At 49.3% G+C, this 285676-nt stretch overlaps 6 protein-coding genes across 6 annotated transcripts in view; 2 read left to right on the forward strand and 4 right to left on the reverse strand.

Moving 5' to 3' along the window:
* Positions 1–3168: 3168 nt before the first annotated feature.
* On the forward strand, positions 3169–13266 carry LOC142070052 (IgGFc-binding protein-like). Its single transcript, XM_075123024.1, has 4 exons — positions 3169–3360; positions 5292–5865; positions 7090–7688; positions 12637–13266. Exons 1-4 carry the CDS (start codon positions 3169–3171, stop codon positions 13264–13266), a joined length of 1995 nt encoding a protein of 664 aa, XP_074979125.1.
* A 1837-nt stretch (positions 13267–15103) lies between these two features.
* Positions 15104–28866, forward strand: LOC142070053 (IgGFc-binding protein-like). The gene is made up of 6 exons (XM_075123025.1): positions 15104–15712; positions 15869–16439; positions 16952–17151; positions 18073–18453; positions 19549–19835; positions 26698–28866. Exons 1-6 carry the CDS (start codon positions 15104–15106, stop codon positions 26753–26755), a joined length of 2106 nt encoding a protein of 701 aa, XP_074979126.1. The 3' UTR covers positions 26756–28866.
* A 21048-nt stretch (positions 28867–49914) lies between these two features.
* On the reverse strand, positions 49915–108085 carry LOC142070054 (IgGFc-binding protein-like). The gene is made up of 21 exons (XM_075123026.1): positions 107801–108085; positions 106376–106949; positions 100706–101283; positions 99647–100217; positions 98336–98934; positions 94008–94581; positions 93579–93772; positions 93003–93144; positions 90785–91113; positions 89472–90048; positions 71220–71548; positions 69380–70034; positions 67964–68292; positions 61662–62235; positions 59947–60545; positions 57271–57905; positions 55660–56209; positions 54930–55500; positions 54538–54737; positions 52414–52788; positions 49915–50187 (listed from the first exon to the last, which is right to left on the reverse strand). Exons 1-21 carry the CDS (start codon positions 108083–108085, stop codon positions 49915–49917), a joined length of 9513 nt encoding a protein of 3170 aa, XP_074979127.1.
* Positions 108086–121092: 13007 nt separating this feature from the next.
* On the reverse strand, positions 121093–130805 carry LOC142070055 (IgGFc-binding protein-like). Its single transcript, XM_075123027.1, has 8 exons — positions 130230–130805; positions 129171–129741; positions 127864–128459; positions 125411–125984; positions 124964–125157; positions 123580–123721; positions 122564–122904; positions 121093–121710 (listed from the first exon to the last, which is right to left on the reverse strand). Exons 1-8 carry the CDS (start codon positions 130803–130805, stop codon positions 121093–121095), a joined length of 3612 nt encoding a protein of 1203 aa, XP_074979128.1.
* A 5049-nt stretch (positions 130806–135854) lies between these two features.
* Positions 135855–189983, reverse strand: LOC125626113 (IgGFc-binding protein-like). Its single transcript, XM_075123028.1, has 27 exons — positions 188951–189983; positions 187154–187494; positions 182819–183392; positions 180986–181563; positions 179928–180495; positions 178650–179245; positions 172952–173525; positions 172201–172394; positions 170377–170518; positions 169333–169673; positions 167229–167802; positions 164285–164862; positions 163246–163816; positions 161987–162582; positions 159557–160130; positions 159110–159303; positions 158371–158512; positions 156721–157061; positions 151306–151879; positions 150256–150833; positions 144661–145231; positions 142206–142801; positions 139775–140348; positions 139328–139521; positions 138332–138473; positions 137317–137657; positions 135855–136472 (listed from the first exon to the last, which is right to left on the reverse strand). The coding sequence occupies exons 1-27, from the start codon at positions 189981–189983 to the stop codon at positions 135855–135857; spliced, it is 12699 nt and encodes a 4232-aa protein (XP_074979129.1).
* A 52189-nt stretch (positions 189984–242172) lies between these two features.
* LOC125626110 (uncharacterized) overlaps positions 242173–285676 on the reverse strand; it is a 143453-nt gene continuing 99949 nt past the window's right edge. Inside the window, exons 49-79 of the mRNA XM_075123029.1 lie at positions 284707–285280; positions 282732–283330; positions 280320–280881; positions 278736–279331; positions 277739–278312; positions 276618–276817; positions 276079–276220; positions 275179–275510; positions 273297–273870; positions 271326–271924; positions 268914–269475; positions 267330–267925; positions 266333–266906; positions 265212–265411; positions 264673–264814; positions 263773–264104; positions 261891–262464; positions 259916–260514; positions 257504–258065; positions 255920–256515; positions 254923–255496; positions 253802–254001; positions 253263–253404; positions 252361–252692; positions 250479–251052; positions 248507–249105; positions 246095–246656; positions 244714–245309; positions 244019–244589; positions 242228–242293; positions 242173–242177 (exon numbers count right to left, since the gene is read on the reverse strand). Of these exons, the coding sequence (XP_074979130.1) occupies positions 242173–242177; positions 242228–242293; positions 244019–244589; positions 244714–245309; positions 246095–246656; positions 248507–249105; positions 250479–251052; positions 252361–252692; positions 253263–253404; positions 253802–254001; positions 254923–255496; positions 255920–256515; positions 257504–258065; positions 259916–260514; positions 261891–262464; positions 263773–264104; positions 264673–264814; positions 265212–265411; positions 266333–266906; positions 267330–267925; positions 268914–269475; positions 271326–271924; positions 273297–273870; positions 275179–275510; positions 276079–276220; positions 276618–276817; positions 277739–278312; positions 278736–279331; positions 280320–280881; positions 282732–283330; positions 284707–285280 (13710 nt within the window). The remainder of the gene's footprint in view (positions 242178–242227; positions 242294–244018; positions 244590–244713; positions 245310–246094; positions 246657–248506; positions 249106–250478; positions 251053–252360; positions 252693–253262; positions 253405–253801; positions 254002–254922; positions 255497–255919; positions 256516–257503; positions 258066–259915; positions 260515–261890; positions 262465–263772; positions 264105–264672; positions 264815–265211; positions 265412–266332; positions 266907–267329; positions 267926–268913; positions 269476–271325; positions 271925–273296; positions 273871–275178; positions 275511–276078; positions 276221–276617; positions 276818–277738; positions 278313–278735; positions 279332–280319; positions 280882–282731; positions 283331–284706; positions 285281–285676) is intronic.

Consider the following 285676-nt stretch of genomic DNA (forward strand, 5'->3'; position numbering starts at 1 on the left):
ATCAGCAGGGGGCGCTGTGCTGTGGGGAGTGGGGCAGGGAATCAGCAGGGGGCTGCAGGGAGTGGGGCTGGGGAGGCTAAGCAGTGATTTCTGGGCTCCAGAGATTGCGAAGGGGGCATTGTGCTGCAGGGAGCAGGGTGGGGGGACTTATTTGGGGTTGCGCTTCCCTTGCAGTCAGTGCTGATCCAAGAAGAGCTGGGGACTAAACCCAGGTTGCTGAGCCCCGTTTAGGGCCTTGACCACATGACTCTTGTTCCTCATTTGCCCAGGTCTCCAAACACTCGGCAATAACAGACAGCACTAGCCAGCAGATCCTTGTGGATTTGTCTTAGTGCTTCAGTTCACGGCAACGGCCATGGGTCTCTTTATAAACCATTCAGCCTCCCCTGGCTCTAAGTGTAGGCTGAGTGGTAATGGAGCTGGCACCAAATGACAATAACTCCATTTATCAGAGCATGTGATGGGCTCCTGTACCAATTTCCAAACAAGCCCCTTTGTGCTTTCCCCGACGCTGCCCTGTATGGTTGGCAGGAGCGCCCTGCAAACCTTCACAAAGCCAGCACATTCTCCACCTTCAAGTCCTGCCATGAGGACTACAAAAATCTTGACAATGGTTACGCTGCTGGTCATCTGACAACCCGCCATGCTGAGTGGTGTTGTCTCATTGGCTGTTCCCTTGTTCTTCCGTGTCTGTCTGTATCCATCTGCTGTTGCTTGTCTTATGCTTAGTTCAAAAACTCATCCTCTTGTTCTGTGGGCCATGATCAGTAATGCAACTCCTAGAACAACAGCTGTCTTCTTCTTCCACTTGTCTCTCCAGGCATGCCTAACCTTCCTCTCAGTGTGGTATCTGGGGAAATTCTGGGGTCTTCCCCTCCAAGACTTCTTGGAAGAGAATTCATCACGGCCTTCATGCAGAATGGCTTACAACAAACACTCAACAGTGACTTCCGGCTACTCATCACAGGCTATGCCCCGGCCACATCGATCACCATCTCCATGAAGAAGCCAGCACTCAGGGTGTCTCTCCAGGTGAATGCTGGCCAGACTGCAACGGTGATAATCCCACCCAATGCTGAGATGGTAGGGGCCAAAGTCTTCGACAACACAGTCGTTGTCCGGGCTGACTATGATGTCTCCGTCCTCTCTCTCAACTCCAAACCCAACTCGGCCGACACCACCCCTGTCTACCCAGTGCAGAGTTTGGGAATGGAATATTATGTTGTCACGCCGACCATGAGAATGGATCGCTATGGAGAGGTTGCCATTGTGGCCTGGGAGGGCCCCACGACAGTTGATGTGCACCTGAAAGGGGCTGTCATTTTCCAAGGAAAGACGCACCTCGGAGGGAGCAGGCTTACCATCAAGCTGGAGGCAAACCAGGCTGTCCAGCTGCAGAGCCCAGTGGACATATCCGGCACAAAAATCATTTCCCAGAAGCCTGTGGCTGTCTACGTTGGACACACCTGTGTGACAAGATCCATCCAGTGTGACCACGTGTCTGAGCAGCTCCTGCCTGTCTCCAGCTGGGGGACCACCTTCATCGTGCCCCCGTTGTCCTTTGAGATGCAGTCTGATATCGTCTATGTCTCCACCTCCCAAGCAACTGAGGTGGAAGTTCAAGTTGGGATGAGCAAGAGCAGTAGGGAGCTGCTAGCTGCGAAGGCTGTGCAGTACAGAATCCCTAGCTCCAATGCCTTGTACTTCTCCGCTAGCGCTGGGATCCAAGTCATCTTCTTCTGCGATGGTGGGACCAAAGGAAACATCAGATACAACCCATTCTTCATGGCCATCCCAGCCGTCTCAAGCTACTGCCAGTCCTATCACATCTACGGACACAAAGAGTTTGAGAACTACGCACTGATCATCGCCAAGACATCGGAGTCCGCAGGGGTCACCGTCAATAAGAGACCACTGCGCAATGTCCTGTGGAGGCCAGTTGCAGGCACAGAATACTCTTGGGCTGAATACAGCCTCGGCAAAGGGTTCCAGGTCCATAACGTGGAGCACGCCAGCTCCCCCTTCGGCCTGCTGAGCGTTGGGATCGGAAACCAGAAGGCGTATGGCTCCCCAGCCATTTGTGCCAGTGGTGAGTACCGTGTCGTGGATTCTCTCCACCTCTCCTTAGCACCCTCCTTCTCTCCCCTTGATTCAACCTCAGGATTGTTCTCTATAAATAAGGCAAAGAGATAAACACCAGGGTGGGAGAGGAGTCATTTAAGGGTCAATGCTGACACAAGAACAAATGACCATAAACTGGCCATGAATAAGTTTAGGCTTGAAATTAAATGAAGGTTTCTAACCACCAGAGGAGTGAAGTTCTGGAACAGGCTCCCAAGGGGAGCAGTGGGGACAAAAAACCTAACTTGTTTTGAGACTAAGTTTATGGAGGGGATGGTATGATGAGACTGCCCACAATGGTGTGTGGTCCATCAGTGACTGCTGATAGCAAATGTCTCCAACTGCCGGTGATGGGACACTAGATGGGGAGAGCTCTGAGTTATGATAGAGAATTCTTTCCCAGGTGTCTGGCTGATGGGTCTTGCCCACACACACAAGGTCTAATTATCACCATATTTGGGGTTGGGAAGGAATTTTCCCCTAGGTCAGATTTGCAGAGAATCGCTGGGGGTGGGGGTAGGGGTTGCCTTTCCCGGCAGCATGGGGCACTGGTCACTTGCTGGTTTGAACTAGAGTAAATGGCAGATTCTCTGTCCCTTGAAGTCTTTAAATCATGATTTGAGGACGTCAGTAACTCAGACAGAGGTTAGGAGTTGGTTATACGAGTGGGCGGGTAAGGTTCTGTGGCCTGTGATGTGCAGGAGGTTGGACTAGATGATCATGATGGTCCCTTCTGGCCTTGAAGTCTGTGAGGTTAGTGGGAGCTGCAGTTGCTCAGCTTCATCTGGATCAGCCCCTGGGTTCTGTTGCCCATCCCACGCCTGGCACACCAGCTGGTTCTGTTGAGCACTGGGGCCATGTCAGGCCTCACTCCACAGCAAAATCCATTGGAGATTATGTTTTTTTTCAGATCCATGCAGAACGCTGAATTGCCGGGAGAAGGAAACATGCAGGATTAAGAACGGCCAGGCAATATGCTTCCATGACTACATGGGAACCTGCCAGGGGTCCCTGACCTCCCAGTACTTTACCTTTGATGGTTTGACCATGGACGTCCAAGACACCTGCACCTATACCATAGCCAAGTACTGTGGCCGTGACCCCACCCTGGAGCCCTTCACCATCAAGGAGAAGAACAGCAACATGGGGAAACAGGACAGTTCCAACCTTGGGTTGGCCACCATCCAAGTCTATGGCTACAACATATCCATCTACAAGGGAGAGGGTGGAGAAGTCAGAGTGAGTTGTCTGGCTCGGTTCACTTTTTCACTTCTAATTAGAACTGGGCACATTTTTTCAGATAAATACTTCATTAAACAAAAGAGGCAGTTTCGGTCAATCCAAACCTAGTCCTGAATTTGACACAGACGGTTTTAGCCAGTCACAAAATGGCTGAAGGAGTTGCTGCATGGCCCGTTTTTAGCCCATTCTTTAGGGTTCTCAGCCAGGAAACAAAAGATCCTTGTTCAAATCCTACCTCTAGAATAGGCCCCAAATGCGCTTTAGCAATTCCCCCAAAATTCATCCCATTCTACATATAATACAGTGTTTTTCTGTAAGTAGCCCTCCACCCACACTGTACGGGAGTGAAAAACTTCAGAAGTGGAGACAGCTGAGCGAAAATCAGCATTTCAGTCCCCTGAGGAAAGTCTGGATGTTTTAATGTTTGCTGCCATTACAAATCGAGATGAAATTGAAATATCAGAATTTTTCCTACAACGAAAGTTCCCAAACATTTTGATTTGGAAACGTCACATTTCTAGTGTTTCAAAGTGCTCTAGAATCCACATGCATGCTCAGATTGTCTTGAAAATTAGTAAAAAGAAAAGGAGTACTTGTGGCCCCTTAGAGACTAACCAATTTATTTGAGCATAAGCTTTTGTGAGCTACAGCTCACTTAGTATGCTTGTTCGAGGCTGGGGTAGAGACAGTGGTGTGAATTTGGAGTAGTTTGCCCATAAGAACAGCCATAGTGGGTCAGACTAATGGTCCACCTAGACTGGAATCCTGTCTCTGACAGTGACCAGTGCCAGATGCTTCTGAAAGTTTGAGGTTTAGGGACACTGGAGCATAGGGCTGCGTCCCTGACCCTCATGGCTAATAGCCATTGATGGCCTTATCCTTCATGAACTTAGCAGATTCTTTTCTGAACCCAGTTATACTTTTGGCCTTCACAACATCCCCTGGCAACAAGTTCCACACATTGTGTGTTGTGTGAAGAGGTACTTCCTCTTATTTGCATTAAACCTGCCGCCAATTAATTTCATCAGGTGACTCCCAGTTTTTGTGTTACGTGAAGGGGTAAATAACACTTTACTCACTTTCTCTGCACCAATCAGGATTTTATACACCTCTACCAGATCCCCCCTTAGTTGTCTCTTCTCCAAGCTGAACAGTCCCAGTCTTCTTAATCTCTCCTCCACTGGAAGCTGTTCCACAACCCTAATCATTTTTGTTTCCCTTCTCTGCACCTTTCCCAATTCCAAGATACCATTTTTGAGATGGGGCGACCAGATCTGTGCAGAGGGGTTCCAGAACCAAAGGGCCAATCGCTCCGGTTTGCCTGTTCTTGTGTTGTGTTTTTCTGCACACCCGCGGCTCAAACTATGGTACTGAATTACCCTAAATTGAGTTTACCTGGTTTAATCTGACCTCAGGTGGGGTCTAGCTCCCAGTTCCAGGCTGGGCAGAGCAGTGTGGCCTAGTGGCTAGAGCATTCAAAAGACTTGAGTGTTATTGCTGGCATTGCCTGCTGGCCTGCTGAATGATGGTGAGTGAGTCACATTTCTGCTATGTGATCCAGTTTTCCCTTCTGTAAAATGGGGATTATGATACAGACCCCCTTAGAAATGCACTTCAAGCTCTACTAATGAAAAAGCATAATGTAAGAACTAGTGGCCATTACTTTAACTTTTTATTTCCTGGTTTTCAGGCGTTTAAGTTTAGCCACAGTCTAGATTCCGGGAGGGCACAAGCCAGCGCTGGGTAATATTAACCCTGCATTCACAAAGTTTTTTGGCAGTGAATTTTTCCCTTGTCTTTTGCCTTGGTTGGTTTTTTGGATATTTGTGGCAGTGAATCGTTACCCAGAGAGCTCACAGTGGCAGTAAGAGCGAGTGTTATGGAAAGAGCAATAAAGCCTCCGTTTCTTCCCCCTTCTCTTTTGTTAGTTAAACGACAAGAGCGTCAGCCTGCCGGTCACCCTGGAAGCTGGGAAAATCAAGCTCTCCCAGAGTGAGAGACGTCCCACCCTGAAGACGGATTTCGGGCTCCAGGTGGGGTATGACAGCGACTGGGCTGTGATCGTGACTCTCGCCAGCAGCTATTTTGGGAGCACTTGCGGGCTGTGTGGGAATTTCAATGGTGACAGTGACGATGAAGAGACGCTCTCCAACGGCACCAAAGCCTCTTCCGTCCTGGCCTGGGTTGGTAGTTGGAGAGTGGAGGACTCAGACCCCGCCTGCAGGGATTCCTGCCAGGGGAAATGTCCAGTGTGTGAGGAGAGCAAGAGGCAGCTCTACGGGGGGGACAGTCACTGCGGGGGGATCAGCAAAGCGATAGGAGGGCCCTTCAGAGAGTGTCACCCCAGAGTGAATCCTGACGAGTTCTTCCACAGCTGCGTCTACAACGTGTGTCTGAATGAGGGCGACAAGAGCATCCTGTGCCAGGCACTGGAGGCCTACGCGGACGCCTGCCGGGAGCACGCGGTCACTGTCTATGACTGGAGGACGCCCTCCGGCTGTGGTGAGCACGGCAGCTTGTTTTCCTTATTGATACGGAGGGAATAGGGCTAGTCTGTTGTTTCCCTCCGTTGATGGGGCAGATGGGGAGGGATGTGAGTGTGGAGAGGGAACGTGCAGAATCCTTGGGCATTGGGGTCAGCACTGACACTGAGGGGAGAGCGCCCCCTACCGAACCACCTGCCCCGCCCCCTGCAGCACGGCGCCCCCTACTGAACCACCTGCCCCGCCCCCTGGAACACTGTGCCCCCTACTGAACCCCCCGCCCCGCCCCCTGCAGCACGGCGCCCCCTACTGAACCCCCTGCAGCACGGCGCCCCCTACTGAGCCCCCTGCCCTGCCCCCTGCAGCACGGCACCCCCTACTGGACCCCCTGCAGCACGGCGCCCCCTACTGAACTCCCTGCCCCGCACCCTGCAGCATGGCGCCCCCTACCGAACCACCTGCCCCGCCCCCTGCAGCACTGCGCCCCCTACCGAACCACCTGCACCGCCCCCTGCAGCACGGCGCCCCCTACTGAACCACCTGCCCCGCCCCCTGGAGCACTGTGCCCCCTACTGAACCCCCCGCCCCGCCCCCTGCAGCACGGCGCCCCCTACTGAACCCCCTGCAGCACAGCGCCCCCTACTGAATTCCTGCCCCGCCCCCTGGAGCACAGCGCCCCCTACTGAGCCCCCTGCCCCGCCCCCTGCAGCACGGCGCCCCCTACTGACCCCCCCGCCCCGCCCCCTGCAGCACGGCACCCCCTACTGGACCCCTTGCAGCACGGTGCCCCCTACTGAACTCCCTGTCCCGCCCCCTGCAGCATGGCACCCCCTACTGAACCCCCGCCCCGCCCACTGCAGCACGGCGCCCCCCAGTGAGCCCATCACCACTATTTCCTGTGGCACCATGTCCCTGTACTGAGCCCCCTGCCCTGCTTCCTACAGCACTAAGTTATTTTTACACCCAATCTCTGCTTCTCCTTGGCTGCTGAGATCTGCCTGGCTCCCAGTGCCAGGAGCTTTGGCTGCAGACATGCAGAGAACAGTGAACATTGTGCATGACCTTTCATTGTCTGCATATGGGAATTAATTCCCTGGCCCATCCCTGTTGGCTCATACAGCATCCTGCAAGGTGGATAATGCACTCGGTGCTGCTCACATGTACCAATCTGTCTGTAGCTCTCACTGTCTCTAGGCAGGTTATTTAGTTCACTGCAATCTCCCCCTCTCTGACCCCCTGACAGTCCTGCCCTGCCCTGAGAACAGCCACTATGAGGCCTGTGGGAACGCCTGCCCAGCCAGCTGCTCCAACCGAACTGTCCCCTCCTCCTGTCAGGAGCCCTGTGTGGAGACCTGCCAGTGTGACAACGGTTACGTCTTTAGTGCTGGCCAGTGCGTCCCTGTGGGGAGCTGCGGATGTGACTACAATGGCCGATACTACAAACCCAGCGAGGAGTTCTGGGCCGATGAGAACTGCCGCTCTCGGTGCAGATGTGACCCCAGCCTGGGCACGGTGGTTTGCCAGAAAACCAGCTGCAAGAGCAATGAGAGATGTGTCATTGTGAATGGTGCCCACCGATGTAAGGCAACTACCTACTCCACCTGCATAGGTACTGGAGACCCTCACTACACCACCTTTGATGGGAAGAAGTATGATTTCCAAGGCACCTGCATCTACCAGTTCGCAGCTCTCTGCTCCGAGGACCCCACACTCACCCCGTTCTACGTCAAAGTGGAGAATAACAACCGAGGCAGTAAGGCCGTGTCCTTCACCAAAACAGTGACCTTAGTGGTCTACAATGTGACCATCAGCATGAGCCAGGATCATCCACGCAAGATGCAGGTAGGGATGCAGAGGTATTATTGGGATCACTTCTGAAATTTTGCTGTCTAGTCTATATCCTGGAAACACAACCCGGGTGGTTTCCATCTTCCCATACCAGAGTTTGAACTAGTTGAATATTTTCACATACAAATATTTGGTTGAAAAAAGACCTTTATTCGGTGGGAAGAAATTCATGAAAATGATTACATTTGGGGTGGAATGATTTGGTTTTTGAAAAAATGTTTGACGGGCACTAGAAATGCAAACTGGATCCACTTTGTTTTTCATCTTCCTTTCTTTTTTATTGTCACGTTTGGTCCCTTTTCAGGTTGCTCAGCCCCACTGCCATTGTCTGCCAGTGTCATAGACTCATTGAAAGGGGGGCTGAGTGGGACCTCGAGAGGTCACAGAATCATAGAATATCAGGGTTGGAAGGGACCTCAGGAGGTCATCTAGTCCAACCCCCTGCTCAAAGCAGGACCAATCCCCAATTAAATCATCCCAGCCAGGGCTTTGTCAAGCCTGACCTTAAAAACTTCTAAGGAAGGAGATTCTACCACCTCCCTAGGTAACGCATTCCAGTGTTTCACCACCCTCCTAGTGAAAAAGTTTTTCCTAATATCCAACCTAAACCTCCCCCACGGCAACTTGAGACCATTACTCCTTGTCCTGTCCTCTTCTACCACTGAGAACAGTCTAGAACCATCCTCTCTGGAACCACCTCTCAGGTAGTTGAAAGCAGCTATCAAATCCCCCCTCATTCTTCTCTTCTGCAGACTAAACAATCCCAGTTCCCTCAGCCTCTCCTCATAATTCATGTGTTCCAGACCCCTAATCATTTTTGTTGCCCTTCGCTGGACTCTCTCCAATTTATCCACATCCTTCTTGTAGTGTGGGGCCCAAAACTGGACACAGATGAGGCCTCACCAATGTCGAATAGAGGGGAACGATCACGTCCCTCGATCTGCTCGCTATGCCCCTACTTATACATCCCAAAATGCCATTGGCCTTCTTGGCAACAAGGGCACACTGCTGACTCATATCCAGCTTCTCGTCCAATGTCACCCCTAGGTCCTTTTACACAGAACTGCTGCCTAGCCATTCGGTCCCTAGTCTGTAGCTGTGCATTGGGTTTTTCCGTCCTAAGTGCAGGACCCTGCACTTATCCTTATTGAACCTCATCAGATTTCTTTTGGCCCAATCCTCCAATTTGTCTGGGTCCCTCTGTATCCTATCCCTCCCCTCCAGCGTATCTACCACTCCTCCCAGTTTAGTATCATCCGCAAATTTGCTGAGAGTGCAATCCACACCATCCTCCAGATCATTTATGAAGATATTGAAGAAAACCGGCCCTAGGACCGACCCCTGGGGCACTCCACTTGACACCGGCTGCCAACTAGACATGGAGCCATTGATCACTACCCGTTGAGCCCGACAATCTAGCCAACTTTCTACCCACCTTATAGTGCATTCATCCAGCCCATACTTCTTTAACTTGCTGACAAGAATACTGTGGGAGACGGTGTCAAAAGCTTTGCTAAAGTCAAGAAACAATACATCCACTGCTTTCCCTTCATCCACAGAACCAGTAATCTCATCATAGAAGGCAATTAGATTAGTCAGGCATGACCTTCCCTTGGTGAATCCATGCTGACTGTTCCTGATCAGTTTCCTCTCCTGTAAGTGCTTCAGGATTGATTGTTTGAGGACCTGCTCCATGATTTTTCCAGGGACTGAGGTGAGGCTGACTGGCCTGTAGTTCCCAGGATCCTCCTTCTTCCCTTTTTTAAAGATTGGCACTACATTAGCCTTTTTCCAGTCATCCGGGACTTCCCCCATTCGCCACGAGTTTTCAAAGATAATGGCCAATGGCTCTGCAATCACAGCCGCCAATTCCTTTAGCACTCTCGGATGCAACTCGTCCGGTCCCATGGACTTGTGCACGTCCAGCTTTTCTAAATAGTCCCTAACCACCTCTTTCTCCACAGAGGGCTGGCCATCTATTCCCCATTTTGTGATGCCCAGTGCAGCAGTCTGGGAGCTGACCTTGTTCGTGAAGACAGAGGCAAAAAAAGCATTGAATACATTAGCTTTTTCCACATCCTCTGTCACTAGGTTGCCTCCCTCATTCATTAAGGGGCCCACACTTTCCTTGGCTTTCTTCTTGTTGCCAACATACCTGAAGAAACCCTTCTTGTTACTCTTGACATCTCTCGCTAGCTGCAGTTCCAGGTGCGATTTGGCCCTACTGATTTCATTCCTACATGCCCAAGCAATATTTTTCTACTCTTCCCTGGTCATATGTCCAACCTTCCACTTCTTGTAAGCTTCTTTTTTATGTTTAAGATCCGCTAGGATTTCACCGTTAAGCCAAGCTGGTCGCCTGCCATATTTACTATTCTTTCGACACATCGGGATGGTTTGTCCCTGTAACCTCAACAGGGATTCCTTGAAATACAACCAGCTCTCCTGGACTCCTTTCCCCTTCATGTTAGTCCCCCAGGGGATCGTACCCATCTGTTCCATGAGGGAGTCGAAGTCTGCTTTCCTGAAGTCCAGGGTCCGTATCCTGCTGCTTTCCTTTCTTCCCTGTGTCAGGATCCTGAACTCAACCAACTCATGGTCACTGCCTCCCAGATTCCCATCCACTTTTGCTTCCCCCACTAATTCTACCCGGTTTGTGAGCAGCAGGTCAAGAAAAGCTCCCCCCGTAGTTGGCTCCTCTAGCACTTGCACCAGGAAATTGTCCCCTACACTTTCCAAAAACTTCCTTGATTGTCTATGCACTGCTGTATTGCTCTCCCAGCAGATATCAGGAAAATTAAAGTCACCCATGAGAACCAGGGCGTGCGATCTAGTAGCTTCTGCGAGCTGCCGGAAGAAAGCCTCAACCACCTCATCCCCCTGGTCCGGTGGTCTATAGCAGACTCCCACCACTACATCACTCTTGTTGCTCACACTTCTAAACTTAATCCAGAGACACTCAGGTTTTTCTGCAGTTTCATACCGAAGCTCTGAGCAGTCATACTGCTCCCTTACATACAGTGCTACTCCCCCACCTTTTCTGCCCTGCCTGTCCTTCCTGAACAGTTTATAACCATCCATGACAGTACTCCAGTCATGTGAGTTATCCCACCAAGTCTCTGTTATTCCAATCACGTCATAATTCCTTGACATCACCAGGACCTCCAGTTCTCCCTGCTTGTTTTCATGGCTTTGTGCATTTGTATATAAGCACTTGAGGTCCATCTGAGTCAACCTTTTGTTTCAAAGTGTAATTTTGAATATTCCAAACGTTTTGTTCAACCTGATCAAAAGTGCCAAGGGGGTTCATTTTGGTGAGAAAACCTGGACAAATTCAATTGCGGTTTAAAACCAACTGAAGTTGTGGTGTATTTTTTCAGTTCAGCCTCTGAACGCTGCTGTTAACACTCAGAGGAGAACCTACCCGAGTGTTTGATCCAAATGTCCAAGCTCCTGAGTTCTGCAGCCCTTGTGGCATCAGCCAAATTCTTTGTCTTCACCCTGACACCCTGGAGTAGAGGAGAGGCCAGCCACGTAGTTTCAGCAAACTCTGAGCTCCCAAATGGTACCCTTGGGTGTTATACCCTATTTGAGGGTTCACGAGAGGAAGACAGCCCTATTATTTCTATTAGACTTCCCAAATGAGAGCCTAGGTTTCAGCTCTCTCAATTTCTCTGTTGTTTCTATCAATATTCAGAACCTGGTGCCAAGCTGTCCTGCAGTGGCTCAAGAACATGAGTATCAACCTCAGGCAGACTGCTAAAAACCAGGGCACAGACCACAAACTGGTTATGAGCATAGGTGCCAACTTTTCCCGGCACCGGTGGGTGCTCATCCCCCCCCTTGCCCCAGCCCCGCCCTGACTCCACCCCACCCCACCTCCTCCCGCCCCTGCCCTGTCCCCATTCCAACCCCTTCCCCAAAGTCCCCACCCCAACTCTGCCCCCTCCCTGCTCCTATTGGACTCCTTCCCCAAATTCCCGCCCTGGCCCCGCCTCTTCCCGGAGTGCGCTGCGTTTCTCCTCCTCCCCCTTCCCTCCCAGCGCTTGCTGCTGTGAAACAGCTGTTTTGCGGCATCAAGCACTGAGAGCTCGGGGGAGAAGCGGGGATACGGCATGCTCAGGGGAGGAGGTGGAGGCGGAGGTGAGATGGGGTGGGAGGGCGGGGCGGTGAGCTGCCGGTGGGTGCAGAGCACCCACCAATTGTTCCCCATGGGTGCTCCAGCCGTGGAGCACCCACGAAGTCGGTGCCTATGGTTGTGAGTTCTGTACTTAGATTTCACCCACCAAATATCAAGTGTAAACTCCTCACACACTACAACAGCCTAACCATGGAGTCACAGCCAGTCCCTGTGGGTAGTCCAGTCTGTCTGCTACCTTGTGATAGATGGTTCCTCACACCAAAATTCAAAACCACATTCAGGCTACAGCCACTCCCAAAGGACCTGTCACTTAGCCCAGGTAGCCAATCCTATAATAAACTATCTAAAGATTTATTAGGGGGGTGGAACACATGATTTATGAGGAGAGGCTGAGGGAACTGGGAAGTCTGCAGAAGAGAAGAATGAGGGGGGATTTGATAGCTGCTTTCAACTACCTGAAAGGGGGTTCCAAAGAGGATGGATCTAGACTGTTCTCAGTGGTAGCTGATGACAGAACAAAGAGTAATGGTCTCAAGTTGCAGTGGGGGAGGTTTAGGTTGGATGTCAGGAAAAACTTTTTCACTAGGAGGGTGGTGAAACACTGGAATGCATTACCTAGGGAGGTGGTGGAATCTCCTTCCTTAGAGGCTTGACAAAGCCCTGGCTGGGATGATTTAGTTGGGGATTGGTCCTGCTTTGAGCAGGGGGTTGGACTGGATGACCTCCTGAGGTCCCTTCCAACCCTGATATTCTGTGATTCTGTGAATAGACCATTGACTGTCCACGTCATGTCTTTTCCAGGTGGATGGTGTTTTTGTGGACCTGCCCTTCTCCCACCAGCACAAGTTCAAGGCCTACATCAGTGGTGTTCATGGTTTCATCAAGACCAACTTCGACCTGAGAGTGAGCTTCGACTGGTACAGCTATGCCCGGGTCATCATACCCAATACGTACGCCAACGCTGTCTGCGGCCTCTGTGGCAATGCCAATGAGGACCCAAGCGACGATCTGACCATGAAGGATGGAACTCAGACATCTGATGAGATTCAGTTCGCTGACAGCTGGAAGGTTGGTGATGTCCCAGGGTGCTCGTCTAGTTGCACTGGGGACTGCTCAGTCTGCAGTGAGGCTCAGAAACAAACCTACAAGGGACAACAGTACTGCGGGATCCTCACCCAACAGAACGGGCCATTCAGACAGTGCCACGGGGCCATCGACCCAGCTCCCTTCTTTGATGATTGTGTCTTTGACACCTGCCACTACAAGGGTCATCGTGACACTCTGTGCAGCGCAATCAGTGCCTATGTGACAGCCTGCCAGGCCAGGGGCATCCGGATAGGGCAGTGGAGATCGGCCTCATTCTGCAGTAAGTGTCACTTCGTGAACATGTTGCTATATATAAGTTCAATACAATCAAAAACTGGCCAGTGAGCACATGCACCAGCACCCTCTGCTGGGTGGAATCAGAACTGCTAACCCTTGTGTCATAGGCAGAGCCTTTCAAAAAACAGGGGAAGTGGGGACATTTAATAAAAAAAACCCTAAATATTCAAGTTTGTTTGCATTTTGCAGGGCTTATAATCTAACAATTTTCCATTTTTCCAATTTTATTTGTGATTTTTATTAGAATTTTGGACATTTCAAAATTTCTAATTTTAGACATTTGAAAATTTCATTTTTCCATGTGTCTTGATCTCCTTTTGGCATTTTAGTCACTGTGCAATAAAATGAATTATATCCAGGTTGTTTTTCTCCACTTTTCTTGTTTTCTTTTTTTCCCCTTTTATTACTCTGAAAATTTCAAAACTTCTCAAGAATCAAAGAGTTTAATTTTTTCTGTTTTTTCAAAGTGGAGGAAGTTTTGAAAAGTGAAATAAGGAAAAGTGAAAAAATGGGGGTGGGGGGAGGAAAGACGCCAAGTTAGACATTATTCCTTGTACTGCACTCACTGACAAAACAGGAAAATCAAAGATCTGACTGGTTGAATTGTCAACATTGTCAACATTTTCAATTCTAATGAAAAATTGGAGAATTTTAAAAAAGTGAAAGCTTTTTGTGAAAGCTTTTGGTTCTGTGAAAAACAACAACAACATTTTTTCATCCAAAACAAGTTTTGAATTAACAATGTTAACCTACTCTAAAAAAAGTCTCTTAATTCTCAGATGTGTCCAGTGCTTTGATCTCTCTTGCTAATATGGGCAGTTTGACCTTCTTGCTAAATCAAAACCTCCAGCTGTTTTGAGCTAACACAAGTCCAATACAAACAAAATCTCATGCCTGATAGTCCTTCACCCCACGACATGAAGAGAAGGGGTTAAAAACAGAACTAGTCAGGAATTTTCTCCCCAAAATATTTGTTTGTTGGAAAATGTCAGTTTGTCAAAACCAAAACTAATTGAGAAAAAGAAAAGAAGCAGAGTGTTGAAAGTGTCAGAACATCTTGTTTTAACATTTTTGAAATCAAAACTTTTATTTTCTTGAGTCAAAATGACTTTTTGTTCTGAAATCTTAGTTCAGTTATACAAAAAAATGTTTATTTTTTTAAAAAGGTCAAAATCTAAATAAAACGTTTTGAAATGGTTGAAGCAGAATCTTTTGAGTGATCGGATCAGAACTGGTTTCAGATTATTGCACTGTGAAAATGCTAAAAATTTCTGCTTTTTACACCATTTCAAAAAAGGCCAAAATTCAGAATCTCATACTCTTGCGGGAGGGATAAAATTGTTTTCTGCCCGGCATTAGAGAAAACATTGACTGCGTCTTCAAAAATCAGATAAATATAATAGAGAACCACAGCCACACGACAATAGCTTGCTAGTCATATGGTGATTTCATGGTGTCATGACAGACAGAGGAGAGTTAAAGCACTTTGGTTGTCCTAATTGTTCATTTCCATGCCTCCGCACCTTTGGGTTGCTTTTCAGTTTAACTTTAACTCTCAATTTCCTGGGTTTACAATGCCTGGTGGTAGGATAATTGCAACATCCCTGTAATGTATTTTACCTTAAATTACTGTTATAGATTCTCAGCCTTAGCGCCATTTAACAAGTTTTGGCTAGAAACTGATATTATTGTTGTTGTTGTTGACTGCACGCTGCTCTAACCATTAGACTCTGCTCCACTCCCAAAGCTGGGGATAGAACCCAGGCAGTGTGACTCCCAGCCCCCCTGCTCTAACCCACTAGACCCCACTTCCCTCCCAGAGCAGTAGTCACCACTTCTTTTCCAAGACTTCTCGGTATTAACAGAGATTTGCATGCTCAATCCAATGTTTCCTGCAGGCCTCACCTGTCCCCGGAACTCTCACTACGAGTTCTGTGGGAGCAGCTGTCCTGCCACCTGCCACAGTCCCTCGGCTCCGGACCGATGCGAAGAGCCCTGTGTGGAGGGGTGTTTCTGCGACGCCGGATTCATCTTCAGCGGAGACCGGTGCATCCCCATCACGCAATGCGGCTGTGTGCACCAGGGCAGGTACTACCAGAAGGGAGAGGAGTTCTACACCAGCGCCTCCTGCCAGGAACAGTGCCGGTGCCAAGACAACGGGGTCGTCGAGTGCCACGCAGCCTCCTGCAGAGCCAGTGAGGAGTGTAGGGTGGAGAATGGAGTCCTGGGCTGCCACCCCATGGAGTATGGAACCTGCGTAGTCTCCGGTGACCCTCACTACGTCTCTTTTGATGGACGGGCCTTTGACATCCAGGGCTCCTGCGCTTACACCTTAGCCAAGGTCTGCAGCAGTGACCCCCGGCTGGTGGAATTCTCCGTGGTGGTTGAGAACGAGAGTGCTGGCGGTGGCCGCGTGGCTCGGACGAGGGCGGTGGTGGTCTCCGTGCATGGTTACACCATCTCCCTGGAGAGGGGGAGGAAGTGGAAGGTGGCGGTAAGTACCTGCTTGAGATTAGTCTCAGTGAAGCCAAATGAGTGACTCACACCATTTGTGATCCTGATGTGTGTGTGTATGTGTGTGCGTGTGTAACCAGGAAACAGCTGCTGAGTCCCCACTACTGACGGGTGAATTTCCCTCTCGTTGGCACAGGTGGGCGGGGAGCTCTACACCCTCCCACTGACTACTGATGATGGGAAACTTCAGATCAACCAGGAAGGGAACAACCTCATTGTCCAGTCTGCCTCTGGCCTCCAAGTCTTTTATGACACTGCCTCCTACCTCCTAGTGTCCGTCCCCAGCACCTACAAGGGACACATGTGTGGTCTGGCTGGCAATTTCAATGGTGACAAAAACGATGACTTCCTGCTGCCCAATGGAAAGAGCACCCAAAGTTTGAGCGAGTTTGTAGCCTCCTGGAAGGTGCCTGTTGATGGTGCCATGTGCTCCAACGGCTGCGGTGAGAAATGCCCCATCTGTGATGGGGCCCAGACAGCACCGTACCAGTCTGAAAGCTCCTGTGGGCTAATCAGAGCTACCTCAGGCCCCTTCAGAGACTGTCACTCGCTGGTCACCCCGGCCAAATACTTCAACCACTGTCTCCACGACATGTGTGCTGCCAACGGGACGGGAGAGACCCTCTGCCAGAGCCTCCAGGCCTATGCAGCCGCGTGCCAGACAGCCGGGGCCAAGATCAGAGCCTGGAGAACAGCCTCCTTCTGCTGTGAGTTTATAGAGCAACCTACAGCCCTGGTCTTTCCTTTGGCTTCATTTCAAGCCCATTAGCCCCCAGAGGATTTTTTTTTTCCTGATGACAACTTAGAGCTCAGGTTTATTATATCTTGGAGTGTTTGTGGCCCCTCTGTAGCCATGTCATCTGCAGCATGCCTGATTGCAATTTATGCACCTTTATTTTTATTGGTTTTGTCCAGCCAGACCACCCTTGGGTCAAATCTCCATGGGTCTTTGGGTCAGGATTGGAGGAACATTGGTGACCCAATGCAGGACACACTGTCCTCTGGCTCTGACTCCAATGTCTGGTGCTCTGGGACACTGTACTGCAGTAAATGCTACAGTTAAGCCATATCTGAGGTGATCCCACCACTGAGTCAACCCACCACAGCACCCAGCTCTGAGCTAGGTGGCACTGTGCTAGACAGTGTAACTATGTCTTCAGTGGAAATTATTTTTAAACCTTCTCTCCATCTTCTTTCTCTCTTGCTTCTCTCTTTCCAGCCCTTGCCTGCCCGCTCAACAGCCACTATGAACTGTGCACCAAGTCCTGCGATTTCACCTGTGCTGGCTTGTCCGCCCCTGCTCAGTGCACCTGGAAATGCTTCGAAGGCTGCCAGTGCAACACTGGCTACATGTTCGATGGGGAGCGATGCGTGTCCATGGACAGGTGCGGCTGCATGCACAATGGACGCTACATCAAGGTGGGTCCTGGCTGTTCTGTGCAGTTGATGCCTTCAGAGTCTTAGAATAACAGGGCAGAATTGGTAAAAAGTATATGAGTTTTGTAAGAGTTTCTAGTTGACTCCACCAAGAGAGAACGGAGTCCATGAGTAGGACAGACCCAGGTTTCATTTTTCCATCTTCATTTCCTGGTCTTTGATTTTCATTTACGGTTCTCATTCTGTTCAGATGTCATTTCCGTGGCCCGTCATCATGATCTGTCATTGTTGCCCTCGTTCTTGACTGTGATTGGTCATCTCCTTCTTCTTTCTTTGGTAATCATGCTTATCCTTTATATGTTACCCTTTACTTTGCCTGCCTTGTTTATTTAAATGTTAAGCTCTTTGGGGTGTGGGGTCTCTCACTGTATGTTTGTACAGTGTCTGGCACAATGAGGCCTCATTCTTGACTGGCCCCTAGGCACTACCATAATAAATACAAAATAATTGTCCTTGTTTCTTGGGTCATGAACATTGTCTTTTGTCTTTGCCTTCTTTTTTGGGTCACCACCGACACCCTTTATCTTTTCCTTCTTTCTGTGGGAGTCACTATCATCCTTTAATTGCTTGTTTCTTTGATCTTCACAGTCATCCTTTCTCTTTTCCTTCTTTCTTTGATTGGTATCCTCTTTGGTTGACACCATCATCCTTTGAAGTTTCCGTGTTTCTTTGATCATCACCATTGTCCTTTATCTTCTCCTTGTTTCTTGGGTCATTGCCTTTGTCTTTTTGTTCTTTATTTGGTCATTATCATCATCCTTTGTCTTTCCCCATCTGGTCTTTAGTCTCCTCTTGGTGAGAGTTTCCCTAGGTATTCTGACACTATTGCTGTTGATCTTTGGAGGCTAATATCTGACTTAACAGAAAGTTTTAGAAAGTTGTTTATTTTGGAATTTCCCTCAGTCCAGGGAGAGTGTCATCTCCAGTGACTGCTCAGAGAAATGCACTTGCCACCCATCAGGTGGGCTCATCTGTGAGAAAAACAGCTGCCCCATTGGCGAGATCTGCGTGCTGAGGGATGGGATGCATGGATGCGTGAAGCAGGAAGGCCGGTGCATAGTCTCTCCGGGTGCTTACCTCACCACCTTTGATGGTGCCAAAGGGAAACTTCTCTACAGTGGGATGTACAAAGTGGCCTCACTCTGTGACGAGAGCTCCTCTGCGTGGTTCAAGGTGGTAATAGACATCAGCGAATGCACCAAAGACGGAATACCAGCTGGTGCGGCCATCTTTGTTTTTTTCCGAGACGCTCTTATCACTGTGAACAATAACATGGAGACCTGGGTAAGAGGGGGCCGGGTTGGAATATGCTGAGCCAAGGGGGCAAATCTTCCTACATCAGTTGGAGCACAAGTGAAAAATTCTTCTCTCTGATCTAGTGTCTCCAAGGCCTTGATAAATATTAGTGAATTAATCCCCATAACTCCTACCTGGGATTAAAGTAAGGGGCAGGAGGGGGAAAATACCAGAGCTTGTTGGGAATTTTCCAACAAAACCTTTTTTTCATCAGGAAATATCAATTTGTCAAAACCATATCTGTTTGGGAGGGTCAATTTCAATAAATCTCCCAGTCCAAAAAACTGTTGAAAAATTCATAAAGAAATTGTTGAAACGTCCCATTTTGACCTTTTCTAAATGACAAGTTTCAGTTCAAAACAACTAAAGCTCTCATTTAGAAAAGTTAGTTAATTTATAAAAACAAAAAAAGGAAAAAATTTAAAAAATCAAAATCAAATGAATCATTTCAAAATTATGGAAATGAAACATTTCAATTGATCTGATTCAAAACAATTTTCAGAATATCAGGGTTTTTTTCAACATTTTGACTTTTCTTCCCATTTCAGGATGGCAAAAATGTCAAAAATCTCAATTATTTTCATGGGATGGGAAAACTATTTCCCTCTCAGCTCTAGAAAATAGAGATCCCCTATGTCTGCTGAAAGAAAAGGACAGGGCCCTATATCTCTCGAGCTCTGGTAGAAAGTACCCTTCCCTACTGCTCTTAGTGAGTGCAAGGAGATCTCCCACTATGGTTTCAATCTGCTTTGACCATTGAATGGGACAGGCCTTAGTATCCCCAGAAACTCAGGCATAAACTGATCAAATGTCTTGCCTAAGGTCAAATAGGAGTCGGCTGAGCAGTTGGGAATAAAACCCAGGAGTCCTAACTAAAAGCTCTCCTTGCTCTAACCACCAGACCCCGCCTAGAACCCAGAATAGAGCCCAGGAGTCCCCCTGCAGCTGCATCCACTTGATCTTATTCTAGACCCCATTGACTTGTAACATGGTCCATGGACTCTAGCTCAGTCCCTGCTGCTCTATCTCACTCACCCCCACATTCCCCAGCTCTCCCGTGACCTCCCCATCTGTGCTTTCCAGGTGAATGGGCGCTCAGTGCAGCTCCCGGCAAAAGTCTCTGACGCTGCGTCTGTGATCAAGTCTCAGGACGGCGTGGCCGTGGTCCAGGCCTCAGGGATGCAAGTTCTGTTCAGCCCCAGTGGGGAGGTGATGCTGAGGGTGGGCGAGAGCCTGGCTAACAAGCTCTGCGCACCCTGTGGGAACTTCAATGGCGATGCCTCCGACGACCTGCGGCTGCCCAGCGGGCAAATCGTGGGGAACATCGCCGAGGTCATCGACGCCTGGAAGGCCAAGGACTTTTTAGGATGGTGAGTGGCTCTGCAGATGCGGCTTGTTCAGTCAGTGCCTAGCAATGACTGCTTGTAGTTGGGATACAGAGTTGGGCTGGTTGTATAAGCCCTGGGTACTAGCAGAGTGTAGGGACAATCCTGTCCTGGGACTAGCAGGTTGTAGTAGATGGGCATTCAATGGGGCTTCTCCGTCTTTTTTGATTCTGTCCACAGTGACTGACACACAAAGGCAAGATGCTTCTCTGGCTGGTAAGTGACCTGCTCTTTCTAATACATCACGGCATCAGCTCTGCATACATCTGATGGTTTAACTGGGCTGGTTTCATCAACTCTAATTGCTTTACAATAAAGTTTTCTGTGACTTAATTTCCTAGGTTTTTATTAATGGGTCAGAGGCTGGGCAAAAGGTTGGAACTGATCTATGAAGGGAGTAAAAGGGAGAATAGAGCCAACCTGTTTAATCATAAATGTCTTTCTGACCAAACTAAAAATTTCCATGGACAATTTTTGCCTTGGTCAAAATTGTTTGGGCAGTTTGGGAAAAATGTTTGAAACTAACCGAACTGAAAAATGTTTAAAAAGGTTATTTTGTTTGGAGGCAATTTTTTCCCATTTGGTTATTTCACCCCTTTCTGTTCCTTTTCTACTGGAAAAATGGAAAAAAGGGGGGAGTAAAAAAACAAAAAAGAAAAAAAATTGCTTTTGAGATGAAATAAATTTTTTTGAATTTTTTCTTTGAAAAAAAACTCCCAGACATTTTTTGAAACAAAATGTGTTTCTTTTGTGATTTTTCATTTAAATTAAAATTTAATTTTAGTAGGAGAGCCCCTGATGACAGATTCTTTTATTCATCAGGAATAGCACATCAACAAACCTCTTTCCCATTGTAGGATAAAATCAGATGGGATAGCATAGACCCTGACAGAGAAATCTTATATGTTCACATAGTCCCTCAAGCTTATTTGCACAGAGTCCGTCATGTCTAGGGGTGCAGGACTGGACAGGATCTCCTGGGTCATTGAGTCCAGTCCCTGCTATCACAGGCCACCATGTCCTATAATTCCGGTCATAAATGTATTAAGCTCCATCTAACACTAGTTAGGTTGTTTGCCCTCATTCCTTCCAAAACGTCACTCCCCTAGAAATCTTCAGCTAATTTCCAGCCTAAATTTGTTCATGTCCATTTTATTCCCATTTGTTCCGGTGCCAACATTGTCCTTTAGCTTCAATAGCTTCTCCCCCTCCCTGATGTTTAGTCCTTGATGCATCTACAGAGGGCAATCATATCCCCTCTCATCCTGTGTTTTAAGCTAAGGAAACCAAGCTCTTTCAGTCTCTGCTCATAAGGCTGCGTTCCCCTGATCATCCTCGCACCCATCTTCTGCACCTGTTCCAATTCGAACTGATCTTTCCTGAAAAGGGGTAACCAGAATTCATAGAATCATAGAATCATAGAATATCAGGGTTGGAAGGGACCTCAGGAGGTCATCTAGTCCAACCCCCTGCTCAAAACAGGACCAATCCCCAATTAAATCATCCCAGCCAGGGCTTTGTCAAGCCTGACCTTAAAAACTTCTAAGGAAGGAGATTCTACCACCTCCCTAGGTAACGCATTCCAGTGTTTCACCACCCTCCTAGTGAAAAAGTTTTTCCTAATATCCAACCTAAACCTCCCCCACTGCAACTTGAGACCATTACTCCTTGTCCTGTCCTCTTCTACCACTGAGAACAGTCTAGAACCATCCTCTCTGGAACCACCTCTCAGGTAGTTGAAAGCAGCTATCAAATCCCCCTCATTCTTCTCTTCTGCAGACTAAACAATCCCAGTTCCCTCAGCCTCTCCTCATAACTCATGTGTTTCAGACCCCTAATCATTTTTGTTGCCCTTTGCTGGACTCTCTCCAATTTATCCACATCCTTCTTGTAGTGTGGGGCCCAAAACTGGACACAGTACTCCAGATGAGGCCTCACCAATGTCGAATAGAGGGGAACGATCACGTCCCTCGATCTGCTCGCTATGCCCCTGCTTATACATCCCAAAATGCCATTGGCCTTCTTGGCAACAAGGGCACACAACTGGACACAGTATTCCAGATGAAGTCTTCCCAATGTCTTATATTGTATTGCATTCCCAATGCCATTGTATAAGGCCTAAGGACACCCTTCAGATAGTGCACACCTTCCAAATTCTGCCATCAGTGAGGCCAGGGGTGCTACAGACAACAGCCTCTGTCACTACACAACCCTGATTCATCCCTGAGCAGGTACAATCTGGTCACTGAATGAGACCGGGTATAAATTCTCTGTTATCATGGAATTAAAGATCCCAATGCATATACACAAGGGGACTGAATTAAGATTACACAGGCAACCTTAATACTGGCATTTCCTAACTTTTTGAGGGTTTGATTGTGGAAACATAAAGTTCTTTTAGTGTTATTTGAATTTTCTGTAACGTTTTTGTTTGATTTCTCTACGTACAGTGTATTTCTAATCAAAAGCCTTTGAAATTGTACTCTTCCTAAAAGCTGTCCTTGGGATCTTTCTTTGTTGACACATCTTTTAAACAAGTCATCTATCCATGCAAAATTTACTAGTGAGGTTTATCTTGAATAGATTTGGGGTAACAAATAAATTGGGGGGGATGGATTTCTGATCATTTTTACCCATTTTTCATCGTAATTGAACTTTTATGAACCAGTGGATAAACGTGAAGCGCTGCGCAGATAAATTATATGCTCATGTGCTAGATAGAAGTTATGTGCTGTACACATAAGCTTGATGGGCCATGTGTGCAAAAGCATAATGGGGGTGTGCTTGTAAAATAGATACACGCTGTGTGCATAAGCATGTGTACAAATAAGTAAGATTAATAGATTCTAGGGCCAGAAGGGACCATTATCTAGTCTGACCTGGCTAGAACTGGCCAGAGAATCTTACCCAGTCATTTTCCCATCAATCCCATAACTTCTTGTTAGAGCTATAGCATAACTTTTAAAAAGACTTCCAGTCGTGACCCAAAGACTGCAAGTAAAAAGGACAGTCTGTCCCATCCCCAGGTCAGCTACTGCAACAGTTAAAATGAGTGCCTTATTTCTAGCCTAAATTTGTCTTGCTTCAGGTTCCAACCCCTGGATCTCATTCTGCCTTTTTCTATTGGATCAAAGAGCCCTCTCTGGTCAGAAATCTCCTCCTTCTAGAGGAGGTCCTTACAAACCATGATTAAGTCACCTCTTTGCCTTTTTTAGACAAGCGAGATAGATACAGCTCCTTTAGTCTCTTGCGCTAGGGTGCGATTTTCTGACTGTGGATCATTCTGTGGATCATTGGGGGGAGGGATAGCTCAGTGGTTTGAGCATTGGCCTGCTAAACCCAGGGTTGTGAGTTCAATTCTTGAGGGGGCCATTTAGGGATCTGGGGCAAACATTGGGTACTGGTCCTGCTTTGAGCAGGGGGTTGGACTAGATGATCTCCTGAAGTCCCTTCCAACTCTGATATTCTATGATTCTTGTGCAGAAGTGGTCAGGAACTTTATGATAAAACAGGTTTTCTTCAGAAAATGCCGATAGGTCAAAACCAAAACTTCTCATGGGAACGAACAAGTAACAACACATTTTTCGTTGAGATAGTTTTCTCAGGTCCAGGATGGAATTTCTGGCCAAAACCATAAAAAGATCCACCCCAGAATAGCCAAGAGCCTGGTGGGGAGGGATGTTGGAGAATGACAGAGCAGAGACTGAACATAGGTCATCTATTTTTCAGGCAAGTGTCTTAACCCCCAGGCTACTGGGTATTCTAGGGAGGAGCTTTCTCTCGATGAAAAACTTTGAGAGGTCTTGTTTTTGTCTCCATGCGGAATGGGAAATTTTTTGAAATCTTGATAAGTTTTGCAGGGCAGTAAACATTTCCCACCCATCTCTTCTCTTGTAGCTCTTTTCTGAACCCTTTTCAAGTTGTCAGCATCTCTTTTTTAAGTGTGGACCTCTGAACTGGACCCAATACCAGGAATGAGCTCATAAATGCCATACATTGAGATAATACCATCTCCGACTTGACATTCCACTACTGATACTGATGTGTCATGCACATAAACCTGATGGACTGTGTGCACCTGGGAAGTATTAGCGCCATTGTATAAGGCCTTGGGCTGGAGCATGCTCATTCGCTCCATGGGGTTGGTGCATATGCAGTCTGGTCACATGTATTCTTGTCAGCAAGTTAAGGAATTATGGGCTGGATGAATGCACTACAAGGTGGGTAGAAAGCTGGCTAGATTGTCGGGCTCAACGGGTAGTGATCAATGGCTCCATATCTAGTTGGCAGCCGGTATCAAGTGGAGTACCCCAAGGGTCGGTCCTGGGGCCGGTTTTGTTCAATATCTTCATAAATGATCTGGAGGATGGTGTGGATTGCACTCTCAGCAAATTTGCGGATGATACTAAACTGGGAGGAGTGGTAGATACGCTGGAGGGGAGGGATAGGATACAGAAAGACCTAGACAAATTGGAGGATTGGGCCAAAAGAAATCTGATGAGGTTCAATAAGGATAAGTGCAGGGTCCTGCACTTAGGACGGAAGAACCCAATGCACAGCTACAGACTAGGGACCGAATGGCTAGGCAGCAGTTCTGCGGAAAAGGACCTAGGGGTGACAGTGGACGAGAAGCTGGATATGAGTCAGCAGTGTGCCCTTGTTGCCAAGAAGGCCAATGGCATTTTGGGATGTATAAGTAGGGGCATAGCGAGCAGATCGAGGGACGTGATCGCTCCCCTCTATTCGACATTGGTGAGGCCTCATCTGGAGTACTGTGTCCAGTTTTGTGCCCCACACTTCAAGAAGGATGTAGATAAATTGGAGAGAGTCCAGCGAAGGGCAACAAAAATGATTAGGGGACTGGAACACATGAGTTATGAGGAGAGGCTGAGGGAGCTGGGATTGTTTAGCCTGCAGAAGAGAAGAATGAGGGGGGATTTGATAGCTGCTTTCAACTACCTGAAAGGGGGTTCCAAAGAGGATGGCTCTAGACTGTTCTCAATGGTAGCAGATGACAGAACGAGGAGTAATGATCTCAAGTTGCAGTGGGGGAGGTTTAGATTGGATATTAGGAAAAACTTTTTCACTAAGAGGGTGGTGAAACACTGGAATGCGTTACCTAGGGAGGTGGTAGAATCTCCTTCCTTAGAGGTTTTTAAGGTCAGGCTTGACAAAACCCTGGCTGGGATGATTTAGTTGGTGCTGGTCTGTATCTTATCCCTACCCTCCAGCGTATCTATCTCTCCTCCTAGTTTAGTGTCATCTGCAAACTTGCTGAGGGTGCAGTCATAGATTCATAGATACTAAGGTCAGAAGGGACCATTATGATCATCTAGTATGACCTCCTGCACAAAGCAGGCCACAGAATTTCACCCACCCACTCCTGTGAAAAACCTCTCACCTATGTCTGAGCTATTGAAGTCCTCAAATCATGGTTTAAAGACTTCAAGTAGCAGAGAATCTTCCGGCAAGTGACCTGTGCCCCATGCTACAGAGGAAGGCGAAAAACCTCCAGGGCCTCTTCCAATCTGCCCTGGAGGAAAATTCCTTCCCGACCCCAAATATGGCAGTCAGCTAAACCCTGAGCATATGGGCAAGATTCACCAGCCAGATACTACAGAAAATTCTTTCCTGGGTAACTCAGATCCCACCCCATCTAACATCCCATCACAGGCCATTAGGCCTATTTACCATGAATATTTAATTACCAAAACCATGTTATCCCATCATACCATCTCTTCCATAAACTTATCGAGTTTAATCTTAAAGCCAGATAGATCTTTTGCCCCCACTGCTTCCCTTGGAAGGCTATTCCAAAATTTCACTCCTCTGATGGTTAGAAACCTTCAGCTAATTTCAAGTCTAAACTTCCGGGTGGCCAGTTTGTATCCATTTGTTCTTGTGTCTACATTGGTACTGAGCTTAAATAATTCCTCTCCCTCTCCAGTATTTATCCCTCTGATAAATTTATAGAGACCAATCATATCTCCCCTCAACCTTCTTTAGTTAGGCCATCCTCCAGATCATTAATGAAGATATGGAACAAGACCAGCCCCAGGACCGACCCTTGGGGCACTCCGCTTGATACCGGCTGCCAACTAGACATGGAGTCATTGATCACTACCCGTTGAGCCCGACGATCTAGCCAGCTTTTTATCCACCTTATAGTCCACCTTATAGTATAGGCTGCTGCCCCTTCAGCCCTATAGCCCCCCACCCACAACCTAGCAGGGCCTGGGCCTGTCCACAAACTAAGCCCCGCTCCCTTGTGGGTGGAGTTTCCCTTCCCATTCCCAGCCAGGCCCCTCCCACCAGGGGTGGAGCTACCCCGTCTATGCGTCAGTGGGGCTGGGCTCTGGGATTTGAGGGGTGCAGGAAGTGGCCGCTCTCAGCAGCTCCCCATACAAAACGGGAGACTTGGGGTGAGGGAGGAGGGGTGGCTGGGGAGCAAGATGGCACCAGTGCTAAGCGGGCAGCTGGCTACGGGGGTTGGGTGTGGGGTTGACCTGGGGCAGAAGAACATGGCACTTGGGAGTTCAGAAACAGGGGGAGAGGGCAGGGCCAGGTCAGCCAGCATCACCTATTCAGGGAACTGGGATCTTCTGCTTCCCAAACAGGCTCTAACTGGTGCAGAGTCTAACCAGGATCTAACTGGTGCAGATGGGTGGGGAAGCAGTGCCAGAATCTTTGCCTCCCCTTCCTGGGGCAAGCTGGGTAGGGTGTGGGGAGAAGCAGAGCGGTCTAGGTGGCCAAGAGAGTCCCTAGAGGACGTACAGAGGGACTCTGTTACAAGGAGGCAGCCAGGGCATCCATCCCAGCTCACGCCTGGACATGTTTTCTCTTCTAGCCACGCTTCTAACGTCGTGCGAGCTGACCTGGAAGCTCCATTGGTCCCTGCACATTAGACGGCGCCAGGGTGGGTTTGGCCCAGGAATTCCCAGTACACAGAGGGCTGGAGAAAGCTGGGACTCACCACGCCATGCGTGTGGCTGAAACCCTGGGCTGATGTGTACACAGCTGTGTGAGGGAATTGGGCGCACCACTTTCCCAGCTTTGGATATCTCAGCCTAGACACGCACACACGCACACACACACACATTGTATAGAGCTGTCTACCGTCAGGGTTGAATTATCAAAAGCATCCAAAGGAATTACGCACTAGAGCTGCTTGAAATTTTTTGGCCGAAACTGCAGAATTGGTGACACCAAAACATTCCACAAATTTGTGTAGATTTTTGCCAAATTGCTCATTAAGAAAAAATTCCAAGCAAAAAAACAAAGGGCTTTGTCTTGATGTTTTCAAAATAAAATGTTTCAATTTTAATTTCAAAATTTCCTTTTATTTTATTTTTTAAAGATCCCAAAACATTTTAAAGAGGTCCAAATTTAAATGAAATGGTTCATTTGAACCTCAAACAGTTTTTGTTCAACTTTTCAATGAGCCAAAAATGACAAAAAGTTGCCTTTTTGGTCCAATCCGGAACAGTTTCCCCCCCCTGACTTTTCAAAATTGTAAATGAACCAAAAAAATCAATTTTGCCCATCCCTATTAGGCTCACAGACTTTAAGGCCAAAAGGGACCATCATGATCATCTAGTCTGATCTGCACATTGCAAGCCACAGAATCTCATCCACCAACTCCTGCAGTAGACCCATAACCTGTGAGTTACTGATGTCCTCAAATCATGATTTAAAGACTTCAAGTTGCAGAGAACCTACCGTTTACTCTATTTAGTTCAAGCCAGCAAGTGACCCGTGCCGCATGCTGCAGAGGAAAGCAAAAAAACCCCAGGGTCTCTGCCAATCTGACATAGGGACAAATTCCTTCCCAATCCTAAATATGGTGATCAGTTAGACCAGGGCTGGGCAAACGACAGCACACAGGCCAGATCCGGCCCACCAGACGTTTTATATGGCCCCCGCTCCAGATCCTACATGTTGGCAGCAGCCTGGAGGCTCCACTCTGCACACTACCGCTGCCCCAAGTGCTGTGCCTGCATCTCCCATTGGCCAGGAACCACAGCCAATGGGAGCTGCAGAGGCGGTGCCTGCAGACGGGACAGTGTGCAGCGCAGCCTGGCTGCGCCTCCGTGTAGGAGCCAGAGAAGGGACATGCCACTGCTTCCGGGAGCTGCCTAAGATAAGTGCCGCCTGGAGCCTGCACCCCTGAGCCTCCCCCCACGCCCCTACCCCCTACCCCAGCCCTGATCCCCCTCCTGCCCTCCAAACCCCTCGGTTCCAGCCCAGAGCACCCTCCTATACCCCAAACTCCTCATTGCCAGCCCCACCCCAGAGCCCCCCCACCAATACCCCATCCTCCGCCCCAGGCCAGAGCCCCCTCCCACACCCTGAACTCCTCATTTCTGATCCCACCCTGGATCCCACACCCTCAACCAGAGCCCTCACCCCCTCCCACACCCCAACCCCAATTTTGTGAGTATTCATAGCCCGCCGTATAATTTCTATTCCCAGATGTGGCCCTCGGGCCAAAAAGTTTGCCCACCCCTGGGTTAGACCCTGAGCATGTTGGCAAGACCCACCAGCCAGACACCTGGGAAAGAATTCTCTGTAATAACTCAGAGCCCTCCCCATGCAGTGTCCCAACGTTGGCCATTGGGGATATTTGGTAATAGCAGTCAAGCATGGGCCATGTACATCACACCATCCTCTCCATAAACTTATCAAGCTCAGGCTTGAAACCAGTTCAGATTTTTGCCCCCACTGCTCCCCTTGGGCGGCTGTTCCAGAACTTCTCTCTTCTGATAGTTAGAAACCTTTGTCTAATTTTGAGCCTAAACTTGCTGATGGCCAGTTTATATCCCTTTGTTCTTGTGTCCACCTTTTCCCTTAACTGAAATACTATTAGGCACCCAGCACAACCAGGTGTGGGGACATGCTTCCTAGTGGCTCCTTTGCAAATTCTACCCTGCACAGTTGAAATGCTGCTTTCTCGTTGTCCATTTCCAGCCAGCCCTGCTGATTTGAGGATAAAGCAATAAACGTTTTTACAAACTTTTGCCACTGTTTGGTTGGTTTTTTCCACAGCTACGTAGCTCAGCCTGGCCCTCCTGCCCCATCCCTGCTGCTCTGGATGAGATCAATGGGCTCATCTACCCAATGTGCCCCTTACTGTGCCAGATCAGACCCGTGGGCCCATCTAGCTTGGTATCAGGCCTCTGACAGGGCCAGTGTGGAATGCTTCAGAGCAAGGGGTCAGCTGCCCATAATGTCCCAAGACAGAAATTCCTTCCTGTACCCGAAAGAGGGTCAACTTGTACCCCAGATCCAAAGGAAAATGTGATGGTGTTAGGGAAAAAGGGTTCCTTTCCCATCTAGGGTTAGGAGGGTAGCCTTCCCTGGACTTCTGTATTAGCCAAACAAAACACAGAGTCTTGGCTCTTTGATAAAGTGAGGCACTTTATTGCTAGCAAATACGACAGCTGAAGGGCTCACCAATTCCTTTTCAGAGGAAAATGGTGAAGCCCCGAACAAAGAACAGGGATGAGCTTTTATAGCTTGGTTCAACATACATTGTGATATCTCTTCCAGTTCGAACCGGTTAACCCAGTCTGTTTGAAGTTCTGGGGTAGGTACGAGCATGGAGGCTTATCTGTATAAGGAATTCTCTCCCCAAAAGCAGGGAGTGCAGGTTACACACAGTTCACATTCTTTCTATCCATAAACAAAGTAGAAAGGACAGATAAGCATAGAAAAAAGACAGCAGCGTAGCTTTACATGATTATAGGGTCGTTTTCTGGGTTTTTTCCCCTATCAATGGCATAATCCACATCGTTTTAACCTACCCTGCAAAGAGTTCTGCTCCCTCCAGGGCACTGGGACCCCATTGCCAATGCCCCTCAATCCTGGTGCGGAGCCCCCTGCTATCCCAGCCCTGAGCTAATCTCCCCACAATTTTGCCGGTGCCCCTCAATCCTGACCCACAGCCCCTGCTATCCCAGCACTAGGTTCCCTCCACCCACCCCACTCTGTAATTACTTAGTAGATTGCATCCTGGAATGGGCCACCAGATACCCCAAGAGAACCTGCTTCAATACAGAAATAAAACCCCCTCCCACCACACACCCCTAGTTGTCACCTACCACCCCACACTGGAACCCATAAGGGGTATCATCATCAAACGATTACAACCCACACTTGATGGGATCCCCCATCCTAAAAGAAATCTTTCCTGAACCCCTTCTTCTGACCTTCAAACAGCCCCCCAGCTTTGCCAAGCTCATCCTCATAAGAAAACTCCCCACTGAACAGGACACGCCAGCTCAAAGCAGCACCCGACCCCACCAAGACGAAGGATGTAAAACCTGCAGGTATATCCCCACTGGTACAATGATCAACACTCTCCACAACACACCTTTCTCCCACCCCTCCACATACGTTTCCTTATCACAACATGTGGGGTACCTCATCCAGGACACCAAATTCCCCAACAATAGCTGTGTGGGTGAAACCAGACCATCACTGCGCTCTCGAATGAACACACACAGAAAAATGATAAAAGACAAAAACACCCCAAGCACTCCACAAAGACATCACTCCACATCTGACCTCTCTGTCCCCATCCTCAAAGGAAACCTGCACAACACCTTAAGAAGACGAGCTTGGGAGTTTAAATTCATAACTCTGCTAGACACTAAAAAATCGTGGACTGAACAGAGACACTGGATTTATGGCTTAGTACAACAATCTGTAACTTGCTAACCCCCTTCCCTCCAGCTTCCCACTCCCCAGGACTGGGGGGTGTTAACAGGCCACTTAACCTTGAATGGTCCCTTGAAATAAGTTTCAGAGTAACAGCCATGTTAGTCTGTATTCGCAAAAAGAAAAGGAGTACTTGTGGCACCTTAGAGACTAACCAATTTATTTGAGCATAAGCTTTCTTGAGCTACAGCTCACTTCATCGGATGCAAATAAGTGTTAACTTAGGCTAAACAATCTGTTCTACCTTGTATTTAACTGTGACACTCAAAAGAGCTCTGTGTAAGCTTGAAAGCTGGTCTCGCTCACCAACAGAAGTATATAACCTCACCCACCTTGTCTCTCTTACATCCTGGACCACCAGTACATGGCTACAGCTCTGCACACAAATCAAGATCCATACAGGTTAATCTCCAGATGGCAAACTACTGCTTGTAGCCAGGGCCGGATTTCCAATTAGGCACAGTGGGCACTTGCCTAGGGGCGCTAGCGTTCGGGGTGCCTAAAAGTTAAAAACTTAATACATACATGGTTAAAGGTGGGTGGCGTAAGTTTCTTTTAAAAATTATAAACAACCCAACAATACAGCAGAACCTCAGAATTACGGACACCTCGGGAATGGAGATTGTCCATAACTCTGACATGTCCGTAACGCCGAGCAACACCGTACAGACTTCAGCCACTGTGTGTGTGTGTGTGTGTCCCTGTCCCTCGGGAGCTCCGGGGCTCAGGGCTTCAGCCCTATGTCTCCGTTCCTGGCTTCTGCCCAGAAGGTGGGGACGGGGGGGCACCAGGGCTTGGGGCTCCCCACAGCTCCTCTCCCAGTTTCAGTGTGGGAGGGGTGCGTCAGGGCTTGGGGCTTTCGCTATGTGGGAAGCACTGGGGCTGAAACTAGCACTCCCCTCGTAGCTAAAGCCCTGAGCCCCAAAGACCTACCTGAGAGGTGGTTCCAAAGAGGATGGCTCTAGACTGTTCTCAGTGGTAGCAGATGACAGAACGAGGAGTAATGGTCTCAAGTTGCAGTGGGGGAGGTTTAGGTTGGATATTAGGAAAAACTTTTTCACTAGGAGGGTGGTGAAACACTGGAATGCGTTACCTAGGGAGGTGGTGGAATCTCCTTCCTTAGAGGTTTTTAAGGTCAGGCTTGACAAAGCCCTGGCTGGGATGATTTAACTGGGAATTGGTCCTGCTTTGAGCAGGGGGTTGGACTAGATGACCCTCTGAGGTCCCTTCCAACCCTGATATTCTATGATTCTATGACCTCCTGAAGCCGGGAACGGAGCTGCGGGGCTGAAGCCCTGAGCCCTGGCACCCCCCATGGGGCTAAAAGTGGGAGCAGAGCTGAGAGGCTGAAGCCCTGAGCCCCAAACCGCGCCCCCTCCCTCCCCCCCCCCGGTTCTAGAGCCCTAAGTCCAGTGCTCCCAAAGGTCAGAAGCCTGGACACTTCTAACTACTGAAGGAGAACATGTAAAAGATATGGATTGCGAGGGTATCATCAGCGTGTTTGGGGAGCAGAAGTCAAGGGATAAACGTGTGCTGTAAAGTAGCACCTATCTGCTACCTATGTGATTGTTTTAATTACATGTATTTTTTGTTATTGCATTGAATAAATATTTAAATTTATTTAAATTTATTTTAGCTCTAGTGGTGATCCTGGCAATTTCAGACCGGTAAGTCTAACATCAGTACCTGGCAAATTAACTGAAACAATAGTAAAGAATAAAATGGTCAGACACATAGAAGAGCATAAATTGTTGAGCAAAAGTCAACATGATTTCTGTAAAGGGAAATCATGTCTTACTAATCTCTTAGAGTATTTTGAGGAGGTCAACAAACGTGGACAAGGGGGATCCAGTGGAGATAATGTACTTAGATTTCCAGAAAGCCTTTGACAAGGTGTGACGAAGTGGGACTGTTCTTAATGTTTCCTCTGAATAGTGTGGGGGTGCCTCAGTTTCCCCTAGGCAGTTCTTAAGTATCTAGGGGGTGGAGTAAGGGTGTATGATCATTGCAGAGCCCTAGAGGGCAGGTGTGTGAAGGGGTCTGGACACAGAGAATGGCCGACACCCTGTTTCCTGGCAACTGATGGCCTGGGCCCTTCCCCCCCTGCAAGGTGAGAGCTGAAGGGTTGGAGAACAAAGGAAAAAGGTGACCTCCTGGCCCGGGAAAGGAACAAAGCCCAGGGGAGGAGGGGCTGGAGGGGGTTTCAGTTGGGGGCTGACTGGGACATGGAGTGAAGTGCAGACGTGGTTGTCTGGCTCACTGCCCCCCAGAATGGACCCAGCTGAGGGGTCCCGTTCTCTGCACCTGCAAGCTCTGTTTTAGACCATGTTCCTGTCGTCTAATAAACCTTCTGTTTTACTGGCTGGCTGAGAGTCACGTCTGACTGCGAAGTTGGGGTGCAGGACCCTCTGGCTTCCCCAGGAGCCCCGCCTGAGCGGACTCGCTGGGGGGAAGCGCACGGAGGGGCAGAGGATGCTGAATGCTCCGAGGTCAGACCCAGGAAGGTGGAAGCTGGGTGAGCTGTGTGTCCTGCAGACAGGCTGCTCACAGAAAGGCGACTGCCCCAGAGTCCTGACTGGCTTCATGGGGAGCAGTTCCAGAGCATCGCCCGGGGACTCCGTGACACAAGGTTCCTCACCAAAGGTTCTTACGTAAATTAAGTTGTCATGGGATAAGAGGGAAGATCCTTTCATGGATTGAGAACTGGTTAAAAGACAGGGAATAAAGGGTAGGAATAAATGGTACATTTTCAGAATGGAGAGAGGTAACTAGAGGTAACTCAGGAGTCATCATGGACAGTTCTCTGAAGACGTCCACACAGTGTGCAGCAGCAGTCAAAAAAGGAAATGGGATGTTAGGAATAATTTAAAAAGGGATAGAGAATAAGACAGAGAATATCTTATTGCCCTTATTTAAATCCATGGTACGCCCACATCTCGAATACTGCATACAGATGTGGTCCCCTCATCTCAAAAAAGATATACTGGCATTAGAAAAGGTTCAGAAAAGAGCAACTAAAATGATTAGGGCTTTGGAACGGTTCCCCATATGAGGAGAGATTAAAGAGACTAGGACTTTTCAGCTTGGAAAAGAGGAGACTAAGGGGGAATATGATAGAGGTCTATAGAATCATGAGTGGTGTGGAGAAAGTGAATAAGGAAAAGTTATTTACTTGTTCCCATAATATAAGAACTAGGGGCCACCAAATGAAATTAATGGGTAGCAGGTTTCAAACAAATAAAAGGAAGTTCTTCTTCACACAGCGCACAGTCAACCTGTGGAACTCCTTGCCTAAGGAGGTTGTGAAGGCTAGGACTATAACAGGGTTTAAAAGAGAACTGGATAAAGTCATGGAGGTTAAGTCCATTAATGGCTATTAGTCAGGATGGGTAAGGAATGGTGTCCCAAGCCTCTGTTTGTCAGAGGGTGGAGATGGATGGCAGGAGAGAGATCACTTGATCATTACCTGTTAGGTTCATTCCCTCTGGGGCACTTTGCCATTGGCCACTGTCAGTAGACAGGATACTGGGCTGGATGGACCTTTGGTCTGACCCAGTATGGCCGTTCTTATGTTCTAAATTATTGTTTCTATTTCTTTTCATTTCATATTTTACGGAAAACACGAAGGTCAGCTGTAGGCGGGGGATGGGGGGTGCTGAAGACACTGTGCCTGGGGGTGCGTAAAGTGTAAATTCCGCCCTGCTTGTAGTGTGATCTATCTGTTGCTGACACCTCCCAGCTGTCAATGTCAATGTCGCACTGTTTCACGTCCTGCTTCCATGTGTCCTGGAAGCAAGTCTCCTGGCCTCCTCGTGTGCGGTTTGCCCTCTTTCAGGTCGCCATGCAGCAGCTGTTTTGGCATTCTGGTGGCGTCCACCCTCAACACACGTGCCCAGCCCAGGGTACTGCAATGCGCAGGCCAGATTAGCCACTAGGCTAAGGTGGCTATAGCCTTAGGCCCTCCTGTTTTTTAGGCCCTACTGGTCAGGCAGGGGGCGTGGCCGGGGCCAGGGGATGGTGGGGAGCGAGCTTGCTCACGCAGCCTTGCTGGAGCGCTCAGGCAAAGCAGCACCCTGTGGCTGGGAACGAGCTCAGCTGCTGCCAGCCAGCCAGCAGCCTGCTGCGTCTTCCCGCACTGCAGGAACACACTGCCAGGGATCCGGTTAGCCCTGCTGACTCGACACTAAAGATCCGGTTACCACGGGAACCCGTGCCAGCCGTGGGTGTCATCTGAGCAGGCATTGCCCCCCCCCCATTTCTCCAGAGCTCTGCTTAGCTGTCGGGGAGGGAAGAGGGTCCCTCTGCCCTTCTCCTCTACTGAGGCTGGCAGGCAGTTCCAGGACGCTGCCTCCTGGGTCCTAGTGCCCATCATCATCCTCTTCTATGTGTGCTGGGTCCCCTTTCTGGACAACTGGTGAGTGCCTTTGTGGTGTGGGGCAGGGGTGGTAGGGGGAAGGGGCAGTACCAGAGCAGGATGGGGGAAGCTTGCACAGAACCTGCACACACTCTATCCAGATCCAGCCAGAACGATTGCACCTCCCATGTATAAGGAACAAATTACCACACATTTGTAGGAAAAACAAAACAAAACATCCCATTCTGGATACCACTCCTTTAACTTTTACAGAACCTTCCATCGAGGGGCTTCAGAGTTATGATGCACTGCGTTCAATACTCCATTGAACTCTACTAAAAATCAAGGTAATCCAGTGTTTTTCTTTGATGTATTTTTCTGTACTGGGATGCACAGGCCACCAAGTTCTTTCCTTATGCTCAGCCTCGTTCCATGGGCCAACGCATCTTTGTACTTTTAAGGGGTTGCAAAAGCATTGGAGGAAACTCAACACACAATGCTCTAGGTTTCTCCCTCCCCTCTCCCGCAAGGATTTTAAATTCACTTCTTAGCGGTCTATGACAGAAAGACTGGCTGAATAGGCTAACGGCAGGTTCTGTCCATTTGCTGGTTCTCTATCCGTTCAATCCACCATAAAAGTACCTCACATTTGATTTCTTTTGAGTTTCATTCCAAAAACTTAAAGCTAAATAAATCTGAAGTTAGTCCTCATTTTTCTGCCCCAACTCAAACTAACTTCTTCCCCGAGTGGAAAACGCTGGATAAGCACGGATGTGATTCGTGAAGGGAATGAGAACTGAGGCCAAGTCCCGCTGACAGTCACACCTGTGTAGCCTTATTGACTTCAGGGAGAACAGATTTTTTCACAAGAATAGATTTTGGTCCCTTCTGCTTTTTCAGATCTGGTATAAGCAGAATCTCATTCACTTTCCTCCCCTAAACTTGGAGCACTTTGCGGGGGGGGGGGGGGGGGGGGCGGGAAAGCAAGGTCTGCTTGATTTACACATGCAAACGAAACAGGAACACCAGCCTTAAACAAACACCAGACCTGATGTAACAAGGGTGTCACTACAGCAGCCTTGGTTGGACTATTCTTTTGAAATATTCTTAAAGGTTCTTTTAAGATGCTGATTTTTAGTGAAGTCTTTTTGTTCAGGGGGGCAGAGAACACAACAGGGAATAGCTCTGTTTTGTCAGCTCCTAGTCATCCAAAAGCTGACCGTCTTTAGATTAAGTTTGTTTAATGTTTATACAGTGATTTTGAAGAGCTAATGTAGTACAGAAGTGCTAAATATTATGACTGGGCTGGGCAACCATCTAAAGATCTGTGCCACTTCTAGCTGTTACCTTTTTCTGACAGAAAGTTTAAAACAAACAAATGCAAACCATAGGGGGCTGGTGCACACAGAACTCATGCTTACAAAACCTCATGTCAGAGTTGCTGATCACACATTCTAGAATAGATAATACTTAGTCCAGCCATGAGTGCAGGGGACCGGACTAGCTAATCTCTTGCGGTCCCTTCCAGTCCTACGATTCTATTCTATGATTCTAATTGTGGCAGAGCTTGGTGACAGGATGGCCTGATGTGGTAAATCACTGGAGATTAACTACACAAACTGGATATCATCCCACAACTATATTTGGGTTCAATGTGAAAACAGTGATTCATTGACTGCAGCCAGTGCAACACTGGGAGGCAGCTTTCAGAGCAAGACAGCCTAAAATCCAATGCCACCCCATGTAATTTTCCCACTATTACTTCCTCTACTCCAGTGGGTTTTACACCTGAGTGGTTTCATTTTACATAATAAAAGCTGGCTGCCTCCCAGACTGCAGTCAGAGTGAGATAGGGTGTGTGGTGTAGAGGCCATAGCTTGGGGAAACACCCCCAGAGCTTGGCTTTGCACTGTGCCAGGGGCGAGCTGAGGGTAGAAGCACCAGGCTGAAAGAGGTGAGCAGGATGGGGGCTATTGCAGTGTTCACCCTCAGACAGACGAGCACTCCACTACCTCGGAGGAAGGAGGGCCAGGAGAAGGACAGCATCACATCCCTCCTGCTACCTCTTACTCAGAAGTATCTGAGAATTGAGAATTGGAGAATTGAGTGTTGTGAGAGTAGAATAAACCTGTTAATTTTACATAAATAAATAATATGTAAACACATATGTAGAGAAATGTTTGATGACTTCATAATTTTTTGCAATTTGTCATTCATACTTAGGCCCTTCCCTCCCGTTAGCCTTAGGCCCCTCATAACCATAATCCGGCCCTGGCGATGCAATAAACATGGTTTCAATCCCTGCGGAGTGACGACGTTCCAGGAGCTCGTTACTGGTAACTTTATCCGGCGGTGAGATGCAGTGCATGGCCCGCAGATGTTGTAAATGGAACTCATCTAGCAGTTTAACAGAGCAGGTCCAGGTCTCACCCCCAGCTCACAAGTCAGACTGCTTTATAGACTTTTAACTCTGTTTGAAGCTTCCAAAGGCTGCTCAGTGATGAACTGGCTTTGTTGCTATGACTCGTCAGCACCTTGTCTGTAATAGCAAGGTTACGACAATACATACACACTGAATTACCAAATTGAAATATAAAGCTGAAGAATTATTAAATAGTAAAATTAAGAGCTTTGTTAGTCATAGTTTAAAACTTTATAATTATGGCTACTGATATAATTTATAATTATGGATGTGGTAACACTTAGCCCAAGGCCTCTGCCTAAATTTTTCTCACATAAGTATTTTTATTTTTTTGCAAGTTTTTTCCCCTTACATAGATTTGCTAAAATAATGCTGCTGCAGACAGGACAAAGGTGCTGTTTTGTTCATGGAATGTGTTGCGCTGGAAGATTTTAGGTAACAGGAGAAGTTAATTAGTATGACAAACATGAAATTGTAAAAGTCCCTTTTACTGGGCAAAAGAAGGTCAGGATGACATGAAAACACAAATGACATGGAAATTGTATAAACAGCAAAACCTGTGTAAATTGATGCTTGCATATTCGTACTGTACTGGTTACATAGACATGCAGGTCCCCACATCTGTACCCTAGAGTTCAGAGTGGGGAAGAAACCTTGACACCATCAGGTGTGGAAAGGACAATGAAACCACAATGGTACCTGTTTGTGTGCCAATCTGTGAAGCAGCTGCAGAGATAAGTTAAACCTTCTGGGTGAGATCCTGGCCCTATTAAAGTCATTGTCATTGGTGTCAATGGAACCAGGACTTCAACCACAGAGTTCTTGGTTCTTTGGTTCCTAGAGAGGACCAGGGCATGCTCCATAGAGTTTAAGGTCAGGAGATTGTCTGATGTGACTTCCCGCATAACACAGAACAGAGATTTTGACCAAATTACCCCTTTGTTGCTCCCAGTCACTTGGATGGTACAGGGTCCATGCACTCTCTGCCTCTTGACTGAGTCTGCATGCTGCACACATTCAGAGGAGCTTGCCTCAAGCAGTGATACACTCTCTAAAGCCTTTTACTCCATAAACTTGGGCCCTTATTCCTTGAGCTACAGGAGAACTGCTGCAGAGAGAGTTAGCAGGGAACTAAGGTTCTCTGTAGTGTACTTCCTCTGGGGTGGGGGCGACATGGTTACACACCTTGAGCCAGTGCACTGACAGTGAGACACATGCTGAAGTTGTAAAAACACTCACAAAGACTTGGAAATGGAAGAGTTTATTGGGTCACAGATCTATTCTGAAGCGGGTCAACAATTTGGAATTTCCTTCCCATGGGGAATTCTGAGATTTTGAAATTTGGTTTCATCCCAACTGGAGACGAAAAGGCAGACTCTCGGAATTTTTTTGGAAACAAAATATATATTCTGAAAATATTCCAGTCTGACTTTATCAAAATGTTTTGTTTTGACTTTAGCACATCAGCTTATGTAAATATAACATAAACATCTGACTGAAACATTTTGATGAGTTCCTGTGAACATTTCAACTCAAGCAGTGCATTCCCGCAAAATGGTTTGATTAGTCGAATCAGCATTTTCCAATGGAAAACTGTGGCATTGGAAAATTTTTGACTAGCTCTCGCTGATTCAGATAATTTTTATTTCCTGCAGCCCAAGCCCAGTAGTTCATGTGTTCTAGATACGTTTCCATGCAGTGGGAGACAAGAGAACCTTGTTCCTTCTTCTTGAATACAGATGTCAGAGCTCAACATTCAGGCTCTGTAACCAGAGGATGGCCCCTGTATCTGGGGATGCTAGGCATTGTAAACTGCCCTCCAGATGTTTAGTTGGTCACTCTTCCATCACATGAGTTATTGTCTGTGATGCTGCCCCACAGCCAAGCTGGTGCATGGCTGCTGCAACTCTGGAATAGCTAGATGAGCCTGTTGAGTGTAGTCCAGGATCTACAATCAAGTGGATTAGGAGCCAGGTGCAGAAGTGGATCCCTGAATTTCCTTATTGGGTTACAGGGTAACAGCCGTGTTAGTCTGTATTTGCAAAAAGAAAAGGAGTACTTGTGGCACCTTAGAGACTAACCAATTTATTTGAGCATAAGCTTTCGTGAGCTACAGCTCACTTCATCGGATGCATACTGTGGAAACTGTAGAAGATCTTTTATACACACAAAGGATGAAAAAATATACCTCCCCCCACCCCACTCTAGACTCTCTTGCCCACCTCATTCCTGATACAGCTGGTAACACCCCAACATTCCAGGATTCTGATTAGGGTTAAGCTATGAATTGTCATGGCCTGTCTCCCAGCTGGGTCCAGCTCAGGATGGGGCAAAGGGATTCTGCACCAGCTCCGAAGACTTTTAAACCCACAAGAAGAGAAACAATTAATAAAACAGTTCGTCAGGCTCAGTGTATGTCCCTGCAGATAAGAATCCTTTGCAATTTCAGAGTGCCTATCTGCAAGCCACGGTTTAGTAGCAGGGAATGAGAGTGGGAACCGGAAGACCTGGGTTCTGCTGATGGTTCTTTACTGCGCTACCGTGTAACTTTGTTCTGTTTTCCCTTCCACTGTCATGTCGACTCACACTGTAAATTCTTCAGGGCAGGACCATCTCATATTCTGTGTGTTAACAGGTTTCAGCCTGATGGGCCCTGATCTCAGCTGAGGCCTCCAAGCACGAGCATGACAAATACAGAATAAAGTTAGATTAGATTCAGCCTGAGGGAAAATAAGGTGAGAGGCAGAAAATGGGGAAAAAATGCTAGAAGTGCAAAGTTTTCTTGGTAAAGGAGAGAACATGAATCATTTGGTGGAATCTGTTTCTGCAGCTCAAACCAACAAAGGCGGAGGTGAAGAAGTCACACTGATTGCCTTCTGGTCCTCATGGGGCCAGGGCAGGATTGTCCCCTACTGAGGGTTTATAAAATGAGCCCAGTGCAGGATCCCACCCATGGAGAGCCTTGGCTGTGCTCTGTCTGAACAAACAGCATCTGCAGAGCCACTCACCTACTGGAGAAGTCTCTGGATTTCCAGGAGTCAATGACCGCCGCAATGTTCCCCACACCCACCCGCTCAGCAGTTGCAGCTCATGAGAGATGTTGCTATTGAAGTTCCTGCAAGGTGCGCACAGCCTATTAGCCAGGATCTGATCACCTCCCCACTGGGGCCGAACAGAACCCGCAGCCATGAGGCCTGGTCCACAGCCATGCCACCCTGAGACTTGCTCACAGACACAGCATCAGAGACTTTAGCTGGGAGCTGCACTGGGCACCAGTTAACCCGGAACGCCCAGACAGGGTGGTCAGGGGAGAGCTGAGTAATGTGGGACTCAATGAGATGGAGCAGCAGGAGCTGGCGAGCGACTATCAACCATGTTACTTAGACAAGTTAGATGTCTTCAGATCACCAGGGTCTGATGAAATGTATCCTAGAATACTCAAGGAGCTGACTGAGGAGATATCTGAGCCATTAGCAATTATCTCTGAAAAGTCATGGAAGACAGGAGACATTCCAAAAGACTGGAAAAGGGTAAATATAGTGCCCATCTATAAAAAGGGAAATAAGGACAACCCGGGGAATTACAGACCAGTTAGCTTAACTTCTTGACCTGCTGCTCACAAACCAGGAAGAATTAGTAGGGGAAGCAAAAGTGGATGGGAACCTGGGAGGCAGTGACCATGAAATGGTCGAGTTCAGGATCCTAACACAAGGAAGGAAGGAGAGCAGCAGAATACAGACCCTGGACTTCAGAAAAGCAGACTTTGACTCCCTCAGGTAACTGATGGGCAAGATCCCCTGGGAGAATAACATTAGGGGGAAAGGAGTCAAGGAGAGCTGGCTGTATTTTAAAGAATCCTTATTGAGGTTACAGGGACAAACCATCCCGATGTGTAGAAAGAATAGTAAATATGGCAGTCGACCAGCTTGGCTTAACAGTGAAATCCTTGCTGCTCTTAAATACAAAAAAGAAGCTTACAAGAAGTGGAAGATTGGACAAATGACCAGGGATGAGTATAAAAATATTGCTCGGGCTTGCAGGAGTGAAATCAGGAAGGCCAAATCACACCTGGAGTTGCAGCTAGCAAGAGATGTTAAGAGTAACGTGTTGTTCCTTGACTTTAGCAAAGCTTTTGACACGGTCTCCCACAGTATTCTTGCCAGCAAGTTAAAGAAGTATGGGCTGGATGAATGGACTATAAGGTGGATAGAAAGCTGGCTAGATTGTCAGGCTCAACGGGTAGTGATCAATGGCTCCATGTCTAGTTGGCAGCCAGTATCAAGTGGAGTGCCCCAGGGGTCGGTCCTGGGGCCGGTTTTGTTCAATATCTTCATAAATGATCTGGAGGATGGTGTGGATTGCACCCTCAGCAAGTTCGCAGATGACACTAAACTTGGAGGAGTGGTAGATACGGTGGCGGGTAGGGATAGGATACAGAGGGACCTAGACAAATTGGAGGATTGGGCCAAAAGAAATCTGATGAGGTTCAACAAGGACAAGTACAGAGTCCTGCACTTAGGACGGAAGAATCCAATGCACCGCTACAGACTAGGGACCGAATGGCTCGGCAGCAGTTCTGCAGAAAAGGACCTAGGGGTGACAGTGGACGAGAAGTTGGATATGAGTCAACAGTGTGCCCTTGTTGCCAAGAAGGCCAATGGCATTTTGGGATGTATAAGTAGGGGCATTGCCAACAGATCGAGGGACGTGATCGTTCCCCTCTATTTGACATTGGTGAGGCCTCATCTGGAGGACTGTGTCCAGTTTTGGGCCCCACACTACAAGAAGGATGTGGAAAAATTGGAAAAAGTCCAGCGAAGGGCAACAAAAATGATTAGGGGACTGAAACACATGACTTATGAGCAGAGGCTGAGGGAACTGGGGATGTTTAGTCTTCAGAAGCAAAGAATGAGGAGGGATTTGATAGCTGCTTTGAACTACCTGAAAGGTGGTTCCAAAGAGGATGGCTCTAGACTGTTCTCAGTGGTAGCCGATGACAGAACAAGGAGTAATGGTCTCAAGTTGCAGTGGGGGAGATTTAGGTTGGATATTAGGAAAAACTTTTTCACTATGAGGGTGGTGAAACACTGGAATGCATTACCTAGGGAGGTGGTGGAATCTCCTTCCTTAGAAGTTTTTAAAGTCAGGCTTGACAAAGCCCTGGCTGGGATGATTTAGTCGGGGATCGGTCCTGCTTTGAACAGGGGGTTGGACTAGATGACCTCCTGAGGTCCCTTCCAACCCTGATATTCTATGATTCTATGATTCTGTACCCGGAAAGATAATGTAGCAAATAATTAAGAAATCAAGTTGCAAACACCTAGAAGATAATGCGGTGATAAGTAACAGTCAGCATGGATTTGTCAAGAACAAATTGTGTCAAACCAACCTGATAGCTTTCTTTGACAAGGTAACAAGCCTTGTGGATAGAGGGGAAGTGGTAGACATGGTATATCTTGATTTTAGTAAAGCTTTTGGTACTGTCTTGTATAACCTTCTCATAAACAAACTAGGGAAATGCAACCTAGATGGAGCGACAATAAGGTGGATGCATAATTGGAAAATTGTTCCCAGAGAGTAGTTATCAGTGGTTCACAGTCATGCTGGAAGGGCATCACGAGTGGGGTCCTGCAGGGATCGGTTCTGGGTCTGGTTCTGTTCAAAATCTTCATGAATGATTTAGATAATGGCATAGAGAGCATCCTCCAAAGTACTTTCAATCCCTCCCAGTATTTATAACCCTTGAGGATGAAACCAAGCTGGGAGGGGTTGAAAGTGCTTTGGAGGATAGGATTAAAATTCAAAATGATCTGGACAAACTGGAGAAATGGTCTGAAGTAAATAGGATGAAATTCAATAAGGACAAATGCCAAGTACTCCACTTAGGAAGGAACAATCAGTTGCACACATACAAAACGGAAAATGATTGCATAGGAAGGAGTACTGTGAAAAGAGATCTGGGGGGTCATAGTGGACCACAAGCTAAATATGTGTTAACAGTGTAACACTGTTGCAAAAAAAGTGAACATCATTCTGGTATGTATTAGCAGGAGTGTTGTAAGCAAGGCACGAGAAGTAATTCTTCCACTCTACTCCACGCTGATAAGGCCTCAGCTGAAGTATTGTGTGCCATTCTGGGTGCCACATTTCAGGAAAGATGTGGACAAATTGGAGAGAGTCCAGAGAAGAGCAACTAACATGATTAAAGGTCTAGAAAACATGACCTATGAGGGAAGATTGAAAAAATTGGGTTTGTTTAGTCTGGAAAAGAGAAGACTGAGTGGGGACGGGATAACAGTTGTTGTTGTTACAAGGAGGAGGAAGAAAAATTGTTCTTCTTAACCACTGAGGATAGGACAAGAAGCAATGGGCTTAAATTGAAGCAAAGGAGTTTAGGTTGGACATTAGGAAAAACTTCCTACATGTCAGGGTGGGTAAGCACTGGAATAAATTGCCTAGGGAGTTTGTGGAATCTCCATCATTGGAGAATTTTAAGAGCAAGTTAGACAGACACATGTCAGGGATGGTCTAGATAATACTTAGCTTTTCCATGAGTGCAGGGGACTGGACTACATGACCTCTTGAGGTTGCTTCCAGTCCTATGATTCTATGAGAAGCCTTGGGTAATTCAAATGGAGAACAGGAAAGTGCTCATTTATGCGCATTTGAAGGTAAGTGGTTATTATGTGGGATGATCAGAGATCAAAGACTCTAAGTGTTTTCCCCTCGCTCTGGCATCAAAGAAAGATCTCACTTGGATAGTGACACTGACAGCTTGTTTTCTGTGAGAAGCTCTAAGAATGGACACAAGGAAAAATTCTTCATCTCTGGACTGTTTGGATTCTAATAAGTGAATGAGAAGATGGAGATCCCCAGAGATTTTTCTGGGTAGCCCTGAGAGATTTGTGGGGAACTGGCAGATTACTACACATCTGCTACGATTTGGATTTATAGACTGTGACTCACCTGTGCATATATTTTATCTGCTTTAGTCTCTTAATAATTCTCATTTATTTTTCCTAATAAACCTTTATTTGGGTTACTATAGAATTGAGTACTGGCGTTGTCTTGAGTGTGAGATCTAGGATGCAACTCGACCTGGGGAAGTAACTGATCTCTTGGGACTGGGAGTAACATGGAATATTTGTGATTTTTGATGTAAGTGACCATTTTCCCCACAGTCTAGCTCATCTGGGTGGCAAGTTAGACTGGAATGTCTAAGGGGACTTTCTGTGACTCTGTTATAAGACTTCTGTAGTACTTCAGGACCTCACACTAGTTACTGGCTTGGTGAAATCTAATGATAGAACATACCACCAGTTTGGAGTGTCTGCCCTGCTTTTGACAGTCTGCCCTGAGGTCGTGAGCCACTCCAGACAGCGTGACACAGATTTCTGTTGTTTTTACCAAGGTTATAGCTCACTTGACATAGAAGGGATGAGAGATTAGAAGAGACTGGTGAAGGAGTTCATCATTGGAGAAGAGAACAGAGGAGACATCTGGGTTGGAGTCATTGGCAGATCCAAGGGATAAAACACAGGAAAATAGACAAGGTTGGACATACAGATCCAGCTACTCATCTAGTGTACATTGGCAGGGCCGCACTGAAGTCAATGGAGCTGTGTCGGTTCACACCAGCTGAGAATCTGGGCTGTGGGTTGTTGCTGCATAATACAAGGCCCTGAAAACAAGGACCAGAAACCAGCTTGCTAAAAAGTGCAGTAGGGAGCCCATGGAGAGATTTAAAGAAGGGACCAAGACATGAATTTGAAAGGACTGGAAAGCAGCACGACGATTCTCCAGAAGACAGGAGAAGGGGAGAGTGCAGCAGTCAAGGCAGGTGAAGACCAAGGCATGGACAAGCCATTCAGCTGTAGGAATGGAAAGAATGAGGAAGATGTGACAGTATAAGAGTTGTCCCCCCTATGCAATTGTTCCCTCATTATGCTTTCACCTTTCTCTGAAGCACCTGGTAAGAGCTGCTCGTTCAAAAATTTTCTGTCTACATTGGTTTTTGACTGAAAAACGGGTTTGCAACTAAATAAAATTTTTCATGGAAAGTGTCCACTTTCTGCAGAAAACTCTGACTTTCTGTGGAAAAAACATCAAAAACCAAAATGTTTTTCAGTGAGTTTTTCCAATTAGAAGTTGAAATTTTCCACAGATAACTGAAATGAAAGGTATTTTTCCCCTTCATTTTCATTACAATTGTCTGCAGGAAGGGGAAAAAAATTCCGATCAGTTCTAGATATAAGGTTAGATGGACCATTGATTGGATCCAGGGTGGCAGAGCCTGGGATATCAGACTAGATGGATCACTGATCAGATCCAGCGTGGCAATTCTTAGTGTGTAGCATGTGTTTGTGAGTAAGATCACATTCTTTAGCTCCTCCACATCCCCGGGTTTCTAGTATTTATCGCTAACATTCCTCAAATGCACTATACAGTTCATCCAATGGTGGAGCTCCACCCTGTCACACCTGCTCCCCTCCCTGGCCCAAGCACACAATGCCACCTCCTTGCCCAGCCCCACTTGCCCATATGTTGGGGATGGGGGTGGCTGGAGGAGGAAGTGATGTAGCTAGATATTAGCCCATGGATAGGTCGCTTGAATGGGGAGAGTTCTCCACTAGCTACCTCTGGCCAGCCACGTAGCACAAGGTGGACTTTCAGAGTGGAGAATGTACCACTGCATCTGTCATACATATAAAGGGAAGGGTAAACCCCTTTAAAATCCCTCCTGGCCAGAGGAAAAATCCTCTCACCTGTAAAGGGTTAAGAAGCTAAAGGTAACCTCGCTGGCACCTGACCAAAATGACCAATGAGGAGACAAGATACTTTCAAAAGCTGGGAGGAGGGAGAGAAACAAAGGGTCTAGGTCTGTCTGTATGCTGCTTTTGCCAGGGATAAAACAGGAATGGAGTTTTAGAACTTTTAGTAAGTAATCTAGCTAGGTATGTGTTAGATTATGATTTCTTTAAATGGCTGAGAAAGGAACTGTGCTTAATAGAATGACTATTCCTGTCTGTAAAAAGAAAAGGAGTACTTGTGGCACCTTAGAGACTAACCAATTTATTTGAGCATAAGCTTTTGTGAGCTACAGCTCACTTCATCGGATGCATACTGTGGAAAGTGTAGAAGATCTTTTATGCACACAAAGCATGAAAAAATACCTCCCCCCACTCCACTCTCCTGCTGGCAATAGCTTATCTAAAGTGATCACTCTCCTTACAATGTGTATGATAATCAAGTTGGGCCATTTCCAGCACAAATCTAGGTTTTCTCACCCCCCCCCCCAACACACACACAAACCCACTCTCCTGCTGGTAATAGCTTGTCTTTTTTGTAACTTAAGGTTTTGCGTATAGAGATTCTCTATGTTTTGAATCTAATTACCCTGTAAGGTATCTACCATCCTGATTTTACAGAGGGGATTTCTTTACTTCTATTAAAAGTCTTCTTGTAAGAAAACTGAATGCTTTTTCATTGTTCTCAGATCCAAGGGTTTGGGTCTGTGGTCACCTATGCAAATTGGTGAGGATTTTTATCTAACCTTTCCCAGGAAGTGGGGTGCAAGGGTTGGGAGGATTTTGGGGGGAAAGACGTGTCCAAACTACGTTTCCCAGTAAACCCAGTTAGAGTTTGGTGGTGGCAGTGGAGATCCAGGGACAAAGGATAAAATTAATTTGTACCTTGGGGAAGTTTTAACCTAAGCTGGTGAAAGTAAGCTAAGGAGGTTTTCATGCAGGTCCCCACATCTGTACCCTAGAGTTCAGAGTGGGGGAGGAACCTTGACAGCACCTTTGAAGGAGATGTAGCAGGAGATTAACCCTAAACATGAACAATAGCTCAACAAGCTGATACCACCTTAGACAAGAGATTGAGCTGAATTTGTGAACTGGCTACTTCTTTGCTGGGTAACAGCTAAGACTTCCTGGTATCTTCCTTCATGGGGAAAATTGGCCTGATTCTCCACTCCTCACCACTGTGTAAATCAGGAATGACCCTGGAATTATGCCAGTGTAAACGAGCACCCAGTTGGCCTCCCTATGAGCGATCAGAAGGTGCGAGATGACCTTTCTGTGACTGTGTTGTTAATTCTCTGGTGAGGAAACCCAGAGGTGATGGGGATGATTTGTGGGCATGACCCGCATGTGGATCTCGGGGGAAGAGCAGGTTAGGAAAGGCATCGCCTATCACACAGTGCTGACGTAGAGGGAGATTGTGGTTAGGCACTTTTGCCCATAGTCCCTGAAGTGTATCAGCACTAGGCCTAGGCCTGAATTCCCAATTACCCAGCCCTCTTTACACCACTCTAGTGCTGAGAAGAGAGACAAATAGCCTGAGTCGCATTATGCTGAGGCTCCTTTATTCCACTTTGGCAGCATAAAGAGGCCTTAAAGAGTGTTGTGAAGGGTCCTTAGCACAGTCAGATCCAAGTGGGATGCGAAAGCCATTTCCCGAGGCATGCCAGAGCCTGCTGCTTCAGATACTCCTTTGCAAACTTCTCTATTGACAAGTCCAGATGAGATTTTTCTGTCATGCACCAGGCGCCACTGAACTCATCCGTGCTGCAGGGAGCGCCCTACGTAAAGGAACACATGTTTGTGTGCTAAGCTATGACCTGTTACTGAGTAACCAGCCAGCCCAGTCCAACGCAGGGAAGGGAAAGGGGGCGGGGGTCCATTGCAGCTCAGGTGGCTTTTAAACATCGCTAGGAGATAAAGAGAAAGACAAAAATTAGTCCCTCCTGCTGGGTCACAGAGCAGATCGAGATTGACAGCACTTTTCATCCAACCACCTCAAAATATTTTATGAGGCTCCCTCCAGCAAACTGGAATGAAATCCAGTAAACTCCATGTGACACTGGGGTAATCGAGAACCCCAGAGTCCTTACAATGACTGAGAGTGTCTGCCCCAGCCCCGCACCTCGCTCTGGGGCCATAAAGGTGACACAAGAAGAATCACCCCAGGGAAGGAGCAGTTTAGGGCTGGCAGGGGCAGACCTGTGCTGTCCACCTCATAAGCCCCAGTGTATGGGTCATGCCAGGGATACGGTGAGAGGGGTAGTCTTCACAGTCTGCAGCCCTGCAGCAATACTGGGCAGATATAGGTTGTGAAGCAGCCTTGTTATAAACTAAAGCAGCCCATGGCTTCTCTAATATATGCCAGGGGCTGAAGCAGAAGCAGAGCAAAGGTGGCACAGAACAGAAGCAGAGCCATTGTCTTTACTCCAACAAAAGTGGTACTGCAGGTAGCCATGGCCAGTGGTTTCCGTATCACAGGTGCTGGGTGGGGGTGGGGGGTTCCTAGCTGCCAGCCCTGAAAGTTCCTTCTGGGATCCAAGGGTACATCTACACTGCAATCAGGAGAGGTGACTCCAGCATGGCTAGGGCTATCTGAACTAGCTTTGATCGGGGTGGTGGCACCGGCTAGCTGCCTGACCATTAGCCTGTCTCTGACCCTAGACAGGTGCTTGAGCAGGTAGTCCAGGCGACTTTTACAGTCACTGCTCTTTTTAGCGAGCTAGGTCGATCCAAGCCAGCTCAGGGACACGTAAACGAGCTGCAATCACGCCTGACTGCAGTGTAGACATACCCTGAGAGTCAAGCTGGGGTCTTTCCTTCTTGGGCACCAATGCCAGCGTAACACCGACAGACCCCTGTCATCAGTGGGCAGTATTGAACCTAGGATCTCTGGAGCTTGGTGCATGAGCTTCTACTGCATGAGCTAAAAGCCATATGGCCCTCAGCTAAGGCTGTAGAGCACACTCATTAATCTCTCCCTAAGTGGTCTCAGTGCCACTAGATGGAACAGAACACCACACCGAGGAAGTGTGTGGGTTACACCAGCAGTACAGGTTCATCAAGGCTGGCTTCATCTCGGAGAACCTGTTCAACCCTATTGGGTACAGGGGGGTTGCACAGGCATAAGTGGTTGGAACAAGAACAGGACCATCTCACTCTTCCACTGCCGCACTGGATCTACAGGGCCAACAGGAGGAACTGCAATTTTATAGAATCATAGAATCATAGAATATCAGGGTTGGAAGGGACCCCAGAAGGTCATCTAGTCCAACCCCCTGCTCAAAGCAGGACCAATTCCCAGTTAAATCATCCCAGCCAGGGCTTTGTCAAGCCTGACATTGTCAAGCCTGCCTTTTGTAGGGCTGGTTGAAATTTTGCCTTCAAAGCTGACATGCCAACAGACAACCAACCGGGTTTTCACTTTAAATGATCACTGTCAAGGAAAAGCATTAGCTTTCCTTGAACATTTTTGATTTTTTTCATCCAAAAACCAATGGTGGATCCTCCAGCACTGAACATTCTGTAATCAAGCCTGGATGCTTTTCTAAAAAATCTGCTTTAACAGGAATTCTTTTGAGGAAGGTCTCTGGCCTGTGCTACACACAGGGCAGGACTCGATGATCACAATGGCCCCTCTTGGCCTTGGAACTTATGGAATCTATGAACCAGGCCAACCAGAGGATCACACCTATGGAGAGTGAATGGCCATGCTGTCTTAGAAGGAGCAGCCCTTTGAAGAGCCCCTTACCTTCTTGAGAGGTTTCACGCCCTCCAAGCTTCAAACACGTCCGTGATGTTCCCCACGACCTGCCCGCTGGGCAGCCGCAGCTCATCGGAGATGTCACCGTTGAAGTTCCCGCAAGGTGCACACAGATTGTTAGCCAGGCTCTCGCTGACTGTCACTGTCACCTCCCCACTCAGGCTGAACAGAATCTTTATTCTAGAGCCCTGGACAATCATGATGGTGCCCTGAGACTCACTTACAGACAAGGTTTCGGATACCTTCACTGGGAGCTGCCTTTGTTGTCCTTTCACCTGGAAGGCACAGACAAGGAGGTCAGAGAAAAGCTGGGCAGCATGGGAGGGAGTGAGACAGAGCTAGTCTATGGACCCCAGTACAAGGCAATGGGGTCTGGAGACGCTAGGTCAGATCTTGCTCTCAAACAAGTGTAAAACCTGAGTAAATCCATTGCAGTCAGGGGAGTAACTCTGGACTGAGACTGACGTAACTGAGAGCAGGATCTGCCCCTCCACTCTGGGAGATGAGCCTATCACTTTCCAGTTCTTCTTCTCCTCATTGAATGGGGTGACTAAGGGAGTCAGTTCTCCTTTTTTTCTGACACTAACATGGTCTTCGTTAGCTCACATTTCCGTAATTAGTGGATTTATTTTGATTGCAACAGCACCCAGGAATCACCGGGGTGGTTCGGGACCTCTTTGTGCCAAGTGCTGTACAAACACAGACCAAAAGCACAGTCTTTGCCCCAACGAGCTTTCAGCCTAATGCTTCATTTTCAGCCAAAAGAAATGTGGGTCAGATCTAATCATATTGACTGTGAAGGGCAATAAATGGGGGTCACCAGTCAACTGAGGCAGGGAGATCCAGCCCAGAACAAGTATTCGACTGGTACTCAGGAAACCTGGGTTCTGTCCATGGCTCTGCTACTGACCTCCTGTGTGACATTGGTCCATGTATCTTCTATCTCCCTTTGTGTCTCTTTAGTTGTATGTTCTGTGTGATAGAAACCCTGATCTCAGGTGGGCAGGGACTGCCTCTCGCTGTGTGTCTGGGCAGTGCCCAGAACAATGGGGCCCTGATCTCAGGGGGGCAGGGACTGTTTCTCACTGTGCGTCTGTGCAAGGCCTGGCATAATGGGGCCCTGATCACAGTGGGGCCCATTGTGCTGCCACACTTGAGTGTCCTGAGTCCTAGTTTTCCACCCCCGTACTTTAATAGAAATAATAATAATAACTGGTACAGAGAATATAAAGCTCCCTTGGAACATATTTCTTCAGTCTTTAGAACCAAACTCAAACCACGTTTGTTTTAAGGTCTGTAAATACACAGATTAGAGCTGGACGGGGGTGGAATGGTTTTCCAGTATTGCCACAAGTTTTTGAGAGTTTGAAATTTTTTCTCATCCTGAATCAGTATGGAAAGTCTTCAATTTTCGCAAACCAAAAATCTGAATTTTTGTTTGTTTGTTTGTTTTGGGTCAACTGAAATGTTTGGTTTCAGTACAGTTGGGTCATTTCTATTTGACTTTTTTCCTTTTAACTTTATTTTTAGACTAATTCATTTAAAATTTGAAACACAAAGTTATTCTGAAATGGAAAACCAGAATTTTTCATTTTGAAAATATGGAAATGTTTAATTTTGAGCATTTTGGAACTCCTTTTTCAGAGTTTTTTTCCACTTGGGAGCTTCGTCAAACCCAAGCCTGTATCACAAAAAGTTTTGGGTTCAACGAACAGGCATTTTTTGTCCAAAAAACAATTTGTCAAAAATCCTGCCCATAGCACAGATATGCATTTTTCATCCTTGTTTCTGGCTGGGATCAGGACTAGATCTACTCAAATCACCATCGTCCTGATCCACAGATCTCACACATTTTACGAAGGTGAGTGGTCTCCTCTGTCAACATTCTTCCCAGTGGTCGCGTGGTTAAATACCCTGGTGAAGGTCTTTTGCTCACCACAGCTTCCTACAACTACTGCAGGTGAGACTGCTGGCATGTCAGAAACAGCCTTGTTATTGGTAGCAGCGTAGGCTCACCATTAGAGGAGGAGGTTAGGGACTCCCAGCTCCATGTGGTGCTTAATTCACTGGTTAGATGAGTGGGCTAAGATTCAGAACTCATGGGTTCTAGTCCCACCCCTGGGAGGGGAGTGGGGTCTAGTGGGATTAGAGCAGGAGTGAGATGGGAGTCAAGACTCCTGGGTTCTTGCTCATGGAAGAGAATAGGGTCTAGTGGGTTGGAGTGGGGGGCTGGGAGCCAGGACTCCTGGGTTCTATCTGTGGCTCTGAGAGAGAAGTAGGGTCTAATAGGGTGAGCTGGAAGCCAGGACTCCTGGGTTCTATCCCTGGATCTAGTGGTTAGAACAGGGTCCTAATAGGAGTCCTGCACTCTATTCCCAGCTCAGCCACTGACTCACCATATGACTTTGGGCAGATCACTTCCCTTCAATAAAGCAGGGATCTTAATAGTGACTCACCCCCTCCCCCTTGGTTTAGGGTGTGCTAACCCAGCCTGCTCTTACCCAAATCTCCTTTTTCTTATTGACATGGATAAGACCCTCGTCGAAGAAAACAGAGATGTCTTCAGGAACGGCCAAGCCACCTTCTCTGAACACACTGACCACCATCCGGAACAAGGAGAGGTTGACCCCTTCGCAGAGGGAAGTCACCTCATAGGCCCCATCAAGGAGGACTTCCCTCGTGACACCATCAAAGGACGTGAACCATATTCCTGGGGCCAGCGTGCACCGGCCCATCTGCTCCACACAGCTGCGCACCCCATTCCTGAGCATGCATTTCTCCTCTTCGGTACAGTTTGTTTCCTCACAGATGACCTCGCCTGAAGCGTGGCAGGTGCATTTCTCAGAGCAGTTGCTGGAGACAAAGCTCTCCCTGGCCTGCAGGGAAATACCCAGACAAACAACTTTGTTAAGTGAATGCAAAGGGACTCACCCCTCGGCAGGAGTGACTGGGAGCAGCAATATATAGAGCTATGGGAAAGCCCTGCCGTGAGAGGATCAATAGAGAGAAGGCGTCAAGGACCTTTCAGAAGCAATAGCTTAGCAAGGCTGATGACAGAGAGAAAGAGCAGGTGGATACAGCAGAGAGAAAGAAAGCAAGGTGCGGGATTGACCAGTCTCCACACTGAGGTCTAATAACATCAAGACCCAACACCTACCAACATCCCCTGCCTAAGGTCTGACAACAAGGGGGGTGGCTGCAGTGTTGATTTTCATGTGAAAGGCAGATTTGCCAACCAGAAATTAGGCCAAGTCCCACCAACACTCTTCTTTACACACAGTCAATGCTCTTGTTTCCCAGGAGCCAGACTGGAGGGGAAGAGCCTCATATTCCACTCGCTGCCCCCCTGAACTAAGGCTGGATCGGAGCTGATCCCCTGGAGGGGAAAGACCCCATCTCGCATTGCCCAGCCACCTAAGCCAACCAATCCCCCCACCCTGGGCTGGATCAGAGTCAGAGGCCCCAAGAGGAGAAAGGCCCTGTGTCCCATTTCCCCAACCCACTAAGCCAGGCAGTCCCTCTGACCTGGGGCTGGCTCAGAGCTGGCACCCCTAGAAGAGCGAGGCCCTGTGTCCCATCCCCTGTCCCCCTAAGCCAGCCAGTCCCCCTAGCCTGAGTCTGGATCAGAGTTAGATCCCCTGGAGGGGAAAGGCCCCATCTCGCATTCCCTAGACACTTCCCCACTTTACACTTGTTCAGACTCCAACCTGCTGAACAGTTTCATTCCCTCGTGGTATTTCCTTCCAGCTCTGTTTTACAATCTCCTGCAAAGAAGCTTCATCTCAATACTTGCCTATCTGGATACCTGTCTGATTTGAGCCCATGCTCAGAACCTCCTGGGAGTCATGTTAAATCCCAGGTTACTGGTAAATTCTTTATATCAAGCCACCGAGGCTGCTTAGTGAGGTCCATAAACTGTGAGCATAGTTGATCAAGTCTGCCCTGCATGGGCAATTACACAGAACCAATGAAACTCCCAAAGACCTGACACCCCCATGGGATGCTCTGAGCTCAGTGTAAAACTGGGAAAGGATCTTCTGGGAGCAGCCTTTGCTTTGGTTATTCCAAAGGCCTGTTCTGGAATATAGAAGACCATCCCTGTTTTCAGTGGTGGCAGATGACAGAATAAGGAGCAATGGTCTCAAATTGCAGTGGGGGAGGTTTAGGTTGGATATTAGGAAAAACTATTTCACTAGGAGGGTGGTGAAGCCCTGGAATGGGTTACCTAGGGAGGTGGTGGAATCTCCTTCCTTAGAGGTTGTAAAGGCCCTGCTTGACAAAGCCCTGACTGGGATGATTTAGTTGGGGATTGGTCCTGCTTTGAGTAGGGAGTTGGACTAGATGACCTCCTGAGGTCTCTTCCAAGCCTGATCTTCTATGATTCTATGATCCCTGAAATAGAAATGATGGACCCCACATTTTGTATGCACAGCTGCCATTGATTGCAGTGGAAGCCACATGAGTGACCCTGAGGGCAGGATTTGGCTCTAGGTTTTAGGTATATCCGCATAGTAGGATACAGGACATGCCACTCTACAGTCACTCTAACCCGCATTGGGAATCCCATTGCCAGAGGAGAATGGCAGAATCGGGGAGAACGGAGGGACCAATAACCCAGCACCCACCTTGATGTAGCGTCCGTTGTACACACACCCACACCTGTCCATGGAGACACATGCCTCCCCGTCAGACACGTATTCTGGATCACACCAGCAGCCTTCAAAGCACTTCCCGGTGCATTGGGCAGGGGCAAACAAGCTGGCACAGGTGAAATCGCAGGATCTGGTACACAGCTCATAGTGGCTGTTTGCCGGGCAGGCGAGGGCTGGAGGGACAGAAGAAAAATTAGGACCATCACAGACAGAAAGCCAAGATAAGCTGAAGTCTCCCACCTAAATAAACAGAGGCTCCTACTTAGCCTAGAAGTCTGAGGGGTATTGTGGAGGTTGAATAGCACAAAAACTACAGCAGCTATGGGTTAATGAAGTACAGATTGTAGATTGTCCTGTAGACTTACGGCAGAAGGAGGCCGTTCTCCAGGTCTCCATCTTGGCCCCAGCTGCTTGGCATGCAGCCACATAGGCCTGCAGGCTCTGGCAGAGGGTCTCTCCCCTTCCGTTGGTGGCACACAAGTCATAGAGACAGTGGCTGAAGTACTCAACAGGACTGATTATTGAGTGACAGTGTCTGAAGGGACCCGAGGTGGCTGTGATCAGCCCACAGGAGCTCTCAGTCTGGTACAGCGCTGTCTGGGCTGCATCACAGACGGGGCACTTCTCACCACAGCCATCGGAGCATGTGGCAGCATCAACAGGCACCTTCCAGGAGGCGACAAACTCATCCACATTCTGGGTACTCGTCCCACCGGGCAGCAGGAGATCGTCGTTCTTGTCATCGTTAAAGTTGCCACACAAGCCGCACACGTGTCCCTTGTAGGTGCTGGGGACGGACACTAGGAGATAGGAGGCAGTGTCGTAAAAGACTTGGAGGCCAGAGGCTGATTGGACAATGATGTTGTTCCCCTCTTGGTTGATCCAAAGCTTTCCATCGTCCTCAGCCAGTGGGAGGGTGAAGAGCTCACCACCCACCTGTGCCAATGAGAGAGAAATTCACCCGTCACTGATGGAGACTCAGCAGTGTCCTGGTGTGTTTTTTACACACACACACACACACACACACACACACACACACACACACACACACACACCATTAGTGCTGTGTAAGACTAATCGCAAACAGGGACTTACCGCAATCTTCCACTTCCTCCCCCTCTCCATGGCGATGGTGTAACCATGCAGCGACACCACCACTGTCCTCGTCACAGCCATGTGGCCACCACCAGGGCTCTCATTCTCCACCACCACAGAGAAGTTCCCCAGTCCAGAGTCTCTGCTGCAAACCTTGGCCAAGGTGTAAGTGCAGGAGCCCTGGAAGTCAAAGGCCCGTCCGTCAAAGGAGATGTAGTGAGGTCCACCAGATGCGACGCATGTTCCATATCCCGTGGCGTGGCAGCCCAGGACTCCGTTCTCCACCCGGCACTCCTCATTGGCTCCACAGGAGGCCTCCTGGCACTCAACGACCCCATTGTCTTTGCATAAGCAGTGCTCCTGGCAGGAGGCGCTGGGGTAGAACTCCTCTCCCTTCCTGTAATACACGGCCTTGTGCACACAGCCGCACTGTGCGACGGGGATGCACTTCTCACCACTCAGGGTGAATCCAGCGTCACAGAAACACCCTTCAGCACAAGGCTTCTCACACTGATCTAGAGCCCACAGGTCGTTGCAGTTGGAAGGGCAGCTGATTCCACAGAGTTCATAGTGAGAGTTAAGGGGGCAGGTGGGTCCTGAAGAAAAAAGATCAGAGAGAATTTGAATTTGTGTGTGAGGAGAAATGTGGTTGAACTAACAGATCATCTGGTCAATGTTCTTTTCACATCTGTTCGGATATGGTTAGAGCAGGGGACTGGGAATCAGGACTCCTGGTCCTGGCTTCATCTCTGGGAAAAGTATAGTCTAGCGATTAAATTAGGGGAGTGGCCATCAGGACTCTTGGGTTCTATTCCCATCTGTGGGATGAAGGGTCACCTCTTGACTAGAATAGCGGGAGTTGGCATTCCTGCTTTATGTTGCAAGCAGGGGGGCTCAGAACTCCTGGGTTCTTTTCCTAGCTCTGCTACTTATTTAAGGAGGACACCTTTGGCCAAATAATTTGACAGCTCTTTTCCTAATTTTCCCAACCAATCGAATAGGGATAAAAATACTTACCTACCTCGAAGTGATTACAAGACTTAATGAATGGTGTAAAATGTTTCTACTTCTCTAAATGCCAAAGTATTAATTCAATTTACTCTGGAAAGGCAAAGTGTACAGCTTGGTCTACACTACAGACTTATGTCAGTGTAAGTACATCGCTCAGGGTTGTGGAAAATCCACACCCACACAGTTATACTGATGGAACTCCTGGGTGTAGACAGTGCTATGGCGACAGGAGGGCTTCTCCCGTTGCCATAGCTACCATCTATTAAGGAGGTGGACGAACTACGCCAATGGGAGAAGCTCTCCTATCAGAATAGGTAGCGTCTTCACTAAGCGCTACAGCGGCACAGCTGCATCTGTGAAGCTGCAGCTCTGTAAGTCTAGACAAGCCATGGAAACACCAGGAACAGAAAAGATGAGCTCTGAGAGAAAGTTTACAGGACATCTAGACATTAAGTAACATGACACAGAATGAAAAAAATATTTCAGGGACTACAATTTTAATTGCATGGTGGAAATGTCTAGGTCTAGAATCTGTAGCAAAGATGTTGCACACTGTAAATTAAAACTCAGAACTGGGTGGGTGAACAATTCTGACCCCACCCTGCAGAGGGCGTTGGTGCACATGGGCAGTCGCCAGTCCCTAAAGCAGAGTCCCGCAGGCAACACTCACGGCAGAATGAGGCCGATCTCCACTGCCCTATCCGGATGCCCCTGGCCTGGCAGGATGTGACGTAGGCGCTGATGGCGCTGCACAGAGTGTCCTGGTGACCCTTGTACTGGCACGTGTCATAGAGACAATCATCGAAGAAGGGAGCTGGGTCGATGGCCCCGTGGCACTGCCTGAATGGCCCGTTCTGTCGGGTGAGGACCCCGCAGTACTGGTCTCCCTTGTAGGGTTGTTTCTGAGCCTCACTGCAGACTGAGCAGTCCCCGGTGCAGCTAGACGAGCACCCTGGGACCTCCCCCACCTTCCAGCTCTCTGCGAACTGAATCTCATCAGATGTCTGAGTTCCATCCTTCATGGTCAGATCATCGCTGGGGTCCTGATTGGCATTGCCACAGAGGCCGCAGATGGCGTTGGCGTACGTATTGGGTAGGATGACCCTGGCGTAGCTGTACCAGTCAAAGCTCACTCTCAGGTCGAAATCAGTCTGGATAAAGCCGTGGACTCCACTGATGTAGGCCTTGAACTTGTGCTGGTGGGAAAAGGGCAGGTCCACAAAGACACCATTGACCTGGAAAACATACAGTAGAGATTGTCAAGGATTTCACGCAGTGCACTCAACATGAAATAATTCCATTTCCAAGGAGCTGCCATGGATGGTCTGGCTCCAGAATTTCTATTTCTGAATTGGGTGGAGGGTAACCCAGTGCATTAATATGTCATCCCGTTGCCCCTTACTATTGCCCTTTCCTTTTCTAAAGCTCCTTCTATCCAAAGAGTGCGATGCAGTTGAAGCATTAAAGACTAGAGCTGGGTGAAAAATCTCACACAAATAATGTACTTGCTCATAAATGCAGCTTTCGTTGACCAGAAACTATTTCCATATTTGATAAAAATTGGAGGGATAGCTTTGTTGGAAAAACAATTTCAGGCTGGATGCACAAGGCACTGTATGTGCACAAGCAGTTTCCTTTATAACCGTTAGCCCAGTCTTTAGGGCACTCACCCAGGATGTGGTAGACCAGGGTTCAATTCCCCCACTGCCTGATACAGAGCAGGATTGAATTTTGGTCTCACATTTAGCACCTACTAGGCCACTCTAGGATAAAAGGTATTCTCAGTCTCTCCTGCTGAAGCTGTTCTACTTTGTATAACTAACTAGTCAATGGAGCAGGAATTTGAATGTGGGTCTCCCCCTGCCCCAGCTGAGTGCTTAACAGCCGGGAATAGAATCATTCTTATTCTTGCTCTCTGGGCCAGGGACTAGTCAAGTATTTCATACAAAGTGGAATAGCTTCAAGAGGAGAGACTGAGGGCATATCTACACTACGGATGCTATGTGCTGTTGTTGTGTCAAGGTCGAAACACGTCCTACGTTGATGGAAGGGGTTTTTCCATTGGAGGTAGGTAATCCACCTCCCTCGGCAGCGGTAGCTACATTGATGGAAGAATTCTTCTGTCAGCCTAGCTGTGTCTACACCAAGGGTTAGGTTGGCTTAACTACAGTGCTCGGGGGGGAGGGGGTGGATTTTTCACTCCCCTGAAAGATATAGTTTAGATTGATCAAAATTTTAAGCATAGCCCTGCCCCAGAATATCCTATAGTCCAGTAGCTAGGGGACTCTCCAGCAAATTCGAATTCCTTCTCCCCATCAGGCAGAAGGAGGAATGGAATCCAGGTCTTCCACATTCCAGGTGAGTGCTAAAGGGAGTCATTATCACCGCTGGCGACTGCATGAACCTAGCCCACCATTTCCTTGGCTTTTTGTTGCCCGGAAACAAAACAAAAAGTTTCATTTCAGGTTGAACAGAATTTTTGTCAATATTTACGGAACTTGAAGTGTGTCAAAGAACCAGTTATTTGCCTAGCTCTACTCACAACAGCCCTGTGAAGTGAAAAGGTCTTATTACCCCCTTTAGAGTTGGGGAAATAGGCCAGGTCTACCCTATAATCTTACATCGGTATAACTACGTCGCTCCGGTGTGTGAAAAATCCACCCCCTGAGCAACGCAGTTACACTGACCTAACCCCCGGTGTAGACATTGCTCTGGCAATGGGAGGACTTCTCCTGTCAACATAGCCACTGCCTCTTGCGGAGGTAGATTAACTACGCCGACAGGAGAAGCCCTCCCATCAACGTACTAGCGTCTTCACGAAGCGCTACAGCGGTGCAGCTGCATCGGTGCAGTGTTTTAAGTGCAGACCTGCTCACAGAGGTACAAAGATAGGAAGCGACTTGTCCTAGGTTATTAAGCCAGTCAGGGGCAGAGAGAGGAATAAAATCCTAACTGTCTGAATCCCAGCTCAAACCTCTTCCCCTACTTCCCAGGAGCAGAATGCTGGAGCTCTAGTTCTTAGCACCTTCTGCTCTAACCTTCTAGTCCCCACAGCTGTGATAGAACCTCGGAGTCCTGGCTCCCAACCCCCCGCACCAACCACTGGACCCCACTTCCCTCACAGAGCCAGGGATGAAATCCAGGAGTCCTGGTTCCCACCCCCTACTCCAACCACTAGACCCCAGCTCCCTCCCAGAGCTAAGAAGACAACAAAGAGCCCAGACAAGAGATCACTGAAATGACTTCCTGTGTTCCCCAGTGATCCTGTGTCCCTACCTGGATCTTGCGTGGATACTCCTGGCTCAGACTGATGGTCACGTTGTAGACCTCTAAGCTCACCCTTTTGGTGAAGGACACGGCCTTACTGCCTCGGTTGTTGTTCTCCACTTTGACATTGAACGGGGTGAGTGTGGGGTCCTCGGAGCAGAGAGCCGCAAACTGGTAGATGCAGGAGCCCATGAAATCATACTTTTTCCCATCAAAGGTGGTGTAGTGAGGGTCTCCAGTACCTATGCAGGTGGAGTAGCTGATCGTATGGCAGCCACGGACCCCATTGACCACGGAGCATCTTTCTTTGGCCTTGCAACTGGTCTTTCTGCAAACCACTGTGCCCAGGCTGGAGTCACAACTGCACCGAGAGCGGCAGTTCTCATCGTCCCAGAACTCCTCACTGGGTTTGTAGTAGTGGCCGTTGTAGTCACAGCCGCAGCTCCCCAGGGGGACGCACTTGTCAGCACTGAGGATGTAACCGTCATTACACTGGCAGGTCTCCACGCAGGGCTCCCGGCAGGAGGAGGGGGCAGTTCGGTCAGAGCAGCTGGCGGGGCAGGCGTTCCCACAGGCCTCATAGTGGCTGTTCTCAGGGCAGGGCAGGGCTGGGACAAGTTTGAAAAGGGGAGATTTAAAAATACAGGAAATGAATGAAACAACCTGCCTAAACGCAGTGAGAACTACAGAAAAATTCTTACACGCAGTGCATTGTCCACCCAGCATGAAACAGCCATAAGTGAGGTGGAATTAACTTCTGCATTCAGAAACCAAAAGGCCATATATGTCTGCAGCCAAATCTCACAAGCCATGAGTGAATCATCAGGGTCAGCTCTTGGGTATAAAGAACACTTAGGGTCTGCAGGGAGTGCTCAGTAAGAGTACTCTCCCTTGAGTTAGTGCTGACCTTAATGGCACAGTGTGGAGCGAGGGGGCACTGTTCTGCAAACAAAGGAGTTGGGTCTGATTAGGAGGTGCTCTCCACTTGAGTCCATGCTGACTCCAATGCTCCAGTGTTGCACTAGGGGGCACTGTGCTTCAGGGAGTGGGGTGGAAGGCTCAGTAGGGGATGCTCATCCTTGGAATCGGTGCTGACCCCAATTCCCAAGGGTGACACTAGGGGGTGTTGTACTGCAACGAGCAGAGTAGGGAGCTCAATAGATGGTGCTCAGAGTCAGTGTTGATCCCTATGCCAAGAAACCCAGTCATTCACAACTCTATGCTCAGGTCATTCACCATCCCCTCCACCGACAGAGTGAACAGATGGGCTACTGGAACTGAGCTGAAACCAGATTTACCATTTCATTGGAAATACCAAGATTTTGGATTTTCTTCTGTTCCAAAAGGGAACGGAAATGAAATTCCTGTCCCAGACATTGTTGGAGGTCAATCAACGTGTTTTATTTTGATAAAATCAAAACACTAATGTCTGATTTCAACCTTATAAAACTTAAAAAATGTTTTATATATCTAAAAATAATTAATTTTGTTGTCAAAAGTTGTTTCAAAATGAAAAATCAAAATGCTCCATCCTGAAATGTTGTTGACACGCTTTGTCTCACTTTTTGAAATTACATTTTTTCAAAATCTGAACTTTTTTCTAAACATTCGGAATGAGACAAGAATGGCATTTTTCCTCAAAACTCTGGTGGAATGAAAAACATCCAGGCTTCTCTACTGACTAGCCCGATTATGCCCGTGACAGTAAGGACTGTCAGACTCACCACAGCCAGATGGCATCCTCCAGTCATAGACGGTGACCCCGTGGTCTCTGCAGGTTGCTGCGTAGGCCTCCAGTGCCTGGCACAAGATTTTTGTAGCGCCCCTGTTCAGACACACGTCATAGATGCAGCTATCAAAGAACTCAGTGGAGTTCACTCTGGAGTGACACTCTCTGAAGGGCCCTCCCGGTGCTTTGCTGATCAACCCACAGTAACCGTCGCTCCCGTACAGCTCCCTTGTGCTCTCATCACATGTCAGGCAGTTCTCTTGGCAGGAATCCCAGCAAAAGGGATCCAGGTCTTGGACTTTCCAACTGGCAGCCCAGCCCATGATGGAGGAGACTCTGGTGCCGCTGGCTGATGTCATGTCATCTTCAGGGTTCTGGTTGAAGTTCCCACATAGGCCACACGTGGCCCCATAATAACTGCTGGGGAGGGTGATCACCAGATGCCAGTCCCAGTTGTATGCCACCCGGAGACCAAAGTCCGTCTGCAGGACGGCGCGGAAGCCGCTCTGGTACACTCTGATTTTACCATCTGACAGTGTCACTGGGAGATTGGTGATCACGCCGTTTAGCTAGAAACAAGGACAGGATGGGGTGTTATTGCTCTTTCATCCTAACTTGTTCTTATTGCATATGTCGCCTCACCACTCATTTTGACTGTACCTCATTGTCACTCTAACCAGTGGCTTGTACAATACGGGGGGCCACATCCTTCATCATAAGAACATAAGAATGGCCATACTGGGTCAGACCAAAGGTCCATCTAGCTCAGTATCCTGTCTTCCGACAGTGGCCAATGCCAGGTGCCCCAGCGGGAATGAACAGAACAGGGAATCATCAAGTCTGTTGCCCCTGTCGCCCATTCCCAGCTTCTGGCAAACAGAGGCTAGGGACACCATCCCTGTTCATCCTGACTGATAGCCATCACTTTTTACCCATTCCTTACTCAGAAAGAACCAGTGAAATCAATGCGAGTTGGCCTGAATATATTAAGAACAGGTTCGACAAACACTTGTCAAGGATGGTCTCGCTATACTTAATATTGCCTCAGCCCAGGGAGATGGACTTAGATGACCTCTGGAGGTGCCTTCTGGCCCTACATTTTTAGAATTCTGTATAGAGCACTTATCTATCTACAATATCTACCTACAGTATCTGTCTGTCTGCAGAATTCTCTATGTCTATCTACCCATCCACACTACCTAGCTATATGACTAGTCACCTAAAGAATCTAACCATCCATCCATCCATCAATCAGCCGACCCACCCACCGATCTCTCTGTCCACATTACCTAGCTCTATTATTTACCCACCCACAGGATCTACCTACAATATCTGATTATCTAGAGGTGTCTAATATGCAACCCATCTGATATATTTGTATGACACATTGGGAATCTCCAGAATCTAAGCTTTCAATTTAATTTAATTTTATTTATTTATTGAATTGTTTGTTTGTTTAAAATATTTTTTTGGCCGTTATGGCTGCAAGGAAAACCTTCCAAATGTGCCCCAAGTGTGACTAGTTCAGCAACATCTGCCTGAGTCTGCAGAGAGCCTGAAAAGATGACCCCCAATGGTGTAAACTACACTGCCCCTACTAAACGGATCAGAGCATCAACTGTCAAGTCCATGGATAACACTTGAGACAACACTAGCTATTTAAGCCCTGTGGGCAAAAGTGCTTCCCCCACATAGTATTATAGAATCATAGGACTAGAAGGGACCTCGAAGGTCATCTAATGTGATCCCCTGCATTCATGGGAGGACTAAGTATTATCTAGACCATCCCTGAGAGGTGTTTGTTTAACCTGCTCTTAAAAATCTCTATTGACGGAGATTTCACAACCTCCCTAGGCAATTTATTCCGGTATTTAACCACCCTGACAGTTAGGAAGTTTTTCCTAATGTCCAACCTAAACCACCCTTGTTTAAACCCATTGCTTCTTGTCCTGTCTTCAGATGTTGATGAGAACAATTTATCTCCCTCCTCCTTCTAACAACCTTTTATGTACTTGAAAACTGTTACCATGCTGCCCCGGCCACTGCCCCCAACTCTTCTCTTCTCCAGACTAAACAAATCCAATTTTTTTAATCTTCCCTCACAGGTCATGTTTTCTAGACCTTTAATCATGTTTGTTGCTCTTCTCTGGACTTTCTCCAATTTGTCCACATCTTTCCTGAAATGTGGTGCCCAGAACTGGACACAATACTCCAGTTGAGGCCTAATCAGTGTGGAGTAGAGTGTAAGGGAATGTCCACACTGGCACGTTTCTGCGCAACAAGTTATACCACTTTTATTAAAGTGCTGGAATTAAACCGCTGTTGCGTGTCCACACTGTGCTCTTTGTGACGTTGGAGTGCATCCACAGTAGCAGCTCTGTATCCCACTGTGCAACTGGCCGGAGGGTGCTTTGGGAAGGGTTTGCAATGCCTCATGCAGCTGGCACAGCGTCACATGATGCAGGTTTCCCAATCCCATTGTTCCATGGGCATCCTACTATCCTAGCGGCTTTTCAACTGAAGGGGGGCAGGGCAGAGTGTGTGACAGGGAGTGTGTGTGTGTGTGGAGGGGGGATAGTGTGTTTTGGGGGACAGAAAGTGTGTCAGCATGCTGTCTTGTAAGTTCAGACAGCAGCTGGAAACCACCGACATCAGCCCCCGCCTCCCTCCCCAGCTCTCTGCACAGCAATCTGTCTGTCTGTCTGTCTCTCTCTCTCACACACACACATACACACACACACACACACATACACCTCTGTCTTCAACAGCAGGAGCATTCCACAGTAATGGTTTGCTCAGCACAGCACGCAAGGGCTGTCAGAAATGGAGCTTTGTAAGGGGAGGGGTGCATGTCTCCAGGGCAGCCGAGTTCAAATCAATGAGGAGAGCGGCCCCTTGAGGGATTATGGGACACTTCCAGAGGCCAATCGATTGTTTTCTGCGCTGTAATGTGTTTACACTGCCAATACAGCGCTGGAGCTGCTGTGCTTTAAGGCTTACGACTCTCGTCGAGGCGGTTTTTTTGCAATGCTGCAGCTGAGGAGTTTCTGCGCACGAAGTGGCTTGGCAGTGTGTACAGCTTGGGAGTTACATCGCAGAAAGCTGCTTTACTGCGCAGTAACTTCCCTGTGTAGACAAGGCCAAATAATTACTTCTTGTGTCTTGCTTACAATGCTTCTGCTAATACATCCTAGAGTGTTTGCTTTTTTTGCAGCAGTGAATCGTGGCATGTACAAATGCAATTTTGGGTTGCAGTAACAGAGGCATAGCATGCAAGTCACGGGCGGGGATAGTATCGCTCCACTTGGCGCTGGTTAGGCCTCAGCTGGAGCACTGCATCCAATTTTGGTCACTCTGTATAGGAAGGATGTAGAGAAACTGGAAAGGATCCAGAGGCGAGCGACAAAGATAATCAAAGGGATGGAATGCAAGTCATATGAGTAAGGCTACGTTTTAGTCTCAGGCATTTTTAGTAAAAGTCATGGACAGGTCACGGGCAATAAACAAAAAGTCACGGCCTCCTGACCTGTCCATGACTTTTACTAAAAATACCTGTGACTAAATCTTACCTGCTGGGAGGGGGACGCTCCTGAAGACTGCTTTTGGCTGGGGTGGGGCAGCCCAGGCCCTGCTGCAGCTAGGGGCGGCCCAGGGCCCTCTGACGCTGGAGGGGACGGCAGCAGGGGGCCCTGGGAGCTGCCTCTCTGGGTGGAAGGTGTCCAAGGCTGCCGCCACCACTGGTCCAGGTGGGAGGCGGCCCATAGCCCCGCTGCCGCTCCAGGATGGGGGCAGCCCAGGGCCGCCCGGCCACCACCACTGGTCCAGGTGTGGGATGGCCCGTGGCCACACTGCTGCTGGTCCGGGCAGGGGCGGCCTGGGGACCAGCTGCCTGGGGCTGCCAGAGCAGCGCCCAGTGCAGCTGGTCCCAGGGCTTCCCCAGCGGCTGGGTGGTCCTGGGATCAGCTGCATTAGTGCTGCAAAATTCAGGGAGGTCATGGAAAGCCATGACTTCCATGACCTCCGTGAATGATTCGCAGCCTTACATATGAGCAAAGACTGAAGGAACTGGGTATGTTTAGTTTGCAAAAGAGGAGATAAGGGGGGATATCATAGCGGTCTTCAAATACTTGAAAAGCTGCCATAAAAAAGATGGAGAAAAGTTGTTCTTGCCATAGAGGGCAGGACAAGAGGCAATGGGTTCAAACTACAGCAGAGCAGATTTAATTTAAATCAGAAAGAACTCCCTAACCAAAAGAAGTGCAGGACAATGTAACAGACTATCTTGCAAAGGTTGTGGAAGCATCTTCATAGGAAGTTTTCCTCTGTCTTGGATGGTTTAGACACAACAAATCCTGCATCATGGCAGGGGGTTAGACTAGATGACCCTTGAGGTCCCTTCTAACTCTATGGTTCTATGATTCTATGTGTGGGATAAGCGTCCCATCACACCCTGGTCATTTTAAAGGCAGAGGACTGGGGCAGAAGCATCTTGGCAGAAGATGTTATTATTAAAGGCAGAAGGACTGGGCAAGGACTGGGGCCGAAGCATCTTGTGTAGAGAATTAGGGGTTGCTACAGGGAATGAGATACAAAGAAAAGGATGAAGGATATTCACACAGACAGGTCAGGAAAAGAGAATCAGAAAAAGGAAAATGCTGAAAATAGAGGAAAAAAGGGCAGAAATATATCTGAGCCTCAAATAGCGCAGACTTTCTCACTGTACAATGAACGGAACAAGAAGGAAATGAATAATAAATACATAAATAAAAATTTAGTTCCTTCTAGAGATGTGCAAATAATAGATTAGTAATTATAAAAAAATTGGGAAAAAATTGTTTCAGTGGAACTGAAAAAAAATCAATTTTTTTGGTGAAAAGTGGAAAGAAAATTGTTTCAGGTGAAACAGTTTCAGTCCAATTTCAAGCATTCTTTAAAACATTTGAAATTTGAAAAAAAAATAAAATTAAAGGAAGCTTTGAAACAAAACGTCATTTCAAATTAAAAAATTGAAACATTTTATTTCAAAATGTTGAAACAAAACCTTTCAGTTTTTTTAGATTTCTTTTTCTCAGCCAAAATAAGTCGTCGAAACAGATGCAAATTCATGAAAGGTTTCAGTGCACAGAATCTGCATTTTTCTCCAAACAAATGTTTTGGATGAAAAATTTTGTCCAGCTCTGGTTAAGAACAGACCAGACATACTCAGTCAGAGCAATGATCCATCTAGCCAGATATCCTGTCTTCCCACAGTGGCCAATGCCAGGTGCTTCAGAGTGAATGAAAAGAAAAGGGCAATCATTGAGCGATCCATCCCATTGTCCACTCCCAGTTTCTGGTAGTCAGAGGCTAGGGATACCCAGAGCATGGGGTTGCATTCCTGATCATCTTGGCTAATAGTCATTGATGGACCTATACTCCAGGAATTTTTCTATCTCTTTTTTGAACCCCATTATACTTTTGGCCATCACAACATCCTCTGGCAATTAGTTCTACAGGTTGACTGTGCGCTGTGTGAAGAAGTATTTCCTTTTGTTTGTTTTAAACCTGCTGCCTATTAATTTCATTGAGTGACCTCTGGTACTTGTGTTATGTGAAGGAATAAATAACATTTCCTTATTCACTTTCTCCCTACCAGTCATGATTTTATAGACCTTCATCATATCGCCCCTTAGTCGTCTCTTTTCCAAGATGAAAAGTCCCAGTCTTTTTAATCGCTCCTCATTTGGAAGCTGTTCCATACTTCTAATAATTTTTGTTGCCCTTCTCTGTACCTTTTCCAATTCTAATATAACTCTTTGAGATGGGGCATTCTGAACTGCACACAGTATTCCAGGTGTGGAGACTATATTCTCCCTTTGATCTCTGTGCAAACTTCTGACAGGCCATTCTGCTGTGCATATTGGGGAGCATATAGTCCTGAATTTACACTGTGACACATGCACCATAACTAAATGTAGAATTCAGTCCTCTACTGAGACGTGTGATCTATGCCACCTCCATTGATTTCAATGGAGTCATGATTTCACCTCCAGTATCTACCTATTGAACACTCCTTTCTTTCTCTGTCCCTTCTATAGGAGGGAGAGCCTTCTCCCATGCATCTTCTAACACCTGAAACAACAGCCCCAGCTTGTCAAGGTTAGAAACGTCACCTGAAAACACATTTCTTCCCATTTGCCTGTGTCCTTCTCTCTCACATCCCCTGATTCTAGGATACCATTTGTGCGGGATAGACACTATGCCAAATCACTGTGTGTTATAAGTCCAAAAGGTGCAGTCCTGAAATCGGAGACTTACCCGGACTTTGCCAACTTCCCTCTTGTAGATGGAGATGTTGTACCCATAGACATAGATGTTGGTCACACGTAGAAAGGAGATGGCCTGGCTCCCCCTGTTATCATTCTTCTCATCAATGGTAAAGGGCTCCAGGGAGGGGTCATGGCCACAGTACTTGGCAATGGTGTAGGTGCAGGTGCCCTGGAAGTCAAACTTCAGGCCATCAAAGGTGTGATAATGTGGGTCCCCCCAGCCCCAGCAAGTTCCCACGTAGTTGGGAACACATGTCGCGTGGCCATCCTCTGTCTTGCATAACTCCTTGGTCCGGCATTTCAGGGATTTGCAGGTTTCTGAAAGGAGAAAGCCCAGTCACATCAACAGAGTGGGGGACTCAAGTCAAACGTCTAGGCCGGGGAGCAAGATCTGCCATGAGCACAGCATTCATGCAGAACCAGCTGAACCACCCAAGGTGTGCTGAGGATACTTAACAGAACTTGGCTTGCTGCAAGCTCTGGTTCCAGTCCAGCTAAACATGCAACCATATGAGCAGTTCCATTGAAATCAATGAAGTTACTCACACATTTAAAGTTATGCATGTTCTTAAATGCCCCTGATTCTGATCCAGCACATCCTCAATAACCCATTGCTGTGGCACTGAAGTGATTGGCTAATTCCCACTGACTCCTTTGGGAGTGGCATTTCAGTCCATACATCAGTGAGCAGGCCCACTGACAGCATGGGGGGGAAGGGGATATTGCCTAGGGTCCAGGCAATTTAAAATCGCCCGGGAGCCACCGGCCATCATCACTGCCATGGTAGCAGCCAGGAGTCCCAGGTTCTTTTGAATCGTCCAGGTGGGCCGCAGGGCTCCTAGGCTCGAGAGGGGTGGTACCGGTGGCAGCAAAGGCAGCCAGGCGGGCATGTGGAAGTCTGGCTGTGCTGGAAGAATGTACCCAGCAGCGCAGCTGCCCTGGGTCCCAGAATTGCTGTCGGTGGGCCTGTCAGTGAGAGCCACACATGTTAGGGGCTAAATTCTGAGAGTTTTAATCACCTTTGACGCCCACGTATTTCAATGGGAGAAAAAGTTCATCTCCTGGATCTCCCTTCCTAACTCCTGGATTGCCCACTGCTTTGTTCTTATGCTGTTTCACTCTGAAGACAACTAGAAATGTTCCACAGACTCCTATGGCCCATAGACACTGAACGACACCATTGCCTGCTTGCTAGATACATTGCACTGATAGCCAAATTGCAGATAAGCTACCTGTGTCTGCCATTCTTTCAGGCTTGCGAGTTCTTCAAGGGGAGACTACTAGGGTACACCTAACCAAACACAGGAAATTCTTCAGAATAGGGGGAGCTCTACCCTAAGACTCAATGCACATCCCAATGCCCCAGGAACCTGGATATTCCCATCCCCATGCTCAGGTCACTCACCATCCCCTCCATCAACAGGGTAAACTGTCGAATTAGTCCCATTGCCACTTGTTTTGACAGAATTCCAATCTCCAAATTCATCACAGCTGGATGGAGTCCTCCAGTCATAGACAGTGACTCCATGGTCCCTGCAGGAGTCTGCGTAGCCCTCCAGCGCCTCACACAGAATGGTCTTGTTCCCCTCATTCAGACACACGTCATAAATACAGTTGTCAAATACGTCGTCGGGGCTCACCCTGGAGTGGCACTCTCTGAAGGGCCCTCCCGGTGCTTTACTGATCACCCCACAATGACTGTCATCCCCATACAGATCTCTCTTGTTCTCATCACACATTGGGCAAGTCTCTTGGCAATAATCCCAGCAAAAGGGGTCCCGGTCTTGGACTTTCCAACTGGCAGCCCAGCCCACGATGGAGGAGACTTTGATGCCATTGGAGGACATCATGTCATCTTCTGGGTTCTGGTTGAAGTTCCCACAAAGACCGCACATGGCACCATAATAGCTGCTGGGGAGGGTGATTTCCAGATGCCAGTTCTTGTTGTACCCCACCCGGAGACCAATGTCCGTCTGCATAACGGTGCTGAGGCCTTTCTGGTACAATCTGATTTTACCATCTTTCAGCATCACCGGGAGACTGGTGATCACACCATTTAGCTAGTGACAGACAGGAGAGGAGGAACACGATGGGCATTATTCTTCTTTCATCCTCACTTGCTCTTACTCCAAATGTAGCCTCACCATTCATTTTGGCTGTTATTCATTGTCACTCTAACCAGCAGCAAGTAAAATATTGGTCAAATCCTAAATCACTGTTTACCCATTCCTAACTCAAGAAGAACAACTGAAATCAATCCAAAGTCCCGGAATAAACACAGTATTTATCTAGCTTCACTATCTACCTAAGGTATCTGTTTCCAGAATTCCCTATATCTCTATATAGATTCTACCTATCTGAAATATCTATCCATCTATCCCTAGGGTGGTCAAACTTTTTGGCCCGAGGGCCACATCGGGGTGTGAAACTGTATGGAGGGCCGGGTAGGGAAGGCTGTGCCTCCCAAACAGCCTGGACCCTGCCCCCTATTTGCCCACTTCCTGCCCCTGACTGCCCCCCTCAGAACCCCTGACCCATCCAACCCCCCCGCTCCTTCTCCCCTGACAGCCCCCTCCCAGGACCTCTTGCCGCAAACCGCCCCCCCAGGATCCCATCCCCAATCCAACCCCCCCATCTCCCTGTCCCCTGACTGCCCCCCCGCCCCATCCACCCCCCCCCGACAGGCCCCCTGGGACTCCCACGCCCTATCCAACCCCCCCTGTTCCCCGACCCCTGACTGGCCCAGAACCTCCACTCCATCCAATTGCTCCCTGTCCCCTGACTGCCCCCCGGGACCTCCTACACAACCCCCCCACTGCTGCACAAGCACGTGCCACCACTGCCCCCTTACCATGCTGCTCAGGGAGGCAGAACCTCACAGCCCCGCTGCCTGCACGGCGGCATAACTGCAGGGGAGGGGGAACAGAGGTGGAGGGGCAGGGACTAGTCTCCCCAGCCGGGAGCTCAAGGGCCGGGCAGGACGGTCCCGTGGGCCAGATGTGGCCCACGGGCCATAGTTTGCCCACCTCAGATCTAGCCACAAAGTCTTGTTTTTGCTATCTATCTATCATAAGTTTTTCAAACATACAGATCATACAGATCAGACGTATTTATGTACTTGTATTGCCCACATGACATATTCAGCTGACGGCATCTGTCTGGGATTCTGTTTGTGTGAGACACTACACAAAAGTACTGTGCCTTGTAAGTCGAAAAGTGCCAGAGCCCTGAGCTGGGAGACTCACCTGGACTTTGCCAACTTCCCTCTTGTAGATGGAGATGTTGTACCCATAGATGTAGATGCTGGTCACCCGCAGAAAGGAGATGGCCTGGCTGCCCCTGTTGTCATTCTTCTCATCAATGGTGAAAGGCTCCAGGGTGGCGTCGCTCCCACAGTATTTGGCCAGGGTGTAGGTGCAGGTGCCCTGGAAGTCAAACTTCAGACCATCAAAAGTTTGGTAGTGCATGTCCCCTGAGCCCAAGCAGGTTCCCATGTAGTCAGGAATACATGCTGTGTGGCCATCCTCAGTCTGGCATGTCTCTTTGGTCCGGCATTTCAGAGCTTTGCAGGGATCTGAAAGAAAAACTCTTGGTCATATCAACATGGCAGGGAACTCAAGTCCAGTATCTAGGCTCCTAAGTGCTACAGTAGTATAAATAATAATACTAATCTATATATAATAAAGCAGTAAGGCATGTAGCTATGCCATGCCAAAAGTCCTAGCGCATTGTGATTTAGATGTATCTCAACCAACCACCACCCTTACGCTATCCCTAGTTTGTATTCAACAATTTCATTGGTTGTAATGAGTCAGCGATATAAGGGAGACTGCTCCACAGTTCTTTAAAGATTGATTCACCACTCATGCAACTTAACACAAACTTTCCAACGCAGTCCACATGCCCAAACAAATCAACACAAAGTCCCCAAGCTTGATCCCCCAGACATACACCCTCATTTATCACCCGCACAATTCAACACAAAATTCTTCAGCCCTGTCCCCCTGATACAAATTAACACAACCACCAACATGACAACACAGCCAATATATGATAACCCCAAACACACAGCTCCTCATCACAGCACACACTCCTCTTTCACCACCTTCCAAAATTTCTCAACACAACCGTGACACTCAGTATCTCGGGGGAACACTCTGCACCCCCCATGTTCATCCTTATAATATGATTGTGTGGTATCCAAGGCAAAGTTTGTCATGTTGGGTGTCTTCGGAAGGCTCATGATGCACTGAGTATTGTTAGGTTTCAGAGTAGCAGCCGTGTTAGACTGTATTCGCAAAAAGAAAAGGGGTACTTGTGGCACCTTAGAAACTAACAAATTTATTTGAGCATAAGCTTTCGTGAGCTACAGCTCACTTCATTGGATGCATTCAGTAGAAAATACAGTGGGGAGATTTATGTACATAGAGAACATGAAACAATGGGTGTTACCATACACACTGTAATGAGAGTGATCCCTTAACCCACCCAGCAATATTGTTAATCTATCCAACTATACTCTTACCCCAGCAGAAGAATCTGTTCTATCTCGGGGCCTCTCCTTCTGCCCCACAGTATGCCAACATTTTTATGGCTGACTTAGAACAATGCTTCCTCAGCTTTCGTCCCCTAATGCCCCTACTCCACTTGCGCTACACTGATCACATCTTCATCATCTGGACCCATGGAAAAGAAGCCCTTGAGGAATTTCACCATGATTTCAACAATTTCCATCCCACCATCAACCTCAGCCTGGACCAGTCCACACAAGAGATCCACTTCCTGGACACTACGGTGCTAATAAGCGATGGTCACATAAACACCACCCTATACCGGAAACCTACTGACCACTATTCCTACCTACATGCCTCCAGCTTTCATCCAGACCACACCACACGATCCATTGTCTACAGCCAAGCTCTACGATACAACCACATTTGCTCCAACCCCTCAGACAGAGACAAACACCTACAAGAGCTCTATCAAGTATTCTTACAACTACAATACCCACCTGCTGAAGTGAAGAAACAGATTGACAGAGCCAGAAGAGTACCCAGAAGTCACCTACTACAGGACAGGCCCAACAAAGAAAATAACAGAACGCCACTAGCCATCACCTTCAGCCCCCAACTAAAACCTCTCCAACGCATCATCGAGGAGCAACAACCTATCCTGATGGACGACCCATCACTCTCACAGATCTTGGGAGACAGGCCAGTCCTTGCTTACACACACCCCCCAACCTGAAGCAAATACTCACCAGCAACCACACACCACACAACAGAACCAGTAACCCAGGAACCTATCCTTGCAACAAAGCCCATTGCCAGCTGTGTCCACATATCTATTCAGGAGACACCATCACAGGGCCTAATCACATCATCTACACGATCAGAGGCTCGTTCACCTGCACATCTACCAATGTGATATATGCCATCATGTGCCAGCAATGCCCCTCTGCCATATACATTGGTCAAACTGGACAGTCTCTACGCAAAAGAATAAATGGACACAAATCAGATGTCAAGAATTATAACATTCAAAAACCAGTTGGAGAACACTTCAATCTCTTTGGTCACTTGATTACAGACCTAAAAGTTGCAATTCTTCAACAAAAAAACTTCAAAAACAGACTCCAATGAGAGACTGCTGAATTGGAATTAATTTGCAAACTGGATACAATTAACTTAGGCTTGAATAGAGACTGGGAGTGGATGGGTCATTACACAAAGTAAAACTATTTCCCCATGTTTATTCCACCCCCCACCGTTCCTCAGATGTTCTTGTCAACTGCTGGAAATGGCCCACCTTGATTATCACTACAAAAGTTTCCCCCCCACCCCGCTCGCCTGCTGGTAATAGCTCACCTTAAGTGATCACTCTGGTTACAGTGTGTATGGTAACACCCATTGTTTCATGTTCTCTATGTATATAAATCTCCCCACTGTATTTTCCACTGAATGCCTCCAATGAAGGGAGCTGTAGCTCACGAAAGCTTATGCTCAAATAAATTTGTTAGCCTCTAAGGTGCCACAAGTCCTCCTTTTCTTTTAGCATTGTTGTTATAGTAACGTTATAGGTTGTAATTTCATGTATATAGTTATGAGGCTGAAAATGTGTCCTCATGGCTTAAAACATGCCCAGGCAAAACTCTCCAGGAACAAAGGGGCAGTTCACACCTCATCAGAGCATGTATGGGACAAACCCAGCCCAGCCTCACAGGGACAAAGGACACTGGCCTAGGCAACAACAAAAGATCTGTTGGACTCTCGAGTAAGTCATCCCCCTTCCCTTGGTCAATCAGAGACTATGATGAGGTAATGCTCACCTGACCCTGAAGGGGGGCAGGGCAAAGCCAAGAGGGAAGAAAGAACATGATAAAAGGGAGAGATGTTTGCCATGCTCTTCCTTTCTCTTCCACCTCCATCTACAGGCATCACCACCAAACAACTGAAGTGCGGATCAAAGGGCAGAGCCAGGCTGAAGTGCAACTAAGCATCTAAGTTTGTAAGGGCACTGAAAAGTGTTAAGATCAGCTTAGAATGCATTTTGCTTTTATTTCATTTGATCAAATCTGACTGGTTATGCTTTGACTTATAATCACTTAAAATCTATCTTTTGTAGTTAATAAATTTGTTTGTTTATTCTACCTGAAGCAGTGCATTTGGTTTGAAGCATGTCAGAGAATCCCATTGGGATAACAAGCCTGGTACATATCAATTTCTTTGTTAAATTGATAAACTCATTTTAGCTTGCGGTGTCCGGTGGGCATAACTGGGCACTGCAAGACGGAGGTTCCTAGGGTTGTGTCTGGGACCGGAGATATTGGCTAGTGTCATTCGGTTGCACAATCCAAGGAGCAGCTTACATGCCAGCAGCTGTGCGTGAACAGCCCAGGAGTGGGGGTTCTCACAGCAGAGCAGGGTGAGGCTGGCTCCCAGAGTCCAAGATTGGAGTGATCTAGCAGATCACTGGTCCAGATAACACCAGGGGAACCTCACAGTGGCACAGCAGAGCAGGGTGTATGTGTGGTTTGTTACCCCAAGTGAAGTTCACACTTGAAGCACTGGTATTTGTGATTTTAAGTGAGTCTTAAGTGCAGTGGCTAAGAACACTCAGGAGGAGCTCACAGTTTCGTTATTTTCTGTTTGCTTATTTCAGGAAAGGGAAGTCGAAACCAAAAAGGAGGAAAATGAGTGAAAGCAGTGAAGCGATTGAGAAGTTGGATCTTTTTAGGCTGCAGGTTGCAGAAAAGGAGAGGGAGCACCAGAGATTATTGCAACTGAAACAACTGTAGATAAAAGAAAAAGAAAGAGAGAGAGAAGAAAAAAAGAGAGAGAGAGAAAACACCAGCTGGACTTGCTAGAGAAGCAGAACCAAAGCCCCCGACCCCAACGGCTCCCATCACTCCAAAAATCCACAAGTGGGAACACTTATGTCCTGCATACAGTGAGGACAATGATATTGCTGAATATCTGACTACCTTTGAAAGGTTGTGTGTAATACATGAAATCCCTGGTGATAAGAGAGTTCCTTCCCTGACTGCGAAATTAACTGGTAAAGCTCAAAATGTTTTCAATGGAATGCCTATTGAAAACGCTTTAGACTATTGTAAATTTAAAGATACTGTTTTGCGAAGTTTTCAGATTACCCCTGAAACATATAGAGTGAAATTTAGGAATCTTAAAAGGGATATTGGTATGAGTAATGGGGAGTATGTAAATAAAATGAAAGATTTTTTGTGAAAATGGGTGAGGGGTAAGGAGGTGGCAAGTTTTGAGGGAATGTTGGATCTTGTTGCTCAAGAGCATTTCCTAAGCATATGTCAGGCTGATGTGAAGCAGTGTCTGTGGGACAAAGATGTCAAGTCTGTGGATGAGATGGCTCTTTTAGCTGATGCCTTTGAGCAGACTCCGGCATCTATTGAGGGCAGGCCCCAGAAAGAGGGGTTTAAAGCTTGTGGGGAGGGAGGATCCCATTTTGCCTCTGTGAAGAGAGAAGGGGGCTGGGAGCCTAAACATTCTCTTACCCAAAACATCCCTCTACTGCTTACCCTCATCCCAAATCTCCTGTAAAAGCAGAAGAGCCCAAAAGGTGCTATCAGTGTAATTCCACTGATCACCTGAGGAATAAATGCCCTGTGCTATGAGGAAGCAGGCAACCAATAGCTCGTGTTCGTTCTGCTGTCCTCAGCACAGAAACCCCCAAGCAATGGAAACCTATTATGTTGGTTTTGTGAGATTAGCCTCTGCAGAATCAGATATGGAGCTTGTTAAGGCTGTCCAAACTGATGGCGGGGAATACTTGGGACAGAGGAATACAGGCGCCCAGATCTCTCTGGTTAAACAGAGTGTGGTCCCAAAGCCAGTATGTTGCCTGGCCAAATGGCAAAGATTGTGGGGGTGGGCAAAAGCAGATTTCTCGTACCACTAGCTAAAATCCATGTGATTTGGCGAGGTTAGGAAAGTGTTTTGACTGTGGGGGTAATAGAACACCTCCTAGTTGACCTGCTCCTTGGTAATGATTTTTTCCATGTAGCTCAGATTAAAGTACTTGCATGCAGCAGGAAGGAGTTTTATGCTGGGACCCCTGAGGGAAAGGGTAAGGTCTCAGGAACAGCTGAGAGAATGGGAGAGAGTCTCCTTGATTCTTCTGCAGCTGGGGGAAGCAGTGTGCTTCCAGGTGGGAGGGTGGTTGAGACCAACTCCTGCACTGCAGCTGGAGGCAACACCACATCAGGAAGGGATGGGGGTGTAATGACTGACAGGGAGAGAATTGTCCAGGTTGTTAGCTGCCAGCAGAACCAGAGATAAACCTGGCTCTAGGGAGCATAGAGAAATGTTTCCCAGAGGAGAGCCCAGAGAATCATAGAATCATAGACTATTAGGGTTGGAAGAGACCTCAGGAGGTCATCTAGTTCAATCCCCTGCTCAAAGCAGGACCAACACCATCTAAATCATCCCAGCCAGGGCTTTGTCAAGCCGGGCCTTAAAAACCTCTAAGAATGGAGATTACACCACCTCCTCAGAAACCACTGAGGTGGGTGAGGATTCCTGTGACTCTGTAACACAGGGAAGCAGTGTGCTTCCAAGTATGGGAGGGGCTGAGACTAGCTCCTTTCCAGCAGAAAGGCAACATGCCCTCAGGTGCAGGGCAGGAGAGGTGTTGTCAGTGATTAAGGAAACTGTCCCAGTTATTAGCTGGCAGAGTTTTGCAGATGAACAAGGGATAGAACCCTTCCGAGGGAGCACAGAGAAATGTGTCTTAGGCTGGGGCCCAGAGGAGGAAACTGGGGAAGGAATAGTGGGGGTACAGGAGTGTCTCCTCACTAGTCACTTGGGGCAGGATGCCTGGGACACTAGGAGGATGGCTGGGTCAGCATCTGTGCACCCAGACACTCAGCCTGTGACCCAGAGTTTGAGAAGGGACTGTGTAACTGACCTGGAGGGGAGCAGTCACACAGCTAACTTCTCAGAGACAGAGAAAGGGGTGGCAGAGGGTACCCCAATCCAGGTCCCAGTTTTTCAGGATGCTATTTCTGATACGTTTTTGGAAAGTAACTGTGTCTCTTTACATCAAGATGCAGCTCCAACGCCTGTGACAGCAGAATTGTTGAGACCAGGAAATTGCCAGGTGGCAGTTTGTGAGAACACAAATGACCCAACTGGCAGAGAGTGGCGTGTTTTCCCCCAGGCTGGTGAGACACAGAGAGCAGTTATGGGAAAGCTGCTGGGAAAAGGAAAATCTGATCGAAGGGTAAACACACCTAGCCCAGGGAGCACAGATCACAGACCTCTAGGGGGCAGGGAAGGACTCGGTGCTGGGAGGGGGAAACACAGGGTAACTCCAAAAGGGGAGCTGGATTTTCTGCATATGTACAGTCCTGGGGTTGGGAGACCGCTCCTCAAAGGGCCAGTCAATGTGCAGGATCCCCCTGGACACCTAATCTGCCAGACCCAGAGGCACTAAAATTCCAGAAACATGATTAAATTAAGAGCCCACACAGAGTGGAACACTGAAGGGAAAGAAAAGCCAGTTACTGATTATTTGGGAGAGAGTCAAACGACACCCGGGATAATGAACAAACTAACCTCAAACTAGAATATTTGAACAGAGGGCGTGGTATCATAAAGATACTTGTAATTGTACATCTGTGATAACAATTTTGGTATTAATGTTAAGTTTCCGGGATAAGAATTTTGACATGGATGTTAAACCTTATGATAATGCTACTTTTCAATTAATACCTGCAAACAGACTTAAAGCTTATCACAGCGGAGAAACCATAAAAACCTGGTTTGCTGGGTGATGGGAAAACTGAGGCACACTGCCTCATGGCCTTAATGGCTGGATGCCAAGGGAACTGTAACACAAACTGCCTTTGAGATAGCCAGTGACTAACCCTCTTGCAGTAAACTAAGGGGGCAGGTATGTATCTCGGGGAAACACCCCACACCCTCATGTTCATCCTTATAATATGACTGTGTGATATCCAATGCATAGTTTGTCATGTCGGGTCTCTTCGGAAGGCTCATGATGCACTGAAAATTGTTGTTATAGTAATGTTATAGGTTGTAATTTCATGTATATAGTTTTGAGGCTGAAAATGTGTCTCATGACTTAAAACAAACCCAGGTAAAACTCTTAGGAACAGAGGGGCAGTTCACACCTCATGAGGGCAGGTATGGGACATAGAATCATAGAATATGAGGGTTGGAAGGGACCTCAGGAGATCTCTAGTCCAACCCCTTCCTCAAAGCAGGACCAATCCCCAACTAAATCATCCCAGCCAGGGCTTTGTTAAGCCTGACCTTAAAAACTTCTAGAGAAGGAGATTCCACCACCTCCCTAGGTAACGCATTCCAGTGCTTCACCACCCTCCTAGTGAAAAAGTTTTTCCTAATAGCCAACCTAAACCTCCCCCAGTGCAACTTGAGACCATTACTCCTTGTTCTGTCATCTGCTACCACTGAGAACAGTCTAGAGCCATCCTCTTTGGAACCCCCTTTCAGGTAGCTGAAAGCAGCTATCAAATCCCCTCCTCATTCTTCTCTTCTGCAGACTAAATAATCCAAGTTTCCTCAGCCTCTCCGCATAAGTCATGTGCTCCAGTCCCCTAAACATTTTTGTTGCCCTCCGCTGGATTTTTTCCACATCCTTCTTGTAGTATGGGGCCCAAAACTGGATGCAGTACTCCAGATGAATCATAGAATATCAGGGTTGGAAGGGACCTCAGGAGGTCATCTAGTCCAACCCCCTGCTCAAAGCAGGACCAATCCCCAATTTTTGCCTCAGATCCCTAAATGGCCCCCTCAAGGATTGAACTCATAACCCTGGGTTTAGCAGGCCAGTGCTCAAATCACTGAGCTATCCCTCCCGCCGCACTGAGCTATCCCTCCCCAATGCTGAATAGAGGGGAATGATCACATCCCTCAATCTGCTGGCAATGCTCCTACTTATACAGCCCAAAATGCTGTTAGCCTTCTTGGCAACAAGGGTACACTGTTGACTCATATCCAGCTTCTCGTCCACTGTAACCCCTACGTCCTTTTCTGTAGAACTGCTGCCTAGCCATTCGGTCTCTAGTCTGTAGCGGTGCATGGGATTCTTCCGTCCTAAGCGCAGGACTCTGTACTGGTCCTTGTTGAACCTCCTCAGATTTCTTTTGGCCCAATCCTCTAATTTTTCTAAGTCCCTCTGAATCCTATCCCTACTCTACAGCATATCTACCACTCCTCCCAGTTGAGTGTCATCTGCAAACTTGCTGAGGGTGCAATCCATGCCATCTTCCAGATCATTAATGAAGATATGAACAAGACCGGCCCGAGGACCGACCCTTGGGGCACTCCACTTGATACCATCTGCCAACTAGACATGGAGCCATTGATCACTACCTGTTGAGCCCGATGATCTAGCCAGCTTTCTATCCACCTTATAGTCCATTCATCCAGTCCATACTTCTTTTTAACTTGCTGGCAAGAATACTGTGGGAGACCGTGTCAAAAGCTTTGCTAAAGTCAAGGAATAACATGTCCACTGCTTTCCCCTCATCCACAGAGCAAACCCAGCCCAATTAATAAAAATGATGATAGCATGGGAGAGCCAGACTGGTCATGAGCACAACCTTCACGCAGAACCAGCTTAGCCGCCCATTGCATGCTGAGCAGACGGCAAGTCCATGATAGTCAACAGAACTTGGCTTGCTGCAAATTATAATCCCAGTCCACCAAAGAACTTGGCCATGTGAGTAGTTCCATTGAAATCAATGAGGCTACTCAAATCTTAAAGTTATTCATATGCTTAAGTGCATATGTACCCTCTTTTTGGCACTGGTGATGCCACATCTCAAGTATTGCGTCCAGTTTTGGGCCCCTCACTACAGAAAGGATGTGGACAAATTGGAGAGAATCCAGTGGAAGGCAATGAAAATGATCAGGGGGTTGGGGCACATGACTTATGAGGAGAGGCTGAGGGAACTGGCGTAATTTAGCCTTGGTCTACACTAGGAGTTGAGGTCGAATTTAGCAGCATTAAATCGATTTAACCGGGCACCCTTCCACACGATGAAGCCCTTTTTTTCGACTTAAAGGGCTCTTAAAATCGATTTCCTTACTCCACCCCTGACAAGGGGATTAGTGCTGAAATCGGCCTTGCCGGGTCGAATTTGGGGTACTGTGGACACAATTAGACGGTATTGGCCTCTGGGAGCTATCCCAGAGTGCTCCATTGTGACATCTCTGGACAGCACTCTCAATTCAGATGCACTGGCCAGGTAGACAGGAAAAGGCCAGCGAACTTTTGGAATTTCAATTTCCTGTTTGGCCAGCGTGGCAAGCTGCAGGTGAGTGCAGAGCTCATCAGCAGAGGTGACCATGATGGAGTCCCAGAATCACAAAAGAGCTCCAGCATGGACCGAACAGGAGGTACGGGATCTGATCGCTGTATGGGGAGAGGAATCTGTGCTATCAGAACTCCGTTCCAGTTTTCGAAATGCCAAAACATTTGTCAAAATCTCCCAGGGCATGAAGGACAGAGGCCATAACAGGAACCCAAAGCAGTGCCGCGTGAAACTTAAGGAGCTGAGGCAAGTCTAGCAGAAAACCAGAGAGGCAAACGGCCGCTCCGGGTCAGAGCCCCAAACATGCCGCTTCTACGATGAGCTGCATGCCATTTTAGGGGGTTCAGCCATCACTACCCCAGCCGTGTTATTTCACTCCTTCAATGGAGATGGAGGCAACACGGAAGCAGGTTTTGGGGATGAGGAAGATGATGATGATGAAGTTGTAGATAGCTCACAGCAAGCAAGCGGAGAAACCGCTTTTCCCAAGAGCCAGGAACTGTTTCTCACCCTGGACCTGGAGCCAGTACCCCCCGAACCCACCCAAGGCTGCCTCCTGGACCCGCCAGGCAGAGAAGGGACCTCCGGTGAGTGTACCTTTTAAAATACTATACATGGTTTAAAAGCAAGCATGTTTAATGATTAATTTGCTCTGGCATTCGCAGCTCTCCTGGATGTACTCCCAAAGCCTTTGCAAAAGGTTTCTGAGTAGGGCAGCCTTATTCCGTCCACCATGGTAGAACACTTTACCACTCCAGGCCAGTAGCACGTACTCGGGAATCATTGTAGGACAAAGCATTGCAGTGTATGTTTGCTGGCATTCAAACATCATCCGTTCTTTATCTCTCTGTGTTATCCTCAGGAGAGTGATATCATACATGGTCACCTGGTTGAAATAGGGTGCTTTTCTTAAGGGGAGATTCAGAGGTGCCCGTTTCTGCTGGGCTGTTTGCCTGTAGCTGAACAGAAATGTTCCCTGCTGTTAGCCACGGGGAGGGGGGAGGGATGAGGGGATAGCCACGCGGTGGGGGGAGGCAAAATGCGACCTTGGAATGAAAGCACATGTGCTATGTACGTAATGTTAACAGCAATGTTTACCGTGAAAGAGTGTACCCATTGTTCTATAAAATGTGTCTTTTTAAATACCACTGTCCCTTTTTTTTTCTCCACCAGCTGCAAGTTTTTCAAGGATCACAGGATCTTGTCCTTCCCAGAGGCTAGCGAAGATTAGAAGGCGAAAAAAACGCACTCGTGATGAAATGTTCTCTGAGCTTATGCTGTCCTCCCACACTGACAGAGCACAGATGAATGCATGGAGGCAGACAATGTCAGAGTGCAGGAAAGCACAAAATGACTGGGAGGAGAGGTGGCGGGCTGAAGAGAGTAAGTGGCGGGCTGAAGAGAGGGCTGAAGCTGAAAGGTGGCGGCAGCGTGATGAGAGGAGGCAGGATTCAATGCTTGAGGCTCCTGGAGGATCAATCTAATATGCTCCAGCATATGGTTGAGCTGCAGGAAAGGCAACTGGAGCACAGACTGCCACTACAGCCCCTGTGTAACCAACCACCCTCCTTCCTAAGTTCCGTAGCCTCCTCACCCAGATGCCCAAGAATGCAGTGGGGGGGCCTCTGGCCACCCAGCCACTCCACCCCAGAGGCTTGCCCAAGCAACAGAAGGCTAGCATTCAATAAGTTTTAAAGTTTTAAACTTTTAAAGTGCTGTATGACCTTGTCCTTCCCTCCTCCACCACCCCTTCTGGTGCTTCTCTCCTCCACCACCCCTCCTGGGCTACCTTGGTAGCTAACCCCCTATCTGTGTGATGAATTAATAAAGAATGCATGAATGTGAAGCAACAATGACTTTATTGCTTCTGCAAGCAGTGATTGAAGGGAGGAGGGGAGGGTGGTTGGCTTACAGGGAAGTAGAGTGAACCAAGGGGCGGGGGATTTCATCAAGGAGAAACAAACAGAACTTTCACACCGTAGCCTGGACAGTCATGAAACTGGTTTTCAAAGCTTCTCTGATGCGCACCGTGCCCTCCTGTGGTCTTCTAATGCCCTGGTGTCTGGCTGTGTGTAACCAGCGGCCAGGCGATTTGCCTCAACCTCCCACCCTGCCATAAATGTCTCCCCCTTACTCTCACAGATATTGTGTAGTGCACAGCAAGCAGTAATAACAGTGGGAATATTGGTTTCGCTGAGGTCTAACCGAGTCAGTGAACTGCGCCAGCGACCCTTTAAACATCCAAATGCACATTCTATCACCATTCTGCACTTGCTCATCCTGTAGTTGAACAGCTCCTGACTACTGTCCAGGCTGCCTGTGTACGGCTTCATGAGCCATGGCATTAAGGGGTAGGCTGGGTCCCCAAGGATAACTATAGGCATTTCAACATCCCCAATGGTTATTTTCTGGTCTGGGAATAAAGTCCCTTCCTGCAGCTTTTGAAACAGACAAGAGTTCCTGAAGATGCAAGCGTCATGTACCTTTCCCAGCCATCCCACGTTGATGTTGGTGAAATGTCCCTTGTGATCCACCAGTGCTTGCAGCACTATTGAAAAGTATTCCTTGCGGTTTATGTACTCGACGGCTTGATGCTCTGGTGCCAAGATAGGGATATGGGTTCCGTCTATCGCCCCACCATAGTTAGGGAATCCCATTGCAGCAAAGCCATCCACTATGACCTGCACATTTCCTAGGGTCACTACCCTTGATATCAGCAGATCTTTGATTGCGTTGGCTACTTGCATCACAGCAGCCCCCACAGTAGATTTGCCCACTCCAAATTGATTCCCAGCTGACCGGTAGCTGTCTGGCATTGCAAGCTTCCACAGAGCTATTGCCACTCACTTCTCAACTGTGAGGGCTGCTCTCATCTTGGTATTCTTGTGCCTCAGGGCAGGAGAAAGCAAGTCACAAAGTTCCATGAAAGTGCCCTTACGCATGCAAAAGTTTCGCAACCACTGGGAATTGACCATTACTCCTTGTTCTGTCATCAGCTACCTATGCGGTCCCACCAGTCTGTGCTTGTTTCCCGAGCCCAGAATCAGCGTTCCACCGCATGAACCTGCCCATTAGCACCATGCTCAGGGTTTAGCTGATTGCCATATTTGGGGTCGGGAACGAATTTTCCTCCAGGGCAGATTGGAAGAGGTCCTAGAAGTTTTTCGCCTTAGAATCACAGAATCACAGAATCATAGAATATCAGAGTTAGAAGGGACCTCTGGAGGTCATCTAGTCCAACCCCCTGCTCAAAGCAGGACCAATCCCCAACTAAATCATCCCAGCCAGGGCTTTGTCAAGCCTGACCTTAAAAACTTCTAAGGAAGGAGATTCCACCACCTCTCTAGGTAATGCATTCCAGTGTTTCACCACCCTCCTAGTGAAAAAGTTTTTCCTAATAGCCAACCTATACCTCCCCCACTGCAACTTGAGACCATTACTCCTTGTTCTGTCATCAGCTACCAATGAGAACAGTCTAGTGCCATCCCCTTTGGAACCACCTTTCAGGTAGTTGAAAGCAGCTATCAAATCCCCCATCATTCTTCTCTTCTGCAGACTAAATAAACCCAGTTCCCTCAGCCTCTCCTCATAAGTCATGTGTTCCAGTCCCCTAATCATTTTTGTTGCCCTCTGCTGGACTCTTCCCAATTTTTCCACATCCTTCTTGTAGTGTGGGGCCCAAAACTGGACACAGTACTCCAGATGAGGCCTCACCAATGTCGAATAGAGGAGAACGATCACGTCCCTCGATCTGCTGGCAATGCCCCTACATATACATCCCAAAATGCCATTGGTCTTCTTGGCAACAAGGGCACACTGTTGACTCATATCCAGCTTCTCGTCCACTGTAACCCCTAGGACCTTTTCTGCAGAACTGCTGCCGAGCTATTCGGTCCCTAGTCTGTAGCAGTGCATGGGATTCTTCCGACCTAATATGCCTTCCTCTGTCACTTGCTGGAGGATTCTCTGCTCCTTGAAGTCTTTAAACCATGATTTGAGGAGTTCAATAGCTCAGACATAGATGAGAGGTTTCTCGCAGGAGTGGGTGGGTGAGATTCTGTGGCCTGCGTTGTGCAGGAGATTGGACTAGATGATCATAATGGTCCCTTCTGACCTTAGTATCTATGAATCTATGATGCCCACATTGCCAGGGCCCGTGCTTTGAGAGAAGTCTGTGTCCATGTCCTCATCACTCTCGTCACCGTGCTGACGTCGTCTACTCACCTGGTTTCGCTTTGGCAGGTTCTGGTGCTGCATATACTGCTGGATAATGCGCGTGGTGTTTAATGTGCTCCTAATTGCCAAAGTGATCTGAGCAGGTTCCATGGTTGCCATGGTATGGCATCTGCACAGAAAAAAAGCGCGGAACGATTGTCTGCCATTGCCCTGACGGAGGGAGGGGCGACTGACGACATGGCTTACAGGGTTGGCTTACAGGGAATTAAAATCAACAGAGAGGGTGGTTTTGCGAGAAACAGAATGGCTCCCTCAAGGATAGAACTCAAAACCTCAAGGATAGAATTCAAAACTGGGTTTAGCAGGCCGTTGATTTCACGGAAGGAGGGAGGAGAAAATGAATACAAAACAAATCTGGTCTATTTCTTGTTTTGATCCACTTCATCTATCTTTATACATCTTGCTGGCAGCAGACTGTGCAGTATGACCGCTAGGCATCATCATCTCCTGGGTGTTCAGCAGAAGACGGTGCAGTATGACTGCTGGACATCGTCTTCTGCTGGCTGCAGATTAAAAGACTGCCAGTAGGACTCAATCGCCATGAGATGAAACAAGGGAAATGACCTGGCTGAGTCACTCCCATGTTTGCCCAGGCGCCCCTGACTTCATCGAGGTCGGTTAAAAGAGCACCCTGGACTACGTCAATGACGGCTACCAGTCATACTGCACTGCCTGCTGCCAAAAGGCAATAAACTGTTGCTGTGTAGCAATGCAGTACCGCGTCTGCCAGCACCCAGGAGACATACTAGCTGAGCGGGCTCCATGCTTGCCGTGGTATGGTGTCTGCACAAGTAACTCAAGAAAAAAGGTGCAAAATTATTGTCTGCCCTTGCTTTCATGGATGGAGGGAGGGAAGGGGGGCCTGAAGATATGTACCCAGAACCACCTGCAACAATGTTTTAGCCCCATCAGGCACTGGGATTTCTACCCAGAATTCAAATGGGCGGCAGAGACTGTGGGAACTGTGAGATAGCCACCCACAGTGCAGCGCTCCGGAAGTCGATGGTTGCCTCAGTACTGTGGACACACTCCGCCGACTACATGCACTTAGAGCATTTGTGTGGGGACACACACAATCGACTGTACAAAAATGCTTTCTACAAAACTGACTTCTATAAATTCGACCTAATTTCATAGTGTAGACATACCCTCAGTCTGCAGAAGAGAAGAGTGAGAGGGGATTTGATAGCAGCCTTCAACTACATGAAGGGGGGTTCCAAATAGGATGGAGCTATGCTGTTCTCAGTGGTGGCAGATGACAGAACAAGGAGCAATGGTCTCAAGTTGCAGTGTGGGAGGTTTAGGTTGGATATTAGGAAAAACTTTTTCACTAGGAGGTGGGTGAAGCACTGGAATGTGTTACCTAGGGAGGCAGTGTAATCTCCATTCTTAGAGGTTTTTAAGGCCTGGATTGACAAAGCCTTGGCTGGGATGATTTAGTTGGTGTTGGTCCTGCTTTGAGCAGGGGATTGGACTAGATGACCTCCTGAGGTCTCTTCCAACCCTAATATTCTATTATTCTATTCTATGATTAAGTCTCTGATCCAGCAACATGCTGAGCACCCTCAATTAGCTGTTTCTGTGGCACTGAATTCATTGGCGAATCCCCATTGAGTCCAGTGGGAATAGGATTTCAGTCCATAAGTCAGCAAGGGCTGCAGGTGCTAAGAGTCAAATTCTGAGAGGCTTAAGCACCTTCAGATCCCATGCATTTCAATCGGAGAAGAACATCTCATGGAGCTGCCTCCCTTCTTAACTCCACAATTGTCTATATCTGCTTCACTCTGAAGACCACCAAAAAGGTTCCACAGCCCCCTATGCTCCATGGACACTGAGAAACACTGAACTCCACCATTGTCTATGTGACGTTACACTCCATATTATTTTATGAAAATATGCTAATGAATGTGAATATAATGTAACTGGAATATGCTTCATGCAAAAGGTCTCTTGTAAGGTATCATTACTAAGTTTATAATCTACTGAGTGTGGTCATCCTATTTGTATGAATATATCATTCTTGTATCTGAAACTAGGAATATAGAATATAACTCTGAGGTCCTATTGTAGTTATGTAAAGTGTACACAATTAATAGTGGTTTAGAATCTTGATGGCTCCCATCAACTAGGACAATTGACTGTAGATGGCTCTGTTTACTTGCGAGCCTTCCTGTGAGTCAGGCCGGGAAGAATGAAGGCTTGGGGGGGTCATAGAATCATAGAATCATAGAATATCAGGGTTGGAAGGGACCCCAGAAGGTCATCTAGTCCAACCCCCTGCTTGAAGCAGGACCAATTCCCAGTTAAATCATCCCAGCCAGGGCTTTGTCAAGCCTGACCTTAAAAACCTCTAAGGAAGGAGATTCTACCACCTCCCTAGGTAACGCATTCCAGTGTTTCACCACCCTCTTAGTGAAAAAGTTTTTCCTAATATCCAATCTAAACCTCCCCCACTGCAACTTGAGACCATTACTCCTCGTTCTGTCATCTGCTACCATTGAGAACAGTCTAGAGCCATCCTCTTTGGAACCCCCTTTCAGGTAGTTGAAAGCAGCTATCAAATCCTCCCTCATTCTTCTCTTCTGCAGGCTAAACAATCCCAGCTCCCTCAGCCTCGCCTCATAAGTCATGTGTTCTAGACCCCTAATCATTTTTGTTGCCCTTCGCTGGACTCTCTCCAATTTATCCACATCCTTCTTGTAGTGTGGGGCCCAAAACTGGACACAGTACTCCAGATGAGGCCTCACCAACGTTGAATAGAGGGGAACGATCACGTCCCTCGATCTGCTCGCTATGCCCCTACTTATACATCCCAAAATGCCATTGGCCTTCTTGGCAACAAGGGCACACTGCTGACTCATATCCAGCTTCTCGTCCACTGTCACCCCTAGGTCCTTTTCCGCAGAACTGCTGCCTAGCCATTTGGTCCCTAGTCTGTAGCGGTGCATTGGATTCTTCCATCCTAAGTGCAGGACCCTGCACTTATCCTTATTGAACCTCATCAGATTTCTTTTGGCCCAATCCTCCAATTTGTCTAGGTCCTTCTGTATCCTATCCCTCCCCTCCAGCGTATCTACCACTCCTCCCAGTTTAGTATCATCCGCAAATTTGCTGAGAGTGCAATCCACACCATCCTCCAGATCATTTATGAAGATATTGAACAAAACCGGCCCCAGGACCGACCCTCACAGGACATGTGACCATGTCACCTAGTACCGGAATCCATCTTAAACCTGGTGCTTTTCCATTTACAAGGTGGGGTGGGGACCCAAATAGACAAAAGATTTCCGCCTTGTGCCAAAGGTATATAAGGGGGTGGAATAGAACAAAGGAGGCTGCAGTCATGAGAAATCCCTTAGCTACCACCTGAACTGGAACAAGGACTGTACCAGGGGAAAGGATTGGGCCAAGTTTAGAAAGGAGTCTAGTCTGTGAAAGAAGCTTATTGAAACATCTCTGAGGGTGAGATTTACCTGCACTCAGTTTCTTACTGTATTCGGCTTAGATTTGCGTGTTTTTGTTTTATTTTGCTAGGTAATTTACTTTGTTCTGTCTGTTATTATTTGGAACCATTTAAATCCTACTTTTTGTGCTTAATAAAATCACTTCTGCTTATTCATTAACCCAGAGAAGTAATTAATTCCTGGGGAAGCAAACAGCTGTGCATCTCTCTCTATCAGTGTTATAGAGGGCGGACAATTTATGAGTTTACCCCGTTGCTGTGTAGCAATGCTTTATACAGAGTAAAACGGATTTATTTGGGGTTTGGATCCCACTGGGAACTGGATGTCTGGGTGCTAGAGACAGGAGCGTGTCTTAAGCTGTTTTCAGCTAAGCCTGCAGCTTTTGGGTGATGTGTTTGAGACCTGGGTCTGTGTTTGCAGCAGGCTAGCGTGTCTGGCTCAACAAGACAGGGTACTGAAGTCCCAAGCTGGCAGGAAAAATGGGCTCAGAGCTAGTCTCAGCACATCAGGTGGCAGCCCCAAGGGATCTCTGTGACCCAACCCGTCACAGTCGGCTTGCCAGATACATCACACTTATAGGGTACATATACATAGGAGACTTAGGCAGCTAGCCTACACTGTCACCTGTGACATTGCATCCACACTGATATTTTTAGATATCTATCTCAAGCTGAGTGAGTGCGTGAATGTCCACCTGGGCTGAGAATTATGCCTCCCAGCTGCTGTGTATATGTACACTAGCCATCTGAATCGGTGATTGTTTTAGATCTTATTAACTAACAGGGCCAGGCGGGTTAGCTCTTGGCCCAATGACTGCTAGAGGGAGCTCTACCCTAAGAGTCAGTGCTGACCCCAGTACCCCAGGGATCCTGGATATTTCCATCCCCGTGCTCATCAACAAGATAAACAGATTGACTACCGCTACCACGGTCAATAAGAAACCAAGCTTCCAGACTCACCACAACTGGTCGACGTCCTCCAGTCATCGACAGTGACCCCATGCTTCCTGCAGGCATTCGCGTAGGCCTCCAGCGCCTCACACAGAATGCTCTTGTCCCCCTCATTCAGACACATGTCATAGACACAGCTGTCAAAGAAGTCATCGGCGCTCACCCTGGAGTGACACTCTCTGAAGGGCCCTCCCGGTGCTTTACTGATCACCCCACAATGACTGTCATCCCCATACAGATCTCTCTTGTTCTCATCACATATTGGACAAGTGTTGTCTTGGCAATAATCCCAGCAAATGGGATCCCGGTCTTGGACTTTCCAACTGGCAGCCCAGCCTACGATGGAGGAGACTCTGGTGCCATTGGATGATGTCATGTCGTCTTCTGGATTCTGGTTGAAGTTTCCACATAGGCCGCACGTGGCCCCATAATAGCTGCTGGGGAGGGTGATCACTACATACCAATTTTTGTCATATGTGATCTGGAGGCCAAAATCCGTCTGCAGGACGGTGCTGAGGTCTTTCTGGTACAGTCTGATTTTACCGTCTTTCAGCGTCACTGGGAGACTGGTGATCACACTGTTCAGCTAGAGACAGAGAGGACAGGGGAGGTATGATAGGTATTATTGCTCTTTCATCCTCACTTGTTCTTATTGCAACTGTCACCTCGCCACTCTTTTCAGCTGTAAATCATTGTCACTTTAACCAGTGGCATGTAAAAGAATCACTGAAATCAATGTGATTTTCCCTGATTAAACACAGTATTTATCTAGCTATGCTATCTACCAGTTTCTATTTGTCTGCATAATTATCTATCTATCTAATCTATCTATCTATCTATCACAACCATGTTAAAACACAAGACAAGTTGCATTTATAGATTCATAGATATTTAGATCAGAAGGGACCATTATGATCATCTAGTCTGACCTCCTGCACAATGCAGGCCACAGAATTTCACCCACCATTCCTACCAAAAAAACCCTCACACCTATATCTGTGCTATTGAAGTCCTCAAATCATAGTTTAAAGACTTCAAGGAGCAGAGAATCCTCCAGCAAGTGATCCGTGCCCCATGCTACAGAGGAAGGCGAAAAACCTCAAGGGCCTCTTCCAATCTGCCCTGTAATTTATGTACTTATATTGCCCATATGATATTTTCAGCTTATGTCGCCTGTATCTAGGATTCCATTTGTGTGAGAGACACTACACTCCTAATTGCTTTTGTGGATACAGACTAACACAGCTACCCACTGATACATGACAAAAAAATCTGTTTGTTATAAGTAGAAAAGGCACAGAGCCCTGAGCTGGGAAACTCACCCGGACTTTGCCAACTTCCCTCTTATAGATGGAGATGTTGTACCCATAGACGTAGACATTGGTCACCTGCCAAAAGGATATATCCTGGTTCCCCCTATTGTTGTTCTTCTCATCAATGGTGAAGGGCTCCAGGGTAGGGTCGCTGCCACAGTACTTTGCGATGGTGTACTTGCAGGTGCCCTGCAAGTCAAACTTCAGGCCATCAAAAGTTTGGTACTGTGCATCCCCTGAGCCCAGGCAGATTCCAGCGTAGTCAGGAACACATGCCTCTTGGCCATCTTCAATTTTGCATGTCTCCTTGATCCGGCATTTCAAGGCTTTGCAGGGATCTGAAAGGAGAAAAGCCAGTCATATCAACAGGGTAGGGAACTCAAGTCCAGTGTCTAGGCTGGGAGATCCAGCCCCATCATGGGCACAGCATTCATGCAGAACCAGCTGAGCTAGTGTGACAGGGTTGGGCCAGATGGCTACAGGAGAGTAATAGAAGGCAGATATATTAGCCCCAGGTTAAGTAGGTCCCTTTTCCCTGGGTAAGGTAACAGGGAAGGTTCCAGAACAATCAGGAACCTTCTGGAGACAATTAAGACAGACAGGCTGATTAGAACACCTGCAGCCAATCAAGAAGCTGCTAGAATCAATTAAGGCAGGCTAATCAGGCCACCTGGGTTTAAACAGGAGCTCACTTCAGTTTGTGTAAGGAGCTGGGAGCAAGAGGAGCTAGGAGCTGAGAGTGAGAACGCATAGTGTTGGAGGTCTGAGGAGTACAAGCATTATCAGACACCTGAAGGAAGGTGAGGATAAAGAAGGTGTTGGGAGCAGGCCGTGGGGAAGTAGCCCAGGGAGTTGTAGCTATCACACAGCTGTTCCAGGAGGCACTCTGGACAGCTGCATTCCACAGGGCCCTGGGCTGGAACCCAGAGTAGAGGGTGGGCCTGGGTTCCCCCAAACCTCCCAGCTCCTGGTCAGACACAGGAAGAGTTGACCTGGACTGTGGGTTCACGAAAACGGCCAAACTAAGGACTGCCGTGAAGCTCCAAGGTGAGCAAATCCGCCAATAAGCACAAGACCCACCAAGGTAGAGGAGGAACCTTGTCACACTAGCCAGAGGACTTTGAGAAATTGGGAAACCCGGGATACTCAATGGCACTTGATTTGCTGGAAGCTCTGGTTCCACTCTATCGAAACACTTAATCAAGTTAGTTCAGTTGAAATCAATGAGGCTACACACATGCTTAAAGTTATGCATATGCACAAATGCCTATGGCTCTGATCCAGCAAAGTGCTGAACACCCTCAATAATGCATTGCTATGGCACGGAAGTCATTAGCCATAGGTGCTGGAACTAGGAGCGCTGGGGGTGCTGCTGCACCTCCTGGCTTGAAGTGGATTCCAGTGTATGTAACGTTTAGTTTGGTTCAATGGATCTCAGCATCTCCACTGTAAAAACTGTTCCAGCACCCCTGTCATTGGCTAACTCCCAGTGATTCCATTGGGAGAGGGAATTCAGTCCATAAATCAATGAGAGCTGCACGTGCTAATGGTCAAACGCTAAGAGGTGCTAAGCGCCTGTGACTCCCGTGGGAGGAAAAGTTCATCTCAGAGATATCCCTCCCCTCCTAATTCCCCACAATTCAGTTCTTATGCTGCTTCACTCTGAAGTCCACCAGCTCAGTTTATAAAGGCTAGTGTGTGTCCTCTCCACAGCGAAGGAGGGGCAGACAGGGTAATGAACTTACACTGGTCAGGCTTCTGACCAAGGCAAGATGGCACAGTTCTGGGGATCTGGGGGGAATAGGCTGGAGCCTCCCTATTGTTGGTTCATGAATGGCTAGGAGAAGCATTTATGTAACTCGGTTAGGTGTGCCCCGGCCTGTGGATGTCTGTGTAAGTGTAGACCCGCCAGAGGTTTGTAGCTTGCCAACAGCAACACAGTGAGAGGGATACCCCAGGTTGGACAGAGGGCTCAGCAGTCCCACAGTCCAGGTTGCACCCTGGGAACCTCTGTAACAATCATACTTCTTGCTGAATTGCAAACTGGCTATCTCTGTCTATGATTAGCTAAGCAGGATCAGGCTGGTTAGTTAGCAGAAGGGTATTTCTTGAGAAAAAATAAGCTTAATAAATAATCTGTGGTAAACTGGTTTCTCCCATCCCTACCTCAGTTATTCCACCCACAGTAACCCCTCGGGGCATATGTCAAAGAGTGACTCTCCTTCACCTTTGCTGATGCAGCCCATGATACCGGCTCTGATCTGGCAGGTTTCTTCTCTGGTGCAGTTGTGGGCTTTGCAGGTCACCCCTCGGGCAGGAACGCAGGTGCAGCTCTGCTGGCACTTGTTTGTCAGGATGATCTCTCTGGCCTGAGGGGATGTTTGGAAAAGGGGAAATAACACAATGTAATGGGGAAAATATTATTTATAATCATTTCTGTCAGTGCTTAGCCCAGAAATGTGGGGGGATGTGTGTGAAAACATCTGTTCTATTATTTGCTCTTAATGTTAAAGAGAAAGGCTGTCTTGTGGGCTCAGCACTGGGCCAAGGGCCAGAAATAGCATCTAGGTTTTAACCTCCCATCTTCTCCTGACTCACTATGGGTCCGTGAGCAAGTCACTGCCCCTCTCTGTGCCACAGTTTCCCTACAACGGACAAAGGGAATTAAATAATCTTGCCTTTCTTGGATCTTTGGGCATTGAGTACTAGCAGAGTGGGGATGCCAAGGCGGATGGGCCAAAGCTCTGATCCACTATAGCTAATCCTATTCCTGGCTCTTGTAGGGATTAAGATGTGGCGGTACCTTGTAGTATCTTCCACGCTCAAAGCACCCACAGGTCTCCAGAGTCACACAGCCCTGGCCGTCGAAGAGGAAGCCGTCGTCACACTGGCAGCCTTCAGCACAGGTCTCCGGGCAGTCCATGATGTCTCCAGAGCAGGTGGTGGTGCAGAGGTCGGCACAGACCTCGTAGTGGCTGTTGGTTGGGCAGGTCAGAGCTTAAATAGAGAGAGAATTAATTTAGGGCAGGAAAGATCTCACCCCATGAACCAGAGGTACAGAGACATGAAGGGGAGGAGAGCTGGGCTGGGAGGAGAGGACAAGGACACTTATTTAAGGTTGGTTTCCATCCAGAAGAATTTCTGAAGAAACCCAGAGGTTTGGAATGAGGTGCCTTGAAATTATGACTGTCCCCAGTGTGTCCCAGAGCTCCATCAGCATCACAGCACTTACGGCAGAAGGAGGCGCTCCTCCACGGCTGGATGATGACCTTGGCCTCTTGGCAGGCCGTCACGTAGCTGTGGATGCTCTGGCACAGGACCTGGGAGTCCCCGTTGCCCAGGCACACATCATACAGGCAGTTGCTGAAATACACGCTGGGGCTGACCGCGCCGTGGCAGGCGGTGAAGGGGCCGTCAGGGGCTGTGAGCAGCCCGCAGTTGTTGTGCTCTTTGAAGACATCTTTCCTCTCCTCCTCACAGACCGGACAGCTGTTCCCAGCACAGTTGTCTGTACAGGATGCCTCTGGGATCTGAACTTCCCAGGCAGACCCGAAGGATGCAGTGTCAGGGGCCACCCTGCCATCAGGGAACAGGAACTCATCATCATGCTGCCCTTTGTAGTTCCCGCACAGGCCGCACATCCGGCCATGGTAGCTCCCCGGGACTGTGACTCTGGCCTGGTAAACCAGGTCGTAGCTCACAGTGAGGCCAAAGTCAGTTTGCACCAGTACGTTCCCGCCGTGCTGATATGCCCGGAGCCGCCCATCGGCCACAATCACAGGCAGGTTGTGGGACACCCCGTCCACCTGGGAGAGACAGAGCATCTTGTGTGAGCTGTGGGGAGTGGATACTGTAAGGTTTGGGTTATGGGCAGTGAGTTTTGAGATTCTGTTCTCACTGACACTTGTAGCGTAAATCCAGTATGACTCCAGATCTCACTTTAGAATAACTCCAGATTTACGCCAGTGCCACTGAGATCAGAATCTGGTTCCAGGCCTGCAATAAATTAGGCAGTAAAAGCCCTGATCACTGTATCACATGATCACGCTGGCCCACATCTCTCTCTGCCCCTCACCTCATTCCTGATCCTTTCTCTTCCCCACTCCCTCCATTTCCTTACCCGGCTCTTCGTCTGCACCTGTTTGGGAGCTGACTTCACCGCATCTCAGTTGTTCCCCTTTTGCAAGTGTAATGTGATTTTTGTTAGGTCCTCAGAGATCATCAGCACCACTATTCCCACTCGAATCACTCCCCACCGATCTGTTCCCATCCTGCTGCGCTGATGAGACCCACAGAGTCAAGGGGAGAGGAGATGGAGGCCCGAGGAAGGGTTTCAGCACAGGCTGGGTACAAACAGTGGCAGAGAAGGATAATGATGCCATTGCCAACTGGCAGATTTGCAGCAAGAGGAGGTTTAGGAGGAGAAGGAGAGTTCAAGTTCAAAGTCAATACCCAGGTTAGAAAAAATGGAGACAAATCTTCAAGGGGAAACTTCTTGTCCATATGTTCCAAGCTCGTCACCCGGCCTACCTCTCTGCTCCCCTTTTGCTAACCACCCACCTCCTCCCTGATCCTCTCTCTTTACCATCCCCATCTCCTTCACCCACATTTGGCCTGCAGCTCTGCTTTATGCCCACACCTACACTCAGAACTATCTCCTACTTCTTGTCCAGGTCCTCCCTCCCCTAAAAACCCATGAGTTATGAACCAGGAATGGAAGCAGAGAAGATGGAGCTGAGCTGGAGGATGCTCCCTGTGCCCACAAGAAGCTCTCACATAGCAGCATCCATGAGTAATGCTCTCCACCATCTCCTGTCGGCTATGAGACTCAGTCCCATCTGCCTGGATGATGACTTGTCCTCAGTTACTCATGCTTTTGTCAACTCTTGACATGATTACAGCAGTGGGATATAACCAGACATGAAGCCCTTGGCACTTAGAAAACTTCTGCTGGTACACTCCTCTGCAACACATCTCCTCAGCAACACCAGCTGCTGTGAAGACATCAAACCTGTCCCTACGCTGGCTTTCCAGAGAGTGCTGAAGTTCTCTGTCCTTATCTTCAAGGTACTCAATGGCCTGAGCCCAGGGTATCTAAAAGATCAGCTACACTTCAGGGATGAAAACCATGTGTAAGCAGGGTCTGAATGAGCTTTGGGAAAGGACTCCAGGAACACATGGTATTTGCATAAACACACCTACTCCGTCTAGGTATTCAGTAGAGGGGGCTGCTTTGCCCAAGTGCTCAATTTTGGCTGGTGTTGGGTTACAAATCACTTGTACAGACACTCTTTTCTTAACCTGTGTATTATATAATTTTTTTAACATCTGCTTTAATAATATTTTTAAATTTGAGTGGAGGGGTAATGATTATCAGGTTATCCTGATTGTATGAGCAGAACGGTACTTACCCAGGCCTGACTGATTGAGGAGTTTCCCCTAAACTGAAGCTCATTTGCTAAGCAGGGTGTAGAGAGGCCAGATCCCAGTGAAAGAACGGTGAGAGTCCTAGACAGCATTTGACTCTCCGCTGTATTGTTCAATCATCGCTAGAGCTGAAATCACTGGTAACCAGACGCTGAGCCTTAGATCTGGTGTGGGACCATAGGTGCCGACTCCGTGGGTGCTCCGAGGCTGGAGTGCCCATGGGGAAAAAATGGTGGGTGCTTAGCACCCACTGGCAGCCAAATACCCTCCCTCTCCCACTGCCTCCCTTCCATTGGTAGGCCCCACAGATCAGTGCCTCCCCCTCTCTCCCCGCGCCACCCACCCGCCGCGAACAGCTGTTGTGTGTTCTGCAGGAGGCTGGGAGGGAGGAGCGAGGATGCAGAATGCTGGGGGGAGGGAGTGGAACTGGGTGGGAAGAGGTGGGGTGGGGGGGCCTTGGGGAACAGGTGGAGTGGGGGTGGAGCCTGGGGCACTTTGAAAATCTGGCGCCGGTGCGTCAGACAGGGGTGCAGTGTAAGAGGCTGTACATCCTGCCCGAGCAGTGAGGTTCCCTGGTACCCTCCGGAATCACTGAGAGCTGGCTCAAGCGGTGGGACCTCAGAATGTGCGACGGCAGCGGGGAGCAGGGTGCGGTGGCAGCGGGGTGGCAGAGTAACCAGCGGGGCAGCGGCCGATGGCATAGCAGCCAGTGGTGGCAGAGTGAATGGCAGCAACTGTGAGCCTCCGCGGCTGCAGCAGTAGAGGTATTGATGGACACTTCCCCCCTGGGGGTGGGAGGTGCACTCATGTGAACACACCTCTGAACTCTGGGTCTTCACTGACCAAGGACAGCAACTGTGAGTGAGACACAGTGGAGGACAGGGGCGTGATGTGTTAAAAAAGGAACGTTTGTTGTCTTACTTAAACACTAAAAGGTGAAAAAGGGAGGCAAAATGCACTGCCCAGTGTACTTTGGGTTGGGTGTTTGCTCATGGTCACATGCTTTCAAATCGTGCTTGTGTGTTTTCCAAATTCATGCTGGGTCCTTTTCCCTTTTTATTTGACAGAGGGGAAGTATTGCCTCTTAGAGGTACTCAGGGGTGGTGTTTAATTTTCCCTGGTTACTGGGCAGGGGCTCAAGCCGGTTCTGTTTTGTATTGTGAGGAGAAACCCCTAGATATTGAACCTGGCCCTTACTGCTGCCCACTCCACCTGGCAGAAGGGCTAAATATGGCTGATAACTTCTCCTAAGGGACAATGGAAATCTCTGCAATAAGGTTAAACTTTGTCTCTGCAAATGACAGAGCATTATTAGGCACTGGTCCAAGACTGGGGAATGAACTGCACCTGGAACTAAGAACCATTGTAAATCTCCCCACCTTCTGCTCCAAGTGCAAGTTGCATTTCTTTGTCCTCCCTTCTCCAACATGTATATATAGCAACATACGTGTATATTTAACATTTTTAAGAAAAATCCACAACAAAACACCCCACTGAACACAGAACTTCCTCTGGGGAGAGGAGGAGAGAACAAATAGGAGACAGAAGTGAGTCACATTGCTAAGTGTATGACTGGAAGAGGCTCAAATACTCCAGTGATGAGCATGGAATAAGAACCTTGTAACAGGGTGGCTTGCCCCTTAAGGGCTAGCGGCTTGAGGCCAGCCTACCCTTATTACTAAGTATGCACACCTGAGCACCAATCACATGATTCCCCTATAAGAGCAGATGGTGGAAGCCAGGCTGATGGTCCAGCACAAAGAGTTCTCAGGGAAAACAGAAGAGAGTGCAGAGGCTGCTACAGACCAGTACGCTCCAGCAGGCAAACCTGCAACTTGGGAAGTGAGAAGACAGGCAGGAAAAGCCTAGGAGTGACCACATAAAGAGGTAAATGGGTGGATGTGAAAACTTTATTCATAATGTGTGTTAATTTAACAAACCAGACCCCTAGGAGGGCTGCTATTATTAGAATTTGTAAGATACATTCAGAGGCCCAAGAGGGTAAATTGAGGCAGTTCACCTGTAGAGTGACCTCTGGCCATGAGGGGACAAACTAGTATAGAACAGAAGAGAATCTCTCCTGCTCAAAAGGAATATAAAATGATCTAAATGAGGATCTGGAGAAGGACTTACCATGATGAGCCCCTGTTTGCTTTGCAGCAGGGTGAGTGTGATCCCATACACCTGGATGGACACCAGCTTGGCCATGGACACATTCCTGGTGACCCAGTCTTCTTTCTCCACACTGATAGTGAATGGTGTAAGGTGACTAGCATCAGTGCAGGTCTTGGCCAGGATGTAGGTGCAGGTGCCTTGGAAGTCAAAGGGGACCCCGTCGAAAGAGAGGTAGTGGGGATGGCCAGAGGCAGAACAGGTCACAGATCCAAATGGGTGACATTTCTGAATGCCATCCACGACCCCGCATTCCTCACCAGAACCGCAGGAGAATGCCTTACACACAACCTCCCCACCAGCCAGACACACGCACTGCTCCTCGCATGAACCGCTCGGGTGGAAGGTCTCCCCGGCCTGGTAGTAAAGTCCCCTGTGGAGGCATCCGCACTGGGAAAAGGGGACGCAGAGGTCACCACTGAGAACAAAGCCCTCGTCACACACGCAGCCTTCCTTACACTGGGTCGTGCATTGCACCGGGGCATAGAGGTTGCTGCATGTCAGATCACAGCTGCTGCTGCTGCAGAATTCGTAGTGACTGTTCGGGGGACAGGACGGAGCTGTAATTAGAACAAAGAGTAAGGTCTCATCGTGCCTAAGCAATATGCGCAATGAACCATCACAGAACATGCAATTTCATTCAAGCGCGTAATTTTCTATTTCCTTAATTTGGTTAATCAATAAAAGGGCAACCTCTCTAATTCGGTCCCAGGTCTGGGGATTGGGTGCCCCAGAGACACCAGGTAATGGGATATAGACAATCTCTCTCCAAGGGTTAGGCTTCTAATCTGGTCCAAGATCAGGGTGTAGGGAGTGGAGGGCTCATGGGCCTGGAATTGTTCTGTAGAGCTTTTCACCACTAGCTTTTTGCTTTGAGTCCAGGGCACTAGTGCCTAAAACTCCTTCCCAGATGATGGCTTATGGGAGATGAGTTGGTGGCTTCCCACACCAGTTCCTAATGGACCGACATCTCAATTACGAAGACTCCACTGACTCCCAGCTCTGATTATTTCCAGTCTCAGCAGGGAAGCCAAGGACTGGATGGACTATTACATCCCCAAACCGTGCCTCTCTGGCCTGGGGTGCAGCACATTGATAGGGCATGGTGAGGGGGCAGCTCCTATGACTGCACCCATCGTTTGGAGAGAGGGTTTCTTTGTCACTTAAACATTCTGCAGAACAGGATAAGCTGAGCATTTAGATCAACAACTACCAGCCAACAAAAAATAACAAGCCCCATGGGGCAATCGGTAGTGGACAGAGGCAACTCACAGCAGAACTTTGTCGTCCTCCAGGGATGCACCATAGCTCCAGCTTCCTGACATGCCTCGGAATAGCCAGCAACTGCCTGGCAGACGTTATTCTCCCGACCACTGAGGACGCAATAGCCGTACACGCAGTCTACGAAGAATCCATGGGGGTCCACTTCGCTGTGACATCCTCTGAAGGGGCCATTCTTGTCTAGGATGATCCCACACTGTCCTCTGCTACCTTGTTGTTGTTTTTCAATAGCCTCTACACTTGCACATGGGGGTATCGTTACTGCAGAGCATCCTGGGAGGTCGCCCACCTTCCAACTCTGGCCAAAGCTGACTGGGCTTGGTGCCAGCGTGCCATCCCTCATGAGCAAGTCGTCCTCCCTGTCCCTGTTGAAGTTGCCACACAGACCACACACGGCTCCCGTGTAGGTGACTGGCAGAGTGACCGTGATGCGTCCTGACCACCCGGCATAGGTAACGGTGAGACCAAAGTCTGTCTGGATCACTGTGGCCCAGCCCTTTCTATACACAGTGATTTTCTTATCATTGAGGTTGAAGGGAAGGTTAATCAGGAAACCGTTCATCTGTAAGTGCAAATCATTCAGTATATGAAACATCGCTCGCTCATGGTGGAACCTCTCACTCCAGAACAGAGCTCCAGCCCATAACTATAATAAAAATCCACCTCTGTTTAACTCTTTGTCCAGTCTGCCTTGCTCCCTTCCCTACAACCTGCCTGAATCTCAGCTCTCCAGACTGGGCAGGATCCTCCAACCAGACTTTCATTACCTCTGACTTTGGCTATTGCAGTTCCCTCCTCTCTGTGCTACCTGAGCCCCAGCTCCCCAGGTTCCCACAAACACTGGATGCTACTGACACTTTCTGACCCATCTCAAGTGAAATGGCAGCACCCCGATCCTTAAATATCTCCATCGGCTCCCTGTTCGTAGAAGAATCCAGTTCCCATTCATTCTATATTTCACAGTCCTTCCATGCACTGTCTGTAACCTGTGTTGATGACACAGATGACTTTCTAGAAATGTTTTAGAGAGACTAGAGATAATTCACTCACCAGGACTTTCCCAGGGAATTGATTGCTGACCCTGAGGTTGGTCTGATAAACCTTGATCTGTAGAGGAGCGGTATTGTTCTCCTGGAAGTAGACTTCAAAGTCCACCAGTCCCTCCGCCTTCTTGCACAGGGCCGTGAGCTGGTAGCGGCAGGTGCCTTGGAAGTCGTATCTCTGTCCATCAAAGGTGGTGTAGTGCAGATTCCTTGTCACGGAGCAGGTGGCGTAGCTGGAGGGGTAACAGCCTCGTACGCCGTTCACTAGCCCGCACCTCTCTGAGTGTTTGCACGTACCGGCTGCACATTCGACTTGTCTAGTGGCTGCATTGCACATGCACCGTGTCCCACATGCCTCATCGACCCAGAAACTCACATTGGGGGCATAGGGACGCCCCTCAAACTGACACCCACAGCTGCTCTTGGGGATGCATTTGCCCTGGCTCAGCACAAAACCGTCCTTGCACTGGCAGCTTTCCACACAGGGGTCTTGGCAGCTGCTAGGGGCTGACTGGTCCACACACGTGGCTGGGCAGGCTGTTCCACAGAGCTGGTACTGGCTGTTCTCCAGGGGGCACGCCATGGCTGGGGAGTGAAGGACCCACAGATTTAGCAGCAAATTCTCTCCAAGCAAAAACAGTATTTAAAATAGACAGAGGGGGATGCATCTTGTGGGGCTACGAGAGCCCTTGAATTCTGGTGACCTCAACAGGAACAGAGGGTGCTCAGCACGTTGCAGGAGGTGCTCAGCACCTTGCAGGGTAAGGTCCATTTTTAAGAAGAGTGGATACTGGATAGATACCTCTTTGATGTGTTTAATTAAATAAACACTGTGATGTTGCACTCCATATGCTTTGTGGAAGTGTGCTTAAGAATATGACATATCTGGAATAGGCTGTATGCTAAATGCCCCTTGTATGGTGTCATTAGGTTGTAATGTAAGCTTGTAATCTACTAAGTGTGTTCATCCTAATTGTTTGCCTGTATTATTTCTAGATCTGGAGTTAGGAGAATAAAATATAAACTTGTATCACTGAGGTAAACATATTAAGTGGAGGCCATTAAGGGTGCTCCAGCAACAATCAGTTGTAAATGGATTTAGTTACTTGAAAGCCTTCTTGTGTACCTGTGAGCCAGCCCATGGGGAATGGGTACTAGGGGTCTTACAGTGACTTGCGACCATGTCACCTGATGATGAAATCCATCTTAAATCTGGTACTTTTCCATTTAGAAGGAGGGGTGGGGACCCAGAGAGACAAAAGATTCCCGCCTTGTGCCAAAGCTATAAACGGGGGTAGAGCAGGATAAAGGGGACCAGTCATGAGAAAACCCCTGCTTACCACCTGAGATGTCTGCTGGATCTAACAAAGACTGTACCAGTGGAAAGGTTTGGGCCTAGACTAGGAAGGAGTGTAGTCAGTGAAAGAAGCTTACTGGAACATCTTTGAGGGTGAGATATTACCGATAATCAGTTTCTTAATGTATTAGGCTTAGACTTGCGTTTTTTGTTTTATTTTGCTTTTTCACTTACTTTGTTCTGTCTATTACTTGAAACCACTTAAATCCTACTTTTTATTCCTAATAAAAATCATTTTTGTTTATTAATAAACCCAGAGTAAGTGATTAATACCTGGGGGAGCAAACAGCTGTGCATATCTCTCTATCAGTGATATAGAGGGTGAACAATTTACAAATTTAATCCGTATAAGCTGTATACAGAGTAAAACAGATTTATTTGGGGTTTGGATCCCATTGGGAGCTGGGTATTTGGCTGCTGGAGACAGGTAACCTGTTGAGCTGTTTTTAGTTAAAGTGTGCAGCTTTGGGGGCGTGGCCCAGACCCTGGGTCTGTGTTGCAGCAGGCTAGTGTGTCTGGCTCAACAAGGCAGGGTTATGGAGTCCCAAGCTGGTAGGGAAAATGGGCTCAGAAGTAATTTCAGCACATCAGGTGACAGTCCCAAGGTGATCTCTGTGACTAAACTTGTCACAAATACTATTGGGAATTGTGTGATTATAGGAGATTTTAACTTCCCAGATATAGATTGGAGGAAAAATGCTACCAAAAACAGTATGGCCCAGATTTTCCTGGATGGGATAGCTGACAGATTTCTTCACCAAATACTCACTGAACCAACAAGATGTGATGGCATTTTACATTTGGTGAGTAGTGAGGACCTTGTAGAAGAACTGGTGGTAGGGGACAACCTGGGTTCAAGTGATCATGAACTCATTCAGTTTAAACAAAATAGATCTGCAACTAGGATCCTTGATTTCAAAAGGGCAAACTTTAAAAAAAAAAATAATGGAATTAGTTAGGGTCCAGGAAGTAGACTGGACCGAAGAACTCAAGGATTGAATGTGGAGGAGGCTTGGAGTTTCAGAAACAATCTGAAGCCTGCATTCCAAGCAAGGGGGAAAAATCCATAGGGAAGGGTTGCAGACCAAGCTGGATGAGTAAACGTCTCAAACTGGTGGTTAAGAGAAAGCAGAAAGCCAACAAGGAATGGAAGAAGGGATGGATCAGGAAGGAAAGCTACCTCTTGAAGGTCAGAAGGTGTAGGGATAAAGTGAGAATTGCCAAAAGCCAAGCAAAGTTGGACCTTGTAAAGGAAATTATAACCAAGAGTAAAATTTTCTATAGCCATATAAATAAAAAGGAAAGAAGAATAATAGAATCATAGAAGATTAGCATTGAAAGAGACCTCAGGATATCATGGAGTCTAATCCCCTGCGCCACGCAGGACCAACACCAACTAAATCATCCCAGCCAGGGCCTTAAAAACCTCTAAGGATGGAGGTTCCACCACCTCCCTAGGAACCCATTCCAGTGCTTCACCACCCCCTAGTGAAATAGCGTTTCCTAATATCCAACCTAGACCTCCCGCACTGCAACTTGAGACCATTGCTCCCTGTTCTGTCATCTGCCACCACCGAGAACAGCCGAGCTCCGTCCTTTTTAGAACCCCCCTTCAGGTAGTTAAAGGCTGCTATCAAATCCCCCCGCACTGTTCTCTTCTGCAGACTAAACAAGCTCAGTTCCCTCAGCCTCTCCTCGTAAGTCATGTGCCCCAGCTCCCTGGTCATTTTCATTGCCCTCTGCTGGACTCTCTCCAATTTGTCCACATCCTGTCTGTACTGGGGGGCCCAAAGTTGGACACAAAAGTGGGACCACTAAGCACTGAGGATGGGGTGGAGATTAAAGATAATCCAGGTATGGCCCAACACCTAAAAGAATACTTTGCCTCAGTTTTTAGTAAGAGTAATGACGAGTTTAGGGGAAGTGGCAGCCTAGCTAATGTGAACAAGTATATGGAAATAGAAATTATGGTATCTGAGGTGGAAATCAAACTCAAAAAGCTTAATGGGACTAAATCGTGGGGCCTGGATAATCTCCATCCAAGAATATTAAGGCAACTGGCACATGAAATTGCAAGCCCAAGAGCAAGGATTTTTAATGAATCTGTAAACTTGGGGGAGAATTTCTAATATTGGTCCTATTTTTAAGAAAGGGAGAAAAGTGATCCAGGAAACTACAGGCCTGTTAGTTTGACCTCAGTTGTATGCAGGTCTTTGAAAGAGAAAGCAGTTAAGGAAACAGAGGTAAATGGTAATTGGGATAAATACATGGTTTTACAAAATGTAGATCATGCCCGACCAACCTGATCTCCTTCTTTGAGGAGATAACTGATTTTTTAGATAAAGGAAATGCAGTAGATCTTACGTACCTGAATTTCAGTAAGGCATTTGATACAGGTCCACATGGGAAATTATTACTTAAATTGGAGAAGATGGGGATTAATATGAGAATTCTAAGGTGGATAAGCAACTGGTTAAAGGAGAGACTACAACAGGCCATACTGAAAAGTGAATTGTCAGGCTGGAGGAAGGTTAATAGTGGAGTTCCTCAGGGATTGGTTTTGGGATCAATCTTATTTAACATTTTTATTAGTGACATTGGCACAAAAAGTAGGAGTGTGCTAACAAAATTTGCAGATGACACAGAGTTGGGAGGTATTACCAATACGGAGGAGGACCGGAATACCATACGAGAAGATCTGGATGACCTTGAAAACTGGAGTAATAGAAATGGGATGAAATTTAATAGTGCAAAGTGCACAGTCATGCATTTAGGAACTAACAACAAGAATTTTTCTTCTAAGCTGGGGATCTATCAGTTGGAAGTGACAGAAGAGGAGAAAGACCTAGGTGTATTGGTTGATCACAGGATGGCTAAGAGCCACCAATGTGATGCAGCTGTGGGGAAAAAAAGGCTAATGCAGTCCTAGGATGCATCAGGAGAGGTATTGTCAGTAGCGACAGGGAAGTGTTAGTACCATTATACAAGGCACCGGTGAGACCTCATCTGGAATACTGTGTGCCATTCTGGTCTCCCATGTTTAAGAAAAATTAATACAAACCAGAACACATGCAGAGAAGGGCGACTAGGATGATCCAAGGAATGGAAAACCTACCTTATGAGACAAGACTCAAAGAGCTTGGCTTGTTTAGCCTAACCAAAAGAAGGCTGAAGGGAGATATGATTGCTCTCTATAAATACATAAGAGGGATAAACACCAGAGAGGGAGAGGAGTTACTTAAATTAAGCACCAATGTTGACACAAAAAGAAATGGACATCAACTGGTCATCAACAAGTTTAGCCTTGAAATTAGATGATACCCATCACAGGAGTGAAGTTCTAGAACAGCATTCCAAGGGGAGCAATAAGGGCAAAACACCTTACTGGCTTCCAGACTGAGCTTGATAAGTTTATGGAGCGATGGTGTGATGAGACTGCCCACAATGGCATGTAGCTGATCTGTGAGTGGTAGCAGCAATGTCTCCAACAGCCAGTGATGGGACACTAGATGGGCAGGGTTCTGAGTTACAACAGACAATTCTTTCCCAGGTATCTCACCCACCATGATCAGGGTCCAGCTGATTGCCATATTTGAGGTCAGGAAGGAATTTCCACCCCCAGTCAGATTGCAGAGACCCTAGGGATTATTTGCCTTCTGCTGCATCTTGAGCCACAGGTCACTTGGTGATTTAAACCAGTGTAAATGGCAGATTCTGTAACTTGAAGTCTTTAAATCAAGATTTGAGGACATCCGTCACTCAGCCAGAGGTTAGGGGTCGGTTACAGGAGTGGGTGGGCGAGGTTCTGTGGGCTGCAACGTGCAAGAGGTCAGACTAGATTAACATGATGGCCCCTTCGGACCTTAGAGCAGTGGTTCTCAACTCAAGGTCCACAGGTCGCTGTGGCCCATGTGACATCCTCTAGGCCATACAGGTAGTATATATAGTGTGTGGATGCAGCACATATAACACCTAGAGAGCTGCATATGCGGCCCACAATGGGAAATAGGTTGAGAACCACTGCCTTAGAATCTATGATTTTATCAGTGACTTAAACTGTCACCATTTTACCACCGCTCCCATGTGTAATCAGTGGACGTTAGATACTCCAAGTGACAGGCACCTTAGCAATTCCAAGGACAAACAAGTACTGTGGGTACAACAGAACCCAGAGTCCTGATTTCCCAATCACTGCTCAATCCCAAACCACTCGATCACGCCCCCTCCCAACACCAGGGCTAGAACTCAAGAGTGATGAGAACCCAGGCTTCCCGGTCTAACCAGCAGACCATAGACCTTGGCATACAAATCTGTACTCACGGCATCTGGCCAACTGTCTCCATTCCCCAATCCTGATCCCCTCCAGCTGGCAGGCATCCGCGTAGGCCTTCAGGGCCTCACACAGGACCTTCCTGTAGCCGTCGCTGTGGCACAGATCGTACACGCAGTTGTCCAAGTAGACTGTAGGATCCACCTTGGAGTGGCACTGGCTGAAGGGCCCATCTGAGACCTTGGTTATCAGGCCACACGAGGCCTCTTCCTTGTACTTTCTGACTATGCTGGCGGCACAGGGCCTGCAACCTCCAATGCAATCGTGCCAGCAAAACTGATCCTCATCTTCCACTGCCCAGCTTTTCCCCAGGGCGGCGACACTGGGAGCCAGGTCCCCCTCTGGGGTCTCGAAGTCATCGGAGGGGTCCCCATTATAGTTGCCACACAGGCCGCACAGGCTGTCGGAGAAGTCATTAGGGACGGTGACCCTCACGTGGTTGTTCCAGTCATAGGACATGCTGAGGTTGAAGTCGGTGCGGAGGACGAGGGAGGTGCCGCTCTGATAGAGCCGAAGGGTCCCATTGTTCAGGGAGATGGGTAAGTGGGCCCTGGTGTTATTCACCTTTGCAGTGAGAAAGAAAGGGCAAAGGTCACAATCGAGTGCACAGGTCTGTCACTTATCTACGGAGCTCTACTCTGATATAGTTTTTCACTAGTATTTTCCAATTCATCAACATCAAAAGGGGTTTGAGAAGATTGTTCCTTTTCCAAGGAGTTCTGATGGAAACAAGGCCAATTTCAAAACCTGTCTCTTTTTCCTGTCACCAGCTCCTCGGCAGCCCGCCGGGCGGACTGACCTGGAGCTGGGGCTCCATTCGTCTTCATAGAAAATGTAGTAATTTATGAGTTTCGTTCCATATTGGAATTAAGCTAATTTTCAAAATATTGAAATCTTTCTGCCAGTGGAATTAGCTTTCTCAGGCCAGCTCTATCTAATGTGATGTTTTAATCCAAAATTGGATAAAGTTTGTGTCCAGATTCACTGGAAATTGTGATTTGGCCCTGTCAGGGTTCCCTTCCCTCTCTGAACTCTGGGATACAGATGTGGGGACCCGCATGAAAGACCCTCTAAGCTTATATGCTACCACCTTAGGTTAAAACTTCCCAAAGGCACAAATTCCTTTCCTGGTCCTTGGATGGTATTGCTGCCACCACCAAGTGATTTCCCCAAAAAGTCAGGAAAGGGTCACTTGGAATCCCTATCCCCCCAAAATATCCCCCCAAGCCCCTTCACCCGCTTTCCTGGGGAGGACTGAGAAATAAATACCAACCAGTTGCCTTAGTAATGTGAGCACAGACCCGATCCCTTGACTTCAGGACACTGAAATCAATCAGGTTCTTAGAAGAAGAATTTTATTTATATATATATATATATATATGTAAAAGAATCACACCTGCGCGCCCAGCACTTACCCACACAAAGCCGACTTCAGCCCTGGCTGCTGTGACAGTGACTCCATCCACCTGGACAGTCACCACCCCAACGTAGAAAACCTGTGTGTTCCCACTGTTCTCATTCTTGGCCATGACATGGAAGGAGGGCAGGCTGGAGGCATCCCTGCAGGTCTTGACCACCGTGTAGGTGCAGTTGCCATGGAAATCATACGCCCGGCCATCGAAGGTGCGGTAATGAAAGTATCCCCCGGCCCTGCACGTGCCCCGAGAGACTGGCACACACTTTGGCTGCTCATTTATCATCTTGCAAATAGTTCCTTCCCTACAGCGGACCACACTGCACGATGGCTTTGGAATATCTAGTGGGGAAAGACAATAGAAAGACAAACAGCAGACTAATCAGTAACATCTGTCTATCTCTCCCCCGACACGCATTGTTATATCAATCTATCACCATGCACTCCTCTGTCTCTCTTCCTCTATCCCCATACACACTTCCTTTGCATCATTCACAAACCTCCCACGAGTCCCATGCTGAGGAAATCTCTGCATGTGCGTGACAACAGCAAAACCAGATCCTGTGTCTCCTTCCCCACAATGCGCGGCAGAGGTGGTTCAACACCTTTGGGCATGATGCCGGCATCGATCAGGCAAAGGATTGTGGCTGGGATGTGATGGACACTGACAGTGCCCAGCTGACTGATGGCCCCCACAGCCAGTGGGCTCCAATTTAGAGCAGCTCCTAGGCTACAGCCAGGGAGAAGACCTACGAGTGTGATCAGCCCCCTGACAGCTGCCCACTTGGCTCTGCTGTGCACATCAGAAGATGGATGCAGCAGAGACGAGTGTTTCCAACAACTGTTTCCATCTTTCAAGTCAAAATTCTGTAATATTACGGGTCAGGGTTCCAGGCTAAATAAAAGGGGGAGAGAGAGAGTGAGTGAGAAGGGTGAGGAGACATAATTGAAATGACTTTACTCACCCCTTGTGCAATAACCCCTCGGGTCATGTTTCAATCAGTGACTCTCCTTTACCTTGGCTGATGCAGTCCATGACGCCGTCTCCGATCTTGCATTTTTCTCCACTGGTGCAGCTGTGAGCTTTGCAAGTCACCCCTCGGGCAGGAACGCAGGTGCAGTTTTGCTGGCACTCATTTCTCAGGACTGTCTCACTGGGCTGATGGGATGTTTGGGAAGGAGGAAATAACGCAATCATAGAATGATAGAACATCAGAGTTGGAAGGGACCTCAGGAGGTCATCTAGTCCAACCGCCTGCTCAAAGCAGGACCTAATCCCCAACTAAATCATCCCAGTCAGGGCTTTGTCAAGCCTGACCTTAAAAACCTCAAAGGAAGGAGATTCCACCACCTCCCTAGGGAACCCATTCCAGTACTTCACCACCCTCCTAGTGAAAAAGTTTTTCCTAATATCCAACCTAAACCTCCCCCACTGCAACTTAAGACCATTACTCCTCATTCTGTCATCTGCTACCACTGTGAACAGTCTAGATCCATCCTCTTTGGAACCCCCTAATTTGTCGAGGGCCCTCTGTATCCTATCCCTACCCTCCAGCATATCTACCTCTCCTTCCAGTTTTGTGTCATCTGCAAACTTTCTGAGGGTGCAATCCACACCATCCTTCAGATCATTCATGAAGATACTGAACAAAACCAGCCCCAGGACTAACCCTTGGGACACTCAGCTTTATTCCGGCTGCCAGCTAGATATGGAGCCATTGATCACTACCCACTGAGCCTGATGATCTAGCCAGCTTTCTATCCACCTCATTGTCCATTCATCCAGCCCATACTTCTTTAACTTGCTGGCAAGACTACTCTGGGAGATCGTATCAAAAGCTTGGCTAAAGTCAAGGAAGAACATGTTTTCCCCTTATCCACAGAGCCAGTTAGCTCATCATAGAAGGCAATTAGGTTAGCCAGGCATGACTTGCCCTTGGTGAATCCATGCTGACTGTTCCTGATCACTTTCCTCTCCTCTAAGTGCTTCAAAATTGAATCCTTGAGGACCTGCTCCATGATTTTTCCGGGGACTGAGGTGAGGCTGACTGGAAATATAACTGGAAATGGTTATTTATAATAATTTCTGGCAGTGCTAAACTCAGAGCTGTGTGGTAAGGTGTGTGAAAAACTATTGTTTCCTAATATTATTTCTCTTAACATTAAAAAGAGAGGCTGTCTAATGAGCAGCCCCTCTCTGTGCCTCAGTTTCCCCACAACAGACAAAGGGAATCAAATTTTCTTGCTTTTCTTGGTGCTTTGGGCATTAACAGAGCAGGGATGCCAGGCCGGATAGGCCAATACTCTGATCCACTATAGCAAACCCTATTCCTGTCTAGTGTAGAGATTAAGATATGTGAGAAAAAAATTTAGATCAGACCCAGACTGCTTGAGGTGGTACCTTGTAATATCTCCCATGCTCAAAGCACCCACAGCTCTCTGGAGTCACACAGCCCTGGCCGTCGAAGAGGAAGCCCTCGTCACACTGGCAGCCTTCAGCACAGGTCTCCGGGCAGTCCATGATGTCTCCAGAGCAGGTGGTGGTGCAGAGGTCGGCGCAGACCTCGTAGTGGCTGTTAACAGGGCAGCTCACAGCTTAAATAGAGAGAGAAATAAAGGATGGATGGAAAGATCTCACACCACAGCCTAGAGGGACTGACATGAAGGAGAGGACAGCAAGACAGGGAGGAGAGGAACAGGGCACCTTTCTAAGGGAACGTGAGATTGTTGGCTCCCACCCAGAAGACTTCCAGAAGAAGCCCAGAGGCCTGGAACAAGATTCTCAGTAACACTGACCGCCTCCATTCCCCAGTGCGTCCCAGAGCTCCTACACTGTGGGTGCATTTACCGCAGAAGGAGGCGCTCCTCCAGGGCTGGATTGTGACCTTCGCCTCTTGGCAGGCTGTCACGTAGCTGTGGATGCTCTGGCACAGGACCTGTGCATCCCCGTTTCCCAGGCACACATCGTACAGACAGTTGCTCTGATACACACTGGGGCTGACCGCGCCGTGGCAGGCCACGAAGGGGCCGTTGGGGTCTGTGAGCAGCTCACAGTAGTTGCGCCCTTTGAAGACGTCCTTCTTCTTCTCTTCGCAAACTGAACAGCTGTTTCCAGCACATCTGTCTGTACAGGATGCTCCTGGGATCTCGACTTCCCAAGCAGAGCCAAATGCTGCCACATCAGGGACTCTCCTGCCACTGGGGAGCAGGAACTCCTCGTCCTGCTGTCCATTGTAGTTCCCGCACAGGCCACACGTCTGGCCCTGGTAGGTCCCTGGGATGGTGACTCTGGCCTGGTAAACCAGGTCGTAGCTCACAGTGAGGCCAAAGTCAGTTTGCACCAGGACATTAGTGCCGTGTTGATATGCTCGGAGCTGCCCATTGACCATTATCACGGGGAGATTGTGGGATACCCCGTCCACCTGGAAAAGACAGCACATTCCCCTATGAGCAGGTAGGATGGACACTGCATCGTGCGTAGGGGCTATGGACAAGTTTTGAGATTCAGTTCTCACTGACGCCATGGGTTAAATCCAGAATGACTCATGACTCCCGATTTCACTTTGCAATGGTTTGTCCTCACCTTCCAAGCTCTTGACATTGTCACCCTGGCCTACATTTCTGATCTCATCTCCCAGGCACCTCCCTCCCTCCTGATCCTCTTCCTCTATCTTCCCCAACTCCTCAACCCATGTTTGGCCTGCTCCTTCTCATGCCAACTCCTGGACTCAGAACAGTCTCCTACTTCTTCTCCATCTCCCCCCCTCGGCCCCTAAAAACACACTTCCCTGGTGATGCCTCCTTCCTTCCCCTCCCTCTCCTATCTCAAACAATTTCCTATGCATTGTGTTCAATTTGCCCCAAATTAGACTGCAGGCTTCACAGGGCACTATGCCATGGGACAGATTCTTCAACACAGAGGCCAACGGAGATATAATGGGGAGGAATTTTACCCCATGTTTGCAAAATGTGAGGTATGTGGATGGGGTTCACCAAATAATTAATACTCATAAATAGGGGTATAACCAACAAGGGAGGCAAAGATGGAGCTGAGCTGGAGGATGCTCATCTCACCCAAGAGATACTTTGACATAGCAGCATCCCTGAGTAGCACTTTCTACCATTTCTAGCTGGGTAGGAGACTCCATCCCATTCTGACAGAAGATGACCTGGCTTCAACCATTCACGGCTTTGTCGCTTCCCTGCTGGACTATATTGCAAGCTGGTATACCCAGGCATGAAGCATTCAGCGCTTAGGAATATTCAAGTGCTACACAACTCTGCAGCATGCCTCCTCAGCAATACTGGCTGCTGTACACATTAAGCCTGTCTTCCACTCTCTCCCCTGGCTTCCCATAGAACAAGGAATCCAGTTCAAGTCCTCAGTCCTTATCCCAAGGCGCTCAATGGCCTGGGACCAGGCTATCTAAAAGATGAATTAAACCCCCAGGTTGAAGACTGTGGTTGACAACTTTCTTCCATTGGCACAATGGAAATCACATCAATAAGGATAACCTTTGTCTCTGCCAGAGATAAAGCTTTATTAGGAGTTTGGTCCAAGTCTGGGGAATGAACCATCTCAGGAAGTAAGGACCCTCACTAACCTGGCCACCCTCCTTTCCAAGTGCAAGGTACGTTCTTAGACCACCTTTCTCCAACATATATATATGGCAACATGCGTATACATTTATCATTATAAAAAAATCCACAACAAAACACCCCACTGCACACACATCTTTCCTGGGGAGAGGAGGAGAGAACAAACATGTGATAGATGTTAGTCACGTTGCTTAATGTGTTTCTGGGAGGGGCTTAAATACCATGTGGATGAGCCTGGTATATGAACCTTGTAGCAGGGTGTCCTGCCCCTCAGTGGGCCTGGGGCCAGCCAACCCTTATTACTAAGTAGGCACATCTGAGCAGGAATCATATACATCCCATTTAAGAGAAGCAGGAAGAAGCCAGGCTCCTGGTCCAGCAGAGAGAGTTGTCAGAGAGAAAGAGGGGAATAGAGAGGCTGCTGGCAGTGAGTAGGCTCCCACAAAGAAACCTGAAAGAAGGGGAGTGAGACGGCAGTCAGGCAATGCCTGGGAATGGCCAGATAAGGAAGTGAATGGCTGTATGTGAAAACTCCTATTTGAATGAGACCCTTGGGAGGGCTGTTGCTATTGGATTTGTAAAAGCCTTTTGTGAGTTGTTGAGGAGTCCAAGAGGGGAAGCGGAGGCAGGCCACATGCAGAAACCTCGGGCCACAAAGGGACACACAGAACAATCTAAATGAAGATCTGGAGAAGGACTTACCATGATGAGCCCCTGTTTCTTCTGCAGCAGGGTGAGTGTGATCCCATACACCTGGATGGATACCACCTTGGCCATGGAGACGTTCCCGCTGCCCCAGTCTTCTTTCTCTACACTGATAGAGAATGGTGTAAGGTGACTGGCATCGGTGCAGGTCTTGGCCAGGATGTAGGTGCAGGTGCCTTGAAAGTCAAAGGGGACCCCGTCGAAAGAGAGGTAGTGGGAATGGCCAGAGGCAGAACAGGTCGCAGATCCAAATGGGTGGCATTTCTGGATGCCGTCCACCACCCTGCATTCCTCACCAGTGCCGCAGGAAAATGCCTTACACACAACCTCCCCACCAGCCAGACACACGCACTGCTCCTCGCATGAACCGCTCGGGTGGAAGGTCTCCCCGGCCTGGTAGTAAAGTCCCCTGTGGAGGCATCCGCACTGGGAAAAGGGGACGCAGTGGTCACCACTGAGAACAAAGCCCTCGTCACACACGCAGCCTTCCTTACACTGGGTCGTGCATTGCACCGGGGCATAGAGGTTGCTGCATGTCAGATCGCAGCTGCTGCTGCAGAATTCATAGTGACTGTTCGGGGGACAGGACGGAGCTGTAATTAGAACAAAGAGTTAGGTCACATCGTGCCTAAGCAATATGCGCAATGAACCATCACAGAATATGCAATTTCATTCAAGCGCCTAATTTTCTATTTCCTTAGTTTGGTTAATTAATAAAAGGGCAACCTCCTAATTCGGTCCCAGGTCTGGGGATTGGGTGCCCCAGAGACACCAGGTAATGGGATATAGACAATCTCTCTCCAAGGGTTAGGCTTCTAATCTGGTCCAAGATCAGGGTGTAGGGAGTGGAGGGCTCATGGGCCTGGAATTGTTCTGTAGAGCTTTTCACCACTAGCTTTTTGCTTTGAGTCCAGGGCACTAGTGCCTAAAACTCCTTCCCAGATGATGGCTTATGGGAGATGAGTTGGTGGCTTCCCACACCAGTTCCTAATGGACCGACATCTCAATTACGAAGACTCCACTGACTCCCAGCTCTGATTATTTCCAGTCTCAGCAGGGAAGCCAAGGACTGGATGGACTATCACATCCCCAAACAGTGCCTCTCTGGCCTGGGGTGCAGCACATTGATAGGGCATAGTGAGGGGGCAGCTCCTATGACTGTACCCATCGTTTGGAGAGAGGGCTTCTTTGTCACTTAAACATTCTGCAGAACAGGATAAGCTGAGCATTTAGATCAACAATTACCAGCCAACAAAAACTAACAAGCCCCATGGGGCAATCAGTAGTGGACAGAGGCAACTCACAGCAGAACTCTGTCGTCCTCCAGGGATGCACCATAGCTCCAGCTTCCTGACATGCCTCGGAATAGCCAGCAACTGCCTGGCAGACGTTATTCTCCCGACCACTGAGGACGCAATAGCCGTACACGCAGTCTACGAAGAATCCATGGGGGTCCACTTCGCTGTGACATCCTCTGAAGGGGCCATTCTTGTCTAGGATGATCCCACACTGTCCTCTGCTACCTTGTTGTTGTTTTTCAATAGCCTCTACACTTGCACATGGGGGTATCGTTACTGCAGAGCATCCTGGGAGGTCGCCCACCTTCCAACTCTGGCCAAAGCTGACTGGGCTTGGTGCCAGCGTGCCATCCCTCATGAGCAAGTCGTCCTCCCTGTCCCTGTTGAAGTTGCCACACAGACCACACACGGCTCCCGTGTAGGTGACTGGCAGAGTGACCGTGATGCGTCCTGACCACCCGGCATAGGTAACGGTGAGACCAAAGTCTGTCTGGATCACTGTGGCCCAGCCCTTTCTATACACAGTGATTTTCTTATCATTGAGGTTGAAGGGAAGGTTAATCAGGAAACCGTTCATCTGTAAGTGCAAATCATTCAGTATATGAAACATCGCTCGCTCATGGTGGAACCTCTCACTCCAGAACAGAGCTCCAGCCCATAACTATAATAAAAATCCACCTCTGTTTAACTCTTTGTCCAGTCTGCCTTGCTCCCTTCCCTACAACCTGCCTGAATCTCAGCTCTCCAGACTGGGCAGGATCCTCCAACCAGACTTTCATTACCTCTGGCTTTGGCTATTGCAGTTCCCTCCTCTCTGTGCTACCTGAGCCCCAGCTCCCCAGGTTCCCACAAACACTGGATGCTACTGACACTTTCTGACCCATCTCAAGTGAAATGGCAGCACCCCGATCCTTAAATATCTCCATCGGCTCCCTGTTCGTAGAAGAATCCAGTTCCCATTCATTCTATATTTCACAGTCCTTCCATGCACTGTCTGTAACCTGTGTTGATGACACAGATGACTTTCTAGAAATGTTTTAGAGAGACTAGAGATAATTCACTCACCAGGACTTTCCCAGGGAATTGATTGCTGACCCTGAGGTTGGTCTGATAAACCTTGATCTGTAGAGGAGCGGTATTGTTCTCCTGGAAGTAGACTTCAAAGTCCACCAGTCCCTCCGCCTTCTTGCACAGGGCCGTGAGCTGGTAGCGGCAGGTGCCTTGGAAGTCGTATCTCTGTCCATCAAAGGTGGTGTAGTGCAGATTCCTTGTCACGGAGCAGGTGGCGTAGCTGGAGGGGTAACAGCCTCGTACGCCGTTCACTAGCCCGCACCTCTCTGAGTGTTTGCACGTACCGGCTGCACATTCGACTTGTCTAGTGGCTGCATTGCACATGCACCGTGTCCCACATGCCTCATCGACCCAGAAACTCACATTGGGGGCATAGGGACGCCCCTCAAACTGACACCCACAGCTGCTCTTGGGGATGCATTTGCCCTGGCTCAGCACAAAACCGTCCTTGCACTGGCAGCTTTCCACACAGGGGTCTTGGCAGCTGCTAGGGGCTGACTGGTCCACACACGTGGCTGGGCAGGCTGTTCCACAGAGCTGGTACTGGCTGTTCTCCAGGGGGCACGCCATGGCTGGGGAGTGAAGGACCCACAGATTTAGCAGCAAATTCTCTCCAAGCAAAAACAGTATTTAAAATAGACAGAGGGGGATGCATCTTGTGGGGCTACGAGAGCCCTTGAATTCTGGTGACCTCAACAGGAACAGAGGGTGCTCAGCACGTTGCAGGAGGTGCTCAGCACCTTGCAGGGTAAGGTCCATTTTTAAGAAGAGTGGATACTGGATAGATACCTCTTTGATGTGTTTAATTAAATAAACACTGTGATGTTGCACTCCATATGCTTTGTGGAAGTGTGCTTAAGAATATGACATATCTGGAATAGGCTGTATGCTAAATGCCCCTTGTATGGTGTCATTAGGTTGTAATGTAAGCTTGTAATCTACTAAGTGTGTTCATCCTAATTGTTTGCCTGTATTATTTCTAGATCTGGAGTTAGGAGAATAAAATATAAACTTGTATCACTGAGGTAAACATATTAAGTGGAGGCCATTAAGGGTGCTCCAGCAACAATCAGTTGTAAATGGATTTAGTTACTTGAAAGCCTTCTTGTGTACCTGTGAGCCAGCCCATGGGGAATGGGTACTAGGGGTCTTACAGTGACTTGCGACCATGTCACCTGATGATGAAATCCATCTTAAATCTGGTACTTTTCCATTTAGAAGGAGGGGTGGGGACCCAGAGAGACAAAAGATTCCCGCCTTGTGCCAAAGCTATAAACGGGGGTAGAGCAGGATAAAGGGGACCAGTCATGAGAAAACCCCTGCTTACCACCTGAGATGTCTGCTGGATCTAACAAAGACTGTACCAGTGGAAAGGTTTGGGCCTAGACTAGGAAGGAGTGTAGTCAGTGAAAGAAGCTTACTGGAACATCTTTGAGGGTGAGATATTACCGATAATCAGTTTCTTAATGTATTAGGCTTAGACTTGCGTTTTTTGTTTTATTTTGCTTTTTCACTTACTTTGTTCTGTCTATTACTTGAAACCACTTAAATCCTACTTTTTATTCCTAATAAAAATCATTTTTGTTTATTAATAAACCCAGAGTAAGTGATTAATACCTGGGGGAGCAAACAGCTGTGCATATCTCTCTATCAGTGATATAGAGGGTGAACAATTTACAAATTTACCCCGTATAAGCTGTATACAGAGTAAAACAGATTTATTTGGGGTTTGGATCCCATTGGGAGCTGGGTATTTGGCTGCTGGAGACAGGTAACCTGTTGAGCTGTTTTTAGTTAAAGTGTGCAGCTTTGGGGGCGTGGCCCAGACCCTGGGTCTGTGTTGCAGCAGGCTAGTGTGTCTGGCTCAACAAGGCAGGGTTATGGAGTCCCAAGCTGGTAGGGAAAATGGGCTCAGAAGTAATTTCAGCACATCAGGTGACAGTCCCAAGGTGATCTCTGTGACTAAACTTGTCACAAATACTATTGGGAATTGTGTGATTATAGGAGATTTTAACTTCCCAGATATAGATTGGAGGAAAAATGCTACCAAAAACAGTATGGCCCAGATTTTCCTGGATGGGATAGCTGACAGATTTCTTCACCAAATACTCACTGAACCAACAAGATGTGATGGCATTTTACATTTGGTGAGTAGTGAGGACCTTGTAGAAGAACTGGTGGTAGGGGACAACCTGGGTTCAAGTGATCATGAACTCATTCAGTTTAAACAAAATAGATCTGCAACTAGGATCCTTGATTTCAAAAGGGCAAACTTTAAAAAAAAAAATAATGGAATTAGTTAGGGTCCAGGAAGTAGACTGGACCGAAGAACTCAAGGATTGAATGTGGAGGAGGCTTGGAGTTTCAGAAACAATCTGAAGCCTGCATTCCAAGCAAGGGGGAAAAATCCATAGGGAAGGGTTGCAGACCAAGCTGGATGAGTAAACGTCTCAAACTGGTGGTTAAGAGAAAGCAGAAAGCCAACAAGGAATGGAAGAAGGGATGGATCAGGAAGGAAAGCTACCTCTTGAAGGTCAGAAGGTGTAGGGATAAAGTGAGAATTGCCAAAAGCCAAGCAAAGTTGGACCTTGTAAAGGAAATTATAACCAAGAGTAAAATTTCCTATAGCCATATAAATAAAAAGGAAAGAAGAATAATAGAATCATAGAAGATTAGCATTGAAAGAGACCTCAGGATATCATGGAGTCTAATCCCCTGCGCCACGCAGGACCAACACCAACTAAATCATCCCAGCCAGGGCCTTAAAAACCTCTAAGGATGGAGGTTCCACCACCTCCCTAGGAACCCATTCCAGTGCTTCACCACCCCCTAGTGAAATAGCGTTTCCTAATATCCAACCTAGACCTCCCGCACTGCAACTTGAGACCATTGCTCCCTGTTCTGTCATCTGCCACCACCGAGAACAGCCGAGCTCCGTCCTTTTTAGAACCCCCCTTCAGGTAGTTAAAGGCTGCTATCAAATCCCCCCGCACTGTTCTCTTCTGCAGACTAAACAAGCTCAGTTCCCTCAGCCTCTCCTCGTAAGTCATGTGCCCCAGCTCCCTGATCATTTTCATTGCCCTCTGCTGGACTCTCTCCAATTTGTCCACATCCTGTCTGTACTGGGGGGCCCAAAGTTGGACACAAAAGTGGGACCACTAAGCACTGAGGATGGGGTGGAGATTAAAGATAATCCAGGTATGGCCCAACACCTAAAAGAATACTTTGCCTCAGTTTTTAGTAAGAGTAATGACGAGTTTAGGGGAAGTGGCAGCCTAGCTAATGTGAACAAGTATATGGAAGTAGAAATTATGGTATCTGAGGTGGAAATCAAACTCAAAAAGCTTAATGGGACTAAATCATGGGGCCTGGATAATCTCCATCCAAGAATATTAAGGCAACTGGCACATGAAATTGCAAGCCCAAGAGCAAGGATTTTTAATGAATCTGTAAACTTGGGGGAGAATTTCTAATATTGGTCCTATTTTTAAGAAAGGGAGAAAAGTGATCCAGGAAACTACAGGCCTGTTAGTTTGACCTCAGTTGTATGCAGGTCTTTGAAAGAGAAAGCAGTTAAGGAAACAGAGGTAAATGGTAATTGGGATAAATACATGGTTTTACAAAATGTAGATCATGCCCGACCAACCTGATCTCCTTCTTTGAGGAGATAACTGATTTTTTAGATAAAGGAAATGCAGTAGATCTTACGTACCTGAATTTCAGTAAGGCATTTGATACAGGTCCACATGGGAAATTATTACTTAAATTGGAGAAAATGGGGATTAATATGAGAATTCTAAGGTGGATAAGCAACTGGTTAAAGGAGAGACTACAACAGGCCATACTGAAAAGTGAATTGTCAGGCTGGAGGAAGGTTAATAGTGGAGTTCCTCAGGGATTGGTTTTGGGATCAATCTTATTTAACATTTTTATTAGTGACATTGGCACAAAAAGTAGGAGTGTGCTAACAAAATTTGCAGATGACACAGAGTTGGGAGGTATTACCAATACGGAGGAGGAGCGGTATATCATACGAGAAGATCTGGATGACCTTGAAAACTGGAGTAATAGAAATGGGATGAAATTTAATAGTGCAAAGTGCACGGTCATGCATTTAGGAACTAACAACAAGAATTTTTCTTCTAAGCTGGGGATCTATCAGTTGGAAGTGACAGAAGAGGAGAAAGACCTGGGTGTATTGGTTGATCACAGGATGGCTAAGAGCCACCAATGTGATGCAGCTGTGGGGAAAAAAAGGCTAATGCAGTCCTAGGATGCATCAGGAGAGGTATTGTCAGTAGCGACAGGGAAGTGTTAGTACCATTATACAAGGCACCGGTGAGACCTCATCTGGAATACTGTGTGCCATTCTGGTCTCCCATGTTTAAGAAAAATTAATACAAACCAGAACACATGCAGAGAAGGGCGACTAGGATGATCCAAGGAATGGAAAACCTACCTTATGAGACAAGACTCAAAGAGCTTGGCTTGTTTAGCCTAACCAAAAGAAGGCTGAAGGGAGATATGATTGCTCTCTATAAATACATAAGAGGGATAAACACCAGAGAGGGAGAGGAGTTACTTAAATTAAGCACCAATGTTGACACAAAAAGAAATGGACATCAACTGGTCATCAACAAGTTTAGCCTTGAAATTAGATGATACCCATCACAGGAGTGAAGTTCTAGAACAGCATTCCAAGGGGAGCAATAAGGGCAAAACACCTTACTGGCTTCCAGACTGAGCTTGATAAGTTTATGGAGCGATGGTGTGATGAGACTGCCCACAATGGCATGTAGCTGATCTGTGAGTGGTAGCAGCAATGTCTCCAACAGCCAGTGATGGGACACTAGATGGGCAGGGTTCTGAGTTACAACAGACAATTCTTTCCCAGGTATCTCACCCACCATGATCAGGGTCCAGCTGATTGCCATATTTGAGGTCAGGAAGGAATTTCCACCCCCAGTCAGATTGCAGAGACCCTAGGGATTATTTGCCTTCTGCTGCATCTTGAGCCACAGGTCACTTGGTGATTTAAACCAGTGTAAATGGCAGATTCTGTAACTTGAAGTCTTTAAATCAAGATTTGAGGACATCCGTCACTCAGCCAGAGGTTAGGGGTCGGTTACAGGAGTGGGTGGGCGAGGTTCTGTGGGCTGCAACGTGCAAGAGGTCAGACTAGATTAACATGATGGCCCCTTCGGACCTTAGAGCAGTGGTTCTCAACTCAAGGTCCACAGGTCGCTGTGGCCCATGTGACATCCTCTAGGCCATACAGGTAGTATATATAGTGTGTGGATGCAGCACATATAACACCTAGAGAGCTGCATATGCGGCCCACAATGGGAAATAGGTTGAGAACCACTGCCTTAGAATCTATGATTTTATCAGTGACTTAAACTGTCACCATTTTACCACCGCTCCCATGTGTAATCAGTGGACGTTAGATACTCCAAGTGACAGGCACCTTAGCAATTCCAAGGACAAACAAGTACTGTGGGTACAACAGAACCCAGAGTCCTGATTTCCCAATCACTGCTCAATCCCAAACCACTCGATCACGCCCCCTCCCAACACCAGGGCTAGAACTCAAGAGTGATGAGAACCCAGGCTTCCCGGTCTAACCAGCAGACCATAGACCTTGGCATACAAATCTGTACTCACGGCATCTGGCCAACTGTCTCCATTCCCCAATCCTGATCCCCTCCAGCTGGCAGGCATCCGCGTAGGCCTTCAGGGCCTCACACAGGACCTTCCTGTAGCCGTCGCTGTGGCACAGATCGTACACGCAGTTGTCCAAGTAGACTGTAGGATCCACCTTGGAGTGGCACTGGCTGAAGGGCCCATCTGAGACCTTGGTTATCAGGCCACACGAGGCCTCTTCCTTGTACTTTCTGACTATGCTGGCGGCACAGGGCCTGCAACCTCCAATGCAATCGTGCCAGCAAAACTGATCCTCATCTTCCACTGCCCAGCTTTTCCCCAGGGCGGCGACACTGGGAGCCAGGTCCCCCTCTGGGGTCTCGAAGTCATCGGAGGGGTCCCCATTATAGTTGCCACACAGGCCGCACAGGCTGTCGGAGAAGTCATTAGGGACGGTGACCCTCACGTGGTTGTTCCAGTCATAGGACATGCTGAGGTTGAAGTCGGTGCGGAGGACGAGGGAGGTGCCACTCTGATAGAGCCGAAGGGTCCCATTGTTCAGGGAGATGGGTAAGTGGGCCCTGGTGTTATTCACCTTTGCAGTGAGAAAGAAAGGGCAAAGGTCACAATCGAGTGCACAGGTCTGTCACTTATCTACGGAGCTCTACTCTGATATAGTTTTTCACTAGTATTTTCCAATTCATCAACATCAAAAGGGGTTTGAGAAGATTGTTCCTTTTCCAAGGAGTTCTGATGGAAACAAGGCCAATTTCAAAACCTGTCTCTTTTTCCTGTCACCAGCTCCTCGGCAGCCCGCCGGGCGGACTGACCTGGAGCTGGGGCTCCATTCGTCTTCATAGAAAATGTAGTAATTTATGAGTTTCGTTCCATATTGGAATTAAGCTAATTTTCAAAATATTGAAATCTTTCTGCCAGTGGAATTAGCTTTCTCAGGCCAGCTCTATCTAATGTGATGTTTTAATCCAAAATTGGATAAAGTTTGTGTCCAGATTCACTGGAAATTGTGATTTGGCCCTGTCAGGGTTCCCTCCCCTCTCTGAACTCTGGGATACAGATGTGGGGACCCGCATGAAAGACCCTCTAAGCTTATATGCTACCACCTTAGGTTAAAACTTCCCAAAGGCACAAATTCCTTTCCTGGTCCTTGGATGGTACTGCTGCCACCACCAAGTGATTTCCCCAAAAAGTCAGGAAAGGGTCACTTGGAATCCCTATCCCCCCAAAATATCCCCCCAAGCCCCTTCACCCGCTTTCCTGGGGAGGACTGAGAAATAAATACCAACCAGTTGCCTTAGTAATGTGAGCACAGACCCGATCCCTTGACTTCAGGACACTGAAATCAATCAGGTTCTTAGAAGAAGAATTTTATTTATATATATATATATATATATATGTAAAAGAATCACACCTGCGCGCCCAGCACTTACCCACACAAAGCCGACTTCAGCCCTGGCTGCTGTGACAGTGACTCCATCCACCTGGACAGTCACCACCCCAACGTAGAAAACCTGTGTGTTCCCACTGTTCTCATTCTTGGCCATGACATGGAAGGAGGGCAGGCTGGAGGCATCCCTGCAGGTCTTGACCACCGTGTAGGTGCAGTTGCCATGGAAATCATACGCCCGGCCATCGAAGGTGCGGTAATGAAAGTATCCCCCGGCCCTGCACGTGCCCCGAGAGACTGGCACACACTTTGGCTGCTCATTTATCATCTTGCAAATAGTTCCTTCCCTACAGCGGACCACACTGCACGATGGCTTTGGAATATCTAGTGGGGAAAGACAATAGAAAGACAAACAGCAGACTAATCAGTAACATCTGTCTATCTCTCCCCCGACACGCATTGTTATATCAATCTATCACCATGCACTCCTCTGTCTCTCTTCCTCTATCCCCATACACACTTCCTTTGCATCATTCACAAACCTCCCACGAGTCCCATGCTGAGGAAATCTCTGCATGTGCGTGACAACAGCAAAACCAGATCCTGTGTCTCCTTCCCCACAATGCGCGGCAGAGGTGGTTCAACACCTTTGGGCATGATGCCGGCATCGATCAGGCAAAGGATTGTGGCTGGGATGTGATGGACACTGACAGTGCCCAGCTGACTGATGGCCCCCACAGCCAGTGGGCTCCAATTTAGAGCAGCTCCTAGGCTACAGCCAGGGAGAAGACCTACGAGTGTGATCAGCCCCCTGACAGCTGCCCACTTGGCTCTGCTGTGCACATCAGAAGATGGATGCAGCAGAGACGAGTGTTTCCAACAACTGTTTCCATCTTTCAAGTCAAAATTCTGTAATATTACGGGTCAGGGTTCCAGGCTAAATAAAAGGGGGAGAGAGAGAGTGAGTGAGAAGGGTGAGGAGACATAATTGAAATGACTTTACTCACCCCTTGTGCAATAACCCCTCGGGTCATGTTTCAATCAGTGACTCTCCTTTACCTTGGCTGATGCAGTCCATGACGCCGTCTCCGATCTTGCATTTTTCTCCACTGGTGCAGCTGTGAGCTTTGCAAGTCACCCCTCGGGCAGGAACACAGGTGCAGTTTTGCTGGCACTCATTTCTCAGGACTGTCTCACTGGGCTGATGGGATGTTTGGGAAGGAGGAAATAACGCAATCATAGAATGATAGAACATCAGAGTTGGAAGGGACCTCAGGAGGTCATCTAGTCCAACCGCCTGCTCAAAGCAGGACCTAATCCCCAACTAAATCATCCCAGTCAGGGCTTTGTCAAGCCTGACCTTAAAAACCTCAAAGGAAGGAGATTCCACCACCTCCCTAGGGAACCCATTCCAGTACTTCACCACCCTCCTAGTGAAAAAGTTTTTCCTAATATCCAACCTAAACCTCCCCCACTGCAACTTAAGACCATTACTCCTCATTCTGTCATCTGCTACCACTGTGAACAGTCTAGATCCATCCTCTTTGGAACCCCCTAATTTGTCGAGGGCCCTCTGTATCCTATCCCTACCCTCCAGCATATCTACCTCTCCTTCCAGTTTTGTGTCATCTGCAAACTTTCTGAGGGTGCAATCCACACCATCCTTCAGATCATTCATGAAGATACTGAACAAAACCAGCCCCAGGACTAACCCTTGGGACACTCAGCTTTATTCCGGCTGCCAGCTAGATATGGAGCCATTGATCACTACCCACTGAGCCTGATGATCTAGCCAGCTTTCTATCCACCTCATTGTCCATTCATCCAGCCCATACTTCTTTAACTTGCTGGCAAGACTACTCTGGGAGATCGTATCAAAAGCTTGGCTAAAGTCAAGGAAGAACATGTTTTCCCCTTATCCACAGAGCCAGTTAGCTCATCATAGAAGGCAATTAGGTTAGTCAGGCATGACTTGCCCTTGGTGAATCCATGCTGACTGTTCCTGATCACTTTCCTCTCCTCTAAGTGCTTCAAAATTGAATCCTTGAGGACCTGCTCCATGATTTTTCCGGGGACTGAGGTGAGGCTGACTGGAAATATAACTGGAAATGGTTATTTATAATAATTTCTGGCAGTGCTAAACTCAGAGCTGTGTGGTAAGGTGTGTGAAAAACTATTGTTTCCTAATATTATTTCTCTTAACATTAAAAAGAGAGGCTGTCTAATGAGCAGCCCCTCTCTGTGCCTCAGTTTCCCCACAACAGACAAAGGGAATCAAATTTTCTTGCTTTTCTTGGTGCTTTGGGCATTAACAGAGCAGGGATGCCAGGCCGGATAGGCCAATACTCTGATCCACTATAGCAAACCCTATTCCTGTCTAGTGTAGAGATTAAGATATGTGAGAAAAAAATTTAGATCAGACCCAGACTGCTTGAGGTGGTACCTTGTAATATCTCCCATGCTCAAAGCACCCACAGCTCTCTGGAGTCACACAGCCCTGGCCATCGAAGAGGAAGCCCTCGTCACACTGGCAGCCTTCAGCACAGGTCTCCGGGCAGTCCATGATGCCTCCAGAGCAGGTGGTGGTACAGAGGTCGGCGCAGACCTCGTAGTGGCTGTTAACCGGGCAGCTCACAGCTTAAATAGAGAGAGAAATAAAGGATGGATGGAAAGATCTCACACCACAGCCTAGAGGGACTGACATGAAGGAGAGGACAGCAAGACAGGGAGGAGAGAAACAGGGCACCTTTCTAAGGGAACGTGAGATTGTTGGCTCCCACCCAGAAGACTTCCAGAAGAAGCCCAGAGGCCTGGAACAAGATTCTCAGTAACACTGACCGCCTCCATTCCCCAGTGCGTCCCAGAGCTCCTACACTGTGGGTGCATTTACCGCAGAAGGAGGCTCTCCTCCAGGGCTGGATGGTGACCTTCGCCTCTTGGCAGGCTGTCACGTAGCTGTGGATGCTCTGGCACAGGACCTGTGCATCCCCGTTTCCCAGGCACACATCGTACAGACAGTTGCTCTGATACACACTGGGGCTGACCGCGCCGTGGCAGGCCACGAAGGGGCCGTTGGGGTCTGTGAGCAGCTCACAGTAGTTGCGCCCTTTGAAGACGTCCTTCTTCTTCTCTTCGCAAACTGAACAGCTGTTTCCAGCACATCTGTCTGTACAGGATGCTCCTGGGATCTCGACTTCCCAAGCAGAGCCAAATGCTGCCACATCAGGGACTCTCCTGCCACTGGGGAGCAGGAACTCCTCGTCCTGCTGTCCATTGTAGTTCCCGCACAGGCCACACGTCTGGCCCTGGTAGGTCCCTGGGATGGTGACTCTGGCCTGGTAAACCAGGTCGTAGCTCACAGTGAGGCCAAAGTCAGTTTGCACCAGGACATTAGTGCCGTGTTGATATGCTCGGAGCTGCCCATTGACCATTATCACGGGGAGATTGTGGGATACCCCGTCCACCTGGAAAAGACAGCACATTCCCCTATGAGCAGGTAGGATGGACACTGCATCGTGCGTAGGGGCTATGGACAAGTTTTGAGATTCAGTTCTCACTGACGCCATGGGTTAAATCCAGAATGACTCATGACTCCCGATTTCACTTTGCAATGGTTTGTCCTCACCTTCCAAGCTCTTGACATTGTCACCCTGGCCTACATTTCTGATCTCATCTCCCAGGCACCTCCCTCCCTCCTGATCCTCTTCCTCTATCTTCCCCAACTCATCAACCCATGTTTGGCCTGCTCCTTCTCATGCCAACTCCTGGACTCAGAACAGTCTCCTACTTCTTCTCCATCTCCCCCCCTCGGCCCCTAAAAACACACTTCCCTGGTGACGCCTCCTTCCTTCCCCTCCCTCTCCTATCTCAAACAATTTCCTATGCATTGTGTTCAATTTGCCCCAAATTAGACTGCAGGCTTCACAGGGCACTATGCCATGGGACAGATTCTTCAACACAGAGGCCAACGGAGATATAATGGGGAGGAATTTTACCCCATGTTTGCAAAATGTGAGGTATGTGGATGGGGTTCACCAAATAATTAATACTCATAAATAGGGGTATAACCAACAAGGGAGGCAAAGATGGAGCTGAGCTGGAGGATGCTCATCTCACCCAAGAGATACTTTGACATAGCAGCATCCCTGAGTAGCACTTTCTACCATTTCTAGCTGGGTAGGAGACTCCATCCCATTCTGACAGAAGATGACCTGGCTTCAACCATTCACGGCTTTGTCGCTTCCCTGCTGGACTATATTGCAAGCTGGTATACCCAGGCATGAAGCATTCAGCGCTTAGGAATATTCAAGTGCTACACAACTCTGCAGCATGCCTCCTCAGCAATACTGGCTGCTGTACACATTAAGCCTGTCTTCCACTCTCTCCCCTGGCTTCCCATAGAACAAGGAATCCAGTTCAAGTCCTCAGTCCTTATCCCAAGGCGCTCAATGGCCTGGGACCAGGCTATCTAAAAGATGAATTAAACCCCCAGGTTGAAGACTGTGGTTGACAACTTTCTTCCATTGGCACAATGGAAATCACATCAATAAGGATAACCTTTGTCTCTGCCAGAGATAAAGCTTTATTAGGAGTTTGGTCCAAGTCTGGGGAATGAACCATCTCAGGAAGTAAGGACCCTCACTAACCTGGCCACCCTCCTTTCCAAGTGCAAGGTACGTTCTTAGACCACCTTTCTCCAACATATATATATGGCAACATGCGTATACATTTATCATTATAAAAAAATCCACAACAAAACACCCCACTGCACACACATCTTTCCTGGGGAGAGGAGGAGAGAACAAACATGTGATAGATGTTAGTCACGTTGCTTAATGTGTTTCTGGGAGGGGCTTAAATACCATGTGGATGAGCCTGGTATATGAACCTTGTAGCAGGGTGTCCTGCCCCTCAGTGGGCCTGGGGCCAGCCAACCCTTATTACTAAGTAGGCACATCTGAGCAGGAATCATATACATCCCATTTAAGAGAAGCAGGAAGAAGCCAGGCTCCTGGTCCAGCAGAGAGAGTTGTCAGAGAGAAAGAGGGGAATAGAGAGGCTGCTGGCAGTGAGTAGGCTCCCACAAAGAAACCTGAAAGAAGGGGAGTGAGACGGCAGTCAGGCAATGCCTGGGAATGGCCAGATAAGGAAGTGAATGGCTGTATGTGAAAACTCCTATTTGAATGAGACCCTTGGGAGGGCTGTTGCTATTGGATTTGTAAAAGCCTTTTGTGAGTTGTTGAGGAGTCCAAGAGGGGAAGCGGAGGCAGGCCACATGCAGAAACCTCGGGCCACAAAGGGACACACAGAACAATCTAAATGAAGATCTGGAGAAGGACTTACCATGATGAGCCCCTGTTTCTTCTGCAGCAGGGTGAGTGTGATCCCATACACCTGGATGGATACCACCTTGGCCATGGAGACGTTCCCGCTGCCCCAGTCTTCTTTCTCTACACTGATAGAGAATGGTGTAAGGTGACTGGCATCGGTGCAGGTCTTGGCCAGGATGTAGGTGCAGGTGCCTTGAAAGTCAAAGGGGACCCCGTCGAAAGAGAGGTAGTGGGAATGGCCAGAGGCAGAACAGGTCGCAGATCCAAATGGGTGGCATTTCTGGATGCCGTCCACCACCCTGCATTCCTCACCAGTGCCGCAGGAAAATGCCTTACACACAACCTCCCCACCAGCCAGACACACGCACTGCTCCTCGCATGAACCGCTCGGGTGGAAGGTCTCCCCGGCCTGGTAGTAAAGTCCCCTGTGGAGGCATCCGCACTGGGAAAAGGGGACGCAGTGGTCACCACTGAGAACAAAGCCCTCGTCACACACGCAGCCTTCCTTACACTGGGTCGTGCATTGCACCGGGGCATAGAGGTTGCTGCATGTCAGATCGCAGCTGCTGCTGCAGAATTCATAGTGACTGTTCGGGGGACAGGACGGAGCTGTAATTAGAACAAAGAGTTAGGTCACATCGTGCCTAAGCAATATGCGCAATGAACCATCACAGAATATGCAATTTCATTCAAGCGCCTAATTTTCTATTTCCTTAGTTTGGTTAATTAATAAAAGGGCAACCTCCTAATTCGGTCCCAGGTCTGGGGACTGGGTGCCCCAGAGACACCAGGTAATGGGATATAGACAATCTCTCTCCAAGGGTTAGGCTTCTAATCTGGTCCAAGATCAGGGTGTAGGGAGTGGAGGGCTCATGGGCCTGGAATTGTTCTGTAGAGCTTTTCACCACTAGCTTTTTGCTTTGAGTCCAGGGCACTAGTGCCTAAAACTCCTTCCCAGATGATGGCTTATGGGAGATGAGTTGGTGGCTTCCCACACCAGTTCCTAATGGACCGACATCTCAATTACGAAGACTCCACTGACTCCCAGCTCTGATTATTTCCAGTCTCAGCAGGGAAGCCAAGGACTGGATGGACTATCACATCCCCAAACAGTGCCTCTCTGGCCTGGGGTGCAGCACATTGATAGGGCATAGTGAGGGGGCAGCTCCTATGACTGTACCCATCGTTTGGAGAGAGGGCTTCTTTGTCACTTAAACATTCTGCAGAACAGGATAAGCTGAGCATTTAGATCAACAATTACCAGCCAACAAAAACTAACAAGCCCCATGGGGCAATCAGTAGTGGACAGAGGCAACTCACAGCAGAACTCTGTCGTCCTCCAGGGATGCACCATAGCTCCAGCTTCCTGACATGCCTCGGAATAGCCAGCAACTGCCTGGCAGACGTTATTCTCCCGACCACTGAGGACGCAATAGCCGTACACGCAGTCTATGAAGTATCCATGGGGGTCCACTTCGCTGTGACATCCTCTGAAGGGGCCATTCTTGTCTAGGATGATCCCACACTGTCCTCTGCTACCTTGTTGTTGTTTTTCAATAGCCTCTACACTTGCACATGGGGGTATCATTACTGCAGAGCATCCTGGGAGGTCGCCCACCTTCCAACTCTGGCCAAAGCTGACTGGGCTTGGTGCCAGCGTGCCATCCCTCATGAGCAAGTCGTCCTCCCTGTCCCTGTTGAAGTTGCCACACAGACCACACACGGCTCCCGTGTAGGTGACTGGCAGAGTGACCGTGATGCGTCCTGACCACCCGGCATAGGTAACGGTGAGACCAAAGTCTGTCTGGATCACTGTGGCCCAGCCCTTTCTATACACAGTGATTTTCTTATCATTGAGGTTGAAGGGAAGGTTAATCAGGAAACCGTTCATCTGTAAGTGCAAATCATTCAGTATATGAAACATCGCTCGCTCATGGTGGAACCTCTCACTCCAGAACAGAGCTCCAGCCCATAACTATAATAAAAATCCACCTCTGTTTAACTCTTTGTCCAGTCTGCCTTGCTCCCTTCCCTACAACCTGCCTGAATCTCAGCTCTCCAGACTGGGCAGGATCCTCCAACCAGACTTTCATTACCTCTGGCTTTGGCTATTGCAGTTCCCTCCTCTCTGTGCTACCTGAGCCCCAGCTCCCCAGGTTCCCACAAACACTGGATGCTACTGACACTTTCTGACCCATCTCAAGTGAAATGGCAGCACCCCGATCCTTAAATATCTCCATCGGCTCCCTGTTCGTAGAAGAATCCAGTTCCCATTCATTCTATATTTCACAGTCCTTCCATGCACTGTCTGTAACCTGTGTTGATGACACAGATGACTTTCTAGAAATGTTTTAGAGAGACTAGAGATAATTCACTCACCAGGACTTTCCCAGGGAATTGATTGCTGACCCTGAGGTTGGTCTGATAAACCTTGATCTGTAGAGGAGCGGTATTGTTCTCCTGGAAGTAGACTTCAAAGTCCACCAGTCCCTCCGCCTTCTTGCACAGGGCCGTGAGCTGGTAGCGGCAGGTGCCTTGGAAGTCGTATCTCTGTCCATCAAAGGTGGTGTAGTGCAGATTCCTTGTCACGGAGCAGGTGGCGTAGCTGGAGGGGTAACAGCCCCGTACGCCGTTCACTAGCCCGCACCTCTCCGAGTGTTTGCACGTAGCAGCCGCGCATTCGACCTGTCTAGTGGCTGCATCGCACATGCACCGTGTCCCACATACCTCATCGACCCAGAAACTCACATTGGGGACATAGGGACGCCCCTCAAACTGACACCCACAGCTGCTCTTGGGGATGCATTTGCCCTGGCTCAGCACAAAACCGTCCTTGCACTGGCAGCTTTCCACACAGGGGTCTTGGCAGCTGCTGGGGGCTGACTGGTCCACACACGTGGCTGGGCAGGCTGTTCCACAGAGCTGGTACTGGCTGTTCTCCAGGGGGCACGCCATGGCTGGGGAGTGAAGGACCCACAGATTTAGCAGCAAATTCTCTCCAAGCAAAAACAGTATTTAAAATAGACAGAGGGGGATGCATCTTGTGGGGCTACGAGAGCCCTTGAATTCTGGTGACCTCAACAGGAACAGAGGGTGCTCAGCACGTTGCAGGAGGTGCTCAGCACCTTGCAGGGTAAGGTCCATTTTTAAGAAGAGTGGATACTGGATAGATACCTCTTTGATGTGTTTAATTAAATAAACACTGTGATGTTGCACTCCATATGCTTTGTGGAAGTGTGCTTAAGAATATGACATATCTGGAATAGGCTGTATGCTAAATGCCCCTTGTATGGTGTCATTAGGTTGTAATGTAAGCTTGTAATCTACTAAGTGTGTTCATCCTAATTGTTTGCCTGTATTATTTCTAGATCTGGAGTTAGGAGAATAAAATATAAACTTGTATCACTGAGGTAAACATATTAAGTGGAGGCCATTAAGGGTGCTCCAGCAACAATCAGTTGTAAATGGATTTAGTTACTTGAAAGCCTTCTTGTGTACCTGTGAGCCAGCCCATGGGGAATGGGTACTAGGGGTCTTACAGTGACTTGCGACCATGTCACCTGATGATGAAATCCATCTTAAATCTGGTACTTTTCCATTTAGAAGGAGGGGTGGGGACCCAGAGAGACAAAAGATTCCCGCCTTGTGCCAAAGCTATAAACGGGGGTAGAGCAGGATAAAGGGGACCAGTCATGAGAAAACCCCTGCTTACCACCTGAGATGTCTGCTGGATCTAACAAAGACTGTACCAGTGGAAAGGTTTGGGCCTAGACTAGGAAGGAGTGTAGTCAGTGAAAGAAGCTTACTGGAACATCTTTGAGGGTGAGATATTACCGATAATCAGTTTCTTAATGTATTAGGCTTAGACTTGCGTTTTTTGTTTTATTTTGCTTTTTCACTTACTTTGTTCTGTCTATTACTTGAAACCACTTAAATCCTACTTTTTATTCCTAATAAAAATCATTTTTGTTTATTAATAAACCCAGAGTAAGTGATTAATACCTGGGGGAGCAAACAGCTGTGCATATCTCTCTATCAGTGATATAGAGGGTGAACAATTTACAAATTTACCCCGTATAAGCTGTATACAGAGTAAAACAGATTTATTTGGGGTTTGGATCCCATTGGGAGCTGGGTATTTGGCTGCTGGAGACAGGTAACCTGTTGAGCTGTTTTTAGTTAAAGTGTGCAGCTTTGGGGGCGTGGCCCAGACCCTGGGTCTGTGTTGCAGCAGGCTAGTGTGTCTGGCTCAACAAGGCAGGGTTATGGAGTCCCAAGCTGGTAGGGAAAATGGGCTCAGAAGTAATTTCAGCACATCAGGTGACAGTCCCAAGGTGATCTCTGTGACTAAACTTGTCACAAATACTATTGGGAATTGTGTGATTATAGGAGATTTTAACTTCCCAGATATAGATTGGAGGAAAAATGCTACCAAAAACAGTATGGCCCAGATTTTCCTGGATGGGATAGCTGACAGATTTCTTCACCAAATACTCACTGAACCAACAAGATGTGATGGCATTTTACATTTGGTGAGTAGTGAGGACCTTGTAGAAGAACTGGTGGTAGGGGACAACCTGGGTTCAAGTGATCATGAACTCATTCAGTTTAAACAAAATAGATCTGCAACTAGGATCCTTGATTTCAAAAGGGCAAACTTTAAAAAAAAAATAATGGAATTAGTTAGGGTCCAGGAAGTAGACTGGACCGAAGAACTCAAGGATTGAATGTGGAGGAGGCTTGGAGTTTCAGAAACAATCTGAAGCCTGCATTCCAAGCAAGGGGGAAAAATCCATAGGGAAGGGTTGCAGACCAAGCTGGATGAGTAAACGTCTCAAACTGGTGGTTAAGAGAAAGCAGAAAGCCAACAAGGAATGGAAGAAGGGATGGATCAGGAAGGAAAGCTACCTCTTGAAGGTCAGAAGGTGTAGGGATAAAGTGAGAATTGCCAAAAGCCAAGCAAAGTTGGACCTTGTAAAGGAAATTATAACCAAGAGTAAAATTTTCTATAGCCATATAAATAAAAAGGAAAGAAGAATAATAGAATCATAGAAGATTAGCATTGAAAGAGACCTCAGGATATCATGGAGTCTAATCCCCTGCGCCACGCAGGACCAACACCAACTAAATCATCCCAGCCAGGGCCTTAAAAACCTCTAAGGATGGAGGTTCCACCACCTCCCTAGGAACCCATTCCAGTGCTTCACCACCCCCTAGTGAAATAGCGTTTCCTAATATCCAACCTAGACCTCCCGCACTGCAACTTGAGACCATTGCTCCCTGTTCTGTCATCTGCCACCACCGAGAACAGCCGAGCTCCGTCCTTTTTAGAACCCCCCTTCAGGTAGTTAAAGGCTGCTATCAAATCCCCCCTCACTGTTCTCTTCTGCAGACTAAACAAGCTCAGTTCCCTCAGCCTCTCCTCGTAAGTCATGTGCCCCAGCTCCCTGGTCATTTTCATTGCCCTCTGCTGGACTCTCTCCAATTTGTCCACATCCTGTCTGTACTGGGGGGCCCAAAGTTGGACACAAAAGTGGGACCACTAAGCACTGAGGATGGGGTGGAGATTAAAGATAATCCAGGTATGGCCCAACACCTAAAAGAATACTTTGCCTCAGTTTTTAGTAAGAGTAATGACGAGTTTAGGGGAAGTGGCAGCCTAGCTAATGTGAACAAGTATATGGAAGTAGAAATTATGGTATCTGAGGTGGAAATCAAACTCAAAAAGCTTAATGGGACTAAATCGTGGGGCCTGGATAATCTCCATCCAAGAATATTAAGGCAACTGGCACATGAAATTGCAAGCCCAAGAGCAAGGATTTTTAATGAATCTGTAAACTTGGGGGAGAATTTCTAATATTGGTCCTATTTTTAAGAAAGGGAGAAAAGTGATCCAGGAAACTACAGGCCTGTTAGTTTGACCTCAGTTGTATGCAGGTCTTTGAAAGAGAAAGCAGTTAAGGAAACAGAGGTAAATGGTAATTGGGATAAATACATGGTTTTACAAAATGTAGATCATGCCCGACCAACCTGATCTCCTTCTTTGAGGAGATAACTGATTTTTTAGATAAAGGAAATGCAGTAGATCTTACGTACCTGAATTTCAGTAAGGCATTTGATACAGGTCCACATGGGAAATTATTACTTAAATTGGAGAAGATGGGGATTAATATGAGAATTCTAAGGTGGATAAGCAACTGGTTAAAGGAGAGACTACAACAGGCCATACTGAAAAGTGAATTGTCAGGCTGGAGGAAGGTTAATAGTGGAGTTCCTCAGGGATTGGTTTTGGGATCAATCTTATTTAACATTTTTATTAGTGACATTGGCACAAAAAGTAGGAGTGTGCTAACAAAATTTGCAGATGACACAGAGTTGGGAGGTATTACCAATACGGAGGAGGAGCGGTATATCATACGAGAAGATCTGGATGACCTTGAAAACTGGAGTAATAGAAATGGGATGAAATTTAATAGTGCAAAGTGCACGGTCATGCATTTAGGAACTAACAACAAGAATTTTTCTTCTAAGCTGGGGATCTATCAGTTGGAAGTGACAGAAGAGGAGAAAGACCTGGGTGTATTGGTTGATCACAGGATGGCTAAGAGCCACCAATGTGATGCAGCTGTGGGGAAAAAAAGGCTAATGCAGTCCTAGGATGCATCAGGAGAGGTATTGTCAGTAGCGACAGGGAAGTGTTAGTACCATTATACAAGGCACCGGTGAGACCTCATCTGGAATACTGTGTGCCATTCTGGTCTCCCATGTTTAAGAAAAATTAATACAAACCAGAACACATGCAGAGAAGGGCGACTAGGATGATCCAAGGAATGGAAAACCTACCTTATGAGACAAGACTCAAAGAGCTTGGCTTGTTTAGCCTAACCAAAAGAAGGCTGAAGGGAGATATGATTGCTCTCTATAAATACATAAGAGGGATAAACACCAGAGAGGGAGAGGAGTTACTTAAATTAAGCACCAATGTTGACACAAAAAGAAATGGACATCAACTGGTCATCAACAAGTTTAGCCTTGAAATTAGATGATACCCATCACAGGAGTGAAGTTCTAGAACAGCATTCCAAGGGGAGCAATAAGGGCAAAACACCTTACTGGCTTCCAGACTGAGCTTGATAAGTTTATGGAGCGATGGTGTGATGAGACTGCCCACAATGGCATGTAGCTGATCTGTGAGTGGTAGCAGCAATGTCTCCAACAGCCAGTGATGGGACACTAGATGGGCAGGGTTCTGAGTTACAACAGACAATTCTTTCCCAGGTATCTCACCCACCATGATCAGGGTCCAGCTGATTGCCATATTTGAGGTCAGGAAGGAATTTCCACCCCCAGTCAGATTGCAGAGACCCTAGGGATTATTTGCCTTCTGCTGCATCTTGAGCCACAGGTCACTTGGTGATTTAAACCAGTGTAAATGGCAGATTCTGTAACTTGAAGTCTTTAAATCAAGATTTGAGGACATCCGTCACTCAGCCAGAGGTTAGGGGTCGGTTACAGGAGTGGGTGGGCGAGGTTCTGTGGGCTGCAACGTGCAAGAGGTCAGACTAGATTAACATGATGGCCCCTTCGGACCTTAGAGCAGTGGTTCTCAACTCAAGGTCCACAGGTCGCTGTGGCCCATGTGACATCCTCTAGGCCATACAGGTAGTATATATAGTGTGTGGATGCAGCACATATAACACCTAGAGAGCTGCATATGCGGCCCACAATGGGAAATAGGTTGAGAACCACTGCCTTAGAATCTATGATTTTATCAGTGACTTAAACTGTCACCATTTTACCACCGCTCCCATGTGTAATCAGTGGACGTTAGATACTCCAAGTGACAGGCACCTTAGCAATTCCAAGGACAAACAAGTACTGTGGGTACAACAGAACCCAGAGTCCTGATTTCCCAATCACTGCTCAATCCCAAACCACTCGATCACGCCCCCTCCCAACACCAGGGCTAGAACTCAAGAGTGATGAGAACCCAGGCTTCCCGGTCTAACCAGCAGACCATAGACCTTGGCATACAAATCTGTACTCACGGCATCTGGCCAACTGTCTCCATTCCCCAATCCTGATCCCCTCCAGCTGGCAGGCATCCGCGTAGGCCTTCAGGGCCTCACACAGGACCTTCCTGTAGCCGTCGCTGTGGCACAGATCGTACACGCAGTTGTCCAAGTAGACTGTAGGATCCACCTTGGAGTGGCACTGGCTGAAGGGCCCATCTGAGACCTTGGTTATCAGGCCACACGAGGCCTCTTCCTTGTACTTTCTGACTATGCTGGCGGCACAGGGCCTGCAACCTCCAATGCAATCGTGCCAGCAAAACTGATCCTCATCTTCCACTGCCCAGCTTTTCCCCAGGGCGGCGACACTGGGAGCCAGGTCCCCCTCTGGGGTCTCGAAGTCATCGGAGGGGTCCCCATTATAGTTGCCACACAGGCCGCACAGGCTGTCGGAGAAGTCATTAGGGACGGTGACCCTCACGTGGTTGTTCCAGTCATAGGACATGCTGAGGTTGAAGTCGGTGCGGAGGACGAGGGAGGTGCCGCTCTGATAGAGCCGAAGGGTCCCATTGTTCAGGGAGATGGGTAAGTGGGCCCTGGTGTTATTCACCTTTGCAGTGAGAAAGAAAGGGCAAAGGTCACAATCGAGTGCACAGGTCTGTCACTTATCTACGGAGCTCTACTCTGATATAGTTTTTCACTAGTATTTTCCAATTCATCAACATCAAAAGGGGTTTGAGAAGATTGTTCCTTTTCCAAGGAGTTCTGATGGAAACAAGGCCAATTTCAAAACCTGTCTCTTTTTCCTGTCACCAGCTCCTCGGCAGCCCGCCGGGCGGACTGACCTGGAGCTGGGGCTCCATTCGTCTTCATAGAAAATGTAGTAATTTATGAGTTTCGTTCCATATTGGAATTAAGCTAATTTTCAAAATATTGAAATCTTTCTGCCAGTGGAATTAGCTTTCTCAGGCCAGCTCTATCTAATGTGATGTTTTAATCCAAAATTGGATAAAGTTTGTGTCCAGATTCACTGGAAATTGTGATTTGGCCCTGTCAGGGTTCCCTCCCCTCTCTGAACTCTGGGATACAGATGTGGGGACCCGCATGAAAGACCCTCTAAGCTTATATGCTACCACCTTAGGTTAAAACTTCCCAAAGGCACAAATTCCTTTCCTGGTCCTTGGATGGTATTGCTGCCACCACCAAGTGATTTCCCCAAAAAGTCAGGAAAGGGTCACTTGGAATCCCTATCCCCCCAAAATATCCCCCCAAGCCCCTTCACCCGCTTTCCTGGGGAGGACTGAGAAATAAATACCAACCAGTTGCCTTAGTAATGTGAGCACAGACCCGATCCCTTGACTTCAGGACACTGAAATCAATCAGGTACTTAGAAGAAGAATTTTATTTATATATATATAAAGTAAAAGAATCACACCTGCGTGCCCAGCACTTACCCACACAAAGCCGACTTCAGCCCTGGCTGCTGTGACAGTGACTCCATCCACCTGGACAGTCACCAACCCAACGTAGAAAACCTGTGTGTTCCCACTGTTCTCATTCTTGGCCATGACATGGAAGGAGGGCAGGCCGGAGGCATCCCTGCAGGTCTTGACCACCGTGTAGGTGCAGTTGCCATGGAAATCATACGCCCGGCCATCGAAGGTGCGGTAATGAAAGTATCCCCCGGCCCTGCACGTGCCCCGAGAGACTGGCACACACTTTGGCTGCTCATTTATCATCTTGCAAATAGTTCCTTCCCTACAGCGGACCACACTGCACGATGGCTTTGGAATATCTAGTGGGGAAAGACAATAGAAAGACAAACAGCAGACTAATCAGTAACATCTGTCTATCTCTCCCCCGACACGCATTGTTATATCAATCTATCACCATGCACTCCTCTGTCTCTCTTCCTCTATCCCCATACACACTTCCTTTGCATCATTCACAAACCTCCCACGAGTCCCATGCTGAGGAAATCTCTGCATGTGTGTGACAACAGCAAAACCAGATCCTGTGTCTCCTTCCCCGCAATGCGCGGCAGAGGTGGTTCAACACCTTTGGGCATGATGCCGGCATCGATCAGGCAAAGGATTGTGGCTGGGATGTGATGGACACTGACAGTGCCCAGCTGACTGATGGCCCCCACAGCCAGTGGGCTCCAATTTAGAGCAGCTCCTAGGCTACAGCCAGGGAGAAGACCTACGAGTGTGATCAGCTCCCTGACAGCTGCCCACTTGGCTCTGCTGTGCACATCAGAAGATGGATGCAGCAGAGACGAGTGTTTCCAACAACTGTTTCCATCTTTCAAGTCAAAATTCTGTAATATTACGGGTCAGGGTTCCAGGCTAAATAAAAGGGGAGAGAGAGAGTGAGTGAGAAGGGTGAGGAGACATAATTGAAATGACTTTACTCACCCCTTGTGCAATAACCCCTCGGGTCATGTTTCAATCAGTGACTCTCCTTTACCTTGGCCGATGCAGTCCATGACGCCGTCTCTGATCTGGCATGTTTCTCCACTGGTGCAGCTGTGAGCTTTGCAAGTCACCCCTCGGGCAGGAACGCAGGTGCAGTTTTGCTGGCACTCATTTCTCAGGACTGTCTCACTGGGCTGACGGGATGTTTGGGAAGGAAGAAATAACGCAATCATAGAATGATAGAACATCAGAGTTGGAAGGGACCTCAGGAGGTCATCTAGTCCAACCCCCTGCTCAAAGCAGGACCTAATCCCCAACTAAATCATCCCAGTCAGGACTTTGTCAAGCCTGACCTTAAAAATCTCAAAGGTTTTGAGCCTGATGATCTAGCCAGCTTTCTATCCACCTCATTGTCCATTCATCCAGCCCATACTTCTTTAACTTGCTGGCAAGACTACTCTGGGAGACCGTATCAAAAGCTTGGCTAAAGTCAAGGAAGAACGTGTCCACTGTTTTCCCCTTATCCACAGAGCCAGTTAGCTCATCATAGAAGGCAATTAGGTTAGCCAGGCATGACTTGCCCTTGGTGAATCCATGCTGACTGTTCCTGATCACTTTCCTCTCCTCTAAGTGCTTCAAAATTGAATCCTTGAGGACCTGCTCCATGATTTTTCCGGGGACTGAGGTGAGGCTGACTGGAAATATAACTGGAAATGGTTATTTATAATAATTTCTGGCAGTGCTAAACTCAGAGCTGTGTGGTAAGGTGTGTGAAAAACTATTGTTTCCTAATATTATTTCTCTTAACATTAAAAAGAGAGGCTGTCTAATGAGCAGCCCCTCTCTGTGCCTCAGTTTCCCCACAACAGACAAAGGGAATCAAATTTTCTTGCTTTTCTTGGTGCTTTGGGCATTAACAGAGCAGGGATGCCAGGCCGGATAGGCCAATACTCTGATCCACTATAGCAAACCCTATTCCTGTCTAGTGTAGAGATTAAGATATGTGAGAAAAAAATTTAGATCAGACCCAGACTGCTTGAGGTGGTACCTTGTAATATCTCCCATGCTCAAAGCACCCACAGCTCTCTGGAGTCACACAGCCCTGGCCGTCGAAGAGGAAGCCCTCGTCACACTGGCAGCCTTCAGCACAGGTCTCCGGGCAGTCCATGATGCCTCCAGAGCAGGTGGTGGTACAGAGGTCGGCGCAGACCTCGTAGTGGCTGTTAACAGGGCAGCTCACAGCTTAAATAGAGAGAGAAATAAAGGATGGATGGAAAGATCTCACACCACAGCCTAGAGGGACTGACATGAAGGAGAGGACAGCAAGACAGGGAGGAGAGGAACAGGGCACCTTTCTAAGGGAACGTGAGATTGTTGGCTCCCACCCAGAAGACTTCCAGAAGAAGCCCAGAGGCCTGGAACAAGATTCTCAGTAACACTGACCGCCTCCATTCCCCAGTGCGTCCCAGAGCTCCTACACTGTGGGTGCATTTACCGCAGAAGGAGGCGCTCCTCCAGGGCTGGATGGTGACCTTCGCCTCTTGGCAGGCTGTCACGTAGCTGTGGATGCTCTGGCACAGGACCTGTGCATCCCCGTTTCCCAGGCACACATCGTACAGACAGTTGCTCTGATACACACTGGGGCTGACCGCGCCGTGGCAGGCCACGAAGGGGCCGTTGGGGTCTGTGAGCAGCTCACAGTAGTTGCGCCCTTTGAAGACGTCCTTCTTCTTCTCTTCGCAAACTGAACAGCTGTTTCCAGCACATCTGTCTGTACAGGATGCTCCTGGGATCTCGACTTCCCAAGCAGAGCCAAATGCTGCCACATCAGGGACTCTCCTGCCACTGGGGAGCAGGAACTCCTCGTCCTGCTGTCCATTGTAGTTCCCGCACAGGCCACACGTCTGGCCCTGGTAGGTCCCTGGGATGGTGACTCTGGCCTGGTAAACCAGGTCGTAGCTCACAGTGAGGCCAAAGTCAGTTTGCACCAGGACATTAGTGCCGTGTTGATATGCTCGGAGCTGCCCATTGACCATTATCACGGGGAGATTGTGGGATACCCCGTCCACCTGGAAAAGACAGCACATTCCCCTATGAGCAGGTAGGATGGACACTGCATCGTGCGTAGGGGCTATGGACAAGTTTTGAGATTCAGTTCTCACTGACGCCATGGGTTAAATCCAGAATGACTCATGACTCCCGATTTCACTTTGCAATGGTTTGTCCTCACCTTCCAAGCTCTTGACATTGTCTCCCGGCCTACATTTCTGATCTCATCTCCCAGGCACCTCCCTCCCTCCTGATCGTCTCTCTCTATCTTCTCCAACTCCTCAACCCATGTTTGGCCTGCTCCTTCTCATGCCAACTCCTGGACTCAGAACAGTCTCCTACTTCTTCTCCATCTCCCCCCCTCGGCCCCTGAAAACCCACTTCCCTGGTGACTCCTCCTTCCTTCCCCTCCCTCTCCTATCTCAAACAATTTCCTATGCATTGTGTTCAATTTGCCCCAAATTAGACTGCAGGCTTCACAGGGCACTATGCCATGGGACAGATTCTTCAACACAGAGGCCAACGGAGATATAATGGGGAGGAATTTTACCCCATGTTTGCAAAATGTGAGGTATGTGGATGGGGTTCACCAAATAATTAATACTCATAAATAGGGGTATAACCAACAAGGGAGGCAAAGATGGAGCTGAGCTGGAGGATGCTCATCTCACCCAAGAGAAACTTTGACATAGCAGCATCCCTGAGTAGCACTTTCTACCATTTCTAGCTGGGTAGGAGACTCCATACCATTCTGACAGAAGATGACCTGGCTTCAACCATTCACGGCTTTGTCGCTTCCCTGCTGGACTATATGGCAAGGTGGTATACCCGGGCATGAAGCATTCAGCACTTAGGAATATTCAAGTGCTACACAACTCTGCAGCATGCCTCCTCAGCAACACTGGCTGCTGTACACATTAAACCTGTCCTCCACTCCCTCCCCTGGCTTCCCATAGAACAAGGAATCCAGTTCAAGTTCTCAGTCCTTATCCCAAGGCGCTCAATGGCCTGGGACCAGGCTATCTAAAAGATGAATTAAACCCCCAGGTTGAAGACTGTGGTTGACAACTTTCTTCCATTGGCACAATGGAAATCACATCAGTAAGGATAACCTTTGTCTCTGCCAGAGATAAAGCTTTATTAGGAGTTTGGTCCAAGTCTGGGGAATGAACCGTCTCAGGAAGTAAGGACCCTCACTAACCTGGCCACCCTCCTTTCCAAGTGCAAGGTACGTTCTTAGACCACCTTTCTCCAACATATATATATGGCAACATGCATATACATTTATCATTATAAAAAAATCCACAGCAAAACACCCCACTGCACACACATCTTTCCTGGGGAGAGGAGGAGAGAACAAACATGTGGTAGATGTTAATCACGTTGCTTAATGTGTTTCTGGGAGGGGCTTAAATACCATGTGGATGAGCCTGGTGTCCTGCCCCTCAGTGGGCCTGGGGCCAGCCAACCCTTATTACTAAGTAGGCACATCTGAGCAGGAATCATATACATCCCATTTAAGAGAAGCAGGAAGAAGCCAGGCTCCTGGTCCAGCAGAGAGAGTTGTCAGAGAGAAAGAGGGGAATAGAGAGGCTGCTGGCAGTGAGTAGGCTCCCACAGAGAAACCTGAAAGTAGGGGAGTGAGACGGCAGTCAGGCAATGCCTGGGAATGGCCAGATAAGGAAGTGAATGGCTGTATGTGAAAACTCCTATTTGAATGAGACCCTTGGGAGGACTGTTGCTATTGGATTTGTAAAAGCCTTTTGTGAGTTGTTGAGGAGTCCAAGAGGGGAAGCGGAGGCAGGCCACATGCAGAAACCTTGGGCCACAAAGGGACACTCAGAACAATCTAAATGAAGATCTGGAGAAGGACTTACCATGATGAGCCCCTGTTTGCTCTGCAGCAGGGTGAGTGTGATCCCATACACCTGGATGGACACCAGCTTGGCCATGGAGACGTTCCCACTGCCCCAGTCTTCTTTCTCTACACTGATAGTGAATGGTGTAAGGTGACTGGCATCGGTGCAGGTCTTGGCCAGGATGTAGGTGCATGTGCCTTGGAAGTCAAAGGGGACCCCGTCGAAAGAGAGGTAGTGGGGATGGCCAGAGGCAGAACAGATCGCAGATCCAAATGGGTGGCATTTCTGGATGCCGTCCACCACCCTGCATTGCTCACCAGTGCTGCAGGAGAATGCCTTACACACAACTTCCCCACCAGCCAGACACACGCACTGCTCCTCGCATGAACCGCTCGGGTGGAAGGTCTCCCCGGCCTGGTAGTAAAATCCCCTGTGGAGGCATCCGCACTGGGTAATGGGGATGCAGAGCTCGCCACTGAGAACAAAGCCCTTGTCACACATGCAGCCTTCCTTACACTGGGTCGTGCATTGCACCGGGGCATAGAGGTTGCTGCATGTCAGATCGCAGCTGCTGCTGCAGAATTCATAGTGACTGTTCAGGGGACAGGACGGAGCTGTAATTAGAACAAAGAGTTAGCTCACATCGTGTGTTAGTAATGTGTAAAAAGGAACGTTACTAGAAGATGCAATTTCATTTAAGCTCCTAATTTTCTATTTCCTTGGTTTGGTTAAATAATAAAAGGCACCACCTGTAATCCACGTTCAGGTCTGGTTAACTGGTTGTTCCAAACAAATCAGGCAGTGGGATACAGGTAATCTCTTTCCTAAAGCTAGGCTTCCAATTTGGACCAAGGTCAAGGTGTAGGGAGTGGAGGGCCCATGGACTGGGAGTGTTCTGCAGACCTTTTCACCACTAGATTTTTGTTTTCAATACAGGTCAGTAGTGCCTAAAACTCATTCCCAGATGACGGTTTATGGGAGATGAGTTGGTGGGTTCCCAGACCAGTTCCTAGTGGACAGACATCTCAATTAGTGAGTCACCACCATGTCCCAGCTCTAATTATATCCCAGTATCAGCAGATAAACCAAGGACTAGATGGGCTATGAAGGGCACCACTACATCTTTAGCAAAGCTTTTGATACGGTCTCCCACAGTAGTCTTGCAAGGAAGTTAAAAAAAGTATGGATTGGCTGAATGGACGATAAGGTGGATAGAAAGCTGGCTAGATTGTTCGGCTTAACAGGTAGTGATCAATGGCTCCATGTCTAGTTGGCAGCCAGCATCAAGCTGAGTGCCCCAGGGGTCAGTCCTGGGGCCAGTTTTGTACAACATCTTTAATAATGATATGGATGATGGGATGAATTGCACCCTCAGCAAGTTCGCAGATGACACTAAGCTGTGCGGAGAGATAGATACGCTGGAGGGTAGGGAAAGGATCCAGAGTGACCTAGACAAATTGGAGGATTGGGCCAAAAGAAATCTGATGAGGTCCAACAAGGACAAGTGCAGAGTCCTGCACTTAGGACGGACGAATCCCATGCACTGTTACAGGGTGGACCGACTGGTTAAGCAGCAGTTCTGCAGAAAAGGACCTGGGGATTACAGTAGATGAGAAGCTGGATATGAGTAAGCAGTGTGCGCTTGTTGCCAAGAAGACTAACGGCATACAGGGCTGCATTAGTAGAAGCATTGCCAGCAGATCGAGGGAAGTGATTATTCCCCTGTATTTGGCACTGGTGAGGCCACATCTGGAGTATTGCGTCCAGTTTGGGCCCCCCACTTCAGAGAAGATGTGGACAAATTGGAGCAAGTTCAGCGGAACTAAAATGATTAGGACGCTGGGCACATGACTTATGAGAAGAGGCTGAGGGAACTGAGCTTGTTTAGTCTGCAGAAGAGAAGAGTTAGGGGGGATTTGATAGCAGCCCTCAACTACCTGAAGGGGGGTTTCAAAGAGGATGGAGCTAGACTGTTCTCAGTGGTGGCAGATGACGGAACAAGGTCTCAAGTTGCAGTGCGGGAGGTACAGGTTGGATATTAGCAAACATTATTTCACTAGGAGGGTGGTGAAGCACTGGACTGGGTTCCCTAGGGAGGGGGTGGAATCTCCATCCTTAGAGGTTTTTAAGGCCCAGCTTGACAAAGCCCTGGCTGGGATGATTTAGTTGGGGTTGGTCCTGCTTTGAGCAGGGGGTTGGACTAGATGACCTCCTGAGGTCTCTTCCAACCCTGAACTTCTATGATTCTATCTCTGGACAGCGCCTCTCTGGCCTGGGGTGCAGCACGTGGATAGGGGCGTGGTGAGGGGGCAGCTCCTAGGGCCCATGCCTGTGCTGTGCCCATACTTTGGGCTCCTGTGACCATAAAGAAATGTTCTACGTCACTTGATGAGCTCAGCATTTAAGCCAACATCTACCAGCCAACTTGGAACAGGGATCCCCATAGGGGCAGCAATGAGCACGGGGGACTCACAGCAGAATTTCGTCGTCCTCCAGGGATGCACCACAGCTCCAGCTTCCTGACATGCCTCGGAATAGCCAGCAAGGGCCTGGCAGACGTTACTCTCCCGCCCACTGAGGATGCAATAGCCATACACACAGTCTACGAAGTATCCATGGGGGTCCACTTTGCTGTGACATCCTCTGAAAGGGCCACTCTTGTGGAGGATGAGCCCACACTGCCCTCTGCTACCTCGTTGTTGTTTTTCAATAGCCTCTACACTTGCGCATGGGGGTATCGTTACTGCAGAGCATCCTGGGAGGTCGCCCACCTTCCAGCTCTGGCCAAAGCTGATGGGGCTTGGTGCCAGCGTGCCATCCCTCATGAGCATGTCATCGTCCCTGTCAGTGTTGAAGTTGCCACACAGACCACACACGGCTCCTGCGTAGGTAACTGGCAGAGTCACCGTGGTGCGTCCTGACCACCCGGCATAGGTAACGGTGAGACCAAAGTCTGCCTGGATCACTGTGGCCCAGCCCTTTCTATACACGGTGATTTTCTTATCAATGAGGTTGAAGGGAAGATTCATCAGAAAACTGTTCATCTGTTAAAGCAAGACACATGAGATGTGAAACATCGCTTGCCTGTGGTAGAACCTCTCACCCCAGCACAGAGCTCTGGCCCATGATTACAACAATAATCCACCTCTGTTCAAATCTTCATCCAGTCCGGCCTGCTTCCTTCCCTACAGCTTGCCTGAATCCAAGCTCTAACCAGACTTGTATTTCCCTTGGCATTAGCTATTGCAGTTCCCTCCTCTCTCTCCCCCAGTGCCCCAGGTTCACACCTCTGCTGGATACTATTGACACTGTGAAGGAGTGGTTTCAGAGTAACAGCCGTGTTAGTCTGTATTCGCAAAAAGAAAAGGAGGACTTGTGGCACCTTAGAGACTAACCAATTTATTTGAGCATAAGCTTTCGTGAGCTACAGCTCACTTCATCGGATGCATACTGTGGAAAGTTTAGAAGATCTTATTATATACACACAAAACATGAAAAAAATATCTCCTCCCACCCCACTCTCCTGCTGGTAATAGCTTATCTAAAGTGATCACTCTCCTTACAATGTGTATGATAATCAAGTTGGGCCATTTCCAGCACAAATCCAGGTTTTCTCACACACACACCCCCCCCCACACACAAACTCACTCTCCTGCTGGTAATAGCTTATCCAAAGTGACCACTCTCCTTACATTGTGTATGATAATCAAGGTGGGCCATTTCCAGCACAAATCCAGGGTTTAACAAGAACATCTGACGAGGGGGGTAGGAAAAAACAAGGGGAAATAGGCTACCTTGCATAATGACTCCCAGTCTCTATTCAAACCTAAGTTAATTGTATCCAATTTGCAAATGAATTCCAATTCAGCAGTTTCTCGCCGGAGTCTGGATTTGAAGTTTTTTTGTTGTAAAATAGCGACTTTCGTGTCTGTAATCGCGTGACCAGAGAGATTGAAGTGTTCTCCGACTGGTTTATGAATGTTATAATTCTTGACATCTGATTTGTGTCCATTTATTCTTTTACGTAGAGACTGTCCAGTTTGACCAATGTAAATGGCAGAGGGGCATTGCTGGCACATGATGGCATGTATCACATTGGTGGATGTGCAGGTGAACGAGCCTCTGATAGTGTGGCTGATGTTATTAGGCCCTGTGGTGGTGTCCCATGAATAGATATGTGGGCACAGTTGGCAAGCCAGATGTCAAGAATTATAACATTCATAAACCAGTCGGAGAACACTTCAATCTCTCTGGTCACGCGATTACAGACATGAAAGTCGCTATTTTACAACAAAAAAACTTCAAATCCAGACTTCCGAGAAACTGCTGAATTGGAATTCATTTGCAAATTGGATACAATTAACTTAGGCTTGAATAGAGACAGGGAGTGGCTTAGTCATTATGCAAGGTAGCCTATTTCCCCTTGTTTTTTCCTACCCCCCTCGTCAGATGTTCTTGTTAAACCCTGGATTTGTGCTGGAAATGGCCCACCTTGATTATCATACACAATGTAAGGAGAGTGATCACTTTAGATAAGCTATTACCAGCAGGAGAGTGAGGTGGGAGGAGGTATTTTTTTCATGCTTTATGTGTATATAATAAGATCTTCTAAACTTTCCACAGTATGCATCCGATGAAGTGAGCTGTAGCTCACGAAAGCTTATGCTCAAATAAATTGGTTAGTCTCTAAGGTGCCACAAGTACTCCTTTTCTTTTTGTGAAGGAATGCTCACCTCACACCTGCCCTTGAAAGGGTTAAGGTGGCTAGACGGGCCAATTAACCATCTAAGATGTACCTGGAGGAGGAGCCAGGGAGCAATGAGAACTAACTAAAGGCTGAAGCTCACCTGAACAGGAACAGGTGGGCTGGTACTAACAAGGTAGCTGAGGGCAGAAGGGGGCTGCAAGGAGGAGGTCTTCAGTCACTCTCTGAGGCTAGGGAGAGAGGGGACTTGGCCAGGAGGGAAGGGTATACCCGGAGAAGGGTAGAGAAGGAGACTGATAGTGGCAATGTACGAAGCAATCCAAGGAAACAGAAACAAGGCACGGGACAGGGTAGACTTTAGCTGCTGGTTTTAGGGTCCCTGGGCTGGAACCCAAAGATGAGAGTGAGCCCATGTTCCCCTACCAGCCACTGGGGATGTGGCGCCATTGAGGGGCAGTGAATTGGAAGACTGCCTGGGACAGTTGGTGACACTTGGTACACAAACCTCCCAGAAAGGAGAAACTACCGTGACCTAGCTGGAGGGCCAAGCCACAAGGACAGAGCCATCGTGTCTGGGTAGAGAGAGAGTGTCACAGAGTGAGCACTCACAGGAAGGGGCTTCAGAAAGGCAGAGCTAATTCCAAGTTGCGGCCACAAGGAGGTGCCCCATTGGGGATGAGAGCACTCTGTGAAAGTGTGGACACTTGTGGATGGGAAGGAAGAGGTAGATGTGGTATATCTTGAATTTAGTAAGGCTTTTGATACTGTCTCACATGACCTTCTCATAAAAAAAACTAGGGAAATACAGCCTAGATTGAGCTACTATAAGGTGGGTGCATAACTGATTGGAAAACCGTTCCCAGAGAATAGTTATCAGTGGATCACAGTCAAGCTGGAAGGGCATATCAAGGGAGATCCTGCAAGGATCAGTTTTGGGTCTGGTTCTACTCAATATCTTCACGAGTGGTTTAGATAATGGCATAGAACGTACACTTATAAAGTTTGTGGACAATACCAAGCTGGAAGGGATTGAAAGTGCTTTGGAGGATAGGATTAAAATTCAAAATGATCTGGACAAACTGCAGAAATGGTTTGAAGTAAATAGGATGAAATTCAATGAGGACAAATTACTCCTGGGAGAATTCTGTGCACCAAAAAATTAAAAATTCTGCACACAATGGTTGAAAATTCTGCAAAATTTTGCATATCTTATTTGTCAAAATAATACAATATAATCATGCCAGTTTCAATTATTTTGCAAAAAGAAAAGGTGTACTTGTGGCACCTTAGAGACTAACAAATTTATTTGAAGTGAGCTGTAGCTCACGAAAGCTTATGCTCAAATAAATTTGTTAGTCTCTAAGGTGCCACAAGTCCTCCTTTTCTTTTTGCGAATACAGACTAACATGGCTGCTACTCTGAAACCTGTCAATTATTTTGGTAATTTATTTAAAAATATCTGACAGTAAGTATGTCTATAGCAATACAGACCAAAAAAAAAGATTCTGGTAAATTGTTTTTTCACAAATAGATTCCTTACTAGGCATATTCATAGAGAACTTTGTGTAATTCATTTAAATTACAATACAGAACTGTATTTTCTGCACCTGTCAGAAGCAATGCAAAGGCTTGGGGGAGTCAGGGGTAACGGAGGACCTCAGGGAGAGAGAAGGAGCCTAGGAGTGAACTGGGAGGGTGTTAGTGGGAGTTTTTTCTTTGTGGGGGGTGAGATTGCTGGGAAGCCTCCCCCATGAAGACCCTGGATGATCCCAAGCCTCTCCCATTCAGTCAGGCACGTCTTCCCCTGTCCCCACACTCCTCATCCCCATGGGTCTCTGCAGCCCCCCTCCCACATCCCCAGGCTCAACACTGTCACTCAACTAGCTCCTGAGCCCATGCTCCAGTCTGTCTCCCCCACACGTCATAGAATCATAGAATATCAGGGTTGGAAGGGACCTCAGGAGGTCATCTAGTCCAACCCCCTGCTCAAAGCAGGACCAATCCCCAATTTTTGCCCCAGATCCCTAAATGGCCCCCTCAAGGATTGAACTCATGACCATGGGTTTAGCAGACCAATGCTCAAGACACTGAGCTATCCCTCCCCCTCCCCCACATTCTGAACCCCAGTCTGTGACCTGCCCCAGCAGCCCTGTGTGCCCCCACTCTGTCCTAAATTGGCTCCACGGGCAAGGTGCTGCTCATGGGACAATTCTGAAGCACTAGGCTTAGAATTTAGTATTTTCCTGCATAAAATACATTTGTTTTGGTGCCACAGCATCCTCTGGTGGGCAAAAGGCAGAAGTGCAGCACTTCTGCGGCAAAATGTTTTTTATGTGGGAAAATACAAAATTATGTGAGACAGATGAATTCTGCACATCTGCAGATGTGCAGAATTTCCCCAGGAGTAACAAATGCAAAGTGCTCCATCTAGGAAAGAACAATCAGTTGCACACATAGAAAATGGGAAATGACTGCCTAGGAAGGAGTACTGTACAAAGGGATTTGGGGGTCAAAATGGATCACAAGCTAAATATGACTGAACAGTGTAACACTGCTGCAAAAAAAGCAAACATCACTCTGGGATGTATTATCAGGAGTGTTGTAAGCAAGGCACAAGAAATAATTCTTCTGCTCTTCTCTGTGCTGATTAGGACTCAGTTGGAGTATTTTGTCCAGTTCTGGGTGCCACATTTCAGGAAAGATGTGGTCAAATTGGAGAAAGTCCAGAGAAGAGCAACAAACATGATTAAAGGTCTAGAAAACCTGACCTGTGAGGGAAGATTGAAAAATTGGGTTTGTTTAGTCTGAAGAAGAGAAGACTGAGAGGGGACATGATGACAATTTTCAAGTATATAAAAGGTTGTTACAAGGAGGAGGGTGAAAATTGTTCTCTTTAATCTCTGAGGACAGGATAAAAAGCAATGGGCTTAAACTGCAGCAAGGGAGGTTTAGGTTGGACATTAAGAAAAACTTCCTTACTGCCAGGGTAGTTAATCACTGGAATAAATTGCCTAGGGAGGTTGTGGAATCTCCATCATTGGAGATTTTTAAGAGCAGGTTAGACAAACACCTGTCAGGGATGGTCTAAGTAACACTTAATCTTGCCATGAGTGCAGGGGACTTGACTAGATGACCTCTCGAGGTACTTTCCAGCCCTAGAATTGTATGATTCAGACACCTTCTCACACATCTGAAGTGTAACCACATCACCCCAATCCTTAAATATCTCCATTGGCTCCCTGTTGGTTACAATACACCCTATATTTCAAAATCCTTCCATGCACCGTCGGCAACTTTTCTGGATCAAGCAGGTGACTTTCCCCAAATGTTTTAGAGAGATTAGAGACAATTTAAGCAACTCACCAGCACTTTCCCAGGGAATTGATTGCTGATCCTGAGGTTGGTCTGATACACCTTGATCTGTACAGGAGTAGTACTGTTCTCCTGGAAGTAGACTTCAAAGTCCACCAGTCCCTCCGCCTTCTTGCACAGGGCCGTGAGCTGGTACCAGCAAGTGCCTTTGAAGTCGTATCTCTGTCCATCAAAGGTGGTGTAGTGCAGATTCCTTGTCACAGAACAGGTGGCATAGCTGGAGGGGTAACAGCCCCGTACGCCGTTCACTAGCCCGCACCTCTCTGAGTGTTTGCATGTAGTGGTCACGCATTCGACTTGTCTAGTGGCTGCATCGCACATGCACCGTGTCCCACATGCCTCATCGACCCAGAAACTCTCATTGGGGGCATAGGGACGCCCCTCAAACTGGCACCCACAGCCGCCCTTGGGGATGCATTTGCCCTGGCTCAGCACAAAACCATCCTTGCACTGGCAGCTTTCCACGCAGTGGTCTTGGCAGCTGCTGGGGGCTGACTGATCCACACACGTGGCTGGGCAGGCTGTTCCACAGAGCTGGTACTGGCTGTTCTCCAGGGGGCACTCCATGGCTGGGGAGTGAAGGACCCACAGATTTAGCAGCAAGTTCTCTTCATGCAAAAGCAGTATTTAAAATAGACAGAGGGGAATGTATCTTGTGGGATCTGAGAGCCCTCAAATCCCAGTGACCTGAACAGGAGGTTAGGGTGCTCAGCACACTGCCGGAGGTGATTAGCACCTTACAGGATCAGGTTCATGGTAGGAAGAGTGACTTAAAAACTGGCATCATTTTACCCCAATCATCCATGTGTTATCAGTGGACATTAGATACTCCAAGTGACAGGCACCTTAGCAATTCCAAGGACAAACAAGTACTGTGGGTACAACAGAACCCAGAGTCCTGATTTCCCAATCACTGCTCAATCCCAAACCACTCGATCACGCCCCCTCCCAACACCAGGGCTAGAACTCAAGAGTGCTGAACCCCAGGCTCCCCGGTCTAACCAGCAGACCATAGACCTTGGCATACAAATCTGTACTCACGGCATCTGGCCAGCTGCCTCCATTCCCCAATCCTGACCCCCTCCAGCTGGCAGGCATCCGCGTAGGCCTTCAGGGCCTCACACAGGACCTTCCTGTAGCCGTCGCTGTGGCACAGATCGTACACGCAGTTGTCCAAGTAGACTGTAGGATCCACCTTGGTGTGGCACTGGCTGAAGGGCCCATCTGAGACCTTGGCTATCAGGCCGCATGAGACCTCTTCCTTGTACTTTCTGACTATGCTGGCGGCACAGGGTCTGCAACCTCCAATGCAATCGTGCCAGCAAAACTGATCCTCATCTTCCACTGCCCAGCTTTTCCCCAGGGCGGCGACACTGGGAGCCAGGTACCCTTCTGAGGTCCGGAAGTCATCGGAGGGGTCCCCATTATAGTTGCCACACAGGCCGCACAGGCTGTCCAAGAAGACCCTGGGAACAGTGATCCTCAGGTGGTTGTTCCAGTCATAGGACATGCTGAAGTTGAAATCGGTGCGGAGGATGAGGGAGGTGCCGCTCTGATAGAGCCGAAGGGCCCCGTTGTTCAGGGAGATGGGTAAGTGGGCCCTGGTGTTGTTCAGCTTCACAGTGAGACAGAAAGGGCAAAGGTCAGAATCGAGTGCACTAGTCTGTCATTTGCAAAGTGGCTCCTACTCAGATTAGCAAGTATTGCAACCTGGAGCCAAATCTCTCATAGAATCATAGAATATCAGGGATGGAAGGGACCTCAGGAGGTCATCTAGTCCAACACCCTGCTCAAAGCAGGACCAATTCCCAATTTCTGCCCCAGATCTCTAAATGGCCCCCTCAAGGATTGAGCTCACAACCTTCTGTTTAGCCGGCCAATGCTCAAACCACTGAGCTATCCCTCCCCTCTCAATGAACCTTGACCCAAATCTGAACCAGAATTACTTTAAAACATCAGATTAAATAGAGCTGGGTGGAGAAATGTAATTCTTTTCGGAGGATTTCAATATTTTGAAAGTTGTTTAATAATGGAACCACACTTTCAAAAGTCGAGACTGGGATCCTAAATTCTTAACTTTGTTGCACAGTAAAAGTCATGGTTTTAATAAAGACACGAGTTATAGATTATTACAGCAATCTGTTAACTCAATAACCCACCCTTTTTGTCCGATGATGTCAGTGGGTTTAACCACTTATGTTAAACAATCTGTTTCACCTTGTATTTAGCTATGACACTCTGGGCTCGTCTACATTTGGAACGCTGCAGCTGTGGAAAATCCACACCCCTGAGGAACGCAGTTATACTGACCTATCCCCTGGTGCAGGGAGCGCTATGTTGACAGGTGGGCATAACCTGTTGACATAGGTACCACCCGTCAGAGCATGGCCACACTACAAAATTAAGGTTTCAGAGGAACAGCCGTGTTAGTCTGTATTCACAAAAAGAAAGGGAGGACTTGTGGCACCTTAGAGACTAACCAATTTATTTGAGCATGAGCTTTCGTGAGCTACAGCTACACGAAAGCTTATGCTCAAATAAACTGGTTAGTCTCTAAGGTGCCACAAGTCCTCCTTTTCTTCTTACTACAAAATTAAGTTGACCTGATTTACGTCAGCATAAAGCCACCTCAGTGATTACATCGCTTGTGCATGTCTACTCTTTGCTCCTGTGTCTGTGCAATATGCAACCTCACCAGGAGCACTTGTACCGATTGCACTGTCAGTGTGGGGCATTGTGGGATGGCTTCTGAAAGCCAGTAACAGTCCACGTAATCCACGCAGTATCTACATTGACATGGCGTCGACCTAACTACATCGACATTGACTCTAAACCTCTTATGGAGGTGGAGTTATTAAGTCGATGTAGCAGGGACTGTTATGTTCGAGAGCGAAATTTTACTGGAGACACTTATTGGTCGAGGTGAACTGCTTTGCACTGACCTAGCACTGTAGTGTGGACTGCGTGGAGTACCTACGCCAACAAGAGAAGCTGTCCTGTCGGCCTAGGTAACATCTTCACTAGGTGCTACAGCTGTGCAGCTGCACTGGTGCAGCTCTGTAAGTGTAGACAAGCCCTTACGATGACTTAATTACATTGCTTGGAGTATGGATTTTTCACGCCCCTGAATAGGCGCCAACTCCATGGGTGCTCCAGGGCTGAAGCACACACGAAAAACAAATAGTGGGGGCTGGGCACGCACTAGCAGCCCTTTGGATCAGCTTCTCCCCCTCCCTCCCAGCGCCTCCTGCCCAGTGCCATCAGTTGTTCCGTGGTGTGCAGGAGGCGCTGGGAGGGGAAGGGGAGCAATGGGGGTGGAAAGGGGTGCAGAGGGGACAGGGGCTTGGGGAAAGTGGTGGAGAGGGGGGAAGGAAGGGGCAGGATAGGGGTGGGGGCTTGGGGGAAGGGGTGTAGAGGGGTTGGGGCACCCCTGTGAACCAAAATTTGGTGCCTATGTGCCCCTGAGCGACACATCTGGGTCGATCTAATTCTCTAGCCTAGACCAGCCCTGAGTACCCTTTCCAGACCTGAAGAAGAGCTCTGGGTAGCTGGATGACTTGTCCCTTTCACCAACAGAAGTTGGACCAATAAAAGACATTACCTCTCCCACCTTGTCTCTCTAACACCCTGGGACCAGCATGGTGACCATGACACTGTAAACAGTTCAAAAGTTGGAATTTTGAAGGTGAGGGGGCCGCATCAGTTAGAGCCATTAGGAAGTGGCTACAGGGAGGGAGCTGTCACCTAGAGCCATTAGGGAGAGGCTCCTGCAGGGGAAAGAGCCATGTCTAGGGTTGCCAACTTTCTAATTGCAGAAAACTGAACACCGTTTTTCTGCTCCCTGCCCTGAGGCCCCACCCCTCCTCAGAAGCCCCACCCCCACTCACTCCATTCCCCCCCTCCCTCTGTCGCTCACTCTCTCCCATCCTTGCTCACTGACTCATTTTCATCAGGCTGGGACAGGGGGTTGGGGTGCAGGAGCGGGTGAAGGCTGTGGCTGGGGGTGTGGGCTCTGGGGTGGGTTCAGGTGTGACGTTCCCCTGCTGTTATCCGGACCAGTGATCTCCTAGGTCACTCCAATCCTTGACTTTGGGAGCCAGCCTTACCCTGCTCTGCTGTGAGAACCCCCACTCCTGGGCTGTTCACACACAGCCTCTGGCGTGTAAGCTGCTCCTTGGATTGTGCAACTGAATGACACTAGCCAGCATCTCTGGTCCCGGACACAACCCTAGGAACCTCTGGCTTGCAGTGTCCAGTTATGCCCGCTGGACACTGCAAGCTTATATGAGTTCGTCAATTTAACAAAGAAATCGATATGTACCAGGCTTGTTATCCCAAGGGGAGTCTCTGACACGCTTCAAACCAAATGCACTGCTTCAGATAGAATAAACAAACAAATTTATTAACTACAAAGATAGATTTTAAGTGATATTAAGTGATCGGCAAAAAGTCAGAGTGGTTACCAAAATAAAATATAAGCATGCAGTCTAAACTCTCAACCCTATTAGACTGGGCAACATCTAGATTAAGCAGTTTTTCTTATCCCACTGCACATTGCAGTCCTTAATATACAGGTTTTTTCCTTAAACCTGGGACAATCTCCTCTGTTGGAGTCTTGTCTTCTTCTCAGTGTCTTAGTTGCATGCAGCCTAGGTGGGGGCAGGAGAAGGGCCCAGTGTGTGTCCACTCTGTTTGTTTTATACCCTCAGTCCATGTGTTTGGGGAGCACAAGTCCAGGCATGTTTGGGGGGCATTGCTGAGTCTCTCCAAGCAAGGCTGAGCAATTCCCCTGGTGTGGCCTCATGCAGGTGAGTCATTGCAGTGTAGCTCCCTTGCTGGACAATGGCTGTTGATGGGTTGTTTGACTCCCTGCCTGGATATTGGTCACTTTCCTTGCTGTTGCTTCTGGGGAGCTAATATCTGGCTGATTCCCCAACTTACAACATGTTTTAGTGACCACCATACAACACAATTCTCATAAGTTCACATGTATTGATGACACACATATGTGGATAGAGAAATGACTTTCAACAGATCATAACTTTTCCCTTGACACCTTACAAGGCGTGCTTTATATGTAAGATCATGATTATATGAAAATGAGGAATATGGGAGTTACAAGACGCTCCCCCAAGGTATAGAATGTAACACCAGGGATGAGGGATTTGTGGTGCAGGAGGGGGCTCCAGGCCGGGGTCCAGGGGTTTGGAACGTGGGAGGGGGATCTGGGCTGGGACAGAAGGTTGGAGTGTGGGAGGAGGTACGGGCTCTGGGCTGGGGCCAGAAATGAGGGGTTAAGGGTGTGGGAGGGAGGCTCAGGGCTGGGTTAGGGATTTGGGATGCAGGAGGGGTTGTGGGGTGTGGGCTTTGGGCGGCGCTGACCTCATGCAGCCCTGGCATTTCCCAGGAATGGAGGAATTCTGTGTGACACCCGGGAAGTGGAGGCATGTCACAGGTCTCTGTGTGCTGCCTCTGCCTGCAGGCCAGGGGGCTCCATGCACTGACTCCACCCACAGGTGCTGCCCCTGCAGCTCCCATTGGCCACGATTCCTGGCCAATGGGAGCTGCAGAGCTGGTGCTCGGGGCAGTGCCTGCAGGCAGGGGCAGTGCGCGGAACCCCCCCTGGCTGCCCCTCCACGTAGGAGCCGGAGAGACATGCCAGCTGCTTCTCGGGAGCTGTGCTGACCTGGGCACGGTGCCTGCCTGCCCTTCTGCAGCCAACCAGACTTTTAGCAGTCCAGTCAGCTGTGCTGACCAGAGCCGCCAGGGTCCCTTTTTGACCAGGTGTTCAGACTGAAAACCGGACGCCTGGCAACCCTAGCGCATCAGTTAGAGCTGTCAAGGAGCAGCTCCTGCGGAGAAGAGGGCTGCATTGGTTAGAGCTGTTAGGGAGAAGCTCCGGAGAGGGGGCCGCATTAGGGAGCGGCTCCTGTGAGAGAGCGGCCCGCATCGGATAGAGCCATTAGGGAGCGGCTCCTGCGAGGGAGGGGCCCGTGTCAGATAGAGCCATTGGCGAGTGACGCAATTCCTGGGGAGGTTGTTTTGACCCTTGTCTCTGATTCCTGGTTCCTGACTCCAGATCTGCCTACTAGCCCTGACTGCCACTGCTTTAGCCAGGAGGTCTGACCGCCCACGTCCCAGTTGCTGACGGTAGCTCCAAGCACAGAGCTTTGGAATTGGGTCAGTGCCCCCTGCTGGCCACCTGCCCCATTCTATGACACACAGCACCTGGTATTGCCATGATGGGAATTGGGGTCAGCACTGACTCCAAGGGGAGAGAGCACCCTACTGGGATACCTGTACATCTGAACAGCACCCCCTAGTACAGTGCCATGCCTTCAGGGACAGCACCAATTCAGGAGGAGAGCACTACTTAAACAATTCTACCCCCTGCAACACCTTGGGTAAATGTTTTAAAGGTATCCTATCAAAGTACTGACCACGCCCAGCACTTACCCCCACAAAGCCGACCTCAGCCCTGGCTGCTGTAATGGTGACTCCATCCACCTGGACAGTCACCGACCCAATGTAGAAGACCTGTGTGTTCCCACCATTCTCGCTCTTGGCCGTGACATGGAAGGAGGGCAGGACGGAGTCATCCCTGCAGGTCTTGGCCACCGTGTAGTTGCAGGTGCCGTGGAAATCATACACCTGTCCATCGAAGGTGTGGTAATGCAAGTAACCTCCAGCCCAGCACGTGGCCTGAGAGACTGGCACACACTCTGGCTGCCCATTTATCATCTTGCAAATAGTTCCTTCTCTGCAGCGGACCACACTGCATGATGGCTTTGGAATGACTAGCGGGGAAAGACAATAGAAAGACAAGAGACACCAGACTAATCAGTTATATATGAGAGCGGAGAGGGGGCTGAGGGTGGTGTGAAAATTGGGATGATATTTAGTGTCATTGTAATCCTACTTCTTAATCTAGCCTGTTTGTGAAATGGAGCAAATGATCGATCTATCTATCTAGCCATCCATCCCCATACATATTTCCCTTGGACAGTTCCCAAACCTCCCACAAGTCCTCTGCTGGGAAATCTCTCTGCATGGGTGAGACCACAGCAGTCTTTGAGCCAGCAGAGCCACTTCCTATATCACCCTTCCCACAGCCTCTCGTGTTGGTGGTTAACACAGAGGGCCATGTGACAGGTAGTATGGAGCAGAGCCCTGCAATGCAACCCAAACCTGTTGGGAGCCGACTACAAGTGTCAGGTCTGGGTCAGGTTGAGTAGGAAATCAACGGGACCCTCTTGGGCTTGGGTCAAGTCAGCCGTTCTCCTTCTGCCTGTGGGTGGAGAGAGCAGTGAGCAACAGTGGTGGGGAAAGAGGAACGGGGACAGGGCCTTGAGGGAAAGAGGTGGAGCAAGGGGAAGGGCCTTGTGGGAAGAGGTGGAGCAGGGGAGGTTCCGATGCTCAGTGTCCAGTTTTCACAAATGAGACAGTTGGCCGCCCTACCTGTGGGGTGAGCGCGGAGGTAGGTGCATGCCCAGCTCCTACGAGCACTGCCACCTGGCTGCATTATGCATACTGTGGAGTGAGGGAGCTGCCCCAGAGCGCACACACTGCAGCCAGGGATGGCGGATGGCAGGAACAGGTACATAGCCACCGCCGAGCCAACCCCATGGGCGGGAGGTGGCCCTGGCACTCATCCACTTTCATTGGAAGAGTCAGGCTGGGTCGGGAAATGACCTGACCTTCTCGGGCTTGGGCTCCTCAAAAATTAGGCCCAAGCGGACCTCTAGCATGGAGCAGACAAGGAGAGTGGCTGAGAGGTGATGGGCTCTGACACTGTCCAGATGACTGATGGTCCCTATGGGTCTGTAGCCAGGGTGTTCTGTTTATAGCAGCCCCCAGCCTGCTCCCGGAGAGAGAATCATGGAATGTGCACAGCTCCCTGACAGCTGCCCACCCGGCTCTGCTGGAGAGACCCAACAAGTCTTTCCATCTTTCCGGTCGAAATTCTGCAATATTATGGGTCAAAGTTCCAGGCTAAATGAAGGGGGAGAGAGAGTGAGAAGGGTGAGGAGACTTAACCACAGCTACTTACTCGCTGCCTGTACAATAACCCTTCTGGAGACGTTTCAAACAATGACTGTCCTGTACCTTTGCTGATGCAGGCCCTGACGCCATCTCTAATCTGGCAGATTTCTTCTCGGGAGCAGCCCTGGGCTTTACAGGTCACCCCTCGGGCAGGAACACACGTGCAGCTTTGCTGGCACTCGTTCATCAGGACCGTCTCATTGGGCTGATGGAACATTTGGAAAACAGAAAATAGCAGAATGTAACTGGAAATGATTATTTAAAATAATTTTTGACAGCGCTAAACCCAGAGCTGTGGATGTGTTTTTCTAACAGATGTGCTCTCGGAATGATATTGGGGCAGCTTTCTGGCCTGTGTTATACAGGAGGGCAGACTAGATGATCACAATGGACCATTCTGGCCTTAGAATCTATGTATCTATAAAAATGTCCATTGTGTCATAATATTATTTCCTCTTGCCTTTAGAGAGAAAGGCTGTCTAATGGGCTGAGGACTGGGCTTAAGGCCAGGAACAATTCTTCGGTTTTAACCTCCCATCTTCTACTCACTTACTAGGTGGCCTTGAGCAAGTCACTGTGCCTATCTGTGCCTCAGTTTCCCCACAACAGGCACAGGGTAATAAATCTTCTGGCCTTTTTTGGCACTTTGAGCATTAGATACTAGCAGAGAGGGAAGCCAGCCTGGATGAACCAATGCTCTGATCCAGAATAGCAAATCCTATATTCTTGACCAGTGTAGGAATTAAGATACGGTCAGAGCAAAAATTAGATCAGACCCAGATGTTCCAGCAGGGGGCGGTACCTTGTAATATCTCCCACGCTCAAAGCACCCACAGCTCTCTGGAGTCACACAGCCCTGGCCGTCGAAGAGGAAGCCCTCGTCACACTGGCAGCCTTCAGCACAGGTCTCCGGGCAGTCCATGATGTCTCCAGAGCAGGTGGTGGTGCAGAGGTCGGCACAGACCTCGTAGTGGCTGTTAACAGGGCAGCTCACAGCTTAAATAGAGAGAGAAATAAAGGATGGATGGAAAGATCTCACACCACGGTCTAGAGGGACAGACATGAAGGAGAAGAGAGCAGGACAGGGAGGAGAGGAACAGGGCATCTTTCTAAGGGAACATGAGATTGTTGGCTCCCACCCAGAAGACTTCCAGAAGAAGCCCAGAGGCCTGGAACAAGATGCCCAGTAAAACTGACACCCTCCCTTCCCCAGTGCATCCCAGAGCTCCTACACTGTGGGTGCATTTACCGCAGAAGGAGGCGCTCCTCCAGGGCTGGATGGTGACCTTGGCCTCTTGGCAGGCCGTCACGTAGCTGTGGATGCTCTGGCACAGGACCTGTGCATCCCCATTTCCCAGGCACACATCATACAGGCAGTTGCTCTGATACACGCTGGGGCTGACCGCGCCGTGGCAGGCCGCGAAGGGGCCGTTGGGGTCTGTGAGCAGCCCACAGTAGTTGCGCCCTTTGAAGACATCCTTCTTCTTCTCTTCGCAAACTGGACAGCTGTTTCCAGCACATCTGTCTGTACAGGATGCTCCTGGGATCTCGATTTCCCAAGCAGAGCCAAATGCTGCCACATCAGGGGCTGTCCTGCCACTGGGGAGCAGGAACTCCTCATCTTCCCGTCCATTGTAGTTCCCGCACAGGCCGCACGTCTGGCCCTCATAGCTTCCTGGGATGGTGACCCTGGCTTGGTAAACCAGGTCGTAGCTCACAGTGAGGCCGAAGTTGGTTTGCACCAGAATGTTTGTGCCATGTTGATATGCTCTAAGCTGCCCATCAGCCACGATCACTGGGAGGTTGTGGAACACCCCGTTCACCTGGAAGAGAGAGAACATTCCCTGTGAGCACAGGGAAGCAGGGACACAGACAAGATTCTGCTCTCACTGACACATGGCATAAATCAGAATGACTCCAGATTTCACTTTGGGATGACTTGTCCTCACCTTCCAAGGTCTTCACATTGCCACCCTAGTCTATATCTCTTCTCTCCTCTCTGCATCACCTCAGCTCCCTCCCAGTTCTCTCTCTTTACCATTGCTATTTTCTCCAACCATGTTTGGCTTGCATCTCCTTTTCATGCAAGCTCCTGCACATAGAACACTCTCCTACTTCTTGTCTATCTCCCCTTCTCCCCTAAAGACCCTCATTCCTTCACCCCTTGCCTTCTTCTCCTATCTCCACCAATTTACCACATGTTGTATTTGTCCCAAGTTAGACTGAAGATTTCTCAGGGGAATGAATCATGGGAGAAATTATTCAACACAGAGCCAATGGAGTTAAATGGGGAGGACGTTTATTCCATGTTTGCACAAATGTGAATTAGGTGTAGAGAGTTCCCCAAATCATTAATTCTGAGAAACATGGTGTATAAACCAAGAAGGGAGGCAAAGAAGATTGAGCTGAGCTAGGAAGATGCTCAGCTTGCCCAAATGAAGCTCTGACATAGCAGCATCCATGAGCAATACTTCCTACCATCTCCAGTTGGCCAGGAGACTTTGTCCCATCCTGATGGATGATGATCTGGCATCATTTCATGCCTTCATCACCTCTCTTCTGGACTTCAGTAATGTGATATACCATGAATCCTTCAGCACTCCAGAATCTCTATCAGATACAGAAGCGTCTCCTCACCAGCACTGGCTACATAGAACACATCAAAACTGTCCTCTGCTCCCCCTTCTGCCTTTCAAAGAGAACACTGAATCCAGTTCAAGTTCTCAGACCTTATCTTCAAGGCGTTCAATGGCCTGGGCCCTGGGTATCTAAAAGATCAATTAAACCTCCAGGATGAAGATCATAGCTGACCACTTCATTCTTCTGGGAAAATAAGGGTAAAGTTTACCTGTGCAGGAGATGGAGCTTTACTGGTGACCAGTTCAAGACTCGGGAATTAACTTCCTCAGGAACAAAGGACCCTGACAAAACTCACCACTTCCGCCCCAAGTGCAAGATGCATTTCTCTGACCTGCTGTCTCAAACACACACACACACACACACACACATATAGAAGGCAATATGCGTGCACATTTATATCTTTTAAAAGTAAATCCAATACAAAACTATCCCCTGCATGCACATCTCCTCCTGGAGATAGGATGAAAGAGTTGGTTAAGTTACTTAGTGTGTTGCTGGAAAGTACTGAAATACTACATGGATGTGCATGTTATAAGAATTAGTAAGTGGGTGGCTTGTCCTTTAAGGCCAGCGGGCCAGCCAACCCTGATTACTAAGGAGGCACACCTGAGGAGCACGAATCACGTGATTCCCCTACAAGAGCAGCAGGAGGAAGATGGGAGGCTGGCCCTGCAGAGAGAGTTCTCAGGGAGAACAGAAAAGAATCAAGAGGCTGATGGGAGCAAATAGACTCCAGCAGGGAAACTTGAAATTTGGGGAGCACGAATATAGACAGGAAAGTGACCTGGTATGGAGAAAAATGGATGGATTTGAAAACTTTATTTGGCATGTTTGCTAATTTAATAATCCAGACCTTAAGGAGGGTGGTTGTTATTCAGCTTGTCTTCTGAGCTATTGAGGAGCCCAAGAGGGAAAGCTGAGGCAGACTACCTGCAGTGCAACCTTTGCCACGAGGGGGCCTTAGAGAGATGGCCAAACTGCAAACAAACCTGTGTAGAATAGAATAAAATTTGTGTCCGTGAGAATGTGGAGGACTTACCATGATGAGCCCTTGTTTGTTCTGCAGCAGGGTGAGTGTGATCCCATACACCTGAATGGATAACAGCTTGGCCACAGACATGTTCCTTGTTCCCCAATCTTCTTTCTCTACGCTGATAGAGAATGGTGTAAGATGACTGGCATCGGTGCAGGTCTCGGCCAGGATGTAGGTGCAGGTGCCTTGGAAGTCAAAGGGGACCCCATCGAAAGAGAGGTAGTGGGGATGGCCAGAGGCAGAACAGGTCGCAAATCCAAATGGGTGGCATTTCTGGACACCGTCCACCACCCTGCATTGCTCACCAGTGCCACAGGAGAATGCCTTACACACAACCTCCCCACCAGCCTGACACACGCACTGCTCCTCGCATGAACCGCTCGGGTGGAAGGTCTCCCCGGCCTGGTGGTAAAGTCCCCAATGGAGGCATCCGCACTGGGAAAAGGGGACGCAGCTGTCGCCACTGAGAACGAAGCTCTCGTCACACACGCAGCCTTCCTTACACTGGGTCGTGCATTGCACCGGGGCATAGAGGTTGCTGCATGTCAGATCGCAGCTGCTGCTGCAGAATTCGTAGTGACTGTTCGGGGGACAGGACGGAGCTGTAATTAGAAGAAAGAGTTAGCTCACATCGCGCATTAGCAATGTTTAAAAAGGAACTGTTACTAAAAGATGCAATTTCATTCCAGCTCCTAATTTTCTATTTCCTTGGTTTGGTTAATTAACAAAAGGCAGCATGTGTAATGGGGTCCCAGGTCTGATGAACTGGTTGCCTCACAGAGGCCAGGAGACGGGATACAGACAATCTCTCTCCTACGATGGGGCTTCTAATTCGGTTTATTGTTTCATGGTCTCACAACTAGCTTTTTGATTTGAATCAGGGTCAGTAGCGGTTAAAATTCATTCCCAACTGATGGCTTGTGTGGGATGAGTTGGTGGGTTCCCAGCCCAGTTCCTAATGGACAAACATCCCAGTTAGTAGCCACCCTGAGTCCCAGCTCTGATTAGGCCCCAGTCTCAGAAGGGAAGGCAAGGATTGGACTGGCCATGGAGAGCACACTACATTCCTAGCAGTGTTTCCCTAGTGCTGTGGGTTCAGCACTCGTAGTGGCCTTGGCAGCTGCACCCTGGGCTAGGGTGCAGCTGCCTGCTGAGAGAGACCATTGTCTGTAAAAATGTTCTGCAGTGTTTAGATCCACATCTACCAGCCAACAAGAATTAACGATCCCCCAAGGGGCAGGCAGCGCTGAACATGGGGGACTCACAGCAGAATTTCGTCGTCCTCCAGGGACGCACCATAGCTCCAGCTTCCTGACATGCCTCGGAATAGCCAGCAACTGCCTGGCAGACGTTACTCTCCCGCCCACTGAGGACGCAATAGCCGTACACGCAGTCTACGAAGTATCCATGGGGGTCCACTTTGCTGTGACATCCTCTGAAAGGGCCACTCTTGTCTAGGATGATCCCACACTGCCCTCTGCTACCTCGTTGTTGTTTTTCAATAGCCTCTACACTTGCACATGGGGGTACCATTACTGCAGAGCATCCTGGGAGGTCTCCCACCTTCCAGCTCTGGCCAAAGCTGATGGGGCTTGGTGCCAGCGTGCCATCCCTCATAAGCATGTCGTCCTCCCTGTCCCTGTTGAAGTTGCCACACAGACCACACACAGCTCCCACGTAGGTGACTGGCAGAGTGATCGTGGTACGTCCTGACCATCCGGCATAGGTAACGGTGAGACCAAAGTCTGTCTGGATCACTGTGGCCCAGCCCTTTCTATACATAGTGATTTTCTTATCATCGAGGTTGAAGGGAAGAGTAATCAGGAAACTGTTCACCTATAAAAGCAAGACATATGGGATATGAAACATTGCTTGCTCGTGGTGGAACCTCTGGCTCCAGCATAGAGCTGTGGCCCATCTACTGCTGCTGAAATCTTCATCCAGGTTGACCTGCTCCCTCCTCTACAGCCTGCCTGAATCCCTGCTCTCCAGACTAGGAAGGATCCTCCAACCAGACTTTCCTTTTCTCTGACATTGGCTATTGCTGTTCCCTCCTCTGTGAGCCCCACCTCTCCAAGTTCCCACATATGCTGGGTGCTATTGACACCTTCTCACACAGATGAAGTGTATCCACATCACCCCAACCCTCTAGCTTCTCCACTGGCTGCCCATTCACATCAGAATCCAGTGAATATTTGATCTGTTTTCTAAAATCCTTCCATGCACTTTCTGCAACCGACTTCTGATCACAAACATGACTTTCCAGAAATGTTTTAGTGACTAGATGTGATTTCTGAAACTCACCATGATTCTCCCAGGGAATTGATTGCTGACCCTGATGTCGGTCTCATAGACCTTGATCTGCACAGGAGCAGTATTGCTTTCCTGGAAGTAGACTTCAAAGTCCACCAGTCCCTCTGCCTTCTTGCATAGGATAGTTAGCTGGTAGCGGCAGGTGCCTTGGAAGTCGTATCTCTGTCCATCAAAGGTGGTGTAGTGCAGATTCCTTGTCACAGAGCAGGTGGCATAGCTGGAGGGGTAACAGCCTCGTACGCCGTTCACTAGCCCGCACCTCTCCGAGTGTTTGCACGTAGCAGCCGCGCATTCAACCTGTCTAGTGGCTGCATTGCACATGCACCGTGTCCCACATACCTCATCGACCCAGAAACTCTCATTGGGGGCATAGGGACGCCCCTCAAACTGGCACCCACAGCCGCCCTTGGGGATGCATTTGCCCTGGCTCAGCACAAAACCATCCTTGCACTGGCAACTTTCCACACAGGGGTCTTGGCAGCTGCTGGGGGCTGACTGGTCCACACATGTGGCTGGGCAGGCTGTTCCACAGAGCTGGTATTGGCTGTTCTCCAGGGGGCACGCCATGGCTGGGGAGTGAAGGACCCACAGATTTAACAGCAAACCCTCTCCGCGCAAAAGCAATATTTAAAATAGACTGAAAGGGATGTATCTTGTGGGGCTACGAGAGCCCTCAAATCCCAGTGACCTCAACATTGGCTGAGGGTGCTCAGTATGTTGTAGAAGGTGCTTCGCCCCTTACAGGATCAGGCCCATAGTAGGAAGAGTCACTTAAAAAAGGCATCATTTCACCTCAACCATCCATGTGTTATCAGTCGATGTTAGATACTCAAAGTGACAGGCTGTGATGAAGGGGGGATTGTGTGTACTATTTTTATAACCTCTATGTGTGCCTCAGTTTTCCCATATGCCTTCTGTGTTCCCCAGTGTGTCCAAAATGACTGTTTGCTCCCAGGGCACGCTAAGGCCATGTCTACACGAGCACTTATGTCAGCAAAACTTTTGTCACTCAGGGGTGTGAAAAACAACACCCCCGCCGAGCAACACAAGTTTTGCTGGCATAAGCACTTGTGTGCAGAGCGCTATGTTGGCGGGTGATGCTCTCCTGCCAGCAAAGCTCCCGCCACTCGTTGAGCTGGTTTTATTACGTTGCTGGGAGAGCTCTCCCGTCAGCACAACGCAGCTGCACGAGCGATCTCACAGCGGCACAGGGGTATCGGTGCAGCTGTGCTGCTCTAAGCTTGCTAGTGTAGACGTGTAAGAAACATCGGTACGAATGTCGCCGAGCTGTCTCAGCTGGATGGGTCATTAAAAAGGACTGGCTGAGAGGGACCCCATATCAGTGGAGAATCCAGAAGATAATGGCAAATGCAGTCACAAGGACATTGACACCTAGCAATAAACGACTCCGAGGTGGATGGATTTCCCTGCCTCTCAGCAGGGAGGTGGAGCAAAAATCCCCCAGCTCGAGAAGAAAGGACTGGGAAATGTGATGTGGGGAAATAAGGGTTGGCTGCTGGCAGGAGTTGGGGCTCTCACCTGGAGTCTGACCAAAGAGCTCAGATGGAGACCTGGTCTACACTACCGAGTTAGATGAATGTAGGGCAGCTTATGTCAACCTAATTCTGTTGGAGTCTTCACTAAAATGGAGCTCCCACCTCTGTAACTCGCCTACTACACTGACTTAATAACTCCACCTCCACAAAAGGCATAGAGCATAGTGCTTAGGTCGATTTAGTTAGGTTGATGTAGATGTAGACAGTGCAGTGATTACGTCGACTTTCAGAAGCCATCCCACAATGCCCCACACGGACAGTTAAATTGCTGCAAGCGCTCCTGATGAGGACGTGCACTGCCGACACAAGGAGCAGAGTGCGGACACGTAAAACCGATTCAGGTACTGCTGTGGCTGTACATCACATAACTTAGGGCAAATCTACACACAAAACTACACAGGCACCTTAGCAATACCATGGACAGACAAGTACTGTAGGTACAATAGAATCCAGGAGCTCTGATTTCCCAATCACTGCTCAATCCCAAATCACTTGATCACACTCCCTCCCAAATAGGGTTTCCGGGTGCCTGGTTTTCGACCAGAACACCCAGTCGAAAAGGGACCCTGGTGTCTCCAGTCAAAACCACTGACCGACCCGTTAAAACTCCGATTGCTGGCACAGTGGGGCTGGCAGGCTCTCTACCCGGCTCCATGCGGATCCTGGGAAGCAGCTGTCCCTCTGGCTCAGGGGCGGCCACGGGGGCTCCATGTAATGCCCCCACCCTGAGTGCCGGCTCCATAGCTCCCACTGGCCAGGAATGGCAAATGGGAGCTGTGGGGGCAGCACCTGGGGACAGGAGCAGCGCGCAGAGCTGGCCGCCTCCGAGCACGAGGGACATATCGCTGCTTTCCAGGAGCCATATGGAGCCAGGTAGAGAGCCTGCCAGCCCCACTGTGCCACCAATCAGAATTTTAACGGTGCTGACCAGAGCTGCCAGGGTCCCTTTTCGATTCAAGTAGCTGCCTGAGGTAAGCACCACCCAGAGCCTGCACCCTGCATCCCCTCCCGTGCCACAACCCCATGCCCCAGCCCTGAGCCCCCTCCCTCACCCTGAAAACTTAATTTCTGGCCCCACCTGGAGCCCTTACCCCCTCCCCATCCTGCACTCCAAACCCCTGCCCCAGGCTGGTGAAAATGAGTGAGTGAGCAAGGGTTAGGGAGAGCGAATGACATTGGTGGGGGGCATGGAGTGAGCCGAGGGTGGGGCCTCGGAGAAGGGGTAGGGCAGGAGGTGGGTCAAGGGTGTTCAGTTTTCTGTGATTAGAAAGTTGGCAACCTTACTCTCAACACCAGGGCTAGAACTCAAGAGTGCTGAGCCCCAGGATCCCCGGTCTAACCAGCAGACCATAGACCTTGGCATACAAATCTGTACTCACGGCATCTGGCCAGCTGTCTCCATTCCCCAATCCTGACCCCCTCCAGCTGGCAGGCATCCGCGTAGGCCTTCAGGGCCTCACACAGGGCCCTCCTGTAGCCGTCGCTGTGGCACAGATCGTACACGCAGTTGTCCAAGTAGACTGTAGGATCCACCTTGGTGTGGCACTGGCTGAAGGGCCCATCTGAGACCTTGGCTATCAGGCCGCACGAGGCCTCTTCCTTGTATTTTCTGACTATGCTGGCGGCACAGGGTCTGCAACCTCCAATGCAATCGTGCCAGCAAAACTGATCCTCATCTTCCACTGCCCAGCTTTTCCCCAGGGCGGCGACACTGGGAGCCAGGTCCCCGTCTGGGGTCTGGAAGTCATCGGAGGGGTCCCCATTATAGTTGCCACACAGGCCGCACAGGCTGTCGGAGAAGTCATTAGGGACGGTGACCCTCAGGTGGTTGTTCCAGTCATAGGACACTTTGAGGTTGAAGTCAGTGCGGAGGACGAGGGAGGTGCTGCTCTGATAGAGCCGAAGGGTCCCATTGTTCAGGGAGATGGGTAAGTGGGCCCTGGTGTTATTCACCTTCCCAGTGAGAAAGAAAGGGCAAAGGTCAGAATCGAGTGCACAGGGTCTTTCATTTACAAAGTGACCTCTTCTCAGACACAGTTTTTCACTAGTATTCGCCTATTCTTCAAAATCCAAACATTTTCAGGAGATAGTTCCTTTTCAATGACTTTTTAATGGAAACCAAACAGATTTCAAAGACTGACCTGGAGCCAGGACTCCATTCCCCTTCCCAGAAAATTTAGTAATTTTTGGTTTTCATTCCATATTGGAATGAAGCTAATTTCCAAATGACTGAAATCCTCTCCCAAATGGCATTAACTTTTTCCAGCCACCTCTATCTAGTATGATGCTATAATTTGGTTCAGATTTGGGTCCAGATTCATTGAAAATTATGAGTTGGTTCCATTACTATTGATTGGAATTTTTCCAAAGAATTCCTATATTGGACCTGTGATTTCAATATAGCCCATTGTAGATGAAAGGGCTGGCAATAAGAATTGCTAGCAGCTGCTGTAAATGACAGGGACTGCATTGGTTAGAGCTGTTAAGGAGTGGCTCCACTGAAAGAGGGGGCTGCGTTGGTGACAGCTGTTAGCAGCATCACCTGGGGGACGAGAGGTCTCTAGGAGCTGACTACAATGTTCCGGGGCTCCTGAGGTACCTCAGGTTGGAGATGGCTCTGTAGTTCAAAGGCCCTGAGCTGCCGAGATGTGCCTCAGAGTTTCCCCATAGCTTAGAGCTCAGGCATGTCCTCCTGGATCCAATAGTGGGGATTCTCCTCAGGTGGGCTCTAGAGGAATCCCTGTTACATTAGAAACTGCTGGGGAATTTGCGGAAGGATGGACTCAGTGGAGCTGGGATTTGCCCTGCTCCTGCATGACATGCTGTGGGATATGTAATGACCAAATGTTCACATCTACACTTTATCTGGTGTGTAGATCCTATGTGCTTGTGACAGAGCTGACAGCTCGTTATACTGAGCCACCCAACCTGCTCCCCTCAGCACAGCATCCTCTAGCGCCAGATTGGGATCAGTGCGAAGTGCGACTCTTGATGGGACAGCACCCCCGACTGACCCCCCCACACACCACTCCCTGCCACACAGCATCTGCTAGTGCCATGATGGGCATTGGGGTCAGCACTAACTGCAAGGGGAGAGTGCTCTGTACTTGGTACCCAGACCGCTCCCTACCACAGAACTCTCACCAGTGTCCTGCTGGGCATTGGGCTTAATATTAACTCGGGAGAAAGGTCCTGCTACTGAGACACCTACACATCTAAATAGTACAGTGCCCCCTATCAAAGTGCTGGTATGTGGGTGACAGCACAGATACAGTGGCAGAGCTCCTACTAAATCAATAATAATACCCACTGCAACACCTTGGGGTATTTTTTTCAAGGTAGCCTATCTATGTACTGACCACACCAGATTTTGTCTAGCTTGCAATTCTACGTGGAGGTCGGGAGAGCAGTTTCCTGTCCTCTATTTAGTAAAGCCTACAGGGTGAGCATAGGAGCAAGGTGACGTGTGTGCCAAGCACTCACCCACACAAAGCCGACCTCAGCCCTGGCTGCTGTGACAGTGACTCCATCCACCTGGACAGCCACCGACCCAATGTAGAAAACCTGTGTGTTCCCACTGTTCTCGCTCTTGGCCAAGACGTGGAAGGAGGACAGGACGGAGTCATCCCTGCAGGTCTTAGCCACCATGTAGTTGCAGGTGCCATGGAAATCATACGCCCGTCCATCGAAGGTGTGGTAATGAAAGTGTCCTCCGGCCCAGCATGTGCCCCGAGAGACTGGCACACACTCTGGCTGCCCATTTATCATCTTGCAAATAGTTCCTTCTCTGCAGCGGATCACACTGCAGGATGGCTTTGGAATATCTAGTGGGGAAAGACAATTGAAACACAAGAAACACCAGACTAACCAGTTATATATGAAAGCAGAGAGGGGGCTTTAGATGAAATTTAGTGTTCCTGGAATCCTACTTCTTAATATAGCTTGTTTGTGAAATGAACCGAATGATCGATTGGTCTATCTATCTTTCTATCTATTTACTCCCATGCACCCTTCACAAATCTCTCAGAAGTCCCCTGCTGGGGATATCCCTGTGTGGGTGTGACCTTTCCTGGTGTAGAGCCAGCAAAGTGGTCTCCTGTGTCTCCCTCCCTGCAATGCCCAGCAGAGGTGGTGCAATTCAGAGGGGCTTGTTGTAGGCAGCACTGAGCAAGCAAAGGAGAGTGCTTGGGATGTGATGGGCTCTGACAGTGCCCAGCTGACTGATGGTCCTTTGGTGCTATAGGCAATAGGCTCCATTTTGAGCAGCCCCCAGGTTTTAATCAGCTCCCTGACAGTTGCCCACCCTACTGCTGCTGTGTATGCCAGAAGCAGGACACAGCAGACACTCTGACCCCACAAGGCTTTTCATCTTTCAAGTCGAAATTGTGTAATATTATGGCTCAAGGTTCATTGTTAAATAAAGGGGAAGAGAAAGTGAAAAGGGTGAGAAGACATAATCATAACTACTTTACTCACTGCTTGTGCAATCACCCCTCAGGCATGTTGTAATCAGTGACTGTCCTTTACCTTGGCTGATGCAGTCCATGACGCCGCCTCTGATCTGGCAGGTTTTTCCTATGGAGCAGCTATGGGCTTCGCAGGTCACCCCTCGGGTGGGAATGCAGGTGCAGCTTTGCTGGCAGTCGTTCATCAGGACCACCTCACTGGGCTAAGGGGATGTTTGGAAAAAGGGAAATATTGCAATGGAACTGAAAACAACTATTTATAATATTTCTGGCAGTGCTAAACCTAGAGCTGTGTGGTGAGGTGTGTGAATGTGCATATTGTGTCATAACATTATTTCTCTGTCTAAAGGCTGTCTGATAGCTTTCTTTGACAGGATAACAAGCCTTGTGGATAGCCGGGAAGCAGCAGATGTGGTATATCTTGACTTTAGTAAGGCTTTTGATACTGTCTAGCATGACCTTCTCATAGACAAACTAGGGAAACACAACCTAGATGGAGCTACGATAAGGAGGGTGCATTACTGGTCGGAAAACCATTCCCAGAGTGTAATTATCAATGGTTCACAGTCATGCTGGAAGGGCATAACGAGTGGGGTCCCACAGGGATCAGTTCTGGGTCCAGTTCTGTTCAATATCTTCATCAGTGATTTAGATAATGGCATAGAGAGTACACTTATAAAGTTTACGGACAATACCAGGCTGGGAGGGGTTGAAAATGCTTTGGAGGATAGGATTATAATTCAAAATGATCTGGACAAACTGGAGAAATGGTATGAGGTAAATAGGATGAAATTCAATAAGGACAACTGCAAACTACTCCACTTAGGAAGGAACAATCAAATGCACACATACAAAATGGGAAATGACTGCCTAAGAAGGAGTACTATGGAAAGGGATCTGGGGGTCATAGTGGACCAAAAGCTAAATATGAGTCAACAGTGTAACACTGTAGCAAAATGAGCTAACACCATTCTGGGATGCATTAGCAGGAGTGTTGTAAGTAAGACACAAGAAGTAATTCTTCTACTCTACTTCATGCTCATTAGGCCTCAACTGGAGTATTGTGTCCAGTTCTGGGCATCACATTTCAGGAAGGATGTGGACAAATTGGAAAAAGCCTAGAGAAGAGCAACAAAAATTATTAAATGTCTACAAAACATGACCTACGAGGGAAGATTGAAAAAACTGGGTTTGTTTAGTCTGGAAAAGAGACAACTGAGAGGAGACAAGATAACAGTTTTCAAGTACATAAAAGGTTGTTACAAGGAGGAGGGAGAAAAATTGTTCTTCTTAACCTCTGAGGATAGGACAAGAAGCAATGGGTGTAAATTGCAGCCAGGGAGGTTTAGGTTGGATATTAAGAAAAACTTCCTAACTGTCAGGGTGGTTAAGCGTTGGAATAAATTGCCTAGGGAGATTGTGGAATCTCCATTACTGGAGATTTTTAAGAACAGGTTAGACAAACCCCTGTCAGGGATGGCCTAGATAATACTTAGTCCTTCCATAAGTGCAAGGGACGGGACTAGATGACCTCTCGAGGTCCCTTCTAGCCCTATGATTCTATTATTCTAATGAGTTAAGTGCTGGTCTGAGGGCCACAAACAAAGTCTAGGTTCTATCCTGCCATTTGCTCCTGGCTCACTATGTGGCCATGAGCAAGTGATTGCCCCTCGCTGTACCTCAGTTGCTCCATAACAAGCAAAATGTGTTTAATCTTCTTGCCTTTTTTGGAACTTTGGGCACTGAGTACTAGCAGAGCTGGGATGCGAGGTTGGATGGGCCAGTGCTCTGATCCATTATAGAAAACCTTATCCCTGACTAGTGTAGGATTTAAGATGTGTATAAAGCAAAAATTAAATCAGACCCAGACCACTTGAGGCTGTACCTTGTAGTATCTCCCCTGTTCGAAGCATCCACAGCGCTCCTGAGTCACACAGCCCTGGCCGTCAAAGAAGAAGCCATCGTCACATTGGCAGCCTTCGGCACAGGGTTCCGGGCAGTCTATGATGTTTCCAGCGCAGGTGACAGTGCAGAGGTCAGCACAGACCTCATAGTGGCTGTTGGCAGGGCAGCTCACAGCTTAAATGGAGAGAGGAATAATTATTGGCTGGACAGATCTCATACCACGGGCTGGACAGATCTCATATCACGGGCTGGACAGATCTCATACCACGGGCTAGAGGGAGGAGACATAAAGGAGAGGAGAACAGCACAGGAAGGAGAGGACAAGGACACCTGAGGTTGTTGATTCACACTGAAAGAATCATAGAATCATAGAATATCAGGGTTGGAAGGGACCCCAGAAGGTCATCTAGTCCAACCCCCTGCTCAAAGCAGGACCAATTCCCAGTTAAATCATCCCAGCCAGGGCTTTGTCAAGCCTGACCTTAAAAACCTCTAAGGAAGGAGATTCTACCACCTCCCTAGGTAACGCATTCCAGTGTTTCACCACCCTCTTAGTGAAAAAGTTTTTCCTAATATCCAATCTAAACCTCCCCCACTGCAACTTGAGTTGAGTCTATGAAGAATCCCAGAAGTCTGGAATTTGGTTCCCATAAATGCTCTCTCCCTCTCCCCTTTTGTCCTGCACCCAGCACACCTTGGCTACCTGAGCTCCATCAGTATCATGGACTTACGGCAGAAGGAGGGGCTCCTCCAGGGCAGGATGGTGACCTTAGCCTCTTGGCAGGCTGTCACGTAGCTGTGGATGCTCTGGCACAGGACCTGGGAGTCCCCGTTTCCCAGGCACACATCATACAGGCAGTTGCTCAGATACACACTGGGGCTGACCGTGCCGTGGCAGGCAGTGAAGGGGCTGTCAGGGGCTGTGAGCAACCCGCAGTAGTGGCGCTGTTTGAAGACGTCCTTCTTCCTCTCCTCACAAACTGGACAGCTGTTCCCAGCACATCTGTCTGCACATGATGCTCCTGGGACCTGGACTTCCCAAGCAGAGCCAAATGCTGCAACATCAGAGGCTGTCCTGCCATTGGGGAGCAGGAACTTGCTGTCCTGCCTTCCACTGTAGTTCCCGCACAGGCCACACGTGTGGCCCTGGTATCGCTGTGGAACGGTGACTCTGGCCTGGTAAACCAGGTCGTAACTCACAATGAGGCCAAAGTCAGTTTGCACCAGGATGTTAGTACCATGCTGATATGCTTGGAGCCGCCTGTTGGCCATGATCACCGGGAGGTTGTGGAACACCCCATCCACCTGTCCAAGACAGAGCATTCCCCTGTGAGAAGGGGGAGTGGACGCTGGGCAGGGGCGGGGACAACCCGTTTTCAGATTCTGCTCTCGCTCACACCATGGAGTAAACCCAGAATGACCCATGACTCCAGATTTCACTTTGGAATGACTTATCCTCATCTTCCAAGCTCTTGACATTACCCTGGCCTACATCTCTTCTCTCACCTCCCTATCCACCCACCTGCCTCCCTCCTGATCCTCTCTCTTTTCCATCCCTATCTCCTCCACCCATGTTTGGTCCACACCTCCTTATCATGACAACTCCTGCACTCAAAATAGTTTCTCGCTTCTTTTCCATCTCCCCCTCTCTCCTAAACTTCACTTTTCTCATGAATCCTTCTCCATTCACCATTTTCCTCCCTCTCCTGTCTGAACCAATTTCCTATATGTCAAATTCTATTTGTTCCAAGGTAAACCACAGGCCTCTCAGGGGAATTGATCTTGAGACAGATTCTTCAACAGAGAGGCCAATGGAGTTCCCATAGGGAGGAATTTCATCCCATGTTTGCAAAATATAAGGTATGTAGAGGGGGTTCCCAAATAATTAATATTAATAAATATGCGGTATGAATCAAGAAGAGAGGCAGAGAAGATACATCTGAGCTGCAGGACACTCAGCTTGCCCAACAAAAGCTCTCACATAGCAACATCCATGAGTAATGCTTTCTACCATCTCCAGTTTACTTCTGGGGGAATTTTGTGCCACTCGCAAGGCAGAATTTGTGCAGAAATTAATGTTGTGCGCACAGAATTTCCTTCCTCCCCCAGAAATGGGCTGCAGAGCTGCTGCCCGCCACTGGGGACCACTGGACCCAGCAGAGCCCAGCTCACAAATAGAAGACCAGGAGGAGGGGGAGGGAGCTGCAGGCTTCCCCGTTCTCAGCAGGCCCTGAAGGAAGGAGGTGTGCAGGAAACACCATACAAGTCCGGAACCCAGCATCAGGCTGGTTCTCCCTCTGGATCCCTGGGCTCTGAGGGGTAGGAGGAGCGGGTGTCTGGGTTGGGGGAGCCCCGCAGTGGGGCTCTGGGGGGAGGGGTGTGGGTGTCTGGGCTGGGGGGGGGCCTGTGGCTGGGTTCTGGGGGAAGGGAGGGGGCAGGAAAACAGGATACTGGATTGTCGTAGGGGTTTCTTTAACTCTCTACGCCTGGTGGAATTTGTGTGTGTGTGTATTGTTACAGACATACTTGCTGACAGGTATTTTGAAATAAATTCCCAAAATAATAGAAACTGGCATGAGTATATATGTTATTTTGACCAATAAAATATGCAGAATTTTGCAGGATTATAAAATATTGTGTTCAGAATTTTTAGGGTTTTGGCACATGTAGTGAGGTGGGATGGCCTCCCGAGGACCCAGTGTGGGAGAACCCCGCACTGAGCCCTGGTGGGGGGAACCAGGGCCTAGTTGCCCCTCCTCCAGGAAGTGTATGCAAGGAGCAGGAAGCATAAAAGGTGGCCCAGAAAGCTCAGTGGGGAGGCAACCACCGGAGAGACCAGATGCTTCCTGTGGCCTCCTGAGCTGGGAAGCAGCAGAGGGTGCCGAAGGAGCAGAGGACTGGCCTGGGCCACCGGGGCCGCTAGCTGATTCAGACTTGGAGGAAGCAGACAACTGCCCTGACCCCCCAGACCACTGTCAGCCCTGACCCCGGAAGGAGAGGACGACTGGCCCAGACCACCGATGGACCAGATCCCCGAGGACTTGCTCGCGGTCCCGGAAGCTGCCGTCGACCTCAACCCCTCCTCACAGCAACAGGTACACCAAGAAGGGGAGTGTGGAAGTGGCCCAGCAGTAGTAGACCCCTGTCTGGCCGCAATGCTGACAGAGGGTGAGCCAGCATGTTGCGGCGTGGATCCTTGCTGACCCAGTGACAAGGTGCTTTGTCATTGTCAGGGCCCTGGACCGGGACGCAGTGGAGCGGGTGGGCCTGTGTCCCCCCTGCCACCTCAACCTGGGGGGTGGCAGTCTCCCCTTCCTCAGAACAAAAGTCTGAGCTTCAGACTTTTTGCTGCCCCGCCTTGATCCAGGGCCTGGGCTACCTGACTGTTTGTTTCTTGCCCAGCCTGACCACAGGCCTGGGCCCCAGCTGCAAGCGGAGACCGCTTCATTCCCCACAGCGGCCAACATATCAGTAAAGTAGTGAGGTGGGGTGGCCACCCGAGGACCCAGAGTGGGAGGACCCCCCGCAGAGAGCCACTACACTGCAGAATTCGCCTGCAGTACCAGTTGGCTGTGAGATTCCATCCCATCCTGGCAGAGGATGACCTGGCTTCAGTTATTTACGCCTTTGTCACCTCTTGGCTGGACTGCAACAAGTGATATAGCTGTGGAAAGAGCCTTCAGCTCTTACTCCAGCTCGTGAAGAATGCTGGAGTTTATCTCCTCAGAAGCACTGTCCACTGTGAACACATCACACGTCTCCTCCATTCCCTACATTGGCCCCCCACAGAACATCAAATCCCATTCAAGGTCTCAGTCCTTATCTTCAACTGCCTTCCAACAAGGGGAGATACTACGTAATTAATTGGATCAATTTCCATGATGAAGATCCTTGTTCCAAAGCTCCTCAAGGCTTGAGCATAACCTTTGCCACCATCACCAATAGCCTGCCTGTGATGGGGTGCTCTCACCACACCAGCCCCAAAAGGGCGAAGGCAGCTGAGTAAGGAACCAATTAGTGTGATAGACCACACGTGAGAGGATTAAGCTGGAGGAGCAACCTCTGATTGGAGGATGAAATTCAGCTGAGTGGGTGTGAGCTGGGCTAGCATAAAGCCAGGAAGCTGGCAACAGAAAGGGTGGCAGTGAGAAAGTTTGTGTATTAGAGAGGGAAGGAGGGAACCCAGGGAAGGAGTTGGACCCTGGGAGCCTGGCCCTGAGGGAAGTGCATACCCAGAAGAGAGAAGGATGGAGAAGAAAGATTGTGAGAGGCAGAGGAGGAAGCAGCCCAGGGAGACAGCAGCAAGGCTGGGGACTGATTAGACTATGGCTGCATGTTGTAGAGTCCCTGATCCAGAACCCAGAGTAGTGGGAAGGCCCAGGTTCTCCTACCAGCCACTGACAGAGTGGCATTGCCTGGACAGCGGGTCCAGGGAGACCCTGTACCCCGGAAGGAGAAACCACATAGTGACCTGGCCAGAGGATGAGTCACAAAGAGGAAGCTGCAGCTCCTGGAGCAAGAGAGGGGCCCCAGAGTGAGAGAGAGGGAGAGACCACGAGGGGAGACATTAGACATGAAAGAGAGCTAATTCCCAGAACAGTCAGAAGGAGGCGCCACCTGCAGTGAGTAGAGCACCCCGTGACACTGCCACAATGGCCACTTCTCCAGCGATCATGACATCCGTGACAAGGTTAATGCCATCAATAGAAACTCTCAGCGGCCAAATATGGGTCAACAGTGTAACACTGTTGCAAAAAACGCGAACATCATTCTGGGATGTATTAGCAGGAGTTTTGTAAGCAAGACATAAGAAGTAATTCTTACACTCTATTCCATGCTGATAAGGCCTCAAGTGGCATATTGTGTCCAGTTCTGGGGGGCCACATTTTGAGAAAAATGTGAATAACTGGAAAAAGCCCAGAGGAGAGCAACAACAATGAATAAAGGTCTAGAAAACATGACCTATGAGGAAAGATTGAAAAAACTGGGTTTGTTTAGTCTGGAGAAGAGAAGACTGAGAGGGGACATGATAACAGTTTTCAAGTACATAAAAGGTTGTTACAAGGAGGAGGGTGAAAATTGTTCTCTTTAATCTCTGAGGATAGGACAAGAAGCAATGGGCTTAAATTGCAGTAAGGGAGGTTTAGGTTGGACATTAAGAAAAACTTCCTAACTCTCAGGGTGGTTAAGCACTACAATAAATTGCCTAGGGAGGGAATGAAATCTCTAACACTGGAGGTTTTTAAGAACAGGTTAGACATACACTTGTCAGGAATGGTCTAGTTATTACATAGTCTGGCCTGAGTGCAGGGGACTGGACCAGATGACCTGTTGAAGTCTCTTCCAGTCCCACACTTCTATGATTCTATGATTAAGGGTAAGGCTTATCTGTGCAGGAAACAGAGCTCTCTTGGAGGCCAGCCCAAGCCTGGAGAATGAACATCCACAGGAATTAAGGACCATCACAGACACCACAACCTTCTGCTCAAAGTGCAGAGCACAAAGTGCATTTCTATGACCTTGTGTGATGGGGTGCACTTACCCCGCACTGGACAGGGAAGGGTTAACTCCTCATTGTGGGCTAAAGAAACCAGGATCCCACATCCCTACTGGGCGTGCTCCAAGTGCAGCACTAGTATAAAAGGGAGCAGCTCAGTCGGGGCTGATCGCTGACGGGGAAGGACACACCTCTCAGGTTCCAGTCTGGGAGCAGCTGGAGCCCCTGACCATGGAAGCCAGAGGCGCCAAGACCCAGACAGATGCCTGGATACCTACCAACGCCCAAGAGGGATCGGAGTCACTGGGAACTGCATGTGCCGAGAAGCCCAGAAACCCGGATGACACCCTGACTACTGCTCCAAGAGACACTGAAGGAAGTGGCCCAGGGGGGACTAACTGTAGTCTTGTGGGAAATCGGCATGTTTCAGTTGGAGCCCCACTGACTCAGTGGCCCTGTTAGGGCCCTGGGCTGGGACCCGGTGGAGCAGCGTGGGCCTGGGTCCTCCTACCCTGGTACTCCACCCCCCAGATGGTTGCCCATTGGCTCTGGCTGCTAGTCCTCACTGCCCTGTGGATAAGGACAACCCCATTGGCTCTGGCCACAAGGCCTTACCATCCTATGGGTAAGAACAACCCTACCGACTCTGGCCACAAGGCCTTATTGCCCCGCAAATGAGGGCACCTCTCTGACTCTGGCCATCGGGTGGCACAGCCCTGAGAGGCATGGCAGTCCTATTGACTCCGGCCATTGAGAGAGAGGGCATCCATATCAACCCTTACCATCAGGTCTTCTAGCCCTGAAGACAAGGGCCGCCAAATTCACTCTGACCACTAGGCCACACTGTCCCAGAGGCAAAGACAATTATGTTGACACTAGCCATTTGGCCTTACCCCCATGAGGTAGAAGGCAGGATCTGGAGAACGCCTTACCATGATGAGTCCCTGTTTGTTCTGCAGCAGGGTGAGTGTGATCCCATACACCTGAATGGACACCAACTTGGCCATGGAGACATTTCTACTGCCCCAGTCTTCTTTCTCTACGCTGATAGTGAATGGTGTCAAGTGGCTGGCATCAGTGCAGGTCTTGGCCAGGATGTAGGTGCAGGTGCCTTGGAAGTCAAAGGAGACCCCATCGAAAGAAAGGTAGTGGGGATGGCCAGAGGCAGAACAGGTCACAGATCCAAATGGGTGGCATTTCTGGACACCGTCCACCACCCTGCATTGCTCACCAGCGCCACAGGAGAATGCCTTACACACAACCTCCCCACCAGCCAGACACACGCACTGCTCCTCGCATGAACCGCTCGGGTGGAAGGTCTCCCCGGCCTGGTAGTAAAATCCTCTGTGGAGGCATCCGCACTGGGAAATGGGGACGCAGAGGTCACCACTGAGAACAAAGCTCTCGTCACACACGCAGCCTTCCTTACACTGGGTCGTGCATTGCACCGGGGCATAGAGGTTGCTGCATGTCAGATCGCAGCTGCTGCTGCAGAATTCGTAGTGACTGTTCGGGGGACAGGACGGAGCTGTAATTAGAAGAAAGAGTTAGCTCACATCGCGCATTAGCAATGTGCACAACGAACCATCACGAGAAGATGCAACTTCATTCCAGCTCCTAATATTCTATTTCCTTGGTTTAGTTAAATAATTGAAGGCACCAACTGCAGTGCAGCCCCAGGTCTGAAGGGTTGGCTGCCTCCAAGAGATCAGATGACGGGATGCAGACAATCTCTCTCCAAGGCCTAAGGTTCCAGTTCGGGTCTTGGGTTCATGGTCTCATTACTAGCTTTTTGTTCTGAATCCAGGTCAGTAGCGGTTAAAATTCATTCCCAAGAGATGGCTTGTGTGGGATGAGTTGGTGGGTTCCCAGCCCAGTTCCTAATGGAAAAACGTCACAATTCCCAGCCACCCAGTCCAGGCTCTTATGCTATCCCAGTCTCAGCAGGGAAGCCCGGGACTAGACGGGCCATGAAGTACACTACATCGCTAGACAGTATTTCTCTGGCCCAAGGTACACCACACTGATGGCACATGTAGCAGGGACAGCTCCAATGGCCACTACCTGTGTTGTACCCGTCCTTTGCAGAGAGGACATCTTTAAAAAATGTTCTGCAGAACAGGATAAGCGAGTGTTTCAATCAACATTTACCAGCCAACAAGAATTAACAATCCCCATGGGGCAATCAGTAGTGAACACAGAGGACTCACAGCAGAATTTCGTCGTCCTCCATGGATGCACTATAGCTCCAGCTTCCTGACATGCCTCGGAATAGCCAGCAACGGCCTGGCAGACGTTACTCTCCCGCCCACTGAGGACGCAATAGCCGTACACGCAGTCTACGAAGTATCCATGGGGGTCCACTTTGCTGTGACATCCTCTGAAAGGGCCACTCTTGTGGAGGATGAGCCCACACTGTCCTCTGCTACCTCGTTGTTGTTTTTCAATAGCCTCTACACTTGCGCATGGGGGTATCGTTACTGCAGAGCATCCTGGGAGGTCGCCCACCTTCCAGCTCTGGCCAAAGCTGATGGGGCTTGGTGCCAGCGTGCCATCCCTCATGAGCATGTCGTCCTTCCTGTCCATGTTAAAATTGCCACACAGACCACACACGGCTCCCGCATAGGCAACCGGCAGAGTCACCGTGGTGCGTCCTGACCACCCGGCATAGGTAACGCTGAGGCCAAAGTCTGTCTGGATCACTGTGGCCCAGCCCTTTCTATACACAGTGATTTTCTTATCAAGGTTGAAGGGAAGATTAATCAGGAAACCATTCACCTGTAAAAACAAGGCACATGAGATATGAAAAATCGCTCACCTGTGGTGGAACCTCTCGCCCCAGCACAGAGCTCCGGCCCATGGCTATAATAATAATCTACCTCTTGAAATCTTCATCCCATCTGGCCTGCTCCCTCCTCTACGGCCTGCCTGAATCCCTGCTTTCCAGACTAGGAAGGATCCTCCAACCAGACTTTCACTTCCTCTGGCTTTGGCTATTGCAGTTCCCTTCTCTCTGTGCTACGTGAGCCCCAGCTCCCGAGGTTCCCAGACATACTGGATACTATTGACACTTTCTCACACAGATGAAGTGTAACCACATCACTGCAGCCCTCTAGCTTCTCCACTCGCTGTCCATTCACATCAGAATCCAGTTAATATTTCACTTGTTTTTCAAAATCCTTCTATGCTCTTTCTGCAACCAAGTTCTGATCACAACGGCGACTTTCCAGAAATGTTTTAGAAACTAGATGTGATTTCTGAAACTCACCATGACTTTGCCAGGGAGTTGATTGCTGACCCTGATGTCGGTCTCATAAACCTTGATCTGTACAGGAGTAGTACTGTTCTCCTGGAAATAGACTTCAAAGTCCACCAGTCCCTCTGCCTTCTTGCACAGGGCTGTGAGCTGGTAGCGGCAGGTGCCTTTGAAGTCGTATCTCTGTCCATCAAAGGTGGCATAGTGAAGATTTTGTGCCACAGAGCAGGTGGCATAGCTGGAGGGGTAACAACCCTGTACGTCATTCACTAGCCGACACCTCTCTGAATGTTTACACATAGCAGCCGCGCATTCAACTTGACTAGTGGCTGCATTGCACATGCACCGTGTCCCACATGCCTCGTCAACCCAGAAGCTCTCATTGGGGGCAAAGGGGCGGCCCTCGAACAAACACCCACAGCCACCCTTGGGGATGCATTTGCCCTGGCTCAGCACAAAACCATCCTTGCATTGGCAGCTTTCCACGCAGGGGTCTTGGCAGCTGCTGGGGGCTGACTGGTCCACACATGTGGCTGGGCAGGCTGTTCCACAGAGCTGGTATTGGCTGTTCTCCAGGGGGCACTCCATGGCTGGGGAGTGAAGGACCCACAGATTTAGCAGCAAACCCACTCCATGAAAAAGCAGTATTTAAAATATATCCAATCCCACTCATGTCATAAATATAAAGGGAAGGGTAACAACCTTTATGTATGCAGTAACATCAAATCCCTCCTGGCCAGAGGTAGAGAATCACTTACCTGTAAGGGGTTAATCAGTTCAATTAACCTAGTTGACAACTGACCAGAAGGACCAAGGGGGAAAGAAGATACTTTCGAATCTGCGGGGGGGGGGAGGTTTTGTTTGTGCTCTTTGTGTGTTTCCTCTTGAGACAAAGAGAGAGACCGAGCAAGTAAGAAACCAGCTCCTACTGAAATGATACATCTAAAATTACAAAAATTGTAAGTAATAGCAAGGAAATGCGTTAGATTATCTTTCATTTTAGCTTGTGAATTTTCCCTGTGCTAAGAGGGAGTTTTATTCCTGTTTTTTGTAACTGTTAAGTTAAGTCCAGAGGGGAGTTCTCTTGTTTTAAATCTTTTTATTATCCTCTAAAATTACCTTCAATCCTGAATTTACAGAGGTGCTTCTTTTACTTTTTTTCTTTATAATAAAGTTCTGCTTTTAAAAACCTGATTGGTTTTTAGTGTCCTAAAAACCCAAGGGTCTGGTTTGTGCTCACCTTGTTTACCTATTTGGTTGGTATATTATTCTCAAGCCTCCCCAGGAAAGGGGGTGAAGGGGCTTGAGGGGATATTTGGGGGGGGACAGAGCTCCAAGTGGCCCCTCCCTGAATGTTTGTTTAAATCACTTGGTGGTGGCAGCAATACCATCCAAGGACAAGGAAAGGAATTTGTGCCTTGGGGAAGTTTTTAACCTAAGCTGGTGGAATATAAGCTTAGTGGATCTTTCATGTGGGTCCCCACATCTGTACTCCAGAGTTCAGAGTGGAGAGGGAACCCCGACAACTCACCTCAAGAAGAGTCAATGATGATCATCACATTGCGGGAGGTGCCTGGCACCTTAAAGGCTCAGGCCCATAAAGGGATCATTAACTTAACATTTGGCATCATCAGCAGATGTTATATATTCACAGTGAGAGCCTCCGTAGAAATACCATAGACAGATAGGCAGAGATACTGTAGGTACAGTACAACCAAGAGTCCTCATATCCCAACCACTGCTCAAAGCACTAGGCCACACTCCCGCCTAAGGAGAAGAATAGAATGTAGGAGTGCCGACCCCCAGACCCGTTTATATAATGTTGGTGTTCAAATCTGTACTCACGGCATCTGGCCAGCTGCCTCCATTCCCCAATCCTGACCCCTTCCAGCTGGCAGGCATCCGCATAGGCCTTCAGGGCCTCACACAGGGCCTTCCTGTAGCCGTCGTTGTGGCACAGATCATACACGCAGTTGTCCAAGTAGACTGTAGGATCCACCTTGGAGTGGCACTGGCTGAAGGGCCCATCTGAGACCTTGGTTATCAGGCCACATGAGGCCTCCTCCTTGTACTTTCTGGCTATGCTGGCGGCACAGGGCCTGCAACCTCCAATGCAATCGTGCCAGCAAAACTGATCCTCATCTTCCACTGCCCAGCTTTGCTCTTGGAGAATGTCACTGGGATCCGGATCCTCGGCTGGGGTCCAGAAGTCATCGGAGGGGTTCCCATTATAGTTGCCACACAGGCCGCACAGGCTGTTGGAGAAGTCATTAGGGACAGTGACCCTCAGGTGGTTGTTCCAGTCATAGGACACCCTGAGGTTGAAGTCGGTGCGGAGGACGAGGGAGGTGCCACTCTGATAGAGCCGAAGGGCCCCATTGTTCAGGGAGATGGGTAAGTGGGCCCTGGTGTTATTCACCTTCATGGTAAGAAAGAAAGGGCAAAGGTCACAATCGATGGCACTAGTCTGTCATTTACATTTCATTCTGACCTCTGCTCAGATTAGCAATGAGCCCCATCCAAAATTTTCAGGGAAATTGGTCCCAGATTAGAGCCAGAAATAGTTTATAGCATCATGTTGGATAGAACTGGCTGGAGAAAAGTAATTCTTTATGGTGCAGGATTTCAATATTTCGAAAATTGGTTCCATCCCAATTTAGAATAAATCTAATTAATTGCAAAATTTTCTCTGAAGGGAAACGGAGACCCAGCTCTGAGGCAGTCCTCCTGGTGCCAAAGACTGCCAAAGATGCCAAAGAGCCAGGTCAGCAATCTGGGAGAAGGCCAGGTGGGTTTTGGAATTTGCATGGTTTCCATCAGAACATCATTGAAATTGGACCATCTCTTCAAAGACTGTTGATTGTGACAAATTGGCAACTACTGAATAAAAACGATTTCACTGGGATTTCGAAAGGGCTAAGCCTAGGAATTGGTGAGGCCAACCATGGGGGAGGGGGGTGGCGCGGGTTAGAGCTGTTAGGGAGCTGCCTCTGTCGGGGAGGGGTCTACCATATTGCCAATCTCAAGAGATCAAAAATCATGAGTCAGACCCTAAATCTCATGAGATCGGTCCGAAGACATAAAGAGCTTTTCGAAAAAGGACTACACTGTGATTTTCAGACTGTCTTTTGATGTTAGAACTCTCCCTGCCCATTTCAGTGAGTGTCTGTGACAATTCGTGTTGCCCACTCTCCTAAATTTATAGGGGAAGGGGATTTTGGTCCCTGTGACAGGAGCTGTCACCCCCACATTTTCCTGTCCCCTGTGCAATAATTAATCCTGTCCCCCAGTCCCCCCTTCTGTTCTCTCTGCACCCATTCCCCACCCACCCCATCAGTTCAGCCACCTCAGTAACCCTCGCATTGCCCACCCTCCATCGGTCCAGCCCCCAGCCCACTCCCCCAGTTCAGCTTCCCATTCTCCACCCCATCAGTACAGCTCCCCTCAGTTCAGCACCCCAGCCCCACCTCCATCAATCAATCCCCCCTGAATTCAGTCTCAGCCCCTGCCGCCACCCCATCAGTTCCAGACTCCCACCTGCTCAATTCAGCCCCCCACAGCCTCTCCTCTGCTCCTCCTGGGATTCTTCACACACACACCCCAAGTCCCAGAGAGGCCTGCAACGGGATGGGGGCAGGTCCTGGGGCTCTTCACCCCCATTTGCCCCTTCCCAGGGTGGGTGCTGCAGGGCTGAAGGGCATAGGAGCTGTCCCATCCCGTTGCTCATGGGACAGGAGAAGGGAAGGAGCAGAGCCACCCTGGACAGCTGGGATCTTTGCTCCCCGTCCCCCCCGAATCATAGTGGTGGGTGGAGAGGAGCGACTTTGCTGGCTACCAGTGGGGCTGGACTTCACCATGGGGTTGGAGCTTCTCGCGCCATCACCAGATGAACCCCAGCCCCCAGCAAAACCCTGGCACTTGTGAAAAAGCCACAAGACTGGCAATGCTGGGCCTGTGTCAGCTAGAGCCATTAGGGACCAGCTCCTGTGGGGGAGGGGGCCGCATCATAGAATCATAGAATATCAGGGTTGGAAGGGACCTCAGGAGGTCATCTAGTCCCACCCCCTGCTCAAAGCAGGACCAATCCCCAACTAAATCATCCCAGCCAGGGCTTTGTCAAGCCTGACCTTAAAAACTTCTAGGGAAGGAGATTCCACCACCTCCCTAGGTAACGCATTCCAGTGTTTCACCACCCTCCTAGTGAAAAACTGTTTCCTAATATCCAACCTAAATCTCCCCCACTGCAACTTGAGACCATTACTCCTTGTTCTGTCATCTGCTACCACAGAGAACAGTCTAGATCCATCCTCTTTGGAACCCCCTTTCAGGTAGCTGAAAGCAGCTATCAAACCCCCTTCATTCTTCTCTTCCGTAGACTAAACATCCCCAGTTCCCTCAGCCTCTCCTCATAAGTCATGTGTTCCAGTCCCCTAATCATTTTTGTTGCCCTCCGCTGGACTCTTTCCAATTTTTCCACATCCTTCTTGTAGTGTGGGGCCCAAAGCTGGACACAGTACTCCAGATGAGGCCTCACCAATGTCGAATAGAGGGGAATGATCACATCCCTCGATCTGCTGGCAATGCCCCTACTTATACATCCCAAAATGCCATTGGCCTTCTTGACAAGAAGGGCACACTGTTGAGTCATATCCAACTTCTCGTCCACTGTAACCCCTAGGTCCTTTTCTGCAGAACTGCTGCCGAGCCATTCGGTCCCTAGTCTGTAGCGGTGCATGGGATTCTTCCGTCCTAAGTGCAGGACTCTGCACTTGTCCTTGTTGAACCTCATCAGATTTCTTTTGGCCCAATCCTTTAATTTGTCTAGGGCCCTCTGTATCCTATCCCTACCCTCCAGCATATCTACCACTCCTCCTAGTTTAGTGTCACCTGCAAACTTGCTGAGGGTGCAGTCCACACGACCCTCCAGATCATTTATGAAGATATTGAACAAAACCGGCCCCAGGACCGACCCCTGGGGCACTCCACTTGATACCGGCTGCCAACTAGACATGGAGCCATTGATCACTACTCGTTGAGTCCGACAATCTAGCCAGCTTTCTATCCACCTTATAGTGCATTCATCCAGCCCATACTTCTTGAACTTGCTGGCAAGAATACTGTGGGAGACCATGTCAAAAGCTTTGCTAAAGTCAAGGAACAACACATCCGCAGCTTTCCCCTCATCCACAGAGCCAGTTATCTCGTCATAGAAGGCAATTAGATTAGTCAGGCATGACTTGCCCTTGGTGAATCCATGCTGACTGTTCCTGATCACTTTCCTCTCCTCTAAGTGCTTCAGAATTGATTCCTTGAGGACCTGCTCCATGATTTTTCCAGGGACTGAGGTGAGGCTGACTGGCCTGTAGTTCCCAGGATCCTCCTTCTTCCCTTTTTTAAAGATGGGCACTACATTAGCCTTTTTCCATCGGTTAGAGCCGTTGAGGAACGGCCCCTGTTGGGGAGGGGGCTGTGTTGGACAGAGCTGCTAGGGAGCAGCTCCTGTGGGGGAGGGGGTCGCGTCAGTTAGAGCCGTTAGGGAGCGACTCCTGTGGGGTCGGGGGCTGCATCAGTTAGAGCCGTTGGGGGGTGGCTCCTGTGGGGCAAGAGGTCTCAAGGAGATGTCTAGAATGTTCTGGGGCCCCTGAGGCACCTCAGTTAGAGCAATCTCTGTAAAGCAGAGTCCCTGACCTGCCTAGATGTGCCTCAGTTTTCCCATATCTTACAGCTGAGTCAACATCCTCCTGGATCCAGGAGTGGGGATTCTCCTCAGGTGGGGTCTCAGAGGGATCCCTGTTACATTAGAAATTACCAGAAGGATGGACTCAGCGGAGCTGGGATTTGCCCACAGTAGCTGGGGTACTGGCCCTGCTCCTGCATGATGCGCCAAGGGAGACATAATGCCCAAAGTCCTCAGGTCTACAATTTATCTGGAGTAGTACAGCAGATCCCGTGTGCTTCTGACAGAGCAGACAGCTCCCCACACCGAGTCACCCACTCCTCTCCCCTCAGTACGGCACCTTGAGGCGCCATACTGAGGAATTGGGCTCAGTGCAACTCTGAGGGGACAGCGCCCCCGACTGACCCCCCGCCACACGCCACTCCCTGCCACACAGCACCTGCTAGCGCCACACTGGGCAATTGTGTGTAGCAGCGGGGTGGAGATGTGCGCCCAGCACTCACCCTCACGAAGCCGACTTCTGCCCTGGCCACTGTGATGGTAATTCCATCCACCTGGATGGTCACCAACCCAATGTATGAGACCTGCATGTTCCCCCTGTTCCCACTCTCAGCCGTGATGTCAAAGGAGTGCGGGCCGCATTCACACCCACAGGTCTTGGCCACGGTGTAGGTGCAGGTGCCATGGATGTCATACGGCCGGCCGTCGAAGGTGTGGTAATGCAAGTAACCCCCAGCCCAGCACGTGGCCGCAGAAACTGGCAAACACTCTGGCTGCCCATCTGTCATCTTACAAACTGTTCCTTGCTCGCAGAGGCCCACACTGCAGGATGGCATCGGAATATCTAGCCGGAAAGACAATTGAAAGACAAGAAACACCAGACTAATCAGTTACATTTACAAGCAGAAAAGGGCTGAGAGATGGTGGAAAAAATCTGAATTAAATTTAGTCTCAAAAGAATCCAACAGCCTGTCTGTGAAAAGGACGAGATGATCGATCATTCTTTCCTTTCCTTTTTTTAAATTAATCATGGTTATTAGGGTAATGCCTAAGGCCCAACTGAGAATGGGACCCCACTGTGCTAGGTGCTGCGCAAACCCAGAGCAGCAGATGGTCCCTGCCCCAAAGGACTTACAATTGAAATAGACAAGACAGACACTGGGTGGGGAACGAGGGATAATGTACAAGCAGAGTGAATAAGAGCATGTCAGTGCCATGATTTTTATTATTGATATTATTATTATTTTATTTGAGTGGGTTTACATAGGAGGGATCAGCTGTATGAAAAGTGAAGAGAAAGCGATGGGGGGGCAGGGCTGGGATGAAGAGGGTAAGAGGGGTAGTTGTGGAGTGAAGATGCAATCTATCTGTCCCTCATAATCCCCTCTATACGGCCTATCTATCCCCACATCCTCCCTCTAAATCTATTTATCTATTCCCCACCACACATCTATCTATCCCCCCACACCTATCTATCTAAATATCTAGTGTCCCCTCTATAGCTATCTGTCCATCTGTCCCCCCACATCACTTACTATATCTTTCTGTCACCCTCTCTGTGTCTGTCCATCTATATCTATCTGCCAACTGCTTTTATATCTGTCTATCCACCTATCACCTACCACACCCTCTATATTGATCTATCAACACACAAACATCTATCTCGTCCCATACATATGACCTTTGCACCATTCATAGAATCATAGAATTGTAGGACTGGAAGGGACCTCGAGAGGTCTTCTAGTCCAGCCCCCTGCACTCAAGACAGGACTACGTATTATCTAGACCATCCCTCATGGGTGGCACAAAGGAAACAGAAACCTCTGACTAGTCCCCTGCTAGGAAATCACTAGCATGGGTGGGACAATAGCAGGCTTACAGCCAGCAGAACAAGTTCCTGCATCTCTGTCCCCGCAACACCCAATGCAGATGGTGGAGCAGAGAGGGGCATGTCATGGGCAGCACAGAGCAGGCAAGGAGAGTGGCTGGGATGTGATGGGCTCTGACAGTGCTCAGCAGACTAATGACCCAGAGGGGACCACAGTCAGTGGACTCAATTTAGAGCAGCCCCAGGCTACACCCAGGGAGAAGATCTCAGAGTGTGATCAGCTCCCTGTCAGCTGCCCATCCTGTTCTGCTGTGCACACCTGAAGCTCAACAGCGCCGAGACTCTGACCCAACAAGTCTTTCCATCTTTCCAGCTGAAATTCTGTAATATTATGGGTTGGGGTTCAAGGCTAAATAACGGTGGCAAGAGAGTGAGAAGCGGGAAAAGACATAACAAAAACTACTTTACTTACTGCTTGCACCAATAGCCGGTGAGCCATACCCAGATTTGGATGCAATCCCAATGCTCAGAAGCCCAAAAGGAGATATGGGGTGCTCCATGGTTTCTCTCTTAAACCCTTTGCCAAGGTTGTATTCAGCCCAAGAGAACCCTGTGCCTGGAATTGGCCTCCAGGCAATGTTTTCCAAGGGTTCCTTATCAATGGTGATGCCACCAGATTCTGATGTTTTGGCTGTTATCATTGCATAGTTCTCAAACCGGTCCTGTCCATGGATGTTATAGGTCTGGCAATAGCCAGAGACATCTGGGATCATCAGGAAGAAGGGATCGTACACGATTTTCCCTTTGCTTCCACCAGCACAGAAGAAGACGACCTGGATCCCAGCACTAGCAGAGATGTACAAGGGACTAGGGAATTTGATTTCAAATGTCACAACCTGCCCAGCAACCAGGTCCTTAGAGGCTCTCGCCCTCCCAGACTGATAATCAATGTGAGTGTATTGGGAAGCAGCCACATACACCAGGTCAAATTTTGGCTGGAAGGATAAGGGCGGTACAATGAATGTGGTGCCCCAGCCAGACACTGGCAGGAGCTGCTCACTCACATAGTCACATTTGGTGTGCTTTGCAACACATACATGTCCGCTATAGACGGCCACGGGATTCTGGGACACGATCCTGGTGCCGGATAAGTCATCACGGCTTTGCAGCTGGACGGCCTGGTAAGCTCCAAGTGGGATGACCAGTTTTGTCCCTGCTCTGTAGGTTTCTCCTTGGAAAGTGACAGCCCCTTTGAGGTAAACTTCAACAATGGTGGGATCCTTCCAGGCTACTACAGCAAATTGCTTATTGAGACCATCTGGCTTCCCCAGTGGAGTCACCACATAGTACTCTGTCCCGAGCCTCTGCACAGGGTACACTACAGTGGTATCAGCCGTATAGGTCTTATAGTTCAGAGCGAGGATGGAGATCTCATGATCAGCCCGGATGATGACCGTGTGGTCAAATTTGTTGCTTCCAGCCAGCTCCACAAACACTGGGATCATCACAGATACTGTCTGTTCAGGATTTGCAGTGATAGTGACCAAAAACTCTGCTTTATTTACTGAGATCGTGACAAACGTCCCAGGGATGTAGCCAGTGATGAATAACTTGAAATCTTTACTGCCATACCTTGGTAAGTGATTCTGCATGAAGACTGTGATAAATTCTGTCCCTTGGGGGCCTGAGCAAGAGGTAGGGGGAAGATCTGGAGGTTGAATAGTAGGGGCAGCACTAGAAATGCCTACGTAGAGGAGACAAATACAAAAGAGCATCACAAACCAGGACAGCAACATTTTATGAGACCTGCTCTTGTCATTTGGTGCCAGCCTTCCTCGGGCTGATAACAAGGAGCACAGACACAGGAATGGGAGTCGGGGCTCCTGGCTTCTAACCCTGGCTCTGGGAGTGAATATCATTGGTACATTTTACAAGGCCAACTGTACCTCCATCTCTTCCTCTTGTCTCTCATATTCACCCCCCAGACGAATATGAGACCTAGTGCTGTCTACACGGGGACTTAGGTCAGCTTACCTATGAGTCTCAGGAGTGAGGATTTTTCACATCCCTGACTCACGTAGTTAAACTGGCCTGACTCGCTAGCATAGACCAGGCCTGGGAGTGTCTTACCTTTTGTCTCAGGGTCCATCCACATTTCTCCTGAGAAGTGCATTTCCCCCAACCTCAACTGATTTTCCTGGGCAGCCAAACTTCAGCCGAGTCTACACACAGTGGTTGTCCCAGTATAATTATTTTGGTTACGGGGGTGACTTTATACAAATAGAGTCATATGCATATAATCCCTGTTTGGAGCCAGTTATACTTATATAAAGATGCCTGAGGTCCTGTCTACATGAGAAAGTTTTACCAATTGTACAAGTATTATTTTACTGGTGTAACCCGCCAGTGTGGACACCTGTATTCCAAAATAAGTGTCTTCTTTCAGTTTCATTTACACCCCTTCCCAAGCGACATTAGATAATCCAAAAAAGGACACTCTATAAGGCCATGTCTACACTACAGATTTCAGCCTGCATAGCTGTGTTAGTCAGGAGTAGGAAGAGGTGTCATACTTGACAAATATAGCTATGCCAGAAAAAGCCTCTCGTGTAAATACAGTTTATGCCAACAAAACTGCACTTTTGCTGGTGCAGGCTATTTCACTTGGGCCAGATTTACACTACCATGGTTGGTCTACACTAGAAAATTAGATTGACCCAGCTATGTCTCTCAGGGGTATGAAAAATCCACACCCCTGAGCAACATACTTAAGCCAACCTAAGTCCCTGTGTAGGCAGCGCTAGGTTGATAACAGTGGGAGAACCCCTCCCATTGCTGTTGATCTACACTGTGCCACTGTTGTGTTTTAAGTGTAGACATAGCTGAGTGTAGTGTGGAGATCAGAGTTTAAAGTGTAGAGGTTTGCTGGCATAAGTGTATCAGCTTGAAGTGTACAAAAATCACACCCCTAATTGATCTAGCGATGCCAGCAAAAACCCCGATGTAGACACACCTTGTACTGGCAAGACTCCTTTTGCCTGAATAGCTTATGTTGCTCAGGAAGGTGGTTTAACTAAACCAACAAAAGAACTCCTTTTGCCAATATGAGCGGCATCACCACTAGGGGGTTTGCCAGTCTGGCTGTACTGGCAAAACTGCACCGGAAAAGCTTTTGTTGCCTAGTAGCCCGAAGGCTAGTCTGCAACAAGCTATGCTGGCAAAAGCACTGTTTTGTTGGTATAATCCGGGTCCACCCTCGGAGTTCTTCGCTAGTATAGCCTATTGGTACAGCTATACCAGCAAAGTGCCCCTAGTGTAGACCTTGCCTAAGAGTGTCCATTCAGGGGATTATATTGGTATAACTTTATTAGTTTATATTCAAACCTCAGGTTATACCAAAAAATCCTGTGTAGACAAATCCTGATGCTAGTAAAGCTTATTTTTTGCCCAGATACTTACACTAGTACAGCCCTTTGTGTGCGTCCCTGTTATAGCTGTAAAAAATTGCTTCAGACCCGTATAGCATATTCCCTTTCCTGTATAGAAATAGCAGAATACCACAGGCCAGAAATATCCACCCAATAATTCCTGCATCATGTGGCATCATGTGGATGCCCTTAACTCTGCCCTCTTCATAGATTGGTCATTGAATGTTTTGATGATGAATGTACACTCCAGAATACCACTTTTCATCCAAGCCCTGGTCTACACACGGATTTTGTACTGATATAACAATGTTGGTTAGGGCTGTTATGCCAATTTGTCATACCAACCCCGAACGTGGACACAGTTCTTTCAGCGTGAAGGTGTCTTACTCCTCGTCTACACTACAAAGTTTTGCCAGCATAGCTGTCAGTTACAAGTGTGAAAAAAAAAATCATACCACTTAGCCGACCTATGCTAACAAAACGCCTGGTGTAGATTTACAACTATGCCAATAGAGTGGTGCTTCTGTTTTCATAGCTAATGTTATTCAGAAAAGTGATAAAGCAGATCTCTTTCTGCTGCGTTACCACTAGGGGGCTCTTCCAACACAGCTATACTCGTCAAGGCGCTGTAATGTAGACAAGTTTATGCACTTATTCCCTGTCCCTGACAAGACACTAGGGTAAGCACCTTTACGCAGGGAGGGATAGCTCAGTGGTTTGAGCATTTGTTCTGCTAAACCCAGGGTTGTGAGTTCAATCCTTGAGGAGGCCATTTAGGGATCTGGGGCAAAAATTGGGGATTGGTCCTGCTTTGAGTAGGGGGTTGGACTAGATGACCTCCTGAGGTCCCTTCCAACCCTGATATTCTATGATACTGTATCTGCACTAGGGAGGTTGTGTTTCTTTAGCTATACCAGTATAAAGTGGTATAACCAGTTTGGGCAATCTAGGTGAATGGTTGGGGCTACTGTCTGGGTGGTTCGGTCCATATCCTTTTAATGATTCTTATTTGTGATCCTTATTGATGTATGTCCATGGCAGAGAAGAGGGACCAGTTCCCTCCTGCTTCACAGGGAATTTGTTTACCAGACACCCCCTGCAGGTTCAAAATACACTTGGAGCAGAGGACAGAGAAATCATATTTCAGTTACGTATCAAAATATACATTTGGTATCTATTTTTTAGCGATCTAGTGCTCAGAGGACTAAGAGGCAGGTCTCCTGGGTTCCGTCCTCTGACTCTGAGTGGGAGTGTTGTCCAATGGAGTGGTTGGGAAGGAAGGGAACAAGGAAAGATGGTGGAAGGGAGGCTGGGAGGGTGAGAAAGACTATCAAATATATTGTACTTACTACCAATAGCTGCTGAGCCATATCCAGCCTTGTCTGTAATCCCAACACTCAGGACACCAAATGGGGAGCTGGGGTTGTCTATGGTGTGGTTGCTAAACCCACTTCGCAAGTTGTATGTTGTCCAAGAATATGCTGTGCCTGGAATAGGCCTCCACAGAGTAACACGTAGTGGTTCCGCATCAATAGTAACAGCAGCAGTCTCGGCCGTCTTGGCTACAATCACGGCATAGTTCTCAAACCGGTCCTGTCCATGGATGTTATAGGTCTGGCAATAGCCAGAGACATCTGGGATCATCAGGAAGAAGGGATCGTACACGATTTTCCCTTTGCTCCCACCAGTGCAAAAGAAGGCGACTTGGATCCCAGCACTAGCAGAGATGTACAAGGGGCTAGAGAATTTGATTTCAGATGTCACCACTTGCCCAGCAACCAGGTTCCTTCTGGATTTCTCCCTCCCAGACTGATAATCAATGCGAGTGTGTTGGGAAGCAGCCACATACACCAGGTCAAATTTGGGCTGGAAGGATAAGGGCGCTACAATGAACGAGGTGCCCCAGACAGACACCGGCAGGAGCTGCTCACTCACGTGGTCACATTTGGTGTGCTTTGCAACACATACGTGTCCGCTATAGACGGCAACAGGATTCTGGGACATGATCCTGGTGCCGGATAAGTCATCACGGCTTTGCAGCTGGACGGCCTGGTAAGCTCCAAGTGGGATGACCAGTTTTGTCCCTGCTCTGTAGGTTTCTCCTTGGAAAGTGACAGCCCCTTTGAGGTAAACTTCAACAATGGTGGGATCCTTCCAGGCTACTACAGCAAATTGCTTATTGAGACCATCTCTGTTCCCCATTGGAGTCACCACATAGTACTCTGTCCCGAGCTTCTCCACAGGGTACACTACAGTGGTATCGGCCGTATAGGTCTTATAGTTCAGAGAGAGGATGGCGATCTCATGGTCAGCCCGGACGATGACTGTGTGGTCAAATATGTTGCTTCCTGCCAGCTCCACAAATTCTGGGATTTGTATCCATGTTGTCTCTCCGAGATTTGCCCTGACATTGAACCTAACACCTGCTTTGTTCACGGAAATGTTGACGAACGTCCCAGGGGTGTAGCCAGTGATGAACAACCGGAAGTCTTTACCGCCATAACTTGGTAAGTGGTTCTGCATGAAGACTGTGATAAATTCTGTCCCTTGGGGGCCTGAACAAGAGGGATCTGGAATTTCTACAGATGATATTGTGATGGAGATATTAGCAACACCTGTAGAGACAGAAAGACAGAGGAGATAGGCATAAAACTCTGTCCCAATTCTGTCCACTCCCAGCTTATGAGACACCCTGTTTTTATTCAGTATCAATTTTATGATGGAGACTTTATTACGGCAGTATTCCAACCCTAAACATGCAAAAATCCTGAGACAGCTGCCAAAAAATCATGAGATTTGGCTTCAGATCCTTAGTTGGTTTGTTTTTAAATAATTTTAGTGCTCTGTTTCTCTGCCTCCTGTTTTCTGAACCTGAGGTCACACTTTTTCCACTGTTTTATTCACAACCACTTTTTTAAAATGGAAGCTGTCATAAATATAAAGGGAAGGGTAAACCCCTTTAAAATCTCTCCTGGCCAGAGGAAAAATGCTCTCACCTGTAAAGGGTTAAGAAGCTAAAGGTAACCTCACTGGCACCTGACCAAAATGACCAATGTGGAGACAAGATACTTTCAAAAGCTGGGAGGAGGGAAAAAACCAAAGGGTCTGTGTCTGTCTGTATGATGCTTTTGCCGGGGACAGAACAGGAATGGAATCTTAGAATTTAGTAAGTAATCTAGCTAGGTATGTGTTAGATTATGATTTCTTTAAATGGCTGAGAAAATAGCTGTGCTGAATAGAATGAATATTCCTGTCTATGTGTCTTTTTTGTAACTTATGGTTTTGCCTAGAGGGATTCTCTATGTTTTGAATCTAATTACCCTGTAAGGTATTTACCATCCTGATTTTACAGAGATGATTCTTTTTTACTTCTATTAAAAGTCTTCTTGTAAGGAAACTGAATGCTTTTTCGTTGTTCTAAGATCCAAGCGTTTGGGTCTCTGGTCACCTATGCAAATTGGTGAGGATTTTTACCAAACCTTCCCCAGGAAGTGGGGTGCAAGGGGAAACCAGATAAAGTTTGGTGGTGGCAGTGGAAGTCCAAGGATAAAATAGTTTGTACCTTGGGGAAGTTTTAACCTAAGCTGGTAAAAGTAAGCTTAGGAGGTTTTCATGCAGGTCCCCACATCTGTACCCTAGAGTTCAGCATGGGGAAGGAACCTTGACAGAAGCTGAGATTCTCCTATAATTCATTGATTTCAGTAGCTGGGTCTAAAGAAACTGTCAAATACTCTTCTGCATGGGTGTGTCAATAGAGGCTCAAGCAGGTTGAAAATGAAACCATTTGACTCTTGGATATTTCCATCACTAAAAGTATCACATTCTCTCTGCCCTACTCAGTCCATTAACATTGTTCTTTTTCCTGAGTATTCAGACGACTGCCTCGCATTCATGAGAATGTTCACAAATTTCCAGTGTCTCACAAAGTTGAGTAGAATAAGACTGGCCTAACATGCGTGCTCATTACTCTATCTAGTGTCTGTCTTGTGTCACAGAGGCTACAGGACCTGTTACTATCTCACAACTAAAGGAGTTCAAGTGGTACAGGCCTGTGATCTTGGTACGGAAGGTAAGCAGGCCATTTGTCTGGTTTTAAGCCAGACAGTTCTGTTTCTCTGGGGCTTGTCCTCTGTCCAATACTGAGGCAAAACCGGGTCTGGTTTTCTCCAGTATCATGGACTGGAGATGCCATTTTGAAGAGCACACCAGTCCATCCCTGCCAGCGTGAACTCGCATGCACCATGCATGACAGGTCATGGCAGCAGGGGCAGCCCATGTCATTCCTGGGGATGCTCAGTGGCTACCCTAGCTGAAGGTCTAAGGTTTGACCCCCCCTCCTCCATCAACTACCTGCATATATGGCTGCTGTTATTTGTCCAAGTCCCATTCCCCTACCCCTCTGAGCCAGTCAGCCCCCTACACACACACAAGGCTAGATTTGAAATCATGCCCAAGAAAGGTGAAAGGCCCTTTATCCTGTCTCTGATCCAGCCAGTCCCCTGAACCTGGGGCCAGACTGAAAATGTTGCCCTCAAGGGGAAAGTCCCCATATTCCATTCCCTGAGCCAGCCAATCCCACCCACCAATCTGGGGCGAGGTTGGAACCAGCACCCTAGAAGCGAGAGGCCCAGTATCCCATTCCCTTAGCCCCTGAAATGTTGACCTCAGTATCTTATCTATGATCACTCAGACAGTCAATGACAACTCTGGGAACAGAGACCAGATTACCCGCAAAGCTACTTGCCCAAGGTTCCTTTGTCTACTTCTGCAGCTGCTCCTACCAGCTGGAGTCTCTGGCAATTGGGGCAAGGGGGGAAAGGAGGCACCATCTGTTGCCCCCAGAATGGGAGGGGTTTTTCTTCTGCACACTTCTGGACCCATGGGGTGCTGTGTGGAGTGGTGGCCCCAACTGGGTCCCATTTTTTCCCCACCCCCATCAGAGTCACTGTCCCTGTTTTCTCAATTTTGCCTCTTTCACAAGCATCCTCCATCAAATCATCTACAATCACTCTTCCTTCTCTCGGCAGCAAGGCTAGTCTAAGGATTAGGTCAAATCCCCTCTACATGGAACAAAAGGAAATGTACACAGCAGTTCTTTAATCAGCAGCTGACAACATCTCCAATGAGAGGAGCGCCAACTTGGAAAGAAACCAGGACCCAAGGGACAGGTTCCCCCACATACTTCTTCCTGAGACCTTCTTATTCATGATTTTGCCCTTTCTTTGTTTCGTCCCTTGTGAGCCACTCCATCAGGCATTATCTTCAATAGATTATTTACCACTTCCCTCCACTTCTCTGTTGTTGCTCCACAGAGGTGTGTCTTTGGTCACCTTCATTTTCCCCCTCTGCTCTCTAGGGCTCCGGTTTTTACATGTGAAATTTAAGCATTCCCTAGAGATCTAAGGACTTAGGAACCCATCCATGGGGCTGGATGCGTTGCATCCAAGAGTGCTAAAGGAGTTGGTGGATGTGATTGCAGAGCCATTGGCCATTATCTTTGAAAACTCATGGTGATCCGGGGAAGTCCCGGACAACTGGAAAAAGGCTAATGTAGTGCCCATCTTTAAAAAAGGGAAGAAGGAGGATCCTGGGAACTACAGGCCAGTCAGCCTCACCTCAGTCCCTGGAAAAATCATGGATCAGATCCTCAAGGAATCAATTCTGAAGCACTTAGAGGAGAGGAAAGTGATCGGGAACAGTCAGCATGGATTCACCAAGGGCAAGTCATGCCTGACTAATCTAATTGCCTTCTATGACAAGATAACTGGCTCTGTGGATGAGGGGAAAGTGGCGGACATGTTGTTCCTTGACTTTAGCAAAGCTTTTGACATGGTCTCCCACAGTATTCTTGCCAGCAAGTTAAAGTATGGGCTGGATGAATGCACTATAAGGTGGATAGAAAGCTGGCTAGATTGTCGGGCTCAACGGGTAGTGATCAATGGCTCCATGTCTAGTTGGCAGCCGGTATCAAGTGGAGTGCCCCAAGGGTCGGTCCTGGGGCCGGTTTTGTTCAATATCTTCATAAATGATCTGGAGGGTGGTGTAGACTGCACCTTCATCAAGTTTGCAGATGACACAAAACTGGGAGGAGAGGTAGATACGCTGGAGGGTAGGGATAGGATACAGAGGGCCCTAGACAAATTAGAGGATTGGGCCAAAAGAAATCTGATGAGGTTCAACAAGGACAAGTGCAGAGTCCTGCACTTAGGATGGAAGAATCCCGTGCACCGCTACAGACTAGGGACCGAATGGCTAGGCAGCAGTTCTGCAGAAAAGGACCTAGGGGTTACAGTGGACGAGAAGTTGGATATGAGTCAACAGTGTGCCCTTCTTACCAAGAAGGCCAATGGCATTTTGGGATGTATATGTAGGGGCATTGCCAGTAGATCGAGGGACGTGATCATTCCCCTCTATTTGACATTGGTGAGGCCTCATCTGGAGTACTGTGTCCAGCTTTGGGCCCCACACTACAAGAAGGATGTGGAAAAATTGGAAAGAGTCCAGCGGAGGGCAACAAAAATGATTAGGGGACTGGAACACATGACTTATGAGGAGAGGCTGAGGGAACTGGGATTGTTTAGTCTGCGGAAGAGAAGAATGAGGGGGGATTTGATAGCTGCTTTCAACTACCTGAAAGGGGGTTCCAAAGAGGATGGATCTAGACTGTTCTCAGTGGTAGCAGATGACAGAACGAGGAGTAATGGTCTCAAGTTGCAGTGGGGGAGGTTTAGGTTGGCTATTAGGAAAAACTTTTTCACTAGGAGGGTGGTGAAACACTGGAATGCATTACCTAGGGAGGTGGTGGAATCTCCTTCCTTAGATATTTTTAAGGTCAGGCTTGACAAAGCCCTGGCTGGGATGATTTAGTTGGGGATTGGTCCTGCTTTGAGCAGGGGGTTGGACTAGATGATCTCCTGAGGTCCCTTCCAACCCTGATATTCTATGATTCTATTATTCTGTGATCAACTGTCAATGGGATTTCAGCCCGCTCTGTGCCTAAATTGGTTTGGAAAATGAGATTTAGGCTCCTAAAAAAGTTAGGTGTTGCAAATATGGGTCAAGATGACTATACGAATGCCTGTCACCAAGGCCTCAGAGCACTGCCATGGTGTCTGAGAAAATAGGCACACCCTTGGGTGGTATCCTCTGCTCCCATGGTCTTTCCTGTCCCGGCTGTGTTGATGACTCTTATGTCTACTTCTACCACGTCATAGAATCATAGAAGGTTAGGGTTGGAAGGGACCTCAGGAGGTCATCTAGTCCAACCCCCTGCTTGAAGCAGGACCAATCCCCAATTTTTGCCCCAGATCCCTAAATGGCCCCTTCAAGGATTGAACTCACAACCCTGGGTTTAGCAGGCCAATGCTCAAACCACTGAGCTATCCCTCCCCCCAAAAGCTCTCAAAAGCATCCCTCAAAAGCTGCAGGCTTAACTGAAAACAGCTTAAGAAGTGCTCCTGTCTCCAACAACCAGATACCCAGTTCCCAATGGGATGCAAACCCCAAATAAATGCTTTTTACTCTGTATAAATCTTATACAGGGTAAACTCATAAATTGTTCACCCTCTATAACACTGATAGAGAGATATGCACAGCTGTTTGCTCCCCCAGGTATTAATACTTGCTCTGGGTAAATCAATACGTAAAAAGTGATTTTATTAAATATAAAAAGTAGGATTTAAGAGGCTCCAAGTAATGACAGACAGAACAAAGTGAATTACCAAGTAAAATAAAATAAAGCACACAAGCTTAAGGATAATACAGTAAGAAAACTGAATACAGATAAAATCTCACCCTCAGAGATGTTCCAAGCCTCTTTTACAGACTAGACTTCCTCCTACTCTGGGTCCAGCAATCACTCACACCCCTGTAGTTACTGTCCTTTGTTCCAGTTCTTTCAGGCATCTCTTTGGGGTGGAGAGGCTATCTTTTGTGCCAGCTGAAGACAAAATGGAGGGGTTTCCCAAGGGCTTATATAGTCTCTTTCTTGTGGGTGGAAACCCCTCTCTCCCCCTGTGTAGAATCACAGCTACAAGATGGAGATTTGGAGTTACATGGGCAAGTCACATGTCCATGCATGACTCAATTCTCTACAGGAACGTTCCCAGGAAAACTCAAATGTGGACTAGCATCTATTAAGGTCCATTGCTAGCCAAGTACTTCCATTTATTTGAATAACCCCTTCACACTATGTTGACCAAATCTGCCTTAGGTACTTTCTACAGGAAACACTTTAAATACAAGCATAGAGCCAATGCTCATAACTTCAGGTATAAAAAAGAAACATGCATACAAATAGGATGAATACATTCAGTAGAACATAACTTTTGGAAAGATATGTTACATGGCATATCTAGCATAAAACATTCCAGTTATGTCATATTTACACTTATAAGCATATTTCCATAAAGCATTATGGGGTGCAATGTCACAGGTCCCTCTGTGCCTACTGGCCAAGATAGTCAGGGACTCAACCCTGTGCTCTGGGTGTCCCTAAACCTCTGACTGCCAGAAGCTGGGATTGAATGACAGGGGTTGGATCACTCAGTAAATTGCCCTGTTCTGTTTACTCTCTCTGAAGCATCTGGCACCAGCTAGTCAGAAGAGAGGATACTGGGCTAGAGGGACCACTGATCTAACCCAGTATGGCTGTTCTTATGTCTAGTCCTATCTGATGAATTTCTATGAGTTTTAGCCAATTTGTGATATCACGTGGAAAGTGGCAAGGCAAAATCTATGGCTCTGGGTGAGCTTTGCTTTAAGATTTGGGTTCATTGCTAGTTCCAGTTGCTTCATCACAAAACTCAGGAGGGATAAATGACATGAAAAGGCTGAGCTTCATGCAGAGATAATTTATGTGGAAAGATGTACAAATATCTGTGATATTGTTGAATACTCACTCCATAGCATGAATATCCAGGCCCAGAGGTGCAGGATGATATTTGCGAACCCCATGGCTAAAAACAGAATGAAAATACATCAGAAATTAATTAAGAACACAGCTACGTTTTATGTACCATTGTGAAATGTGAACAGATGCTTCCAGGCCTGTGCATTATATACAAAGAGTGCAGCCTTGTGACTCTCTGAGTGAGTAAATCTTTCACTGGCTCGTTCATAACTATAACATTCTAATCACAGAAGTTGGTTGGAAAAAATCATCAAATACATAAACATTTGGAATTTAAAAATAATTTTAACCAGCTCCACCAATAATGTTAGTTAAATGTATTTGTTACCTATCTGTAACCACTGAAGTAACTTAAGAAAGATTTTGGTGGGAATTACCTTAGGTTTTTTTAAAAGCAATTAATTTAGAACACAAACACATTTTGTGTCACATTTGTGAAATGTTGACAGAAGTGTTCTGACAAGTATATCACACAGCAATAGTGTAGGTTAGTGGTGTAGGGGAGAGACCTCAACACTGAGGTACAAACAGATATTCATAAAATTCTTATAACTGTTTTATTAGGTTGTTTGCACCTTTACCGAATATTAAGTTACATCTACAAGTACTTTATAGTCAAGGCACTTATAACAATACCATACTATATTTAGGGGGCTCAACCCCCTGCTCCTCCTTTCCCCTGGGGCCCCGCTGCCCTGATCCACCTCTTCCCCCGGGGATCCACCACCTACTCCTCCTTTCCCCCGGGGCCCTGCCGCCCTGCTCCTCCATTCCCCTGCCCCACCTCCCTGCTCCTCCTTTCCCCCCAGGACCCCACCTCCCTGCTCCACCTCTTCTCCTGGGGCTCAACCCCATGCTCTTCCTTCCCTCCCAGGGCCTCACCGCCCTGCTCCTCCTCTTCCCCCAGGGCTCCACCCCCTGCTCCTCCTTTCACCCCGGGGGCCCTGCCGCCCTGATCCTCCTCTTCCCCATGAGGCCCCACCTGTTGGCCAGTCTGAAAGCTGGAGCCCAGTGACTATATTCCCCCACCATCCCCCTGTATGGAGCTGGCCAAGCCACTGACCCAAGCCCCTCTCCCCACCTTGGAGCTAGCCCGAGCCCCTCTTGCCCCCATGGAGCTGGCCCGAGCTCCTTTCCCCACACACACACACACAGAGCTGACCCGATCCCTTCTTCCCCTCCATGGAGCTGGCCCAAGTCCCTCTCCCCCACCACACAGAGCTGGCCTGAGCGCCTCTTCCCTTGCCCATGCAGAGCTGCCCCAAGCCCCCCTCTGCCCCCGCATGGGACTGACCAAGGCCCAGCTGCTTGCCCAAGCCCCAGGCCCATCCCCTGCTCACCCCACCAGCCCCCTTTGGCAAAACTGGGCATTTGTCCCATTTGCTCTTGCCAACTGATGATCAATTGGCAAGAGCAAATGGGACAAATATCCTGAACTTTTTTGGGCAAACTGGGCATCTGGGGAAGGACTTAAAAAGGGGACTGTTCCGGCCAAAACCAGATGCATAGTCACTCTAGGCTGTCGTAAGAGCCACCCTGGGAGCCCGCAGCTTTGGGGAGCCCCGGACCCACCATCTGCCCTGTGGGGGGGTGTCCAAGAGCAGCCCTCGGCCCATGTCCCTGCCCTCCAGAGTGTGCCACCCAGGGCAAGTGGAGGGTCCCAGACTCTCCAGAGTGGCCCGGCTTCCAGCCAGGCCAGGGAGCGGGGCTTTGGGGGGTAAGGGATGGACAAGGAGTAGGGCCTTCTGGTGTGGGGGTGGAGTGGGGGGCCCAAATGCACCCAGGGCCCCAATAAATCTTAGTCCACCTCTGGGTACACCACCGGTTGTGATAGGCATGTGTAGGATCCATGAAAATTGAAAGGTGTGTTGTGCGGGGTCTTGATCATTTGAGCCCTGCACAGATACAAAAATGTGGATTGCATCCACCAGGATCAGCCCACAATCTGACCTGCTATCTGCTAGCCGTCTTTTACCTGTATGCGCATCCACACCTGCAGCAGCAAGCCATCTCACAAGGGCAAGTGATGGGAGGAGAGTGGGGAGAGGAGGGAAGGGAGCGAGTGGGGGGTGGAGTCTTGCAGGGCAGAGGCAGCATGAGGATTGGGGGTAAGGGATAGTGCAGGGTCAAGGTCTTGAGGAGAAGGGGCAGCATGGAGGGGGAATTGGGGGGAAGGGGTGTTACATCATGTGCTGCTCCCGCGGGCTTGCAAGCAAAGGCACATGGCAGCAGCAGTGCATGTTGCCTTACAGTGGGGCAGAGGGGTGGGATGCCAGGGCCCTGCCCACTCCAATCCCCATGTCCGGGGGCAGGCCCTACTGCCCAGGAGCTGGCGGGCCAGACCCGGGACTGGGAGTGCGGCCAGTGCTGCCAGTCGGGCCATGGTGGGGATGCTGGTGCTGCCCGAGGGCCTGAGCTGCTGGACAGGAAGTAGTGCGGCAAACGGATGCTGGACAGCCCCAACTCTGACCTGCTGCCCAGCCCCAGCCACTGGCTGCTGCTGCTGGCCCTGAGCATACTTCACCCCCACCAGGCTGCCCGAGCTGGACGCTGCGAGCCAGGCACTGCTGGTCAGTAGAGCCCTGCACAGTGCTATATGCATCCAATATATATTGCTGGTGAGTAGAGTCCTGCACTTAGGACGGAAGAATCCCATGCACTACTACAGAATAGGGACTGAGCGGCTAGGCAGCAGCTCTGCAGAAAAGGACCTAGGGGTTACAGTGGACGAGAAGCTGGATATGAGTCAACAGTGTGCCCTTGTTGCCAAGAAGGCTAACGGCATTTGGGGCTGTATAAGTAGGAGCATTGTCAACAGATCAAGGGATGTGATTATTCCCCTTTATTCGGCACTGGTGAGGCCACATCTGGAGTACTGTGTCCAGTTTGGGGCCCCACACTACAAGAAGGATGTGGAAAAACTGGAAAGAGTCCAGCGATAGGCAACAAAAATGATTAGGGGGCTGGAGCACATGACTTATGAGGAGAGGCTGAGGATTGTTTAGTCTGCAGAAGAGAAGAATGAGGGGGGATTTGATAGCTGCTTTCAACTACCTGAAAGGGGGGTTCCAAAGAGGATGGCTCTAGACTGTTCTCAGTGGTAGCAGATGACAGAACAAGGAGTAATGGTCTCAAGTTGCAGTAGGGGAAGTTTAGGTTGGATATTAGGGAAAAAAATTTCACTAGGAGGGTGGTGAAGCACTGGAATGCGGTTCCTAGGGTGGTGGTGGAATCTCCTTCCTTAGAGATTTTTAAGGTCAGGATTTAGTTGGGGTTGGTCCTGCTTTGAGCAGTGGGTGGGACTAGATGACCTCCTGAGGTCCCTTCCAGCCCTGAGATTCTATGATTCTATCATCCACTATCCACAAAAATGGTCCGTGGCTATCCACACCCACTGCAGACTACGTGGCTCTGGGGAGAAGGATAAAGATCTTTGAGGCGCAAGTCATGTTCTCATCCATCCTCCCTGTTAAAGGAAAAGGCCCAGGTAGGGACCGTCAAATTGTGGAAGTGAACGCATGGCTACGGAGGTGATGTCAGAGAGAGGGCTTTGGATTCTTCGACCATGGATGTTGTTCAGGGAAGAAGGATTGCTAGGCAGAGATGGGATCCACTTAACAAAGAGAGGGAAGAGCATCTTCGCAGGCAGGCTGGCTAACCTTGTGAGCAGGGCTTTAAACTAGGTTCACCGGAGAATGGTGACCTAAACCCAGAGGTAAGTGGGGGAGTGGGATACCAGGAGGAAACAGAAGGAGGAGGGTACAAGATGGAAAGCCTCCTGATTCATACTGAGAGAGAAGGGCAATAGGTGAGTTATCTTAGGTGGATGTACACAAAGGCAAGAAGCCTGGGAAACAAGCAGGAAGAATTGTAAGTCCTGGCACAATCAAGGAACTATGACATAATTAGATTAACAGAAACTTGGTGGGGCAGTTCACATGACTGGAGCACTGTCATGGATGGGTATAAACTGTTCAGGAAGGACAGGTACAGGAAGAAAGGTGGAGGAGTTGCACTGTATGTAAGAGAACAGTATGATTGCTCAGAGCTCCAGTTTGAAACTGGAGAAAAGCCTGTTGACAATCTTTGGGTTAAGTTTAGAGGCGAGAACAACAAGGGTGATGTTGTGGTGGGCATGTGCTATAGACCACGGGATCAGAAGGATGAGGTAGACGAGGCTTTCTTCGGACAACTAACTGAAGTTTCCAGATCACAGGCCCTAGTATTAATGGGGGACTTCAATCACCATGACATCTGCTGGGAGAGCAATACAGCAATGCACAGACGTCCCAACACTCTCCGAAAACATCCTGGATTAACTTCCTGGTACAAGTGCTGGAGCAACCGACTAGGGGCCATGCTCCTCTTGACCTGCTGCTTACAAACAGGGAAGAAATGGTAGGGGAAGTAGAAGTGAGTGGCAACCTAGGCAGCAGTGACCATGAGTTCAGGATCCTCACAAAAGAAAGAAAGGAGAGTAGCAAAATACAGTCCCTGGACTTCAGAAAAGGAGACTTAGACTCCCTTAGGGAACTGATGGGCAGGATCCCCTGGGAAGCTAATATGAGGGGGCAAGGAGTCCAGGAGAGCTGGCTGTATTTTAAAGAAGCCTTATTGAGGGTGCGGGAACAAACCATCCCGAAGTGCAGAAAGAATAGCAAATAAGGCAGGCGACCAGCTTGGGTTAACAGTGAAATCTTCAGTAAGCTTAAACTCAAAAAGGAAGCTTACAAGAAGTGGACATTTGGACAGATGACTAGGGAGGAGTATAAAAATATTGCTCGAGCATGCAGGAGTGTAATCAGGACAGCCAAGGCAAAATTGGAGTTGCAGCTAGCAAAGGATGTGATGGGTAACACAAAGGGTTTCTACAGGTATGTTAGCAACAAGAAGAAGGTCAGGGAAAGTGTGGGACCCTTACTGAACCCTAACCGTCACCCTTACTGAATGGGGGAGGCAACATAGTGACAGAAGCTGTGGAAAAAGCTGAAGTACAGATAAGGTCAGCTCCCAGACTGCTGCACTGGGCAACACAGTATGGGGAGGAGGTGAGCAGCCCTCAGTAGTGAAAGAGTGTGGTTAAGAACTATTAAGAACTACAGAACTATTAAGTATTAATAGTTAATAAACTATTAATATTAACTACTATTAAGAACTATTTAGAAAAGCTGGACGTGCACAAGTCCATGGGTCCAGATCTAACGCATCCAAGGGTGCTGAGGGAGTTGGTCGATGTGATTGCAGAACCATTGGCCATTATCTTTGAAAATTTGTGGCGATTGGGGGAGATCCCGGATGATTGGGAAAAGGCAAATATAGTGCCCATATTTTAAAAAGGGAAGAAAAAGAACCTGGAGAACTACAGATGGGTCAGCCTCACTTCAGTCCCTGGCAAAATCATGGAGCAGGTCCTCAAGGAATCCATTTTGAAGCACTTGGAGGAGAGGAAGGTGATCAGGAACAGTCTACATGGATTCACCAAGGGCAAGACATGCCTGATCAACTTGATTGCCTTCTGTGATGAGATAACTGGCTCTGTGGATATGGGGAAAACAGTGATTGTGATATATCTTGACTTTAGCAAAACTTTTGATACGGTCTACCACAGTATTCTTGCCAGGAAGTTAAAAAAGTATGCATTTGATGAATGGACTACAAGGTGGATTGAAAGCTGTCTAGCTTGTTGGAATCAATGGGTAGTGATCAACTGCTCGATGTCTAGTTGGTAGCCATATCAAGTGAAGTGCCCCAGGAGTTGGTCCTGGGGCCGGTTTTGTTCAACATCTTTATCAATGATCCGGATGATGGGATAGATTGTACCCTGAGCAAGTTCGCAGATGACACTAAGCTGCGGGGAGAGGTAGATATGCTGGAAGGTTGGGATAGGGTCTAGACTGACCTAGACAAATTGGAGGATTGGGCCAAAAGAAAACTGATGAGGTTCAACAAGGACAAGTGCAGAGTCCTGTACTTAGGAAGGAAGACTCCCATGCACCGCTACAGGTTGGGGACCAACTGGCTAAGCAGCAGTTCTGCAGAAAAGGACTGGGGATTACAGTGGACGAGAAGCTGGATATGAGTCAGCAGTGTGCCCTTCTTACCAAGAAGGCCAACGGCATTTTGGGCTGTATTAGTAGGAGCAATGCCAGCAGATCGAGGGAAGTGATTATTCTCCTCTATTCGGCACTGGTGAGGCCACACCTGGAGTATTGTGTCCAGTTTTCGTCCCCCCACTACAGAAGCGATGTGGACAAATTGGAGAGAGTCCAGTGGAGGGCAATGAAAATGATTAGGGGGCTGGGACACATGATTTACGAGGAGAGGCTGAGGGAACTGGGGTTATTAAGTGTGCAAAAGAGAAGAATGAGGGGGAATTTGATAGCAGCCTTCAACTACCTGAAGCAGGGGTCCAAAGAGGATAGAGCTAGACTGTTCTCAGTGGTAACAGATGACATAATGAGGAGTAATGGTCTCAAGTTGCAGTGGGGGAGGTCTAGGTTAGATATTAGGAAACACTATTTCATTAGGAGGGTGGTGAAGCACTGGAATGGGTTACCTGGGGAGGTAGTGGAATCTCCATCCTTAGAGGTTTTTAGGGCCCGGCTTGACAAAGCCCTGACTGGGATGATTTAACTGGTGTTGGTCCTGCTTTGAGCAGGGGATTGGACTAGATGACCTCCTGAGGTCCCTTCCAACCCTAATATTCTATGATTCTATGATATCCATGGATTTTCAGGGCTCTATTGATCATTGTAGTAGTGGAGATATGTCTGCAGGTTTGGCACTTGTTATTCTGGCAGGGGCTGGTTCCACGTTGAGTTGGAGTATCCAGCTCCATAGGGAGTTTGCTTCTGATGATGAGCTGGACAAGGCTGGGGAGTTGGTTGAAGGCCAGAAGAGGCCATTCACGAAAGATTTCTCCCAACTGAGCTCTCAGGCCTTGTCCTCAAAGCAAACCCGCACAACGTCTTCAAAAAGTGAGCCTGGGGGTTTAAATCCATAACTGTGCTTGACACTCAGCAGAGACACTGGTTTTATGGCTCATTACAACAATTTGTAACTTACTAACCCTCCTTTGTCCCATGCCTGCCAGGTGGTAATTGTCTACTTGATTTCAAGTGGTTTCTTGCAACACATGTTAACTCCTTACACTTATCCATCTCTCCCTCTTTGTATTTAGCTTGGATACCCTGATTATCTTTCCTGTGAGGCTTGTCCCTTCCAGCAACAGAAGTTGGTCCCATAAAAGATATCACCTCACCTACCATGCCTCTGTCTAGCTGAGTGACAGCCAATGCATCTAGGAAAACTTTGGGAATGCTGGTCGTGGGATGCTTTCAGGCAGCTGCTCTTGTTACACAGCGGGTATGAGAGTTATATTAATCACTGGGAGACCCTTAGCTTTCAGAAAAACTATAAAATAATGCCTGGGTCTGTTGGTAGCTCCCATTTATTCCCCCTTCCAATGTAACAAGGGGACACCCTTGAAATCAAATAGCAACAGACTGATGTGTGATAAAAGGAAAGACATTTTTTTCATGGTTATTGAGAGGTAGGCTGCTCCAGTGCTTAGGGTATTAGCCTGGGTCTTAGTAGACTCATGTACTAGCCCTGCCACAGACTTCCTCTGTGACCTTAGGCAAGTCACTTAGGATATGTCCACACAGCAACTGAGAGATGTAACTCCCGGAACTGATAGACGTACACACGCTAGCTCTGCTAAAATAGCAGCATGGCCACGGTGGGTGCTGGAATGGGCTAGCTGCCAGAGTACTGACCTGGGGGGGTTGGGCAGGATCGGACGTGGGCAGCTAGACCATGACCACACCGCTATTTTTGGCATGCTGGGTTGTCAAGGTTCCTTCCCCACTCTGAACTCTAGGGTACAGATGTGGAGACCTGCATAAAAGACCCCCTAAGCTTATTCTTACCAGCTTAGGTTAAAAACTTCCCCAAGGTACAAACTTTGTCTTGTCCTTGAACCGTATGCTGCCACCACCAAGCATGTTAAACAAAGAACAGGGAAAGAGACCCCTTGGAGAAGTCTTCCCCCAAAATATCCCCCCAAGCCCTACACCCCCTTTCCTGGGGAAGGCTTGATAAAAATCCTCACCAATTTGTACAGGTGAACACAGACACAAAAACAGGAATATACATTCCATCCAGCACAGCTTATTTTACCAGCCATTATACAAAACAAAATATAACACATTTCTAGCTAGATTACTTACTAATTTAACAGAAGTTCTGAGTCTGCATTCCTGATCTGTTCCCGGCAAAAGCATCACACAGACAAACAAACCCTTTGTTCCCCCCCTCTCCAGATTTGAAAGTATCTTGTCTCCTCATTGGTCATTTTGGTCAGGTGCCAGTGAGGTTATCTTAGCTTCTTAACCCATTAGAAGTGAAAGTTTTTGCCTCTGGCCAGGAGGGATTTTATAGCACTGTATACAGAAAGGTGGTTATCCTTCCCTTTATTTTTATGACATGCCCCCCAAATCACAGAAAGGGTGAAAACACTGGCTGTGATTTCTTCCTGAAGCTCTTGGAGAAAACAGAATTAATAAGACACACGCACCTCTAAATATACTACTAACTGTATAAAGACTAACAATATTTTCCACATCTCAAGGATGATTTTAACCAGTTGATTCTGGGAAACTTTCACGGGAGAGTGCATCAGCCACTTTGTTAGAAGCTCCTGAAATGTGTTGTATGTTGAAATGAAAATCTTGGAGAGCTAAACTCCACCGAATAAGCTTTTTGTTCTTTCCCTTGGTGGTATGAAGCCACTGTAGCGCAGCATGGTTGGTTTGCAGGTGGAAATGCCATCCCCAAACGTATGGGCGTAGCTTTTCCAGAGCTTAGACAATGACGTAACATTCCTTTTCACTGATTGACCAGTGGCTTTCCATCTCAGATAGCTTCTTGCTGAGAAACACGACAGGATGGAACTCTTGATTCGGTCCTTCCTGCATTAAGACTGCTCCCACACCACGCTTGGACACATCTGTGGTTACTAGGAACGGTTTGTCAAAGTCTGGGGCCCTTAACACAGGGTCAGTCATGAGTGTCGCTTTAAGCTGGTTAAAGGCCTTCTGACACTCTTCAGTCCAGTGAACTGCATTTGGCTGTTTCTTTTTGGTTAGGTCTGTCAGTGGGGCGGTGATTTGGCTCTTTTGCGGTACAAATCACCTGTAATATCCGGCCAAGCCTAAGAAGGATTGGATCTGTTTCTTTGACTTTGGAACAGGCCACTTTTGGATAGCATCCACTTTGGCCTGTAGGGGGTTGATAGTTCCTTGACCCACCTGGTGTCCAAGGTAGTCACTTTGTTTAGACCTATTTCAGAGTAGCAGCCGTGTTAGTCTGTATTCGCAAAAAGAAAAGGAGTACTTGTGGCACCTTAGAGACTAACCAATTTATTTGAGCATAAGCTTTCGTGCATCCGATGAAGTGAGCTGTAGCTCACGAAAGCTTATGCTCAAATAAATTGGTTAGTCTCTAAGGTGCCACAAGTACTCCTTTTCTTTTTGTTTAGACCTATTTGACACTTCTTAGCCTTAACAGTTAGCCCTGCCTCCCTTACGCGATCAAAGACTTTTTGTAGATGTTACAGGTGTTCTGCCCAGGAATCCGAAAATATGGCCACATCATCAAAGTAGGCAACTGCATATTCTCCTAATCCCGCTAGGAGACCATCTACAAGTCTTTGGAAGGTGGCGGGTGCATTCTGCAGCCCGAAAGGTAGTACATTAAATTCATACAGCCCGACACACGTGGTGTCGCGTGACCTCGCGTGGTGAAGGCTGACCTTTCCTTGGCGGATTCATCTAGTGGTACCTGCCAGTACCCCTTGATTAAGTCCAAGGTAGAGATGAACTGGGCCAGTCCCAATTTCTCCAATAATTCATCTGTGTGTGGCATTGGATAGTTGTCTGGGCGAATTACAGCATTTAGCTTATGGTAGTCCACGCAAAAACGTATCTCCCCATCTGGTTTGGGAACTAGAACCACTGGAGATGCCCATACCTTGCCAGAGGGGCGGATTACACCCATCTGTAGCATATCCTGGATCTCCCATTCTATAGCAGTTTTAGCTTGAGGAGACATCCGGTAAGGTTGGGCTTTAATTGGGTGAGCATTAGCTGTGTCAATGGAGTGGTATGCCTGTTCAGTCAGTCCTGGGGCGGCTGAGAACGTCGGCGTGTAGCTAGTGCACAGCTCCTTGATCTGCTGTCGCTGCATACACCCAAGGGTCATGGAGAGGACACCTTCAGGCCACTCAGCATCATCTCCACCTTGGGCTGTAAACTGACACACTTTTAATTCTCTGGAATAAAAGGGCTTTAGAGAATTAATATGGTACACCTTAGGCTTTTGGTTGGAGGTGGGGAATGCTATGAGATAATTAACAGCTCCCAGGCGCTCTTGGACCATGAATGGCCCTTCCCACGACGCTTCCATTTTATGGGCCTGGAGTGCCTTTAGGACCATGACCTGGTCTCCTACTTTGAAGGAACGCTCTTTGGCATGTTTATCATACCAGGCTTTTTGCTCTTTTTGAGCATCCTGTAGGTTTTCTTTAGCAAGGGCTAAAGAGGTTCAGAGGGTGTTCTGTAGGTTGGTTACAAAGTCCAGAATGTTAGTTCCTGGAGAAGGTGTAAACCCCTCCCATTGCTGCTTCCCCAACTCTAATGGCCCCTTAAGCTCGCGGCCATATACAAGTTCAAATGGTGAAAACCCTAAACTGGGATGGGGTACAGCTCTGTAGGCAAAGAGCAACTGCTGCAACACTAGGTCCCAATCATTGGAGTGCTCATTTACGAATTTACGTATCATGGCCCCCAAAGTTCCATTAAACTTCTCCACCAGCCCATTTGTTTGATGATGGTAAGGGGTGGCAACCAAGCGATTCACCCCATGAGCTTCCCAAAGGCTTTCCATAGTTCCTGCCAGGAAATTAGTCCCTGCATCTCTGAGGATGTCGGAGGGCCAACCTACCCTGGCAAAATTGTCTGTTAGTGCCTGACACACACTTTTAGCCCTAGTGTTGCTTCGGGCTACTGCTTCCAGCCATCGGGTGGCAAAATCCATGAAAGTCAGTATGTACTGCTTTCCTCTGGGTGTCTTTTTCAGAAAAGGACCCAGAATATCCACAGCTACTCGCTGAAATGGAACCTCAATGATGGGGAGTGGCTGGAGAGGGGCTTTGACCTGATCTTGGTGTTTTCCCTCTCTTTGGCCTCACACCTCACAAGACCAGACATAGGTAGAAACATCCTTGCCCATTCCCTCCCAGTGGAACAACTTTACCAAATGGTCTTTGGTCCTGTTCACCCAGCATGGCCACTGGGATGATCGTGGGCTAAGCTTAATAGCTTTACCCGGTACTTAGTTGGAACTACCAACTGTCTCCGAGGATGCCAGTCTTCCTGGTGTCCACCAGAAAGAGTTTTCTTGTATAAAAGTCCTCTTTCTACAACAAACCTGGATTGATTAGAAGAGCTGAGAGGCAGTGGGTTGCTCCGTGCCACCATCCAAGCTCTCTGGAGGCTTTCATCTGCTTCCTGTTCAGTCTGGAACTGTTCCCTTGATGCTGGAGACATCAGTTCCTCATTGGATTGTGGACCTAGGCTTGGTCCCTCTGGAAGCGATGCAGGTGATGGGGCTGTTTCTGTTGACTGTGAACCGCCCTCCACTGGTGCACTATGTTGGGGTTCAGGCTCCGGCTGAGCCTCTTGTGTAGGGTTATCTGCTGCTGTCAGTGCAGGTTCAGTGGGGCCCTCTGGTGTTGGTGTTGCAAGCACTGGATTCAGTGCTGGCACTGGTTCTGGGACTGGCTCTGTCTGGGTCTCTGGGACTGTATCCACTACTGCTGTTGCAAACATTGGCATGGGATCCAGTTCCATCACCTCTGACAGGGTCTTGGTAGAAGTTTCCGGAACAGAGCTAGGCGTGACAGCTTGCTTAGCCGGGCTGCAGGTGACCATTCTCACCCTCTTGGCTAGCTTCACATGATTGGCCAAGTCTTCCCCCAACAGCATGGGCATGGGATAATCATCATCGACTGCAAAAGTCCATGTTCCTGACCAGCCCTTGTACTGGACCGGCAACTTGGCTGTAGGCAAGTCAAAAGCGTTTGACTTGAAGGGTTGAATCGTCACTTGGAGCTCTGGGTTGATTAAATTGGAGTCTACTAAGGAAGCATGGATAGCCGACACTTGTGCTCCGGTGTCCCTCCACGCGGTGACCTTCTTCCCGCCCACACTCACAGTTTCCCTCCGCTCTGAGGGTATCTGGGAGGTATCTGGGCCTGAGGACCTCTGGTGTGATTCCGGTGCAATGAACTGTAATCGGTTGGGGTTCTTGGGACAGTTGGGTTTTACATGCCCCGGCTCGTTACATTTAAAACATCATCCAGCTGACGGGTCACTGGGGCGAGGTGGGTTGCTGGAGAACGGTGTGGCGGGATGATAAGGTGTCTGGAGTGTACCTTGGGGTGTAATTGGGGCCTTGGGCTGCCCCTGGTAGTAGGGTGTGGTCTGGGGTTGTCCCTTCTGGTATCCGCTCAAACTGCGACCAGGGTTGTTCCTTTCTCCTCCCTCCACCCGTTTTGTTCCGGTTTGCCCCACCTCTCTGGTGGTCTGGGACTGCTTGTATTGATCAGCATAAGAAACAAGACTTCCTGCTGAGTCCATTTTCTTATCCCATAAACACTGTTTTATATCATCCTTGGACATATTTAGGAATTGCTCCCGTATCATCAAATCCTGCATTCCTCCAAAGCTAGTTACATCCCATCCGTTGAGCCATTTATCAAACAGATCTGTCATCTGGTTTACATAAGCCACATTACTTAGTCCAGGTTCTCTCTTAAGGGCTCTAAATTTTACTCTGTAAGTTTCAGGTGTAACTTGAAATTGCTTTAAAACCAAATCCTTGAATTTATTATAGTCAGAAGCCTCATCAGTAGGCATCTTATTGAATATGTCCAGAGCTCTTTCATCAATTTTGCGACCAATGAGGTCATCTTATGAGCTTCAGGAATTTTATGAGTGTGCACAGTCTCTCAAAGGTGAGAAAATATTCAGCAATATCACTGGATTCATCATACTGTGGACATAGTCACTCCCATTTGTGGATTGTTGGGTAGGGATTGTTCAGGTTATCTGGTATATTCTTCTGAGCCTTTGCCTTCTCTATCTCCAGTGCATGTTCCTCTCTTTTCCCCTCTCCTCCATTTCTTTTTCCCTTGCCTCCATAGCTCTCCTGTGGGCAGCCTCCTGGGCTTTTTCTGCTTCTTTCACTGCCTCCATAGGTCTCTGGTGTTCCTTTTCTTTCTCTTTTGCTTCCAGTCTTGTCAATTCCAGTTTTGTTGTGCCTTGTTTTCTGTCATCCTAGCCTCTCTGTTTTTAACTAACTTTACACCCGAGAGTTAGAAAGAAAACAACAAAAGAAAAAAAAAAAACCTGGCTTGTAAAATTTTGCTGTGCTGTAACCTGATACCTATGTTTTGTTTTATTTTCTGATAGCTCTTCTCAGCCTACAAAAAAATCCTTTTCTTATGCCTGCTGCTCTGTCCCCCAGGCAGAGAGACAGCTGCAATTCTCTTTTACACAACCTTTTAAAATCCTGCTGTACTTCTGGTTCAAAATGATCCCATAATGATCCCACCACTCTGCCACCATGTCAAGGTTCCTTCCTCACTCTGAACTCTAGGGTACAGATGTGGAGACATGCATGAAAGACCCCCTAAGCTTATTCTTACCAGCTTAGGTTAAAAACTTCCCCAAGGTACAAACTTTGCCTTGTCCTTGAACCATATGCTGCCACCACCAAGCGTGTTAAACAAAGAACAGGGAAAGAGACCCCTTGGAGACATCTTCCCCCAAAATATTCCCCCAAGCCCTACACCCCCTTTCCTGGGGAAGGCTTGATAAAAATCCTCATCAGTTTGTACAGGTGAACACAGACCCAAACCCTTGGATCTTAAGAACAATGAAAAATCAATCAGGTTCTTAGAAGAAGAATTTTAATTAAAGAAAAGGTAAAAGAATCACCTCTGTAAAATCAGGATGGTAAATACCTTACAGGGTAATCAGATTCAAAACACAGAGAATCTCTCAAGGCAAAATCTTACGTTACAAAAAGACACAAAAACAGGAATATACATTCCATCCAGCACAGCTTATTTTACCAGCCATTATACAAAACAAAATATAACACATTTCTAGCTAGATTACTTACTAATTTAACAGAAGTTCTGAGTCTGCATTCCTGATCTGTTCCCGGCAAAAGCATCACACAGACAGACAAACCCTTTGTTCCCCCCCCCCTCCAGATTTGAAAGTATCTTGTCTCCTCATTGGTCATTTTGGTCAGGTGCCAGTGAGGTTACCTTAGCTTCTCAACCCTTTAGAGGTGAAAGGGTTTTGCCTCTGGCCAGGAGGGATTTTATAGCACTGTATACAGAAAGGTGGTTTCCCTTCTCTTTATTTTTATGACATGGGTCAAGCAGAGTGAGGGCGGGTGTATCAACCCAAGCTGGGAATCACACCACCCAGCTGCTTAATCTCTCTGGATTGCAGTTTGGCATCTGTAAAATGGGGCTAATACCAGTTTCCCAAGTCCCAGGTGTGTTGTGAGGATAAATACATTATGAGGTGCTCTAATACTGTAGTAATGGGGGCCACATATGTGCCTAAGACAGATAGATCAGTAAGGGGAAGTATTGAGTAGTACTGGATATCAATAAGACCTTCCACAGTCAAACTAGTTGGGATCAAAATTATATAAAGGATACAGGCACCTAATTGGTCAGAGCATTGGGGAGCTACTCTCTAACTGGGGCTAGTATGAAATTTCCCCCACATGCCAGTTATGGCATATTTGTCCATCATGGGGCAGAAGATGGACTACGATTCTGATTCAGTGCAGCAATTCCTACATTCCTCTGGCCTTTAAATAAGCAGCAGCTATTGAAACACTGGAGAACAGCCCAAAATCTCTTACCTTCAGTCCCTCTCAGTGCTGCTGATTTATCTCTGAGAAGCAGCAAGAGAGAGATTTGTCCATTGCATCTCCCTCTCTCTGTCTTTCACTGTCTCTGCCTCTCCTCTTTATACAGAGAGCAATTGGCAAGCCCCAGTTCCACAGAACTCACCGGCAAAACTCCCACTGACCAAAGTTTGAGCTCCTAACATCCAAGATCCAAACAATGTGACAGGTGGAATCAATATCTCAAAACTCTGCACTGTCATCGCTGGTATCAACTCTTATCTCAAAGGTTGTGGGGAAGGTCCTATTGGGCAACATCCATTTGTCAGTGTGGGGGTGGAGGACAATGCTGGGACTGCAAATTCTCACTTTCCTGATACTACTTGCAGGGTATGGGGCTCTGAAGTGCCTGGGAGCAGTAATCAGTCTCCAGACAGATAGCTTATAGGAAGGTGTGGGGAGCAGGGCCTCTCTGCTTTAGGGGGCAGCCTGCTTTTTCTCTCTCTGATGTTGATTTCTTGTCTGCTATCATTCTGAATTCTAAGAGAGAAAGTTGTGTTACATTGCAATCTTCCACCAAGAGCATTTGTGCTGTTCTCTAATGTCTGTGTGTGTGGGCCATGAGCACAGCAATCAGGAGGCTGGTGGTAACCAACTAAACCAGGGGTTGTGGCAGTCCCATGCCAACTCCTGAGCAAAGATTACAGGATCTGCAGCGTTACCCCTGCCAGGGGAGCGTGAATCAATATGCAAAGTGCTCTGTGGCCATACACCAGGGAGCTGACTATGCACTGTCGCAGGTTATCTTTGTGTTAGCCTGGCCAGAGAGGGCTGGAACACTGCTTCATAGGGGCAGCAAGCTATCCCTTTGGGTGCAGACCCACCCCTCTGTGCATATGCCTTGCTGTAGCTGACAGTAGTAAACAGCCAGACGCCCAACAGGAGCGGGAGGTGCAAATCTGTGGCGCGACAGGACGCCGAACTGCACGACCTCGACCAAGCCATGCGTCCACATCAGGGGCTGGCAGGAAACACGCATGGGGGAAGTCTGCCGATGGTGAGCCCCATTGTCATTAGGGACACCACAGAAGGCTCGGGGATGCTGATCACGGGAGTATTGGAGGGTATTCGTTTTGATCGATTATTGGGAAATGATATAACAGGGTTAAACCCAAAGATTTGGGGGTGACCAGGGGGGCAGAGGCACACGAAAAACTCCCCATGTGTGCCCTGATAGGGTGCGTCTACACTGCATGGTTCTTTCGGTGGCGTGTAGTTTACATACAGCTCTTCCCCACCCCACCCCAGCATGGGTATAAATCGCAGCGTAGGCAGTGAGGCAAGGAGTAAGCCTGTGAAGGAAAGACACACCTGAAGGGTGTGGGTGTGCACCCCCAGAGTACAGACCCTACATGTTCGCTACTGGCCCGGGCCGTGCCATCCCGTCTGCACTGCTATTTTTGGCAGTGTGGCGTTCTGCTGCCGTTCCCCGCTGCAGGGGAAGAGCCCAGCGGTGCTGGCAGGCAGAGGGAAAGCAGCTCGACCTTTCCCTGCTGCCTCCCCTCTGCCAGAGTCTTTCCCTGACACATGTAGTGACACATGCAGCCTGCTTTTCACTGTGGTGTTTAGCTACACGTGTGCAACATGCTGCCGAAAGTGGCATGTAGTGTAGACGTAGCCACAGAATGCTCCAGAGGGAAAGGTACAGCTGATGGGTTTTTAAACTGTTCTGTCACATATTTTGAACATTGATTTGACTGCTGGTCCTGCCTCAGCACAGCGGGATGAACTAGATGACCTCTCAAGGTCCTCCATTAGATATCATAGAATCATAGAACCATAGAAGATTAGGGTTGGAAGAGACCTCAGGCGGTCATCTAGTCCAATCCCCGTCCAATCCCTTGCTCAAAGCAGGACCAACACCAACTAAATCATCCCAGTCAGGGCTTTGTCAAGCCAGGCCTTAAAAACCTCTAAGGATGGAGATTCCACCACCTCCCTAGGTAACCCATTCCAGTGTTTCACCACCCTCCTAGTAAAATAGTTTTTCCTAATATCCAACCTAGACCTCCCGCAATGCAACTTGAGACCATTGCTCCTCATTCTGTCATCTGCCACCCCTGAGAACAGTTGAGCTCTATCCTCTTTTGACACGCCCCCCCGGTTCGGGTAGTTGAAGGCTGCTATCAAATCCCCCCTCACCCTTCTCTTCTGCAGACTAAACAAGACCAGTTCCCTCACCCTCTCCTTGTAAGTCATGTTCCCTGTCAGGGTCCCCCCCTGCCCCAACTCTGAACTCTGGGGTACAGATGTGGGGACCCACATGGTGTTCCATGAAGGAGGAGTGCTGGGCAGAGACGGGCTCACCTTATGAAGAGAGGGAAGAGCATCTTTGCGAGCAGGCTGGCTAACCTAGTGAGGAGGGCTTTAAACTAGGTTCACTGGGGGAAGGAGACCAAAGCCCTGAGGTAAGTGGGAAAGCGGGATACCGGGTGGAAGCACAGGCAGGAACGTCTGTGAGGGGAGGGCTCCTGCCTCATACTGAGAATGAGGGGCGATCAGCAGGTTATCTCAAGTGCTTATATATGAATGCACAAAGCCTTGGAAACAAGCAAGGAGAACTGGAGGTCCTGGTGATGTCAAGGAATTATGACGTAATTGGAATAACAGAGACTTGGTGGGATAACTCACATGACTGGAGTACTGTCATAGATGGTTATAAACTGTTCAGGAAGGACAGGCAGGGCAGAAAAGGTGGGGGAGTAGCACTGTATGTAAGGGAGCAGTATGACTGCTCAGAGCTCCGGTACGAAACTGCAGAAAAACCTGAGTGTCTCTGGATTAAGTTTAGAAGTGTGAGCAACAAGAGTGATGTAGTGGTGGGAGTCTGCTATAGACCACCGGACCAGGGGGATGAGGTGGATGAGGCTTTCTTCCGGCAGTTCGCAGAAGCTACTAGATCGCATGCCCTGGTTCTCATGGGTGACTTTAATTTTCCTGATATCTGCTGGGAGAGCAATACAGCAGTGCATAAACAATCCAGGAAGTTTTTGGAAAGCGTAGGGGACAATTTCCTGGTGCAAGTGCTGGAGGAACCAACTAGGGGGGGAGCTTTTCTTGACCTGCTGCTCACAAACCGGGAAGAATTAGTAGGGGAAGTAAAAGTGGATGGGAATCTGGGAGGCAGTGACCATGAGTTGGTTGAGTTCAGGATCCTGACACAGGGAAGAAAGGTAAGCAGCAGGATACGGACCCTGGACTTCAGGAAAGCAGACTTCGACTCCCTCAGGGAATGGATGGGTAGGATCCCCTGGGGGACTAACATGAAGGGGAAAGGAGTCCAGGAGAGCTGGCTGTATTTCAAGGAATCCCTGTTGAGGTTACAGGGACAAACCATCCCGATGTGTCGAAAGAATAGTAAATATGGCAGGTGACCAGCTTGGCTTAACGGTGAAATCCTAGCGGATCCTAAACATAAAAAAGAAGCTTACAAGAAGTGGAAGGTTGGACATATGACCAGGGAAGAGTATAAAAATATTGCTCGGGCATGCAGGAGTGAAATCAGGAAGGACGAATCACACCTGGAGTTGCAGCTAGCGAGAGATGTCAAGAGTAACAAGAAGGGTTTCTTCAGGTATGTTGGCAACAAGAAGAAAGCCAAGGAAAGTGTGGGCCCCTTAATGAATGAGGGAGGCAACCTAGTGACAGAGGATGTGGAAAAAGCTAATGTACTCAATGCTTTTTTTGCCTCTGTCTTCACTAACAAGGTCAGCTCCCAGACTGCTGCGCTGGGCATCACAACATGGGGAATAGATGGCCAGCCCTTTGTGGAGAAAGAGGTGGTTAGGGACTATTTAGAAAAGCTGGACGTGCACAAGTCCATGGGGCCGGACGAGTTGCATCCGAGAGTGCTAAAGGAATTGGCGGCTGTGATTGCAGAGCCATTGGCCATTATCTTTGAAAACTCGTGGCGAACGGGGGAAGTCCCGGATGACTGGAAAAAGGCTAATGTAGTGCCAATCTTTAAAAAAGGGAAGAAGGAGGATCCTGGGAACTACAGACCAGTCAGCCTCACCTCAGTCCCCGGAAAAATCATGGAGCAGGTCCTCAAAGAATCAATCCTGAAGCACTTACATGAGAGGAAAGTGATCAGGAACAGTCAGCATGGATTCACCAAGGGAAGGTCATGCCTGACTAATCTAATCGCCTTCTATGATGAGATTACTGGTTCTGTGGATGAAGGGAAAGCAGTGGATGTATTGTTTCTTGACTTTAGCAAAGCTTTTGACACGGTCTCCCACAGTATTCTTGTCATCAAGTTAAAGAAGTATGGGCTGGATGAATGCACTATAATGTGGGTAGAAAGTTGGCTAGACTGTCGGGCTGAACGGGTAGTGATCAATGGCTCCATGTCTAGTTAGCAGCCAGTGTCAAGTGGAGTGCCCCAGGGGTTGGTCCTGGGACCGGTTTTGTTCAATATCTTCATAAATGATCTGGAGGATGGTGTGGATTCCACTCTCAGCAAATTTGCGGATGATACTAAATTGGGAGGAGTGGTAGATACGCTGGAGGGCAGGGATAGGATACAGAGGGACCTGGACAAATTGGAGGATTGAGCCAAAAGAAATCTGATGAGGTTCAATAAGGATAAGTGCAGGGTCCTGCACTTAGGACGGAAGAACCCAGTGCACAGCTACAGACTAGGGGCCGAATGGCTAGGCAGCAGTTCTGCGGAAAAGGACCTAGGGGTGACAGTGGACGAGAAGCTGGATATGAGTCAGCAGTGTGCCCTTGTTGCCAAGAAGGCCAATGGCATTTTGGGATGTATAAGTAGGGGCATAGCGAGCAGATCGAGGGACGTGATCATCCCCCTCTATTCGACATTGGTGAGGCCTCATCTGGAGTACTGTGTCCAGTTTTGGGCCCCACACTACAAGAAGGATGTGGATAAATTGGAAAGAGTCCAGCGAAGGGCAACAAAAATGATTAGGGGTCTGGAACACATGACTTATGAGGAGAGGCTGAGGGAACTGGGATTGTTTAGTCTGCAGAAGAGAAGAATGAGGGGGGATTTGATAGCTGCTTTCAACTACCTGAGAGGTGGTTCCAGAGAGGATGGTTCTAGACTATTCTCAGTGGTAGAAGAGGACAGAACAAGGAGTAATGGTCTCAAGTTGCAGTGGGGGAGGTTTAGGTTGGATATTAGGAAAAACTTTTTCACTAGGAGGATGGCGTTACCTAGGGAGGTGGTAGAATCTCCTTCCTTAGAAGTTTTTAAGGTCAGGCTTGACAAAGCCCTGGCTGGGATGATTTAATTGGGGATTGGTCCTGCTTTGAGCAGGAGGTTGGACTAGATGACCTCCTGAGGTCCCTTCCAACCCTGATATTCTATGATTCTATGAAAGAAAGACCACCTAAGCTTATATTCTATCAGCTTAGGTTAAAAAGTTCCCCAAGGCACAAATTCCTTTCCTTATCCTTGGAAGGTATTGCTGCCACCACCCAAATGATTTACACAAAATTTCAGGGAAGAATCACTTGGAATCCCTATCCCCACAGAATATCCCCCCAGGCCCATACACCCCTTTCTTGGGGATGCTTGAGAATAATATACCAACCAATTGGTTAGCAATGTGAGCACAGACCAGACTCTTTGTCTTCAGGACACTGAAAATCAATCAGGTTCTTAAAAGAAGAATTTTATTTATAAAGAAAAAGTTAAAGAATCACACCTGCAAAATCAGGATGGAAGGTAACTTTACAGGGTAAATAAAAAGATTTTAAACTCAGAGGATTCCTCTCTGGCTCAGCTTCACAGTTACAAAAACAGGAATAAAACTACCTTTATAGCATAGGAAAATTCACAAGCTAAAACAAAAGATAACCTAACACATTTTCTTGTCTTGCTTACAATTTCTGTGATTTTAGATGGTATATTCCAGGCATATTTTCAGGAGATGTTGTACCTGTTTGGCTTCTCTCTCCATTGGGAGAGGGAACAAACAAAGAGAACAACAAACAAATCCAAAGAGAACAACAAACAAATCCTTACCTCCTGCAGTGTATTGGAATAGGGTGGCAGCCCTTGAAATAGTTCCAGCAGCACTCACCACGTTCTAGGGTTTTGAAGCAACCAGAAACCAGCCAGAGCGGTAATGTGCCTCTAGCTCGACTGTGCATTTAGCGAACGTCAGTACCTGAGCTCTAGCCATGCCTATATGGCTTCTCCATAGGGTTTTTGCTAGCTTCCAAATTATACAACACGGTGAGCACTGTTGTGGGGCTAGCCAGCCATTTAAAGGCCCACTACCCTCCTTCCCGTACTCTGCACAGACAACTGTAAATGTCTCCTCTCTGCCCCGAAACTAGATTAGCCAGAGCAAGTCCTCAGATGGGGCTCGGAAAGAATTAGCGCTGGTGATTGAACCTTGGCGGCATCACTATATTCTATGGACCATGTTTCTGATCCAGTGAAACAATTACATTCCTCCAGCTATTAAACAACAGCAGGTACTGAAATGCCAGAGAACAACCCCAAATCTCTTATCTTCCGCCCCTCAGTGCTTCCCAATTAACCTCTGAGAAGCAGCGAGAGAGAGATTTTTCCAATCTCCCTCTCTCTGTTTCTGCTTCTTTCCTTTATATCAAGAGCAACTGCAAGGCCGTAGATGCTGGTGATTGCTTTTCTCACTGAGTTTTCAGGAAGCATGTTTCCATTCAGACCCCATGCCATCCTGCCAAACTATGAGTGTACTTGGCTCGCCGGTTAATTAATGACAGAGCCAGGCCTTGGTTCTCTCAAAGGGCATGCCTATGTGGCAATAAAAGACCTGCGGCTGGCTCGGGTCAGCTGACTTGGGTTTGGATTGCAGGGCTGTACAACTGCAGTGTAGACATTCCCGCATGGGCTGGAGCCTGGCTTCTGGGACCCTCCCCCCTCATGGGGACCCAGAGCCTGAATATCTACACTGCAATTTGGTAGCCTCACGAACTCGCGTCAGCTGAGATGGGCCAGCCACAGGTGTTCTGTTACAGTGTAGACATACCCAAAGAGACAAAAAAGGTGATCCCAGATCTTCCTCTTTGCAGATATTTTAATGTTTGAACTCTAATCTGAAGCATTAGCAAACCCAGCTAAATTGCTGTTTGAATTGAGGTCAATGACTTCTCAGATATTGACTAATTTCTGGTAAATTCTGTAACTATCCCACAGGCTGCCAAGTCCTGATTAGTCAACACGCCCCTGCTTGAACCCCCCCTTGCCAAACAACTACAAAAGACATTTAGCCAGTTGAATCCCAGAGATACTCAGTTCTTTGGATCCCCGGAGAAGGAAATAACTTATTTTCGCTGGCCTGGTAAATTATCGCTGGTGTTAGGGGGCTTATTTCTTTACCCTCTCACTTCCCTGGTCCTTCTTGCATGAACAGAGAGCAACAATACCCGAAGTCCAAAGGTGAAAACAATTCAATGTTTATTGGGTTGAACTTCCAGCAAGCTTAAGTCCAAGTTCCTTTTTCCTTATTTTCAAATCCCAACTTACTTTCTGTTTGCCCCTAATGTATATAGTAATATTCTTAGCTATACATTAACCAATCATTCTACTGAAATTTACCTAACCAATCCTAACATATTGTAACATGATTAGCTAACCAATTATATCCCACCACCTTAATTAGTTTACACCCAGCAAAATTAATTATACAGCAGACAGAAACAATCACAGAACCAGATGGAGACCATGCAAATAAACAATAGCAAAGTGGGAATTATAATAACAAAACAATACAGAAGTAAGGATTTTACAACTACATCTATAAAGACATAAAAGTTTCCCAGCTGTGTCTATTGATAAGTGACTTCTTACCAAACAGAAAACTATCAAACTAAATTTCCTTTTACATCTTCTAGGTACTTCCCTTTCTCTGGAGGTGATAGATTGGATCACCTTTCTAACAGCTCCACAGGGACAGGCCCATGGCCTCCCTGGCTCCGAGTCTGGACTTTTGGCACCAGCGACCCCTGTGTCTCTCCATGGCCCCTGCAGCGAACCCAGCCACGCCAGATGCCTGCGGCAACCGTGTATGGGCCCTTCATGAAGAAAGGCTCTCATGGAGCATTTATAGTGGCACCAGCAGCCTTTGCAAAACAAGCTCAGCCTTGATTACCGCCTGGTTACAGAAGCTGAACGGCCTTAGGTCAGCACAGGGAAATAAAGGTTAAAGCACGGACCATTCTGGTTCTGTCTCCGGCTGACCTCCTGGGTCAGCCCCCACGTGTCCCCCAGCTGCTTCCCCAGCCCTCTCTCCCCACACCTCCCAATCCCTTGGTCTCCCGCTGGGGTCACCACTCAGCTTCCCTGCTGAGAGGCGGGGAAATCCACCTCCTGGTGGGGCCTTGGTTGCTCGTGTCAGGGGCTGCTGGCCCCTCACTGACCCTTAGAGGGTCTGTGGTTGGCCCTCACCCAGGACCAAAAGAAAGGGGAAGGGTAGATGGGAAATCAGGACCCTGAGACTGACAGTCTCCAGGGGTAAGGGGGGAGAGGCCAATGCTCCATGTCAGCCTGATTGACAGGACAGACAGGCCAATGAGGGAGTCAGGAGTGCAGGGTCCTGTCCTCCCTGTGAGCTAGAGCTACCAGGGGCCAGAGCCGGAGCCGGAGCTGAGCTGGGGAGTGAAGCCGCGCCGGCCAGAGCTTTGCCAACTTTCTAATTGCACTAAACTGAACGCCCTAGCCCCGCCCCTTTCCCAAGGCCCCACCCCCGCTCACTACATTCCCCCTCCCTCCGTGCCTCGCTGTCCCCCACCCTCCCTCACTTTCACTGGGCTGGGGCAGGGGGTAGGGGTGAGGGCTCTGGGGTGGGGCTAGAAATGTGGGGTTCAGAGTGTCGGAGGGAGCTCTGGGCTGGGCCAAGGAGTTGGGGTGCAGGAGGGGGGTGAGGGCTCCGGCTGGGGGTGCAGGCTCTGGGGTGGGGCTGGCAATGAGGGGTTTGGGGTGCAGGACGGGGCTCTAGGCTGGGGGATGGGGCCAAAGGAGTGGGAATGTGGGAGGGGGCTGTGAGTTGAGGCAGGGGGTTGGGGTGCAGAAGGGGGTACAGGTTCTGGGCTGTGGGTGCAGGCTCCGGGGTGGGGCTGGGGAGGAGGGTTTTGAGGTGCAGGAGGGGGCTCCAGGTTTGGGGGGTTTCAGGGCTGGGGTAGAGGGTTGGGGCATGGGCTTACCTTGAACAGCTCCCAGTGAGTGGTGCAGCAGGGCTAAGGCAGGCTCCCAGCCCGTCCTGGCTCCGTGCTGCGTCCCAGAAGCGGCCAGCAGGTCTGGCTGCTAGGCTGGGGGGCCAGGAGGCTCCGCGATCTGCTCTTGCCCGCAGGCACTGGCCCCCCCGCAGCTGCCATTGGCCACAGCTCCCAGCCAATGGTAGTGCAGAGCCGGTGCTCGGGGACAGGGCAGCGTGCGGAGACCCGCCTAGGAGACGGACCTGCTGGCCGCTTCCAGGGTGCAGCGTGGAGCCAGGACAGGTATGGACTAGCCTGCCTTAGCCCCGCTGCACCACAGACCGGACTTTTAATGGCCCAGTCAGTGGTGCTGACCAGAGCCACCAGGGTCCCTTTTTGACCGGGCGGGGTTGGAATGGGTTACCTAGGGAGGTGATGGAATCTCCATCTTCATTGGTTTTTAAGGCCCAGCTTGACAAAGCCCTGGCTGGGATGATTTAGTTGGAGATTGGTCCTGCTTTGAGCAGGGGGTTGGACTAGATGACCTTCTGAGGTCTCTTCCAACCCTAATCTGCTATGATTCTATGAAATTAAGAGGGGGAAACTCAAAGCTATCGGGGGACCTTTCTGGCAGTACAATCTATGTCTTAGGCTCTGTGTAAGGGGTCCCCTTACTAAAACTCATTTTGGTTGGCTAGCTCCCAGGACCAAAAGAAAGGAGAAGGGTCGATGGGAAATCAGGACCCTGAGACTGACAGTCCCCCGGGGCAATGGGGAGAGGCCAATGCTCCAGGTCAGCCTGATTGACAGGGCGGGCAGGCTAATGAGGGAGTCAGGAGGCCAGGGGGGTCCCGTCCGCCTAGTGAGCTGGAATTGCCTGGGTCAGACAGAGTGGGGCCGAGCTCAGGAGAGAGCAGGGGCCCGAGTGGAGTGGGGGAGCAGGGCCGCGCTGGCCAGAGGGGCCAGAGAAGCAGCCCAGGGAGCAGGTCAGTGCTGGGAGCAGAGCCACAGAAGCAGCCCACAGAGCAGACCTGTGCTGGGAGCAGGAGAGCTGCAGCAACTGCAGCCAGAGGGGCCAGAGAAGCAGCCCAGGGGGTTGGAGGCAGAGCAGCAGCAGAAGCATCAGTGGTGAGGCAGAGTGGTGGAGCTGGGGCTGGAGCTGGGGCTGGGGCTGTCCGGAGCCAGGTGCGGTGAGCAGCTGGGGAGAGTGAGGGGGACTCTGGGCAGTGGGCCCAGTGCAGGGAGACACCCCCAGCCAAGACGCCTGGCAGGCCAGACTTGGGGGGGGGGCGGGGATCGTAACCCCGACGGGGCGGGGGCGACGCTGAGAAGAAGGGTCCTGCCACCTAAAGCCTGGGGGCATGTGGCTACCGCCAGAGCAAGTGTCTAACCTACAGCATCCCTGCAGCACAGCCAGGACCTGGGAAGGGGCCTGGGACATGTGAGGAACAGACTGAACTGCCCTGACATCCCCGAGACACTGGCTGTGACGTCCCCGTGCCACAGAGCGGGGCGACGGGTTTTCCTTTCACGTTTCCATTTTTTTCCTTATTTTTTTAATTGGTTGCTATTTAATAAATTGTATTTGCTTTGAACTATTTATAACGATCAGTGGGTCAGGGAAGCATCCAGTGCAGAGAGAGCACCCGGAGTGGGGACACGCTAGCCCCTGCCCTAAGTGACCACGACAAGGTTGGGGGTGGAGCCCCCCAGGAATCCTGGGCCCAGCCCTGTTGGGGTTATGAGGACTCTGCCACACAGGAGATGGAAGGGGAGCCCTCGAGGTCAGGCAGGCCTCTGGGTAAAGGGAGTGGGAGTGAGGACTCAGATCCTTTCGTTAGCCCATTTCACTGGGGTCGTGTATAAGCCAGGAAAGTTCCCCATAATAGCGGGACCATCCCCCGCTTACATGTGGGACAGTCTCCCAAGGAAAGGGCTGGAAACCCCAGTGCTTGGAACTTTTAAAAGGAGACTGGGCCAAACGTGCTCTAAGGAGCAGCCCTGCGCACTGGCAGGGAGATAGACTGAGGCAGGGTGCTCCCCGAGGGCCGATCCTGCACTGGGATTGTGATTTAGTGCCCTGACGTGTAACTCCTCCTGGGCCAGTAGTGTAGATCCTGCTGTTAGTACAGCTGTTTGCAGGTGCCCGTGTGTTCAGCTGAACCCTTGCACCCAATCCCTGAGTACCAGCTGTATTGTGAGCATGCAGTCTGACCCAGCTGCGTGCGTCCCAGGGTGCGTGGACCGTGCATTCCTGGCACTCAGACCCTGCTAGGTGTATCTCAGATCACTGACAGTGTCAGTGCCCTGGTGTGATGAAGACGTTCTGCTCGGAACCTGACTCCTGAAAATAGTGCCCTGGTGTGATGGTAACTCTGGGCTGTAAGTGTGAATCCTGCACTTTTGTAGGCAGTGGTGTGGTAGCCATGCTGGTCCCAGGATATGAAAAGAGACAAAGTGGGTGAGCTAATATATAGAATCATAGAATTATAGAATATCAGGGTTGGAAGGGACCTCAGGAGGTCATCTAGTCCAACCCCCTGCTCAAAGCAGGACCAATCCCCAACTAAATCATCCCAGCCAGGCCTTGTCAATCCTGACCTTAAAAACTTCGAAGAAAGGAGATTCCACCACCTCTCTAGGAAACGCATTCCAGTGTTTCACCATCCTCCTAGTGAAAAAGTTTTTCCTAATATCCAACCTAAATCTCCCCCACTGCAACTTGAGACCATTACTCCTTGTTCTGCCATCAGCTTCCACTGAGAACAGTCCAGAGCCATCCTCTTTGGAACCCCCTTTCAGATAGTTGAAAGCAGCTATCAAATCCCCCCTCAGTCTTCTCTTCCGTAGACTAAACATCCCCAGTTCCCTCAGCCTCTCCTCATAACTCATGTGTTCCAGTCCCCTAATCATTTTTGTTGCCCTTCGCTGGACTCTCTCCAGTTTATCCACATCCTTCTTGTAGTGTGGGGCCCAAAACTGGACACAGTACTCCAGATGAGGCCTCACCAGTGTCAAATAGAGGGGAACGATCACGTCCCTCCATCTGCTGGCAATGCCCCTACTTATACATCCCAAAATGCCATTGGCCTTCTTGGCAACAAGGGCACACTGTTGACTCATATCCAGCTTCTCGTCCACTGTAACCCCTAGGTCTTTTTCTGCAGAACTGCTGCCTAGCCATTCGGTCCCTAGTCTGTAGCGGTGCATGAGATTCTTCCGTCCTAAGTGCAGGACTCTGCACTTGTCCTTGCTGAACCTCATCAGATTTCTTTTGGCCCAATCCTCCAATTTGCCTAGGTCCCTCTGTATCCTATCCCTACTCTCCAGCGTATCTACCTCTCCTCCCAGTTTAGTGTCATCTGCAAACTTGCTGAGGGTGCAATCCGCACCATGCTCCAGATCATTTATGAAGATATTGAACAAAACCGGCCCCAGGACCGACCCTTGGGGCACTCCGCTTGACACTGGCTGCCAACTAGAAATGGAGCCATTGATCACTACCCGTTGAGCCCGACAATCTAGCCAACTTTCTATCCACCTTATAGTCCATTCATCCAGCCCATACTTCTTTAACTTGCTGGCAAGAATACTGTGGGAGACAGTGTCAAAAGCTTTGCTAAAGTCAAGGAACAACACGTCCACTGCTTTCCCTTCATCCACAGAGTCAGTTATCTCGTCATAGAAGGCAATTAGATTCGTCACGCAGGACTTGCCCTTGGTGAATCCATGCTGACTGTTCCTGATCACTTTCCTCTCCGCTAAGTGCTTCAGAATTGATTCCTTGAGGACCTGCTCCATGATTTTTCCAGGGACTGAGGTGAGGCTGACTGGCCTGTAGTTCCCAGGATCCTCCTTCTTCCCTTTTTTAAAGATTGGCACTACATTAGCCTTTTTTCAGTCATCTGGGACCTCCCCCGATCGCCATGAGTTTTCAAAGATAATGGCCAATGGCTCTGTAATCACATCCACAAACTGCTTTAGCACTCTCGGATGCAACGCATCCGGCCCCATGGACTTGTGCATGTCCAGCTTTTCTAAATAGTCCCGAACCACTTCTTTCTCCACAGAGGGCTGGTCACCTCCTCCCCATGCTGTGCTGCCCAGTGCAGTAGTCTGGGAGTTGACCTTGTTCGTGAAGACAGAGGCAAAAAAAGCATTGAGTACATTAGCTTTTTCCACATCCTCTGTCACTAGGTTGCCTCCCTCATTCATTAATGGGCCCACACTTTCCTTGACTTTCTTCTTGTTGCTAACATACCTGAAGAAACCCTTCTTGCTAGCTGCAACTCCAGGTGTGATTTGGCCTTCCTGATTTCACTCCTGCAAGCCCGAGCAATATTTTTATACTCATCCCTGGTCATTTGTCCAATCTTCCACTTCTTGTAAGCTTCTTTTTTGTATTTAAGAGCAGCAAGGATTTCATTGTTAAGCCAAGCTGGTCGCCTGCCATATTTACTATTCTTTCTACACATCGGGATGGTTTATCCCTGTAACCTCAATCAGGATTCTTTAAAATACAGCCAGCTCTCCTGGACTCCTTTTCCCCTCATGTTATTCTCCCAGGGGATCTTGCCCATCAGTTCTCTGAGGGAGTCAAAGTCTGCTTTTCTGAAGTCCAGGGTCCGTATTCTACTGCTTTCCTTTCTTCCTTGTATCAGGATCCTGAACTCGACCATCTCATGGTCACTGCCTCCCAGGTTCCCATCCACTTTTGCTTCCCCTACTAATTCTTCCCGGTTTGTGAGCAGCAAGTCAAGAAGAGCTCTGCCCCTAGTTGGTTCCTCCAGCACTTGCACCAGGAAATTGTCCCCTACATTTTCCAAAAACTTCCTGAATTGTCTGTGCACCGCTGTATTGCTCTCCCAGCAGATATCAGGGTGATTGAAATCTCCCATGAGAACCAGGGCGTGCAATCTAGTAACTTCTGCGAGTTGCCGGAAGAAAGCTTCGTCCACCTCATCCCCCCCGTCCGGTGGTCTATAGCAGACTCCCACCACGACATCAGCCTCTTACATACAGTGCAACTCTCCCACCTTTTCTGCCCTGCCTGTCCTTCCTGAACAGCTTATATCCATCCATGACAGTACTCCAGTCATGTGAGTTATCCCACCAAGTCTCTGTTATTCCAATCACATCATGTCTTTTATTGGAGCAACTTCTGTTGATGAGAGAGAGACAAGCTTTGGAGCTTACTCAGAGCTCTTCCTCCTGCGCAGATTCCTGAATGTCTAGCCTTTACTGGCACCCAATAAATGAGAGGAGAGGTGGGTGAGTGTGGTGGGGCAGCTGCCCCACTCCTGCAGAACAGGGGTTAAAGCAGCCCTGGAGAGGGATGTGGCTGGGAAAAGGAGTGAAAGCAGCTGAGGGAGTAGCTGACCAGGTGTGGCCAGCTTAATTAGGGCCCAGCTGGCCCTTATAAGAGGGCTGGGGGCCAGGAGCTGAAGAGTCTTACTCTAGCTCTGGAGTGGGAAGGGCTGTCTGTCTGAAAGCAAGGTTCCTGAAGCAGAGCAGGGGAAGGGGAAGGGCAAAGGCAAAGGGAGCTGGGGAGCTCCAGCCTGGTCAACCCCCAGGCTGCAGTCCTCATTAAAGGCCAAAGCAGGTACTTGGGTTGCAGAGGTGCAGCCCAGGGATAGGCAAAGGCAGCAGGTCCTAACCTCTTGCCAATGATGAGTGGCTATTGCAGACTGAAGTCTGCCCCAGTGAGCGGGGCTAGATGATGACTGACAGTAGCCACTGAGGCAAGGTGGGTTTAGAGAGTTGAGGGTTCCCCTGGGAGGGGAAACCCAGAGTAAGGGGGTACTGCTGGGGGCAGAACCCCAAGGTAAAGAGGCACCAGGGTCCAGGAGGGACACGGGGCCTGAGGCAGGCAAGACACCCGGTGGCAGAGGGTGCTCTGAAGGCTGGAAAGAGTTAATTCTTTGACAACCAGCAGGAGGTGCTGCGCCAGTGAGCCTTCACCTCGCTACAGTGAGGTGATCTCTTTTACTGGACCAACATCTGCTAGTGAAAGAGACAAGCCGTCTCAGACCTGAAGAAAAGCTCTGTGTAAGCTCAAAAGTGTGTCTCTTTCACCAACGGATGTTGGTGCAATAATAGATATTCTCTCACCCACCTTGTCTCTGTAATATCCTGGGACCAACATGGCAACAAGAACACTGGAAACCCAATAAATAACTCGTCATCAGCTGCAAGAGGCCTATTAATGATCAAATCACTTGCATGGGTTGTGTGGTGGGAGTGGCCGGTTCTTTGGAATTTCAGAAGAAAGTCAAGAAACTCCTTTCTCTCCCCTTGGTTAATTACAGCTGGCCTCCTGATGGCCAAACATGCATCAGTCAAAGCCTCTGTGAAGTGGGAGGATCCTGAGGAAGAGCTCTGTGTTAGTGGGAAAGCTTGTCTCTCTCTCCTACAGAAGCTGGTCCAATAAAAGATATTACCTCACTTTGACACTCTGGAAACTTCATATTCACCACTGTTGTCAAGGTTCCTTCCCTACTCTGAACTCTAGGGTACAGATGTGGGGAACTGCATGAAAGACCCCCTAAGCTTATTCTTACCAGCTTAGGTTAAAAATTCCCCAAGACACAGATTTCTTTCTTGCCTTGGGAACCAGCTTAGGTTAAAAACCTGATACACTGCCATCACCAAGCGATTTAAACAAAGAACAGGGAAACAGACCCCTTGGAGACGTCTTCCCCCAAAATATCCCGCCAAACCCTACACCCCCCTTTCCTGGGGAAGGCTTGATAATGATATCCTCACCAATTGGTACAGGTGAACACAGACCCAAACCCTTGGATCTTAAGAACAATGAAAAATCAATCAGGTTCTTAAAAGAATTTTATTTAAAGAAAAGGTAAAAGAATCACCTCTGTAAAATCAGGATGGTAAATACTTTACAGGGTAATCAGATTTAAATCATAGAGAATCCCTTTAGGCAAAACCTTAAGTTACGAAAAGACACAAAAACAGGAATACACATTCCCTCCAGCACAGCAAATTTCACAAGCCAAAAAAAAACAAAGAAAATCTAATGCATTCTCTAGCTAGATTACTTACTAACTTTACAGGAGTTGGAGAGCTTGCATCCTTGATCTGTTCCCAGCACAGGTATCACACAGACAGACAAAACCCTTTGTCCCCCCCTCCAGATTTGAAAGAATCTTGTCCCCTCATTGGCCATTTTGGGTCACGTGCCAGCTAGGTTACTGTAGCTTCTTAACCCTTTACAGGTGAAAGGATTTCGCCTCTGGCCAGGAGGGATTTTATAGCACTGTATACAGAAAGGTGGTTATCCTTCCCTTTATTTTTATGACATGCCCCCCAAATCACAGAAAGGGTGAAAACACTGGCTGTGATTTCTTCCTGGAGCTCTTGGAGAAAACAGAATTAATAAGACACATGCACCTCTAAATATACTACTAACTGTATAAAGACTAACAATATTTTCCACATCTCAAGGATGATTTTAACCAGTTGATTCTGGGAAACTTTCACGGGAGAGTGCATCAGCCACTTTGTTAGAAGCTCCTGAAATGTGTTGTATGTTGAAATAAAAATCTTGGAGAGCTAAACTCCACCGAATAAGCTTTTTGTTCTTTCCCTTTGTGGTATGAAGCCACTGTAGCGCAGCATGGTCGGTTTGCAGGTGGAAATGCCATCCCCAAACGTATGGGTGTAGCTTTTCCAGAGCTTAGACAATGACGTAACATTCCTTTTCACTGATTGACCAGTGGCTTTCCATCTCAGATAGCTTCTTGCTGAGAAACACGACAGGATGGAACTCTTGATTCGGTCCTTCCTGCATTAAGACTGCTCCCACACCACGCTCGGACACATCTGTGGTTACTAGGAACGGTTTGTCAAAGTCTGGGGCCCTTAGCACAGGGTCAGTCATGAGTGTCGCTTTAAGCTGGTTAAAGGCCTTCTGACACTCTTCAGTCCAGTGAACTGCATTTGGCTGTTTCTTTTTGGTTAGGTCTGTCAGTAGGGCGGCGATTTGGCTGTATTACGGTACAAATCGCCTGTAATATCTGGAAAAAAGAAAAGGAGTACTTGTGGCACCTTAGAGACTAACCAATTTATTTGAGCATGAGCTTTCGTGAGCTACAGCTCACTTCCCTAAGAAGGATTGGATTTGTTTCTTTGACTTTGGGACAGGCCACTTTTGGATAGCATCCACTTTGGCTTCTAGGGGGTTTATAGTTCCTTGACCCACCTGGTGTCCAAGTCACTCTGTTTAGGCCTATTTGACACTTCTTAGCCCTAACAGTTTGTCCTGCCCTCCTTATGCACTTGAAGACTTTTTGTAGATGTTCCAAGTGTTCTGCCCAGGAATCCGAAAATATGGCCACGTCGTCAAGGTAGGCGACTGCACATTCTCCCAATCCCACTAGGAGACCATCTATATGTTTTTGGAAGGTGGCAGGTGCATTCCGCAGCCCGAAAAGGAGTACATTAAATTCATACAGCCCGACGTGTGTGGTGAAGGCTGACCTTTCCTTGGCGGATTCATCTAGCGGTTCCTGCCAGTACCCTTTGGTTAAGTCCAAGGTAGAGATGAACAGTCCAATAGTTCATCTGTGCATGGCATTGGATAGTTGTCTGGGCGAGTTACAGCATTTAGCTTACGGTAGTCCACGCAAAAACGTGTCTCCCCATCTGGTTTGGGAACTAGAACCACTGGCGATGCCCATGCCTTGCCAGAGGGGCGGATTACACCCATCTTTAGCATATCCTGGATCTCCCATTCTATAGCAGTTTTAGCTTGAGGCTAAGTGACCCCGTTCAGTTCAGACTTGAAAGGGGGAGAGATGTGACGAAGTGGGGGGGTTTCTTCTTTTTTCCTTGTTTTTTCCAATGGTTTGCATGCAGAGGGGTTCGGGACTAGAAAGATAGAGCAGGCAGAGCCCACCTGGATGCAGGGGAGTCTTGGATGTGCTGTGCTGAGGGAAGCCAGACCTGAGGGCCCTGAGAGTTTCCTGTGCTGGGTTCAGACCCTCCTGTGTTACACTGGCTGAGAGTCGCTCCGGTCTAGAGATCAGGGTGGCATCATTCCCTCTGGGAATGGAGGCCCCAGGGGTTCAGAGCGAGTGGACTCCCTGAGGGGGTCCATGGTGCGAAACAGGCATGCTAAGGCTCAGAGAAGTGTGGTTCCCGGAGGTGGAGAGGCTTAACCCCTGAGAGAGAGTGGACCCCTGAGAAGGGTTTCAAAGATTTGAAAGTATTTTCTTTCCTTATTGGTCCTTTTGGTCAGGTGCCAACCAGGTTATTTGGGCTTCTTAACCCCTTACAGGTAAAGATACAGTACAGCTGCCCAGGAGGAATTTTATGCTACCCTTATCTGTATGTTTATGACATGGGCTGTCTCACTGATGGGGGTTCCCCCCAGGGACCACGCGGGGCCAAGAGTGGGCACGACCTGGGAGTCCCTGACAATTTCTAAATGAAATTGATGTTGGGGGTTAAAATGACTTTTTGTTTCAAAACATGCTTCAAACACAGATATTTAAAAATACCAGAAATGGAAAGAAACACTCAAAATTATTTTTTTTTATTTCTCTGAAGTGCCAGCAAACTGAAACATTCATTATTTACACTGCTCTAGTTTACAAGCACTAGTCCAGACATCTTTTAGTTTCATAGCTTTCAAGGATAGAAGACATCATTGTGATCATATTGTCTGACCTCCTCTATAACACAGCTCAGAGATCTTCCCCAAAATAATTCCTGGAGCAGATCTGTTAGAAAAACATCCAATCTTGATTTAAAAATTACCAGTGATGGAAAATTCACCGTAACCCTTGATAAATTGTTCCAATGGCTAATTACTCTCACTGTTAAAAATTTACACCTTAAGCTGGAGGTTTAGGTTGGATATTAGGAAAAACCTTTTCACTGGGAGGGTGGTGAAGCACTGGAATGCGTTACCTAGGGAGGTGGTGCAATCTCCTTCCTTTGAGGTTTTTAAGGTCAGGCTTGTCAGAGCCCTGGCTGGGATGATTTAGTTGGGGATTGGTCCTGCTTTGAGCAGGGGGTTGGACTAGGTGACCTCCTGAGGTCCCTTCCAACCCTGATATTCTATGATTCTATTTCCAGTATAAAATTGTCTAGCTTCAACTTCCTGGTAGTGGATTGTGTTGGACCTTTCTCTGCCAGATTGAAGAGTCCATTATTAAATATTTGTTCCCCATGTAGGTACTTATGGACTGGGATCAAGTCACCCTTTAATCTTCTCTTTGTTCTACTAAATAGACAGCTGCTGGAGTCTCTCATTATAAAAGCATGTTTTCCATTCCTGTAATCATTCTCGTATCTCTCTTCTGAACGCTCTCCAATTTATCAACATCTTTCCTGAACTGTAGACACCAGAACTGGAGACAGTATTCCATCTGTGGTTCCATCAGTGCCAAATAAAGAGGTAAAATAATCTCTTAGCCTTCTCTTTGATGAAGATTGAGCTCTTTAAGTCTTGCTCTATTGGCCCTCTTCTTCAGACATCCTTGTAGCTCTTTGCTGAAGCCTCTCTAACTCTGCCCTCAATGATGTAGCCAGCTTGTTAACTCCTGCACATCTGTTGTCTTTCTTCTCCCCAAGGCCATGTAGCACCCAACTTTATTGATTTACACAGACATATGAGCTACCATGGGGAATACAAATGAAGACATTCCATTTGAGAAACAGATTTTTCAACCTCTTGGGCTGAACTTCATCCGTACTCATGAGTTTTATTAGCAGAATGCATTATTATTATTATTACCTCTTTGTACTGTGGTTGCATCTGGGTGTCCTTGTCATGGACCATCACTCCATTGTGCTCGGCTCTGTACAGACATGGAACAAAAAGATTGTCTTGTTCTCTTCCACTGTGTCAGAAAATTACGTTAAGATAGAAAGAAACAGGCTGTGATAATAAAATCACTGGATGAAGTTTGCAAAAATGAGTTTATTGCTTCACAATCGTATCTGCAGGTTTATTTGTTTTTACTGACAATCAGAACAAAGTCGTTTTCTCATTTCATACCCTAGAGGACACAGAAAGTCACGAGGGCTACAGTTATGGCACTATGAGCAATTCCTAGCTAAGATGGCAGCAGGGTCCACTCCAGGGAGGGAAGATGCTTCAGCAGCCAGGATTTTGTTTAGACATCACTAGGAGACAAAAACAGGAGAGGAGTGAGTCAGCCTCCTTCAGGACTGGGAAGATGTATCAGTAAGATTCCTTTGCAATGAATTCATAGATTTTAAGGCCAGAAGGGACCATTAGGTTATGTAGTCAGCACAGGCCAGGGAATTTCCTGCAGTGTGGAAAGAACTACACTAGGCTGCCGTATAAGGGGATGCTTTCATGATCAGTAGCTTGTGGCTGGACTGCAGTGTATCTTTTAGACGGCTGGTCTGTTGAGCTATAAAGACTAGCAAGCAATGGAGAATCTACCTCACCCCTGGGTGAGGTGCTCCAATGGTTAATTATTCTCTCTGTGGAAACAGTTGCATCTTATTTCTGATCTGAACCTTTCTAACATTGTCTTCCGGACCCTGGGACCTGCTCTGCCTTTGTCTGCGAGATTAAGAAGCCCTCTGCTATCAGAAATCTCCTCCCCAGGGAGGTACCTATAGTCCATCAAAGAAAGATCAGAGGAAAGGGCGGCATCTGCAGAGCCACTCACCACCCTGAGAAGTCTCTGGCCTTCCAGGCATTGATGACCTCAGTGATGTTCCCCGCGACCCCCCCGCTGGGCAGCCGCAGGTCATCAGAGACGTCACCATTGAAGTTCCCACAGGATGCGCACAGCTTGTTAGCCAGGCTCTCGCCGACTCTCAGCAACACCTCTCCACTGGGGCTGAACAGAACCTGCAGTCCCGAGGCCTGGACCACAGCCACGCCGCCCTGAGACTTGTGCACAGACACAGCATCGGAGATCTTTGCCGGGAGAGGCACTGGGCGCCCATTCACCTGGAACACACAGACTTAGACCAGAGGAGAACTGGGAAACGTGGGGGTGAATGGCAGGGACTGAGCTACAGTCCATCGGCCCCATTACATGGCAACAAGATCTAGAGTCTAGGGGCCACAGTAACTGGCAATGGGGACTAGAGTCTTTGGGCCACATTATAAGGCAATAGACTTAGACTGAGAGGTGCAGAAAACACTAAGACTGACGGAGGAGCCAATCAATAAACAGTGCCCTGGAGAGCAAATTGTTCCGATTCTCTCAACACCCAATGAAGGTGCTCTGATTTGCATAGGCAACTTGATTGGCAAACGTCCCTCCTGCCTTCAGTGTTATTGACCTGTGAGCAATTGTGTCTCTTAGTGGGAAAAGTTAAGAACTCTAGAGACTTTATGGAAATGATTTAATTCCCTCATTTGAATATTTGGTGAATTCGCTTATTTGAATAAATGACCACAACCCTAGGGGGAGGGATAGTTCAGAGGTTTGAGCATTGGCCTGCTAAACCAAGGGTTGTGAGTTCAATCCTTGATGGGGCCATTTAGGGATCTGGAGCAAAAATAATTGGGGATTGGTCCTGCTTTGAGCAGGGGGTTGGACTAGATGATCTCCTGAGGTCCTTTCCAACCCTGATATTCTATGATTCTAAGAGAGACACAAGGTGGGTGAGGTGATATCTTTTATTGCACCAACTACTCTTGGTGGAAGGGACAAGCTTTCAAACTACACAGAGTTCTTCTTCACGATGGTGTAGCTTGCAAGCTTGTTCCTTCCACCAACAGATGTTGGTCCAATACAAATGATCACCTCATCCACCTTGTCTCTCTAATATCCTGGGACCAACATGCCTACAGCAACACTGCAAACATCTTCTTCAGGTTACTGAGTTCCGAATGTGACATCATGATACTGCCTCGGATTCCTCCCTCTTTCCCATGGGGGCAATCTCGCTCCCCACAGTGGACAGGGCTCCCCAGGATGGGGTGGTCTTTCCCTCAATGGCCAGGTGCCCCAGTGAAAGGAGGGATCTCTCCCAGGGACTGGGTCACAAAGACCCTTCCTAAAATAGTTCCCTGCCTCTCCTCCAACATCAGAGGTGGGACACAACAGGGGTGAAGGGGTGGCTGGGAGTCAGGATTCTTGGATTGCTTCCCCAGCTCTGGAAGGGGAGTGGACTCTAGTGGGTTAGAACAGGGGGAAGTCCGGACTCCTGGGTTCTAATTCAGTCTTTGCTACTGAATAATTGTTTATCCATAACTCATGTCATCCCCCACAGCCTGTACACCATGTCCTGTCAACAGGGGGCTCATGAGGCTGAGTGACTTGATCTTTGAGATGCCCAGATCGGCCTCAGTTACGGATCAACATCACTGTAATTTTTAGACTTTTCATCATTTTGGTGGCAGCTGAATGAGCCTCCTGCCCCTTTGCCTCAGGCTGTTCTAACGCGGCCCCCTCTTACCCAGGTCTCCTTGTTCCTTTTCACAGCTATGAAAGCATCTTGGAAGAAAATGTAGGCGGTTGTCCCAGCCATCACTGCCCCATCGCTGCATGCCCTGACATCCACCACCACCCTGAACCAGGAGGGGGCGCTGTCATTGCAGAGAGAGGCCAGCTCGTAAGCTCCACTGTGGAGATCTCCTCCAGAAGCGCCGTCGAAGGAGGTGAGCCGGGCTCCAGGGAGCAGCGTGCACCGGCCTTCCTGCTTCACGCAGCCGCGCACCCCGTCCTGGAGCGCACAGATCTCCTTTTCGGGGCAGCTGTGTGGCTCGCAGACAAGCCCGCCTGAGGCCTGGCAGGTGCACTTCTCGGAGCAAGCACCGGAGATGATGCTCTCCCCGGCCTGCAGAGACATTCCCAAACAACTTTGTCACAGGAAAGCATCAAGAGAAAATTCCCAGGATGGGATCAACTCAAAGCTCCCTTTCATTATTAAAATTACAGTAGCATGCTGACATCCCATTGCGCTAGGTGCTGTACAAATAAATAGTGAGCGATTCTCCCTGCTCCAACCGAGACCAGGGTCCAGTTGTGCTGGGTGCTGTACATAGACATAGTAAGACACAGTCCCTGCCCCAAAAGGTATGTCTTTACTGCAGAGTTATCTTGGGAGATCTTTCTTCCTCTGGGGTAGCCTCGACCAGGAGTGAGCAGCCACACTACAAAACCCTACCCCAGTGTCCCCCCGATGCTGTGTCCCCCCGATGCTGAGCTCCACCCTGTGTGCTCTAGGTGTGCCAAATTTGGGAATTTTCGTAATACTTTATCAGATCTACATGCGCCTCAGTTTCCCTCGGTGCTTTGTACTGCTGTGCACTGAGTGTAAAGGGAAGGGGTGAGGTGTTGGACTCATGTAGCCACCTGGTTGGAGGCCAGAGTCAATAACAAATAGAATAAAGTCTAGGCATGTGAACAGAGGGTCTGGAAGAGACAATGGAAACCCCAAAGGCTGGGACATTCACCTGCTCTTACCAACTACCAAGAGACAGGAATTTAGCTGCAATGAAGCAGAGCAAATGTCTGAGCAGGAGAATGAAGGGGAAAGGTGACAGGTGGCTGGGTGCAGAGCTTAGCTCACAGGGGCTCTCTCCTGAGATGGAGACAAAGGGAGAGAGACAAAGAGGGGAAGCAACATGGTTCCTCCAGCAGCATGGCTCAAGGGAGCCCAGGCATTAGCCAGTCTGAACTCTGCCGTGACCTTTGCTTCTCTGGGCTAACCCAAGGCCTTTCAGATGCTGTAGCCAGGGGACTAACAAGCTGTTACCTTGAAAAGATGGCCTGGTATCACTGCAAAATCTCACTGAGGGCTTTGCACCCTGAAGAGGTAGGAACAAAAACTCCCACAGGAATACAGCTTGGCTGGACTCGCTGCAGGGAGCCATGGAGAGACAAGGGATCACTGGTACCCAGAACGCCAGTTGAGGACTCATGGGGCCATGAGCCTGTCCCTGTGGAGCTGTGTGGGTCCTTGGGGCCCAGCACACTAAAGGGACTAGTTACAGGCTGGAGCATAGACCAGCCCCTGTGAATCCATGACACAGGAATTCTTCCCCAGTGAATTGTGGGAGAAGGTGTCTGTCCTTCTGGGCACAGGAGGGCTATCAGTGATTTAGCCTATGTCCTCATGGCAAAGTGGCTGTTACCAGTCTGAGTGTAAACAGCACTGGGGGTCCAACCCCATCCTCGCTCCCACCCACCGGTTAGGCCAGTCAGCCTAGGCTGAAAGAACCACTGAACTCCAGGTGAGAAAATCAGAATGGCCATAGTGGGTCAGACCAATGTCCGCCTAGCCCAATATCCTGTCTCTGGTAGTGACCAGTGCCAGATGCTTGAGAGAGAATGAACAGAACAGGGCAGTTAGTGTGTGATCCATCCCCTGTCATCCACTCCCAGCTTCTGGCAGTTGGAGGTTTAGGGACACCCGGAGCATGGGGTTGGGACCCTGACAATCTTGGCTAATAGCCACAGATGGCCCTATCCTTCATGAATTTATCTAACTCTTTTTTGAATCCAGTTATAGTTTTGGCCTTCACAGCATCCACTGGCAACGACTTCCACAGGTTGACTGTGTGTTGTGTGAAGTGCTTCCTTTTGTTAGTTTTAAACCTGCTGCCTAGTAATTTCATCAGGTGACCCTGGTCCTTGTGTTACGTGAAGGGGTAAATAACACTTCCCTAGTCACTTTCTCCACTCCACTCCGGCTTGTATAGCTCTCGATCACATCCCCCCATAGCCGTCTCTTTTCTAAAACGAACAGCCTCAGTCTTTTTCATCTTTGTGTAGAAGCTGTTCCATCCCACTAACCATTTTTGTTGCCCTTCACTGCACCTTTTTCAATTCTAATATCTTTTTTGAGATGGGGCAACCAGAACTGCCCTCAGTATTCCAGTTGTGGGCATACCAGGACTTGATATAATGGCATAATTATATTTTCTGTCTTACCATCTATCCCTTTCCTAATGGCTTCTAACATTCTGTTCGCTTTTCTGAGAAGTTTGGGTGGATAGGGGTGAGGGGAAGGGACAACATTCAGGGAAGCGCCTGAGTTTACTCTGCAGTGAAGACGTCCCCCAGGGGACCAAACCTCAACTGGAGAGCAGAGAACCCCAAAGAGTTTACAAGGGGGAGAGGGGAAACTGTGGCCAAAGAAGTGACATGATTTCTCCGAGATCATTGCAGAGCCAGGAACTGAACCCAAGTTTAATTCCTAGCCCAGTGCTCCAATTACCCTGCAACTGTTGCCTTTGATAAGAAATGGGCAGTAATAATAACAACACCACCCAGCTCTTCTATAGCTCTTTGCATCAGTGCACCTCAAAGTGCTTTACAAAGGAGATCAGTATCGTTCTAAGATGGGGAAACTGAGGCACAAAGAGGGGTAGTGTCTTGCCCAAGTTCACTCAGCAGGCTAACACTCTTTCTTTACCTGTGATTTCAACAGAGACAAAGGGACATGACTCAATTACGGCTGGAAATCAGACAAAAGTTGCCAACCATAGGAGGAGGGAGGTTCTGGAATGGCCACCCACCAGGAGGAATGGGAGCAAGGAACCTGACTGGGTTGAAGATGGAACATGATAAGTTCATGAACTTTCTAGACAGGAAAGGACCTCTATCCCATTCCCCATCCTCCAAGCCAGCCACTTACCCTAACTGGGGTCAGGATTAGACCTGCAGCCCCCTAGAGGGGAAAGGCAGTATGTCCCATTCCCTACCCCCCTTAAGCCAGCCAGTGTCCCACGCTGGGCCGGATCAGAGCCGGCGCCCTCTAGTGGGGAAGGGCTCCATATCCCATTTTCCATCCAATCCCTTGGTTTTCCTGTGATGAATCCCTAGTTCATGGCATAGTTTCATTTCCACGTGCATGGATCACACAGGGCAGGTGTCTGGATGCTCATCTAACCAAATGCCGCTGACTGCAGCAGAAGTCACATGGGTGACTGAAGGCAGGACCTAGCTGTAGGTTTTGGGTGTCACTGCACTGAAGAGCACAGACACACAGTCACTGTGACTCCCAGTGGGAAGCTGGGACAATCCCACACCTACAAGGGCATCCGATGCAAAATGACAGCATCCAGGACGACAGCCGACTCATATCCCAGCACCCACCTTGATGTAGCGTCCATCATGCACGCAGCCGCATCCTTCCATGGACGTGCACGTTTCCCCATTGAATGCGTAGCCGGCTTCACACTGGCAGCCTTCAAAGCATTTTGCAGTGCACTGGGCAGGGGAGAACAAGCCAGCGCAGGTGAAATCGCAAGATCTAGTGCACAGCTCGTAGTGGCTGTTGGCCGGGCAGGTGAAAGCTGGAGAGAGAGAAGTAAAGGATAATGAGGGATGAAAAACTGATTCCACCATGGGCATAGTTATTAGACCTGTGCAAATAACAGAGCTAGGCAAAATGTTTGGGTGAGGCAGAATTTCTGCAGAAAAATGCATTTTTCATTTGGGTCAAATTCAATGAATATTTTCAGATGGAAAAAGCATGTTGGTTTTTTTTATAGTTAAGATGGGATTTTTTTTCCAACTTTTCATTTCAAAACAGAATTTTGTCTCCAAATTTGGCCAATTAAAAACAAAATCACACACACACACACACACACACACACACACACACACACACACACACACACTCACGTGAAAGCCATACCAAAATGGTGGAGCTGAAACAAAAAACTTGGCCAAAAAATTGTTTCAAGTCAACCCAAAATATTTTGGTCAATTCAAAATTATTCTTTTTCGTCAAGTTTTCCAGTGAAAAGAAAACATTAGAAAAAAAAATGGTTTCAGTTCCAGTCAACCCAGGTGTGGAAGTAGATAAAGGGAATTTGGATGCAGGCCTCTGAAATGAGCAGGAGTCAGGCTATCTTTAGCTTTAATAACGCGAGCTTTGTAGAAGCGGGGATAGTGCGAAGCAAGTGGAAAAGAACTGTGAAAGAGGCTGTCGTGACCTTGTATTAGATAAGTCTAGAATGCTGACTATAAGAGAAATGGTAAGAAAAATAAGATATCATGAAGGAATATGTCTAAACAATATGCAGTTGTTACTTATTATTGTCTGTAATAAAGGTATAAATACTTACTCTAATTGTTTATCTGGGAGAGACCTGCCTAGGTGGGGGAAACCCTGTGTCCCAGTGCACTCTCTCCCTCTCTGCAATTGCTTGAGATAATAAAGTGGATCTGATTTGCTGCACCCAACCTGAGAGTAAGAACTGTGTTTTTTGCCAACACAGGTTTTTGGGAGGGATTGTCCAGCTCAGCCTCTGAACAAAACAATCTGTGAGTCGCTCCCCTATAGTCATTGTTTGTTCTCTGGCTGTGTTGAAATCGAAACATAAGGATTTTTATTTCTTTTTCTTTTTCAGGGTTCTTTTAACCTTTAACAATCAGAGTAAAATTTAAAAAGTCATTTCAAATAAAAAAAAATCAGATCATTTCAGTTTTTCCAGAACTTTTTTTAACCATAAGAATTCAGCAAATTTGACAGAAATTCTCCAAACGTTTCAGTCAGTCAATCTAAAGACGCATTTTTGGTGAAAAAAAGATTTATGTGAAACATCTCATCCCGGGGCCATTTTCTGGTCTAGAGCTCATCTGACCACTAGGAGAGTCATTTTTCTGACTGCACGCTGGAGACTGACTGGTATGCTGTACCCCCCGCCCCCCAACGGCATGGCCCCTCTCGCCCAGCGATGGAGTATGGGGGCAAACATTGACTCCCGTGGAAGAGTGCCTTCTGCTAAATCGTTCACACGGCAGCCCTTCCTAGCACTGCTCTGCGGCACCGGGGTCAGCACTGATTCGAGGGGAGACTGTCGAGTACTGAGCCTATATCTGCACGACAGTAGCCACTGCTACATAGCTACCGCACTGCAGCTATGCTCCACCCCGTCCCCTGCAGCATGCAACCCACCAGCTACTGACCCCTCGCAGAGGTATCTGACGGGCAGAGAGATTGTGACACCATATCACTAACTGCAAATACAGCTGAAGATAAGAGCAGGCTGTAGATTGTTCTGTTGACTTACGGCAGAAGGAGGCCGTTCTCCAGGCTCTGACTGTGCCTCCCGCTGCCTGGCACGCGGCCGCGTAGGCCTGGAGGCTCTGGCAGAGGGTCTCTCCCGCCCCATTGGCAGCACACATGTCATAGAGACAATGGTTGAAGTACTCGGCAGGGCTGACCAGCGAGTGACAGTCTCTGAAGGGACCCGAGGTGGCTCTGATCAGCCCACAGGAGCTCTCGACCTGGTACGGCGCTGTCTTGGCTGCATCGCAGACCGGGCACCTCTCACCACAGCCATCGGCGCACGTGGCACCATCAACGGGCACCTTCCAGGAGGCCCCAAACTCATCCGCGTTCTGGGCGCTCTTCCCACCGGGCAGCAGGAAGTCGTCGTTCTTGTCGCCGTTGAAGTTGCCGCACAAGCCACACACGTGTCCCTTGTAGGAGCTGGGGATGAAGACTAGGACATAATAGGAGGTGTCATAAAGGACTTGGAGGCCAGAGGCAGATCGGACAATGAGGTTGTTCCCCTCCTGGTTGATCTGAAGTTTCCCATCGTCCATAGCCAGTGGGAGAGTGTAGAGCTCCCCGTCCACCTGTGCCAATAAGAGGGAAATTCACCCGTCACTAATGGGGACTCAGCAGCTGTGTCCTGGTTACACACGCACACACACACATCACTCTAGGCTACAATGAGAGTAATCTCAAACAGGGACTTACCGTGACTTTCCACTTCCTTCCCCTCTCCATGGTGATGGTGTAACCATGCACAGAGACCACCACCATCCGTGCCACTGACACTTGGCCATTACCATAGCTCTCATTTTCTACCACCACGGAGAAGTTTGCCAGCCCAGCGTCACTGCTGCAGACTCTGGCTAAGCTGTAAGTGCAAGTGCCCTGGAAATCAAAGGCCCGTCCATCAAAGGTCAGATAGTGAGGGTCACCAGATGCTACACATTTGCCGCAGCCCGTGGCGTGGCAGCCCAGGACTCCGTTCTCCACCCTGCACTGCTCGCTGGCTCCGCAGGAGGCCTCCTGGCACTCGACGACCCCGTTGTCTTGGCACCGGCACCGCTCCCGGCAGGAGGCACTGGCGTAGAACTCCTCTCCCTTCCTGTAGTACCTGCCCTGGTGCACACAGCCGCACTGCGCGACGGGGACGCACCGGTCTCCGCTCAGGAGGAACCCGGCGTCGCAGAAACACCCTTCGGCACAGGGGGCATCGCAGCCGTCCGGCGCCGAGAGCCCGTGGCAGGTGGCAGGGCAGCCGCTCCCACAGAGCTCGTAGTGGGAGTTACGGGGGCAGGTGGGGCCTGCAGGAGAAGATCAGAGGGAACGTGCAGATGCGGGTGAGAGAAAGAAGAAATGTGCAGGTAAGTGGACAGAATTCATATCTATTCATATCTCTCTCTATTCATATCTCTCTCTATTCATATCACTTACAATAGGATTGTTCTGGGGGGTTGGGAGCCAGGACTCCTGGGTTCTATTCCTATTTCTGGGAGGGGAGTGGAGGGGCTGGGAGTCAGGACTCCTGGGTTGTATCCCAGATGTGGAAGGGCAGTCAGGTCAAGAGAGTTAAAGCAGTGCGGACTGGGAGCCAGGATTCCTGGGTTTTCTTTCTGACACTTGGAGGGGCGTTTGGTCTGGTGGTAAAAGTTGCAGACAAAGGGATGTGTTCCAAGTTGAATCCCAAATTCTGGCAGTGGGTTGCTGTGTATTGTTTAGTGACGGAGGACTGGGAGTCAGTACTCCTGGGTTCTGCTACTGGCTTCTCGTGTCACTTTGAGCAAATCACTTTAGTTCTCTCTGCCTCCGTTTTCCTGCACCCGGATGGGAAGGATGAATTGTGTTTGCAAAGTGTTTCCAAACCCTGGGAGAAAGGTGCTGGCAAGGGGACAGGATTACGTTACTACACCATAAAGCACAGCCGAGGAGGTGACCCTTGCTGTCCATGACACTGGAGGAAAATGACTGCAAGATGATAACTCTATAGAGCCATTGACACACGGCTGAGCTGTTCTGAGCCGACCCTGAGGAGGGCGCTGCACATGCACAATAGCCAGTTCATAAATTACATTCAATTAGCAACACTCACTGCAGAATGAGGCCGATCTCCACTGCCCTATCCGGATGCCCCTGGCCTGGCAGGCTGTCACGTAGGCACTGATGGCACTGCAGAGAGCATCCCGGAGACCCTTGTACTGGCAGGTGTCAAAGACGCAGTCGTCAAAGAAAGGGGCTGGGTCGATGACTCCGTGGCACTCTCTGAACGGTCCGTCCCCTCTGGTGATGACCCCGCAGTACCGATCTCCCTTGTAGGGTTGTCTCTGAGCCTCACTGCAGACCAGGCACTTCCCGGTGCAGCTGTCTGAGCAGCCCGGGACCTCCCCCACCTTCCAGCTCTCTGCGAACTGGACGGCGTTGGCTGCCCGTCTCCCGTCTCTCATGGTCAGGTCGTCACTGGCAGTTTGGTTGTTGTCACCGCACAGGCCGCAGAGGGCGTTGGCGTAGGTGTTGGGCACAGTGACCCGGACCAGGCTCCCGTCGAAGGTCACCCTCAGCGCGAAGGCGGTCTTGATGAGGACTTGGGCTCCGCTGACGTAAGCCTGTAGCTTCTCCTCATGGTAGAAAGGCAGGGCCACAAAGACTCCGTCCACCTGGAACAGACGCGGCAGGGCCAGGGGTTAATTTTGAATGAATACTGCAGGCAGAAGGTGGGGACCCAGGACTCCTGGGTTTTATTCCTGGCTCAGGGAGGGGTGGCGAAGGGAAGGGAAGAAATGGGGTGGGGCATAGTAGCTTTGAGCAGGGGAGGCTGGGAGCCAGGACTCCTGAGTCCTATCCCCCGTTCCAGGAGAGGAGTGAGATGTGGTGGGTTACAGCAGAGGGGGATGGGAATCAGGATTCCTGGCTCCTATCCTCAACTCTGGGAGGGCAGTGGTTGGAGCGCGGCGGCTGGGAGCTAGGACTCTTGGGTTCTAACCCCAGCTCTGGTCAGGGAGTGGGGTCTAGCGATGAGAGCAGCTTTGCAGGACAGGTTCACAAAGAGCCTGTCTATCTGGAACACTCGTCTTGGGGATGGTCTGAATTCCCAATTACACGAAGGCCTGCTCTACACTAGTAAATTAGGGCAGTATCACTATCGCTCCGGGGTGTGAAAACTCCACACCCCTGACCCACGCAGTTAAACTGACCTGACCCCTGGTGTAGACGTTGCCAGGTCAACGGGAGAATTCTCCTGTCAACCTAGCGAGTGCCTCTTGTGAAGGTGTCTTACCTACACCAATGGGAGAACTCCTGCCATTGGCATTGGCAGCCTCTTCACTGAAGCGCCGCAGCTACGGCAAGTCCATTGTGCCACATTAGCAGTTTATTTGGAAACAGCCCTAAGACTCTCTCACACCCCTTGGGCAGTGTAAATGCGGTTGACTCCCAACTTTCTGCTGTCAGATACCTGGAAAGGGCCTTCGCGCAACAGAAGTCAGGATCAAGTACTTTAGTGGAGGAAGCTTTTAGGGTGTTGACTCCCCTGGAGTCAATGGGGCCAGATACCCAGCTGGTGGGAATTGGCCATAGCTCCTGTGGAGGGAATGGGACCCGATCCCCAGCTAAATGAGTGAGTCAGTTGAATGCACAGCAGTTACAGTGGCAAAACGGCCCTGATGGAGAGGAGAAAATCCTGCCCTATATATTCACAAAGAGGCACTCAGTTCCTTCCCACACACCCACCACCAGCTCAGTGTACAATGGACGCAGGTCTCCTTTCTGAAACGGGGAGAGAAATAATGGGTAATGTATCATCAACAGCAAGAGTTCCTGCTCACAGCTCCCCGAGAAGTCATAGAATCATAGAATATCAGGGTTGGAAGGGACCTCAGGAGGTCATCTAGTCCGAGCCCCTGCTCAAAGCAGGACCAAGCCCCAACTAAATCATCCCAGCCAGGGCTTTGTCAAGCCTGACCTTAAAATCTTCGAAGGAAGGAGATTCCACCACCTCCCGAGGTAACGCATTCCAGTGTTTCACAACACTCCTAGTGAAAAAGTTTTTCCTAATAGCCAACCTAAACCTCCCTCACTGCAACTTGAGACCATTACTCCTCATTCTGTCATCTGCTACCACTGAGAACAGTCTAGATCCATCCTCTTTGGAACCCCCTTTCAGGTAGTTGAAAGCAGCTATCAAATCCCCCCTCATTCTTCTCTTCCGCAGACTAAACAATCCCAGTTCCCTCAGCCTCTCCTCATAAGTCATGTGTTCCAGTCCCCTAATCATTTTTCTTGCCCTCCGCTGGACGTTTTCCAATTTTTCCACATCCTTCTTCTAGCGTGGGGCCCAAAACTGGACACTAGTACTCCAGATGAGACCTCACCAATATGGAATAGAGGGGAACGATCACATCCCTCGATCTGCTGGCAATGCCCCTACTTATACATCCCAAAATGCCATTGGCCTTCTTGGCAACAAGGGCACCCTGTTGACTGTAGTCCTGTGGCTCTCCGTCCCTACCTTGATCTTGCGGGGATATTGCTGGCTGACAGTGATGTTTCTACCGTAGACCTCCAAGGTCACCACTTTGGTGTAGGACACGGCCTTGCTGCCGCGGTTGTTATTCTCCACCTTGATGTTGAATGGGGTGAGCGTGGGGTCCTCGGAGCAGACCCCAGCCAGAAGGTAGATGCAGGTGCCCATGAAATCGTACTTTTTCCCGTCGAAGGTGGTGTAGTGAGGGTCTCCGGAGGCCGTGCAGGTGGAGTAGCTGATTGGGGAGCAGCCACGGACCCCGTTGATCACGGCGCATCTCTCGCTGGCCTTGCAGCCGGTCTCCTGGCAAAGCACCATGCCCAAGCTGGGATCACATCTGCACCGAGAGAGGCAGTTCTCATCGGCCCAGAACTCCTCGTTGGGTTTGTAGTAGCGGCCATTGTAGTCACAGCCACAGCTCTCCACGGGGACACACTGGCCGGCACTCAGGACGTAACCGTTGTCGCACTGGCAGGTCTCCACGCAGGGCTCCAGGCAGGAGGAGTTGGCGGTTTGGTCGGAGCAGCTGGCCGGGCAGGCGTTCCCACAGGCCTCGTAGTGGCTGTTCTCAGGGCAGGGCAGGACTGGGAGGGGGTCAGAGAGGGGGAGATTTAACATCACAGGAAATGAACTAAAAACACCTGCTTACATGCAGCAAGAGCTAGAGAGAAATTCTAATGTGCAATCGGCATCCTCTATATCACAGGCCCGATGTACAAGCAGCCACACTAAGGCCACCTCTGGAGTACAGCACAGGGAACAACCCCGTTGGGCAAAAGGAGTTTGCTAGCTGGGAGAGCAGGGAAATGCTCTCTTTGTATAGAAAATCCAAGAAAATCTGCAAAGTGCACCCAGAGCAGATGAGACCTCACTTGTCAAGGCCTCCTCTGGAGCCCCGCCCATGCCAGATGACCTCAGACTCAGCACACGTCCCGCGGAAGTGGAAAGACTCAGGAGATCCTACTGGGTTGGGACCCTGTATTTTCAGGTAGTATTTCAGATGGGTCCATCTTTCCATCGCTTTCTGATCCATCCCTCTCTTCCAGACACTTCACCCACCAAATCCATCCCGCTTTTCTATTCTTCACTTACATCCCTCTTACACATTGCTGAACACCCCTTCTTTGAAGTGCGGAAGTGAGATTTTCTTTACATTAGATTGTAATAAATCTTTGTCGTTGCCTCCATCTAATTGACGTGTACATCCAGGAGTATCTATATCTGTTTAATCTAGAACCTAATCATGGAATCATAGAATATCAAGCTTGGAAGGAACCTCAGGAGGTCATCTAATCCAACCCCCTGCTCAAAGCAGGACCAATCCCCCAAGTTTTGCCCCCGAAATGGCCCCCTCAAGGATTGAACTCACAACCCAGGGTTTAGCAGGCCAATGCTCAAACCACTGAGCTATCCCTCCCCCCCGTTTAGCCAGCCGTCCCTCTGGCTCAGCATCCAATCGACCAATCTTTACCTCTAATTGACTTTATCTCCCCGTGCACCTAATCCATTTATCCATCCATTAAATCTCTTTATCTCTCTATCCATCGAACCCACCTACCCGTCTATTACACCCATTTAATCTCTCCATCCATTTTATCCACGTATCCTCCAGTGAATCTATTTAATCACCCAATCCATCTAATCCATCTACCAATCTATTAAACCTGTTTAATCTCCCTATTCATCTAATCCATCCTCCTAACAATATTTGGAGACTCTTCCTTTCTCTCATCTAACCCAATCTATGAAAACCATGTGTCCATCGATTCTCAATCTAGCTAGTCTCTTATAGGGGCTTCTCAAGCCCACATCCCCATGGTGTCTAGTTGCCAAGGTGCAGGATCTAGGCCTGGTGTCTGCCCTGACACTCCGCCCACTGGCCATCTCCTCAAGCAGCACAGTAACTCTAGTCTAATTGCTGCTTTTGTCAATAAAAAAAACAAACCACCGAGCTCACCGCAGCCGGACGGTGTCCTCCAGTCATAGACGGTGATGCCCTGTTTCTTGCAGATGGCTGCATAGGCCTCCAGCGCCTGGCACAGGATGTTCTTGGCTCCCCCGTTCAGACACACGTCGTAGATGCAGCTGTCAAAAATGTCCTGGGGGCGCACTTTGGAGTGACACTCTCTGAAGGGCCCTCCTGGTCTTTTGCTGATCAAACCACAATATTCGTCGCCCCCGTAGATCTTCTGCTTGCTCTTATCGCACGTCGGGCATGTCCCTTTGCAATCATCCCAGCAGAAGGGGTCCCGGTCTTTGACTTTCCAGCTCCTGGCCCACTCCACGATGGAAGAGACTCGGGTGCCGTTGGGTGACGTCATGTCATCTCCACGCTTTTGGTTGAAGTTCCCACAAAGGCCGCCCATGGCCCCATAATAGCTGCTGGGGAGGGTGATGATCAGGTGCCAATTCCAGTCATACGACACCTGCAGACCAAAGTCTGTCCGCAGGATAGCACTGAGACCGCTCTGGTAGAGCTTGATTTTACCGTCTTCCAGGGTCACCGGCAAGCTGGTGGTCACGTCATTGATCTAGAGATAGGAGGAAAGAACCAACGGTTATTTCTCTTTTCATCTCACCTCTTCCAAGAGTTCTGCTCCTCTGGGACAAGAAAGATTAGAAAGCCCCAATTAAGCACTTGAGTCCTCAGAGATCAAATGTTCTCTGTCCAGGGGATCTGGCTGTGGAATGAATTCCCAGTGCAGATTAGATAAATCCAGAGTGTGACCCGGACTCCCCTTTAATAAAGCTTCCCGACAAGAACGAAGCAATGATATTCACAGCTTGAAACCCACCCAACTCACCACAAAATCCTACTGCAAGTGGAGATTTTTCTACCCCAAAAAGAGGAGAAAAGCCAGAAGCTCCATGGATTGGAGCAGAGACTTTACTCTGGTCAGTACATGTTATGTAGAGGATGGTTGGCTCTTATGGTGATGGGCGGCAGTACAAAACCAAAGAGCTAGAGAGAGAGAGCGAGAGAGTTGTGGAAGGAAGACAGGAACTGTTTAGCCTGTGCGGTCTGGAGGGATCCCGCGACATGGGGAGACTGGTAGAACAAGAGTTCTGGGGGACCTAGGCTGACTGGGGGATCCTATGTGGTCCATGGAGGCAAGATTGCCCAGGTGAATTGGGAGGGCCCAGGGGCCCGGAGCAGATAATTTTAAATCGGTTCATTTCTCGCTTATTCTGTTCTTCTTTTGGAATGTTGTCATTTTCGATCTTGTTTCTTTTCATGGCCACTTGGAGATCACAAAAAGGGGATTTTCTTTCTGATAATCTGGAAAAATTTCTATTTTAAAATTTCTAAATATCATTTCTTTTTTTTAAAAAAAATACCTATTTCAAAACAAAGGACCTGATTCAGCAGAAATTCTTGAAAAAGAAACAAACAAAAGTACTGGCCCATTTGTATGAATGGAAGAAAAGAGATGTTGACATTTTCCAAAAGAAAATTGGTCTTCAACCAGCACAGAGAGATAGATAGCTGTGTATGGGGATGGTTGGATAGATCGATGGAGAAAAAGCAGATGTGTATGGTGATAGATTGAGAAACGCATTGATGTGTATGGGCTGGGTGGAGAGAAAGAGAGATCTATATGGGGACAAACAGAGGGACGGATAGATGTGTATCCTGACAGATGGATTGACAGATTTGTCTTGGCCTGGATGGTAAGATGGATGCATATGTATGGGGAAGGATAGACAGAGATATAGACAGATGGGTATGCGGATGGATGGATGGATAGGTAGATGTGTATGGGTATGGATGTACCCATAGGGAGATATTTTTATTCCAAATGCAAGCTCTCCAATCATTTTTGCACTTTTGTACTCACTCTGATTTTCCCAACTTCCTTCTTGTAGATGGAGATGTTGTAGCCATAGACGTAGATGTTGGTCAGGCGCACGTAGGAGACAGCCTGGTTGCCTCCCCTGTTGTCGTTCTTCTCATCGATGGTGAAGGGCACCAGGGTGTTGTCGCTCCCGCAGTACTTGGCCAGGGTGTAGGTGCAGGTGCCCTGGAAGTTGAAGTTCAGCCCGTCGAAGGTGTGATAGTGCGGGTCCCCCCAGCCCCAGCAGGTTCCAATGAAGTTGGGAACGCACATCGCACGGCCGTTCTGGACCTTGCACGTCTCCTTGGCCCGACATGTCAGGACTTTGCAGGGATCTGAAAGGAGAGAAATCCCAGCAATCCGTGAGAGTGAGGGCTAGGGGGGCAGGGGAGCTCGGTTCAGCACAGGCCCAGTTACCCACCCAAAGCCATTCGGAAGAGGGGCCAACCAGAGAGGAGTCAACGGGAGATGGTTTCCTGTAAAAGCTCTGCCTGAGTAGGGATTAAGTAAATAGGTCAAGTAAGGACCTCAACCTTTGACCAAAGCGGCAGGCCCAGAGGATACTTTTCTTTACCTCTTGACAGTCAAGTGCCTGGTCCAAAGCCCAGGAGAGAATCAATGACTTGATTTGACATAGCCTGCCTCCCAGCCCATCGGCTCCAACCCAGAGAACCCACCATGTAACCTGCCCCCACCCCTCCCAGAGCTGTGAATAGAACCCAGGAGTCCAGGCTCACAAACCCCCCTGCTCTAACCACTAGTCCCCACTCGCTTCCTAGATCTAAGGATGGAAACTCTACTCTGCGCCAGCTCCTCGGCTGTCCTGACTCCACTGAGTCTGCTCTAAGGACTCTCTATCTCTACGTCCACCTCTCTTCTTGTTTAACTCTTGCACTCTCTTTCACCTCTGTTGATGCATTGCATGACTCCATCTCTGATCTGACAGGTTTCATCCCTGGTGCAGCTGTGGGCTTCGCAGGTCACCCCTTGGGCAGGAGTGCAGGTGCAGCTTTGCTGGCACTTGTTGGTCAGAACCGTCTCATTAGGCTGTTTGAAAAAAGGGCAAAGAACACAATGTAGCCCGGGGAACGGTAGTTTTTCAGTGCGGAGATGTTCATTTACAGGGAGGCCATATCTGGGACTAGAACCGAGTGTCTTATCTCCCAGTCCGCAGCCGCTCTACTCCACTTGGCACGACTGCCTTCCCGGAGCTGGGGAGAGAACCGAGGAGTCCTGACTTCCAGCTCCCTGCTCTAACCACTAGACTCCACCGCCCTGCCAGAGACACGGTTCATGGAACCAGGATTGTGCCATTAGTGCCTTTCAACAGAGATTCATGTATTGCCATTGGCAACCGACAATGGTCTGATCCAACATGGCTGATGAGAGCAGGGCGTGAAGGACGTGACTGGATAGGAGTTAACACCCCAGCAGGGGGCGGTACCTGGTAATATATCCCCTTCTTGAAGCAGCCACAGCTCTGCAGAGCCACGCAGCCCTGGCCATCGAAGAGGAAGCCATCGTCGCACTGGCAGCCTTCGGCGCAGGTGTCTGGGCACTTCCTGGCGTCGGTGATCCTGGCACAGGTGGTGGTGCAGAGGTCGGCGCACACCTCGTAGTGACTGTTGGCCGGGCAGCGCAGAGCTAAGGCAGAGAAAGAAGCAACTGATGGCTGGAGAGATCTCAGCCCACAACTTAGAGCAGGGGCGGGCAAACTTTTTGGCCTGAGGGCGGCATCGGGTTTTGGAAATTGTATGGAGGGCTGGTTAGGGGAGGGGGGCGTGGCCCGGCCGCCACCCGCTATCCATGCCCCCCTGCTTCTGGTCCCCTGACAGCCCCCTCCCACCCTGGACTCCTGCCCCATCCAACCACCCCTTCTTCCTGTCCCCTGACTGACCCCAGATCCCCCGTCCCTGACTGACTCCTGCCGCCCCATCCAACCCCCTCTCCTTCATGACTTCCTCCCCCAGAGACCCCTGCACCCATTCAACCCCCCTGTTCCCCGCCTTCTGACCGCCCCGACCCCTATCCGCACTGCGACCCCCGACCACCACCTCAAACTCCCCTCCCACTATCCAACCCCCCGGCTCCCTGCCCCCTTACCACGCTGCCTGGCTGCCGGTGCTACAGCCACACACAGCGCAGCCCGGCTGGAGCCAGCCACACACAGCGCAGCACAGAGACCGGGTCAGGCTGGGCTCCGCAGCTACGCTGCCCCAGGAGCTCACCACCCTGCCTCCCAGAGCATGGCGCCGGGCAAGCCTCCCGGGCCAGGAGCTCAGGGGCCGGGCAGGAGGGTCCAGTGGGCCGGGTGTGGCCCATGGGTTGTAGTTTGCCCACCTCAGGCTCAGAGGGACAGACATGAAGGAGAGGAGAATCTGACAGGGACGAGAGGACCAGGTCACCTTTATAAGGGAATATGACCTTGTTGGTTCCCACCCAAAGGAGTCTCTCAAGAAGCCCAGAGGCCTGGAATGAGATACCTAGAATCGCTCTCCCCGCCCCCCAGCGGGAGGGGAGCGAGTGGGATAGGCCCTTCTGCTACACCAGCATCGCGGCACTTACGGCAGAAGGAGGCGCTCCTCCAGGGCTGGACAGGGGCCCCGGCCTCTTGGCAGGCCGTCACGTAGCTGTGGACGCTCTGGCACAGGACCTGGGAGTCCCCGTTGCCCAAGCACACATCATACAGGCAGTTGTTGAAATACACGCTGGGGCTGACCGTGCCGTGGCAGGAGGCGAAGGGGCCGTCGGGGGCCGTGAGCAGCCCGCAGTAGTTGCGCTGTTTGAAGAACTCCTTCTTCTTCTCCTTGCAGACCGGGCAGCTGTTCCCGGCGCATCCGTCGTCACAGGCCACCCCCGGGATCAGGACTTTCCAGGCGGAACCAAAGGCTGCCACGTTAGGGGCCGCGCTGCCGTCGGGGAGCAGGAACTCGTCGTCCCGACGACCATTGTAGTTCCCGCACAGGCCGCACGTCTGGCCCTGGTAGTTCCCCGGGACAGTGACTCTGGCCTGGTAAACCAGGTCGTAGCTCACGGTGAGGCCGAAGTCAGTTTGCACAAGGACGTTCCTGCCGTGCTGATACGCTCGGAGCTGCCCATCGGCCACGATCACAGGCAGGTTGTGGAACACCCCGTCCACCTGGAAGACACAGAGTATTCCCTGTGAGCCGGGGCAGTGGATGTTGTTGGGGTGGGCTATGGGCACAAGATAGGGTCTCGATGACACCTGGGCAAATCTGTTGTGACTCCACTGAACTCAATGAAATTATGGCCATTTCTGATCTCAGATCCCTGGGCTTACTCTGCAATCATCCACTGAGCGTAATACGCTGAGGGCTGGATTATGATCTCACTTGTCCCAGAGAAAATCCAGAGCGATTCTGCTTTCTTCAGTGGGATGCCTCTAGACTGGCACTGGTGCCAGTAAGGTCAGGATCAGAACCTGAATGTCTGACCCCTCCTGCCTGTGCACTCCTAATGAGTGACCCAGGAGACAAGTGCCCCTTGCATTGCCACATCAGTGGGGCTGCCCCATTGCAGGAACATCTTGAGCAGGACTTACCATGACGAGCCCCTTCCTGTTCTGCAGCAGGGTAAGCGTGAGCCCGTAGACCTCCACGGACACCAGCTTGGTGACAGACACCTTGCCATTGCCCCAGGGCTTGTTCTCCACCTTCACGGAGAAGGATGTCAGGTTCCCGGCGTCAGCACAGGTCTTGGCCAGGATGTAGGTGCAGGTGCCTTGGAAATCGAAGGCAACTCCGTCGAAGGAGAGGTAGTGGGGGTCTCCGGCAGCAGAACACGTTGCAGATCCGACAGGGTGGCATTTCCGGACGCCATCCGCCACCTTGCACTGCTCGTTGGCTCCACAGGAGGCCTCCTGACACTGGACGACCCCGTTGTCTTGGCACCGACACCGCTCCCGGCAGGAGGCGCTGGCGTAGAACTCCTCTCCCTTCCTGTAGTACCTGCCCTGGTGCACACAGCCGCACTGCACGACGGGGACGCACCGGTCTCCGCTCAGGAGGAACCCGGCGTCGCAGAAACACCCTTCGGCACAGGGGGCATCGCAGCCGTCCGGCGCCGAGAGCCCGTGGCAGGTGGCAGGGCAGCCGCTCCCACAGAGCTCGTAGTGGAAGTTACTGGGGCAGGTGGGACCTGTAGGAGAGGGGCAGAGGGAACGTGCAGATGGCCGTGAGAGAAAGCTTCTTAAATTAATGCACCACCAGAAGAAAATGTGCAGGTATCACTTACAATCGTGTTGTTGGCGGGAACTGGGAGCCAAAACTCCTGGGTTCTAGTCATGGTTCAGGGCGGGAAGTGGGGTTCCCTGGCTTAGAGCAGGGAGGGCTGGGAGCCAGGACTGCTAGGCTCTGTCATTGGCTCTGGGGGGACAGTGGCGTCTAGCGGTTAAAAGCAGGGGAGATTGGCACTCAGGGCTCCTGGGTTCTATTCCTTGCTGTGAGCAGTCAAAGGGATCTAGCAAATCAGAGCTGGAGGGCTTGCAATCAGGTTTTCTGGGTTCTATTGCCAGCTCTGGGAAGGGATGAGGATCTAGTAGCTTAGTCCCAGAAGGGCTGGGAAGGAGTCAGGACTCCGGGGTTTTCTTTCGGACTCTTGGAGGGGCGTTTGGTCTAGTGGTAAGAGCTGCAGACAAGGGGACGTGTTGCAAGGTGAGTCCCAAATTCTGGAGTGGGCTGCTGTGTAATGTTTAGTGATGGAGGACTGGGAGTCAGGATACCTGGCTTCTGCCACTGGCTTCTCGGGTGACTCTGAGTTACTTGCTTTAGTTCTTTCGGTGTCCGTTTTCCTGCACCCTGACGGGAAGGACGACTAGTGGGTTGGACTAGATGACCTCCTGAGGTCCCTTCCAACCCTGATATTCTATGATTCTATGATTCTAGTGTTGGCAAAGTATTTCCAACCCCTGGGAGACAGGTGCCAGCAAGGAGACAGGATTACATTGCTATAGCACAAAGATAAAGCAAAGCTGAGTAGGTGACCTTTACGGTTGGCAACACTACTGCAAGCTGATAGGTGTGTAAGGCCAGAGACACACGGCTGAGCCCTTCTGAGCCCCCTGCAGAGGGTGCTGCACATGGAGACTAGCCAGTCCTTAAAGCAGATTCTAGTAGGCGACACTCACTGCAGAATGAGGCTGATCTCCACTGCCCCATCCGGATGCCCCTGGCCTGGCAGGCCATCACGTAGGCGCTGATGGCACTGCAGAGAGCATCCCGGAGACCCTTGTACTGGCAGGTGTCAAAGACGCAGTCGTCGAAGAAAGGGGCTGGGTCGATGACTCCGTGGCACTCTCTGAACGGTCCGTCCCCTCTGGTGATGACCCCGCAGTACCGATCTCCCTTGTAGGGTTGTCTCTGAGCCTCACTGCAGACCAGGCACTTCCCGGTGCAGCTGTCTGAGCAGCCCGGGACCTCCCCCACCTTCCAGCTCTCTGCGAACTGGACGGCGTTGGCTGCCCGTCTCCCGTCTCTCATGGTCAGGTCGTCACTGGCAGTTTGGTTGTTGTCACCGCACAGGCCGCAGAGGGCGTTGGCGTAGGTGTTGGGCACAGTGACCCGGACCAGGCTCCCGTCGAAGGTCACCCTCAGCGCGAAGGCGGTCTTGATGAGGACTTGGGCTCCGCTGACGTAAGCCTGTAGCTTCTCCTCATGGTAGAAAGGCAGGGCCACAAAGACTCCGTCCACCTGGAACAGACGCGGCAGGGCCAGGGGTTAATTTTGAATGAATACTGCAGGCAGAAGGTGGGGACCCAGGACTCCTGGGTTTTATTCCTGGCTCAGGGAGGGGTGGCGAAGGGAAGGGAAGAAATGGGGTGGGGCCTAGTAGCTTTGAGCAGGGGAGGCTGGGAGCCAGGACTCCTGAGTCCTATCCCCCGTTCCGGGAGAGGATTGAGATGTGGTGGGTTACAGCAGAGGGGGATGGGAATCAGGATTCCTGGCTCCTATCCTCAACTCTGGGAGGGCAGTGGTTGGAGCGCGGCGGCTGGGAGCTAGGACTCTTGGGTTCTAACCCCAGCTCTGGTCAGGGAGTGGGGTCTAGCGATGAGAGCAGCTTTGCAGGACAGGTTCACAAAGAGCCTGTCTATCTGGAACACACGTCTTGGGGATGGTCTGAATTCCCAATTACACGAAGGCCTGCTCTACACTAGTAAATTAGGGCAGTATCACTATCGCTCCGGGGTGTGAAAACTCCACACCCCTGACCCACGCAGTTAAACTGACCTGACCCCTGGTGTAGACGTTGCCAGGTCAACGGGAGAATTCTCCTGTCAACCTAGCGAGTGCCTCTTGTGAAGGTGTCTTACCTACACCAATGGGAGAACTCCTGCCATTGGCATTGGCAGCCTCTTCACTGAAGCGCCGCAGCTACGGCAAGTCCATTGTGCCACATTAGCAGTTTATTTGGAAACAGCCCTAAGACTCTCTCACACCCCTTGGGCAGTGTAAATGCGGTTGACTCCCAACTTTCTGCTGTCAGATACCTGGAAAGGGCCTTCGCGCAACAGAAGTCAGGATCAAGTACTTTAGTGGAGGAAGCTTTTAGGGTGTTGACTCCCCTGGAGTCAATGGGGCCAGATCCCCAGCTGGTGGGAATTGGCCATAGCTCCTGTGGAGGGAATGGGACCCGATCCCCAGCTAAATGAGTGAGTCAGTTGAATGCACAGCAGTTACAGTGGCAAAACGGCCCTGATGGAGAGGAGAAAATCCTGCCCTATATATTCACAAAGAGGCACTCAGTTCCTTCCCACACACCCACCACCAGCTCAGTGTACAATGGACGCAGGTCTCCTTTCTGAAACGGGGAGAGAAATAATGGGTAATGTATCATCAACAGCAAGAGTTCCTGCTCACAGCTCCCCGAGAAGTCATAGAATCATAGAATATCAGGGTTGGAAGGGACCTCAGGAGGTCATCTAGTCTGAGCCCCTGCTCAAAGCAGGACCAATCCCCAACTAAATCATCCCAGCCAGGGCTTTGTCAAGCCTGACCTTAAAATCTTCCAAGGAAGGAGATTCCACCACCTCCCGAGGTAACGCATTCCAGTGTTTCACAACACTCCTAGTGAAAAAGTTTTTCCTAATAGCCAACCTAAACCTCCCTCACTGCAACTTGAGACCATTACTCCTCATTCTGTCATCTGCTACCACTGAGAACAGTCTAGATCCATCCTCTTTGGAACCCCCTTTCAGGTAGTTGAAAGCAGCTATCAAATCCCCCCTCATTCTTCTCTTCCGCAGACTAAACAATCCCAGTTCCCTCAGCCTCTCCTCATAAGTCATGTGTTCCAGTCCCCTAATCATTTTTCTTGCCCTCCGCTGGACGTTTTCCAATTTTTCCACATCCTTCTTCTAGCGTGGGGCCCAAAACTGGACACTAGTACTCCAGATGAGGCCTCACCAATATGGAATAGAGGGGAACGATCACATCCCTTGATCTGCTGGCAATGCCCCTACTTATACATCCCAAAATGCCATTGGCCTTCTTGGCAACAAGGGCACCCTGTTGACTGTAGTCCTGTGGCTCTCCGTCCCTACCTTGATCTTGCGGGGATATTGCTGGCTGACAGTGATGTTTCTACCGTAGACCTCCAAGGTCACCACTTTGGTGTAGGACACGGCCTTGCTGCCGCGGTTGTTATTCTCCACCTTGATGTTGAATGGGGTGAGCGTGGGGTCCTCGGAGCAGACCCCAGCCAGAAGGTAGATGCAGGTGCCCATGAAATCGTACTTTTTCCCGTCGAAGGTGGTGTAGTGAGGGTCTCCGGAGGCCGTGCAGGTGGAGTAGCTGATTGGGGAGCAGCCACGGACCCCGTTGATCACGGCGCATCTCTCGCTGGCCTTGCAGCCGGTCTCCTGGCAAAGCACCATGCCCAAGCTGGGATCACATCTGCACCGAGAGAGGCAGTTCTCATCGGCCCAGAACTCCTCGTTGGGTTTGTAGTAGCGGCCATTGTAGTCACAGCCACAGCTCTCCACGGGGACACACTGGCCGGCACTCAGGACGTAACCGTTGTCGCACTGGCAGGTCTCCACGCAGGGCTCCAGGCAGGAGGAGTTGGCGGTTTGGTCGGAGCAGCTGGCCGGGCAGGCGTTCCCACAGGCCTCGTAGTGGCTGTTCTCAGGGCAGGGCAGGACTGGGAGGGGGTCAGAGAGGGGGAGATTTAACATCACAGGAAATGAACTAAAAACACCTGCTTACATGCAGCAAGAGCTAGAGAGAAATTCTAATGTGCAATCGGCATCCTCTATATCACAGGCCCGATGTACAAGCAGCCACACTAAGGCCACCTCTGGAGTACAGCACAGGGAACAACCCCGTTGGGCAAAGGAGTTTGCTAGCTGGGAGAGCAGGGAAATGCTCTCTTTGTATAGAAAATCCAAGAAAATCTGCAAAGTGCACCCAGAGCAGATGAGACCTCACTTGTCAAGGCCTCCTCTGGAGCCCCGCCCACGCCAGATGACCTCAGACTCAGCACACGTCCCGCGGAAGTGGAAAGACTCAGGAGATCCTACTGGGTTGGGACCCTGTATTTTCAGGTAGTATTTCGGATGGGTCCATCTTTCCATCGCTTTCTGATCCATCCCTCTCTTCCAGACACTTCACCCACCAAATCCATCCCGCTTTTCTATTCTTCACTTACATCCCTCTTACACATTGCTGAACACCCCGTCTTTGAAGTGCGGAAGTGAGATTTTCTTTACATTAGATTGTAATAAATCTTTGTCGTTGCCTCCATCTAATTGACGTGTACATCCAGGAGTATCTATATCTGTCTAATCTAGAACCTAATCATGGAATCATAGAATATCAAGCTTGGAAGGAACCTCAGGAGGTCATCTAATCCAACCCCCTGCTCAAAGCAGGACCAATCCCCCAAGTTTTGCCCCCGAAATGGCCCCCTCAAGGATTGAACTCACAACCCAGGGTTTAGCAGGCCAATGCTCAAACCACTGAGCTATCTCTCCCCCCCACCCGTTTAGCCAGCCGTCCCTCTGACTCAGCATCCAATCGACCAATCTTTACCTCTAATTGACTTTATCTCCCCGTGCACCTAATCCATTTATCCATCCATTAAATCTCTTTATCTCTCTATCCATCGAACCCACCTATCCGTCTATTACACCCATTTAATCTCTCCATCCATTTTATCCACGTATCCTCCAGTGAATCTATTTAATCACCCAATCCATCTAATCCATCTACCAATCTATTAAACCTGTTTAATCTCCCTATTCATCTAATCCATCCTCCTTACAATATTTGGAGACTCTTCCTTTCTCTCATCTAACCCAATCTATGAAAACCATGTGTCCATCGATTCTCAATCTAGCTAGTCTCTTATAGGGGCTTCTCAAGCCCACATCCCCATGGTGTCTAGTTGCCAAGGTGCAGGATCTAGGCCTAGTGTCTGCCCTGACACTCCGCCCACTGGCCATCTCCTCAAGCAGCACAGTAACTCTAGTCTAATTGCTGCTTTTGTCAATAAAAAAAACAAACCACCGAGCTCACCGCAGCCGGACGGTGTCCTCCAGTCATAGACGGTGATGCCCTGTTTCTTGCAGATGGCTGCGTAGGCCTCCAGCGCCTGGCACAGGATGTTCTTGGCTCCCCCGTTCAGACACACGTCGTAGATGCAGCTGTCAAAAATGTCCTGGGGGCTCACTTTGGAGTGACACTCTCTGAAGGGCCCTCCTGGTCTTTTGCTGATCAAACCACAATATTCGTCGCCCCCATAGATCTTCCGCTTGCTCTTATCGCACGTCGGGCATGTCCCTTTGCAATCATCCCAGCAGAAGGGGTCCCGGTCTTTGACTTTCCAGCTCCTGGCCCACTCCACGATGGAAGAGACTCGGGTGCCGTCGGGTGACGTCATGTCATCTCCACGCTTTTGATTGAAGTTCCCACAAAGGCCGCCCATGGCCCCATAATAGCTGCTGGGGAGGGTGATGATCAGGTGCCAATTCCAGTCATACGACACCTGCAGACCAAAGTCTGTCCGCAGGATAGCACTGAGACCGCTCTGGTAGAGCTTGATTTTACCGTCTTCCAGGGTCACCGGCAAGCTGGTGGTCACGTCATTAATCTAGAGATAGGAGGAAAGAACCAACGGTTATTTCTCTTTTCATCTCACCTCTTCCAAGAGTTCTGCTCCTCTGGGACAAGAAAGATTAGAAAGCCCCAAATAAGCACTTGAGTCCTCAGAGATCAAATGTTCTCTGTCCAGGGGATCTGGCTGTGGAATGAATTCCCAGTGCAGATTAGATAAATCCAGAGTGTGACCTGGACTCCCCTTTAATAAAGCTTCCAGACAAGAACGAAGCAATGATATTCACAGCTTGAAACCCACCCAACTCACCACAAAATCCTACTGCAAGTGGAGATTTTTCTACCCCAAAAAGAGGAGAAAAGCCAGAAGCTCCATGGATTGGAGCAGAGACTTTACTCTGGTCAGTACATGTTATGTAGAGGATGGTTGGCTCCTATGGTGATGGGCGGCAGTACAAAACCAAAGAGCTAGAGAGAGAGAGCGAGAGAGTTGTGGAAGGAAGACAGGAACTGTTTAGCCTGTGCGGCCTGGAGGGATCCCGCGACATGGGGAGACTGGTAGAACAAGAGTTCTGGGGGACCTAGGCTGACTGGGGGATCCTATGTGGTCCATGGAGGCAAGATTGCCCAGGTGAATTGGGAGGGCCCAGGGGCCCGGAGCAGATAATTTTAAATCGGTTCATTTCTCGCTTATTCTGTTCTTCTTTTGGAATGTTGTCATTTTCAATCTTGTTTCTTTTCATGGCCACTTGGAGATCACAAAAAGGGGATTTTCTTTCTGATAATCTGGAAAAATTTCTATTTTAAAATTTCTAAATATCATTTCTTTTTTTAACAAAAAATACCTATTCCAAAACAAAGGACCTGATTCAGCAGAAATTCTTGAAAAAGAAACAAACAAAAGTACTGGCCCATTTGTATGAATGGAAGAAAAGAGATGTTGACATTTTCCAAAAGAAAATTGGTCTTCAACCAGCACAGAGAGATAGATAGCTGTGTATGGGGATGGTTGGATAGATCGATGGAGAAAAAGCAGATGTGTATGGTGATAGATTGAGAAACGCATTGATGTGTATGGGCTGGGTGGAGAGAAAGAGAGATCTATATGGGGACAAACAGAGGGACGGATAGATGTGTATCCTGACAGATGGATTGACAGATTTGTCTTGGCCTGGATGGTAAGATGGATGCATATGTATGGGGAAGGATAGACAGAGATATAGACAGATGGGTATGCGGATGGATGGATGGATAGGTAGATGTGTATGGGTATGGATGTACCCATAGGGAGATATTTTTATTCCAAATGCAAGCTCTCCAATCATTTTTGCACTTTTGTACTCACTCTGATTTTCCCAACTTCCTTCTTGTAGATGGAGATGTTGTAGCCATAGACGTAGATGTTGGTCAGGCGCACGTAGGAGACAGCCTGGTTGCCTCCCCTGTTGTCGTTCTTCTCATCGATGGTGAAGGGCACCAGGGTGTTGTCGCTCCCGCAGTACTTGGCCAGGGTGTAGGTGCAGGTGCCCTGGAAGTTGAAGTTCAGCCCGTCGAAGGTGTGATAGTGCGGGTCCCCCCAGCCCCAGCAGGTTCCAATGAAGTTGGGAACGCACATCGCACGGCCGTTCTGGACCTTGCACGTCTCCTTGGCCCGACATGTCAGGACTTTGCAGGGATCTGAAAGGAGAGAAATCCCAGCAATCCGTGAGAGTGAGGGCTAGGGGGGCAGGGGAGCTCGGTTCAGCACAGGCCCAGTTACCCACCCAAAGCCATTCGGAAGAGGGGCCAACCAGAGAGGAGTCAACGGGAGATGGTTTCCTGTAAAAGCTCTGCCTGAGTAGGGATTAAGTAAATAGGTCAAGTAAGGACCTCAACCTTTGACCAAAGCGGCAGGCCCAGAGGATACTTTTCTTTACCTCTTGACAGTCAAGTGCCTGGTCCAAAGCCCAGGAGAGAATCAATGACTTGATTTGACATAGCCTGCCTCCCAGCCCATCAGCTCCAACCCAGAGAACCCACCATGTAACCTGCCCCCACCCGTCCCAGAGCTGTGAATAGAACCCAGGAGTCCAGGCTCACAAACCCCCCTGCTCTAACCACTAGTCCCCACTCGCTTCCTAGATCTAAGGATGGAAACTCTACTCTGCGCCAGCTCCTCGGCTGTCCTGACTCCACTGAGTCTGCTCTAAGGACTCTATCTCTACGTCCACCTCTCTTCTTGTTTAACTCTTGCACTCTCTTTCACCTCTGTTGATGCATTGCATGACTCCATCTCTGATCTGACAGGTTTCATCCCTGGTGCAGCTGTGGGCTTCGCAGGTCACCCCTTGGGCAGGAGTGCAGGTGCAGCTTTGCTGGCACTTGTTGGTCAGAACCGTCTCATTAGGCTGTTTGAAAAAAGGGCAAAGAACACAATGTAGCCCGGGGAACGGTAGTTTTTCAGTGCGGAGATGTTCATTTACAGGGAGGCCATATCTGGGACTAGAACCGAGTGTCTTATCTCCCAGTCCGCAGCCGCTCTACTCCACTTGGCACGACTGCCTTCCCGGAGCTGGGGAGAGAACCGAGGAGTCCTGACTTCCAGCTCCCTGCTCTAACCACTAGACTCCACCGCCCTGCCAGAGACACGGTTCATGGAACCAGGATTGTGCCATTAGTGCCTTTCAACAGAGATTCATGTATTGCCATTGGCAACCGACAATGGTCTGATCCAACATGGCTGATGAGAGCAGGGCGTGAAGGACGTGACTGGATAGGAGTTAACACCCCAGCAGGGGGCGGTACCTGGTAATATATCCCCTTCTTGAAGCAGCCACAGCTCTGCAGAGCCACGCAGCCCTGGCCATCGAAGAGGAAGCCATCGTCGCACTGGCAGCCTTCGGCGCAGGTGTCTGGGCACTTCCTGGCGTCGGTGATCCTGGCACAGGTGGTGGTGCAGAGGTCGGCGCACACCTCGTAGTGACTGTTGGCCGGGCAGCGCAGAGCTAAGGCAGAGAAAGAAGCAACTGATGGCTGGAGAGATCTCAGCCCACAACTTAGAGCAGGGGCGGGCAAACTTTTTGGCCTGAGGGCGGCATCGGGTTTTGGAAATTGTATGGAGGGCTGGTTAGGGGAGGGGGGCGTGGCCCGGCCGCCACCCGCTATCCACGCCCCCCTGCTTCTGGTCCCCTGACAGCCCCCTCCCACCCTGGACTCCTGCCCCATCCAACCACCCCTTCTTCCTGTCCCCTGACTGTCCCCAGATCCCCCGTCCCTGACTGACTCCTGCCGCCCCATCCAACCCCCTCTCCTTCATGACTTCCTCCCCCAGAGACCCCTGCACCCATTCAACCCCCCTGTTCCCCGCCTTCTGACCGCCCCGACCCCTATCCGCACTGCGACCCCCGACCACCACCTCAAACTCCCCTCCCACTATCCAACCCCCCGGCTCCCTGCCCCCTTACCACGCTGCCTGGCTGCCGGTGCTACAGCCACACACAGCGCAGCCCGGCTGGAGCCAGCCACACACAGCGCAGCACAGAGACCGGGTCAGGCCGGGCTCCGCAGCTACGCTGCCCCAGGAGCTCACCACCCTGCCTCCCAGAGCATGGCGCCGGGCAAGCCTCCCGGGCCAGGAGCTCAGGGGCCGGGCAGGAGGGTCCAGTGGGCCGGGTGTGGCCCACGGGTTGTAGTTTGCCCACCTCAGGCTCAGAGGGACAGACATGAAGGAGAGGAGAATCTGACAGGGACGAGAGGACCAGGTCACCTTTATAAGGGAATATGACCTTGTTGGTTCCCACCCAAAGGAGTCTCTCAAGAAGCCCAGAGGCCTGGAATGAGATACCTAGAATCGCTCTGCCCGCCCCCCAGCGGGAGGGGAGCGAGTGGGATAGGCCCTTCTGCTACACCAGCATCGCGGCACTTACGGCAGAAGGAGGCACTCCTCCAGGGCTGGACAGGGGCCCCGGCCTCTTGGCAGGCCGTCACGTAGCTGTGGATGCTCTGGCACAGGACCTGGGAGTCCCCGTTGCCCAAGCACACATCATACAGGCAGTTGTTGAAATACACGCTGGGGCTGACCGTGCCGTGGCAGGAGGCGAAGGGGCCGTCGGGGGCCGTGAGCAGCCCGCAGTAGTTGCGCTGTTTGAAGAACTCCTTCTTCTTCTCCTTGCAGACCGGGCAGCTGTTCCCGGCGCATCCGTCGTCACAGGCCACCCCCGGGATCAGGACTTTCCAGGCGGAACCAAAGGCTGCCACGTCAGGGGCCGCGCTGCCGTCGGGGAGCAGGAACTCGTCATCCCGACGACCATTGTAGTTCCCGCACAGGCCGCACGTCTGGCCCTGGTAGTTCCCCGGGACAGTGACTCTGGCCTGGTAAACCAGGTCGTAGCTCACGGTGAGGCCGAAGTCAGTTTGCACAAGGACGTTCCTGCCGTGCTGATACGCTCGGAGCTGCCCATCGGCCACGATCACAGGCAGGTTGTGGAACACCCCGTCCACCTGGAAGACACAGAGTATTCCCTGTGAGCCGGGGCAGTGGATGTTGTTGGGGTGGGCTATGGGCACAAGATAGGGTCTCGATGACACCTGGGCAAATCTGTTGTGACTCCACTGAACTCAATGAAATTATGGCCATTTCTGATCTCAGATCCCTGGGCTTACTCTGCAATCATCCACTGAGCGTAATACGCTGAGGGCTGGATGATGATCTCACTTGTCCCAGAGAAAATCCAGAGCGATTCTGCTTTCTTCAGTGGGATGCCTCTAGACTGGCACTGGTGCCAGTAAGGTCAGGATCAGAACCTGAATGTCTGACCCCTCCTGCCTGTGCACTCCTAATGAGTGACCCAGGAGACAAGTGCCCCTTGCATTGCCACATCAGTGGGGCTGCCCCATTGCAGGAACATCTTGAGCAGGACTTACCATGACGAGCCCCTTCCTGTTCTGCAGCAGGGTAAGCGTGAGCCCGTAGACCTCCACGGACACCAGCTTGGTGACAGACACCTTGCCATTGCCCCAGGGCTTGTTCTCCACCTTCACGGAGAAGGATGTCAGGTTCCCGGCGTCAGCACAGGTCTTGGCCAGGATGTAGGTGCAGGTGCCTTGGAAATCGAAGGCAACTCCGTCGAAGGAGAGGTAGTGGGGGTCTCCGGCAGCAGAACACGTTGCAGATCCGACAGGGTGGCATTTCCGGACGCCATCCGCCACCTTGCACTGCTCGTTGGCTCCACAGGAGGCCTCCCGACACTGGACGACCCCGTTGTATTGGCACCGACACCGCTCCCGGCAGGAGGCGCTGGCGTAGAACTCCTCTCCCTTCCTGTAGTACCTGCCCTGGTGCACACAGCCGCACTGCACAACGGGGACGCACCGGTCTCCGCTCAGGAGGAACCCGGCGTCGCAGAAACACCCTTCGGCACAGGGGGCATCGCAGCCGTCCGGCGCCGAGAGCCCGTGGCAGGTGGCAGGGCAGCCGCTCCCACAGAGCTCGTAGTGGAAGTTACTGGGGCAGGTGGGACCTGTAGGAGAGGGGCAGAGGGAACGTGCAGATGGCCGTGAGAGAAAGCTTCTTAAATTAATGCACCACCAGAAGAAAATGTGCAGGTATCACTTACAATCGTGTTGTTGGCGGGAACTGGGAGCCAAAACTCCTGGGTTCTAGTCATGGTTCAGGGCGGGAAGTGGGGTTCCCTGGCTTAGAGCAGGGAGGGCTGGGAGCCAGGACTGCTAGGCTCTGTCATTGGCTCTGGGGGGACAGTGGCGTCTAGCGGTTAAAAGCAGGGGAGATTAGCACTCAGGGCTCCTGGGTTCTATTCCTTGCTGTGAGCAGTCAAAGGGATCTAGCAAATCAGAGCTGGAGGGCTTGCAATCAGGTTTTCTGGGTTCTATTGCCAGCTCTGGGAAGGGATGAGGATCTAGTAGCTTAGTCCCAGAAGGGCTGGGAAGGAGTCAGGACTCCGGGGTTTTCTTTCGGACTCTTGGAGGGGCGTTTGGTCTAGTGGTAAGAGCTGCAGACAAGGGGACGTGTTGCAAGGTGAGTCCCAAATTCTGGAGTGGGCTGCTGTGTAATGTTTAGTGATGGAGGACTGGGAGTCAGGATACCTGGCTTCTGCCACTGGCTTCTCGGGTGACTCTGAGTTACTTGCTTTAGTTCTTTCGGTGTCCATTTTCCTGCACCCTGACGGGAAGGACGACTAGTGGGTTGGACTAGATGACCTCCTGAGGTCCCTTCCAACCCTGATATTCTATGATTCTATGATTCTAGTGTTGGCAAAGTATTTCCAACCCCTGGGAGACAGGTGCCAGCAAGGAGACAGGATTACATTGCTATAGCACAAAGATAAAGCAAAGCTGAGTAGGTGACCTTTACGGTTGGCAACACTACTGCAAGCTGATAGGTGTGTAAGGCCAGAGACACACGGCTGAGCCCTTCTGAGCCCCCTGCAGAGGGTGCTGCACATGGAGACTAGCCAGTCCTTAAAGCAGATTCTAGTAGGCGACACTCACTGCAGAATGAGGCTGATCTCCACTGCCCCATCCGGATGCCCCTGGCCTGGCAGGCCATCACGTAGGCGCTGATGGCACTGCAGAGAGCATCCCGGAGACCCTTGTACTGGCAGGTGTCAAAGACGCAGTCGTCGAAGAAAGGGGCTGGGTCGATGACTCCGTGGCACTCTCTGAACGGTCCGTCCCCTCTGGTGATGACCCCGCAGTACCGATCTCCCTTGTAGGGTTGTCTCTGAGCCTCACTGCAGACCAGGCACTTCCCGGTGCAGCTGTCTGAGCAGCCCGGGACCTCCCCCACCTTCCAGCTCTCTGCGAACTGGACGGCGTTGGCTGCCCGTCTCCCGTCTCTCATGGTCAGGTCGTCACTGGCAGTTTGGTTGTTGTCACCGCACAGGCCGCAGAGGGCGTTGGCGTAGGTGTTGGGCACAGTGACCCGGACCAGGCTCCCGTCGAAGGTCACCCTCAGCGCGAAGGCGGTCTTGATGAGGACTTGGGCTCCGCTGACGTAAGCCTGTAGCTTCTCCTCATGGTAGAAAGGCAGGGCCACAAAGACTCCGTCCACCTGGAACAGACGCGGCAGGGCCAGGGGTTAATTTTGAATGAATACTGCAGGCAGAAGGTGGGGACCCAGGACTCCTGGGTTTTATTCCTGGCTCAGGGAGGGGTGGCGAAGGGAAGGGAAGAAATGGGGTGGGGCCTAGTAGCTTTGAGCAGGGGAGGCTGGGAGCCAGGACTCCTGAGTCCTATCCCCCGTTCCGGGAGAGGATTGAGATGTGGTGGGTTACAGCAGAGGGGGATGGGAATCAGGATTCCTGGCTCCTATCCTCAACTCTGGGAGGGCAGTGGTTGGAGCGCGGCGGCTGGGAGCTAGGACTCTTGGGTTCTAACCCCAGCTCTGGTCAGGGAGTGGGGTCTAGCGATGAGAGCAGCTTTGCAGGACAGGTTCACAAAGAGCCTGTCTATCTGGAACACACGTCTTGGGGATGGTCTGAATTCCCAATTACACGAAGGCCTGCTCTACACTAGTAAATTAGGGCAGTATCACTATCGCTCCGGGGTGTGAAAACTCCACACCCCTGACCCACGCAGTTAAACTGACCTGACCCCTGGTGTAGACGTTGCCAGGTCAACGGGAGAATTCTCCTGTCAACCGAGCGAGTGCCTCTTGTGAAGGTGTCTTACCTACACCAATGGGAGAACTCCTGCCATTGGCATTGGCAGCCTCTTCACTGAAGCGCCGCAGCTACGGCAAGTCCATTGTGCCACATTAGCAGTTTATTTGGAAACAGCCCTAAGACTCTCTCACACCCCTTGGGCAGTGTAAATGCGGTTGACTCCCAACTTTCTGCTGTCAGATACCTGGAAAGGGCCTTCGCGCAACAGAAGTCAGGATCAAGTACTTTAGTGGAGGAAGCTTTTAGGGTGTTGACTCCCCTGGAGTCAATGGGGCCAGATCCCCAGCTGGTGGGAATTGGCCATAGCTCCTGTGGAGGGAATGGGACCCGATCCCCAGCTAAATGAGTGAGTCAGTTGAATGCACAGCAGTTACAGTGGCAAAACGGCCCTGATGGAGAGGAGAAAATCCTGCCCTATATATTCACAAAGAGGCACTCAGTTCCTTCCCACACACCCACCACCAGCTCAGTGTACAATGGACGCAGGTCTCCTTTCTGAAACGGGGAGAGAAATAATGGGTAATGTATCATCAACAGCAAGAGTTCCTGCTCACAGCTCCCCGAGAAGTCATAGAATCATAGAATATCAGGGTTGGAAGGGACCTCAGGAGGTCATCTAGTCCGAGCCCCTGCTCAAAGCAGGACCAATCCCCAACTAAATCATCCCAGCCAGGGCTTTGTCAAGCCTGACCTTAAAATCTTCCAAGGAAGGAGATTCCACCACCTCCCGAGGTAACGCATTCCAGTGTTTCACAACACTCCTAGTGAAAAAGTTTTTCCTAATAGCCAACCTAAACCTCCCTCACTGCAACTTGAGACCATTACTCCTCATTCTGTCATCTGCTACCACTGAGAACAGTCTAGATCCATCCTCTTTGGAACCCCCTTTCAGGTAGTTGAAAGCAGCTCTCAAATCCCCCCTCATTCTTCTCTTCCGCAGACTAAACAATCCCAGTTCCCTCAGCCTCTCCTCATAAGTCATGTGTTCCAGTCCCCTAATCATTTTTCTTGCCCTCCGCTGGGCGTTTTCCAATTTTTCCACATCCTTCTTCTAGTGTGGGGCCCAAAACTGGACACTAGTACTCCAGATGAGGCCTCACCAATATGGAATAGAGGGGAACGATCACATCCCTTGATCTGCTGGCAATGCCCCTACTTATACATCCCAAAATACCATTAGCCTTCTTGGCAACAAGGGCACCCTGTTGACTGTAGTCCTGTGGCTCTCCGTCCCTACCTTGATCTTGCGGGGATATTGCTGGCTGACAGTGATGTTTCTACCGTAGACCTCCAAGGTCACCACTTTGGTGTAGGACACGGCCTTGCTGCCGCGGTTGTTATTCTCCACCTTGATGTTGAATGGGGTGAGCGTGGGGTCCTCGGAGCAGACCCCAGCCAGAAGGTAGATGCAGGTGCCCATGAAATCGTACTTTTTCCCGTCGAAGGTGGTGTAGTGAGGGTCTCCGGAGGCCGTGCAGGTGGAGTAGCTGATTGGGGAGCAGCCACGGACCCCGTTGATCACGGCGCATCTCTCGCTGGCCTTGCAGCCGGTCTCCTGGCAAAGCACCATGCCCAAGCTGGGATCACATCTGCACCGAGAGAGGCAGTTCTCATCGGCCCAGAACTCCTCGTTGGGTTTGTAGTAGCGGCCATTGTAGTCACAGCCACAGCTCTCCACGGGGACACACTGGCCGGCACTCAGGACGTAACCGTTGTCGCACTGGCAGGTCTCCACGCAGGGCTCCAGGCAGGAGGAGTTGGCGGTTTGGTCGGAGCAGCTGGCCGGGCAGGCGTTCCCACAGGCCTCGTAGTGGCTGTTCTCAGGGCAGGGCAGGACTGGGAGGGGGTCAGAGAGGGGGAGATTTAACATCACAGGAAATGAACTAAAAACACCTGCTTACATGCAGCAAGAGCTAGAGAGAAATTCTAATGTGCAATCGGCATCCTCTATATCACAGGCCCGATGTACAAGCAGCCACACTAAGGCCACCTCTGGAGTACAGCACAGGGAACAACCCCGTTGGGCAAAGGAGTTTGCTAGCTGGGAGAGCAGGGAAATGCTCTCTTTGTATAGAAAATCCAAGAAAATCTGCAAAGTGCACCCAGAGCAGATGAGACCTCACTTGTCAAGGCCTCCTCTGGAGCCCCGCCCACGCCAGATGACCTCAGACTCAGCACACGTCCCGCGGAAGTGGAAAGACTCAGGAGATCCTACTGGGTTGGGACCCTGTATTTTCAGGTAGTATTTCGGATGGGTCCATCTTTCCATCGCTTTCTGATCCATCCCTCTCTTCCAGACACTTCACCCACCAAATCCATCCCGCTTTTCTATTCTTCACTTACATCCCTCTTACACATTGCTGAACACCCCTTCTTTGAAGTGCGGAAGTGAGATTTTCTTTACATTAGATTGTAATAAACCTTTGTCGTTGCCTCCATCTAATTGACGTGTACATCCAGGAGTATCTATATCTGTTTAATCTAGAACCTAATCATGGAATCATAGAATATCAAGCTTGGAAGGAACCTCAGGAGGTCATCTAATCCAACCCCCTGCTCAAAGCAGGACCAATCCCCCAAGTTTTGCCCCCGAAATGGCCCCCTCAAGGATTGAACTCACAACCCAGGGTTTAGCAGGCCAATGCTCAAACCACTGAGCTATCCCTCCCCCCCGTTTAGCCAGCCGTCCCTCTGGCTCAGCATCCAATCGACCAATCTTTACCTCTAATTGACTTTATCTCCCCGTGCACCTAATCCATTTATCCATCCATTAAATCTCTTTATCTCTCTATCCATCGAACCCACCTATCCGTCTATTACACCCATTTAATCTCTCCATTCATTTTATCCACGTATCCTCCAGTGAATCTATTTAATCACCCAATCCATCTAATCCATCTACCAATCTATTAAACCTGTTTAATCTCCCTATTCATCTAATCCATCCTCCTAACAATATTTGGAGACTCTTCCTTTCTCTCATCTAACCCAATCTATGAAAACCATGTGTCCATCGATTCTCAATCTAGCTAGTCTCTTATAGGGGCTTCTCAAGCCCACATCCCCATGGTGTCTAGTTGCCAAGGTGCAGGATCTAGGCCTGGTGTCTGCCCTGACACTCCGCCCACTGGCCATCTCCTCAAGCAGCACAGTAACTCTAGTCTAATTGCTGCTTTTGTCAATAAAAAAAACAAACCACCAAGCTCACCGCAGCCGGACGGTGTCCTCCAGTCATAGACGGTGATGCCCTGTTTCTTGCAGATGGCTGCATAGGCCTCCAGCGCCTGGCACAGGATGTTCTTGGCTCCCCCGTTCAGACACACGTCGTAGATGCAGCTGTCAAAAATGTCCTGGGGGCGCACTTTGGAGTGACACTCTCTGAAGGGCCCTCCTGGTCTTTTGCTGATCAAACCACAATATTCGTCGCCCCCGTAGATCTTCTGCTTGCTCTTATCGCACGTCGGGCATGTCCCTTTGCAATCATCCCAGCAGAAGGGGTCCCGGTCTTTGACTTTCCAGCTCCTGGCCCACTCCACGATGGAAGAGACTCGGGTGCCATTGGGTGACGTCATGTCATCTCCACGCTTTTGGTTGAAGTTCCCACAAAGGCCGCCCATGGCCCCATAATAGCTGCTGGGGAGGGTGATGATCAGGTGCCAATTCCAGTCATACGACACCTGCAGACCAAAGTCTGTCCGCAGGATAGCACTGAGACCGCTCTGGTAGAGCTTGATTTTACCGTCTTCCAGGGTCACCGGCAAGCTGGTGGTCACGTCATTGATCTAGAGATAGGAGGAAAGAACCAACGGTTATTTCTCTTTTCATCTCACCTCTTCCAAGAGTTCTGCTCCTCTGGGACAAGAAAGATTAGAAAGCCCCAATTAAGCACTTGAGTCCTCAGAGATCAAATGTTCTCTGTCCAGGGGATCTGGCTGTGGAATGAATTCCCAGTGCAGATTAGATAAATCCAGAGTGTGACCCGGACTCCCCTTTAATAAAGCTTCCTGACAAGAACGAAGCAGTGATATTCACAGCTTGAAACCCACCCAGCTCACCACAAAATCCTACTGCAAGTGGAGATTTTTCTACCCCAAAAAGAGGAGAAAAGCCAGAAGCTCCATGGATTGGAGCAGAGACTTTACTCTGGTCAGTACATGTTATGTAGAGGATGGTTGGCTCCTATGATGATGGGCGGCAGTACAAAACCAAAGAGCTAGAGAGAGAGAGCGAGAGAGTTGTAGAAGGAAGACAGGAACTGTTTAGCCTGTGCGGCCTGGAGGGATCCCGCGACATGGGGAGACTGGTAGAACAAGAGTTCTGGGGGACCTAGGCTGACTGGGGGATCCTATGTGGTCCATGGAGGCAAGATTGCCCAGGTGAATTGGGAGGGCCCAGGGGCCCGGAGCAGATAATTTTAAATCGGTTCATTTCTCGCTTATTCTGTTCTTCTTTTGGAATGTTGTCATTTTCGATCTTGTTTCTTTTCATGGCCACTTGGAGATCACAAAAAGGGGATTTTCTTTCTGATAATCTGGAAAAATTTCTATTTTAAAATTTCTAAATATCATTTCTTTTTTTTTAAAAAAATACCTATTTCAAAACAAAGGACCTGATTCAGCAGAAATTCTTGAAAAAGAAACAAACAAAAGTACTGGCCCATTTGTATGAATGGAAGAAAAGAGATGTTGACATTTTCCAAAAGAAAATTGGTCTTCAACCAGCACAGAGAGATAGATAGCTGTGTATGGGGATGGTTGGATAGATCGATGGAGAAAAAGCAGATGTGTATGGTGATAGATTGAGAAACGCATTGATGTGTATGGGCTGGGTGGAGAGAAAGAGAGATCTTTATGGGGACAAACAGAGGGACGGATAGATGTGTATCCTGACAGATGGATTGACAGATTTGTCTTGGCCTGGATGGTAAGATGGATGCATATGTATGGGGAAGGATAGACAGAGATATAGACAGATGGGTATGCGGATGGATGGATGGATAGGTAGATGTGTATGGGTATGGATGTACCCATAGGGAGATATTTTTATTCCAAATGCAAGCTCTCCAATCATTTTTGCACTTTTGTACTCACTCTGATTTTCCCAACTTCCTTCTTGTAGATGGAGATGTTGTAGCCATAGACGTAGATGTTGGTCAGGCGCACGTAGGAGACAGCCTGGTTGCCTCCCCTGTTGTCGTTCTTCTCATCGATGGTGAAGGGCACCAGGGTGTTGTCGCTCCCGCAGTACTTGGCCAGGGTGTAGGTGCAGGTGCCCTGGAAGTTGAAGTTCAGCCCGTCGAAGGTGTGATAGTGCGGGTCCCCCCAGCCCCAGCAGGTTCCAATGAAGTTGGGAACGCACATCGCACGGCCGTTCTGGACCTTGCACGTCTCCTTGGCCCGACATGTCAGGACTTTGCAGGGATCTGAAAGGAGAGAAATCCCAGCAATCCGTGAGAGTGAGGGCTAGGGGGGCAGGGGAGCTCGGTTCAGCACAGGCCCAGTTACCCACCCAAAGCCATTCGGAAGAGGGGCCAACCAGAGAGGAGTCAACGGGAGATGGTTTCCTGTAAAAGCTCTGCCTGAGTAGGGATTAAGTAAATAGGTCAAGTAAGGACCTCAACCTTTGACCAAAGCGGCAGGCCCAGAGGATACTTTTCTTTACCTCTTGACAGTCAAGTGCCTGGTCCAAAGCCCAGGAGAGAATCAATGACTTGATTTGACATAGCCTGCCTCCCAGCCCATCAGCTCCAACCCAGAGAACCCACCATGTAACCTGCCCCCACCCGTCCCAGAGCTGTGAATAGAACCCAGGAGTCCAGGCTCACAAACCCCCCTGCTCTAACCACTAGTCCCCACTCGCTTCCTAGATCTAAGGATGGAAACTCTACTCTGCGCCAGCTCCTCGGCTGTCCTGACTCCACTGAGTCTGCTCTAAGGACTCTATCTCTACGTCCACCTCTCTTCTTGTTTAACTCTTGCACTCTCTTTCACCTCTGTTGATGCATTGCATGACTCCATCTCTGATCTGACAGGTTTCATCCCTGGTGCAGCTGTGGGCTTCGCAGGTCACCCCTTGGGCAGGAGTGCAGGTGCAGCTTTGCTGGCACTTGTTGGTCAGAACCGTCTCATTAGGCTGTTTGAAAAAAGGGCAAAGAACACAATGTAGCCCGGGGAACGGTAGTTTTTCAGTGCGGAGATGTTCATTTACAGGGAGGCCATATCTGGGACTAGAACCGAGTGTCTTATCTCCCAGTCCGCAGCCGCTCTACTCCACTTGGCACGACTGCCTTCCCGGAGCTGGGGAGAGAACCGAGGAGTCCTGACTTCCAGCTCCCTGCTCTAACCACTAGACTCCACCGCCCTGCCAGAGACACGGTTCATGGAACCAGGATTGTGCCATTAGTGCCTTTCAACAGAGATTCATGTATTGCCATTGGCAACCGACAATGGTCTGATCCAACATGGCTGATGAGAGCAGGGCGTGAAGGACGTGACTGGATAGGAGTTAACACCCCAGCAGGGGGCGGTACCTGGTAATATATCCCCTTCTTGAAGCAGCCACAGCTCTGCAGAGCCACGCAGCCCTGGCCATCGAAGAGGAAGCCATCGTCGCACTGGCAGCCTTCGGCGCAGGTGTCTGGGCACTTCCTGGCGTCGGTGATCCTGGCACAGGTGGTGGTGCAGAGGTCGGCGCACACCTCGTAGTGACTGTTGGCCGGGCAGCGCAGAGCTAAGGCAGAGAAAGAAGCAACTGATGGCTGGAGAGATCTCAGCCCACAACTTAGAGCAGGGGCGGGCAAACTTTTTGGCCTGAGGGCGGCATCGGGTTTTGGAAATTGTATGGAGGGCTGGTTAGGGGAGGGGGGCGTGGCCCGGCCGCCACCCGCTATCCACGCCCCCCTGCTTCTGGTCCCCTGACAGCCCCCTCCCACCCTGGACTCCTGCCCCATCCAACCACCCCTTCTTCCTGTCCCCTGACTGACCCCAGATCCCCCGTCCCTGACTGACTCCTGCCGCCCCATCCAACCCCCTCTCCTTCATGACTTCCTCCCCCAGAGACCCCTGCACCCATTCAACCCCCCTGTTCCCCGCCTTCTGACCGCCCCGACCCCTATCCGCACTGCGACCCCCGACCACCACCTCAAACTCCCCTCCCACTATCCAACCCCCCGGCTCCCTGCCCCCTTACCACGCTGCCTGGCTGCCGGTGCTACAGCCACACACAGCGCAGCCCGGCTGGAGCCAGCCACACACAGCGCAGCACAGAGACCGGGTCAGGCCGGGCTCCGCAGCTACGCTGCCCCAGGAGCTCACCGCCCTGCCTCCCAGAGCATGGCGCCGGGCAAGCCTCCCGGGCCAGGAGCTCAGGGGCCGGGCAGGAGGGTCCAGTGGGCCGGGTGTGGCCCATGGGTTGTAGTTTGCCCACCTCAGGCTCAGAGGGACAGACATGAAGGAGAGGAGAATCTGACAGGGACGAGAGGACCAGGTCACCTTTATAAGGGAATATGACCTTGTTGGTTCCCACCCAAAGGAGTCTCTCAAGAAGCCCAGAGGCCTGGAATGAGATACCTAGAATCGCTCTCCCCGCCCCCCAGCGGGAGGGGAGCGAGTGGGATAGGCCCTTCTGCTACACCAGCATCGCGGCACTTACGGCAGAAGGAGGCGCTCCTCCAGGGCTGGACAGGGGCCCCGGCCTCTTGGCAGGCCGTCACGTAGCTGTGGACGCTCTGGCACAGGACCTGGGAGTCCCCGTTGCCCAAGCACACATCATACAGGCAGTTGTTGAAATACACGCTGGGGCTGACCGTGCCGTGGCAGGAGGCGAAGGGGCCGTCGGGGGCCGTGAGCAGCCCGCAGTAGTTGCGCTGTTTGAAGAACTCCTTCTTCTTCTCCTTGCAGACCGGGCAGCTGTTCCCGGCGCATCCGTCGTCACAGGCCACCCCCGGGATCGGGACTTTCCAGGCGGAACCAAAGGCTGCCACGTTAGGGGCCGCGCTGCCGTCGGGGAGCAGGAACTCGTCGTCCCGACGACCATTGTAGTTCCCGCACAGGCCGCACGTCTGGCCCTGGTAGTTCCCCGGGACAGTGACTCTGGCCTGGTAAACCAGGTCGTAGCTCACGGTGAGGCCGAAGTCAGTTTGCACAAGGACGTTCCTGCCGTGCTGATACGCTCGGAGCTGCCCATCGGCCACGATCACAGGCAGGTTGTGGAACACCCCGTCCACCTGGAAGACACAGAGTATTCCCTGTGAGCCGGGGCAGTGGATGTTGTTGGGGTGGGCTATGGGCACAAGATAGGGTCTCGATGACACCTGGGCAAATCTGTTGTGACTCCACTGAACTCAATGAAATTATGGCCATTTCTGATCTCAGATCCCTGGGCTTACTCTGCAATCATCCACTGAGCGTAATACGCTGAGGGCTGGATTATGATCTCACTTGTCCCAGAGAAAATCCAGAGCGATTCTGCTTTCTTCAGTGGGATGCCTCTAGACTGGCACTGGTGCCAGTAAGGTCAGGATCAGAACCTGAATGTCTGACCCCTCCTGCCTGTGCACTCCTAATGAGTGACCCAGGAGACAAGTGCCCCTTGCATTGCCACATCAGTGGGGCTGCCCCATTGCAGGAACATCTTGAGCAGGACTTACCATGACGAGCCCCTTCCTGTTCTGCAGCAGGGTAAGCGTGAGCCCGTAGACCTCCACGGACACCAGCTTGGTGACAGACACCTTGCCATTGCCCCAGGGCTTGTTCTCCACCTTCACGGAGAAGGATGTCAGGTTCCCGGCGTCAGCACAGGTCTTGGCCAGGATGTAGGTGCAGGTGCCTTGGAAATCGAAGGCAACTCCGTCGAAGGAGAGGTAGTGGGGGTCTCCGGCAGCAGAACACGTTGCAGATCCGACAGGGTGGCATTTCCGGACGCCATCCGCCACCTTGCACTGCTCGTTGGCTCCACAGGAGGCCTCCTGACACTGGACGACCCCGTTGTCTTGGCACCGACACCGCTCCCGGCAGGAGGCGCTGGCGTAGAACTCCTCTCCCTTCCTGTAGTACCTGCCCTGGTGCACACAGCCGCACTGCACGACGGGGACGCACCGGTCTCCGCTCAGGAGGAACCCGGCGTCGCAGAAACACCCTTCGGCACAGGGGGCATCGCAGCCGTCCGGCGCCGAGAGCCCGTGGCAGGTGGCAGGGCAGCCGCTCCCACAGAGCTCGTAGTGGAAGTTACTGGGGCAGGTGGGACCTGTAGGAGAGGGGCAGAGGGAACGTGCAGATGGCCGTGAGAGAAAGCTTCTTAAATTAATGCACCACCAGAAGAAAATGTGCAGGTATCACTTACAATCGTGTTGTTGGCGGGAACTGGGAGCCAAAACTCCTGGGTTCTAGTCATGGTTCAGGGCGGGAAGTGGGGTTCCCTGGCTTAGAGCAGGGAGGGCTGGGAGCCAGGACTGCTAGGCTCTGTCATTGGCTCTGGGGGGACAGTGGCGTCTAGCGGTTAAAAGCAGGGGAGATTGGCACTCAGGGCTCCTGGGTTCTATTCCTTGCTGTGAGCAGTCAAAGGGATCTAGCAAATCAGAGCTGGAGGGCTTGCAATCAGGTTTTCTGGGTTCTATTGCCAGCTCTGGGAAGGGATGAGGATCTAGTAGCTTAGTCCCAGAAGGGCTGGGAAGGAGTCAGGACTCCGGGGTTTTCTTTCGGACTCTTGGAGGGGCGTTTGGTCTAGTGGTAAGAGCTGCAGACAAGGGGACGTGTTGCAAGGTGAGTCCCAAATTCTGGAGTGGGCTGCTGTGTAATGTTTAGTGATGGAGGACTGGGAGTCAGGATACCTGGCTTCTGCCACTGGCTTCTCGGGTGACTCTGAGTTACTTGCTTTAGTTCTTTCGGTGTCCGTTTTCCTGCACCCTGACGGGAAGGACGACTAGTGGGTTGGACTAGATGACCTCCTGAGGTCCCTTCCAACCCTGATATTCTATGATTCTATGATTCTAGTGTTGGCAAAGTATTTCCAACCCCTGGGAGACAGGTGCCAGCAAGGAGACAGGATTACATTGCTATAGCACAAAGATAAAGCAAAGCTGAGTAGGTGACCTTTACGGTTGGCAACACTACTGCAAGCTGATAGGTGTGTAAGGCCAGAGACACACGGCTGAGCCCTTCTGAGCCCCCTGCAGAGGGTGCTGCACATGGAGACTAGCCAGTCCTTAAAGCAGATTCTAGTAGGCGACACTCACTGCAGAATGAGGCTGATCTCCACTGCCCCATCCGGATGCCCCTGGCCTGGCAGGCCATCACGTAGGCGCTGATGGCACTGCAGAGAGCATCCCGGAGACCCTTGTACTGGCAGGTGTCAAAGACGCAGTCGTCGAAGAAAGGGGCTGGGTCGATGACTCCGTGGCACTCTCTGAACGGTCCGTCCCCTCTGGTGATGACCCCGCAGTACCGATCTCCCTTGTAGGGTTGTCTCTGAGCCTCACTGCAGACCAGGCACTTCCCGGTGCAGCTGTCTGAGCAGCCCGGGACCTCCCCCACCTTCCAGCTCTCTGCGAACTGGACGGCGTTGGCTGCCCGTCTCCCGTCTCTCATGGTCAGGTCGTCACTGGCAGTTTGGTTGTTGTCACCGCACAGGCCGCAGAGGGCGTTGGCGTAGGTGTTGGGCACAGTGACCCGGACCAGGCTCCCGTCGAAGGTCACCCTCAGCGCGAAGGCGGTCTTGATGAGGACTTGGGCTCCGCTGACGTAAGCCTGTAGCTTCTCCTCATGGTAGAAAGGCAGGGCCACAAAGACTCCGTCCACCTGGAACAGACGCGGCAGGGCCAGGGGTTAATTTTGAATGAATACTGCAGGCAGAAGGTGGGGACCCAGGACTCCTGGGTTTTATTCCTGGCTCAGGGAGGGGTGGCGAAGGGAAGGGAAGAAATGGGGTGGGGCCTAGTAGCTTTGAGCAGAGGAGGCTGGGAGCCAGGACTCCTGAGTCCTATCCCCCGTTCCGGGAGAGGATTGAGATGTGGTGGGTTACAGCAGAGGGGGATGGGAATCAGGATTCCTGGCTCCTATCCTCAACTCTGGGAGGGCAGTGGTTGGAGCGCGGCGGCTGGGAGCTAGGACTCTTGGGTTCTAACCCCAGCTCTGGTCAGGGAGTGGGGTCTAGCGATGAGAGCAGCTTTGCAGGACAGGTTCACAAAGAGCCTGTCTATCTGGAACACACGTCTTGGGGATGGTCTGAATTCCCAATTACACGAAGGCCTGCTCTACACTAGTAAATTAGGGCAGTATCACTATCGCTCCGGGGTGTGAAAACTCCACACCCCTGACCCACGCAGTTAAACTGACCTGACCCCTGGTGTAGACGTTGCCAGGTCAACGGGAGAATTCTCCTGTCAACCTAGCGAGTGCCTCTTGTGAAGGTGTCTTACCTACACCAATGGGAGAACTCCTGCCATTGGCATTGGCAGCCTCTTCACTGAAGCGCCGCAGCTACGGCAAGTCCATTGTGCCACATTAGCAGTTTATTTGGAAACAGCCCTAAGACTCTCTCACACCCCTTGGGCAGTGTAAATGCGGTTGACTCCCAACTTTCTGCTGTCAGATACCTGGAAAGGGCCTTCGCGCAACAGAAGTCAGGATCAAGTACTTTAGTGGAGGAAGCTTTTAGGGTGTTGACTCCCCTGGAGTCAATGGGGCCAGATCCCCAGCTGGTGGGAATTGGCCATAGCTCCTGTGGAGGGAATGGGACCCGATCCCCAGCTAAATGAGTGAGTCAGTTGAATGCACAGCAGTTACAGTGGCAAAACGGCCCTGATGGAGAGGAGAAAATCCTGCCCTATATATTCACAAAGAGGCACTCAGTTCCTTCCCACACACCCACCACCAGCTCAGTGTACAATGGACGCAGGTCTCCTTTCTGAAACGGGGAGAGAAATAATGGGTAATGTATCATCAACAGCAAGAGTTCCTGCTCACAGCTCCCCGAGAAGTCATAGAATCATAGAATATCAGGGTTGGAAGGGACCTCAGGAGGTCATCTAGTCTGAGCCCCTGCTCAAAGCAGGACCAATCCCCAACTAAATCATCCCAGCCAGGGCTTTGTCAAGCCTGACCTTAAAATCTTCCAAGGAAGGAGATTCCACCACCTCCCGAGGTAACGCATTCCAGTGTTTCACAACACTCCTAGTGAAAAAGTTTTTCCTAATAGCCAACCTAAACCTCCCTCACTGCAACTTGAGACCATTACTCCTCATTCTGTCATCTGCTACCACTGAGAACAGTCTAGATCCATCCTCTTTGGAACCCCCTTTCAGGTAGTTGAAAGCAGCTATCAAATCCCCCCTCATTCTTCTCTTCCGCAGACTAAACAATCCCAGTTCCCTCAGCCTCTCCTCATAAGTCATGTGTTCCAGTCCCCTAATCATTTTTCTTGCCCTCCGCTGGACGTTTTCCAATTTTTCCACATCCTTCTTCTAGCGTGGGGCCCAAAACTGGACACTAGTACTCCAGATGAGGCCTCACCAATATGGAATAGAGGGGAACGATCACATCCCTTGATCTGCTGGCAATGCCCCTACTTATACATCCCAAAATGCCATTGGCCTTCTTGGCAACAAGGGCACCCTGTTGACTGTAGTCCTGTGGCTCTCCGTCCCTACCTTGATCTTGCGGGGATATTGCTGGCTGACAGTGATGTTTCTACCGTAGACCTCCAAGGTCACCACTTTGGTGTAGGACACGGCCTTGCTGCCGCGGTTGTTATTCTCCACCTTGATGTTGAATGGGGTGAGCGTGGGGTCCTCGGAGCAGACCCCAGCCAGAAGGTAGATGCAGGTGCCCATGAAATCGTACTTTTTCCCGTCGAAGGTGGTGTAGTGAGGGTCTCCGGAGGCCGTGCAGGTGGAGTAGCTGATTGGGGAGCAGCCACGGACCCCGTTGATCACGGCGCATCTCTCGCTGGCCTTGCAGCCGGTCTCCTGGCAAAGCACCATGCCCAAGCTGGGATCACATCTGCACCGAGAGAGGCAGTTCTCATCGGCCCAGAACTCCTCGTTGGGTTTGTAGTAGCGGCCATTGTAGTCACAGCCACAGCTCTCCACGGGGACACACTGGCCGGCACTCAGGACGTAACCGTTGTCGCACTGGCAGGTCTCCACGCAGGGCTCCAGGCAGGAGGAGTTGGCGGTTTGGTCGGAGCAGCTGGCCGGGCAGGCGTTCCCACAGGCCTCGTAGTGGCTGTTCTCAGGGCAGGGCAGGACTGGGAGGGGGTCAGAGAGGGGGAGATTTAACATCACAGGAAATGAACTAAAAACACCTGCTTACATGCAGCAAGAGCTAGAGAGAAATTCTAATGTGCAATCGGCATCCTCTATATCACAGGCCCGATGTACAAGCAGCCACACTAAGGCCACCTCTGGAGTACAGCACAGGGAACAACCCCGTTGGGCAAAGGAGTTTGCTAGCTGGGAGAGCAGGGAAATGCTCTCTTTGTATAGAAAATCCAAGAAAATCTGCAAAGTGCACCCAGAGCAGATGAGACCTCACTTGTCAAGGCCTCCTCTGGAGCCCCGCCCACGCCAGATGACCTCAGACTCAGCACACGTCCCGCGGAAGTGGAAAGACTCAGGAGATCCTACTGGGTTGGGACCCTGTATTTTCAGGTAGTATTTCGGATGGGTCCATCTTTCCATCGCTTTCTGATCCATCCCTCTCTTCCAGACACTTCACCCACCAAATCCATCCCGCTTTTCTATTCTTCACTTACATCCCTCTTACACATTGCTGAACACCCCGTCTTTGAAGTGCGGAAGTGAGATTTTCTTTACATTAGATTGTAATAAATCTTTGTCGTTGCCTCCATCTAATTGACGTGTACATCCAGGAGTATCTATATCTGTCTAATCTAGAACCTAATCATGGAATCATAGAATATCAAGCTTGGAAGGAACCTCAGGAGGTCATCTAATCCAACCCCCTGCTCAAAGCAGGACCAATCCCCCAAGTTTTGCCCCCGAAATGGCCCCCTCAAGGATTGAACTCACAACCCAGGGTTTAGCAGGCCAATGCTCAAACCACTGAGCTATCTCTCCCCCCCACCCGTTTAGCCAGCCGTCCCTCTGACTCAGCATCCAATCGACCAATCTTTACCTCTAATTGACTTTATCTCCCCGTGCACCTAATCCATTTATCCATCCATTAAATCTCTTTATCTCTCTATCCATCGAACCCACCTATCCGTCTATTACACCCATTTAATCTCTCCATCCATTTTATCCACGTATCCTCCAGTGAATCTATTTAATCACCCAATCCATCTAATCCATCTACCAATCTATTAAACCTGTTTAATCTCCCTATTCATCTAATCCATCCTCCTTACAATATTTGGAGACTCTTCCTTTCTCTCATCTAACCCAATCTATGAAAACCATGTGTCCATCGATTCTCAATCTAGCTAGTCTCTTATAGGGGCTTCTCAAGCCCACATCCCCATGGTGTCTAGTTGCCAAGGTGCAGGATCTAGGCCTAGTGTCTGCCCTGACACTCCGCCCACTGGCCATCTCCTCAAGCAGCACAGTAACTCTAGTCTAATTGCTGCTTTTGTCAATAAAAAAAACAAACCACCGAGCTCACCGCAGCCGGACGGTGTCCTCCAGTCATAGACGGTGATGCCCTGTTTCTTGCAGATGGCTGCGTAGGCCTCCAGCGCCTGGCACAGGATGTTCTTGGCTCCCCCGTTCAGACACACGTCGTAGATGCAGCTGTCAAAAATGTCCTGGGGGCTCACTTTGGAGTGACACTCTCTGAAGGGCCCTCCTGGTCTTTTGCTGATCAAACCACAATATTCGTCGCCCCCATAGATCTTCCGCTTGCTCTTATCGCACGTCGGGCATGTCCCTTTGCAATCATCCCAGCAGAAGGGGTCCCGGTCTTTGACTTTCCAGCTCCTGGCCCACTCCACGATGGAAGAGACTCGGGTGCCGTCGGGTGACGTCATGTCATCTCCACGCTTTTGATTGAAGTTCCCACAAAGGCCGCCCATGGCCCCATAATAGCTGCTGGGGAGGGTGATGATCAGGTGCCAATTCCAGTCATACGACACCTGCAGACCAAAGTCTGTCCGCAGGATAGCACTGAGACCGCTCTGGTAGAGCTTGATTTTACCGTCTTCCAGGGTCACCGGCAAGCTGGTGGTCACGTCATTAATCTAGAGATAGGAGGAAAGAACCAACGGTTATTTCTCTTTTCATCTCACCTCTTCCAAGAGTTCTGCTCCTCTGGGACAAGAAAGATTAGAAAGCCCCAAATAAGCACTTGAGTCCTCAGAGATCAAATGTTCTCTGTCCAGGGGATCTGGCTGTGGAATGAATTCCCAGTGCAGATTAGATAAATCCAGAGTGTGACCTGGACTCCCCTTTAATAAAGCTTCCAGACAAGAACGAAGCAATGATATTCACAGCTTGAAACCCACCCAACTCACCACAAAATCCTACTGCAAGTGGAGATTTTTCTACCCCAAAAAGAGGAGAAAAGCCAGAAGCTCCATGGATTGGAGCAGAGACTTTACTCTGGTCAGTACATGTTATGTAGAGGATGGTTGGCT

The sequence above is a fragment of the Caretta caretta genome, chromosome 24 (genome assembly GCF_965140235.1).
Source record: "Caretta caretta isolate rCarCar2 chromosome 24, rCarCar1.hap1, whole genome shotgun sequence".
Classification (NCBI taxonomy): Eukaryota; Metazoa; Chordata; order Testudines; family Cheloniidae; genus Caretta; species Caretta caretta.

Bases quoted from the DNA above. Each gene is read 5' to 3' on its own strand.
- LOC142070053 (XM_075123025.1), top strand. From the start codon at position 15,104: ATGTTTCCTGCAGGCCTCACCTGTCCCCGGAACTCTCACTACGAGTTC. The intron at 16,440-16,951 runs GTGAGTTTATAG...CTCTCTTTCCAG, and splicing joins GAGAACAGCCTCCTTCTGCT to CCCTTGCCTGCCCGCTCAAC. The intron at 17,152-18,072 runs GTGGGTCCTGGC...AATTTCCCTCAG, and splicing joins ACAATGGACGCTACATCAAG to TCCAGGGAGAGTGTCATCTC.
- LOC142070052 (XM_075123024.1), top strand. From the start codon at position 3,169: ATGGACGTCCAAGACACCTGCACCTATACCATAGCCAAGTACTGTGGC. The intron at 3,361-5,291 runs GTGAGTTGTCTG...CTCTTTTGTTAG, and splicing joins GAGAGGGTGGAGAAGTCAGA to TTAAACGACAAGAGCGTCAG. The intron at 5,866-7,089 runs GTGAGCACGGCA...ACCCCCTGACAG, and splicing joins GAGGACGCCCTCCGGCTGTG to TCCTGCCCTGCCCTGAGAAC.
- LOC142070054 (XM_075123026.1), bottom strand. From the start codon at position 108,085: ATGATAAATGAGCAGCCAAAGTGTGTGCCAGTCTCTCGGGGCACGTGC. The intron at 91,114-93,002 runs GTGAAGGAGAGT...TTCTCCTTTCAG, and splicing joins CATGGGCTGCATCAGCAAAG to ATCCCTGCAAAGCCTTGAAA. The intron at 70,035-71,219 runs GTGAGTCTCCCA...GTCTGTCACTAG, and splicing joins GGGAAGTTGGCAAAGTCCAG to CTAAATGGTGTGATCACCAG.
- LOC125626113 (XM_075123028.1), bottom strand. From the start codon at position 189,983: ATGATCCCAGTGTTTGTGGAGCTGGCTGGAAGCAACAAATTTGACCAC. The intron at 187,495-188,950 runs GTAAGTAAAGTA...CTTTCCGGCTAG, and splicing joins ACCGGCTATTGGTGCAAGCA to ATATTCCGATGCCATCCTGC. The intron at 167,803-169,332 runs GTGAGTGCTTGG...CTCACTGGGAAG, and splicing joins CTGAGGTCGGCTTTGTGTGG to GTGAATAACACCAGGGCCCA.
- LOC142070055 (XM_075123027.1), bottom strand. From the start codon at position 130,805: ATGGCGTGCCCCCTGGAGAACAGCCAGTACCAGCTCTGTGGAACAGCC. The intron at 125,158-125,410 runs GTAAATGCACCC...TCTCTATTTAAG, and splicing joins GAGGAGAGCCTCCTTCTGCG to CTGTGAGCTGCCCGGTTAAC. The intron at 121,711-122,563 runs GTAAGTGCTGGG...CTCACTGCAAAG, and splicing joins CTGAAGTCGGCTTTGTGTGG to GTGAATAACACCAGGGCCCA.